Below are 202,812 nucleotides of genomic sequence, written 5' to 3'. Positions count from 1 at the left end.
TGTGACACAGGAAAATGAACCCAACCGTTCGGCACTCGAGTCTGTGATCCATTTTTTAATGGGGGTGGTTTAATTTATTGCAAGCTTTCACTACCACAAGATTTCCATTCTTTGGAAATGATAGTTACTAGATCTCAATAAATCTGCAGCCATAATCGTGTCTTATTTTCCAAACACGGATGAGTCCATCCATATCGTTTAAGTCATTTGACTAGACTATGCAAACTGAGAAACCTGGCATTGTTTTCAAATTTCGTACTCTTCAACTAGTTACTCTCATTTCTAATGCTGCACTCCTCTGTCTCCATATGCCAAGGAGATTAGATCACTACTCAGCAAGGTACCACCCCAAGGTCAGCTGGAATCAGCAGCAGAAACCAGGACAGCACCAGTGCTTTGATGCTGCTTCTTCCTTTGTTTTCTCCTGAAATGTGGCCCTAGCATATGGTTTAAGTTAAATTAAACATTATAATAAATTAGCTGGTGGTTTTTGGGCTTTATAGCAAAAATTTCCCTCCTCTCTAAATCAGGAAAATATTAGAAGATGAACAAAGGAAGAAAAAAATTGAATATGAAGGCAGAAGGATGTGGCTCAGTGGTTGAGCACATGCCTTGCATATGTGAGGTCCTTGGTTTGATCCCCAGCACGGCAAAGATATGGAAGAGTTGTTTATCAAAATGTGATATAAATCACATATATTGTGACATTCAAAACACATGGGAGGAATTAGTAAAAAGTTAGATTAGGACGAGATGATTTATTTTCAACTATTAAACATATGAAAAGACTCATAATGCAGCAGAAGGTCCTTTCTCTTCAATGGCCATACTTCATAATATATGGTCAACAGAAATTATTATAAAGGATGGATTTTAACTTTCTTTTGAGCAGGACTTACTACTTGCTTTTTCTATTTTAGATTCAGTTTTAAACACTAAATTGGTACAAGTAATAATCCTTGGGGAATGAAAGCAGAGGAAAGAAAACCAAACCAAAAGTGAAACAAAACTTTAAAACTTAGTATGTGGGAAGGATTGCTAAAAGCATATTCATTTTTCTAGATGAATTTGAACCATAAAAGATGGATTTTACAAAAAAAACCTTATTTTTTGCAAGATATTTGAATCTATAAACTAAGATTCTTACACCTTTCATGTGTTAAAGAAAAGTTAAATAACTTAAAAGCTTAACAGCTTTTATTACGGGGAAAAAAATCCCAAACAAAATTAGAACCCCAGTTTGAAAAGATATTGGTAGTCAATGTCCCAAGCCTCTTCTAGCACACTTTTCTCTCAGTTGAAAACTTTCAATTAATGTAGAGAAAATAGACACAGAATGTGAAGGTTGGATGGACACTGAAGAAGGTAAGATTAAAGTGATATTTATAAAGAAGAGGCAGAATCTGCATAGCACCAGATTTTTCAAGTAAGTAAGTTTAGCCTCAAACAAACAACTAAAATTTATTTAATTGTATTGGCCACACCCGGCAGTGCTCAGGGCTTACTCCAGTCTTTGCACTGAGGAGTTATTCCCGACAGTGCTTGGGGACCATATGGAATGCTAGGATTGAACCTGGGTTTGCTGTGTGCAAGGCAAAAATGCCTTATCTACTGTACTATCCCTTGAGGTCCCTGAACTAAAATTCTAGTTTTTAATTTTCCCTATTATTTCTGGAACACAAAGCTGTGGAAATTTTTATCCAAGTATATGTCACTAACAGGTTAAACTCAAATTGTGTTGTCTTTTTCTGCAGCTGAGCTGATTCCAAGTTTCAGTGCTCCATGAGCTCTCCGGGTCTAGTGTAATGGATTCATTCTCTTGCTTTTACCCCCATCATTTGGAATTGTCGTGTGTGGTTTTATTTCTTCTTTCACATTGGCCAGAGAATTATTCATTAGTGACTGTGTGTGCTAATATAAATACATACATACTGAAAATCTCTGAATAATACTAATTGCCAAAGGGTACTTTTTTAAAATCAGAAATCACCCACAGAAAATGCTTTTAGAAATAATGTCACTAAAATATTTTTATGAGTCTATTTAATGGTACTTTAATGCTTAATTTACTGTCTGATTTCTGAATATTTCTGTATTATGTTCTATGAAATTCAGATTCTGAAGAAGTTCCACAATATGGAAATTCTATCTGGGCTTTAGTTTTAGAGATATTATTTGAAAATAGATTTTGAATATATAGTATCAGCATAACACTCTAATAGGTCATATTTCAGATAACAGTTTTTTTACTTTAATTTGTATCATACCCAATACTTGAGCTCTTAAAATAAGGGTCAGATCTAAAATAGAGTAAACTGACAGAACAGAAGTTTTCACGTAGACATTAAGATTTAAATTGGCATTTGGCTTTGGAAGCTGTTTTCCCTACATACTATAGGTACCATCAGCAGTACAGAATCGGGTATGTTAGACCTGATTTTGCAGCAGATATGAACACTGGCTCTCTTCTGGCCTCAGTGGATCAGTTGGCATCCTGGCTTGCCTCACTACAGTCAGTCCTTGTAGCAGTGACACTTCTGAATCATCCCCCAGGTAATAAAAAATAGATGGATATAAGCATATCACTTTGCATTCGCACTTAAAACTTCAAATAGCAGCAGACAAAGAAAGGAATAACTTCATAAGTTTAAGTTCATTTTAAGTTTTCTACATTAAATTTAAAAATTAAAAAAATATCAACTTACTATAAACAATTTAAAATATGTATAATACAACCTCATGGTCAAAACATTTGAATAATCTATGAAAACATGAAATGCTTTTATCTTACATTTATGTACTGTCCATACATGATTTTTTTCTTTGATTTGTTTCTCCTAAGAGAAACCTTAAGATAGTTGTTTTTTATAGTAACTAATTTTGTTTAGGGATTTTCTTATCATAAAAATACTTTATCACTCTGGTTATAGAATTAAAGGAAAAGAGAAAGAGAAAAAGGAAACAAAAATGGCTTGCTCCCTATTCTGTTCTTAAAACGTTCTATACATTAATGATCTGAACCGTTTATAAATGCATTTTCAAAAATTGAAGAAAAAATGTTTAGTCTAAAAGTGTTATTTTATACAATACAGACTATACAATACACATTGAAAGTAAACACACACATCTCTTAAAGATAAGGTTCTCCAAAGGTTTTTCGGCATTCCATCACCCCCGTGCTTGGCGGTCTATCACAGTTGTGAGTGCTCTTGACTTGACTTGGAGTGAGCTGATCATATGCCTTCTTGTATTCTTTATCAAATACATCTGTAAATAGACATTAAGAAAGGCAAAAAGAAATGTGTATTTGCTGCTAACAATGATCAAGTAGACCTACAAAATTAGACGGCGAATGGGAACTTACTGGTCTTTTCTTCTTACTAAATGATCAGGACTTTAGGTCTAGACTGAGACCCTTCAAGAGTCCTGGCAGTGTTTTTGGGTTATATTAGTAAAATTTAAAGTCTAAAGACAACTTTTTAAAATTGCCTCTTCCTCCACTACTGGTGGGAAGGTTGTCTGTTCAAACCCCATAAAAATAGTATGGAGAGTTGTCAATAAACTAAGAATTGAGCTGCCACATAACCCAGCAAATTCACTTTGGAGTATCTTAACTCCAGGACTTAAAAACATTCATTCATGGGCTGGAGCGGTGGTGCAGGAGGTAGGGCATTTGCCTTGTGTGCGGCTAACCTAGACAGACCGCTGTTCGATCCCCCCGGCCTCCCATATGGTCCCCCAAGCCAGGGGCGATTTCTGAGCGCATAGTCAAGAGTAACCCCTGAGTGTTACCGGCTGTAGTCCCAAAACAAACAAACAAACAAACAAAATTTCATTTAAAAGGATGTATGCGGGGGCCGGGCAGTGGCGCTAAAGGTAAGGTGCCTGCCTTGCCTGCGCTAGCCTTGGACGGACCTCGGTTCGATCCCCCGGTGTCCCATATGGTCCCCCAAGCCAGGAGCAACTTCTGAGCGCATAGCCAGGAGTAACTCCTGAGCGTTACTGGGTGTGGCCCAAAAACCAAAAAAAAATAAAAAAAAATAAAAAAAAAATAAAAAAAAAATAAAAGGATGTATGCACACCACTCGTCATTGCTGTGATATGTACAATAGCTAAGAATTCAACCTGGATGTCCAGTGACAACTAGATGAATGGATTATGAAGATAGGTTATATATATATATGTATATATATATACACACACACACACACACACACACACACACACACACACACACACACACACACACACAATCAAACTGCATAGTATTTTGCAGGTGCAAGGAATGATGAAATCATGCAGTTTGGTGCAACCTAGTTGGAACTGCAATATAGTCAACGTTCAGTGCAGCAAGTCAGAAGAAGAAAGACAAACAAAGGATGATCTCACTTATAAGTGGTATATATAGTAACTGGATGAGGTAATATAATGTGTAAAGGGAGGGGATGCCTAGATAACCATTGACCCCAAGCTCAAGGAAGAAAAGGACAGAGAAGGTGAGAAGGAAGATGAGAAAGGGAAGTAATGGGGCGCAGGGTCAGAGTTTTGGTTATATTGGTGCTGTGGGAGAATAGTACAGCTGTACAACCAAAACATAGAATCAACAACACAAAAAATATGAGATCTAAACTGCAACCACCGAACCAAAGTTCAGTGTGCTTGTCCAGGTTATAGTCAGGGGCATGATTATAGGTGGTGGGGGTAGGGGTGAAGGATGAGGGATTACGGGAGCACTGACACTGGTGGGAGAATTATATATGTATAAAACTCAACTATCAATAACTTTGTAAATCACAGTTCTTTAATTAAATAAAATATTTAAAAAAGGACTTTTTCAAAATGTTTAAATAGTGGTAAAATATTGAATCTTTTGTTTGCTAGATTTTTTTTTTGCCACACCCAGCAGTGCTCAGGGATTATTCCTAGCTCTACACTCAGATGTTGCTCCAGGCAGGCTCGGGGGACCATATGGGATGTCGAAGATTGAACCTGGGTTGGTCCCGGGTTGTAGTGTGCAAGGCAAATAAATGTCCTACTGCTGTACTATCACTCCAGCCAGGAATTTTTTTTAAAGCCATGCTTGGTAGTGCTCAGGGTTTATTCCTGGTTCAAGACCATATGTGATGCTGGGGATTGAACCCAGGTTGGTAACATAAGAGCAAACAGCCTTCCTTAGTGTACTATCTTTCTGGCCCGATCTTATCCATGTTTAACTGTATGTTATTACATATACTAATAATGTTCTGTAACTATTATCACCATCTATCCCATCACTCTTTCAACTTGTAAAATATAGTCTCTGTATCCATTAATAACAATTTCAGAGTCTCCTCTCCCCCCAGCTTCTAGTAAATACCATTTTATTTCTGGCTTTGTAATAAACAGAATCATATAAAATATTTGTCTTTTGATGACTGTTAGTCCTCAAGGTGGCTCATCCATGTTGGAACATACAGCAGAATTTACATCCTTTTTATAGGTGGATAACATCTCATTATATGATTATATGGGGCCAGAGCAATAGAATAGCAGGTAGGGCACTAGCCTTGCATGCAGCCAACCCAGGTTTGACCCCCAGCACCATATATGGTTCCCAAACCTGTTAGGACTAACCCCTAAGCACAGAGTCTGCCACCTCCAAAAATACAACCCCCCCCCATAAAGATTTGGCATATGGGTCATTCTTCAAATGTTTTAGTGACTGTGTCTAATACTGCACTGGAGGTGGGTGTCTCTTGGAGATCCAGCTCTTAATTCTTCTGGGTACGTACCAGAAGTGAAATTTAAGAGTCATATGGAAACATGTAAAGTGGAAGGCATTCTTTGAGGAAGTCCTTGAAGTATTAATTGAGGCCCAGATGAAGGAAAGACTGACTAAGTAAGTTGTTGGTTCTGAAGCTGCCTTTCACTTTAGGGATAACATAGAGCAAAAAAGAGTGATGTGGTCTACACTGCTGCTGCTTCTATTTTGCTACTGATAAAGTTGTAATCGAAGCTCTTTCATTATGAACTCTACTGCATTCTTTTAGGATGTTGCTTCTTGTGTAAGCAAAACCAACCCCTCCAAAAAAAACCCCAAACCCCATAATGACATAAAATGCCTTTTAAAATGCATTCAATATTGATAATCTTGTAGGAGTCAACAAATCACTGCTACATTCAATGTAATGAGAAGTTTATCTTATTCTCTTTCAATATGTTTATAGTTTTAGGTTTTACATTTAGCTCTTTCATCCTTTTGGAGTTAATTTTTGTATAATAGTCAACTTCATTCTTTTAAGCTATATAGTTTGGAACTTGACTTTTTTCCCTCTTACATGTGGATTTCCAGTTTTTCAGCATCATTTTCTTGGGGTTTTGTGTCATAACTAGAGGTGCTCATAGTTTCCCCCTTGCTGTGCTCTGGAAGCACTCCTGGTGGTGTTGGGAGTATGCTGCTGGGGATTGAACAGGGGTCATTAATGTGCAAGGCAAATGCCTTACCCCTGTACTGTATCTCCATTCCGTAGAAGCAGAATTGTTGAAAAAAAAAATGCCCTATATCCATTGAGAATTTGACATCCTTGTCAATGATTACTTGACTATATGCAAAGGTTATTTCTGGACTTTCAATTCTATTCCATTGATTTATACATGTCTTTATGCCAGTGTCTGTGGTTGCTGCTATTTCTGTCCTCACTGTAACTTTTTAGGTAGGTTTTAAAATCAATAACTATAAATCCTCCAGCTTTTGCTGTTTTTCAAGTTTGTTTTTGGTTACCTGGGGGTTATTTGGGATTCCTTACTGGTTTTAGAATGAGTTCTTTTGTATATCTGCAAAAAAAACCTCATTGGGATTTTGATAAGAACTGTGTTGATATGTAGATTGTTTTGGGTAATTTTGATGTTTTCTATCTTTTCTTTTTGGGGGCCACATAATATTAAGGAACCATTCCTGATGGTGCTCAAGAAACTATATGTGGTACTGGGAATTGAACTAGAGTTGGCAGTATGCAAGGCAAGTGCCTAAATCACTGTTCTAGCTCTCTGGACCAGAACTTTCCTTTTTTGCACACTCCAGACTGTTCTCTGGGCTTACTTCTGGCTCTGTGCTAGGGATTATTCCTGGTGGAATGGGGGGTGGGGATATATAGGGTGCTGGAGGTTGAATCTTGGTTAGCTGCATGCAAACCAAGTGCTCTACCTGCTAGACTTTCCTATAGTATGTGTATGTAAAAAATTGTTAGGGTTTTAAGATGTCGTTTATGAAGAGACAGTTTGACTATGTTTTTTCTAATGTGAATGGGCACCTTTGATTAATTTTTTCTTGTTCATTTGATCTGGTTAGCACTTCCATTCAATCCTGACTAGAAGTGAGTGGTGAAAGCAGATGTTTCTACCTTATTACTAATCTTAAACTGAAATCTTTCCACTTTTCACAATCGAGCATGGTCTCAACAGCGGGTTTCTCATAAATGTTCTTTTTCAGACTGAGGACATTCCCTTCTATTCTTAGTTTGTTGGGTTTTGGAATTTTTCCCAAATGTTTTTTCCTCTGCATCTATTGATAGCATGCGGCTTTTACCTTTTCTTCTACTAATAAGGCATATTACAATGATTGAATTTTCTACATTGAATCATTCTGGCATTTCTGGGATAAATCTCACTTGATCATAGCACAGACTCCTCTCTCTGTAAATGAATTTGGTTTGTTAGTATTTTTTGTTGTTTTTGGGTCACACCCGGCGGTGCTCAGGGGTTACTCCTGGCTCTATGCTTAGAAATTGCTCCTGGCAGGCTCAGGTAACCATATGGGATGCCAGGAATTGAACCCAGGTCCGTTGGCGGTGTGCAAGCCAAATGCCCTACTGCTGTACTATCATTGCTCCAGTGCAGTTTGTTAGTATTTTGTTGAAAAATTTTAAGCTTTCTTACAAAGATGTTTGTGGTCTATAGTTTTCTTGTCTTGTGATATCGTTGTCTTGGTTTGTTAAGGGCAAAATATCAACTATTTAAACAGATTATTGACAACTGACTAATAACATTGGCAAGAATACTGACATAGGGCCCGGAGAGATAGCACAGCGGTTTTTGCCTTGCAAGCAGCTGATCCAGGACCTAAGGTGGTTGGTTCAAATCCTGGTGTCCCATATGGTCCCCCGTGCCTGCCAGGAGCTATTTCTGAGCAGACAGCCAGGAGTAACCCCTGAGAATTGCCGGGTCTGGCTCAAAAACCAAAAAAAAAAAAAAAAAAAAAAAAAAAAGAAAAAAAAAGAATACTGACATATTAGGAATGAGCTTGTGAAAGATGAATGTCTTAGTTCAGGCTGTATAAAATGAGTGTCCTAGAATAGGTGGCTTCCATGATAAGCCTTTTAAAGTTTTGGACTTTTTATGTGGCTCAAGCCACACAAGCATCTTTGTCACTTGCTGCCTTTGGTCATGTCGCTCTCTGATGGAGCGACAAAGGGCCAGACCTTTTCCTTTTGTGAAGACATGTCTCCACTGTGTGGGAGCCCTATCCCTACCACCTACATCTTCCAAGACACCCATCCTCCAAACACCATCACATCAGGGCTTCCACATGAGAATTTGGGGGTGAAGGCAGAAGGGAGACACAATAATGTGGTCCACGTATTAGTATTAGTTCCTTTAACCTTTCAAAGAATTTAGTTTGGTCCTAAGCTTTTTTGATCATTAGTTCAATCTCTTGTTCTTTTTTTGTTGTTGTTGTAGTTTTTGTTTGTTTTGAGGCCATGCGCGGTGATGCTCAGGGGTTTTTCCTGGCTATATTGGCTAGGAGGACCATATGGGACGCTGAGGTATTGAACTGCAGTCCATCCTAGGGTTAGTGCATGCAAGACAAGCACCCTACCATGTGTGCCACTGCTCTGGCCCTAATCTTTTGTTCAGGTCTGATAAAATTTTCTACTTTTTTTGTAGGTGGGGTATGCTAAGGAGCAGCTCCTGGCAATGTTCCAGGCACCTAGAGGGTGCTGGAGATCAAACCCAGACTTCCCATGGTGAAGCATGCACTTAGCTTGAGGTGCTTCTGTCCTAGCCTCTATTTCCTTGAGTCAGTTTTATATTGTTTCTTTCTTTCTTTCGTTTTTTTTTTTTGTTTTTTTTTTTTTGGGTCACACCTGGCTGCGCTCAGGGGTTACTACTGGCTCCACGCTCAGCAGTCGCTCCTGGCAGGCTCAGGGGACCATATGGGATGCCGGGATTCGAACCACTGTACTTCTGCATGAAAGGCAAATGCCTTACCTCCATACTATCTCTCCTTTCTTTTTTTTTATTTTAAGTTATTTTCTCTACTAAATTAACTAATTTATTGGCAGATAATTGTTTATTATATTCCTATTTCTGCTTGTATGGTTGGTAGTAAATAATCTTTCATTCTTTTTTTCTCCCTCTCTCCCCTCCTCATTCTCATTATATTTTTATTAATAACTTTATTTAAACACCTTGATTACAAATATGATTATAATTGGGTTTTGATCATGTAAAGAACACTCCCCCATCATCAGTTTAACATTCCCATCACCAATGTCCTGAATCTCCCTTCTCCCTGCTCCACCCTTGTCTGTACTCGAGACAGGCTTTCTACTTCCCTCATTCATTCACATTGTTATGATAGTTCTCAATGTAGTTATTTCTCTAACTGCACTCATCACTCTTTGTGGTGAGCTTCATGTCATGAGCTGGACTTTCCAGCCCTCCTCCTCTTTTGTCTCTGAGAATTATTGCAGAAATATCTTTTATTTTTTTTAAAACCCATAGACAAGGGGCTGGTGAGGTGGCGCTAGAGGTAAGGTGTCTGCCTTGCAAGCGCTAGCCAAGGAAGGAACGTGGTTCAATCTCCCGGCATCCCATATGGTCCCCCCAAGCCAGGGGCAATTTCTGAGTGCTTAGCCAGGAGTAACTCCTGAGCATCAAATGGGTGTGCCCCCCCCAAAAAAAAACCCCATAGATGAGTGAGACTATTCTGCGTCTATCCCTCTCCCTCTGGCTTATTTCACTCATCATAATGTCCATCCATGTATAGAAAAATTTCATGACCTCATCTTTCATTCTTGATTTCAGTAATTTGTATTTTTTTTTTTTGGCTACACCCCGCGGTGCTCAGGGGTTACTCCTGGCTGTGTGCTCAGAAATAGCTTCTGGCAGGCACGGGGGACCATATGGGACACCAGGATTCGAACCAACCATCTTTGGTCCTGGATCGGCTGCTTGCAAGGCAAACACCGCTGTGCTATCTCTCCGGGCCCAGTAATTTGTTTTTTTTTTTTTTTAAATATATTTTTTATTTAAACACCTTGATTACATACATGATTGTGTTGTTTGGGTTTCAGACATGTAAAGAACACCACCCATCACCAGTGCAACATTCCCATCACCAATGTCCCAAGTCTCCCTGCTCCCCACTCAACCCCCGCCTGTACTCTAGACAGGCTTTCTATTTCCTTCATACATTCTCATTATTAGGATAGTTCGAAATGTAGTTCTTTCTCTAACAAAACTCATCCCTGTTTGTGGTGAGCTTCATGAGGTGAGCTGTAACTTCCAGCCCTTCTCTCTTTTGTGTCTGAAAATTATTATTGCAAGAATGTCTTTCATTTTTCTTAAAACCCATAGATGAGTGAGACCATTCTGCGTTTTTCTCTCTCTCTCTGACTTATTTCACTCAGCATAATTTGAGACTTCTTATTCCCAGTACGTCCAGCTAAAGGTTTGTCAAAACTGTGGATCTTTTTTTATCAGAGAGCTATTGATTTTTTGTTTTTGCTTTTGTTTTTGGGCCACACCCAGTGATGTTCAGGGGTTATTCCTGGCTATGCGCTCAGAAATCACTCCTGGCTTGGGGGACCATATGGGAAGCTGGGGGATCGAGCCGTGGTACATCCTAGGTTAGCGTGTGCAAGGCAAATGCCCTACTGCTTGCGCCACTGCTCCGGCCCCAGAGAACTATTGATTGTAATGAACTTTTAAAAAGCAAATTTTCTCTATTTCTCCTCTAAAATATTTGCAATGTCCTTCCTTCTTCTTGACTTGGGCTTGTTTATTATTTTCTCTACCATCTCTACATTTTTTCCCCCTCTGCTTTTGGGCCGCACCTGACATGCTCAGAGGTTAATCCTGGCTCTGTGCTCAGAAATCACTCCCAGAAATACTCAGCTTGCCAGGGATCAATCCTGAGTCAATCTCGTACAAGGCCAACACCCTATCTGCTGTGCTATCTCTCTGGTTCATTTTCTTTTTTAAATAGATTCTAAACACTGATCTCCACTGTTTTGGATTTACAATGTATTTTGTTTACCAGCACATATGCTTATGATGTACAATCAGCATTTCTGTTCTGATGACACCAATGCATCACAGGCTTTTTAAAAGTCAAAGTGTTGACTATTGCTGAAGATCATATTTGTCTTTGTTAGTCGTGTATACAAGTGTGGCCTATAACATATTCTTTTTAAGTGCAAAGGGACTCAAACTGGATAGCCTAGTGAGCACTACTCAAGACAAATGAATTATATATATCACTATAATTTTCATCAGATTACTACATCATAAGTTTTCAGAATGTCAAAATTTTGCTTGAGTGTCTCAATGCATTAGAGTCAATTATTTTCTTCATTTTGGGTACTCAGGACTATTTTTATCCTTTGCTGGACTTGGAAACAGAAATTGAAAGAATGACAAGTGTGAATGCTGAGAAGCAATGTCACACAGAAAAAAACGTAAACTACTAAGTTGATATTTAGCCCAAGGACTGCATCCTTCCTAACACAGGCTTAATGTCATTAGTGACATGAGAACAGATAAGAGCATGAAATTAGAAATTGAAATTGCTTGGCGCTATTATTTTTAGTAGGAAATATGGGTAGATATCTAGTCACCTCAATAACAATACAAAAGTAATCATACCATTTGGGCCAGAGTGATAAGACAGCAATAGGGCCTCCCATATGATCCCCTAGCCTGCCAGGAGTGATTTCTGAGTGCAGAGCCAGGAGTAATTCCTGAGCGCACCCGGGCGTGGCCCAAAAACAAAACAAAACAAAAATCATAGCATCCAACTTATATGGCTTGAGGAGAATTATATGTGATAACACATGGGAAGCATTTAGTATTATGTCCTAAAAAAATTATCTTTTGGGGCCAGAGAAAGAGTATAGTAGGTAGAGTGCTTGCTTGCCTTGCACATTGCTGACATGGGTTCAATTCCTGGAGCCCTGAATGTTCCCTTGAGCCCACCAGAACTGATCTCTGAGTGCACAGGCAGGAGTAGGTCCTGAGCACAGCCAGGTGTGGCCCCCCAAACTAAAATGAAATCTTATTATTAAGTCATTGGTCTAACTAACATACCGAAGTATCAAAATATCTTTTATACGAGATTAAAATAATAAAAAAAACAATTATTCTACTACTATAATAATACACTACCAATATGCTCTGAAAATTATACAAGCTATAGAAATATTATATATTATGCAGAATTACCAATATCAATGTTTTCTCTTCCCAATGCCACAAGTGATAGAAATAGTATTTCTCTATATAAACTCCTAGGAAGAAAAAGTGGAGAAAATATTATTATCCATATATTCTCTACAGAAATTTTTATGACAATATAAGTGAACAATAGCCTAAGAAATTCTAAGCAGACATGACTTCGCCTAGGGATTTGCAAGCTTATTTGGCCTCTTTTCTCCTTCTTCGAAGTGCCCCTCTGAAATGATCATCTCCTCCTTCTCTTCCTGTTCTTTCTTTCTCTCGTTTTTTTAAAAGTAAAATTTTCATTGAATAACTATGAGATATAGTTACAAAGTTGTTTATGATTAAGTTTCAGATAGTCTCTAACACCCATTCCTTCACCCGTGTACATTTTCCACCACTAATCTTCTCCTTTTTTGGGGGAACTGGTGGAGCATACCTAGCAGTGCTCAGGGCTCAATTCTGGTGGGGCTTACAACCTGTGTGGTGCTGGGACTGAATTTCAAATTAGGTAGGCACCTTAACCTTAACCTATGCTATCTCTTTGGCTTCCCCAGATTAATATTTTCCCCAAAATATAATTATTAATTTTAAATGAACAAACAAAATGTGACCCCTCCCAATTGTATTGAATTATTCTAGCCTGCCCCACCTCTCAGGAATAGCGTTGCCCACACTGGGAAACACAGGCTTAGAAGAACAGTGTGTTCGCTTACCTCTGTCTTTTAAAATGAGGACACTTATTCAGTGTTTCTAAAATTTGACTCATTGGTCCATAAACATCATTCATTTTAATGCTTTTTACGATATTTTTCAAGAGCTCCTGGTTAAATGAATTATCACCTTTTTGCAGTAAGTGGACCATTGGATACTTCTGGGCTATAAAAGAACAAAGGGTAAGTTAAGGAAAACATTCTGAATAGAAAATGGAAAATAAAAGCAAGCAGCAACTCAAAACTGTTAAGAAAGTAGACAATAAATGAGGGGAATTGTTAAAGAAATAGAAATATAAAAATGAAGAAACAAAAAGGGAAAAAAATAATACACATAATGATAAAAAAAAAACCCACCAAGCCTAATATATTTTGGTGGCTTCAGATAATAACCAAAATTACTATTTTTATTATAGCCCCTGGAGGAAATTCTAAAACAGCAGCTTGCGATGGAAGCAACTAAAAAAATAAAGTGAAAAGAAGAAATGAGGAAGCAGAACTCTAACACATACACAGTACTCTTTAAAGACAAAAATAAAAACCAAATCCAACTCCCAAACCCTCTTCATCTCTATGAAAGGCAGCACTAAGAAAATGTTAAACTTAACACTCACTCTCAAACAAAAGAGTACGATTTTGACCTGTAAGACAAAAAGCAATATAGTAAAATTAAAGTCAGTTATGCATTCATTTAGCTTATTTTTCATAAGCAGAGATTCCTGTCAGCTTCATGAAATTCATGACGGCACTTACTGTGGGCATTCCAGAGGATGTACAAAGGCTGGCCTGGGTCCTGATGTAACTTCCTATTGTCCCATAACATCTGTATAAGAACGTATTTACTATCTTCAGACATACAGTGGCGGGGAATCTGGGTAGTGAAAAAATATTCATCAATGATTTTTTTTTTTTTTTTGGTTTTTGGGCCACACCTGGAAATGCTCAGGGGTTACTCCTGGCTGTCTGCTCAGAAATAGCTCCTGGCAGGCACGGGGGACCATATGGGACACCGGGATTCGAACCAACCAGCTTTGGTCCTGGATCGGCTGCTTGCAAGGCAAACGCCACTGTGCTATCTCTCCGGGCCCTCATCAATGATTCTTATGTGATAAAGGTTTATGAACTTTTACAAAATCTCCTTATTCCTTTATTAGGGTACATATGTACAAAAGAGAAAAGAATTCAGAAAATGACAGGTTTGTATGCACTTGGTATTGTACAGAGGAAGCTGAGAAACTGATAGATGCAGGCAGTAGTCCTGGAGAAAGTCCTGGGAAGTCAATTCTTGATCAACTGATACTTAGGGCTCCAGAAACTGATGAATCTAAAAGTTCCTCAATGTCAGTCCAATAGCCTCCATTGTGTTTTTTTTGGGGGGGGCCCCCGGAGGTATATTCCAAGGACTGGGTTATATGAAGCTCTATTCCTAGTTTTTTTTTAGTAAAGTTCATGTAGTTTCCAAAATAGTTGGACCAGTTAACATTCTCACTAACAGTGCATGTTTCCCCCACATCTACACCAACACTGGTTTTTGTTCTTTTGGTGTATCTAGTGTGATGTCTCTGGTGTAATGTATATATAATTGTTGTTCCCCAATGATAAGTAAGGCAGAACACTTTTTTAATATTGCTTCTTCTTTGAGGATTTCTGTTTATATATTCTCTCCATTTTTGAGCTGTTTCTTTTTCTTTTCCTTTTTCTTCTTTTTTTTTTTTGGTGGGGGCACATCCAGTGCTCAGGCTATTACGCCAGTCCCCGTTTGTTTCCTTTTCTTTAAAAAAAAAAATCAAGTTGTTGTTGTTGTTTTGAGACACATTAGGCAGTTCTTAGAGCTTACTCTACCACTGGTCCTCAAACTTTTTAAATAGGGAGCCAGTTCAATGTCCCTCAGACTGTTGGAGGGCAGGACTATAGTAAAAACAAAAACTATGAACAAATTCCTATGCACGGTGCATATATCTTATTTTAAAGTGAAGAAACAAAATGGGAACAAATACAATATGTGGCCTGTGGGCCATAGTTTGAGGACCACTGCCTAGTCTATGTATACAGGGATAACTCTTGGCAGGCTCAGGAGGTGATGTAGAGATGCCTGGGATTGAAACAGGGTTGCTTGCTTTGCATGCACTACCCACCCACTATAACTATGATTTTGGCTCCGGATGCTTTTTTTCTTGTAAAATTCTACCATTTTGGATGTTAATCCTGTCAGATCAGTGGTGGGTAAATATTTTCTCCAAGTCTGTGGAGGTATCTTTTTATGCTGTTCATCATTCTTTTGTGGTTGCAAAAACTTGTTTGATGTAGTACTATTTGTTTATCTTTGCTTCTATTTGCTTGGCTAAGAGCATCAAATCATTAAAGTTGCCTCAAGATTTAATGTCCTGAGGTGTACTACCTATGCTTTCTTCAATATTATTTATAGATTCAGGTCTTTGTTGAGCAGGCCTGGTTTCTGTTTTTGTTCCCATTCTGCAACTCAACAAACCCACAAGAATCCTTTATGGTTTATTTTTTAGATTATAACAAAAATTCAAGGCCGGGGCCGGAGAGATGGCATGGAGATAAGGCGTTTGCCTTTCATGCAGGTCATTGGTTCGAATCCCAGCATCCTATACGACCCCTGAGCCTGTCAGGAGGGATTTCTGAGTGTAGAGCCACGAGTAACCCCTGAGCGCTGCTGGGTGTGACCCAAAACCAAAAAACAACAACAACAACAAAAATTCAAGGCCATTTTGTATAAATGTTACAAAAAACCTACAAAAGATATCTTTATATAGAAAAATCTTATTTGTCAAAATTTTGATACAAATTGATGTAAATGCTTTAATATAATCTATTGACATAAGAGAAACCTTTTTCTCACTTGCCTTTAAGTGAATTTTGGCTAGCATACCTTTGAATACTTGTTGCAATGCTCAGAAGAAAGAATCAATCCAGGTAAGTTGCTGGGTAAATCAAGACGTCTAAAATACCACACCAGATTCCAAAAAACAATCGGATGATGGTCCACAAAGTCTGCCACTGTTATTGCATGATCACCTTCATTTTCCAATAAGCTTTCAAGTTCCTTCCATACCACTAAAGGACTAAGATATGGAACAGTGATAGGATCTGGACTTGGGAGGTGCCATTCTAACCCTAGAGAATCCTGTTGAAAGAATAAAAAAAAATGTAAATGGAAAATACAAGATTGATGATACTAAATCATTAAAAACAAATCCTGTCAGTTATTTCTATATGAATAGAAAGTCACTTTAACTCTATTATGAGATGAGACCCTTCCCTGACAAAAACAAAGTTGAAGTTAACAGCACTGCTTATAACAAGGACATTTGTAAATGATCAAATTAAAAAAGAAACACCCAGATACATACTGTAGCTCCTTGTAAAGTAGCTGGCAGACTGCCTGTAGGAATGAGCTTCTGTCTCCCAGTGTCATCCTTATCCAAAGGACCAGAAGTGCTTACACTCCTGGACATTGGGAACATTGGACATTTTGACAGAGCTGTTTTTGATCTATTGGCAGGGATCTGAATGCTTCGGGCACAAGAACTTTCCAGCAGTTTAGATTTGCTTAGAAATTGAAAAAAAAAAATAGCATATTTAGTTAGTTAGTTAGTTTCTCTCTCTCTCTCTCTCTCTCTCTCTCTCTCTCTCTCTCTCTTTCTTTTTTTTTTGGTGGTTTTTGGGTCTCACCCGGCAGTGCTCAGGGGTTACTCCTGGCTCCATGCTCAGAAATTGCTCCTGGCAAGCACGGGAGACCATATGGGACACGGGGATTTGAACCGATGACCTTCTGCATGAAAGGCAAATGCCTTACCTCCATGCTATCTCTCCGGCCCCAAGCATTTTAGTTTCTTAACTAACTTTATTGTTACTTCACTGCATAATCATCACCAATTTTATGTCAACTTTTTTTTTTATCAGTGTGGAGTGAGACCATAATGTGAAGCTTTCTTTCTTTCTTTCTTTTTTTTTTTTTTTTTGTGTGTGTGTGGGGTCACACCCGGCAGCACTCAGGAGTTATTCCTGGCTCTATGCTCAGAAATCGCTCCTGGCAGGCTCGGGAGACCCTATGGGATGCCAGGATCAAACCCAGTTGGCTTTGCAAGGCAAGTGCCCTACCCATTGTACTATCTCTCTAGCCCCTGAATTTTAAGTATTCAAGATTTACTTTTTTAAATATCTAATGAACAATTTTTCTAGAGCAGGAGCTGCAGAAGGACCAGGTTATTAAAAGCAGAGAAAACAGGCACTTGTTCTTTCAGGAACGCCAAGTTGGTGGGACACAAAGAAAGAACCACAATGGATCTATGGTGAGAAAAAGGTTGCCCTGAGCCTGCAGAATCAAAGAGACCATTAGCCTGTCAGTGCTCTGCAATTCCTTCTACTAATAATGATTCATTGATACAGCTCTATATGTTATATCTGGTACTTTTCCAAAATTTATTCTATATCTGCTTTCAGTGTAGATTTATTTATATACCACACTTCAGAATAAAATTGCAAGGAAGCAAGTGAGATGAATTTTTTTGATTTGCCAATACCTATAAAAGTTAGGCTGGCATCTATCTCAAGAACACTAAAACACCAATTGGAAAAGATATACGCTTACTTCTATGTTCATCTAAGCTCTATTATAATAGCCCGGATCTGGAAATGACTCGTACTCAACAGAGGAGTAGAGAAAATTGTGAGGTACACATTTATACATAATAAAATACTACTCAGCTGGAAGGAAAAAATAGTCTCCATTTTTGCTACAATATGGCTAAAACCTGAAGATGTAATGTTAAGTAAAATAAGTTAGACATTAAAAAATAAATGCCTGATGATTTCATCATCTGATGATGATAAGTGGTACATAAATAAAGCAAAAAAAATACAATGGCCTTAAAAACAAACCCTAAAACTACCAACAGAACTGAAGTTCTGGGGCCGGAGTGGTGGCACAGTGGTAGGGCGTTTGCCTTGCATGCAGCTGACCTAAGACAGAACACGGTTTGATAATTTAGTATTATTTATATTTATATTTATTATTATTTATATATTATTATTATATTATTATTTAGTATTTTTTTAGTATTATTTTAATTGGGAGTAAGAATATAAAATTATGGCCATTATATGGGGAACTTAAATCTGAAAATGGTCACTAATGGCTTCTTTATTTGAAATGCTTAACATACATGCTGTTAAAAAATATATTCCAGGACTGGAATGATTGCACAGCAGGTAGGGCATTTGCCTTGCACACAGCTGACCTGGGTTCTGATACCTGGCATCCCATATGGTCCCCAAGCCTGCCAGGAGTAATTTCTAAGTGCAAACCCAGGAGTAACCCTGAGTACAACCCAAAAACCTAAAAACAAAACAAAACAAAAGAAATACAGCTCAAATAGTCATAATTACCGACTTAGATCAAAACTCCCTTGAACAGAGATCACAGAAGTATCAAGACCAGAGGTTGAAGCAGAGATGCATGACTGTCTAGACTGACTTGAAAAAGAGGATGGGAGATGCATATTTTCTGTCGATGAGCTTGATTTCAAAAAGTATCTGTAATGTGAATCAAAGGAGCTTTTTCAGAGAGAGATATTCTAAAAAACATAATCCTTAAACATGAAGAAAAAAGATACAAGTCAAGAATACCTTCCAGGTCGTCTTAAATCTTTTATTTCAATATTCAGAAAGGGTAAGAAAAGATTGCCACAAAAGGGGCAAGTAGTATTGAGATTTGAATCATCTGCTGTCCAACCAGCCATGATCTCCTCATCATGGACAAGGCAATCACAAGTTCTACAGCGAGAGCAACTGGATATGAGAACCTAGGGGAGAAAGTACTGACTTCAGAAAACTTTCAGTGCAGGCACAGAATTAGCAACAATTTCAGAAAGTAAATAATACCAGTTTTTACTAAATCTTAGGTAGTATTACTTCAAGAATCTAAACTATTAAAACTGGATTTTAAACATATTCTCTTTTCGTTTTGGGGAGACACCTGGTAGTACTCAGGGGTCACTCCCAACAATGTTAATGACCATGCAGTATCCAGGATCAAACCTAGACCTTGCACTTGCAAAGGACGTGCTCTAGCGCTTTTAATCCTGGCCCTTAAGTTTATTCTTAAACTTTTTATTACTTTACAGACACCATTACTTGAGCAATATCAATGCATTTTTGGGCGAACTTGTACCTCCATTGCGTAGTTCTGGAAGATATTTGTATTACTTGTGCTGCAGGAAGACGCAACTTCTGATTTTCCAGGTAAGGCAAACTTTGACAGAGATCCTGTGCATTTGTTAAAGACAAAGAGCAAATCATTACACTCACTAAGGAAGAGATAAGAATCTTTTACACATTCTTTGATAAGATGTTAAGCTGCTTTTATTGGAGTGATGGGGGCAATTTAAGAGAACGGGCAATAAGAAAAATGTTTCAAATGCAATGCATGCAGTTTTATTCTGAGCACAAACCAAGGGAAACATGCTTCCATGTAAAGTCTGATTTGCACATGCTAGATGTGTTCATCACTCACATTATTAAGCACTTTGTAAGTATAGATAGTGCTCTAGTATTGCTTCTCTACTATCATTTCTGAGGTTAAAATAGGACAAACTTTTTAGTTGTAGGGTTTAGAAAGTATAAAACAGGACTGGAGAGATAGCATGAATGTAAGGCCTTGCATGCAGAAGGATGGTGGTTTGAATCCACCATTTTTGGTGTGACACAAAAACCAAAAAAGAAAGAAAGAAAGTATAAAACAGCTACTATATAAATCGGGCATAGTGAGAGAACAGCGACAACAATAAAATAGAAAAATTATAAAAACTGTAAAAAGTTATGGGAAATATTTTTTCTCGTTCAACTTTTTTTTTACTTGTAGCTAAGACCAGTGGTATCTGACAGAATGAAAAGTAAGACCACTAATAAGGGGAACGATCAGTACTAATTGTTATGAACAAAAATTGATATTTTTATAAATAGAATGGTACAAAAAAAGTAATGGGGAGTGGAGTGATATTATTATGGTGGGTTGGGTAGAATACTTGTGTTCTACAAGTACTGTAGAACTGGGGTACTGGGGATTCAATCCCACAATCTCTGAATTCAATTCCCAGTACCCCACATCGTTCCCTAGGCACTGCCAGTAGTAATTCCTGAGTGCAATGACAAGAGCTATCCCTGAAAATCACCAGCTGTGGCCCTAAAACAAAACAAAACCAAAACAGGCCTTGCTCTTTAAGCTGATGTTCTCCCTTGAATATGTATCTCACTTTCTTGTCTTGATGTTTCTTTGTTTAGTTCCACTCTGGAGAAGCCAGTATTCACTCGAACATGTACTTCTCCTTCACATCTTTTTAAGTAAGCTGTAGTAAACACTTTCTTGTTTCATTAGGCACAAGACAAGGTTGCTCATTCTCATCACTTCTCTTCAATACAGTAATGGAAGTACTTGCAATGGCAATTAGGCAAGAACAAGATATCAAGGGCATCCAGACAGAAAAGGAAGAAGTCAAGTTCTCATTATTGTCAACTATATCATCACTGCAGATGATATGTTACAATATTTAGAAAATCCTAAAGACATTAAGAAATATTCTAGAAACAAGACTTTTACATAAAGTGGTAGGCCACAAAATTAACATGCAAAGGTCCATAGATTTTCTAGATGAAAATAATGGAAGAGAAGAAAGAGATATTTAAAAAAATCCTATTCACAATTGTGCTTCAGAGATCAAATACCCTGAAATCAACTTAACTAAAAAAAAAAAAAAAAAAAACTTAACTAAAAAAAGTGAAAGACTTATAACAAAGAAAATTACAGAACACTCTTTCAAGAAATAAAAGAGGACAAGAGGAGACAGAAACATATCCCCTCTTATGGATTGGTAGAATTAACATCAGAAAAATGGCAATATTCCCCAAAGCACTGTACAGATTGAATGCAGTTGAATTCAATGCAGTTCCTATAATTTATCCATGATATTTTTCAAAGAAATAGATCAAACACACCTGATATTCATATGGAATAATAAACCTCCATGAATAGTTAAAGCAATCCCTAGGGAAAAGATGGAAGCATCACTTTCCTCAACTTCAAACTGTACTACAAAGCAGCAGTGATTAAAATGACATGGTACTGGAATAAAGACAGACTTTCAGATCAGTGGAACAGAATTGAGTATCCTGAGGTAGATCCCCAGGTATATTTTAAGTAAATTTTTGATAAAGAAACTAAATTTATGAAGTGGAACAAGAAAAGTCACTTCAACAAATGGTGTTGGGAAAACTGGTCAGCTATATGCACGAAACTGAATTCAGACTTCCTTTTTTTTTGTTTGTGGGCCACACCTAACACTGCTCTGGGGTTACTTCTGGGTCTGCACTCAGAAATTACTCCTGGCAGGCTTAGAGGACCATATGGGATGCCGAGAATCAAGCCCAGGTTGGCGACATGCAAGGCAAATGTCCTATGCATCACTCCAGTTCCACAGAAATCCTCTCCTGTCTCCCTGCCTCTTATGTGTTTTCTTTTTTTATTTTTTATTAATATCTTTATGTAAGCACCACGGTTACAAACATATTTGTAGTTTGGTTTCAGTCATAAAAAAATACACCTCTTTCACTAGTGTAACCTTTCCATCACCCCATATTTTCTTTTCTTTTCTTTTCTTTTTTTTTTTTTTTTGGTTTTTGGTTTTTTTGGGCCACACCCGGCATTGCTCAGGGGTTACTCCTGGCTGTCTGCTCAGAAATAGCTCCTGGCAGGCACAGGGGACCACATGGGACACCGGGATTCGAACCAACCACCTTTGGTCCTGGATCGGCTGCTTGCAAGGCAAACGCCGCTGTGCTATCTCTCCAGGCCCCATATTTTCTATTTCTATCACTCACTACCCTTGCCACGATCATTGTTGGTGTAGTTATTTCTCTAAATGTGCTCACCAATCTTTGTGGTAAGCTTCAAAACCTAGGCTGGTCCTTTCAAACCTCGTCTCTATTATTTTTGAGTATTATTACCATACTATCTTTTATTTTTCTTAAATCCCACAGATTACTGAGAGTATTTTATATCTACCTCTCTCCCTCTGACTCATTTCACTCAGCATAAGAGTTTAATGTCCATCTATGTATACGAAAATTTCATGACTTCATTTTTTCTGACAGCTGCATTGTATCCTATTGTGTGTATGTACCACAGTTTCTTTAGCCATTCATCTGTTGTTGGGCATCTGGGTTGTTTCCAGATTCTGGCTATTAATAAATCTGCAATGAACATAGGTGTGCAGAGGGCATTTTTGTATTGTATTTTTGCGTTCCTAGGGTATATCCCTACAAGTGCGAGATACTCAACTTCTTTTGTAAAGAGAAACATAAATAAAAACTAAACTGAAATGCAATTTCTCACCTAACAAATAACCTATCAAACCCCAAAAGTTTGCCAACATATTTATTGAGAAGGCTATAAGGTACTTTTTTGTTTTGTTTTGCTTTTTGGTCATACCCAATGGTGCTCAGGGGCTATTCCTGGTTCTGCACTCAGAAATTATACTGGAAGGCTTAGGGGACCTTAGGGAATGCAGAGATTGAACCTAGGTCAGCCACGATGCATGGCAAGCACCTTACCAATTACCGTTACTATCACCTCTAGTCCTAAAAGGTACTCTTATATATGGGCCACTATGGAACTCAAAATAATATATTTCTGAGCAAGATGGACTTAGTATTATCACTTCAAAGAGTAATCTGGTAAAAATATAATATGATATATGGCATCATAGTACTAGTTGAAAAGGCAAAGCATGGAAACAATCTCTGTTTAATAGGGAAGTGGGTTAAAATAATATGATACAACCACATTGATGAACTATGCAGCAGCAAAATGAATGTGGTATAAATTGATGATACAGGGATGACCATTAGTATATACTATTAAGTGAAAAAGAACACGGAATAAGAAGCTATTTATAGTACACTACCTTGGCCGAAGGAGAAAAGGAGATAAGAATGCATGCACAACACACCCAAACACGACTGTGAGTGAAAATGATTACCCTGACTGGAGGGGAAAAGATGAAGATGTAGCATATGTGATCTAGACATCCCTGAAAGTGCCTGGGCTCTGCTGTTTTGACTTTGGAACCATACAATTCTTTCATAAAAGTAAAAGCAAAGGAAAAAAAAGTAAAAACTCAGATCAAATGCAGGATGACAGAAGCATCTTAACAAACCTTCCAAGGAGGCAGAACTTTCCAGGCTTGTTCTGTTGAAGTCGGTTCCCTTAGACCCGGAAGTGGCACTGCTTTCTTGGGAGGAAGTCACTCCCTCCAAATCATGGCAGACATCTTCATCTGTTAAAGAGGTAGATTCAGAATCCTGGGCTCCCACTGAAGAAAGACTCGTACGATCAGAACTTTGATCCTAGGAACATAATTACACTCTTAATTTCCTTCATAGCTGGAAGTTACTACTTAAAAGTCACTTCAACAATAAGAGAAATGACCTCATGAACTCTTATGCCTAACTGCTCAGATGATGCGTTAGTCAACAACACTACTTGTGGAACAAATGAAATAAAAAAGGAACCATTACAAGGACTTTCTTATGTGAAGGAACACATTGAATGTCAATGGAAATGACACACTTTTAAGTTAAAGCAGATACCTGTACGATAAAACTTGGTTGACTTTAAATCCTCATTTATTAATTATTTTCCCCCTTGCAAATCTCAAAACCTGGAGATTCTTACATTTACTTTAGTTGTTGTTGTCATAATTGTTACTGTGCAGGAAGTGGGGTTACGGAGCCACATCTGGCAGAGCTCAGGGTCAGTTGGGTGCTGGAGGTTGTGCCCAGGGTGTCACACATGCAGGTAAGGTGATTTACCACCCAAGACAATACATTTAATTCTTCTTTTATTTTGCTTTGTTTGGAGCTGGCTGTGCTCCATGGAATATGCTTTGCTGGTACTACACCCGGGGGTCCCAAATGCAAAGCATTTATTCCATGCCTTTGGTTTATCATCTCGACTCCTATATTTCCTTTTTTTTTTTTTTTTTTTTTTTTTGGTTTTTGGGCCACACCCGGCAGTGCTCAGGGGTTACTCCTGGCTGTCTGCTCAGAAATAGCTCCTGGCAGGCACGGGGGACCATATGGGACACTGGGATTCGAACCAACCACCTTTGGTCCTGAATCGGCTGCTTGCAAGGCAAACACCGCTGTGCTATCTCTCCGGGCTCTATTTCCTTTTTTTTTTTTGTTGTTGTTGTTTTTTTGGGTCACACCTGGTGGCAGCACTCAGGAGTTAATCCTGGCTCTGTGCTCAGAAATCGCTCCTGGTGGGCTCAATGAACCATATGGGATGCAGGGATTCGAACCGACATTCGACTGCATGCAAGGCAAACGCCCTACCGCTGTGCTATCTCCGGCCCCTATTTCCTTAATTTAATTTCATTGTATTGTTTTGCTTTGTTGGTCTACACTAGGGGTCTTCAAACTACGGCCCGTGGGCCACATGTGGCCCGCAGAGGAGTCTGATCCGGCCCGCCAGCAGTGAGCACTGTTTGGTTGCCAAGATACCTGCCAGCATATACACTCAGTGTATATCCAAATATCAGGAACCATGCACTCAAAATGGTAACCATCTTTGGTAGCACTTATGCCTGTGAACAGACTTTTTCAAAAATGAAACATCTGAAATCTCCAACCAGATCAAAATTAACTGATGCCCACTTGCGTCACTGGCAGTGACAAATATGGAACCGGACATTGACCATCTCATTAGCCAAAAGCAGGCCCACAGTTCCCATTGAAATACTGGTGCGTGACCTGTTTATAAATGGTTTTCATTTTATATATATAAGATATGTGCAGTGTGAGTAGGAATTAGTAGCTCATATAGTTCGGCCCTCCAGCTCTCTAAGGGACCGTAATCCGACCCCCACTTTAAAAAGTTTGAAGACCCCTTGGTCTACACCTACTAGTGCTGGGCCACTTCAGCTGTTTGCTGAGGGATGCTGGGGATCAAACCCAGAACCTCCCTCCATCATGCACAGCATATATTAGTCTGTTGAACTCTCTCTCTCTCCAACCCCTTTATTCTTCTTATAAAATTTTATTTTGGTTTTGGGGCCACACCCGGCGGTGCTTAGGGGTTACTCCTGGCTCTGTGCTCAGAAATCACTCCTGACATGCTTGGGGGACCATATGGGATGCCAGGATTTGAACCACTGTCCATTCTGTGTCAGTTGCATGCAAGGAAAATGCCCTACTGCTGTGCTATCTTTTTGGCCCTTTATTCTTTTTTCTTTTTCTTTTCTTTCCTTCTTTTTTTTCTGTCATTTGGGATCATTTATTCTTAATTTTTTTTAAAAAAATTATGACTCTCTTCTACAATAATCCAGGTTGTAAAGGCATATACTTTTAGGTTTCAGTTTTGAGAACTTCAGAAAATATAAGTTAGTCTTTTTTCCTTGTCATTCTAATGAAACATAAGAAAATCTGGTAGATATAAATTTTAGTGTAAAGGGGGCCAGAGATATAGTACAGTGGGTAGACCCAGAGAGATAGTATAGCGAGTAGGGTGTTTGATTGTACACAACTGGCCCAGGTTCGATACCTGGCATCACATATGTATATATGTACATATATATATGTATATATTCCATTGTGAGTACAGGGTGTGTGGCTCCCAAATAAAAACCAAAAAGTACATAGATTTTGGTATGAAGAAAAAAATGTAAAAATTATGTTCATTCCACTAGCCAGATAGTATAACTTTTCTAGGTGTGTATACATTATTGAGTTGTTATTGAATTTATTTTTGGTTTTGGGGGGTCACACCTGGCTGTGCTCTTGGCTGTGTGATCAGGGATCACTCCTGGCAGGGCTTGGGGGACCACCTGTGGTACTGGGGACTGAACCCAGGCCAGCTGCAAGAATTGTTATTTTAAGGATTACATATTTTTATTAGCTTTCTGGCTATACCTTGTTTATTTAGTGGGTATTCTAGGGAATTACATTAGAGTATAAAGTTAGCATTGCACCACTTCACACAGAGCAAAGAATATTAATGAGGAAGTTCCTTTGCTACTATCACTATAAATACTGAAAACCTTGCAATTATGTTATCATTTTTATTTTTTTAAATAGCAATATTTTACAAAATTTAGGAGGTAAAATGTATTTTGTATTAGCTATTATCTATTTTGGTCTTTCTTCATTCTTAAAGATCCAAATTTATTCTGATATATTTATTCTTAACTTCATAGAGTTGAGTTTAGTATTGGCCCTAATTTCTGCCTGATAATTTCAATTTCTGGGTCATCTCAGAAATTGGTTCATCCCTTGAGAACATGCCACAGTTTTTTGGCTCTTTTTATATCAATTAACTGTAGATTTTATTGTGGACAGTATAAATGTTATATTGTATAGCCTGAGTACTAAAATAATAATACCATGGAGAACACTGATGCTTTTGTTTTGGCAAGCCATCAACTAAGTTTTATTCAAATTACATTATTTATTTGTTTGTTTGTTTATTGATTTATTTAGCGATGTCAGAGATCAAACTCAGACTCAGGCCCTAAAACATACAAGAGAAATGCTCAACCACTGAAGACTATGCCCTGTGCCTCTTATCCCAGTTTTTAGAATAGTCTTCTAGGGCATAGAAAAATAGGTTGACATTTTCTTTCCACATGATAAAGATGCCTTTCCAATGTCTGCTGACACCACAGTTTGTCTGGAGGACAATTGTCAGAGTTGTATGGCTGCTCCTTTAGAGATTAGCAAATTTCTTTCTCTTAAAAATGGGATCACCCCTGTGGAGCTTGGGGGGCTTGGGGCCATTCCTGATAATGTTTAGTTCAATGACCTCATGGTTCTGGATAGACTGGAGCTGCTTGAGTGTCACCAAGGGTATAGATGTGGGGTGCCAGAGATAGAATTTGGGGTCTCACACATGATAGTCATATAATCATGCTCTATCACTGGAGCTCTTTCCCAATCCTTCTCTGATTCTTTGTAAGAGTTTATCGTTTTATTTAATTCTAAAATTCATCAATTTATGTTATTATTTATTTATTTATTTGGTTTTTGGGCCACACCCTTCGGTGCTCAGGGGTTATTTCTGGTTATCTGCTCAGAAATAACTCCTTGCAGGCACAGAGACCATATGGGATGCCAGGATTCAAACCAACCACCTTAGGTCCTGGATCGGCTGCTTGCAAGGCATGAACACTGCTGTGCTATCTCTTCGGCCCCATTATGTTATTATTTTTGTTGTTGTTATTAGTGACCTAGTCCCTAGTGGTACTCAGGGCTTACTCCTGGCTCTGCATGCAGAGATAACTCCTGGAGGGGCTTCAGGGACCTAGGTCAGATATGTATGTGCAAGGCAAGTGCTTTGTGTGCTGTACTATCTCTCCATCTCAATGGATCAATTTAAATTTTATGTTCTTAAGTTTGGTTTTATTGAATTAGATTTTTACTTTTATTTAATTACCTTAAGCTGAAAATAGAAACTTTTATTGGGGGAAAAACACTAATATCTTTTTGGTACATGGAAAGAATGCTTCTCAGCTCACTGAGGTCTCTCTCTCCAGTAGGGAGGTAGGGAGGGGGAAAGAGAGACAGAGAGAGAGACAGGGAAAAGAAGAGAGGGAAGAGAAGAGACGTAAGAAAAAAAGGGAAAATAGAATATACTAATACAACTTACCTTAGAGGATGCAGTATACATGGCAAATTTTGAATACCATTTGCTTGCTTTCTCTGCAACTCCTTTTCCTGCAGTGAACATACTGTTCCTCAGAACATCTAATTTTGGTACTAGCAGAGTATCTAAATTAAAGGAGGGTGACGAATGGGTCAACACATTTTGAGAGTCTTCCCTAAATGGGCAAGATGGTGAGAAAGCTGGAGAAGACCAAAGTCTGTCTCTTGGCCTGTCCTCAGTTTTGGTGTAACTTTTAGATTTGGTAAGTCTTGCTGGCCTAGGAGAATTGGGAGGCAAGCTAGACCTCCGGCAAGTCTTGACCAAAGTTGGACTTTTCTTAGTGGCTACTTTATCATCACATGCCCGTTGTAAATCAATGCTTGGTGTACGGCTTGTCAAAGGGCTGCTCATGTTATTCATATACATCACAATTTCCTCAGCCAAATCCCGCTTAGCAGAGGGTGTTGAAACGCTTTTGCTATCATCATCTTCCTCTTCCTCCTCCTCTTTTTGTTGGTGTTCTGTCTCAGCAACCAAAAGAGAGAGGGGATCAAATCCTGCTTTGACATCGGTTTTTTCAAAAGGTTTTACTGAAAAGCTGTTCATGCGCAGAATCCTCTTAGGATTCTGGGGTGTGATATTTTCCACTTTTGATCCACTGGTTTCATTGTCTATGTCTTCTAAGTCAAAAATAACAGGAGAATCTACTTTATCCACCAAAGAGTGAGAACCAGGGAAAGGTGTATCATCATCACTAGATTCCTTTTCAAGACTGTCTCTTTTTGATCTTAAAGATGACTTTCCAATATCAAGACTAGTTGGTCTTGTGTTTTCTGAGATGACACCTGAAAGGATCTTTGCATCGGCTCCTAATTTTTCCACCATATTTCCAGGGTTTGCTTCCTGGTTGATTCTGTTGAGCATTAGCCCCATCAGAACTCCACCACTAAGACTGTGGTTTTGATTTGCCCAGGACATTTGTGGCTGCAAATTAGGTTCATTGTCACTTTTGTGTCTTTTCCTAAAGCATCTTCTTTGAATGTTTCCTGTTTGATTTGTATCCCCAAAAGATGATATCAAGAGTAGCTCTGAAGTGCTTTCTGAAATGCAAGGAAAACATTTTAGTCATGGAGAAGGCAATAGCAATGCAAGTTTTATTTGTTTGTTTGTTTTGAGGCCACATGCAGTGATGCTCAGGGCTTACTCCTAGCTCAGCCCTCATGAATCATTCCAGGTGGTGCTCAGGGGACCATATGAAGTGCTGGGATACTAACCATCTCTGGTTCCACAAATTGTCTTAAAAATTCAAAATACTGGGGCTGGAGAGATAGCATGGAGGTAGGGCATTTGCATTGCATGCAGAAGGACTGTAGTTTGAGTCCCGACATCCCATATGGTCCTCTGTGCCTGCCAGGAGCAATTTCTTTCTTTCTTTTTTTTAGGTCAGACCCGGCAGCACTCAGGGGTTACTCCTGGCTCTACACTCAGAAATCACTCCTGGCAGTCTCAGGGGACCATATGGGATGCCGGGATTTGAACCACCATCCTTCTGCATGCAAGGCAAATGCCCTACTTCTAAGCTATCTCTCTGACCCCTAGGAGAAATTTCTGAGCATAGAGCCAGGAGTAACCTTTGAGCACTGCTGGGTGTGACCCAACCCTCCCCCCCAATTCAAAATACTGATCATTTGGTTATTAAAATGGTAATATAGCACATAAGAAAGGCCTGTTGCTTGACTACACTTAAGAATGCCTGTGCGGGCCCGAAGAGATAGCACAGCGGTGTTTGCCTTGCAAGCAGCCAATCCAGGACCAAAGGTGGTTGGTTCGAATCCCGGTGTCCCATATGGTCCCCCGTGCCTGCCAGGAGCTATTTCTGAGCAGACAGCCAGGAGTAACCCCTGAGTACTGCGGGGTGTGGCCCAAAAACCAAAAAAAAAAAAAAAAAAAAAAAGAATGCCTGTGCACTTCACTTACATTATCTTCCATAATCATTCCAAAAACCTTACTGTTGAAAAACAAAACCACCCCAACATACCAAGGCTTAATTACTACACTGAAAGCTACCTGAGCAGGTAGGTAAATGGGGAGTGTGGGGTGGGACTAGCAATGAGTTCTAGAGAAATAATAAAATCAAAATGGGTTTTGGAGAAGTTATTCTGTTACTAGCCCTCAAGTGTAAGGGTACAATGGCCATATCCACACACTTATTTTGTAGACATAGGAACTTAAGTATCATGAGATGCTAACTGGCACCAACAAAGACCCAGAGAAGGTTGAGTCACCTTGGAGAGAAACTCCAGCAGGAACAAAGGGTTGATAAAGACATGAGAGCAGACCACCCAAAATGTCAAACTCTTCTACCTGACAACACCATAACAACAGATTCTTTGTTGTTGTTATTGTTTTTTGGGCCACAGTCGGTGGCACTCTTTAGATAGAAAGCCCAATGTGGGGGCAGCTTGGGAGAAACCCTATATAACCAAACTATGGCCCGCGGGCCACATACTGTATTTGTTCCTGTTTTGTTTCTTTACTTCAAAATAAGATATATGCAGTGTGCATAGGAATTTGTTCATAGTTTTTGTTTTTACTATAGTCCGGCCCTCCAATGGTCTGAGGGACAGTGAACTGGCCCCGTTTAAAAAATTTGAGGACCACTGTGGGCCTGTACTAATGCTTAGATTCCTATTTTCTGAGATTTAAAGTGGAAAGAATCCTTAATAATATGGCAGCTCCCTTTCAGGTCATTCTTCCTCCACTTTCTTTCCTTCTGTCTTTGCAGCCACAATGTGGTGCCAAACACACATGTGGTTGTGCTGATCAACTGTGGTGCACACATACTTCAATCAATTGTGGCATTTGCACAGTGCTCTGTGTAGTGTAGCTGCCACACATATTTCTTGTAGTGCTGGAACACACTTGACTGGTATGTAGAGATCAGTGACGCTGCGGTTTCCACATAAGCAGGGCCCATGCTTGGTGTATGTGGGCAGTATCAGAAATCAAGCTAGCAGTTCCCACCTGCAAGGCAGTGTTTTCCCACTGAGCCATCCCAGGCATCTGTTTTCAGATCTCTGAACATGCTGTTCTTCCCTAGCTCAGCAACTTACATACTGCTTCCCTCTGGTTGGTCGACCTCTCCTCTTAGTCCCTTTGTCACATCTCCTAGTCTTATATTTTTCCTGCTCATTTTATAGTTCTAAGCTCAAAAGTCATATTCTCTCTCTCTCTCTTTCCCTCTCTCTCTCTCTCCCTCTCTCCCTCTCTCTCTCTCTCTCTCTCTCTCTCTCTCTCTCTCTCTCTCCCTCTCTCTCTCTCTGGGATACCAGGATTCGAACCACCATCCTTCTACATGCAAGGCAAACACCTTACCTCCATGCTATCTCTCCGGTCCCAAAAAGTCATATTCTCAAGGATGCCTTTTCTGATCATTGTCTCTCTGACCAATATCATCTCGAGCCCAGAATATGTAGAGCAACCTACAGTGCTTCTACAGAGAACTTAATCTCACTATTTTTACATTCACTTGACTATGATTCATCTTTTGCTTCTTCCCATCTGCTTTCTCCAAAAAGGCAGGGACAATACTTGTTTTCTTTTTAGATTTTTTTTTGTTTTTGGGCTACACCTGGCAATGCTCAGGGCTTACTCTTGGTTCTGCACTCAGGAATCACACTTAGCAGACTTGGGGGGACCATATGGAATGTTAGGGATTGAACCCAGGTTGGCCATATGAAAGGCAAATGCACTCCTCTCTGTACTGGGATATGGTAACATCATAGTTGCTCAAGAGTGGTTAAAACCAAAGTCAAACATAGAGCTGAGAGATAATTGAAAGGACCAAGTACATACTTTGCAAGCAGGAAATCTGGGTTGTTTTTGGCACTGCATGGTCCCTGAGAATTGCTTGGAGTGAGTCCTAAATACCGAGCTGAGAGTACCCCCAAACACTACTAGGTGTGACCCCAAAGAACAAAACAACAAAGACAATGTTGGTAAATAAGTATTGTCCTTGTGGGCAACTGTCACCAATACACAAACCCAGAGTCTAAAAGCATAACATGATATATTAGAGCTCAGTGGTAGCTACAGGAAAAAAAGTCAAAACATATTTAAACCAGGATTAGGCTTTGAAAGAAGTTTCAGAGTAACTACATATTTATTTGTTTTTTTTGTTTTGTTTTGGTTTTTTTTTTGTTTTTGGGTCACACCCGGCAGTGCTCAGGGGTTACTACTGGCTCTATGCTCAGAAATCGCCCCTGGCAGGCACAGAGGACCATATGGGATGCTGGAATTCGAACCACCGTCCCTCTGCATGAAAGGCAAATGCCTTACCTCCATGCTATCTCTCCAGCCCCTTGTTTTTGTTTGTTTGTTTTTTGGGTTACACCTGGCGGCGCTCAGGGGTCACTCCTAGCTCTGTGCTCAGAAATCGCTCCTGGCAGGCTCAGGGGACCATATTGGATGCCAGGATTCGAACCACCGTAACTTCATATTTAATAGAGTAAATTGTCTTGGTTTAACTCTGTAATTCAATACAGTTTACTGAACATTAAATTCACCCATGATTATAGTTTTGATTTTCCTTTACTATCCAATGAAAAATTTAAAAAATTCTTTGGTTATTCCATTCCCTTATCTTCTGAAAGCTATCAGATCTATTAAAATAAACAAAATATTCATATATTATACAGTAAAACAGAAATGAACCTAAAATGTTTTAAATTCTAGTATATATTAGGATGTAAGAAAAAAAGTAATAAAAAGTTAAGTATTCCTATATTCTATTTTACAGGTTTTGGCAGAAGTGATGGGCTTTAAATACTTAACATATGGGAAAGCTTTCAAGTCAGAAATATTAAATCACTAGCAATTCTAATTCATATCTAGAAAATATCTTAGAGGCTTTAAAAAATTGACTTGTTAAGACAGAGTAACCAAAGGCATGCCCAGTCAGCTTCTGACTACTCTTACAAAATGTCAAGATCAATGGATTATATTCTTATTATACTAAAAAGCTCGCATATGCAGAGTTAAGCAAAATGGCAAGAAGAAGTGATCAGGATGGAGTCCAGGGCCTTGGATGGAAAATGGAGTCTTAGGCGATAAGGGCCCATGAGTACAGGCATATACACAGAGAACAATGAAAAATCAATAAAGCAAAGACCAGCAGAGCTAAGTGGTTGAGGGTATAATTAGACAATGGTACTGCAGCAATTCCTAGTTATGAGTGGAAAAATTTTAATTTAATTTTTCTTTTGTGCCACCCCTGGCAGTGCTCAGGGATTACTCCTGACTCTACACTCAGAAATCACTCCTGGCAGGGAGACAATATGGGATGTGGGAAATCAAACCTGGGTCAGTAGTGTGCAAGGTAAATACCCTACCCTCGGAGCTATTGCTCCAGCCCCCTGGAAAAATTTTAATGTCTAAGTTATAGCCATTGCCCAAAAATAAAGACAGTTTTATAGATCATTTAACTTTTTGATAGCTAGAGCAGGGGGATCTGCAAACCTTTACTGTCAGGTGTTGAGAGTTGTGGGTAGTGTGTTTGCTTTGCACATAGTTCATGCTAGAATCCTCAGCATCGCATATGGTCCCCCATGTCCTGCCAGGAGTGATTCCTGAGCTCAGAGCCAAGAGTAATTCATAAGAGCAGAGTTAGGAGTAACATGTAAACATCATCAGTGTGGCTCAAAAGCCAAAAGGCAAAAGCCAAAAAAGAAAAGAAGGAAGGAAGGAAGGAAGGAAGGAAGGAAGGAAGGAAGGAAGGAAGGAAGGAAGGAAGGAAGGAAGGAAGGAAGGAAGGAGGGAGGGAGGGAGGGAGGGAGGAGGGAGGGAGGGAGGGAGGGAAGGAGGGAGGAGGAGGGAGAGAGCAAGGAGGGAGGGAGGGAGGAAGGGAGGAAGGAAGAAAGGGAGGGAGGGAAAAGTTGGGACCAGAGAGATTATATAGGGATTAAGGAGTTGTCTTGTATGTAGCTAACCCCAGTTTGATCCCCAGCCCCACATATGGTTCCCTGAGCACTGTTAAGAATGATTCTTTTTTTTTTTTTGTTTTTTGGGCCACACCCAGCAATGCTCAGGGTTTACTCCTGGCTGTCTGCTCAGAAATAGCTCCTGGCAGGCACAGGGGACCATATGGGACACCGGGATTTGAACCAACCACCTTTGGTCCTGGATCGGCTGCTTGCAAGGCAAATACCGCTGTGCTATCTCTCCGGGCCCCAAGAATGATTCTTGAGCACAAAGCCAAGAGTTGTTCCTTAACATTGTTACCTGTGGCCCCCAAACCTAGGGGTACGGGAGAAGTCAGAAAGTAAACTGACTTTGCAGGCCATATAGCTTATATGATAACTATTCAACTCGGTCCAAAAGCAGACATAACCGTAGTCCAAAAGTGGTCATAAATAATATATAAATAAGGACTGGAGCACTAGCACAGCAGTAGGGCATTTGCTTTGTATGTGGATGACCCGGGACAGACCTGGGTTCAAGCCCAGACATCCCATCTTGTCCCCAAGCAATTTCTGAGTGCAGAGCCAAGAGTGACCCTTGAACACTGTCAGGTGTTGTCCAAAATCAAAACAGTCAAACAAACAAACAAAATATAAAAATGAATGAGCAATGTTGTATCTAATAAAACTTCGTTTATTGACAGTACAATTTGAAATTCACAATTTTCCGTGTCTCAAAAAAATATAGTGGTTTGGGGGGCCATGCCAGGAATCACTTCTGGCAGACTCACGGGAAACAAGAAGTGCTCGGTGACTGAACTCAGGTTACCTCATGCAAGTCAAGAGCCCTACCTGGGGACTGGAGCAATAGCACAGCAGAGAGAGGATTTGCCTTGCACATGGCCAACCCAGAACTGACCTGGGTCCATCTCCAGCATCCTATATGGTTCCCTGAGCCTGCCAGGAGCAATTTCTGAGCACAGAACCAGGAGTAACCCTTGGCCCATCCCTCCCTGCCCCCAAAAGAACTGTACTTTCTGTCTTATCACTGAAACCTTTCAAAATATTATTTTTATTTCCCTAACCATTAAAATAATGTAAAACACATTTTTAACCTGTGGGCCTGTGAGGGAACAGGCTCCAGGGCCAATGTGGAGGCTCGCCAATCTAGGCCCTGGTCATAGTTGCGTATCCCCGACGTAATGGCATTTTTTTTTTTTTTTTAGGTCTTTTAAATTTATTTTCTTAAAGCAACATGATTTAAAAGGTTATTCATAGTTGAGTTTGATACATATAATATTCCAGCAACAATCCCACCTCTGCTATCAATTTCCTTCCACCAATGTTCCCAGGTTTCCTTCCTTCCCCTCCCAGCCTGCCATCTTTTTTTTTTTTTTTTATTAATTATTTTTTTTATTATTTTAATTATGACAACAAAGATGCAAAGAAAGAGGACAGGGTAAAGTTACAGTGGAAGCCCAATCACCCATAAACAGGATTCTCAGTAGTTCCATCGATGATATCCCAGCCTTGAACTTTCAGCCAAAGAACATTCAGAAAAACAAAACTGAACCCATGTACAATACAATTACTTTGTCCCTCAAATCCCCAGTTGTAGTACATATTGTTTCTTAGCAGCACACCATATAATCTAAAGATATTAGACTTATGTAACTCTTTAAACATTGAGGGCAAAGTACATTTATCTAGTTCCATGCACATGCTTACTAGTTTAAGTTAACCTCAAAAGTTTTAATGGGTTGTGTAATGGCATTTTTAATGGCAGAGAATTTGCAGCCAAAACCAGTTACAAACACATTTCAGATGAGCAACAAAGGCCATTTAAGACTTTTTTGAAGATTATTATACAATACAGAATTGAACTGATGTAAAAATAAAGTAATGCAATTCTATAATCAATCATTACACAAGAAATTCTGAATTAATTCTGAATTCTCCTCTTCCCCCACAAAATGGCCCGGTGTGAAAATATGTCTATTGCTTTCCTGAATAACAGGATCCAACTATTATCCTGGATCCTAACTAGCTCTTAACTTAGGTAACCTGTCAACAGATTGTACCTTAGTTTTTTCATCTTTAAGACAGTGCTAATATCCTCTCTTATTAGAATAAGGACTGTTGTATTAAATATAAAATACTATACACAAAGTATTTTTAAAAGAAAAAAATATTATTCTCCCCCCAAAGTTATGAACTATCTGAAAGACTATCTCTAAATAGGTTTGGTCATCTGAACTATCTAAAGGACTATTTCTAACTAGCAGGAACCACATGAGAGCAAGAAAGTGCATGCTTCATTTAGATACTGGCTTCACATGCAATTCTGAGTCAGGATCAGTCTTACTGATCCTAATTCCTTCCTCTGAAAACTCTCAAGCAGTCCTTTTTTTTTTTTTTTTTTTTGCACCCATGTAAATGATTGTTATTCACTTAGTTTAATTAGTCTTTTGGGGGCCTATTACTTATTTTCTATATATTTTTAATTTTTAGAGAATTAGAAAGGGGGAAATATGATGTAAGTTGAGGCCTTTCTTTGAAATAGTTCTCATTTGTATCAAATATTTCTCATTTGTATCTTAATTATTTTCTGTTGGTCTTGTTTTCCCATTGCCTTTGATCTGCTTTTTCCCCTCCCCTTGCAGAGGGGCTTGAATTGGATTTGAATAAATGGAAAGCAGGAGAGCTTAGCTGGGGCTGTCATCTAGGCTTGTGGTTCCGTGTGTTGGAGCGACTGGCTGGTGGGTGAACAGCTTGCAGTGTGTGTTTTCTTGTCTGCTATATCCTCCATATCTGTGTGGAATACTTATTGCAGAGAATTGTTATCGAACCAGCTTCCCCTATCCTCCCTGGATAGGGGGTATGGGATATCCCTTTCCCTTCTAGAAACTTTGGGATAACTAAACCTCAATCCAATACTCAAAGAATGTCTTATTATAAGGTAGTATATGACTTACTGGTTTCTTTTTTATTAGAATTAACATATTTTATATATAATTTTATATATTTATTAGAATAATATTTTACTTTATTAGATTTTATTTAGAATAATTTTATATTCTATTAAAATATATTTTATTATAATAAAAACTCAGAAAAAGGACATTATTAAACTTCTTCTGCATGTTATTTTACAATTCTACATTATGAAATGAAGAATTCAAACTACAAAGCTCTACCAAGAAAATTGGCACAAATGAATATTAAAACAAAAGTGCTGAAGAATTAAGTCTAAAAAACATTCACTAGAGAGTCGCCATGTTTGTACAGGGTCAACTCACAGACTCGCTCTATTCTCAAAATATAAGCTAAGCCATGAAAAGTCATGGATGCACTGGCCACACAGATGAAAACGGGCAGTCTTGGGAGGAAAGGGTAGAAGCTTGGCCTGAAGCCACACCTGCTGCATCCATCATCACCTGTAGTCACCACTTTTTCTACAGTCCTGCTTTACCACGCTTGGCAGAAACACCAGTCTGACCAAACTCCAGGTATACTGGTATTTGGGCTGATATCACCAGGCCTTTTTTGGAGTGAGTGTGGGTAGCCTCCATCTCCCCTCCCCCATCTTGTACTTCCGGGAGAACTGGCAGCCATGATCACATCCATAAAAGCCATAGTATTAGCAACAGTGGTTTGAATTCCTGACTGTGCAAATACAGTCAATTTGTTTTAATACTGTACATCTCCATAGGACTACATCAACAATATATGTCAATCGTTGTAGCTGAATTCACTTTAATGTCCCAGAAAAGAAATGAAGGAACAGAATGACTGGATAGCAAGAAGAGTTTACTAACTTCTGACCAATGATTAAATCGACCTCTTGGAGATACAAATTTATTATTCACTGTTGCTTCTTGAATATTCTTCTCTTCTTTCTTTTTTCCTTTCTATTATTTTTGAAAAATTTTGCTCTCACATTAGACCAAATGTATTACAAACCAGCTGTCAACTATGTAATACATGCTCTTTTAATAATTAAATTAAATTAAAAATATTCACTAGAGGGCCCTGGAGCAATAGCACAGTGGTTTGCCCTTGCACGTGACCAACCTGGAATGGACCCCAGGTTCGATCGCTAGCATCCCATATGGACCCCTGAGCCTATCAGGAGCGATTTCTGAACAAAAGAGCCAGGAGGAACCCCTGAGCACCACCGGGAACAGGCCAAAAACAAACAAAACAAAAATATTCACTTGAAAAGAACTTTAATAACAAAGATGTATTGTTCAACTCACCCACAATTTCTCCCGATATTTTTTTCAGCATTGTTGTTACTTTTGCCCTCTAAGGCGAACTATACTGGAAGTACTCCGATAATTGAGCTTAGGAAGACAATCTGCACTTCCTTTTGTACTCTCATTCTCCGATACTGTAAAGAGATAATGAAATTGTTAAAATAAAATCTATATATTAACAGGAGGCATAAAGAGAAGTAGTTTTTCCTTGGCATCTAGCCCCAACACCCACAAACACTAATTTGCAAAGATATAAGCACACCTCTGTTCACAGCAGTGCTATTTCCAACAGTTAACGCTCTAGAAACAACCTAAAAGCCCTAACAGACTTGGGTTGCTAGTGGATAAAGAAATGGAGGGGTATATACAATAAAGAGCTTCAGCTATAACAAAAGATGAATTGTCCATCATCCTACAACTTGGATATACTAGAGGTTGTCATACTAAGCAAAATAAATCAGAAGAAAAACATTAGATTAACTAATTCATATGTAGAATACAGAGAAACAAAAATAAAATAGACAATGATCAATGAAAATGGACTCTTATGGACAAAAATGGAGTTTACCAAGGTGTGTGGAAGGGTGGTTGGTATGAAGGAATCTCTAGATAATGTGAAAATTAATAGCACCTTGTTTGTGGGTGTGGTAATAATAGTAAAGTACAATGACTAATTTATGTAAACACCATTACCAATAGATGTAAGATTATATAAGAGCACAGTGAAAAACCTAATGTCATAAACTTGGAGTACCACGAGGAAGAAATGGCTAAGTGTTTGGTATTATAACTCCCCAATCAGGTGGAGAGTAGAAAACTGGGACAGTTAATAGTAACACAGAAATGAAAAGAGCCATCTAAAGTCTCCTCCAAACATAATCAGGGCCCAGAAAGGCTCAACTAGTGAGATCTTGCAACTCTTCAGGGGAACTACTTTCTTTACGTTCTCCCAGAAAGTCAAAGAAACCGTGACTCTGACTTCCTTGAACTGCTTCTTTGAGGCCAATATCCCCTAATACCAAAGAATGACAGAGACAAGCTAAAAAAAGAAAAACTATATAGACTAAAATCCTCAGAAATATAGATGCAAAAGACCCCCAGAAAAAATCTTAGTGGAAACAAATTCAACAACATATTAAAAGGTTCACATACTATACCAAGTGGGATTTACCCAGGCATGCAAGGATAGAAGGATGGATATGTGTATGTATGGATATGTATATATATATATATACTTATGTATATATATGTCACATTAATATAAGGAAAGATAAAAATCAGAAACAAAATGGGAACAGAAGGACCTCTCCTCAATATAGTAAAGTCCATATATTACAAACTCACAGTCAACATCATACTCAATGGCAAAAAAATGAAAGCCTTTCTCTTAAGATCGGGTCTAAAACAAGGATGTTTCACTGTTACGTACTATTATAGGATACAGTATTAGAAGTCCTTGAAATATAGTAATTAGGCAAGAAAGAATTAATCTTAAAGGGATTCAAATTTTGAGCCAGAGTGGTAATATAGTGTATAAAAAAGTTTTCTTTGCATACAGCTGACCCGGGTTTGATCCATAGAATCCCATATTGTCCCTGGAGCCCTGCCAAGAGTGGAATTTGGAGTGCGAGAGCCAGGAATAACCCTTGAACACCTAAGGAAATGGTTTCAAAAAAAATCAAGAAAAAAAGAAAAAAAAGAAAAAGAAAAAAGGATAAAAAGAGGAAAATGAGAAAAGAGGGCCCGGAGATATGCGCACAGAGGTGTTTGCCTTGCAAGCAGCCAATCCAGGACCAAAGGTGGTTGGTTCGAATCCCGGTGTCCCATATGGTCCCCCGTGCCTACCAGGAGCTATTTCTGAGCAGACAGCCAGGAGTATCCACCCCTGAGCACCGCCGGATGTGGCCCAAAATCAAAAAAAAAAAAAGAGAAAAGAAGGAAAATGATCATTATTCATAGATGACATAATATTATACATAGAAAAACCCTGGACTCAATCAAAACTCAACTAGGAAAAAATCAATGAGAAGCAATAAGCCTCTATAGTGAAATGGCAGATACAAAAACCAATACACAGACATTCATTGCATTTCTATATGCCAATAATAAGGTAGAAGAGAAATTTAACTGCTGGGGACCAACTTAAAAAAAGAAAGAGGGAGGCCAGAGCGATAGCACTGGCAAACATGGCAATTACCTTGTACACAGCTGACCCAGGACGAACCCAGATTCCATTCCTGGCATCCCATATAGATCCCCGAGCCTACCAGGAACGATTTCTGAGCACAGAGCCAGGAGTAACTCCTGAGTACCTCTGGGTGTGGTCCCAAAACCAAAATAAATAAATAAATAAGAAAAAGAGAGGGGCCAGAGAGATAGAACAGTGGGTAGGGCATGTGCTTTGCATGTGGCTGACCTGGAGTTCAATTCTTGGAATCCCATACAGTACTAGTGAGCAACCACTGGGAGTAATTCCTGACTGTAGAGCCAGAAATAATCCCTGAGCCACTGTCAGCTGTGGCCTCAAAACCAAAAGAAAAAAAAAGTGAAGGCTAAAGAGATAATACAGAGTGTAAGGTGCATGCTTAGCTTGCAGACACTTGAAACTTGAAATTAGATCCCTGGCATCCCATTGGGTCACTAAAGCCTGCCAAGGGTAATCCCTGAGTACAGAATAAGGAGTAAATTCTGAGAATAGCCCAGGTGTGGCCCAGAAACAAACAAACAAAAACCCACACAAATCACTGTTAAAAGAAATGGAAGATGACACAAAGAATTAAATATTGAAAGAAATAACACTCGCTAAAATTTATTATTCTACTTAAAACACTATAGATTCAGTGGAGTCCCCATCAAAATTCCCATGACGTTCTTTAGGAACAAGGAACAAACATTGCTCAAATTTATATGATGTTATAAAAACTCTCGGATATCCAAAGCATCCTGAGAAAAAAAGAAGAGGAAAGCGTTTCTTTATCTGATTTTAAATTATGCTATAAGCTCAAAATTGTGGACATGTAGGCTGGAGCAGTGGCACAAGTGGTAGGGCATTTGCCTTGCATGCGCTGACCTAGGATGGACCGCAGTTCGATCCTCCAGCGTCCCGTATGGTCCCCCAAGCCAAGAGCGATTTCTGAGCACATAACCTGAGTGTCACCAGGTGTGGCCCCAAAACAAAACAAAACAAAACAACAGCAACAACAATAAAAACCCTAAAAAAATGTGACATTGTAATAAAGGATGAGTTCAGGGCCGGAGAGATAGCATGGAGGTAAGACGTTTGCCTTGCATACAGAAGGACGGTGGTTCGAATCCCGGCATCCCATAAAGTCCCCTGAGCCTGCCAGGAGTGATTTCTGAGTGTAGAGCCAGGAGTGGCCCCTGAGCACTGCCGGGCCCTGAGCCTGCCAGGAGTGATTTCTGAGCGTAGAGCCAGGAGTGGCCCCTGAGCACTGCCGGGTGTGACTCCCCCCCAAAAAAGAGGATAAGTTCAGATAAATAGCATATGGAGCCCAGAAATTCACTCCATATGTGGGAACAGTAAAATGGCAAAGGAGCTAAGTGCATAAAGTAGAGCAAGAAAGCCTCTTGGATAAATGATGTTGAAAAAAACTGACTGGTCACATGAAAGAGAAAATGAACTGTACTCCTATCTCACACCACAGACAAAAATTAATTCAAGGGGGCGGAGAGATAGCACAGTGGTAGGGGGTTTGCCTTACACACAGCCGACCCAGGAAAGACAGTGGTTCGAATCCCGGCATCCCATATGGTCCCCTGAGCCAGCCAGGAGTAACCCCTGAGTGCTGCTGGGTGTGACCCAAAACCAAACAAACAAAAAAATTAGTTCAAAATGGATGAAAGGCCTTATATGAGAAATGAATTATTAAAATATAATGAGAAAGCATAGGAAGAAACTCTTCATGATAATGGACTTCAAGAGACCTCTTTAATGATTTGGTGCATTTGGGCAAGAAAACAAAAGCAAAAGTAGGGGCTAGAGCTATAGTACAGCAGGTAGGGCATTTGCCTTCCATGCAGCCAACCCAGGTTTGATCCCTAGCATTCCATATGGTCCCCGAACCTGCCAAGAGCCAGGAATAACCTCTGAGCACTGCCAGATATGGCCTCAAAACTGAAAACAACAGCAAAATTCAAGAAATGAGAGTATAGCTAACTAAAAAGTTTCTGCACTGCAAAAAATGACTCAGGGGCTGGAGCAGTGGCACAAGTGGCAGGGCATTTGCCTTGCACATGACTAAGATGGACCACAGTTTGGTCCCCTGGAGTCCCATATGGTCCCCTAAACCAGGAGCAATTACTGAGCACATAGCCAGGAGTAAACCCTGAGTGTCATCAGGTGTGTCCCAAAAACCAAAAAAAAAAAAAAAAAAAGGCTAAAAATTATTCACCAGGTAACCGACAAAGGGTTAATATCCAAAATAATAAAATATTCACAAAAATTAATAAGCAAAACACACACACAAAATCCAATAGAAAATGAAGAGGAGCCAAGTAGACACTTCCTCAAGGATGTACAGATAGCCAGTAGGTATATGAAAATGTTCTTCAGTCATTTATCATCAGGAAAATGCAAATCAAAATGACAATGGGATATCCCTACTGAGAATAGCAAAGATCAAAGAGAATGCGGTTGAAAAAGAAAAAACCCTAATTCACTGTTGATGGAATCTGGTTTAGCCCCTAAAAAATACTGTAGAGACTTCCCCCCAAATCAAGTATCTATTATGGCCAAGTGATTCCACATATTGGCATTTAACTCAGGAGCACAGAAGCATTGATTATAACATATACATACAGTCTTATATGTTAACTGTAGCGCTGTTTATAATAGCCACAATCTTGAAACAACCTAAGTGCCTCCAAACAAGTGAGAAGATGAAGAAACTGTGGTAGAGAAGCAAAATGGAAGACTAGAAAGCTGTAAGCAAAGATGAAATATATCTATTGGCTACAACTTGGATGGGACTGAAGAGTATGATGCTGAGAAAAGTGAGTCAAAGAAAGAATAAATAACAGGTTAATTCATGCATATGTGGAATATAAAGACATTTAGTAAGAGAAAAAACAATGGCTACTAATATTTGACCCTCAGAGGCAGAGAGAGAGACACACAAACAGAATAGTCTCACTTATTATGGGTCTTAAGGAAAATAAAAGACATTATTGTAATAATGCCCAGAGGACCAGATCACGATATGAAGCTCACCTTGAGGAGGGGTGAGTGCAGTTAGAACACTAACAACTACCAAGACAAAGTTAATGAGCAAGAGAAGTAGAATGTCTGTATTGATTACAAGCATGGGTGTGGATGGGGGGAGATGGGGTGCACTGGTGGTGGGAATGTTGCACTGGTTTAGGAGGGGGTGTTCTTTTTGTGACTGAAATCCAACTACAGTCATGTCTGTAATCACAGTGTTTAAATAAAGGTATTACAAAAATAAATAAAAATTGACCCTGAGAATTTGCCTCAACACCTGAAATTTTCTAGTTTGGGGCAGAGTAAGGACATAGTGATGATGGCAGAGTGATCCAGGAGGGATCCTTGTACTCTGATGGCTAGTGTAGTAGAGCAACACTATACTTTTGAATTATTATTTTGACACTGGGGCAAATCATGGTTCCTGAATTTTTAAACATGTATTAAATAAAAAATACTATTAAGTCTTGGAGTTGATTTTGTTTTTGTTTTTGTTTTTGTTTTTTTGTTTTTGGGTCACACCCGGCGGTGCTCAGGGGTTTCTCCTGGCTGTCTGCTCAGAAATAGCTCCTGACAGGCACGGGGGACCATGTGGGACATCGGGATTCGAACCAACCACCTTTTGGTCCTGGATCGGCTGCTTGCAAGGCAAACGCCGCTGTGCTATCTCTCCGGGCCCTGAAGTTGACGTTTAAGCAAACACATTTTTACTAAAAAAGAGCAGTATTTGATTGAAGAGTTGACTTCTCCAAAGAGACTATATACTTCACTCATGTAATATTAGTATGTTGAAAAATGAGATTTTGGAGGTTTATAAAGGGAGGAAAGGGGGAGCTATAATGGGAAAGCAGAAAATAAACTTAGCACTTTCCTAAATTTTTCTCTTATGTTTTCAATTATAAACAGTTTTATAAAAGATCAACTTGAACAACACCTACAGGAACTGGAATCACTCCCTTTCTTATCTTTCTCTTCTTGGATGTCCTCAGCAGATGTATACCCTCTTCTAACTTCATCCTTGGATAATGAATTATATCCAAGATCAGACTGGCCACCTGAAAAAAATAAAAAATAATTCTGTGCTGTTTATCAGAAACTTTTTTAGAAAGAACAATTGGAATAAGAAGCAACATATTATTGTTTGAGTTTGTGTATGGATTTTTTTCTGGATAGTGTCTAGGGGAAAGCTTTCCTCCATCTCTATTCATGTAAGAATGCACTATCTCAAAGAATTTATTTTTGACTCCACACCATAGTCCAAGTAATTGTACATTCACACTCTTCTCGGGCCTCTATAAAACACAGATAAACCAAACATCTTTTATACAAAACAATGACTTTTTTAGGTAAAAGCCTAATGGCCAAATCACAAAGAAGAGAATTTTGCAGGATTCATAACAAAACATTTTCATACAGCTCAAGGGAGTCAAATGTCTCATTACACCCTGAAATGAGCAATTCATTTTAATTTGGTGACATGTAATACATTTTTTTAAAACTTCTATTGAATTTCAGATAGTACAAATTGAAAGGGAAGAAGAAAAAAAGGTCCGCATTAAAGTGACTATTAAGGAAAAGAAAGGTTGCATGAAAAAAAGAAAACATCTAATATGCTCTTTTAAAGAAACTCAATTTGAGAACATTGTTCTTATCAAATTGGCACCAGAACACAAGTTAGTATGGTTTTGGGTCTTGGGTACCCCCATGGTAGGTAGTAGCTGTGTCTGGCATGGTATTGGGTTTGCTTTTTGTATTGCAGTGGGGCCAATTGGGGTCAGAGATTAAATCCAGAGCTATGGCATGCAAATAATATGATCTAGTCCCTTGAGTTATTTCTCTAACCCAAGATACATTATGTAAAATACTGAATGCAAATACTCTGACCTAGGAGACATGAGCCTTTAAGCCACTAAATCCTTTTTATTTATTTATTTATTTATTTATTTATTTATTTATTTATTTATTTATTTATTTACATTTTTGGATCACACCTAGCAGTGCTGAGGGGTTACTCCTGGCTCTGTGCTTGCTTAGAAATTGCTCCTGGCTCAGAGGACCATATGGAATGCTAGGGATCAAACCTGCATCTGTCTTGGGTCAGCAGCATGCAAGGCAAGCACCCTACCGCTGTGCTACTACTCTGGCTCCAAATTATTTTATTTCTATCTCAAATTTTCAATTTATAACACACTGGGCTGTTAAAACTATATGAAAGATGATCCAGGAGAAAAAAAAAAAGAAAGATGATCCATGGGGTATATTAAACTTGAAAAAAACTATCTAAAAAAACTACCACTATGTTTTTACTGTAATACCTTAAAATTTGGGGGGGGGGGCGAAGCAGTGGCGCAAGTGGTAGGGCATTTGCCTTGCATATTTAACCTAGGATGAACCGTGGTTCGATACCCTGGCATCCCATATGGCCCCAAGCCAGGAGCGATTTCTGAGTGCATAGCCAGGAGTAACCTGAGCGTCACTGGGTATGGTCCAAAAACTAAAAACAAATTTTTTTTTTGGTGGGAGGTTGCACCAAGCAGTGCTCAGGACCTATTTCTAGTTCTGTGCTCGGGGATCACACCTACCCTTGGTAGTAGGGATTGAACAGAGGATGTCCCTATAAAAGGCAAGTACTTTAATATCTATATTGTCCTTTGGCTCCAGTAACCTATCTTTTAAAGGTATACACTTCAATAACTCTTAAGAGAAAGCATAAATATAAACTTAAATTTTAATAAAATTAGTATCAATACGTGTATGTTTCTATTTTCTATGTAGTTACTTTATATCTATTAAATACTTTTATTTTTTTTTAAACTTTATTTATTTATTGATTTGGGGGCCACAATCCAGCAATGCTTAGAGGTTACTCCTAGTTCTGCACTCTAACAGAAATAGCCCCTGGCAGGCTGGGGGATCATATGGGATGCCAGGAATCAAACCGGGTCCCTACCTCTGTACTATCTCTCTGGCCCCTGAATACTTTTATTTTTTATTATTATTTATTTATTTTGGGCTTTGGGCCATACAGGTGATGCTCAAGTGTTACTCTTGGCTATGCGCTCAGAAATTGCTCCTGGCTTGGGAGACCATATGGAACCCTGGGGGATTCGAATCGCAGCCCGTCCTTGGTCAGCCGCATGCAAGGCAAAAATGCCCTACCGCTGCGCCATCACTCTGGCCCTCTATTGAATACTTTTATTACAACTTTTAACTTCCATCAAGTTTAAGATTTATGAGAAGTTGCAAACATAATGCAGCATAAAAAAATTCCTGAGTACCCTTTACTTAGCTGTCAACAAATCTAGTTGGTTGTTTTTTGAAGGAGGGATGGTCCAGATCTTACTTCTGGCTTCTGGCTCTGTGCTCAGGATCATGCGTTGTGGGTTTGCAAAGCATATGGTGATGGGGATCGAACTGGGATTGGGTGTATGTAACACGAACACAAGTGTCTTATTAGCTGTGCTATCTCTCTAAACCCTATAATGAAAAAATCTTTTGTTTTTGGTTTTGGGACACACCAGACAAATACTCAGGGGTTACTCCTGATTCAATACTCAGGAATTACTTCTAGTGATTCTCGGGGAGCCCTGTGGAATGCCAGGAATCAAACACAGGTTGGCTGTGTGCAAGGCAAATGTATTACCCACTGTACTCTCTCTCCAGCCTCAATAATAATAAAATCAGGGGCTAGAGCAGTGTTGCAGCAGTAGGGCATTTGCCTTGCATGCGCTGAGCTCCCATATGGTCCCCCAAGCCAGGAGCAATTTCTGAGCGCATAGCCAGGAGTAATCCCTGAGCTTCACCGGGTGTGGCCCAAAAAACAAAAACAACAACAACAAAATAAAGACCAAAAAAATCATACAGGGCCCGGAGTGATAGCACATCGGTGTTTGCCTTGCAAGCAGCTGATCCAGGACCAAAGGTGATTGGTTCTAATCCCAGTGTCCCACATGGTCCCCCGTGCCTGCCAGGAGCTATTTCTGAGCAGACAGCCAGGAGTAACCCCTGAGCAATGCTGGGTGTGGCCCAAAAACCAAAAAAAAAAAAAAAAAATCATACATCATACAGAATATCTTGTTGAGCAAGAAAGGTAATGTTTTTATGACATTAATAATTCATATGAGGGATTAAGCTTCTGACTTAAAGATATCTCTAATAATATTTTTAATTATAAAGAATTTATTCCAAGAAAATGAAATGATAGATCTGTGTGCTATCCAGAGCTAACTCAATTATCAAATACTTGAAAACATAACTATAACTTCTTTCTCTTACACTTTCCTTTCTCGTCAGATCATGGATAAAACTGCGCTTCATTAAGTTTATCAACTTATTCATTCAATATCAAGTCAAATCCTAGCATACAAAAATAACAAGTAAATTAAATGTAAATTGAACTGAAAACGAAATCTAAAATAAAGGACAGGCCAGTAAACCTAATTTGTACAATGCACTGGGATAAATGTACACATAAGCACACACAAACCTGTACTAGCTCTATCATCAGTAGCATACACTTTGATTAAACCTGTATTAAAAGGTGCCTGCTCCATAGTGTGGGTCTCACGAGCACTATCCATACTGCCGTGACTGACAGCATCCAGGTCACTGGCATCTGCTTAAGAACACAATGTAACAGACAGCATTTTACTACTCAAGGATACCAAAATAATACACTAGTTTGTCTCTAAAATTTGCTTAAAGGGAATATGGAAGTGCCATATAATTAGCAAAATATAACAGAGAAACCTATTGTGAATTGTTACTGACCATGAACAAACTATTAATAAGACCTCCAATGGCTAATAACAATTTCAGGGGGGGAAAAAAGGACCAATTTGGTGTTCTTCAAATAGGATTATTTTGAAGTTAGCATAATGGCAATAAAAAACTAGGAAATACCCAATATTTACAAACTATTCAAGATGGCTAAAATTGTGATTTTTATGAAAGAGTAAAACATATCCATCTTTTGACCTTTAGTTACCTGAGAGAGTTGTCTGTGATAAGTGCGTGTGCTTTGTCAGCGCTCTTTTGAACTGCGCTACTCCTAAAATAACATTTCTTACTTTTGTCCAAAGAAAATAGCCACTACGACTTCTTGAAGGCCAGGTACTTTCCAAAACAGCCTATTCGTTCAATAAAACAAGACAATTAGCAAAATCATCGTTAGGCATAAACATTCGTTGAATAAAGAACATGAAAATAGGTTCTAGAATATAAATGACAACGAACAAATGTTCCTTGATTTACAAAATAATTTCAGGTGCTCTAACATAAATGCCAAATAAACTTTCTGGCAATTTTTTTTTTTCTGCCATTCAGGTTCCATCCTCACAAAAGTAATCCCCTTTCTCCTTTAATCAAAGTAATTACCTTATTATAATAGCCGTAAGTAATGGCATTGGGGTCAATCCCCGCTTTATGCATTTCAAAGAGCACTCGAACTGCAAGTACTGGCTGATCATACTGCCCACAGAGCTGCATAAGAATACGATAGCACACCTGAAACACAAGGAATTCAAAGTGAGCCCAAACAAAAGATCTGTGTGGCAATTTAGAATGAAATAGAGCAGCATAAGGAATATCTGTCACCTCATCAGGCGGATCCATCTTTTTTGACTGCATTTTTCTGAGCACATCATATGCAGTTTTCAGAGCCCTGACTTTTGAATGACAGACTTTCACGTAAGCTGGGAGACAAATAAACCATAATCCGTAACAGTGACGTAGTAGACACCTAGACCACATCTGAGGAATGGAAGAATACCTCTTGGCAATTTTATGGGCTGATTTAATTTCCTAGGCAAAAAAAAAAAAAAAAGCAAGGATACAATTAATAAATTTATACCTTTTTTGAGGTCACACATGATGGTGCTTGGGGTTTTACTCCTGACAAAGATCAGTGGACCCTATGTGGTAGCAGGAAACAAACCTCAGCTGACTATGTGCAAGGCAAGTGCCTTCCTTGCTGTGCTATATGTCCTGCCCTATAAGTTTACGCTCTTTTTTGTTTGTTTTGTTTTGTTTTTGGGCCACACCCAGCAGCTCTCAGGGGTTACACCTGGCTCTGTGCTCAGAAATTACTCCTGACAGGCTTAGGGGACCATATGAGATGCCAGGAATTGGACCGGGGTTGTCCCCGGTCAGCTATGTGTGCAAGGCAAATGCCCTTCCATTGTGCTATTGCTCTGGCCCCAAGTTTACATTCTTTAGCACCTTTTACTGAATGGTAAAGTTAATTTTCTGAAGTCAGATTACTCAAAATTATCTTCAGAAAGTTTGTGGAAACACCAAAATCTAGTAATAGTTATATGTAGGGCAGTAAATAACATTAAGGGAAACCAAATACCAAATTTACTTTTTGTTAGAGTACTTGTTGCAGGAAGAATAAAAAAAATTTCAAAGCACCTGTTTTGTTCTCCTGAACATGGGAGATGGGCTGCCAGGAGTACTTGATTTTGTAGGCAATTTGTTTTTTCGTGTTTGCAGAAATTCTTCAGGTCTCTCAAACAAATTGTTTCTAAGAACTGGAAATCCATTATAGCTGTTTTTTGAAGAGAAAAATAAAGTTCAAGCACACACAAATGATCATCTTGGATACAAGCTGAAAAAATGTAAGCAATAATTTCTAATTTAGAATTTATTTTAACTACCTCTCCCTATTAGACCTCAATATTTATATGAATGAACAAAACGGGCAACAAATACTGTTTTTCTTTCCGTAAAATTTAAAAATGTAGACAATCACAAACTTAAACATATATCTTGGAGGGAAAAGTGTGAACTACAATTTTTTTGTTTGTTTTTTGGGTTACACCAGACAGCACTCAGGGTTACTCCTGGCTCTATGCTCAGAAATCGCTTCTGGCAGGCTTGAGGGACCATATGGAATGCCGGATTCGAACCACCGTCCTTCTGCGTGTGAGGCAAACGCTCTATCTCCAAGCTATCTCTCCAAGTTTTAGAACTTAATATCCAAAGTAAACAGTGCACACATTGTAACGTCAGTACTTTGTGTCTGAATAGATAGTTCAAAGGCCTGAGGGAGGCTTGGGCTTGATTCCTATCACCACATGGTCCCCTATGGACTACCAGAGTGGCCCTTGAACAGGCCCTTGAACAGGTCAAACAAAATGCCAATATTTTTGTAAATTCTTACAAACAGTAGAGAAGGAGACACTGCTGAAGAGCCCACAGTAGGTTCCAAATAGGACAATAATTCATATTGCTTTGAATTGATTGTGAATTACCTTAAAAATCCATTTTTAAAAAATTACTCAGGTAGCACATGAGGGCAAGCTCTCATATTAGCATGAAATGGCTCATCAGTTTATCAGAATGGGGTCAGGTCCTCATTTATGAGAAAGAACATTACGGAGGTTGGTGTTATTTATTTTTTGTGGTTCTGGGGTCCTAATTCAGAATCTCATATACATGAAAATGTATGCATGCTACCACTGAGAATACATTCATCTAAAAATAAAGGAAGTTGGAGAAAAGCAAAAAAAAAAAAAATTCAGAAATGAGAGCCGGAGTGATAGCACAGCAGTAAGGCATTTGCCTTGCACATAGTTGACCTGGGATGGACCCAGGTTTAATCCCCAGCATCCTATATGGTTCCCCAAGCCTGCCAGGAGTGATTTCTGAGCACAGAGCCAGGAGCAACCCCTGAGCGCCACCAGATGTGGCTACCCAAAACACCAAAACAAAACAAAATTCAGAAATGTGTGGCTCTGAGGAGGTGGGCTTAATCTGTGTGTAGTGCAAGATATATTAGCATTTAAAAAGTTGCAGTCAGGTTGGAGCCATAGTACAGAGGGGCAGGGTTTTTGCCCTGCCTGTGGCTGACCTGGGATCAATCTCCAGCGCCACATATGATTCTCTCAGTACCGCTAGGAATGGTCCCTGAACAGAGACAAAAGTAACCCTTGAGTAGCACTGGGTTTTGGATTTCCCCTCCCCCCCCAAAAAAGTAGTCACTAAGACTAGACATGATAGAAAGAACTGTCCCAGCAATAAACAGTTGACTTTCTTAAGGGCATATGCTTTCTTCATTAAAGACATTATATATATGTTTAATTTTTGGGCCACACCCAGCAGTGCTCAGGGGTTAATCCTGGCTCTGCACTCAGAATTCACTCCTGCCAGGCTCTGAGGACCATAAGATGCTGGGGATTGAACCCAGATTCATCCAGGGTTGGCAGCATGAAAGGCAAACGCCCTACCACTGTGCTATAACTCTGGTCCAGGCATAATATTCTTAACACATCTGAATAAATAAGAAAAACTATAATAAAAGATGATAAACTGTATTATCTTATTAAAGGCAAATTCAGTAGTCTTGGTAATGAACAAATGACAAGTGGAAATAGAAACAAGGTAACAAATGATAAACAGAAATAAAATAACAAAAGTTCAGGAAAATGGTGTCCTTGAAAAAAATTCACTGTAGGGGTCGGAGAGATTGCACAGTGATAGGGCATGTGCCTTGTACACCACAGGACAGATGGTGGTTCGAATCCCGGCATCCCATATGGTACTCCCATGCCTGCCAGGAGCGATTTCTGAGCGCAGAGCCAGGAGTAACTCCAGAGGGCCTCCAGGTGTAACCCAAAAACAAACCAAAAAAAAAAAAAAATTCACTGTACGTAGGGCTGAAATCTCTGGGACTTTTTTTTTCCCCCCAGAATGGAAATGGGCTGAGTCCTTCAGCACTCACTGAGCCACTGGGAAATCCAGAAGCCCCATCCATTCATTATCTTTCTGGCAGAAAAAATGGTCTGGGCTCTTTACCAAGCTCCAAAAGAAAATAAGGGCCACTGATAATGGGCACAGGTAACCCAGACTGGGCTAATACTTCTGTGGCCTTCTCAGAAAGTGGAGAGGGGGTGCAAATTTCCCTTTCTCCATGAACTACAGCAGCCAAATACCACCTCCTACCTTCCGAAAGAAAAGGCCCACCAGCTCTGAGACTTAATCTTGGAAATTTACAAGCCACCAAATTTATAGGCTCAGGCCTATAAAGCCTGGACACCTCAATGTTTTATAGTAGTGTAAACCCAGTAGTATTACAGGAAATCTGATGGGGAAGTTACCTAGGAATCTACCAATCTCAGTGAGAACTAAACAGTAACATAGAAGGTTCAGTTAGCACCAACCATAGCCCAGTAAATCCTTAGACACTGACTTTAGTACCACTAGAGATATAACAATTATTTCAAACTGCCCTTTGTTGATCTAAGTTTTGATAATTCCTTTGTGTTGTAACAAACAATATGAAGTGAATTTGTGCCTACACAGAAGCAGGCTATGATGCTGAGTGTGTGACTTGGGACTCTGGTGAAAGAAAGGTCACACTGGATTGGTGTCTGAATATTTAATGCCTAAAATGACTGCGTTAAGAAAAACTTGGTGGGCCCGGAGAGATAGCACAGCGGTGTTTGCCTTGCAAGCAGCCGATCCAGGACCAAGGGTGGTTGGTTCGAATCCCGGTGTCCCATATGGTCCCCCGTGCCTGCCAGGAGCTATTTCTGAACAGACAGCCAGGAGTAATCCCTGAGCACCGCCAGGTGTGACCCAAAAACCAAAAAAAAAAAAAAAAAAAAAAAAGAAAAACTTGGTAAGTCACAGTGCTATAATAAAAATTAGGAAAAAAATTAACTGTATGCATATGGTCTAAAAATGAGATCATTCCAAGTATCCTATGGAATTTACTACCTTATCATTTCACACATATTTGGGTTATCTCTTATTAAAGAGGGCTGATTTGTGCTCATTAAACACATTTTTTCCCCCCAAGCAACAGGTATGATTACAACAACATTATACTGGGACTCTAAAGGAAAGAGTTACTTAGGTTTTTTAAGAAACAGTCAACATTTTGGGGGAGTTAGTTTCCTGAGTAGTGCTCAGGGGGCCCCAGGAGGTTTTGTGATATGTAGCACTGGAGAGTTAAATAGTAAGATGCAGCAGTGAGGCACCACTGCTTCAGCCCAGCTGTGTGGGGTCTCAAAGGGCTCCTGAAGTGTGTGGGGGGGGGAGGTGAGAGATAAGAGAGCTGGGCCACACAGTGCCCTGATCTGTAAATTGTATCCCCAGTTCCAGCTAAGTGATTTTCCTTTTTTTTTTTTTGGTTTTTGGGCCACACCCAGTGACTCAGGGGTTACTCCTGGCTATGCACTCAGAAATCGCTACTGGTTTGGGGGACCATATCGGACGCTGGGGGCTCGAACCTAGGTCCATCCTATGCTAGCCTGTGCAAGGCAGACATCTTACTGCTTGCGCCACCGCTTTGGCCCCTAAGTGATTTTCTTAATAAGGACTAAATATGAAAGTGCACTCAAAAAGAAAAACAAACAACATTAATGAAGCATAACAAAATAAATCTTAAGAGTATATAATCTCCTAAAGAGATGTTCAAAAAGAAATCTTGCTTAGGGCCAGAGTATTGGCGCTAGAGGTAAGGCGTCTAGCCTAGGACACAGACCGCGGTTTGATCCCCCGGTGTCCCATATGGTCCTTCCAAGCCAGGAGCGATTAATTCAATATCTTTGACAAAAATCAGGCTTACAAAAAATGAGGGGAATATGGGTGAAAAGTCTGGGTAGAAATCAAGTGGCATGCAAATTGATCAATATCCACAGCATTTGTCACACCACTTTTTTATCTGAGAAAGGAAGAATTCAGTCCAAGTTATAAATAGGATACTCTGAAAAAAAATCCCTTTTCAGTGAAAACCACAAGCTGCCATAACTAATGATAGTCAGGAAATGGCTTCAGAATCTTTATGTTGTTAGAATAAAAACATGTATTCTAGATGCCATCTCTACTATGTAACACATAGATATGTATAATATACTGATATAGAGAGCTATAATAAAGGTACTGCAGTCATAGTCCTTATCTCACTGTGCTCAGAACTTTTCTCTTTTCCACTAGACTCGAAGGCAGGAGCAATCAATCATTCAAGACTTTACTTTGAATTCTTCTAGTTTGGACCACACACAACGGTGCTCTTGGCTCTGTGCTCAGGCATCACACTGCCTTAGCTCCTATATTCTTTCTCTAGCTCCACATTCAAGACTTTTTATACTAAGCACTTAGTATCTGACCAAAAGCCCTAAATTAACAATAATTAGTTCTGAAATTCCATAACAGAAAAACTCATGAGAAAATCAGTCTAAAATCTTAATATCCTTCCAATCAACATCACAAATATTCACTCTAAATTAGATTTAATCATTGTTTAGACTAATAATCTAAATAATCAATATGTATGTGGGGAGAGAGAAAAATGGAAGAAAACCAACTATAGCAAGAAGCACGAGTCAAAATTATGTAACGAAAGTGCCGCTTTGTTTTCTAGGTAAATTTAATCAGCATTTAGAAAACAAATACTTTTGCAGACATAGTGAACTTCCCAAGCCTTCATATCATGAAATATTTTATTTTTTCTTTAAATTCCTCAAAATTTAATAATGGATGTGGGATAAGCTTGCTTACCACCTAAAAATTAGGGATCTGTAAAGTTTGGATTTTTGAAAATACCACAGTCCTTAGAAAGCTACGTCACAGGTGATGGATTGCTTCTCTCTTTCAATCTCAAATATTCTGCCTCTCGAATACCTGTACTGTAAAGGGGGTTCTTCACCATCAGGTAGATGGGGGATCTCAGGTGGGGTTACAAAAACAGTATGTTCACTTTTGAAAGATTCATCCAGTTCTATAAGTCGGACTTCACCACTCTTGTCCATATCCACCTGAAGGAGTTAAAATATACATGAAATGAATACATTTTTTCAGCCAAGTTTCCCCTCTACTGGGGGATAATAAATCATTTATATAATTGACCTGAAGGAACTTTTTTTGAGGGGACAAAAAAAAAGGATGAGAAAGTTTTCTATGTACTTTTTACAGAAAGATTTGTAAGATCTTACATAAAATTAGCAAGGTGCAAAATATTAAATATATATCATCCCTCTCTCTATACACATATATAGTCTGTGTAAGAAAGAGAGCAAGAATGGTATTCATATATGTTTGTTCTGACAAAGAATTATTAGTGAATACTAAGAACGATACTTATCTCGGGGAGGGAGATAAATAGAGAGGGATAGGACTTGCATTTGCCAATATATGTTTTCATGTTGTTTTAACATTTACATATTTAAGAAATAATTTTCTCTTGGGGCCTGAAAGACAATACTGCAGGTAAGGTACCTGCTTTGCATACAGATCCAGGTTTGACCTGTGACACCTTATATGGTCTCCAAAGATCCATCAGGAGTGATCCTGGGTATGAAGCTAGAAGTAAGCCCTGAGTACCTCCAGGTATGGTCCCAAAACTAAAAGAAAAAATTTTTTTTTGTTTTGGGACCATATCTGGCAGTACTCAGGAGTTGTAATAAGCTTGGTGCCTGGAGACCTAACCCAGGGCTCTGATATGCAAAGCACGTGATCCCAGAAGAACCTGGGGACCAAGGGGTTGCGGTGCCAGGGACTGACTTTGAGTCTCTGGCAGGCAAAATATGTTTGTGCCCTCAGCTTGTACTTAGCTCCTATCTCTCTAGCCCCTCCAGTGGTCCTCAAACTATGGCCCGCGGGCCACATATTGTATTTGTATCTGTTTTGTTTCTTCATTGCAAAATAAGATATATGCAGTGTGCATAAGAATTCGTTCATAAGTTTTGTTTTTACTATAGTCAGACCCTCCAATGGTCTGAGGGACAGTGAACTGGCCACCTGTTTAAAAAGTTTGAGGACCCCTGCTAGACAGTAAGATGTGCTTAAACATTTTCACCTCAATTCAATATTAATTCCAATTAGTAGCAATAGATTTATAATATATTTTATATCATATGCAATATAATATACAATATATTATATATAATCACATTATATATATGTTTCTGAGTGCAGAGCCAGGAGTAACCCCTGATCGCCGCCTGTATGGGCCAAAAAACAAACAAAAGATAGTTAAATGAATAAAGTCTGCTAAATATATGCAATACAAACATTAATAATGAACAAAGTAGAGATTAATAAACTTTTTTAAAACTTTATTGATTGATTGATTGATTGGCTGTTGAGTCACACTCAGTGGTGCTCAGGGATTACTCCTGGCTCTGCACTCAGAAATCACCCCTAGCAGGCTGGGGGACCATATGGATGCTGGGAATTGAACTGGGTCCCTCCTGGGTCAACCACATGCAAGGCAAATGCCCTACCACTGTGCTATCTCTCTGATCCCATAAACTTCTGGTTGAACAAGACAAATTGAACACTGCAATTTATCCACAATCCTTCCTGAATATCAATAGAATAATGTAACAACCTGGAATTTAGAAATGAAGATAAAATGAACCATTAGGAAACAAGAGTAAGATGGGAGGTCTAAATATTTTACACACACACACACACACACACACACATACACACATGTGCGCATTAGTTCTGGGGCCACACAAAACAGTGTGTTCAGAGCTTACTGAGAGGGGTCTGGGGAATCAAATTGGGCTGCACACGGAATGAGTCAAGCACCCTCCCCACTGTACCTACTGCTCCAGCCTCAAAACATTTTTTTTTTTTTTTTTTTTTTTTTTTTTTTTTTTTTTGGTTTTTGGGCCACACCCGTTTGATGCTCAGGGGTTACTCCTGGCTATGCGCTCAGAAGTCGCTCCTGGCTTGGGGGGGGCCATATGGGACGCCGGGGGATCGAACCGCGGTCCGTCCTACGCTAGCGCTTGCAAGGCAGACACCTTACCTCTAGCGCCACCTTCCCGGCCCTCAAAACATTTTTGAAGTGACGAAGTAGACCCTGAGACCTGTGATATTGGATAGTAACATATCTGGCATTGGGGTAAAGAGAGAGAAAACCACTTTTGCTCTTGGAACCTCAGAATGATCAAGAATAGAAAGTGCCAGTGGTCTTTGTAGAGGTACACAGGTGCAGGTAAAGCAAGGTAAAGGTAAAGCAAAGCTGCATTTAGGGCTATCTTGATCCCTGGCCCAACCCAGGGCAATGAAGTTACTTTGTCTCTCCATGAGGACACAGCAGGTAAAGATAGGGGTGGGAGAAATTAAAAAGACTGAGTAAACACACACACACACACACACACACACACACACACACACACACACACAACAAAGGGGGAAACCTCTGTTAACTTTCCCTCCTCAGTTCTAAGACTATTAGCAGTCAGGTGTAAAATCTCCAGGTCATAGATGGTGGGTATTTCTTAGGGATACTAATAGCCTTAAAGAATTACAGGGTTTTGAGAGATAAGTGCAGTAGGTACAGAGATAGTAGAGTAGGTAAGGTGCTACTTTGCATGAACCCAGCCTGGGTCCAATCCTCAGTGTCCCATACAGTCCTCCAAGCCCTGCCGGGAGTGATCCTTGAGTGCAGAGCCAGGAATTAACCCTGAGCACTGCCAGGTGTGGCCCAAAACTCCAAAAAAACTGTGGTGTGGCTATAAATTATTTGCATTGTAAGAATTACAGTAGCAGAATTGCGACAGCATGCTCCTGCGACAGCATGCCACATGCAGTAGCACCAATGACTGGAATCTTGGTCTCTTACAAGACAGTTTAACTACTAAGCCATCTTTTGAAATCTCTCTCACTCCATCTCAGTTCAGGAACATACCTGGTAATGTTTAGGGACTATTTCTGGTCATCACTAAGAGGTTACTTCAGCAATGCTTGGGGGATGATATGATGCCAAGATTAAACTAGCATGTAAAGCATGTGCTCCAGCCATCTGACCATCTTCCAACCCCTGTGGAAGTCTTTGTTTGGGGGTCACACCCAGGTGTACTCAGGCTTACTCCTGGTTCTGTGATTAGGGATCACTCCTGGTAGTATTCAGGGGAACCCTATGGGGGTGCTTGGGATAGATTGGGGTCTACTGTGTGCAAGACAAATGCCCTACCTACTATCTTCTCTCTGTGGCCCCTCTTTGGAAATCTTAAGAAAAATTACTGAAGAAATGTGGTTTCTCTGGTGGGGTGGGAAGGAATGGGGAATTAAGACTTATAAAATTACTTTCTGAGGGCTGGTGAGATAATACACTGCCAGGAGTTATTCCTGAGTACGGAGCCAGGAGTAATAACTCAGCACTGGTAGGTGTTGCCTCCTGCTCCCCAAAATCAACAATAAACAAAAAGTTGCTTTCTAATCTATGCTTTTTACTATAGTAGAAATAAAAATTTACTTGAAATTGGGAATACTCTTAAAACGCATGTTAGAACTGACAATGTAAAAAATTAGAAAACGTATAATTTTGAAAACCATATTAGAAGTAAATGTGTGAATTAGGGCAATGTAATGAATTTAGGGAGTTTTGTCTCCCTTTTATGTTCTTTGTTTCCCATCAATTCGAACATTTAGTCAAAGAGTTTAAAGATCAAATTTTAAATGAAAACAGAGAACACCAATGTCAGTATTCAGAAAGACTAAAAAATGTTTAAAAACACCCACCAGGAATATTTTGTCAAAACCATAGAAGTGAGCAAACAAGAAGCTCCATACTCAAAAAAAAATTCTGGGGCCGGAGAGATAGTATGGAGATGGGGTGTTTGCCTTGCATGCAGAAGGACGGTGGTTCGAATCCTGACATCCCTTATGGTCCCCCAAACCTGCCAGGAGCTATTTCTGAGCGTAGAGCCAGGAGTAACCCCCGAGCACTGCCAGGTGTGACCCCAAAACAAAAACTTTTTGAGATGGAATTAATCTACCTCTATGAACAGCAAAGATAATGAAATAAGAGGCAGAGAAGAATCAAAAAACTACACTAAATACTCCACATCACAGGAAAATTGGAAACAAACCATAACTCCATGCAATGGAACATTGCGTACAAGATAATTACTTCCTGGGGATGGAGTGATAGCACAATGGCAGGGTGTTTGCCTTGCACATGGCCGACCTGGGATGGACCTAGGTTTGATTCCCGACATCCCATATGGTCCCCTAAGCTTGCAATTTCTGAACGCAGAGCCAAGAGTAACCCTTGAGTGGCACAGGATTTGGCAATAATAATAATAAAATAAATAAAAAGATACTCACTTCTCTGATCCTCACTAGTGTGATGTGTATTAATGTATTAAAATGGCAGACCCAGGGAAATGACTCAGGGAGCAAAGCACATGCTGCCCTGATGTGATGCCCTCCCATACCAACCCATAAGTTATAATTTCACTGTAGATCACAGATTCAATTTATTTTTGGCAGGTTGGGGACACTGGTGAAGCGTGTGGTGTTGGAAAATTGTATGCATGAAACTCGTGTACAGTATTGTAAATCACAATGTCTCCAAATTTTAGTTAATTTTGAAACTCTAAAGAACAGCCATGTAATAAAACCTACATTTATCAGTTGGACATTTCTGTCATTTGGAAAACAGAGAGACATCTGTCTCTGTTGGAAGAAAAAAAGTGGACACCCACGAAAGATAAAATTGAAGTAATTTAAAAACAAAACAAAAAAAATTGAAGTAATTTTCATATTCTCTTCAATTTTTTCCCACAAGACATTAATATACTCAGAAACACTGCAGAGGAAAGCTTCAGAAACCAAAAAAAATCTCACCAGACTATTTTTTACACAAAACTGCCCTCAGCAAAGCTCTATCATCCAGAAACCGACTATAAGATTTAAAATATGATCATATGGAGAACAAGAACACATGGTTCTTAAATTATTTCATAAACAAAACTCATAATTCTTATGTATTTTTTCTTTATTCCTATACAGTATTACTTCATCTTTCTAAAGTCAGTCAAAATGTTTCCATTTGGATATGATCCTCCCTTTTCGGAAGAAAAAAATAATCATTCAACATTTCCCTAAACCATTCCTGCACTTTCCAGTGGGCAGTGTTGCCACTTTGGGCAATACTGACAGACCAAAGCATACCTAATAAATAGTATTGGGGTGACATATAACTATTAGTATTTATTTCCTGTATCTCACTAACAGAGGTAAGAAGATCTGATTAAAAGAAATAGGGAAAAAATAGGCTCAAACACAGCTAGGAGTGACTCCTGAGCAGTACAATGTGTGGACCCCAAATAAACAGGTGTAGGAAACATTATTTTAGGAAAATACGAATATACTATCTATACTTCATAAAAATGAGATTCCTCTTGGGAGACATATAATTTATATTCTTTTAAAGTCTAACTTCTTATTAAGCACTTGATTTACAAGGTTATTTATGTACAAGTGTTAGTCATGGAACGCTCCAGCACCAATTGTACCACCAATGTCAATTTCCCTCCTCCAGTGTCCCCAGATTCCCTTGTCTCACAGTCTGCTCCTTGACAGGTATATTTGCAAGTCTGATTGGTGTAGTTTGGATTACATGCTTTTAATTTTGTTGGCTTGGTGGTGAGAATTTATAATCTTTAAGCAATTATTTTAATCATGCCCACACTGATTCTTATCAAACAGGTGACCTTCTTTCAGAAAACACTAGAATAGATCATAGAAGATAGTAGTTGTCAGCAGAATATCCTCCTTAGAACATGATACTCTAGGCACTTGGAAGTTACAAGTCTTGTATGTCTTACATATTAATGAGAATTTAAAACCATATGCTACAATATGAGCTCTTAAGTGAAGCTAAAATTTTTGAACTATATAAACTGAGTTAAATATTTTAAAAATCATTCCTTGCTGCTTATGTGTCACTTCTTATAGATTTTCCTGCAGCAATTTAAATGAAATTGCCTTTACTTCCGAAATTTTTGTTTTAAAATGGTTATCTACCTCAAGTAAGAAACTGTTTAGTACAATGTTTTTAACTTTAAAATCATACTATATATTAAAATGCTTTACTTCAGCTGTTCATTCTCACAATATAATAAAACTGTTATATTTATCATCAAGTGTTTTGGAAAGCTTAATCTTTCAAGTGCCAAAAGAAACCCTATCTAAGGATGTTGGAAGACACTGATGTTCCTATAAATGGTATAGGTCTTGTTTCCTAATTACAAGTAGAATATTCATTTTCTTCTAAAATTTCATATCTAATAAATATAAGTATGTTAATTTTTTGTCAGAAAGTATGTGCATCAACTTATAATAGAAACCCAAGGGGCCCGGAGAGATAGCACAGCGGTGTTTGCCTTGCAAGCAGCCGATCCAGGACCAAAGGTAGTTGGTTCGAATCCCGGTGTCCCATATGGTCCCCCATGCCTGCCAGGAGCTATTTCTGAGCAGACAGCCAGGAGTAATCCCTGAGCACTGCCGGGTGTGACCCAAAAACCAAAAACCAAAAAAAAAAAAAAAAAAAAGAAACCCAAACAGAACAGAATATAAAATAGGATTTTAAGGTTTTTAATCATACTGGGCATGATTTAGAAATCTTAAAATATAGCTCTTATTTTATTGATAGGAAACTAAGAAACATATCTAATGTTATATTAAAAAATAGCAGCATTAGTGACTACATTCATTAGCAGACATAGGACTACATCTCCAGTGGAATTTCAATGAATTAAGACTTCTTGTATATGTTTCATATTCACTACCTACTACTCATGAAGTTGAAAAGTAGAACATAACCAAGAATATTTTCAATCAAGCATATCACATTGACTTAAGCATCAAAGTTTTTCTTTTTTTCATTTATTGTTAAGAGTTTCTTCTGGGAAGGAAGATGCATGTAGCTTACTTCAATGAAGATCAAGATTTCTGAAAACTACATTATACACAGCTACCTATCTGGTTCATAGTCAGTACAGGAGTTTACAATACAAGTAGGCTCGCTGGCAGCGGGGGGTGGGGTTGGGGGGAGGGCTTGGATGGGATGGGGACACGGAGCGGGAAGTCAAAGAGTGGGAGTTGAGGACTCCTGGAAGTCAGCACAGCGTGGCGAGGCCTGGAAACTCCAGGGAGCCCGAGGCTGAAGCCTTCATTTCACTGCTCATGCCTTTTCTCACTGGAATCCTCTAATACTGTTAGTGAGCGCCCCCACATCCTTCATTTTCCTCTGTTCCCTAGAACTCTCTACCTGCCGTGCTATGATTCCACTTGGGGAATTTTGCTTAGACTTTGGTACCTGGAGCTCAGGGTTCTTTTGTCGGTTACTAAGTGTAACAGAAACCGTTAGTGCTTATAACTGTTAGTATTTGGGGGATATTCTGCTGTCTAAAAAAGTGCATGACAGAGCTGATTGGAAACTGGTCTTAAATTCATTCTTTTAAACGAATTCCCTTACCTTCTTGGACCTTTAGGATCTAGAAGGTTCAAAGAAATGCTTCTGAGGCATTTCATATAGTCATGCTAGATAAGATGCTATCTATGAGTTCAGACTTGAAGAACAGAAGTCTCTGGAAACCTCTTTCCTTTCAAATAGTTTTAGCAACTGAGGGGGAAAGATACTGAGTTCATAGGTTCTTGCTCTGAAAAGGATTAAGTGGCAGCCATGTATAGAAAGGAATTTCATCTGAATTATTTCATGTATAAGAGTCTCAACGTAGTACAAGGCTTCAGTAAACAACATGCTTCAACTTCCTCTATGCCCATAGATGGACCACCATCAACCTTGAAGAATGAAGACATACTGAGTAATCCAGACACCATAAAAGAGAATATTATGACCCATGAAGAGCACCATGCCACCAAAACTCTGGAGATTGGCAAGGCCATTGTCATGCTAACCTCTGCTGGAGAGGCCCAAGGTATGAATGCTTCTGTCAGGGCTGTGGTTTGAATTGGTATCTTTACCGAAGCCCATGTCTTCTTTATCCATGAGGGTCATCCAGGCCTGGTGGATGATGAAGATAACATCAGGAAACACTGGGAGGTACAGTAATTGGAAGTGCCTGGTGCAAAGACTTTTGAGAACAAAAGGGAAGACTGTGCTGCCCACAATCTGATGAAGCATGGGCAAAAAACACACCAACCTGTGTGTTTTTGGAGGTGATGGCTGCCTCACTGGGACTATTTCATTCTGAATGGAGTGACTTATTGGGTGACCTCCAGAAATTAGGTATGATCACAGCTGAGGAGGCCCAGAAGTCCAGCCTAGTTGGCTCAATTAATGACTTTTGTGGCACTGATTCTGCCCTGAACCAGATCATAGAGATTGTAGGTGCTATTACAAATACTCCTCAGAGCCACCAGAGGACATTTGTGTTCGAAGTTATGGCCGGCACTGTGGCTACCTGGCTCTTATCACCACCTCTCTCTCTTGTGGAGCAGACTGGGTTTTTATTCCTAAATGTCCACCAGATGATGACTGGAGGAACATCTTTGTTGTTGTCGACTCAGTGAGACAAGGACCCGTGGTTCTCGTCCTCAATATCATCATTGTGGCAAAAAGGACCAATCACCTCAGAAGACATCAAGAACCTGGTAGAAAGTGGCTGGGGTGACACATGGGTCACTGTCCTGGGACATGTTAAGTGGGGTGGGGGGACACACCATCAGCTTTTGATTAAATCTTAGGTAGCAGGATAGGTGTGGAATCAGTGATAGTTCTTTTGGGGGGAACCCCAGACAACTCAGCCTGTGTGGGGAGCCTCTCTGGTAACCACACTGTATAACTGCCCCTAATGAAGTGACCAAAGATGTAACCAAGGCCACGAATGAGAAGAAATTGGATGAAACCATAAAACTGAGAAGCCAGAGCTTCATGAACAACTGGGAGGTATACGAGCTTCTGGCTCGTGTCAGACCTCCCATATCTAAACGTTCTTCACATACAGTGGCTGAGATGAATATGGGGACCCCAGCTGCAGGAATGAATGCTGCTGTCTGTTCAACTGTGAGTACTGGTCTCATCCAGGGCAACCAAGTACTGGTTGTGCGTGACGGCTTCGAGGGCTCGACCAAGGGGCAGATCAAGGAAGCTGGTTGGAGCAATGTTGGGAAATGGACTGGCCCAAGGTAGCTTTAAACATGGGACTAAAAGGACTCTGCCCAAGAAGAACATGGAACAGAGCAGTTTAACATTCAGGACCTTATATCATCATTGGGGGCTTTGAGGCTTGCACAGGTGATTTGGAACTGATGGAGGGCAAGAGGCTGTTTGACAAGTTTTGTGTTCCCTTTTGTGGTTATTTCTGCTGTTGTTCTCCCAACAATGTTCCTGGCTCAAACTTTAGCATTGGGGCTGACACATCTCTCAATATATCTGCACAACCTGTAATTGCATAAAACAGTCAGCTGCAGGCATTATAGATACTATGGATGGCTACTGTGGCTACCTTGCCATCATGGCAGGATTGGCAACTGGTGCTGATGCTGCTTACATTTTTGAGGAGCCTTTCACCATTTAAAACCTGCAGGCAAATGTTGAACATCTGGTGCAAAAGATGAAAACAACTGTGAAATGAATGGGGCTTGGTGTTAAGGAATGAGAAGTGCAATGAAAACTATACCATGGACTTCATTTGCAATCTATACTCGGAAGAGGGGAAGGGCATTTTTGACAGCAGGAAGAATGTAGTTGGCCATATGCAACAGGGTGTGTGAGTCCAACCCCATTTGGCAGGAATTTTGCCACTAAGATGGGTGCCAAGGCTATGAACTCGATGTCCAGAAAAATCAAAGAAAGCTATCATTAATAGGCATATCTTTGCCAATACTCTAGACTCTGGCTGTGTTCTGGGGATGCATAAATGGGTCCTGGTCTTTCAATCAGTGACTGAGCTGAAGGAACAGATTTTGAGCACCGCATTCCCAAGGAACAGTGGTGGCTGAAGCTGAGGCCTATTCCTAAAAATCTTAGCCAAGTATGACTTTGATTTGGATACCTCCAAACGTGCTCACCTGGAACACATCAGTCGGAAGCAGTCTGGAGAAGTGCCTGTCTAAACCACTCTGGATGAAGGGAATGGACTGTTTGATCATGATTAGCTCACTGGCTGACAGTTCCAAGCCCATGTATTCTCAAGTGTATTAACTCTTTTTTTTTCTTAACTAAGTTTCCTTTAATTCTCTAACTGTAACTATGATCAGCTCTGTCATGTGGCAGTGCGTGAAAGCTCCTTTTAGGTTTAATTTATCATGACTTCTACCTCAGCCAGCTTCATCTGTCACACTAGGCTTCTCTAGAGCTACTGCTAGATTTCAGTTACTTGGTTAGAATTTTCCTGAAAGACTTATTTATTTATTTGTGCTAACAAAGTCTTGATTCTTCCTATGACTTTTACTATACTGACAAATACTAACTATACTAATCGATGCCAACTGGTCACCGTGGTGGAAAAAAAAAACAATAAAGTAAGCTAACATTAGGTATTTTGTTTTTTGGTTTTCTTGCGTTTTGGGTCACACCTGGTGGCGCTCAGGATTTACTCCTGGCTCTGTGCTCAGAAATCACTCCTGGTAGGCTCGGGGAGACCATATGGGATGCTGGGGATCAAACCTGGGTCTGTCTGGGTCAGCAGCATGCAAGGCAAATGCCCTATCGCTATGCTATCACTCCAGCCCAGCTAATTAGTTATTAACATGTTATAATGTTCATAGAAAGAGAAGTGATTTTGAGTTGTGGATTGTGGAAGAGTTTTATATTGTCCCTAGAAAGAAGTTCTTTAGGGGGCTGGAGTGATGGCATAGGAGTAGGGTGCTTGTCTTTCCTGTAGCCAATTCAGGTTGGATCAATGAGTGCAGAGTACAGAGCAAACCATGCATAGCAAGCATGCACTGCCACGCATAGCCCCCATACAAAAACAACAAAATAAAGTAATAAAAAAGATGCCTGAGGGGCCGGGCGGTGGCGCTAAAGGTAAGGTGCCTGCCTTGCCTGCGCTAGCCTTGGACGGACCCGCGGTTCGATCCCCCGGTGTCCCATATGGTCTCCCAAGCCAGGAGCAACTTCTGAGCACATAGCCAGGAGTAACCCCTGCGCATCACTGGGTGTGGCCCAAAAACCAAAAAAAAAAAAAAAAAAAAGATACAGTTTTTAATATATAATTTTAATATAATAGTGTCCTATAATTTGAACTATAGTCAATCACCATTTATACTAATGTTTCTGTAGAAAAATGTACTAAGTGGTTCATGACAAATATCTACCTCTTCCTTATTTAAAAGAATTCAAAGAATTAAAGTGGTTATTTTTAGGTGCCTTAGCTCGTCTCTACTTGTGTATTACTCATTCAAAATTTCTATATGTCCATGTCATAAAATGATATTTTCAAACTACTACTCCTCCATACTTACACCTGTAATTTTTCCTTTATTTATACATCAATATTGAAAACCCATGTATCAGATCTTCAATTCCACTCTCTGACAATGAGAGATTTGATGACCTTTAGTAATACGTATTTGATCAAACCCCGACTATGTAAGATTGTCCCATTCTTCACCCCCACCCTCTCCACATGTATATGGCTTTTGCCTTCTACTTGGGCTTTGATAACTCCTTTCACACGAATCTCTTGCCCATAGCAAGCTGGAATCTTTCTCTTTCTGATCAAATTCGAATGTTTCAGTTCTGCCTGCCCTTGTGCTGATACTCAGCTTGTTCAGATGCTACAATTCATGCAGTGTGAACCAACTACCCTCTTTTCCTCCCTCTCTCCCCTGCATTCATCCTTCCTCACCTGGTTATGGTCAAAAAGCCCTAGACTAGGCGCTAATCTTTTCTGACCCTATTCAGATTTTGTTCCCCGGTTTCTCTCCAACATAGATTTCATCTTGTATTAGTCTAACTAATGTCAGCAAGAGTGAAGCAGAAAGAATATATTTACACATGTATTGAAATTGGTGGATTAGTACTTGTTTCACCAACACATAGATTAAAAGAAAGTAACAGAGAAAATGAATGTGGTTCCTGCAGAAGGATGACACAGTGCTCCTTATCAAGAGAATGAGTTCATCCTGTGCTATAAACTAAATTGTGAAATAAACCAGGTGAGTTTTTAATTAAGGTTCAGATTTATCCTCAGCATATAACAATTCACATGCTGTTGATACTGCTATTTCTGGCCCCTCCCAAGCAGAACTCAGGAGCCTAGAGGGCTAGACTTGGACCTATTCAGCCAACCAGGCCAGATTATTCAAAACTAGCATCAGAGGATAAGGTGCTGTGTGGGCCCTGAATCCAGGGCCACTACGGCAATACCAAGTGATTGTCTCAGAGTCCTAGAGATCAAATGAAGGTCCTGCATATGCAAAGTATATGCCCCTAACTACTATGCAATACACCCACCTGTACTATTTGTATGATTATTAGGGTCATATCCATCAGTGCTCAGGGATCACTCAGACTATATCTAAATATCTAATCCATTTTTTTTGTTTTGTTTTGTTTTTTGGGCCACACCCTGCGGTGCTCAGGGGTTACTCCTGGCTGTCTGCTCAGAAATAGCTTCTGGCAGGCACGGGGGACCATATGGGACACTGGGATTCGAACCAACCACCTTTGGTCCTGGATTGGCTGCTTGCAAGGCAAACGCTGCTGTGCTATCTCTCCAGGCCCCTAATCCATTTTAAAGGGAGCACGCAGTTGCAGGGACCAAATCCAGGAGTTCACATATGCAAAGCGTGTTGCTCTACTGTCCGAGCACTAGCCCCAGTTTCATGGTAAGTATTTTACACAATTAAAAATAAAAGATGAAAATTAAACATAATTCAAGTTGGAGGTCTATAAGTTTGAACAGAATTTCCATAGTCTCAGAGTGCACCTAAAATAAAACATAATTTTTTTTTTTAAAAATATGGAACGCTTCATGAATTTTGCGTGTCATTCCTTTGCGCAGGGCTATGCTAATTCTTCTCTGTATCTTTCCAATTTTAGTATATGTGCTGCCGAAGCTGAGCACAATAAAACTATGATTTTTTTTTTTTTGCTTTTTGGGCCACACCTGGTGACGCTCAAGGGGGTTACTCCTGGTTGTGTGCTCAGAAATCGCTCCTGGCTCGGGGACCATATTGGACACCAGGGATTGAACCCAGGTCTGTCCTGGGTCAACTGTGTGCAAGGCAAACACCTTACCACTGTGCTACTGCTCTGGCCCCAAAATATAAATTTTTTTATGCAAGATCCTGCAAGATTTTTTTAACAGCTTCTAATAGTAAAAAAATCATAATAGTTAATTATAAAATAGAATTTACATTTTGTTAAAAAAACTAGTAAAATTATGTATAGAAACTATAATAGCATTACAGACACACAAATGAAGTTAGGGCACTGTATATACTTACTTTATCTACACAATCATCAAAAAATGCCAGACTCGCATCTTTGTCACTGACAAATGAACATTCCTCAATGAAGCGAATAAACATTTGTGTTTTGGTCATCATGTTATAAAATTTTTGATGTGATCGGTCCCGGCTTCTTAAGAAAGCTGTTCAATATAAATTTATAATGTCAAAATATAGAATGACACTGACAAGCTCATACAAATTCTGAACATGAAGGAATTGGGTCAAACATGTCCCTAGACGCACAACACCTTGCCATTCTGTAGAAGGGAAAGAGACCGAACAAAGCTAGCAAGAAGAAAGGCACCTAAACCTTCATTTTTCCACCCCTCGTGATGCTCAGGGGTTACTCCTGGCTCTGCACTCCAGAATCTCTTCTGCTGGTAGGACGGGGAAACTACATGGGATGCTTCAAATACAACCCGGGTCAGCCCGAGTTGTGCAATGCAAAGCACCCTAACCACTGTACTAATAGTTCAGAGGCCAAAGCTTTGACATTTTTACTCAAAATTATTTGTGCTGTTATCTCATTAGCTTATAAATTACAATAAACTGGTAAAGCATTTAAAAACATTTGATTTTCCCCATATGTCCTCACATGTATACAATGCTCAACTTCTTTTTTTTTTGGATTTTGGGGCCACACCTGGCGGTACTCAGGGGTTACGCCTGGCTGTCTGCTCAGAAATAGCTCCGGGCAGGTATGGGGGGACCATATGGGACACCGGGATTCGAACCAACCACCTTTGTCCTGGATTGGCTGCTTGCAAGGCAAACACACTGTGCTATCTCTCCAGGTCCCCAATGCTCACTTCTGAAACTCCCTCCTCTATCCATCTCTCTCCCTTTTTCTATAACAAGCCAGTAGAAAGATGTGGCTTTTTAAAAGCTGATTCATTTAAGTTTGTGTCTTACTTCATCTTAAACTGTTTCTAGCTTCAGAGACTACATGAATTATTCTCTTTGCCTAAAGACTCCCCCATTTTCCTTTTGATTTGCTACTTTCTACTTATCCTTTCTTTTGATGAAGGCTCAGGAGCATTTTTTATGGTCTAAAAGTGCTGATCTAAAGTATATTCATTCATGTTATTTTCAAATAGAAAATTTGAAATTTCAAATTCAAAATTATTTTCAAATGTCATATCTTGACTATAAACTACATGACAGTAAATGGTAAAGTCCATATTGTTTGTAGCCACATATTACCATAAGCCTAATGCCAAACATTTGGAAGCTTTCAACAGACATTTGTTTTATTTTTGTTTTTTGTGTTGCACCTGGTGGCGCTCAGTAGTTACTCCTGGCTCTTTGCTCAGGAAAAACTCCTGGTGAGCTCAGGGAACCAGAGCTCAGGGGACCATATGAAATGCTGGGGATTGAACCCAGGTCAGTCATGTGCAAGGCCTTTTCTTTTTTTTTGGGGCCACACCTGGTGATGCTCAGGGGTTACTCCTGGCTATGCGCTCAGGAGTTGCTCCTGGCTTGGGGGACCATATGGGACCCCAGAGGATCAATATCCGTGGTCCGCCCTATGCTAGCGCTGGCAAGGCAGACACCTTACCTCTAGCCCCACCTCGCCAGCCCTTTTTTTATTTTTGTTTTTTTTTTTTTTTTTTGGTTTTTGGTCACACCTGGCAGCACTCAGGGGTTACTCCTGGCTCTACGCTCAGAAATCACCCCTGGCAGGTACAGGGGACCATATGGGATGCCGGGATTCGAACCACTGTACTTCTGCATGAAAAGCAAACGCCTTACCTCCATGCTATCTCTCCGGCCCCACCGCTCTGTAACTTTTCAAACAGTTTCTCCTGTATATATCACAAACTGGATTATATATAACATGCTGATATAACATTATATATAACATGGTTCTATAGGACTATATTATTAATTAATACTCACAAAGTCTCCAAATTGGTATGCACTTGCCTAAATCTGAGCTATTAATCCAGAGGCTAACTGAGTCATTATAAGGCAAAACTAAGTAATAAAAGGATGCGATCAACTCACCTTGAAGAGCAAAAAGAGAGCTAGCATCTGTGGCTGTCTCAGATGGGGCCTGTGTTATTGGTCTTAAGTATGACCTGTAGCCTTTTAAAATAGAGGCCATGAAAAACAAAAATGCCTCTTGAATTTCCAAATCTATCAGATGCAATCTCTTCCCAGAATTAAAATCATAGTCATTCATTGCTAAGTCCATCAGTCCATCATCTCTTGGTCTCTGCTGCACTGTGATGAAATACAGTGTTAATGTTTTCTCCTAACTGCCCAAATAAAGCTTCATAATGGGACCAACATACATTTGGTTTTTTTCTTTTTTCTTTTCTTTTTCTTGGAGGGGACACACCTGGTGACGCTCAGGGGTTACTCCTGGCTTAGAGGACCATATGGATGCTGGGGATCAAACTGGGGATCAAATCTGTCCTAGGTTAGCGCGTAGCAAGGCAAATGCCCTACTGCTTGTGCCACCACATCAGCCCCCATGAATTTGTTTTAAATGTAATTCAAGTAACTAAAAAGCAAGCCAAGTACATGATCAATTTATAGAATCCTTTATGTCAATTACAACTTAAAATAACCCCTCCAATGTAATTGGTTGTATTTTTCAAAAGGGCTCAAGATATCATAAGTATACAATCAATGTTTTCCAAAGTGGGCAATATACCACCCCACAGAGTAAGATGGGAGCATTAGAAGCCTCAGACACAATTGGGGGGACACTTTCTATTCCTTTGCTTATAGTAAGAAGATTTCTAGGGAGAGGGGTGTTTTAAGTGACATTTTTTTGCATGTTTTTGTGCCACATCCAGCGGCACTCAGAATACAAATGCCCTTCCCATTGTGCTATCACTGCTACTCCCACTTTTTTTTTTTTTTAAATAATTTTTATTTTGACCAAAGTGGATTACAAATCTTTCACAGTAATATTTTAGGTACATAGTGACATTGAATCAGGGGCATTCCCATCACCAATGCTGTCCTCCCTCCACCCCCTGTTCCCAGCATGCATCTCATATCACCTCCTTTGCCCCCACCCCCCAGCTGCTAGTATAAGTGGTCCAGTCTGTGTCTAGTTTGTTGTAGATTGGGCATTGATTCTGTTGTCGTTGGCTTTGAATTTGGTGTTTAAGTCTGATCATTTTTATTTCTACTCAATGTTCATACCACTGTTTGGTCTTGGTACCCTCCATTATTTTCCTCTCAATTTGTGAGGTGAAACAGGATGGTTCAAGTTATATGGTTCTGTTTGAAGAAAAGAAAAAAAAGGGGGGGAGGGCAAAAATCAAACAAGCAAAAAACGGGAGGAGTCCTTGCAGGGGTCCTCAAACTTTTTAAACAGGGGGCCAGTTCACTGTCCTTCAGACTGTTGGAGGGCCAGATTATAGTAAAAACAAAAATTATGAACAAATTTCTATGCACACTGCATATATCTTATTTAGAAGTGAAGAAACAAAATGGGAATAAATACAATATGAAGACCCCTGTTCTAGAGGCTATAAATATCAATTTAAGAGAAGAAAGGGAAAAAGGAAGAAAAACATAACAATACAAAAAAAAAATCAAACAAAAAACCCAAAAAGCACCACAGAAATAAAGACAACCACCAAACAATAACCATGGTCCCAAAATAAAAACAGAACTGAGCACAAAAAATTATTTTGTTTGATTTTTCTTTTTGTATTGTTGATGTGTTTCTCTTCCTTTTTACCTTCTCTCAAATTAATATTTATAGCCTCTAGAAGGACTCTACCCATTTTTTGCTTGTTTGATTTTTACCCCCATTTTATTTTTTTATTATCCTCAAACAGAACCACATAACTTGAACCAACTTGTTCCGCCTTTCAATTTGAGGGGGAAACAATGGAGGGCACCAAGACCAAACAGTTGTGTGATCACTAAGTAATAATAAAAATGATTGGACTTAAATACCAAACCCAATCCAACAACAACAGAATCAATACCCAATCTACAACAAGCTAGATACAGAGGGGACCACTTATACTAGAAGCCCGGGGGGGGGGGGGTAAAGGCGGGGAATATGGGATGCATGCTGGGAACAGGGGTGGTGGGAGGACAACTTTGGTGGTGGGAATGCCCTGGAGTCAATATTAATATGTACCTAAAATATTACTGTGAAAGATATGTAATCCACTTTGGTCAAAATAAAAATCATTATTAAAAAATGAAAAAGAAAACAAGAACAATAACAACAAAATAATTAATTTATCCTCTTCCTCCTTTTTTTTCATAGGCACAGTAAATATTGGGGGAGATTAGAAAGGAAATTCCCTTGGCCTAAGAGATACAGGGTTTCTCCGTCCTTGAAGTATATTGTCATGGGAATAACTCCAGGCTCCGTACATACTCTTTTACTCTCCCTTGGTCTTTTGGTGGTGTCTGAAAACTTTTTGCTCAGTTGTCCCACTTTTTTTTTTTTAAAGGAAAGCAAATAGGAGTCTTTTTTTTCCCCAACTTTAAATTATATTATAAAGCTACAGTAATGAAGATAGTGCAGAATAAAAAGACTGTGAGACCAATGAAATAGAACTGAAATAAACCCTCAGGTAAAAAGTTATCTTTGGCAAGTGAATTCCTTTTCGAATGACCCCAATATTTACTGTGCCAGGGCAGGAGGGAAAAAACAAAAAAGCAAACAGCACAAAACATTGTTTATTTTTTATATATTATTTTTTATCTTCATTTATTATTATTATTTTTTTTATTTACCTATCTATTTTTGGTCGATTTCTCTGTTTGGATGTGGTTATTGAAGCTGTTGTCCCCAGTTACACCTATTTTTTTTCTCTTCTTTTCTTTTCTTTCTTTATGTGCTATGCCATGTTTCTTATCTCAAGACCATGGCGTTTTTGTTTTTTTGTTTTGTTTCGTTTTTTTGTTTGTTTTTTGTGGTGCTTATCGTTATTGTTGGAGTCCTCACTAGATATTTGACACTTCTTTTTGTACTGGTGGAGTGTTTCATCTTCTTTTTCTCCTTCATCTCTCAAATCGATGATGAGAGCTTCTAGAAGGATTCTGCCCACTTTTGGAGTATTAGACTTTTACCCCAGTTTATTACTTTTCTCTTCTTCAAACAAAACCACGCAAATTGAACTAGCTAGTCCTGCCTCCCAATTAGAGGGGGGAAATAAGGGAAGTACCAAGACCAAACAAGTGCAAGACTACTATGTAGTAGGATAGGTACATAGGGGACCACATATTCTAGCAGCCCTGGGGGTGAGGGAAGAGGATGTGGGAGATAGGACAAAAACGGAGGTGTAGGGAGGACAATATGGTGATGGGAATCCCACCTGATTTTATGTAAATATTTATCTAAAATATTATTGTCAACAATATGTAAGCCACTATGATCAAAATAAAAATTATATTTAAAAAAAGTTATCTTTGGCAGAGAAGCTAAGAGTTTTAAGTGGAGGAAAATCATGCACAAATAAATTATTTGTGCAGATAGTGCACAAAAAAGATCTTAATTCAGACCTGAATCCATAAGTTATATTGAGGGAAACATAAGTAGAATCCTTCAAATCTGTGAATCTAGAGGTATCTCATGAGTCAATGTCACAGAATTCAACGTCACAGAATACAATGTCACAGAAGCAAAGATAAACAAATAGGGCTACCTCAAATTAAGAAGCTTCTGTAACCGCAAAAAAAATGACCAGAATAAAAAATCCTTACTCAGTGTCCGAGAAAGAATATTTTTCTATTTCTCATATGATACAGGATTAATATTTAAGATTGATAGAGCACAGGTAGAATGTAACTGGGTTTACCATGGCAAGCAGATGGTGGGAAAGAAGAAATTCACTTGACGTGAGGTGTCATAGGGGCCCCTAAAACAATGATGGAGGGAAGCAGATACTCCAGGGGAGTGTGTGGTGCTGGAACACTTGTATGCATAAAACCCTATCATTAACAATACTGTGAGTAATTGTAACTAAAATACTAAAGAAAGAAAAGGAGGTGATAGGACAAGAAAGTCTGAGAACTTCTGGTTTACATAATCTTACGATATGTATACCAAAGCAAAGCTTGAAATATCACTTTGCATTCTCTGGTGAGTACATGTCATCCAGATAAAACAAAATTATCCCTGTTAATCTATAATTGGGAAAAGTTCATGTTTTGAAATTATTATATGTAAGCTAGTAAAATAAGATCATAACAACCAAATCACTTGGCTGGATGGTTAATACATCAATCCTTCTTTTTCTTTGGTATGTGCAGAAAAGGGACTAACATGTTAAAAACAATTCTTCTTGCCGGAGAGATAGCATGGAGGTAGGGCGTTTGCCTTGCATACAGAAGGGCAGTGGTTCGAATCCCGGCATCCCATATGGTCCCCTGAGCCTGCCAGGAGCGATTTCTGAGCATAGAGCCAGAAGTAACCTCTGAGAGCTGCCGAGAATGACCCAAAATCAAAAAAAAAAAAAAATCCTTCCTACTGTAGATACAGCCTTAATAATGTGATCAAGGGGCCGGGCGGTGGCGCTAAAGGTAAGGTGCCTGCCTTGCCTGCGCTAGCCTTGGACGGACCACGGTTCGATCTCCCGGTGTCCCATATGGTCCCCCAGTCCAGGAGCAACTTCTGAGCACATAGCCAGGAGTAACCCCTGAGCGTTACCGGGTGTGGCCCAAAAACCAAAAAATGATAATAATAATAATAATAATAATGTGATCAAATTGAGCATCTTCAATAATAGCACAAATAATAGCACAAACTGAAATATCACAATTTGATAAGGATGACCTGCATTTATCATGAAAATATTTAGAAAAAGACATATTAAGAATAATTAAGGAAAAAAAATAAAGGAACTTGTAAGAGAAAAGGAGACTAGACAGAGAGAGAGAGAGAGAGAGAGAGAGAGAGAGAGAGAGAGAGAGAGAGAGAGAGAGAGAGACTAAAAATAGCATCTAATTTGGAAATGCCCTGAAGGACATTTTTATGTTAGCTGGCAAAATCTCTATTCTGAGGATGAGGGAGCAGCTTATTTTCTGGATCTCAAGGTTCAACTTCTGATTTTCATGGTTATAATGTAGTGATGTGTAAATGTCGGGAATAATTTCACAAGGAAGTTATGGAACAGCATAATTATCAGAGGATCAAGAAAAAAATATCAGTGCTTCAATTTATTTTGGGTGGAGGGCACACCTGGCAGTGCTCAGGGGTTAATTCTGGCTCTGTGCTCAGAAATCACTCCTAGCAGACTCAGGGAACCAAATGGGATGCTGGAGATTGAATCCGGGTCAGCTGCATGCAAGAGAAATGCCCTACTACTATGCTATCACTCTGGCCCCAGTGCTTCAAACTAAAAACAAAACATGAGAACTATTAATTTTACAGTGGCTTGCTTTATTTTAAATTGTTATTGTCTAAAGGGGCTAAAGTACTAGAGCGAAAATGGGCATTAGGGACCAGAGAGACAGTATAGCAGACAAGGCATTGCCCTTGCAAATGCCCAACCCTGGTTCAATCTCTGTCATCCCACGTGGTCCCTTGAGCACTGCTAGGAGTAATTCCTGATTAAGAGCTAAGAGTATCCCCTAAGCATTGCTAAGCGTGGTCCAAGAACAAAACAAAAACAAAAACAAAACAACAACTAAAAGAAATAAGAGCAGTGAAACATAAAACCTAGGATTTTGGGAGAAGTCAGGGGTGGTGCTCAGGGGACCATATATGGTGCTGGGGGTCAACCCTAAGCATTCTAAGCATGGTCCAAGAACAAAACAAAAACAAAAACAAAACAACAACTAAAAGAAATAAAAGCAGTGAAACATAAAACCTAGGATTTTGGGAGAAGTTAGGGGTGGTGCTCAGGGGACCATATATGGTGCTGGGGGTCAAACCAGGGTCCACTGCTTGCAAACAAAGTGCCTTAACCCCAGCAATGACTTCTTGCTCCATAAAGCCTAGGTTTTAATCTTCATTTCATACTTACTACCAAATTAAATATACTGACAAACAACTTTGCCTTCATTATACAATCCTCATAACTATAAAGATAAAAAAATATATGAAAAGTACTCTGAAGTTATAAAGTAACATAAAATCCTTAGCTGTCAAATGTCTTTAAATTCTGTAGTTTAAAGCTTTAGGATTCTTTCCTTCAGCAAAAATTTAATGGGCTATGTTACTAATTTATTGTATAAATACTGCTACAAAAATAGCTGAACTTCAAAAGAAGTGCACACACTTAAAATTAACTGATGGCTTCAATAAAATTATAAAATTTGTAGGGCTGGAAGAGCACAGTGGGTAGGGCATTTGCCTTGCATGCAGACAACCCAGATTTGACCCCTGTACTCCATATATTCCCTTGAGTACAGCCAAGAGTGATCCCTAAACACTGATCCAAGAATAAGGTCCGATCACTGCTGAATGTGGCCTCAAAACAAAAATCAAAACAAAATTGTAAAATTTGTTTTTTACAAAAAAGGAAGCAAGACAGAACAAGAATAGATTTAGATTCCATTTTTCATCTCTCTATGCTTATGTGCTACTTCCAAATTAATGTTATAAATTTTGTTTTGTAAGTATTTTTTCCAAATTATAACATAGGCATTCTGAACCCTCAGAGGTGTAGGCCACCTCCTAGATTTTATCTATCTAATACATTAAGAGAATCTCAAATACTGTTACATTTTACTGACTATATTTCATAAATTAAGTTTTAAATTATGGTCCCTGAATAAACCATTGTTATAAAATACCAGGTGATTAGATAAAGAAATAAAAGCTAATTCATTACTTATGTCATTTTAGATTATGGTCAAAATATAGTCTTACATAGCTTTTTCCTTAATATGCCATATCCTAATCAATTTTCATTTATATTAATTTCCTAAAGCCTTTGGCAAACTTCTATCTTCAGATTATTTGATATAATCACATTATTTGAGATAATCATAGAATTACGATCCCCTGGAGGAGAAAAGCCTATGACCTACCTCTCACCTCATTGAAATCGTGAGCATTTAAAAATGTAAGTTAAACCATCTGTTTTCTATTCTTCATAGGAATAAAGTAGAAACCCTTCTTTTTCTCATGGCATTTCAGAAATGGTAAAATTAAGGAAAGCAACTATCCCAACCTTTTAAAATTTTTACTTTTCTAAAATGGTTCTAAGGCAACATTATAAAACAGAAATTTTATAAATCTTCCATATTGCATGTAACAAATTCTGCATTAATGAACATTTGCTTTTAGGAGTCTAGTGTCACTTTTCTTTAGATAAAATATTCTTCTTTTACAAATAAGTAATTGGAATCCTTACCTTAGTTTACTTTTATTTTTTTTTAGTTTTGGGGTCATACCCAGTGATGCTCAGGGATTACTCTTAGCTCTGCACTCAGAAATTACTCCTATCGGTGCTCAAGGGACTATAGGGGATCGAACCCGGGTTGGGAGCACGCAAGGCAAGTGCCTTACCCGATGTACTATCTCTCCAGTCCTCCTTTCATTAGTTAAAATTGTTTCCTCTGATTATAGTTATCCACTTACACTTTGCCAGTTGCTGATGCAAATTATTCAGTGTGTTCATCAGATTTTTACATGGCTTCTTTGGAAGTATCTTCCAGGCTACATTTTTCTTGTCACCAGTTCTGAGATTAAAGGACAGCAATAACACCTTTGTTAGATGAGCAATTATTATTTTTTAATTAGTATTTATTATTTTGTGGAGAGGAGGTAACCACATAATAAATATTTTTAAAAAATGGAAAAGAGAAAAACACTTTGAACAAAATAAACACGTACAAAATATTCTGATTAGGAGGAGAAAAAAATACAGGGTAAATTGGGATCTTGAATAGCTAAATATTATGAGGTATAATTATATAAAAATAATAGGATTATGTGAATAGTTATATTCATAAAACCTTAATGAGTAATTATAATTATATAATTATATAAATAGCTAAACATCAAATTAATTTTGCATAACATTTAGCTCAAAATTTATGCTGGTATTGAATAAATTCTATTTGTATTAGAATCATGCTTATGGGGCTGGAATAATAGTACAGCAGGAAGGGCCCTTGCCTCAGCTGACCCAGGCTCAATCTTCAGTATCCTATGTGATTCCCCCAAGCACTGGCAGCAGTGATTTCTGAACACAGAGATAGAAGTAAGACCTGAGCACTGCTGAGTGTAGCCCCTAAAACACAGAATCATGCTAATCACCACAAGTTCAATGTTGTAGTAATTTGACAAAATTTAAGTGTTTAGTAGAAAAATAAATATTGGGAAAAGCCTATCATTAGCTGATTACCTCATAGTGTCTAAGAAAAAACACTGTAGAATATTTAATAAACTTATGAGCCTATCAAAAGAATTTAATATATGTAAATATTCAATCTTAGTTTCCCTAAAAGAATAAGTAAAATAAATATCTTTGAGAAAAAATTACATCACGTTACATTACTGGAATACAGTATAACTTATTCCTGGCTCTGCACCAGGGATCACTACTGGACCATATTGGATGCCAGAGATTGAACGTAGGTCTAAATGCATGCAAGGCAAACATACTAGCTCCTATCGCCCCCCTCCCCCTTTTTTGGATTTTGGCCACACCCAGAAATTCTCAGGGATTACTCCTGTCTCTGCACTCAGAAATTACTCCTGGCTGTGTTCGGGGATAATATGGGATACTAGAAAATTAAACCTGGGTAGGCCACATGCAAGGCAAACACCTTACCACCTTACTATCTTACTATCTTACTATCTCTCTAGCTCCAGAATAAAATCATCTGATAAAGAATCTCTAATTCTTTTTTTTTTTTTGGTTTTTGGGCCACACCCAGCAGCGCTCAGGGGTCACTCCTGGCTCTACGCTCAGAAATTGCTCCTGGCAGGCTCAGCGGACCATATGGGATGCCGGGATTCTAACCACTGTCCTTCTGCATACAAGGCAAATGCTCTACCTCCAAGCCCTCTCCGGCCCCAAGAATCTCTAATTCTATAGATCCCATATATAACATGCTTTTTCTGCATAAAATATACTGCATATTTTTTTGGTTAGGCCTTCTCTGAATAGACATATATATTTTATGAAAGATTTATTTTTGCCAAACTTTTTAAATGTTTAGATGTAAAGAGTTTCCACAGACCAGAAGTAATATAAAACTTCATAATTAGAAGGCTTTATATTAAAAGAAGAATGTTGTAAAAAAAAAAGTATACTAGCCTTTGGATTTTAGTATTTTAGAATATTTTTTATAAATGCAAAGTGGTAATTATATTGTTTTTCTCTTCCCTAATAAAGTACAGAAAGCAAGAGATATGAAAAATAGAATTCTGGGGGGTGGGAAAGATTTCGGGCAACACCCAGAGGTACTCAGGGGCTACTCCTGGCTCTGCACAGTAGTGATCTGGCAGTGCTCAGGAGATATTTGTGGTACCAGAGATTTGAACTGGATTGTGGCTGCTGCAGCAACATGAAAGGAAAGCGCTCTACCTCCGGTACTCTCTCTCCAGCCCTGAGAATGACTTTTTTTCTTTTTGGACTATACTTGGAGGTGCTCAGAGCATACTTCTGGCTCTGTGCTCAGGGGTTACTTCTGGTGGGTTTGGAGGACTATATAGGTTGCCAGGGACTGAATCCTGGTTGGCCCTGTGTAAAGTAAACAACCTACCCCATGTTCAATTGCTCTGGCCCCAGCTGAGAATAACTTTCCAATGAAGTCAAAGAACTACAAATTAAGTATTATTTCAATAAAAATACTTAATTTTTATGTGTTTTATTTCAAAAGTTTAAGATAAGGGGGGCCGGAGAGATAGCAAAGCAGTAGGGCATTTGCCTTGCATGCAGCTCAACCCGGGAGGGATGATGGTTCTCGATTCCGGGCATCCCATGTAGTCCCCTGCCAGGGGCGATTTCTGAGCACAGAACCAGGAGTAACCCAAGCGCCACTGGTGTGACCATCCAAAAAAAAGTTTGTAAGACAAGGGAAAGTGGGAGAGACAGGGAAAGTGGAAGAGACAGGACTCACTTCATTCAGTGACTAAGCAGTGCCTTACTATTAGAAACTGAATTTCCTAATAAATCTTGACACTTGTCTTTATTAAAGACAATTTTTAAGGGTTAGAGTGATAGTACAGTGGGTAGACATTTGTCTTACACACAGCTGAATTGGGTTCAGTCCCCAGCACCACATACAATTCCCTAGACATCACAAGAATTCCTGACTGCAGAACCAGTAGTAACCCCTAAGCACTATCACATATGGCACAAAATCAAACCAACCAAAAATGAAACAAAATTTTAAAATATTAATTACTTTTGCCATAAGATATTAATATCCAAACAGTATTACTATCCTAAAGTATTATAATAATATCCTAACAGTATTATACAAGATTTAAAATAAAATTAAAATGTTATTAAAGAATAGTATTTAGGGCCGGAGAGATAGCATGGAGGTAGAGCATTTGCCTTGCATGCAGAAGAATAGTGGTTCGAATCCCAGCATCCCATATGGTCCCTCGAGCCTGCCAGGAGCGATTTCTGAGCACATAGCCAGGAGGAACCCCTAAGTGCTGCCAGTTGTGCCCCCCAAAAGTATTTAGATCAATATATTTCATCCATATTTATTTGATAAGAGAAACAAACTTTTCTATTTCTATCCTTAATTTTTATTTTGCTAAATTTTTAAGCAATCATTGTTTCTTAAACATTTAAAGATATGAGCACTGAAAGTGTAAATTCTTTCTGTCTCTAATATTCCATGAAATATATCTATATATATAAGCTGACTCATCGTAATAAACCTAAATACAAAACAATACATCTTAAAAGAAATCGAATTAGCATTCATAAAATAATTCCTATATATAATATATACTGTAGAATTAAAAATTATTAAATGGGCAGAGAATCATTAAAATGTACTTACTGGGAAATGGTGTTGGTATCTAGATCAACACAACTAACATCTGGTGGGGGGTCATAGAGGTCAAAGTATCTTGAATCAATTCCTACTATGAATGGACACGGTGCACTCAGGACATCCGCTAAAGCCAGTGGGCAGAGCGGAACATATGGACAGGGCCAGTGGAAAGGGAAAATCATCTTGGATAAACAAGAAATAAAAGAATATTTAGCAGCCTGACACTAATGCATGATTCATTAGCACACACAAAATGGTTTTTAAATATATATACCTGAATTCAGAAACTTGATAATGAATTACACTTAATATGATTAAAAACTCTTCACAACTGTAACAACAAAAATCAGTTCTCTCTGAATTTTAGTTAAGCATTAAATAGCTTGAAATATGAAAAATTAGGTTTAAAATAAAATTGCAATAAAGAAACTGATACTCACAGATACTAATGCTTCTGTCACACTCGTAAGCACAGAAGGCCGTAATGAATGGACAAGAATCTTATGTTCTGTCACTGCAAACACCAGCAGAGTCACGGCATTTTCAGGGCCTAAATTCTGAAGTAGTGTTGAAAACTTGCCACCACTGTCAATTCAAACAAGACATGATTAAAGGAATAGTGATCCAACATCTTGCTATCCCAGATCATGAGGAAAGTTCGTTTTTTGAATATGATTTTCTATTTTATAGCCACTGGTCCTTAAATATCATTGCAGCCCTTATCTAGGGAACATTGCAGTAGAAACATTTTGAATATAAGGCAACTGTATGATGTTTCAAAATAGTTTGGTTCTTCTGCATTGTATCCAATACGGGCAATAAAAAGCCATTCACGTTAGCTGACCCAGGCTTGAGCCTGTCAGGAGTAACCTCTAAGTGCTGCTGGGTGTGTCCCTCCCCCCCAAAAAAAAGCCATTTGCTTCATCTTATTAAAAATGAAGATAAAGATCTGGAGAGATAGTATAGATCTGAAGAAATAGTATTGCCTTGCATGTGGCTGACCCAGTTCAATCTCTGGCACCACATATGATTCCCTGAACACTGCTAGAAATGCTCTCTGGACTGGAGTCCTGAGCACAGCTGGGTATGGCCTCTGAACAAAACCAAAATAAGAAACTAAATAAAATACAACAAAAATATAAATGAAGATGATATCTTCCTTATGGGTAATATTCAAGGAAAGATATATAGGGGCCACTATATATTCTATATAGGGGCCAGAGCTACAGTGGGTAGGAAGTTGGCCTTGTATGCGGCTGACCTTGGTTCAGCCTCTAGCATCCCATATGGTTCCCTGAGTACCTCCAGGAGTGATTCCTGAATACAGAGCTGGGAGTAACCCCTGAGCATTGACAGGAGCGACTCAAAAACAAACAAAAATAAATAATTCACTATATAAAAGAAGGCTGCTTTAGCATGAAGTAACTCCTTTTGCAGAGTTTTTCTTTTTCTTCAAATGGCTCGTCTTCCATTGTAATTATCAGAGAAATTTACAGACACATCTTTTTTAAAGTATAGGTAAGCTAACATTTGGATTTACAGGCCAGGCAAGTAGTTCAATGATAGAGGACATGCTTTGCACATATGAGCATGGCTTCCATCCTGGTACTCAAACATTTTGGATTTATGATAGGTATCTGTAGTAGTACTATGATAAAAGTTATGTGAAATAAAGTCTACCAAGATATATATAAAGAAAATAACTAAGCTTAAATATATGGTAAACAAAATACTGCATTGATAAAGTAAATAATTCAGTACACTAACCAGTATTTTGCCTAACTGGCTTCACTAAATATACTATATTTTCAAATAATTCTAATGCTATATTATAAGTACATATTTTATATAAAGCAAAATAACAAAAGTATTGTGGAAATGTAATAATATATCCAGAAAATTCTGTGTATTTTGTAGAAGAATTCATAGTCACCCAAATGCAGGACAACCCACAAGTCCTTCATCTGTTGAGTGGATAAATAAAATGGAATATATTTAGATAGTAGGATGCTTGCTGGGAATGTAAAGAAATACAGTAATGATCCATGCTACAATGTTGGATAAACTTTGGAAATAGAATGTTAAATGAAAGAAGTCAAACACCAAAGATCATATATGATTCAATTCCATTCCAGTGATATGAAATGTCTAGAATAGGCAAATCAATAAAGCAAGTAGAATAGTAGTAACGTAGGGCCTGATAGGAGGTGAATGTGTGAAAGTGTGTTGTGTGCATGTGCTGTGTTTCTTTTTAGAATGATAAAAATGTTCTAAGATTGATTAGAGTGAGCAGTGAAATTCTTGTGGCTATAATCATTGATCAGTACAATTTAATAGGGTGAGTTGTAAAAGTTATCAACAAATTTACTACAAAAAAAAAAGCTTCTTAGGTAATTTAATCTGTTTTCACATAGTCTCAGTATTTCTACATTATTTTCAGTCGAAGGTTAAGAAAACAGATCACTCTCAGCAGGCCAAACATAGTGATGAAATAATCTGCAAATCTTACAAAATGAATGTCAAAACTGGGAGCTGATGAACTGGGAGGTATTCGGTGCATGCTACTGACTATCTAATTACAGCTGCTTCTGCTAGAAAGTCATGTGCTACTTAAATACTAAAAACTACACTTCAGAGAAAACTTATTTCATCATTTCCCCGAGTCGTTAAAGTGATTAAATAAACTTCTTGTCCACAGGGACCCCAAAACTGGGCCTACCGCTCCATTTTTAGAAAACATTCAGACCAGCCCCCTCAAAAGCTAGCTTTCTTTACTTCTCTTTTTTTCTCATCCCATGCATCCTTCTTCCCTTCTTTCCTTTCCTTCTAGTCTTCCTTTCCTTCCTCCTCTCCAAACTGTTACCTTAGGCTACTAACACTGCGTTGCCCCCCATCATTTCGTGCCCCCAGGGGAGGCATCACCCACTTAAAGAGACACTGTTGGAATATTTATAAGTATCTTTACTTGAAGGTGAAATTTAAAATAATGTGTATTTGTTTTTCAGGGAATAGTTAAAGCTAATACTAACTTTCATTCTCTAAAACCATATATACTTATCTCTGAAACAGTAATAATAAGAAGTGAATCTACAAAATTCCAAATTGTATGGTAAAAGCTTTTCTTTTGTTCTCAAAAATCTTAAAAAGTAAATAAAAGGAATGTAGGTAAGAATAATTAAACAAGCCGTATTCCTACCAACACTTAGAATTTTACTATGGAAAAAGAGAAAATAAATTATATGCTTTTGATATTCTATTTAGAGAGACAGATAATATGAAGTTTTGCTTGCCTTAGTGGAAGAGGTGAAGAAACAGGTTGACTGAGAATCAGATTATCATGTGGCGATAACTGGAAGATTCAAAACGAAGTATTTTAGATATGAATATAAATTTCAAAATACTACTTTCTGCTAAAAATGTATAGACTATATAGAATAAAAATAAATGTAGCCACTAGATAGTACAGGTATGGTTTACAAAACACAAGAAACTCTGGAAAACTATATCCTGATCATTGACCTCTTCCTCCCTTTCTTCTGGGGGGGGGGGCTCACACCCTGCATTGCTTGTTGATATCCCAACTCCTGCTGGGAGTTCAGTCCTAGGAATACTTTGGGGACCATGTACAACCAGAGACTGAAGAAGGGACTCCTGTGAGCATTCCAGTCCACCGAACTGTGTCCCTTCTTTATTCTGAGTACTCTCTGACCTTGTTCTCAAGTGTTTCTTGTATCATTTTACCAAATTTCTATTGAAGAACTAAATCATACATTTAGTATGACAAAAATCAGTATTAGTATACAAGGGGTCCCAGGGAAAATCCAGAAACCTATTTTGAGGGGAGAGTGAACTGGGGGTTACTTCCAAGGATATGAGGCCAACTGGGCCTGAAAAGCTAATGTTTTAAATGGGGAGATGCTAGAACCACCAGGGTGCACCTTGTGATTGGGAGCCGCACGGTTCTGGGGCTGAAGCTGGGTCCCTGCACGTACAAGGCTGGCACCTCTGACCAGGAGCTATTATCTTGATCCCAAGCTTTCTGTTCTTAAAAGTAGAGTTTTATGGAGCCAGAGCAATAGTAGGGTGTTGACTTTGAGTGTGGCTGACCTGGGTTTGATCCCCAGGGCTACACATATCTCTGACCCTGCCAGGAGTGATCCTGAGCGCAAAGCTGAGAATAAACCTTGAGCACTACCAAGTGTGGCCAAAATAAAATAAAATCAAAACAAAAGTTTTGTAGGGCTGGAGCGTAGCTGGGAGGGCATTTGCCATGCACTTGGCCAATTCCCTGACATTCCATATGGTTCCCTGAGCACTACCAGAGCAAGTTCTGAGTGCAGAGCCAGGAGTAATCCCTGAGAGCAGCCCAATGCACTCAAAAACAAAAACAAAAAACCCCAAAAACCCAGCCATGCTCAATCACTTACATTATCACCTATTTATCGCTGCTTTATTTCAACAGAAACTGCATGGACTTACAGACAGAAATATTTTTGTTTGGTCATGAACAGAAAAAAATCAGATGTTTTCTGCTAATGAATGTAACTTTTATATGTGCTATATATATTCAAACAAAGTGTGCTATATATATTCTGTCAATAAATATTTAACAAATAAGGCATGGTTAATATATAACTATATAAGTGGATTATAAATCTTACCAAAATGGTATTATTTTAGACATTCTCTGCATCAATGTATTAATACTATTATTTTATCTACATTTTCAAGCTTAAGCAGATGACCACATGCTTGCAACTATCTACTTGCCAAATGATTCTAATTTTTTTTTATTTTATTTTTTTCTTCTGTTTTTGGGTCACACCCGGTGATGCTCTGGGGTTAATCCTGGCTTGGGGGGCCATATGGGACACTGGGTAATCGAATCGCAGTCGGTCCTAGGTTAGCATGTGTATGCAAGGCAAATGCCCTACCGCTTGTGCCAATGCTCTGGCCACGTGATTTCTAATTTTAAATGATACTCTACAATGAGCTATAATAAATACAGTAAGGCACTTATAAGAGATAATATATGAAAGTACTTTCTTAAATAAATCACTGCTTAAATAATAATTAAATAAGCAGACAAATTAGAGATCAAGAACAATAAACAGGGGCTGGAGAGATAGCATGGAGGTAGGGTATTTGCCTTGCATGCAGAAGGAAGGTGAGCACTGCTGGGTGTGACCCCCCCCAAAAGTACAGAAACAAAAACAAAAAAATATGTGGGCTTGAATTTATGAGGCCTTCAATTCAATTTCTGGTGCTCAGAAAAATTAAAAGTAAAAATTAAAAGTAAACCAAAAGAGTAAAGATACATCAACTGGGAAAAAGCTGAAAAATAATCTACAAATTTAGAGTCATTTTAAACATTCCCATTCACGATGTCAGAAAAATATAATTGATTCTCCCTGCAACACAGGAAATGCAACTTTTCCTTATATCTAATCAAATATACTTAACTTAGGTAATAAATACCAAAGGCACAAACTTACTGGTACCCTTAGGTACTACTGGATTTATAGAAAGTACTTTTTGTGTGTGTTTGGAAAAATTTATTACTGCTGTCCTACTTAAAAAAAAACTTTTTAACTCTTTACCTAAGAGGAATCATTAGAGGTCTGTCTGAGAGGGAGTTAATAAGCAAAATAAAACAAAAAACATACTCCTAAGGCTAGCATGAGATGTTGCTTAGCAGTAGAATACTTGTCTTGCATGTCTGAGGACCTGGGTTTGATTCTTAGCAATAAACAAATAAAACACAAGCTTCCAAACTCCAACATTAAATAGCATCTAGTTATGTTATTATCTCATTTTCCCCCATTTAAAATTGTTATTCTTATATTACATTTTTGACAAAAATGAACTGATAACCACTCAATAAAGTATTTATATAAATAAGACCTTACCTGAACTAAAATCCGTGGTCTCTGAGGAGATGGAAAAGGAACTTTATGCATAAAATGAGAAATATGCCTTTAAAAAAACACAAAAGTCCAATTCATTCTAAAGTGAATAGCATATATTAGTTGCACAGGTCAATATGTCACCCTAAGGTCAAGTTGAATCAAAGTTCTACCTACCTATGATTTTGGAGTCTCTGTTGATAGAAAAATAAGTGAACAAACTACCATCATAAACCACTAATCCAATTATAACTGTTTCTGACTAAATTCATTAACTTCATATTAATTGTTGCTCACATACAATGTTTAAGGTATCAGTGTCTTTAAATTATTTATAACGTTTTTATTTTTTTTTGGTTTTTCGGGCCACACCCATTTGATGCTCAGGGGTTACTCCTGGCTACGTGCTCAGAAATTGCCCCTGGCTTGGGGGGACCATATGGGACGCCGGGGGATTGAACCGTGGTCCTTTCTTTCGCTAGCGCTTGCAAGGCAGATACCTTACCTCTAGCGCCACCTCGCCGGCCCCATCTTTTCAAAAGTATTATTTATACCTTTTCAACCTTCCTCTAAAACACACCATAAACACAGATACTACTAAAGAAGGTAACTCTTGAGTTTAAAATATATGCTTTTTAATCAACTATCATGGTTCAGAAAAAATGAAAAATTATTTATTTGGAAAAACGTAATGGTTTAACCATCATTATTATTTTTTGGTTTTTAGGCTACATCCAGAAGTTATCACGGTTTATTCCTGGCTCTATGATCAAGAATTACTCTTGGTGCCGGAGAAATAGCACAGCTCTAAGGCATGGAGAAGGACGGTGGTTCGAGTCCCAGCATCCCACCCATATGGTCCCCTGAGCCTGCCGGGGGCGATTTCTGAGTGTGGAGCCAGGAATAACCCCTGAGTGCTGCCGGGTGTCACCCAAAAAAAGAAAAAAGAAAAAAAAAGAATTACTCCTGGGAGGAGCTGCAGAAGTGGCATAAGTGGTTAAGGCATTTACATTGCACGTGCTAACCTTCGATTCCCTGGTGTCCCATATGGTCCCCAAGCCAGGAGCGATTTCTGAGTGCATAGTCAGGAGTAACCCCTGAGCATCACTGGGTGTGGCCCAAAAAGCAAAAGAAAAAAAAAAAGAATTACTCCTGAACTGGAGAGATTGCACATGGTAGGGCATTTGCCTTGCACACAGCCAATCCAGGACATAGTGGTTCAAATCCAGGCATCCCATATGGTCCCTAGTGCCTGCCAGGAATGATCTGAGCGCAGAGACAGGAGTAACCCCTGAGCGCCATCGAGTGTGACCCCCCCGAAAAATTAAAAAAAAAAAAAGAATTTTTCCTAGGGAGCTTGGGGAGCAAGATAGGGATTTCAAGAATAAAATTTGGTTGAGCATGTACTCCTGCTATACTATCTCTCCAGCCTCCAAAATGGTTTAACTTTTCTAAAAGATGAATATACTTGCTATTAAGAGATTAGAAATTATAATAATAATAACTTATAATAATATAAATATTACTGACAAAGACACAGGACAGAGCCTAGCATATACCTAACCCAGGTTTCATACCCAATACTATATGATCTCCTGAGTATAGCTCTGGAGGGCCCTTACCACCTCTAGAGTGACCCTGTTAGTCCTCTGTATTACACAACCCTAACATCAGACTACCAGCTGCTTATTTAAGCATTATCAGGCCTCCCCTGACCACCACTTAAGGGGTCCCCAAAATAAAGAAATTAAATAGATAATTTTATTACTGATTTTAAGAGTATTTATTCCCCCCACCAAAGAATGTGTATAAGAAACTAGATTAATGAGGCTTGTTTTGAACATTATGGACCAAAAAAAAAAAAAAAAAAAGAAAAAGAAAAGAAGAGGTGGTAATAGTAAAAAATGCATTTTCAGAAATTAGAATTTTTATTTCTTTTACTTTTCTTTTAAACAGTCCTTAGACATCATTGTGATTGAGAATTAGAAAATTTCAACCAGATAGAGAATATCAAAAAATCATTAACTTTACAAATTTTTATTGTATTGTTTTTATCGCATTTGCTAAGCTTGAGACAATGTTGGGAAGACAGGAAATGTAAAAATGGCTTAAAGCTACGAGTTTCACCATTAAGGTGTGCTCACAATCCACACAAACTAAAATACATATAGGCCAGGGATGTGGCTTAGTGGTGGAGAGTATGACTCAAATGTGTGAGGTGCTAGGTTCAATTCCGGACACCAAAAAAAAAAAAAAAAAGGAAGAAAAAGTCAACCAAAAAGGGAAGTTAACACACATATAATTGAATTGACTAACTCAGTTAGGACAGAAAAAAAAAAATCACAAACATCTAAACATCAAACACTTTCAGGTAAAATTCAAGGCTAAAATTATTTTTATAGTAATGATGATGATGAGACATTATTTGCTTCTGACTTGTGTTGGTATTTACTCTGATAGTGTGAAAGCATTGTAGATAAATGTGCCACCATCTTACTTTGAACCAAGGCAGTAGCACCAAACTTATACTAGTGATCACTATATTCTTTTAATATTCTGCACTCTTATAGTACAAGAAGGTCATTTCTTTTAGAAATGACTCTAATAAAACAATATTACCTTGACTAAACTTTAATCCTGCAATGCACTTCTTTAAATAATCTCTGTGTGCTACAAGGGGAAGTAAACATAAAACACTTCTGCTGTCTACAGATATCTGATAGTGGACGATGCAACTGAGTTGTGTGTGAATTAGTTGTTGGGGTTTTTCCTCCACTGAAAGCCATTTAAAAATAAAATGACAATGAGTACTGAGTAAATTTTTCTAAAGGAAATAGAATGAAATGAGCCTACTGTTTTAAGAAAGATAAGGCACAGTACATGTCAATAAGTAAATTCAGGTTTTCGACTGAAAATTAAAATTTTGTATCATGAGCTAGATATTCTCAGCACTCAGAAATCTTTCTGATGAGACAAGTGCTGATGCCAATAAATTTATTTTTATATCGACAAGATGCATCTACATTAACTCAAGTAAGCTTCTATTTTATAAATAAACAGTAGACAATACACAATGATGCAAAATTATGCATATGTTCAAGTTCAACTGGAAGAGTAAGTTGAAGTAATAGATTTCAGCATAACCGAGGACTAAATTCACCACTAAAGTCTGAAATACCACACTTCAAATAACCTACCAGAGAATCTACTTTCCAAGTTTTGGTGCCATGCCAAAAATAAAAATTCACAATTCCTGAAAATGTAATCAAGTCTTGTCTTTTTTCCACTTAAGCCTATGAGGCCACTTTTTAAAATATGATTTAAAAACAGAAAATGCTGTAACAGGGGCCAGAGCAGTGGCACAAGCAGTAAGGCATCTACTTTGCCCATGCTAGCCTAGGATGGACCGCGGTTTGATCCCCCAGCATCCCATAAAGGTCTCCCAAAGTGAATGCAGAAGCATATTTTACAACCTGACTTGTATTCAATTAAGCCAAATACAAGAGATTCATAAGAATCTAAAATGTTACCCTCCACAAATCTCTTTTGTTTAATTAAAATGTGTAAACATATAATGGGTTTATTGATTTTAAATAGTGTCTTTATTATAAAACATATTTCCCCCAATATAAAAAAAATACTCAAGTGGGGTAGAAAAGTTTAAGAAAAAAATTAGAGAACAATAGCATTGTGTACTGAATAGTTCTAGATAGTTCTACTATTTTCCAACAGTCTTTGGAGTCACAGAATTCTGCCTAAGAACACAAAAGAGCTTAAGTGATAGCATGCATAAAATAAACAATGATCAGCATACAATGGAGGTATTCAGATCTCATTTGTATTTGATTTTAATACACAAACTAGTCAATTTATAAAGTTAATCCCTAAAAATGTATAAAGACTTTTTGCCAAGTATTAACTTGAAATTTATAATACCTAAAATAGTAAGAAATATTTTAGTTAATAGTAAACCCAAGTTATATGCAAAACAAGAATGACAACATTAGTTAAAAAAAAAAACTGTAACTAGAATCTAAACTTCACAAAAGCATCACCAATGAAACATTTAATTTTGTTAGAGATAACAGTATAAAATAAAATGACTGTACAAATATAATGGAAAAATGGTAGTTTTGAAATACTATAGGAAATAGCCAAACTTTTTGAAAGTTTGAAACAGCCTCTTAAAAGAGCCAAACTTTTCTTTTACATAACTCCCACAGCATCTAGGCTTCATACAAATTTACTCAATTATCGGTGTAAATATACCACACATAGAAAGATGGGCTAAATGCTGAAATGAAGACTTCTAACTTACTTCTCAATTGGAAGCACATGAGGTCCAGAGATGGAATAACGGTACAGAAAAGTCAGAAATTTTCTGAATGCATCAAAAAAAGGCCAGTGAGAAAGAAGACAGATGCATTTATTAGTGTGAATTGTTTTGGAACTGTCAGACTTCCCATCTGCTGATGAAGTTAAACCCAAAAGAAGTTTCTGTTTTTCTGTGAGATTCTCTTCAGAGTATGGTTCATAAAACTGAATAGCAGCACCATAGACCTAGAAAACAAGTAAGATATTTAAGAAATATACCATACATATCTAAAATGTATAATTCATTAAATATTGAATGGGAAAGTTATTAGGAGCTATTATAAGTCTACAAGACTAACTCTACAAGAGTCAGGGACCAGAAAAATGGCTCTGAAGAAATAAATTTTGCTTCCTGTCCTCATTTTAAATATTTTTTACTTTTTGAGTCTCCAAACAATTATCTGAGGACCCCTCTTGGTGATACTCAACTAACTAGACTGGGTGGTTTAACACTGGGTAATGCTGTCAAGGCTGACCATGTTGGAGGCCTCCAGGGTTATACCCAGTGGTGCTTGTGGGTCCAAGTGGTACCAAATGCTCTGGCCCTTGGAGCTACTTTCCTGAGGCAGTCACTCTTGCTTTCTTCTAGTATGTATCAGAAGTTACACAGTGAAACTCCATATCTTATTTTTTAATCAAAAGTGAACTAACTAAATTGCATTTAAGGGACCAGAGCAATAGTCTGGGGGCAAGGAGCTTGCTTTCCTTACACACAGGTTCAAGCCCCAGCATCCCATATGGTCCCCCCAAGTTCAACAGGATTGATTTCTGAGTGCAGGGTCAGGAATAACTCTAAACATTGCTGAGTGTGGCCCAAAACTTAAAAAAAATAAAAAGGTGGAGCAAATATATTTTGGGTAAGGACCCAAATTCAGTCCCAACATTCCCTAGTACCTTGCTAAGCATCACTAGGTGAGCTCTGGAGGCTCCCAAGCCCCATGGGATGGCCCCTATTATAAAAGCATTACCAAAATAATGATTAAAATAATGCTTTAGTAGACATTGGGATTTTTGAAAGGAAAATATAAATCTATGGTATACAGAGATACGAGTCAAAGACATGGACAATATCAACTGATAATAAACTGAGATGATCTGGGGGGAAAACAACTGTGTTGATGAGAAATAATTTAGGAAGAGCACATAGCTTGTACTAAGGAAGGAACAATTATGCACCCAACCTATAGCTGCTGATGGCCAAGGAATGGAGGGGAAGGTTAGAAGAGAAGGAAGGTTGGACCAGAGGTGACATAGGGTCAGGGACAAAGGTCATGGGCACTGTGTAGTGTAGTATGTGGTAACCTTGCACATCAATGTCATAAATTTGAACACTATTGTAACCCAATGACGTAAACAATCATTGAAAAATATTTTTAAGGAGGAAAAATATAAATTCCATTTTGGTTCATGCACAGTTTCCCTGGACCTCAATTTTCCAACCAGTAAAATGAAGATATCAGACTTGGATATTTCCAAGCTCTCTTCCATTACAGTCTATGCTTTCGACTTTAATTATGTCTTACTACTTTTTGAGTTTCTATATTACAGAAAATGAAGAATCATTATTTGATGACTTGAAATTTTTTTCACCACATTCACAAAAAAGCATTTGGTTGTATGAAACAGAACAGACACACTCTCCTAGCCTATCTGCAGATAGAAATATTATAACCAAGTGAGAAAGTTATATAACATAGATTCAATTTTTTTCCAGTGCCCCTTTCATTATAATAAAAAGTAAAGGCTGAAAATGTTAAAGCAATTTGCAGATATCATTTGTTAAAGTACACAGTACCTTTTCAGCTGAGGCTCCAGTTAACACAAAAGTAGAAAATACAGGGAGAGGGTATTTGCTATTTGATGGCCAACATTCAATTGTTGCACCCATTGGTAAACAAAATAGGGGAACAGATTCTGGTAGTGAGAAGGACTCATAATCTTCTTGAGGATATCTACAAATTAAATCTATAAAAACAACAATAAATAGCAGGTCATTTACTCTAAAAATTAGATGCTTATCAGTTAAATGAATAAACTTTATTATTGAGCACATTTGGAAGGTCAAAATACTAATGACATAGTGATCAAATACTGGATGTTTCAAGGCTTTATAAAATTTTAATCTTCAAACATAATTATTAATATTTAATATTTTTCACATATCATGCACCAAGACTAAGGCAAACAAGAAAAGTTATTCTAAAGAAAAATGAACAAATACACTTCTAATAATTGAGTTTGCGGGTCATGCTACCTTCAAGCATATTAATATATTATTTTGGGAAATTTTCAATTTAAAGACTTATTCAGTTTATCAGCTTTTAATAAATCATCAGGATTTTATTTTAACTTTTACAACTATTAAAATGGCTCTCCCACAGGACAACATACATTATGCAACTTCCAGCATGAATACCAAAAATAATATATTTGCTGAGTCACATATTTGCAATATTTTCAATATTATCAACTCAAGCAGAACTTCTGAGAAGTCCCAAATTATATGAGACTAAGTTTCAAATGGCCTATAACTAGACTAGAAAGTGGTCCAGGCATCTTCTACTAAAAACGCTTAAGGACAGAAATAGTGATAGATTACGGAGCCCAGAAAATCAAAGATAGAAGATAAAGACAGGATAGTATATATTCCTTAAAACATAGTTTCACCCAAGAGACAACATAGTGGGTAAAGCACTTGCCTTGCAGCCCGATGACCCAAGTTGGATCCCTGGTACCCTATAAAGTTCTCCATGCCCTACCAGGAATAATCTCTGAGTGCAGAGTCAAGAGTTATCCCATTAAAAAAGAGGGAAAAAAGTTAAGGGCCAGAGAGATAGTACAGCAGGTAGGGCATTTGCCTTGCATGCAGCCAACACAAGTACAATCCCCAGCACTCTAAATGGTACTCTGAGGAGCAACAGGAGTAATTCCTGAGTGCAAAACCAGGAATAACCCCTGAGCACTGCCAGGTGTGGGCAAAGATCCAAACAACCAACAAATTAAAAAGCAAAAGGTAGTATAGAATACTAAGATATATCTTAGATCTGGGAAATTGGTGGTGGGAATGTTGCACTGGTGAAGGGGGGTGTTCTTTTCATGAATGTAATCATATTTGTAATCATGGTGTTTAAATAAAGATAATTTTAAAAAAAGATATATCTTTAAGGCTAACTGACTCTCTTAAATTGAATTAGAAATTTGTTATTCTGCACTTCCTGGCAAATAGAAATTTCGATTATGTATTATAAAATCACCCAAAAGTCCAAAATATTTCAGGTTATTATAAAATGTAATTACATATAAACTATGGATTTGACTAAGTTTATTAAAATATTCAAGACATTAACTTAATAAGAAAAAATTCCCCATATTTTCTCTTATTAAAATACATGAAGAGAACTGACATGTACTATTGAGTTATTTGAAAATGAAGTTTAAGCCACCTCCCAAGCCCAAAGGGCCTCAGGGTCTTTTAGGCGCTGGAGAGAAAAACCAATGGACTGGAGCATATATTGTGCATATTGGGGATCTATCTCTGACACTTCATGGTTCCCTGAATAGTCAGGTGAGGCCCCACAAAAACAAACAAAACTATTTTTTAAAAAAAATATCTATCTTGGGGCTGGAGCAGTGGCGCAGGCGGTAAGGCATCTGTCTTGCCCGCACTAGCCTAAGACGGACCGAGTTTTGATCCCCTGGCGTCCCATATGGTGGTCCCCCAAGCCAGGAGCGATTTCTGAGTGCATAGCCAGGAGTAACCCCTGAATGTCACTGGGTGTGGCCCCAAAACCAAAATAAATAAATAAATAAAATAAAGTATCTGTGTTTAGGAAAGGATAGAGCACTTGCCTTGTGTGTGGCTGACCTGGATTTGATCTCACCACTCCATATAGTCCTCTGACCCCTACCAAGAGTGATCTCTGAGTACAGAGAATAAGCCCTAAGAACTAGTGAGTATGGTCCAAAAATCTCCTCCAAAATAAAAAATCTGTTTTTTTTAAAGTATTTTTTGGGGGGCCGGTGAGGTGGCGCTAGAGGTAAGGTGTCTGCCTTGCAAGCACTAACCAAGGAAAGATCTCGACCATGGTTCGATCCCCTGGCCATCCCATATGGTCCCCCAAGCCAGGGGCAATTTCTGAGCGCTTAGCCAGGAGTAACCCCTGAGCATCAAATGAGTGTGGCCTGAAAAAACAAAAAAAAAAAGTATTTTTTTGGAGCCAGAGAGATAGCACAGCGGTGGGGCATTTGCCTTGCATGTATTTGATCCAGGGCAGAAGGTGGTTCGAGTCCCAGCATCCCATATGATCCACTGTGCCTGCCAAGGGTGATTTCTGAGTGCAGAGCCAGGAGTGACCCTGAGCACTGCCGGACGTGACCCAAAAATCAACAACAACTTGAGGAGGGGAGAAAAAAAAATCAACAACAACTAAAAGGTCTTTTTTGAACCATGGAGGACTGGCTAAGTTCCTACCTCGTTCAGTCCCTGGCACCACCCCCGCTGCCACAGGGACCCAGGTGTCACAATAAACATGTTATCTCTGTTGAACAGTGCAACCAAACATCACAACAACAAAGGGGAAGAGTGAAATAAATTAGTCTTCCACCAAGCATCCTAGAAATGTGTGACTAAAGACAAAGCAGAATTGAAAGACATGAGACACTATCCCAGTCTGATACCCACACATCATAGAACAGTTTAGTTTTGTTGTTTCAACAGTAACTGTCCCCATCATAATATATTTATATATTATTTCATGAAAAGAATCATACTTACCAGCTTTGTAAGATATAGTGTTAGTCTTTGCCACCGATTTTTTATAACATAAGTACACAGCTGATCCCCACTGAATTAAAAAAAGAAAAGCATATTTTGTTTTAAAAGTTAGTCATTAAAAAAATTTAAATCTCTTCTAAATGAACACTAAGTTATTCCTTAGTGCCACTTAGTCCTGAGGATGACCAGGTGTGGCTACCAAACAAATACAAACACACAACTAAGCTCCAATGTTTATACCATAATGATATTCCTGTTGAAACATATTTCTTTTCTTTGGGCTATAATACACTAATGGATGCCTCTTTACTAAATCTCTGGTTCTTCCTGTCTCTTTTGTAAGTTTTTCCTCTTTTTCTGATCATTAAATTTGAATTTTACATCAAATGATTCAGTACGTCAGATTTAAGTAACTAGTTACAAAAGAGTTTAAATTTCTTGCGCTAGGTGCCAAATAGATAGGAAAAACAACTATAGGTAAAACATATTTGAAGGCATAAAAAGAGCTCAGTTTAGACATACTATACTTAGTTTGAAGCACCTATTGGATTTCCACGTGAAAATGAATAAGGATAGAGATAAAATAGAGATGCAACTAAAGAGATGTCACCAACTGACAGAGGTGATGACAGATACATTCACAGAGCACATTTCTTTGCCTCTTTTAGGACTCAATTCAAACGACACTCTATTAAGTACAGAGTCCTTCTTTCATTGCATTAAGTAGAACAAAAAGCTTCCTTTTACTATTCCCCCTGTCTTACACTGTTTTCTCCTTCACAGCACTCACCACCAGTTAGCATATTATTTGTCCCTTACCACTAAAGAAGATAAGATCCATGATGCTAAGTCTTTATTTGTTCATTGTGATATCACTACATATTATACAGAAATATTTAATAAATATTCCAGTGAATCAGCGTGAGAGGATGTGTTTGTGTATACATGGTAGAGTTTGCATTAACAAAGAATATGAGGACAGAATCATAACACTAAAGACAAATAGACAGAAAATAGCAATAATTTACTTAAGAAATATTTTTATTACATGCACACCTATATTCAATGCAGTGTATATACAATAGCCAAGATATGGAAACACCCCAAGTGTCTGATGACAGGTGAATAAAATACAGGGGCCAGGAAGACAGAATAGAAGGAAAGGTGCTTGCCCTGTAGGTACCTGATCCTGCTATGACCCCCACTACCACATCTGATCGCCTGAGTACCACTGGAAGTAATACCTGAGTGTAGAGCCAGGAGTAAGTCCTGAGCACAGACAGGTGTGGCCCATAAACAAACAATAAATATCTATAATAGCGCATAACCAAATGTACTCAATGGAAAAAGATGATACCTTCTCTTTTGTGATAACATGTATAGAACTATAGGGGGTCATGTTAACAAAACAAGCCAGAAAGAGAAAGACAAATATTGAATGATCTGACTCACATATGGAATCAGAAGATAGGCACATGAAAAAGAATAGATTAAGAGAAATTAAAGCCATGAATTCAGTTTACAGATCTATGGTTATCAGAAAGGGAGAAGAGGTATATGGAAGTGAAGAGGAGGATCCAGTGAACTGTGCCAAAAAATACTGCCCTCAGTGCAGCTGACTGTAATGTGGTACAGACTTTAAAGAGGTATTAAACTGTAATCCTAAAGCCTGTACAGTTGTATAAGACAATGTTCTCTCAGTAAAGGAGATTAGAAAACCAAAAAAGAAATCTACTTTTCAATACGGAGAGACATAGATGACTATTTATTTGCTATTTACACTTAAGAAATGCTATTTTGGGCCGGAGAGATAGCATGGAGGTAAGGCGTTTGCCTTTCATGCAGGAGGTCATCGGTTCGAATCCCGGCGCCCCATATGGTCCCCTGTGCCTGCCAGGAGCAATTTCTGAGCCTGGAGCCAGGAATAACCCCTGAGCACTGCCAGGTGTGACCCAAAAACCAAAAAAAAAAAAAAAAAAAAAGAAATGCTATTTTACCACATTTGCTTCAGAAATTTTAATCTGTAAAGAAGCAAAATCAAAATTTTAACTAAAATCCCATCTTACATTCCTTTCCATCCTCTAGAAGTAATTAGCCTAAAACTGATGCATTTCATTTACAAGCATTTAAGGAAATTCTATTACATAAATGTGATAATTTGTCAAATATATTACTGCTTTGAAAATTTATATTTTAAAGTGTGATATGTGGAATATGTCCTTTTATGGCTTCATTTTTTCCCCCACGCTCCCATGGCTTCATTTTTAATTCATGAATATTGCCCCCCCCTTTTTTTTGAGGGCTTCCAAGCAATGCTCAGAGAACCAGTAATGTAGTGTTGCTTGGGCTTAGGGAGAGTCCCACTAAGCTCTGCCAGATGTGCCCTTGCTCCAAAAATACCCAAAGAACTAGGAAAGTACATATACAGGCCCAAGACCTGCGTTCCTCCATGCACCACAAAAAAATAAAATAAGACCTAGAACTGATTCCTGGTGGGGGAAAAGGTATCTGAACATATGTTTCTACTGTGGTAAACCACGTTATGAATACTCAGAACTCAGAAGTACTTGTCAGAATACTTGAAAATATTTTTAGAACCATGTTTTCTTCTACTTTCTCTCTTGCTGAACTATGTACATGAAAAAAGTTCAGAAACACTTGTAGTTTTATATATCTCTATATATGAATATATGGTTATTTTTCTTCTGCATCAATAACATTTTTTGCATCAATAACTTTTACTGTATCTTTAAGTTAATACTTTTCATTTTATTCCTTTGGTTTCTACTATTCCCAAATGATTTTTTTTTATATCCACTTTAAAAAAAAAAACCTACATATAAAACTACATGTCTAGAACACATCTAGTTTTGGGATGCAAAGTATCAAAACATCTGTAAAACTTCCAACACAACAATAATTTAAGGCATGGAGAGATATTACAGAGACCCAAACAATCCCTATAAAAATAGCCAATGAGCATAATTTAATGTTCTCAGCAAAATTTAATATATTAATCTGCTGGAAAGGCTTGAAAAATGTTTAGTACATTTCCTCAATTTTGATGTTTTGCTATTTGGGACCATATAAAGTTCTTTTTTAAAAGACAATAACACTTAGTATCTAGCAATATAAATAATCTAGCTTTATTTATTGTGGGTCAGGTGCTTGACTTGCATGAAACTGACCCGTTTGATTTTTCGGCATCCTATATGGTTCCCTAAGAATCACCAAGAGTGGGGCCAGCGAGGTGGCGCTAGAGGCAAGGTGTCTGCCTTGCAAGCGCTAGCCAAGGAAGGACCACGGTTCGATCCACCCCCACCCCGTGTCCCATATGGTCCCCCAAGCCAGGGGCAATTTCTGAGCCCTTAGCCAGAACTAACCCCTGAGCATCAAATGGGTGTGACCCAAAAAACCAAAAAAAAAAAAAAAAAAAAAGAATCACCAGGAGTAATTCCTAAATGCTGAGTCAAAAGCAATCTATGAGCACCAACTAGGTGTGGCCCCAAAACAAAACATAAATTTAGCCTCTTTTTTTTTGTTTTTGTTTTGTTTTTAGGTCACACCCGGCAGCGCTCAGGGGTTACTCCTGGCTCTATGCTCAAAAATCACTCCTGGCAGGCTCAGGGGACCATGTGGGATGCCGGGATTCGAACCACCAACCTCTGCATGCAAGGCAAACACCTTATCTCCATGCTATCTCTTCGGCCCCATTTAACCTTATTCTTTCTCAATGATACTGAACTGTTTTATTTCTGTAACATTGATTAACAAGAGTAAAAATTTAAGTCTTTCAGAGATACACTGCTGCCGCTATATCATGCTGATCCATAGCAAGTGGCTGTTGTGGGGGAATTAACTGAAGAACTTAGAATAGTGTATAAATATAACAGCTTGATAAATGGGGGCTGGAGTGATAGCAAAGTGGGTAGGGCATTTGTCTTGCACATGGCCAACCTGGGACACATGGTCAACCTGGGTTCAGTCACCAGCAGCCCTTCTAGTTCCCCGAGCCTGTCAGGAGTAATTTGAGTACAGAACCTAAAGTAATTCCTTGAGCATTGCCTGTCGTGGCTCATTCCCCCCAAAACAAACAAACAGCTCAATTAATGTAAGTTATTTTATGGGCATTTTGCAAACATACTTAAATATCCTTCCTTATTATTAAAATAAAACATAATTGAAATGCTTTATGTTAAGGTGAAATGAATGGATCATGACACATCTATTAATGCAACAATTTTCAGTCATTCAATGCTATTTTAAAATGTTCATTTCTAGAATAGCCTAAGAACACATTTCACGATTATCATTTTTGCTTATTAGTCAATAATTTAGCCTGGGTCTAGTGGTTCAATGCTTATTGCTCAGGGGATCAAGTAGTACCAAGGCTCAAACTCAGGACATCAAATAGGAGGCCTGGGTTCTACTATCTGAGCTATCTCCCTAGTCCGTCCCCACCCCCAAAGCTATTTCGAAATAAAATACGAACGAAAACAAAGTTCTCTACAGCTTCTTTTGTACATACCATGAAAGTATTTCCTAAAATATTTAACAACCTGTATACGATTTCTCTCCCCTTTTTTTTCCTTAATTTTATCAGCAGCTAATTGAATTAGCACAGAAGTGTCGCTTACCATATTATTACTGAGATTCTTGTCAACCTTACAGAATGTGTGTGGTGGACTTTCTCCTTTACTGGGGATGATAATGCAAATGTCCGTGACAGCCAACGTATTCTGAGTCATGTTTTCAGAGGCTCTTCGGTAAGTGATATAGACTCGTTGTGAAGACGTACTGCCACTAATATTTGCAGGGCGCCCATAGGGAGTAGTCTGAATGATCTCACAGCCCTGTTTCAATCGTTCTTTCCATTCATACAAGACCCTAAAATATAAATTAAAAAATTAATGCACCAATACAAAGCACCCTCAAACACTGTCATGTATCTGATCTCTAAAGGTTAAAGTGGGGAGAGAGGTGCAAATATTTAGGTTGTGTTACAAGTTTGAATTGCATAGTCCTGTATAAAATGAAAGGATCGCAAAATGAAAAAAATTCCAAGAGTGACTTTGGTGTAATGGGTAGTAAGACTGCCTTGAAAAAATTCCAAACTGTAAAGACAACTGAGATTAATTTTAATATTGCCCTAAACCATAGAATAGCAATTACTATGTACAAATATAATGCTTTTAGTTCCATTTATTAGATTTCTCTCCCCCCTCCTCTCTCTCTCTCTCTTTCTCTCTCTCTCTCTTTCTACCTCTCTCTCTCTTTTGTTTTTTTTGGGTCACACCTGGCATTGCTCAGGGATTACTCCTGGCCCTGCACTCAGAAATTGCTCCTGGCAGACTCGGGGGACCATATGGGATGCTGGGAATCAAACCAGGGTCCTTACTGTGTTGGCTACATGTCAGGCAAACTTCCTACCACTGTTCTATCGCTTCAGCCCCAATAGATTTCTTTATAATCCATTTTGCCAGGCATCTTCATTAGAAAGAGCAACTTAGCTTAAAGTTGAAATTGTATAAAGGGTTCATTGTCAGAATCAGTTTGCATAATTTTTTTTTGTTTTTTGTTTTTTGGGCCACACCCGGTGGTGCTCAGGGGTTACTCCTGGCTGTCTGCTCAGAAATAGCTCCTGGCAGGCACAGGGGACCATATGGGACACCGGGATTCGAACCAACCACCTTTGGTCCTGGATTGGCTGCTTGCAAGGCAAACGCCACTGTGCTATCTCTCCGGGCCCCAGTTTGCATAATTTTACCATTAATAATTCCCTCAGTTTTAAGAGACAGTAACTTCAAAGGGAAAAATAACATTTTAAGAAAGTTTTTTATTTTTATTTATTTTTTCTTAAATTAAACAGGGGTTACTCCTGGTTATGCGCTCAGAAATTGTTCCTGGCAGGCTTGGGGGACAATATGAGATGCCAGAACCCAGATCTGTCCTGGGTCGACTGCCTGCAAGGCAAACACCCTGCCACTGTGCTATTGTTCCGGCCCCTAAAAAAGTATTTTTAAAGGGAAAAATAACTTAAGGGGCTGCAGCAATGGCACAGCAGTAGGGTATTTACCTTACACACAGCCAACATGAGTTCATCGCATATGGTTTCCTTAATAAGAGCCAGGAGTAACCTAGGCGCCACTGGGTATGTCATCAAAACAACAAAAACCCACCTCAAACAGCAAGAAAAAAATCACCTCAATCTATCTTTTTTAGGGACTAAAGGGCACACCCAGCTGTGTTCAAGGCTTACTCTAGCTCTGTACTCAGGGTTAACTCTTGCTGACTTGGGGGACCATATGGGATGTTAGGAATCAAACCCAAATTGGCCACATGCAAGGCAAGAAGCTTACTATTGCTGTACTATTGCTCTGTCCCTCAAATGTACATTTGACTCTAAGTGAGTTTTTCCAGCATTATTTTTCCTTCTACAATGTGGTATAGGTGTGGGATTTTTAATAAAGGACAACTTGGGTATTCAGCCTTTATTTTCTAAATATACTTGGGGATACAAAGAAATATTCTACTTGAACAAAGCATTATTTCCTTGCAGAATGCACTTAGAATTAAAATGCTAAGCCCTTGGCATTAATTTTTAAAAAAAGGTAGCTTTTGTTTGCTTCGGGGGCCATATCCTGCAGTGCTCAGGGCTTACTCCTTGTATGGATAAACCTTGAAAATATACTGTTAAAATAGGACAGATACAGTTCCAAATAAGGTTCCTTTTTACTTATATAAAATATGTAGAAAAGGCAAGTCCCATAGTGACAGGAAGTAGACTGGGGATTGCCCAGAGTTGATTGGGGTAAGAGGAAGTAGAGAGGAACTAAAATGAGTACATGGGAATTAGAGAAAGTGGAGAGGAAGTGGTTTGTTAAAAAATTCAAAAATTTACTATAGTGATAGTTGTGATATACCATAAATATAATAAAAACAATGAGTTGTAAATTTCAAATGTATGAATGATGTATAAATTATATCTCAATAAAGCAACTATACAAAAAAAGAGCTCCAAGCTCATTAGAGTACCTGAAATAAATTCATCTCAAGTTTCTGTATGCACATATATTTAAGTATCTATCTACACCAATCATTATAACTAATGCCAAAAAACCATCCTTTTCTTGTACTTTAAAAATAAACATTTGGGTGCTGGTGAGGTGGCGCTAGAGGTAAGGTGTCTGTCTGCCTTGCAAATACTAGCCAAGGAAGGACCTTGGTTCAATCCCCTGGTGTCCCATATGGTCCCCCCAAGCCAGGGGCAATTTCTGAGCGCTTAGCCACGAGTAACCACAGATCATTAAACGGGTGTGGCCGGAAAAAAAAATTTGAGAGGGGGACAGAGAGACAGTATAGCAGGGAAAGCTTTTGACTTACACATCCCCTATCTGGGTTGTCCCCACTGCCACATATAATCTCCAAAGCCCACCAGAAGTAAATCCTGAACGATCAGGAGTGAGCCATGAGCACCAGGTATAGCCCCAAAATAAATAAAAACAACAAATAAAAATAAATATTTTATGACTAGTATAATATACTTTGTGTGTGTGTGTGTGTGTGTGTGTGTGTGTGTGTGTGTGTGTGTGTGTGTGTGTGTGTGTGTGTGTGTGTGTGGTCTTTTTTGGGTCACACCTGGCAGTGCTCAGGGGTTACTCCTGGCTCCATGCTCAGAAATTGCTCCTGGCAGGCACGGGGACCATATGGGACACTGGGATTCAAATTGATGACCTTCTGTATGAAAGGCAAACGCCTTCCCTCCATGCTATCTCTCCAGCCCCACACATTTTTTTTTCTATAAATGTATTCTTTCTCCTTTTAATAGACAGACTTGAGAAAAGATAAAAGAGTTAGGAATGTGTAGGCAAAGGGACATAAAAGACACAAAGAAGGGCCAGTGAGGTGGCGCTAGAGGTAAGGTGTCTGCCTTGCAAGCGCTAGCCAAGAAAGGACCACGGTTCGATCCACCACCCCCCCCCCTGTGTCCCATATGGTCCCCCAAGCCAGGGGCAATTTCTGAGCGTTTAGCCAGGAGTAACCCCTGAGCATCAAACGGATGTGGCCCAAAAAATCAAAAAAAAAAAAAAAAAAGACACAAAGAATGTCAATGCAGGAAAAGAATAGTTTCTGGTTATAAATGTGTGCTTAAGGGGCTATACCAAACCAGAAAGTATCATTGGTTTGGTCCCAAAACAAACATGTCACATTGAGGCTGAGTTGAGGATTTACCAGGAAGTAGTCAGGAGGCCATGTGACCTTGGCTTCTGCATATTCTAGGCAGGAACTTCAGGGATTTGAGGATATTCAATATGTCTCCTTTTTCTTTTTTTGGTTTTTGGGTCACACATGGCAGCGCTCAGGGGTTACTCCTGGCTCTACACTCAGAAATCGCTCCTGGCAGGCTCAGGGGACCATATGGGTTGCTTGTATTCGAACCACCGACTTTCAGCATACAAGGCAAACACCTTACCTCCATGCTATCTCTCTGGCCCCAATGTCTCCTTTTTCTTAAACAGCCATATTATTATTTTTATCAATGAACAAATTAAATAATTTATTTCAAAATCTTCAGAATATATTACTTAGATATATAACAAATATTCTAAAAAAAATAACCAAACCAAACAAGCTTCAACTTACCCTAGATCCGTAAGTGGAGGTTTATCTCTTCCTCTTTTATAGCAAAGGTAAATCTGTGGTCCCACAAGACTTCCATTATTGAGGTCAGCTGATAGTCCACTGGGGGTAACATCAATACAAATATAATCTCGTGGTACTTCCTCCCCAAGAGATTTAATAATAACTGAAACATCGGTGATAGGTTCCTTTGGCTTAGCTACTTTGTGACAGGCATCATTGAAGTGAATTTCCTCTTCCAGTGGCTTTGAGACATCGGTCAATCCTGCCACAACAAAGTAGTCTGCAACTCGAGGTCCTTTGTCTTCAATCATCTTTCATTACAGAAGGGTTCATCTAAGAGAATAGGCAGGGTCAGAGTTCTCGGATAACATGGCAAGTAGATATAAGGGGTTTGTGAACAAGTAAGAACCAACCACCTATAAAATGAATACTGCCTGCCCCATAATGCACTATTGTACTTTAATGTTCAGATGAACAAGGTATGTCTTTTGAGGGGATGGAGTAATAGTTTAAGTCTTGCTAAGGCACTTGCAATGTGGTGCAGCCAACCCTGATTCCATACCCTGCACCATGTGGTCCCCTAAATGTCACCAAGTACAGCCCAGGAGGTCCCCAAGCACTTCTGACTGTGGCCCTGGAGCTCCCTCCACCCAGAACCACTTGTATGGCACAAGTAATCCCTGGCACCACAGGGCACTCACAGTAAAGCTGCATCAGCTGGCTGAGACTTAGAGGGAGGTGCTCTTGGGACTCCTGCGCACACCTCGAGAGCACTTCCCCACAGCAAAAAAACAAAACAAAAACAAAAACAAAAAAAAACCTCAAATGTCTTTTTAAAAAATAGGAATATGGGAGCCAGAGAAATAGCATGGAGGTAAGGCATTCGCCTTGCATGCAGAAGGTCGATGGTTCAAATCCTGGCGTCCCATATGGTCCCCTGAGCCTGCCAGGAGCAATTTCTGAGCATAGAGCCAGGAGTAACCCCTGAGCGCTGCAGGGTGTGACCCAAACCCCCCCCCCAAAATATGGGGGCTGGAGCAACGGCACAGTGGTAGGGTGTTTGCCTTGCATGTGGCTGATCCAGGACAGATCTAGTTCGATCCCTGGCGTCCCATATGGTCCCCCAAGCCAGGAGAGATTTTTGAGCGCATAGCCAGGAGTAGCCCCTGAGCGTCACCGGGTGTGGCCCAAACCCCCCCAAATAAATAAATAAAAAGGAATGTGCTAGTTTCTAATTATAAAAGTAATTATATTTACTTGAATTTGCTTGAATTTTTGTTTTTGGCAATACGTAGGCTGAGATTATCTACATGGAGGGGGAAGGTGGAGAGAATTTTCTAAATGCATAGATTTGTAAAAATGTAAAGAAAAATTTCAGAGCCTTGGGAATAATGACAAAAGCAAAGGCTAGAATGCAACAAGTAAGCTGACACTGGTAGTAAGCTGATACTGGGTGGGGAAGAGTTTGCAGATCTTACTAATTTTTTTTTGTTGTTGTTGTTGTTGTTTGGTTTTCAAGCCTCATCCAGTCCTCTGACACATGCATACACAACACACACACACACACACACACAGTGATTTACAATTCAATAAATGCAGGGTTTCAGGCATAAAACTTCCCAACACCATAACCTCCACTTAAATGTAGCTTCCCTCCACCATTGTCCCAGTGTCATTTCTCCATCTTCGCCTCTCTCCACCACATACTTCCTATAAAAAGTTGCTTTGGTTATTTGTTTTTTTCCTATTATGTTTCTTTATATACCGTATGTGAGATTATTCTCTCTTATATGTGGTATATGTCTATCTCTTGCTGACTTTACTCAGCATTATACTCTTCAGATCCATCTTAGTTCAACATGGACACCCCCTATGGTTCCCTGGATCAGTCAGGAGTGATCTCTGAGCACCAATGAAAATGATCCAGATAAATAAATAAATGAAGATGACAATGAAATGAAAACTCACCAAATGAGGAAGACACTTACAAATCATATTCTTTTTTTAAATTTTTTTTTTCTTTTTGGGTCACACCCCGGTGACGCTCAGGGATTACTCCTGGCTATGAGCTCAGAAATCACTCTTGGGTTGGGGGACCATATGGGATGCTGGGGATCAAACCAAGGTCTGTCCTGGATCAGCCGTGTGCAAGGCAAACACACTGCTGCTATGCTATCACTCTGGCTCCTGAAATACTGTTTTTGGCATTTAAGGGAAGACAACAAAAAGTGGAATTGCTGGATCAGATGAAATCTAGTATAGTGTTTTAAAGAGATCGAACATTTCCACCAACAGTGGATGAGGGTCCCTTTCTCCTTGCATACATATGAACAATCCCACCAACAGTGGATCAGGACCTCTTTTTCCTTGCAACCATGAGAACAATAGTTTTATTGGTTTGTTTAATGTATGACAGTTTCAGTGGTGCGAGATATCTCGCTATTTTAATTGGCAAGTCCCTTGTAATAAGTAATGTGGAGCATGCTTTTATATATCTATTGGGCATCTGCATGACTTAAGTGAATGCCTTTACCACTATTTTTTATCATATTTTGGTTTTCCTATTTATTTATAAGTACTTTATATAGACTGTGTATTAACCCTATATCAGATGAGTGGTAGGAATACATTTTATCCAGGTTGTGGATGTCTTTTCATTCTAGCCATCATTTCTTTTGAGTATAGAAGTTGAATTTGACTAGTCCATTTTCCTTATCTTTGCTTGCATTTGCCTGGCCAGTGGCATTGAATTATTAAGGATGCTACTAGATTTAGTGCATGAAAAGTTCTGCTATATTTCCTCAATATACTTTGTGGACTCAGATCTGTTTGGTCATTAATCTGTTTTAAATAAATGTTTGTACAGAGTTTGAGAAATGTGAGAGTGAACTTAGAGTGTGAGTTCCTTTGTCCACATGCAACTGACCAGTTATGTTCTATACCATTTTGCTGTTCTTTGCGCCACTTTGTTCTCTTTAGTCCTCTACATATCAGCTACCCTTATATACGAGGACTGAGTCTGGGTTTCCAACTCTATTCCACTGGATCCAAACGTCTGGTTTATTCTAGTCTTGTTTAGTTTTACAGTGTAATTTAAAGTTGGGGAAGAAGAAGCCTCCCATATTTCTCTTTTCCTAGAACTGCTTTAGTGATTCTCAAAGTTTTATTATTCCACATAAATTTAAACAGCATTTAATCTATGTCTCAAAAAATGCCACGGGCATTTTTAAGCCATACTAGGCAATGCTCAGGAGTTACTCCTGGCTCTGCACTCAAGAATCACCCCTGGCAGTATATGGAGACCATATGGGGTGATGGGATTGAGTCCAGGTCAGCCAGATGCAAGCAAGGCCAGTGCCCTACCCACTGTATTATAACTCAGTCCCAACACCTCATCATTTCTTATGGATAAATTTACTGAATATAGAATTACTGTGTCAAAATGATAAAACCTGCCTCTAAAAATGCTTATGTGGTTCATGTGTGCAAGAATGTTAAATCATAAGCTACCAATAAGACTGAGGCCTTTCTTGGAAGGCCCACATCCATTCTTGCTCAAGGAAAACTGGCTCTGCACCCAAAAACTACTCCCAGAGGTGCTCAGTTGACAGTATGTGGTGCAAGAGATTGATCTGGACTCAGCCATAAGTAAGGCAGGTGCTTTATTTCCTATACTATGTCTTTGGCCTATCACATCTTTTTTTTGTTTGTTTTGTTTTTGGGTCACACCGGCAGCGCTGAGAAGTTACTTCTGGCTCTATTCTCAGATATCTCTTCTGGCAGATTAGTGAGAACATATGGGGTGCTGGGAATCCAACCCAGGTCCGTCCCTGGTCAACCACATGCGAAACAAACACCCTAACGTTGTGCTATTGCTTTGGCCCCTGGCCTGTCACATGTTTATGTTTGTTTGTTTGTTTGTTTTGGGGCCACACCCAGTGATGCTCAGGGGTTACTCCTGCTATGTGCTCAGAAATTGCTGCTGGCTTGGGGGACCATATGGGACACCAGATCAAACTGTGGTCCGTCATAGGCTAGCGCTTGCAAGGCAGACGCCTTAACTCTAGCACCACCGCTCTGACCTCTGACCTGTCACATCTTAAGAAAATTATCTTGGAGCCGGGCGGTGGCGCTGGAGGTAAGGTGCCTGCCTTACCTGCGCTAGCCTTGGAAGGACCGCGGTTCGATCCCCCGGCATCCCATATGGTCCCCCAAGCCAGGAGCGACTTCTGAGCGCATAGCCAGGAGTAACCCCTGAGCGTCACTGGGTGTGGCCCAAAAACAAAAACAAAACAAAAAAAAAAAAAAAGAAAATTATCTTTGTGTAGAACATTTGCTTTTCATCATAATGAAGAGATTTAAATATTCACTTTGTTCATAGATTCTAACTTGACATTATTCAAAGTAAAGCATACTACAGGACTAGAGGGATAGTTCAACAGGCCCAGTGCATACATACAATACAGGCAGGAGCCCAGTTTCAATTCCCAATACTGCATATTCCCCTGAACACTGCCAGGATCAATCCCCTCTACCTCTGCCACCAAAGCATCAAGTCTGAATGAAGTAGCCCTGAAATGCTGAGTGTGGCTGCAGAACCAAAAAGAAAAAAAGTCATAATGCTAAGCATGCTGTATACTACATACTACATAGATGTATACTACATACACTGATCACCAATATACACAGTGGTTTTCTATTGAAAAAGGAAATGAGAATGAAAGAAAAAAGGAAATGAGCAACAATGCTAAGAGAACACATATTTGAATAAATTATTTTGAAAATCCCTCTCATGGTCATCAGAAATTTAGTACATAGATGGAGGTGTGAGAGAAGGTACAGGGATTGGAACACATGACCCAGACTCACTCCCCAGTCCCCAGCCTCACACGGTCACCTGAAAAAAATGTGGGGTATGGTTCCAGAGGCTACTGAGCACTCCCAGTGTGGTCTAGGTGCTCCCCAGCACCACAGGTTCCAAGAAGCACCACAATACTGGGATCTGAACAATAAAGTATTGGTCCAAGCGGCCGGAGAGATAACATGAAGGTAGGGTGTTTGTCTTGCATGCAGATGGACGGTGGTTCGAATCCCGGCATCCCATATGGTCCCCCACAAGCCTGCCAGGAGCGATTTCTGAGCGTAGAGTCAGGAGGAACCCCTGAGTGCTGCTGGGTTTGACTCAAAAAACAAAAAAAAAAAGAAAGTATTGGTCAAAATGGCCAAATTTCACCAGGAGTGGCTCCCAGGAGGTCTAAGTACCACCTGGGAGGCCCCAAGGCAAAACAAACCAAATTCCCTCAAAAAGCAAATAAGCACTGGCCTATAAAATGTATCTCCATAAAATCAAGAGGATAGAAATTGTGCAGACTTCCTTCTCAGATAACAATGCACTAAAATTAGAAGTGAACTACAAAGGGTCACAGAAGAAAAACTTTAACACCTGGAAATTAAACAACATACTGCTGAACAACCAGTGGGTCAGAGATTAAATCAAAGTGGAAATCATAACATTTCTGGAAACAAATGACAATGAAGACACAAACTATCAGAATTTATGGGACACAGAAAAAGTGGTACTGAGAGGAAAATTTATAGCTTTGCAAGCACACATCAGAAAGGAAGAAGGGGCCTATATAAATAGTTTAATGACACAGCTTTTAAAATTAGAAAATGATCAACAAAATGAGCCAAAAATAGGCAGAAGGAAATAATAAAGCTTAGAGCAGAAATCAATGAAATGGAAATGAAAAAACAAGCTGAAAGATCAATGAAAGTAAAAGTTGGTTCTTTGAAAAAATAAACAAGATTGATAAACCACTAGGACAACTCACAAAGAGACAGAGAGAGAAACTTAATAAACTGGATTAGAAATAAAAAGGGTGAGATCACTACAGATACTGCAAAGAGTCAAATGGTAATCAGAGACTACATTGCGAAACTATGCCCAAAACATAAGAACCTGGAAGAAATGGATAAATTCTTGGACTCCTACATCTTTCACGATTAAACCAGGATGACTTAGCATATCTAAATAGACCCATCACTACTGAGGAAATTAAAATGGTAATCAAAGGTCTTTCCAAAAACAAAAGCCCAGGCCCAGATGGAATCACTAACGAATTCTTTCAAACCTTTCTATAGGAACTATTTCCAATCCTTTTCAGGTTTTTATGTGAAATTGAAAAATTAGGTACACTCCCAAATCGTTTTTATGAAGCTAACATCACCCTGATACCAAAACCAGACAGAGATGTTGCAAGAAAAGAAAACTACAGACCAGGGGCTGGAGAGATAGCATGGAGATAAGGTGTTTGCCGTGCATGCAGAAGGTCGGTGGTTCGAATCCCGGCATCCCATGTGGTCCCCTGAGCCTGCCAGTAGTGATTTCTGAGTGTAGACCCAGGAGGAACCCCTGAGCACTGCCGGGTGTGACCCCCCACCCCAAGAAAGAAAGAAAGAAAGAAAGAAAGAAAGAAAGAAAGAAAGAAAGAAAGAAAGAAAGAAAGAAAGAAAGAAAGAAAGAAAAACAAGAAAGAAAGAAAGAAAGAAAGAAAGAAAGAAAGAAAGAAAGAAGAAAGAAAGAAAGAAAGAAGAAGAAAGAAAGAAAGAAAGAAAGAAAGAAAGAAAGAAAGAAAGAAAGAAAGAAAGAAAAGAAAAGAAGAAAGAAAAAGAAAGAAAAGAAAAGTAAAGAAAAGAAAGAAAGAAAGAAAGAAAGAAAGAAAGAAAGAAAGAAAGAAAGAAGAAGAAGAAAGAAAGAAAGAAAGAAAGAAAGAAAGAAAGAAAGAAAGAAAGAAAAAAAGAAAGAAAGAAGAAAGAAAGAAAGAAAGAAAGAAAGAAAGAAAGAAAGAAAGAAAAGAAAGAAAGAAAGAAAGAAAGAAAGAAAGAAAGAAAGAAAAGAAAGAAAGAAAGAAAGAAAGAAAGAAAAGAAAAGAAAGAAAGAAGAAGAAGAAAGAAAGAAAGAAAGAAAGAAAGAAAGAAAGAAAGAAAAGAAAAGAAAGAAAGAAAGAAAGAAAGAAAGAAAGAAAGAAAGAAAGAAAGAGAAAGAAAGAAAGAAAGAAAGAAAGAAAGAAAGAAAGAAAGAAAGAAAAGAAAACTACAGACCAATATCCCTGATGAACACAGATGCAAAGATCCTCAACAAAATTCTGGCAAATAGAATCCAATGCCTCATCAAGAAGGTCATACACCATAACCAAGTAGGATTCATTCCAGGAATACATATATCAATCAACATAATACACTATATCAACAGCAACAAAAAACATATGCATATGCAACAGATGCAGAGAAAGCATTTGATAAGGTCCAACACGTTAAAAACTCTCATCAAGGCCCGAAGAGATAGCACAGTGGCGTTTGCCTTGCAAGCAGCCGATCCAGGACCAAAGGTGGTTGGTTCGAATCCCGGTGTCCCATATGGTCCCCCGTGCCTGCCAGGAGCTATTTCTGAGCAGACAGCCAGGAGTAACCCCTGAGCACCGTCGGGTGTGGCCCAAAAACCAAAAAAAAAAAAAAAAAAAACTCTCATCAAGGGGCTGGAGAGATAACATGGAGATAATGTGTTTGCCTTGCATGCAGAAGGTTGGTGATTCAAATCCCAGCATCCCCTATGGTCCCCGAGCCTGCCAGGAGCGATTTCTGAGCATAGAGCCAGGAGTAACCCCTGAGCGTTGATGGGTGTGACCCAAAAACAAAAACAAACCAAAAAAACATAAAAAGCAAAACTTTCATCAAGATGAGAATGGAAGGAACTTTTCTTAATAGAGTCAAGGACACCTAACACAAGCCAACAACAAATATTATTCTCAATGGTGATAAATTAAAATCCTTTCCTCTAAAATCTGGTACAAGGCAAGGCTGCCCTCTCTCACCACTCCTATTCAACATAGTGCTGGAAGTTCTTGCCATGGGGATTAGGCAAGAAAAGGTTATCAAGAGCATCCAGATAGGAAAGAAGAAGTCAAGCTCTCACTCTTTGCAGTTGACTTGAAAATATATTTAGAAAACCCTAAAGACTCTACCAAAAAGCTTCTAGAAACAATACATTCATATAGCAAAGTGGCAGGCTACAAAATTAATATGCAAAAATCAATGCATTCTTATACACCAATAATAATAGAGAAAAAATGGATGTTAAAAAAAAATAACCCGGGGGCCAGAGAGATAGCATGGAGGCAAGGCGTTTGCCTTGCATGCAGAAGGACGGTAGTTCAAATTCCTGCCAGGAACAATTTCTGAGCATAGAGCCAGGAGTAACACATGAGCGCTGCCTGGTGTGACCCAAAAACAAATAAACAAACAAAAAACAAACAAACCCATTCACATTAATGTCACACAAACTCAAATACCTTGGAGTCAACTTAAAGACATAAAGAACCTATACAAAGAAAACGATAAATCTTGCTTCAAGAAATAAAAGAGAACACAAGAAAATGGAGACATATACCCTGCTCATGGATTGGCAGGATTAACATCATTAAAATGGCAATATTTCCCAAAGCATTGTATAGCTTTAATGCAGTCCCTCTAAAGATACCCATGACATTCTTCAAAGAAATGGATCAAACACTCCTGAAATTCATTTGGAACAACTGATACCCACGAATAGCTAGAGCAAACTTTGGAAAAAGGAGTATGGGAGGCATCACTTTCCCAAACTTTAAATTGTATTACAAAGCTATTGTCATTAAAACAGCATGGTACTGGAATAAAGATGATCAGAAGAATAGACTTGAGTATTCAGAAAATGTGCCCCAGATATAAAATCTATTAATCTTCTATAAAGGGGCAAGAAATCTAAAATGGATCAGGCAGCGGGAAGGTAAAAAAGAAAAAGAAATCCAAAATGGAGCAAGGAAAGCCTCTTCAACAGGTGTTGGAGCAACTGGTCAGCCACATGCAAAAGAGCAAACTCAGACATCCACCTAACACCATGCACAAAGGTCAAATCCAAATGGATTAAAGACCTGGATATCAGACCAAAACCATAAGATATACTGAGTAACACAGAGGTAAAACACTCCATGACATTGAGAATAAAGGCATCTTAAAGGCAGAAACAGCACTCTCCATACAAGTGAAAACAGATAAACAGACAAGACTACTACATTAAGCTGAGAAGCTTCTGAACCTCAGAGGAAACAGTGCCTAGGATACAAAAGCCACCCATTGAAAGGGAGAAACTGGGCCCGGAGAGATAGCACAGCGGCGTTTGCCTTGCAAGCAGCCGATCCAGGACCAAAGGTGGTTGGTTCGAATCCCGGTGTCCCATATGGTCCCCCATGCCTGCCAGGAGCTATTTCTGAGCAGACAGCCAGGAGTAACCCCTGAGCACTGCGGGGTGTGGCCCAAAAACCAAAAAAAAAAAAAAAAGAAAGGGAGAAAGTATTCACCCAATACCCGTCAGGCAAGGGGCTAATATCTAAGATATACAAGTTACTGAGAGAACTTAGCAAGAAAATAACATCTGGGGTCGGAGAGATAGCATGGAGGTAAGGTGTTCACCTTGCATGCAGGTCAGTGGTTCGAATCCAGGCATCCCATATGGTCCCCCTGAGCCTTCGAGGAGCGATTTCTGACTGTAGAGCCAGGAGTAACCCCTGAGCGCTGCCAGGTATGACCCAAAACAAAAGAAAAAACATCTAGCGTCATCAAAAAAATGGGAGAAGAATGAACAATTTCTCAAAGAAGAAATACAAATGGCCAAAAAGCGCACATGAAAAAATGCTCTACATAACTAATCATCAGGGAGCTGCAAATCAAAACTACAATGAGGTACCATCTCACACCACAGAGGACTGGCACACATCACAAAGAACAAAGAGCAATCAGTGCTGGCAGGGATGTGAAGAGAAAGGAACTCTTATTCGCTGGTGGTGGGGAATACCGTCAAATCCAGCCTTTATCGGAAAACAATTATGGAGATTCCTCAAAAATGGTAATTGAGCTCCAATATGATCCCAACTATACCACTCCTAGGAATATGTTATACCTTAGGAACGCAGAAACACAATTCTTAAATGCCTTCCTAATACCTATATTCAGCGCAGCACTATTTAACAATAGCCAGATTCTGGAAACAAACCAAATGTCCTTCAACAGATGCATGGTCTAAACGAAACTTTGGTACATATAAACACTGAAATATTATGTAGCCGTCAGGACAGATGAAGTCATAAAAATTTCCTCTAAATGAATGGATATGGAAACTATGGACAGAGACACAGATAGTCTACACTTATCTATGGGTTTGTTTTTTTTTTTTTGGTTTTTGGGCCACACCCAGTAACGCTCAGGGGTTACTCCTGGCTATGTTGCTCAGAAGTTGCTCCTGGCTTGGGGGACCATATGGGACACCGGGGGATCGAACCGCGGTCCATCCAAGGCTAGCGCAGGCAAGGCAGGGCACCTTACCTTTAGCGCCCACCCGCCCGGACCCTTATCTATGCGGTTTTAAGAAAATAAAAGACGGGCCTGGAGAGATAGCACAGCGGCATTTGCCTTGCAAGCAGCCGATCAGGACCAAAGGTGGTTGGTTCAAATCCTGGTGTCCCATATGGTCCCCCGTGCCTGCCAGGAGCTATTTCTGAGCAGACAGCCAGGAGTAACCCCTGAGCAACACCGAGTGTGGCCCAAAAACCCAAAAAAAAGAAAAAGAAAAAGAAAAAGAAAAGACAATATTGTAATAATGCCCAGAAATGAGGGCTGGAAGGAACAGCTCGCAATCTGAAGCTCACCTCCAGGAGGGGTGAGTGTAGTTAGAACACTAACAACTACCATGACAATGTTAACCGAGTGAAAGAAGTAGAATGCCTGACACGGTGGGAGATGGGGTGCATTTTGTGGTGGGAATGTTGCACTGGTGAAGGGGGTGTGTTCTTTTTGTGACTGAAACCCAACTACAGTCATATTTGTAATCGCAGTGTTTAAACAAAGACATCAAAAATAAATAAATAAAATAAAATGCTACTGGGGGGGAAAAAAAAGCAAATAAGCAAAAATTTGGGAGCAATCTGTATGAGAAAAATTTGAGAATGCCTGAGTGATATTATAGCTGATATAGTTGCTTGCATATGGCTGAACTGGAATTGACACATATGGTTTCCTGAGCCCTGCCAGGAGCGATCCCTGAGCAAAGAACCAGAAGTAATGAACACTGTTGGATGTGCTTCACAAACAAATGAAACAAAAATCTTTTTTGCTCTATCTTTCTAATTTACAAATTTTACTAATTCTTTCACAAGTTAATATGGTTAATGACTACTAAAGGGAACATTTTATTGTTCTTTATTAATACATATAAGAAAATTTTAAGATGGTGTTAATGTCCTCTTATACTTATTTATCATTTGTGTTTTGATTAAATTTTGGACCACATTTGGCAGTGCTTGGGGTCACTCCTGGAGGTGTTCAGAGAACCATGGGGTTCTCTAAACCACATGAATCCTCTGCATATTTTCTATGTGCTCAGCCTGTTGCACTATTCCCTTACATTACTGACAGAAAAAATATACATAATTCTAGATGTCATGTTGTTATTGCTGTTTCCCACACAATCATTTTTAGGTACAGTATTTTAAGAAGGTAGGCTATATCTTTTAAGGCACAGCTGACGAAGTATGTAATACCAACCATATGGTTGGCAATAGTCCAGATGATTTCTTGAAAGCTCTAATGATACTTCAGGAAAAATCTGCAATAACTGACAATTTAAACTCTACATTTTATATTAGATCAGCTATTTTTAGAATAAGTTTAACATTTAGAAGCTAAGGAGAAAACATTACTAAAAATTACAAAGTAAGGGCCAAAGAAAGAGTATAGGGGGCAATTAAGGTACATTCAAGGAATGCTGGTGACCCTGGTTTAATTCCTGGCACTGCATGGCCCCTAAAACATCCTGGTACTGTATGGTCTCATGCCTGGTTCTGGAGGCCCCTGAACACTGCCAGGATGGCCTCGGTAATTCCAAGCAGTGTCAAGTCCAAGCAGCACTGCATTCCTAGGGCCTCCTGTTGAATCTTCACCTGGTTCTATGTGGAAGTGAGAACTCCTTGGGAGGCCCCCCACAAAAACCGGAACAAAAATACAAAAAAATTACAAGGCAAAGGAAATACTGAGCACTTTCTGCAACCTCCCTAATACTGAGAACTTTTTTTTTGGGGGGGGGGGGTCCACACCCAGCGGCAGTGCTCAGGGGTTACTTCTGGCTCTGTGCTCAGAAATCGTTCCTGGCAAGCCTCGGGGGACCATATGGGATGCCGGGATTCCAACCGAAGTCTGTCCTGGATCAGCTGCCTACAAGGCAAACGTCTTACCGCTGTGCTATTTGCTCCAGCCCCCATACTGAGTTTTTTGTTTTTTTTTTCGGTTTTTAGGCCACAACCGTTGACACTCAGGGGTTAGTCCTGGCTCTGTGCTCAGAAATCGCTCCTGGCTTGGGGGACCATAGGAATGCCAGGGGATCGAACCACAGTTTGTCCAAGGTTAGTGTGCGCAAGGCAGATACCTTACCACTTGCTCCACCGCTCTGGCCCCTAGACTGAGAATTCTTAATACAAAAATGAACCATTAGGGCTGGAGTGCACAGTGGGTAAGGTCTTTGCCTTGCACACAGCCAATCTGAGAACAATCCCTAGCATCCCATATTCCCCCCACAAAAGAACAATTAATATTTTCTAAGAATTACGTAAAACCAATAATTCCATTGGCATGTGACATTTATTTATTTATTTATTTATTTATTTATTTATTTATTTATTTATTTTTGTGGGGTTTTTTTTTGGGTCACACCCGGTAGTGCTCGGGGGTTATTCCTGGCTCCATGCTCAGAAATTGCTCCTGGCAGGCATGGGGGACCATATGGGACGCCGGGATTCGAACTGATGACCTCCTGCATGAAAGGCAAATGCCTTACCTCCATGCTATCTCTCCGGCCCCGGCATGTGACATTTAATACTCACATGGAAAATGCTAAATACATATTGAGACAAAATGCCTGTGTTGGCAAAAGCCATCAAAAATTACATCAGGGGGACCGGAGAGATAGCATGGAGGTAAGGCATTTGCCTTTCATGCAGGAGGTCATCGGTTCGAATCCCGGCGCCCCATATGGTCCCCCGTGCCTGCCAGGAGCAATTTCTGAGCCTGGAGCCAGGAATAACCCCTGAGCACTGCCGGGTGTGACCCAAAAACCACATACACACACACAAAAAAAAATTACATCAGGACAAAAGATCCTAACATTTAGGATTTTTAAAAATAAATAATAATTGGGCCCGGAGAGATAGCACAGAGGCATTTGCCTTGCAAGCAGCCGATCTAAGACCTAGGGTGGTTGGTTCGAATCCCGGTGCCCCATATGGTCCCTGGTGCCTGCCAGGAGCTATTTCTGAGCAGATAGCCAGGAGTAACCCCTGAGCACTGCTGGGTGTGGCCCAAAAACCAAAATAAATAAATAAATAAATAAATATATTATTATTATTATTTTGAAAGTAAGTAAAGTTCTTTACAGTTTTTAAATGGGGGGGCAAAACAAACAAGCACTGGCTGCAACAGAACTCTAAATAATCACACTAAAATACAACTTGAACTGAACTTCATCATCACCTAATGATCTTTTTTCGTTTGGTTTATGGGTCACACCCGGTGGCGCTCAGGGGTTACTCCTGGCTCCATCTCAGAAATTGCTCCTGGCAGGCTCGGGGGACCATATGGGATGCCTGGATTTGAACCACTGTCCGTCCTGGGTTGGCTGTGTGCAAGGCAAATGCCCTACCTCTGTGGTATCTCTCCGGCCCCACCTAATGATTTTTTAATGCCTTTTAATACTTCGTTCACATGATCCACACAGCTAAAAGAGCTGGTTTGTACAATGTTTATTAGCATCTTCATAAAATTTCAGGTACCTGCTTAGCTCATATTTCACTTCAAATTATATTTGTTTTCATTTGAGAACAGAAAAGAGGATCATGAGAATTAAACTGAGAAATCATTACACTCAAGTTCTTACCCATTCAGCAACTAATGAAGACTAATTTGCTTTTCTCTTTCAATTTCTATTCAGTCAATTCAGGTTCTTTTTTTTTTTTTTTCTATCACTCCATTAGGGCATAGTAGTAAGCATTTGATACTAAGATTAAGTCTAAAAAACAAGAAAAGAAAAAAGAAATCAGAGGTGAGACTTGAAAGTTGTTTTAAAAAATTTGAACAAAAATGTTTTGCAAAATTATAAACTATTAGTAAAAGGACAAAGAAGCAAAAATAAGACTTTCAGATAGCATCTGATCAACAATCACAAATACAAATATATATACGTATGTTATTTATACTATATAAAATAAAATATAAATTAGGAATCACTTTTTATCAAGTTCACTTAAACTAAAAAAAATGTTTAACATATTCACAATTAAGAACCGAATATGGCTCATTTATCTTATATTACCATAACTACAGATCTTCATTATCATCTTATCTGATCTTATGGCTCAGCTTCCTCCTACCAGTCAAGCTATCCACAGTCAATCATACATAGTTTTGTTTATTTTCACTTTAAGGGTGCACTAACTTCCTCTTCCTAGACTCTATGTTCCTCAAAAATTTTTTTGTATATTTTTTTGGTTTGGGGCCACACCCGGTGATGCTCAGGGGTTACTCCTGGCTATGTGCTCAGAAATTGCTCCTGGCTTGGGGAACCATACAGGAAGCCGGGGATCGAACAGAGGTCCGTCCTGGGTCAGCTGCATGCAAGGCAAACATCCTACGCTATGGTTCTGGCCCCATTTTCCTCAAATTTTTTTAAAAACATGTAAATTTAAATAGATTTTTTCTTAAGATTTATAAATGAAACACAATAACACAAGAACTTCAACAATTCCTCTCAGATAAATTATGTTTATAATTTGCCATTTTTCTAATAGATATTTTTAAGACTAGAAAACATTTTTTCTAATCTTCAAGTACTGTTATAATAGTGAGTAAAAGTATGTTATTCATTTTGCATTTTTTCTAATTTGCTATAATCCACATAGATATACTGACTATGTAATGTTCCATCAACAGTGACATATGGAGCTATGGAGAAATTCAAGTTAGAGCACTTGTCTTGCATGCATGTCTAAGATCCTGACACATCCCTATCACTTCCCCCCACAAACAAAAGAAATAATTTTCTAGTCACTGCTACAGTTTTAAAATCTAGATGGTACAAAAAGTACAGTATATAGGTGCCTTAAAAGTATTTGTTGGGGCTGGAGAGATAGCACAGCGGCATTTGCCTTGCAAGCAGCCAACCCAGGACCTAAGGTGATTGGTTCGAATATGGTCCCCTGTGCCTGCCAGAAGCTATTTCTGAGCAGACAGCCAGGAGTAACCCCTGAGCACCACCGGGTGTGGCCCAAAAACAAAACAAAAAAAGTATTTGTTAAGGGTAGGAGAGATAGTACAGTGGAAAAGCATTTTCCTTGCTTATGGTCAATCTAAATTTGATCCTTGGTACCACATAAATTCCCCTGAGCACCATTCAATATGATCCCTGAGCAAAGCCAGGAGTAAATCCAGAGCTCTGCTGGGTGTGGCCCCCCAACATAACAAATACATACAAACACACACATGTTAAGTATATGAACAAGTTACAAATCTTACTCAAGCATGTGGTGTTATTTGTAGTATTTGGGTTTTATTTTAACAACCAGAAGCAAATTTCTAAATCGCAATTTAATACAGTAAATATTTAAATACTTTTTGAATGTGGGATAAGATATCAACTAATAATTAGAGTCTAATATTATCACCATTATTCTAAGGTAGAATAAAAATCTAGGCCTGACCTAAATTAGACATTTATTGGATAATTGATTCATTCATCAATTTTTTTTATAACTAGTGGAATTTGATAGTATTCTAGGAGCTGGTGAAATGTTGATAAAAGCAATCTCTGCCTTGAGTTTGTTTTTTAGTTGTGCCTCTTATGTCTCTTTCTATACTTTTTGGATTTATCTAGAAACCATTTATTTCTAGACAAAGCCATTGTCTTTTGTAAGACTCCTCTTTCAACCATCTAGCTCCAAGTATTCACATTTACCAAGTGTAGTTTCCCTCCCTGTCATAGAACTGACCTTTAGCTTTATTGTCCCTTCACTTCCAACTCCTTAGAAACTAGCATTACTTCAGCATCAGCATTCTATGGGCATTTGAAAGGAAATAAATTTTATTTGTATTTTATATTTTAAGTGTACACTGACCTTTTATAACCCACTCAAGGCATATTTCACTTTTTAGTAAGTCTTATAAACCCAAACTATGTGTGTTCATTTGATTTTGTGGATAAAATTTTTTGAGCAAGTTAAGCTTATATGTCCTTAGCCTTGGAAACCACCTCACCTCTTACTATCAGTTTCCATGCAAAACCCAGTTAAAAAAAAAACAAAAACTAAGTAAGTTGACAGTTCTATTAGAAAGATAGTCTATTAGAAAGAAAGTCTCAGATCTTATTAGTCATAATCTAATGCCTCATTTAGAGCCAAAAAAAAACTTAACTGCAGAAGATGGTTTAATTCTCCTCTTCCTCCCTCCCTCCCTCTCCCCTTTTCGGGCCACACCCTGTAGTGCCTCAGGGATTACTCATGGCTCTGTTCTCCAGATTTGTATTTAGGGGACCAGATAGGGTGCTGGATATCAAAACTTGGCCTGAACACACGCAAGGCAAGTGTCCTACCCTACCCTCTGTAGGGTACCCCTCTGGCCTGGACAACTTTATATTTTTGTGTGTGTGTGTGTGTGTGTGTCCCCAACTTTATATTTTTTAATGAAAATAATTTCTTTACTTAAACAATGATGATAACAAACATGTTCATAATTGGGTTTCAGGCATAAAATGCACACACCCCTTCACCAGGGCAACTTTCCTGCCACCAATGCCCCCCCTCCTCCATCCCCTGCATGTCTTTCAGACAGGCATTGTATTTTTTCTCTCTATCATTAGACAAATTTATTCTGATAAGAATTGTACTTCTAATGAATGTTACTGAAACAACAATGACACAAGACACATCTTAAGACAGCTTTCAAAGTGGGCCAGAGAAATAGTACAATGGCATTTGCCTTGCACGCAGATGACCCAGGTTCTATCCCCGGTATTCAGATATGTTCCCCTCAGCCCACCAGGATTAATTCCTGAGTTCCAGGTATAGCCCCAAAACAAAACAAAACAACAGCAACAGATATCTTTCAATGTAATCATCTGTTATCCATAACCATTAAATGGTTCATCTACAACAAATTCTTTGTGATGAGATCTGGTAAATTTCTACTTCATTTGCGTTTAATAATAAAACATCTAGTAGAAACAAATTAAAAATAAAAAATTACTTACACATTACTGGAGGTCACAGTGAAAATGATATCCAGAACTGAACTTGTGAATTTTAGAGGCTCAAATTTGGAGAACACTGTATAGAAAAATATTGAGTTCAAATTATTTTCAAATATTTCCAATTCAGAGATTGATTAAAAACAAACTCCTGTTAACAATGATGATTTTCAAATAATATGATTGTATATATTGTTTTTTATGGTAAGAAGCCAATAACTAATTTTCAAATATCAGCATTGACAGAAAATACAATTTCAATCAAGAGTAGATAAAACAGGGTAAGGAAAAAATAGTACAACAGGTAAAGTGCTTTCATTGCAAGTGGCCAACCTGAGCTCAAGCCTTAGTTATGCATATGATACTCCAAGTATCACTAGAAGTGATCCCTAAATACAGAGTCAGTAATAAGACCTAAGCAAAGATAGGTATAATGCTCGTGCCTCAAAAACAAAACAGATATACGTAGTGGAAGGAAGCAGGTGAAAGGTATGGCACTAGAATGTTTTATTCGTGAAACCCTATTTTACTCATGAAATAGTGTAAATCCCAGTAACTAAAATAAAATAAATTTTTTTTGGTTTTTGAGCTATGCCTGGCTGCACTCAGGTGTTACTCCTGGCTCTGCGCTCAGAAGTCACTCCTGGCAGGCTCAGGGGACCATATGGGGGTGCCCAGAATCAAACTGGGGTCCGTCCAGGGTTGGCTGTGTACAAGGCAAATGCCCTACCACTGTGCTATTGCTCCAGCTCCTAAAAAAAAATTAAGGAAAAATTAAGTACAATTTCAGAGCCATGTCACAGCAAGTAGGAAGATTTCCTTGCACACAACCAACCGGGGTTCTATCCCTGACACCTTCTATGAACCTCCAGCCTGCCAAAAGGGATCAGTGCATGCAGAGACAGGAGTAAGCCCTGAACACTGTTGGGTATGGGCCCAAAACAAAAACAAACAAACAAAAAGTGTTAAGTGTGAGTAGAAACAAGATAATTGTGTCTGTGAGGGAAAAAAACCATGCCTATTTCTGGGGCATTATGTATTCCATGCTCATTTCCCTAGTGGGAAATATAAAAATTTAAAAGCAATTGAAGTATAGACTAAAGAAACTCCCAAATCCAAGTTTCCAAAAAGGATAGTACCTAAAAACATTTTCCCTTTATTAAAAAAAGCTTCAAAATATTATTTATTATTTAACTAAAACCAGCTATATTAAATCCTTATATCAAGAAACACAGGTTTTCTGACCAGGGTAATAAGCAATACATTACTATTATGGGACATTATGGGATTCAAATGGCCATTACATTTTCTTAAAATTAAGTAATTTGATGCCAGAGAGATAGCACAGCAGGAGGGCGTTTGCCTTGCATGCATCGGATTCAGGACAGACGGTGGTTCAAATCCTGGCATTCCGTATGGTCCCCGAGCCTGCCAGGAGCAATTTCTGAATGCAGAACCAGGAGTAACCACTGAGCACGGCCTGCTGTGGCCCCCAGACAAAACAAAACAAAAAATAATAAAATTAAATAATTTATTATCTTGTAGCTATGAGAAAAAAAATTTTTGGACTACACCTGGCAGTACTCAGAGTTTACTCCTGGTTTTGTGCTCAGGGATCACACATTCAGGGACCACATGGGGTGTCAGAGATTGAACCCGGGTCTGCATCATGCAAGGCAAGTGCTCCATCTGCTGGACTACCTCTCTGGTCCTCAAAGAGTAATTTTAGACACCAAACAAAAACATAATGTTACTGACCATCACAGATCAGCTAAACTGATACAGCACAAAGGTTCTCAGTCAAACTCAGTAGCAGGTAAGCAAGTTAGGACACAAAAAATCAAAAGCATTCAGGGGTCGGAGAGATAGCATGGAGGTAGGGTGTTTGCCTTGCATGCAGAAGGATGGTAGTTCGAATTCTGGCATCCCATTTGGTCCCCTGAGCCTGCCAGGAGCGAATTCTGGGCATAACCCCTGAGCGCTGCTGGGTGTGCCCAAAAACCAAAAATTAATCAAAAGCATTCAGAAGAAGAAACAGAATTGGACCATACCCATGGATGCTCAGAGATTACTCCTAGCTTTGCTCTCAGGAATTAATTATTCCTGATGGAGCTCCAGGGACTATATGGGATCAACATGGTTCAACTATATGCAAGGCAAGTGCCCTACCCAAAGTACTAATGCTTCAGCCCCAGAAACCATAGTCTTCTTAACAAGACTATTTATAGCAAAAGAGAAAATATGGCATAAAAGGCATACTGGGAGGATGCAGATTTTGAAATGAAGTGGGTGAGGAGGGAGACCAAAACTCTTTGAAATGCAATTTGATAATACATTTTATAAGATAATGGAGGGTTGGGGGGAATAAAAACACACAGAAATAACAAGTATAATCTTGCAATGTTTTTAACTGCTAACGTAATTATACAATTTATTTAACATTCAAACGTCATTAAGGTATGTGTCATACTGACATCTTCAGGGATGGTTTGGAGCTAGGGCAGGCCACCTCCCTCCACGCCTCTATACTTAAAAAAGCCCCAGCAGCCACGCCCATGATCCAGAGCCTTCTGCCATGTCTGTGCAAGTGGCCAACACCATTGACTCATCTACCTCTCGAAAGAGAGGCACAACTTGCAGCACAGACTGGTCTCGCGGCACTGGGGCCCTTTGGATGGGGGTGGACCAAGTCCCCTACTGTACTGAAAGCCTGGGCTGCTCACACAGATCTGCTCTACAAATGATGCCAAACCAATGGCCCAGCTTCATGGCTTCTCCACTCATCTATGAGGAGACCTCCTAGCCACCCCAAACTCCAGGTATGCTGGGGTTTTTTTTACTGACAACTCCAGGGACAGTCTGGAGCCAGGGTGGCTGCCTCCGCCATGTCTCTGTACTTCTAGAAGTCCAAGCAGCCACGCCTTTGATCCACTTCTGTTGCCATGAGTTCATCAGCCCAGCTCCACAAAGTTGTGGACTGCACAGTTGCTTATGTGGCCATACAACATCTCCATAAATTTTTTTTTTCGCTATTTGGGCCACACTCTGTGACGCTCAGGGGTGACTCCTGGCTATGCACTCAGAACTCGCTCCTGGCTCAAGGGACTATATGGGATGCCAGGATTCGAACCGAGTCCGTACTGTGTTGACCGCTTGCAAGGCAAACGCCCTACCACTGTGCTATCGCCCCGGCCCCAACATATCCGTAATTTTAATACTGATTTTCCAGTAGGAATATACCAAATTAAATGTGAAATTATCAGAAAAGCCATATAAGCTCAACAAGCAAAATTGGTAACAATGCTAGCAATAAATAGCTTAGTAACCATTCAGACAATGACATAATAACCCCATTGTGAGATACAACAATTTTTACAAATTTCCTTTTAATAAATTTCCTTTTAATAAAGATAATTCAATTAACATTTAGTTGTATCAAACAATATTAAATAAATTACTTGTAACTGCCAAAGGGCAAGATTCAGGGAAGTTGGAAAACTGGGGATAATGGCAGAGAGAATGTTACCCTAGTGGTGGGACTGGTGTTGTAATACTGAACACCAGAAATAACTGTGTTATGAGCAACTGGGTAAACTATGGGTGTCTAAAATAAAGACATTTAATTAAAAAAAATAGAGAAAGATGTGCCATATTGCAATTGTATGAGGAGTTTAACTTATGAGGCATGATGGCTTGCTGAGGCTTAGCACTGTAAAACCATGAAAAGGTTCTACCTCAGACTCACTGAAAATTTCAATCAACAAATATACAATTCTATATTTTTTTAAAAATTTTCTGAAGTCTCATTGCTGGCAGAGAAAAAAGAAATGTAAATGCTGATCAGCTAAAATGTTTAAAAAATTCAACAGCAGAGTATCACAAAAATTTGTAATAAAATATTCTATGTGAATAAAAATATGTAAATAAAAATACTGATAGTTTAAGATTTATTTATATTGCCAATTGGACTTGTTCAAATGCAATTATAAACTATGAAGGTACTATGTAAACAATTCCAAATACGTTTTCTGCTACATTGAGTTTCTAATATACTAAATATATTGTTTTGGCCATGACTAGATGCACCATTAAACTTAGTATTTATTACTCAAAAATCAAAGAGCAGTTTCTCTAATGCTAAAAATATTTTATTTACAACTGAATTCACAATATCATGTCTTATCTTTGATAAAAATAAACTAGATAAATCATTACCCCATAAATTGTAAAACAAAAGACCCATTATCCTAATTCACTGATTTTTCTATTACACAGAAATGATACTATACAAAACTGCCATCACTGAAGTATCTGTAATGTGTTACTGCCAGCAGGAACCGCCTGAGAATTATGGCTTCACTGTCCATATACAAATGAGGAAGAGGATTAAAAATGAAAATAAAAAAACTAGACTAATTTTAAAGAGATGCTAAACCACTGAATTGTCCCACTTTCATAGTTCCTGGAGCATGTAGCTGCATATGCAGCCGGGTGATACTTCCAAATTTAATAATACTGACAGTCAAGTAGGAACACAGCAAATTAGATGTGCAAGTTAGATTTTTGCCCACTAAGATCAAAGAGCGAAACACACCAAAAAGCCTCAACTAGGACCAAACAGCTCAATTAACCCTCAATGACTTTAGCAACACCAGCATGAGATATAACAACATTCACATATTTTCTTTTACGAAACTATTTTTTGATAATCCCATTTGCCATTTTGTTGTAACAAGCAATGTAAGTGATTTTGTGCCTGCTAAGAAACAGGTTTGGGGATGGGTGGATAAATAGGGCCATTGATGGAAAGAAAGTTACACTGGTGGTAGACCTGGTATTGGAACATTGAATACATGAAACAACTATATTATGAACAATTTTGTAAAACACGGTGTTTAAATAAGTTTCAAACATAAAAAAAAAATTCATGAGATAGACTCAACGAAGCCCCCTTTCATACAAGGACAGAGATGGGAAATCAAGCACCACAGCATCAAGCCAATGGGCTTACTGCAGCTGTATGTGTTAAATTCTCTTTCCACAGATACCTTTACATTGCTCTTCTTTTGAATGGAACATTTTAAACTGAGATAATCACAAATTCACATTCAGTGATGAGAGATAATAAAGATCTAATATACCTTTTATTCAGTTCCTCCCAGTTCTGCATCCTGCAGAACCATCATATAATCTCACAGCAGGGATATTGATGGTGAAGCCACTCACATAATCTGATTTCCTCAGTTTATCTTGTTGCTTTTTTCTAATATGTACATATTTGCATACAAATGTGCATGGATATGTTCATGCATGAATACTTAGTTCTATACACAATTTAATCACATGTGCAGCTTAACATATTTCATCATTAAAGTCAGGAATTCCTTCAGAAGTATTTCTAGTGCTGACCTTTTATATACCCAACTTGTTCCAATCCATTCCCTGCCACAGGTACCAATCCCTGTAGAATGATAAGAGGTTTTTATTTGAAAGCACTTTATAAAAGGAAAAAGCAAGCCTATGAAAGAAAAAAAATGCAATCTGTGAAAGTGATACCCACTTATAAACTGCTGTAAAAAAAAAAAACAACAGCCACCCAAAAGTATGTGCATAAAAGGTATAAAAAGTCTTAGGGGCCAGAGCAGTGGTACATCATCAATAAGGCATTTGCCTTGCAAGCGACTGTCCTAGGACGAACTGCAGTTCAATCCCGCAGGGTCCCATATGGTCTCCCAAACCAGGAGCGATTTCTGAGCACATAGTCAAGATGCACACCCGTGAGCGTCACTGGATGTGGCCCAAAAGCCAAAAAAAAAAGTCTTAGCAGTCACATTTACTAAGTCATCTAAAATGTTTATTTATTTGGGGGAGGAGCTTCCAAACTAATGCAGTGATTCCCAGCCAATAAAGGTGTGCAGGGAACCAACCATATGGTGCCAGAAATCCAACAGGAGTTGGGCATGCTTGCTCTGGAAGTGCATATACAAATCAATTGGCTGCATGCAAAGTAGTTGCTCTCTCCGGACCTAAATAGAATGTTCTATTTGAACATGACACTTACGAATGAAATTTGCTCAAATGCATGCATAAAAAAGATAAGACAGACAGGACCTATTCAATCATAACGAGAAGCATCTTTTTAGCCTGGAGAAAAATTGATCCCTTATGGGGTCAATTCCAGCCTAGAATTAAGAAGGCAACATAAGCTAGTGCTATAAAAGTGCTTTTCCTGTGTTCAAGAGCGACCTTGGCTCTCTCTCAGAAAAAGTGCTGAACTAAAGTGGTTGAGTTAGGTTTGGAAAGATAGAACAGTTATTGAGATACTTCCTGTCTCTCTACTGACCACATACCACATAAGATAGGAGTCGTGTCTTTAAATTCCTATTCTCTTGTAAGCATAGCTATTAAACACAACATGGTGTGTGTGTGTGTTTTAGCATGTATTAAATACATGAAGCTAGTACAGTTGAAACACAACAGAACCACAGAACTTGAGATCTGAGAGGGTCCTTGGAGATTTAACTTCTTTCTTTCTTTTTTTGGTTTTTGCGTCACACCAGTGACACTCAGGGGTTACTCCTGACTATGCGCTCAGAAATTGCTCCTGGCTTAGGGGACCATATGGGACATCCGGATCAAACCCAGGTCAGTCCTGGGTCAGCTGCGTACAAGGCAAACTCCCTACTGCTGAGCTATCGCACGGGCCCCATGGAGATTTAGTTTCAATTCTTTCTGTAACTAAAGAAATTAATGCAACAAAGTTTAAGTTTGCCTATAGATTTTTTTTTTTTTTTTTTTTTGGTTTTTGGGCCATACCCAGCAGCATCAGGGGTTACTCCTGGCTCTGCACTCAGAAATTGCTCCTGACAGGCTCAGGGACCATATGGAATGCCAGGGATCAAACCAAGGCCTGTCCTGGGTCAGCCAGGTGCTAGACAAAAGGCTTACTGTTGTGCTATCACTCCAGCCCTACCTATAAATTTCTGACTCAATTCCAATGACTTAAACCATTTAATTTAAAAATAACTTTGGTAGGGGATGAAGTGGTGGCACAGCCCATAAGTCTGCTTTGCGCACACTAGCCTAGGACGGACAGTGGTTCAATCCCCCGGTTTCCCATATGGTCCCCCAAGCTAGGAATGATTTCTGAGCGCATAGCCAGGAGTGACCCCTGAGTGTCACTGAGTGTGGCAGAAAAACCAAAAATAAAAAATAAAAAACAAAACATAAAACAAACCTTTGGTGGGTTTCCTAAATAGAACTCAAAGGGGGCCTAGGACCAAGTATGTTATTAGTAGGTGAGGGTTGGAACCTCAGGAAGTGCCTGTGGTGCTGGGTCATCCCGGGTCACCTTGGTGGAGTTAATACTGTGATGTTTGGGAGGCCATGTGGTGCCCGGGATTGAACCCCTGTATTGTCATCCTAGTTCTCTTAAGGCTTTTCAGAGCATTGGGAGGAAGTGAAAGATGCTACTCTTGGGGACAAACCTGGCAGTATCATGGCAGACTCCCAGGTCTGTGCTCAAGCATCACTTCTGGAAAGGCTCAGTAATTCTATTAGGTGCCAGACATCGAACCAAAATGGATGGATTAAAATAGATAAACAAAAGGGATGAACATGTAAAATAGTGCAGAAACAGGAAAGTAAGTTACGAGAAATAGAAAAATGTATTTGGAGAATTTTACACAATATTTACATTCTTTTAAAATAGAGAAACGGAAGCCAGAGCAGGGGCGCAATGGGTCTGCCTTGCATGCACTAGCCTAGAACGAACTGCAGTTTGATACCCTGGCATCCCATATGGTTCCCCAAGCCAGGAGCGATTTCTGAGCACATAGTCAGGAGTAACCCCTAAGTGTCACCAGGTATGGCCCAAAAACCAAAAAATAAAATAGAGAAATAATGACATTTACTATTTCTAGACTAAACCCAGATTCCTGTAAAGTAACAATAAAAAAAAATCAACTACCAGGCTTATATTGGAAATCTGTTCCTACTATTCTACTCTATATAAACTGCAAATATATGATGCATATGGTCCCCACCACCACCACCAAGCCAGGGGCAATTTCTGAGCGTTTAGCCAGGAGTAACCCTGAGCATTAAAAGGGTGTGGCCCCCCAAAAAAAGTATTTCTTGAAATGATTTAAAAATATTTGCATAAGAAAAGCAATCTTTTGAGTTCAAGCAAACTGCTAAAAGAAAAAGGCAATTAAAAATACGGGGCCAGGGGGCCGGGCGGTGGCGCTCGAGGTAAGGTGCCTGCCTTACCTGCGCTAGCCTAGCAGACGGACCGCGGTTCGATCCCCCGGCGATCCCTTATGGTCCCCCAAGCCAGGAGCGACTTCTGAGCGCATAGCCAGGAGTAACCCCTGAGCGTCACCGGGTGTGGCCCAAAAACAAAAACAAAAACAAACAAAAAAAAGAAATTGCAAGGCAGATACCTTACCTTTGGGCCCGGAGAGATAGCACAGCGGCGTTTGCCTTGCAAGCAGCCGATCCAGGACCAAAGGTGGTTGGTTCGAATCCCGGTGTCCCATATGGTCCCCCGTGCCTGCCAGGAGCTATTTCTGAGCAGACAGCCAGGAGGAACCCCTGAGCACCACTGGGTGTGACCCAAAAACCAAAAAAAAAAAAAAAAAAAAAAAATACGGGGCCAGAGAGATAGCAGAGTGATGTTTGCCTTGCAAGCAGCCGACCCAGGACCTAAGGTGGTTGGTTCGAATCCTGGCGTCCTAGATGGTCCCCCATGCCTGCCAGGAGCTATTTCTGAGCAGACAGCCAGGAGTAACCCCTGAGCACTGCCAGGTGTGGCCCAAAAACAAAAACAAAACAAAACAAAAAATCAGTGATATTGGGGCCATGATGATAATAGTGGGGATGGCACTTGCCTTTGGGTTTCTCATATGATCCTCCAAGCCTGCCAGGAGTCATTCTTGAGTGCAGATCCAGGAGTAACCCCTAACTATTACTGGGTGTGTCCCCAAAAGTCAAAGATATTAATGTGAAATATAAAATCCATCAATTAGGGGCCGGGCGGTGGCGCTGGAGGTAAGGTGCCTGCCTTGCCTGCGCTAGCCTAGGACGGACCGCGGTTCGATCCCCCGGCATCCCATATGGTCCCCCAAGCCAGGAGCGACTTCTGAGCGCATAGCCAGGAGTAACCCCTGAGCGTCACCAGGTGTGGCCCAAAAACCAAAAAAAAAAAAAAAAAAAAAAAAAATCCATCAATTAAAAATGGCCTTTCTTCACAAATAGACATCTAGTTTCAATACTTGATTCTTTCTTTCTTTCTTTCTTTCTTTCTTTCTTTCTTTCTTTCTTTCTTTCTTTCTTTCTTTCTTTCTTTCTTTCTTTCTTTCTTTCTTTCTTTCTTTCTTTCTTTCTTTCTTTCTTTCTTTCTTTCTTTCTTTCTTTCTTTCTTTCTTTCTTTCTTTCTTTCTTTCTTTCTTTCTTTCTTTTTTGGTGGGTATTCCCAAGCAGTGTTCAGATACCAGGGGGTCACTTCTGGTGATACTCAGCCAATCTGGGCTGGGCAGTTAGAGTCCGGGGCTGAGGATGTGGGGCTGCCAGGGCCCTCCAGTACTGGGGACTCTCTAGGTGCTGGAAGTAGGGGTGGGATGTAGGGGCACTATGAAGGGGTAAGGGAGGGCAATGTCACATTCATCTCTTACAACAGGATTGTAACAGGATTGCATGTACTCCTAAACAGCTGAACAATCTATCTCCCCCACCTTGAAGTTTCTTAACTATACCATCACATTACCTATTTACACATTTTTTGTTTTTTTTTGTTTTGGGACCACACCCAGTGACTTTCAGGGGTTATTCTTGGCTATGTGCTCAGAAATCACTCCTGGCTTGGGGGACCATATGTGATGCCAAGGATGAACCCAGGTCCATCCTGGGTCAGCCGAGTGCAAGGCAAATGCCCTACCACTGCACTACTGCTCCAGCCTGTTTACATATATTTTAAATAGTAAAAATCCCTTTCTACTTTGTCTCACAAATCAAAAATAAAATAAAAAGAACACAATTTATTATTAAAGGTGAAGTGAAAAAAACTCAGAATTAAAACTTGAAAACAAACCAAGAATTCTCCTATCTTGATGGTTTATGATTGCTGCGATTTATGACTTTTTATTTAAATTTTTTTATTTTTTTAACTTTTTAAGTTTTAAAATTGTGATTCCTCTTCTTTGACTTCTTTATGAATGATTTTTAAATGGGCAAGAGCTGCTAGATGATCAAAGACTATAAAGAGTTCCTACAAAAGTAAATGCAAAACACTAAGACACTTGAAAAGATAGTTAGCTTGTAAAGTCAAGAAATACAAAGCCGGGCCCGGAGAGATAGCACAGCGGTGTTTGCCTTGCAAGCAGCCGATCTAGGACCAAAGGTGTTTGGTTCGAATCCTGGTGTCCCATATGGTCCCCCGCCCCCGTGCCTGCCAGGAGCTATTTCTGAGCAGACAGCCAGGAGTAACCCCTGAGCACCGCCAGGTGTGGCCCAAAAACCAAAAAAAAAAAAAAGAAATACAAAGCCAAGATCCTACCTTATATCTAACAAATTAACATATATGAATAAAAGGCATCAAATCTGGTTTGGAATAAGCAGCTTGAAACCTGTTACAGGGACTCAGAAACTAGATGGGTAGAGGTATGTGCCTTGCCAGTTGAAAAGACCCAAGTTTGATCCCAGGCACCTCCAGCTCCATTCCCAGCACTTCAGAAGTGGCCTCAAGGGTATCTAGCAAAGAATCATCAGGCTTAAGAGGAAATCAACCAGCTCATTATTGCTGAGAATGATATAAGGATTCTCTAAGGGCAAGAAGGAAACTCCTCCCACCCCTGCCAAGAAAACGAATTGACAGTAAATCAGAGAAATTTTCCTGAAAAAGAATCCAATAACTATTTAAAATGAAACATATTCTTACTAACTAATCCTATTTTCATCAAATCATCTCAAGATGACCCCAAAATTGATCTAGATTTACAACCATGTGTCTCAAAAATTCAGAAAATTTTAAAATAAAAGAGAACTTGAAAAGCTTTTGTTCCCATTTCATCACATTGTTGATGAGGTAATTAAAATACAGAAAAGCACATTTAAAGTGGCCAAATGAACACGATTATTCAGTAGCACAGCAGGGCCTGAAACTCTTTATCCTACGTCTTCTTGCTAGTCTTTCATGCAGACTAATCCCCAGAAGCCTAAAACAATGATTCAGAATAAACAAGAAGCAGATTAATTTAGGGAGGCTAACTGACACATCACATATCATCTTTAAAACATTTCATGGCCAGGTCTGGTCCAAGACAAAGTACATGTTTTATTCTTTAAACTTCTTCACCTACTTTCACAAACCATCTTTTAATAGTATTCCAAGAAACAGGACAAAGTGCTGTTCACTTTCAAATTTTTACCACCAGCCATGATATTCTACCAAGACCAAATGCTTCCCAGACATAAGTCTACTTTTATATATAAGAATCTAAATAAATGAATTGGTCAAGACTTTCCATTTAGGTTTAAAACCACTTCTCTCTCACAACATGCAGACATACTCTATAAATTCACTGGGAAGAACAATAAATTTGAACCTGGGATTGTGCCTGTATATATTAACAGTCAAGATAGTTAATATTCTCCAGGGAACCTGGACTCCAGGAAAGAAAATATAAACAATGTGAAGTACAACTTAAGGGGGGAGAGGAGACAAGGCCAAGAACAGAACAACCTATACCAGAGGAAACAGAATTTATGTTCTAAGCTGAGCACATTTCCTAAGTAAGCATAACAAATATGTTCAGGAAATTAAATAGGTTGAGGGGTGTGGATAATGAAGACCCAACTAGAGATTTTAAAAGTAACATTAAAAAATAAAGGGGGGGCCGGCAAGGTGGCGCTAGAGGTAAGGTGTCTGCCTTGCAAGCACTAGCCAAGGAAGGACCTCGATTGATCCCCCGGCATCCCATATGGTCTCCCCAAGCCAGAGGCGATTTCTGAGCGTGTAGCCAGGAGTAACCCCAGAGCACCAAATGGGTGTGGCCCGAAAAAACAAAACAAAACAAAGTAGCATTAAAGGGGCAGAGCTAGTGGTACAGTGGTAGGGTGTTTGCCTTACATGCGGCTGATCTAGGATGGACAGTGGTTCAATCCCCTGGAGTCACATACCATCCCCAGCCAGGAGTGATTTCTGAGTGCATAGCCAGGAGTAACCCCTGCGTGTCACTGGGTTTGGCCACCAAAAAAAAAAATTAACACTAAAAAAGTTAAGCAGGATAGAGTAAGTAGCAAAATTAAGATAATCAAAACTAGAAGCACTAAGTAGATGAGTCAAATTAAAAGTGTTAAGAAATCATAAAGGAAAAAAAAGAAATCATAAAGGAACTGAAAATATAAAGTTTTTTTCAAATGAAAACTTAAGATATGAAGGATGTGTAGCTTGGTGGTAGCACATATGCCTGACATATTTGAGTCTCTGAGTTTAATTAAACCAAGAAAAAAGAAAACAAGCACAAAGACAACCAGAAGATAACCCTCATACTGGAAGAAAATATTTGAAAAACCGTAGTACAAAATTCATAAAGGACACTTGAAAACAAAAAATTAACCACCCTATTTTTTAAATGGGCAAAATTTGGGGCGAGAAAATAGAATAAGAAAATTAGTAAGTCTAGGAACTCAATTAACTATGAAAAAAAAAAAGGGAAGTAAAGAACTTGAAGTTTCATGAAAAATAAATACACAATAATGAGAGTTGGGGGAGAGAAGGAAGGATTAAAAAAGAAAAGTATATCCAAAACAACCCATGGCATTAAAAAGCAAGAGGAGCAATGATCAATGAATAGAAGACTGGGCCAGATATCTGATCTCCTAAACATGATCTCCTGAACACCACTAGGAGTGACCCCCCCTTGCCCCCAAGTAGCTTCTGAGCACCATTGACAGGGCCCCAAACCAAAATTATAGTTGACTATGAGAGCCTAAGACATATGTCAGCTAATTAATAAATTTAAATACACATTATTTCCTTTGAGGTGCAGAAGCTTCTCAGCTTAATAGTCACATTTGTTTATCTCTACTTCCACTTGTTTGGACAGTGGTGTTTCCTCCTTGAAGATGCCTTTAGTCACAATGCCATGGAGTGTTTTACCTACTTGTTCTATATACTTTATGGTTCTAAGTCTGATATCAAGGTATTTAATCCATTTGGATCTGACCTTTGTGCGTGGTGTTAGCTGGAGGTCCAAGTTCACTTTTTTGCATGTGACTGGCCAGTTGTCTCAACACCAGTTGTTGAAGAGGCTTTCCTGCTCCATTTTGCATTTCTTGCCCCTTTATCAAAGATTAATTGATAGTATGTCTGGGGAACATTCTCTGAGTACTCAAGTCTATTCCATTGATTTGAGGGTCTGTCTTTAGTTCAATACCATGCTGTTTTAATAACTATTGCTTTGTAATACAATTTAAAGTTGAAAGTGATGCCTCCACCTTCTTTTTTCTAAGGTTTGCTTTAGCTATTAGTGGGTGTTTATTGTTCCAATGAACTTCAGGAGTGTTTGATCCACTTCTTTTAAAAATGTCATGGGAGGCCAGAGTAGTGGCACAGGGTATAAGACATCTATCTGCCTTGCTCGCACAAGACTAGGACAGACCATGGTTAGATAGAAAATATATTAAAAGAAAATATACTAAATATATTATTGTATTAATAAGGAAAAAACACATAGCCCCATCAAAAAATGAGGAGAAAAATGAACAGACACTTCCCCAAAAGAAGAAATACAAATGGCCAAAGGACACATGAAAAAATGCTCCACATCACTAATCATCAGGGAGATGCAAATCAAAACTACAATGAGGTACCATCTCACTCCACAGAGACTGGCACACATCACAAAGAACAAGAACAATCAGTGCTGGCAGGGATGTGGAGAGAAAGGAACTCTTATTCACTGCTGGTGGGAATGCCATCTAGTCCAGCCTTTATGAAAAATAATAGGAGATTCCTCAGAAAATTGGAAATTGAGCTCCCATACGATCCAGCTAAACCACTTCTAGGGATATACCCTAGGAACACAAAAATACAATTCAAAAATCCCTTCCTCACATCTATATTCATTGCAGCGCTATTTACAATAGCCAGACTCTGGAAACAACCAAGATGCTCTTCAACAGATGAATAGCTAAAGAACCTGTGGTCGGGCCGGGCGGTGGCGCTGGAGGTAAGGTGCCTGCCTTGCCTGCGCTAGCCTAGGATGGACCGTGGTTCGATCCCCCGGCATCCCATATGGTCCCCCAAGAAGCCAGGAGCAACTTCTGAGCGCATAGCCAGGAGTAACCCCTGAGCATCACAGGGTGTGACCCCAAAACCAAAAAGAAAAAAAAAAAAAGAACCTGTGGTCATATACACAGTGAAATATTACGCAGCTGTCAGGAGAGATGAAGTCATGAAATTTTCCTGTACGTGGATGTACATGGAATCTATTATGTTGAGTGAAAAAAGTCAGAGGGAGAGAGATAGATACAGATAGTTACTCTCATCTATGGGTTTTAAGAAAAATTAAAGATATTACTGTAATAAGGTCCAGAGACAATAGAGATAAGGGCTGGAAGGGCTGGAAGGACCAGCTCACAATTTAAAGCTCACCACAAAAAGAGTGAACTCTTTTAGGGAAATAACTACACCAACAGCTAACATGACAATGTTAAAGAATGAGAGAAGTAGAATGCCTGTTGCGAATACAGGCAGGGGTGGAGAACTGGGGGGCCACTGGTGGTGGGAATGTTGCACTGGTGAAGGGAGGTATTCTGTTTATGACTGAAACCCAACTACAAACATGCTTGTAATCATGGTGCTTAAAGATGTTATTAAAAAAAAACAAAAACAAGATGACAGCAACTATTTACCCAAAATAAATGTGTTTCCTCAAAACAAAAACAAAAACAAAAGACCAAAATGTCATTTTAGAAAAAGGTTTGGGGGCCGGAGCGGTGGCACAGGTGGTAGTGCGTTTGCTTTACACACGCTAACCTAGGACGGACCGAGGTTCCCATGTGGTCCCCCAAGCCAGGAGCGATTTCTGAGCAAATAACCAGGAGTAATCTCTGAGCGTCACCAGGTATGCCCCCCAAAAAACCATTTGGAGCTGAAGTGAATTGCCTTGTCAACTAGTTAGACCACCACATGCATATGGTCCCTGAGCACAGAGCCAGGAATGAGCAATGAGCACAAGTAAGTGTGGCCACCAACCCCACCCACCTCAGCCCAGAAAAAGGCCTTGTTACAAAATGACATTGGGAGCCAAAGAAATAATACAGTGGGTAGGATGCTTTCTTTGTACACAGCTGACCCAAGTTTGATCACTGTCACCCTACAGAGTCGCCAAACCCACCAGAAGTAATCCCTGAGCACAAAGGAATAAGCCCTGCACGCCACTGAATGTGGCCTCAAAATGAAACAATCAAAAAAAAAAAAAAAAGACAAAGTGTCTCCAGGCATTCCTCAGCATAAAAAACATGAAACTATTTAACAACCATTAACAGATTCAAACAATATCTTTATAAATCCAACTTCAAATAGCTATGAGTCAGTGTAAATAAAGTTCCATTTCAAAGTTCAGGAAAAATTTCCCAGCAGCATGGTGCGCGCTCACACACACACACACACACACACACACACACACACACACACACACAAACGGTGGAAGGATGGACGGACACACATACCAGAGACAGACAGATACACACACACACACACACACACACACACACACAAAGGGTGGGAGGATGGATGGCCACACACACACACATACAAAGGGTGGGAGGATGGACGGCCACACACACACCAGAGATAGACAGACAGACACACACACAGAAACGGTGGGAGAATGGACGGACACACACACACCAGAGATAGATAGACAGACAGACACACACACACAGAAACGGTGGGAGGATGGACGGACACACACACATCAGAGATAGACAGACAGACACACACACACACACAGAAACGGTGGGAGGATGGACGGACACACACACCAGAGATAGAAACACAAACACACACACACACACACACAAAATTCTCCAGCACTTAAAAAAAGGTGGGAGGGAAAAAATAAATAAAAAAAGGTGGGAAGCAGGGATATGACTCAGTGGTCAGTTGTGTGTCAGGAGGCTTAGGACCAATCCCCACAAGTAAAAAATACACAAGAAAAAGAGAAACAAAGTAAGAATAAGAAATACATCAGAACTTACTTAAACATATCCCTCATACTTCACCACATAACTGTCACATGCTATTTTTTCAGTCCAAAAACTGATGACCTTAAAAGAGCTTCACTTAATGGTCGCGCTTCGAGGGAATTTTTTGTTGTTGTTGTTTGCTTATTGTTGTTGTTTAAAAAATGGTATGAATCTGAAATAATTATCTAATTAAAGATGGTATTTTGACCAAGAAAGGGTGATTATGTAATCACTCTGGCCATAACAGTCAGTACTATATAGCAACCCTAAACACCACCCATCTATTCCTATTTCTTATAAAAGATGTCACTGTAGGTACAGTGAATATGCGTGCCTTGCTCATAGCCGACTCTGGCCTGATTCCTGGTATAACATCAAGGTTTCCTCAAGTACCACCAGGCTGTCAGAAATAAATTCCTTTTTTTTTAAATATAAATCTTTATTTTAGCAGCATGATTACAAGCATGTTTGTAGTTGGGTTTCAGTCATACACAGAATACCCCTTTTTACCAGTGCAACATTCCCACCAACCAATGTCTCCCTCCTTTCCCACCTCTGCCTGTATTCGCGACAGGCATTCTACTTCTCTCATTCTTTAACATTGTCACGCTAGTTGTTAGTATAGTCATTTCCCTAAAAGAGTTCACCACTCTTTGTGGTGAGCTTCAAATTGTGAGCCGGTCCTTCCAGCCCTTATCTCTATTGTCCCTGGGCCTTATTACAGTAATGTCTTTAATTTTTCTTTCTTTCTTTTTTTTTTTTTCTTTTTTTTTTTTTTTTGGTTTTTGGGCCACACCCGTTTGACACTCAGGGGTTACTCCTGGCTATGTGCTCAGAAATCGCCCCTGGTTTGGGGGGACCATATGGGGTGCCGGGGGATGAAACCGTGGTAAGTCCTACGCTAGCGCTTGCAAGGCAGACACCTTACCTCTAGCGCCACCTTCCCGGCCCCTAATTTTTCTTAAAACCCATAGATGAGTGAGACTATTCTGTGTCTATCTCTCCCTCCCTCTGACTTATTTCACTCAACATAATAGATTCCATGTACATCCACGTACAGGAAAATTTCATGACTTCATCTCTCCTGACAGCTGCATAATATTTCATTGTGTATATGTACCACAGTTTCTTTAGCCATTCATCTGCTGAAGGGCATCTTGGTTGTTTCCAGAGTCTGGCTATTGTAAATAGCGCTGCAATGAATATAAGTGTGAGGAAGGTATTTTTGAATTGTATTATACTTCTAAGGTATATCCCTAGGAGTGGAATAGCTGGATCATATGGGAGTTCAATTTCCAGTTTTCTGAGGAGTCTCCTATTGTTTTCCATAAAGGCTGGACTGAACGGCATTCCCACCAGCAGTGAATAAGAGTTCCTTTCTCTCCACATCCCTGCCAGCACTGATTGTTCTTGTTCTTTGTGATGTGTGCCAGTCTCTGTGGTATGAGATAGTACCTCATTGTAGTTTTGATTTGCATCTCCCTGATGATTAGTGATGTGGAGCATTTTTTCATGTGTCTTTTGGCCATTTGTAGAAATGATTCCTGAGTACAGAAGTCAGGAATAAGCCCTGAGCACTGCCAGATGTGTCCCAAAACAAAAACAAATTACATAAAAGAGAAATGCTAATCACCATCAGTAATGACCATTTGTAATCTGGGACAAACAACAAATGTTATAACTACTAGAGAGGAAAACAAATGTCAGCTGTTCAAAACATTCTCAAAAGCTAAGAATGTGGGACAATGCTAGTCCAGCAGGTAGGGTGCTAACCTTGCATGTGGCAAACCCAGGTTCAATGCCTGGCACCACATATAGTCCTCAAACCCCACTAGGAATAAGTCCTAGGCACTACAGGGGTGGTTCCAAAATTACACCAACATAAAATACAAGCTAAGAGGACTGGAGTGAGAATACAGAGGATAAGGGGACCAACTTTGCATGTAGCTGACCCAGGTCTGATCCCTGGCATCCCATGTGGTTCTCTGAGCACTGCCAGAAGTAATTCCTGAGTGCAGAGCCAGGCGTGAGTTCTGAGCACTGAAGGGTATAGCCTCAATACAACAATTTTATTTTTTTTGGTTTTGGGGGCCACACCTGTTTGATGCTCGGGGTTACTCCTGACTAAGCACTCAGAAATTGCCCCTGGCTTGGGGAGACCATATGGGATGCTGGGAGATCCTTCCTTGGATAACGCTTGCAAGGCAGACACCTTACCTCTAGCGCCACCTCACGGCCCCCGATTTTATTTAATTTTTAAATAAATAAAAGCTAAGGATTTATCTTTAATTTTAAAATCCTGAGTAAGAATTTCTTGTCTGTTGTTCTTTCAGTTGGTTTGTTATTTCAATCACTAAGTGACAGGCCAGTGGGTTAGAGCAACAAAGCCGCAGTAGATAACCTTCTCAACAATGGTTAAGTACCAGGCACTGCTCTAAGTGCTCTACTTACAGCAGCAAATTTAAGTTTCACAATAATCCTGTGATGATATCATGATCCTCATTTTATGAGGAAAGAAATTATAATACACAGATAAAATACAGAAAGTGAAATAGCAAACCCAGGTTTTAATACCAGACAGTTTGGGTTCAGAATCAAGTACGAGTTTATTAAAATTACAAAAATAAATGTAATACACTATAATAGTTCATGTAACAAATTCTTCCTGTCCTTTCTTGACCAGAGATTGTGTGAGATACCTAAGAAAGAACATTTACTAAAATTATTTTGGAAGAGACTTGACAATGTAGGTAGTAACTAAAAATTTTAGGGAGAAGGTAATGCATGGGTTACATTTTAAAAGATGCAAAGATTTGAAGTGAGGGTAGACAGAGTGATAGTACAGTAGGTAGGGTGCTTTCCCTGCATGCAGCCAATCAGTAGTAATTCCTGAGTGCAGATCTAGGAATAACCCCTTTAAGCACAGTAACCCCAAAATAGCATATTGTAGCACTTGCATTGCAAGCAATCAACCCAAGTTTGATCCCCAGTACCACAGATGTTCCGCTGAGCCCACAAGGAGCAATTCTTGAGCTCAGAGCCAGTAGTAAGTCCTTAACAACAAACAAGGAAGCAAACAAAAATATGCAAAGAAGAACCCAGTATAATAGCTCTGAGGCTCAGTGCTTAGCTTCAGAAACTGAGGGTTTGGGCCGGGTAGGTGGCGCTGGAGGTAAGGTGTCTGCCTTGCAAGCGCTAGCCAAGGAAGGACCTCGGTTCGATCCCCCGGCGTCCCATATGGTCCCCCCAAGCCAGGGACAATTTCTGAGCACATAGCCAGGAGTAACCCCTGAGCGTCAAACGGGTGTGGCCCAAAAACCAAAAAAAAAAAAACCCAGAAACTGAGGGTTTGTAGAGTTTTTGAAAATGTCATTTAAGGGGTCAAAGAGAGAAAGTAATGAGTATGCCTTGTATGTGGTCAACCTGGTTCAGTCTCTAACATCGCATGATCAATCTCGAGAATTAGTTGGGTGCAGCCTTGGAGGCCCCCCATGCATCATCGGGTATAGTCCCAGAGTCATCTGAGCACCTCTGGGTTGGTTTCAGATACTCACAAATATAGGTCTTGAGATCAATCCCTTGTTGCACATGTACTAAGGGCAATCTAGGCAGTTCTGGTGTCTGTGATCCCAGTGCTGCAAGCTGCTGCCGGCCACACTGCAGTCAGACAAGAGTGAGCACCACAACCTCCTCCAGCACCAAGGGCAGGAAATGTGGTCTCTGGTGAGTAGATATGTGAGCCCACAGCAATGCCCATGAGCACGCTTAACTAGAATATGTGTGAACATCACAATAGAGTGACTCTTGAATGTGAACAGGTGCGTGAGTAGCACAACTAAGGCAAGGTCACCACCATCAAGTACTCATAAGAACACTTTTGGCCTGATGTGTGACCTTGGAAAGCATCACAACTCCAGTACACAAGTAACACAGTTGTCATGTGTAGAACCCTACACTGTCAATAGCCATGAAGGGAAGAGGGGAGAGGGGGAAAAGATGAAGCAAAGGGATAGAAGAAAAAGAAGAAAATGAAGCCATTCTAAGCGGAAGTCTACATAAGCAGTAGCCAATTATCAATTACCAATTATCTTCCTGAGGAAGAGGATAGTAGAGTGGGTAGGGCATTTGCCTTGATCTGGGTTCGATCCCCAGTGCCATCTATGATCCCCAGTACCTTTCCAGAGCCTGCCAGGAGTGAACCCTGAGCATAGCTAGGTGTGTTCCCTTCCCCCCCCCATGAAATAGTATTCAGAAAATCTCCAAAAAGCAGTTGTTTAGGACTGTGTAGAAAAGATTAAGAGGGGGCCGGGCGGTGGCGCTAAAGGTAAGGTGCCTGCCTTGCCTGCGCTAACCTTGGACGGACCGCGGTTCGATCCCCCGGTGTCCCATATGGTCCCCCAAGCCAGGAGCAACTTCTGAGCACATAGCCAGGAGTAACCCCTGAGCGTTACTGGGTGTGGCCCAAAAACCAAAAAAAAAAAAAAAAAAAAGAAAAGATTAAGAGTTGAGCTTTAAAGAAGCAGAGATCAAATCATGGAGAGTGTTACTGAAGGATAACCCAGTAAGGGCTCAGTCTGCAAAGGTGACATTGCGGAGCGAATGAAGAATTTTCTAAATTGTTTTTTAGGCATGCCAGTCTGGTTGTTAAATAGTGAATGACAGGGAGATAAAACTGAAGAGAGAGGCTAAGGGATACAGCTTAGAGGTAGAGCACACACCTCACAAGTTTAAAGGTTCTGAGTTGGATCTCCAGCATTTCCATCAAGCATGGTCCTTAGGTGTTAGCCCTCTCCCCAGTCATAACACCACCACCAACAACAAAGCAAAACAACACACATATCCCAAAATGAAGAGATGCCAGTGAGAGCATATGCAAATAGTTCCTGGCATAGGAATGGCTAGAATAAGGATGTGAAGTGACTGAGTCAGAAAATATGTAGATGAGAAAAATCAGCAGAAATCAGTCAATAAAAGGATATAAAGAAAAAGAGGAAGGAACCATTTTTGACTATTCAATTCCCTAAATGAAGTTATCAGTAGCTCATGACTTCTCTAAAAGCCAGTTGGTCACAAAAAAACTTTATGGAGGTAAAGTAAGTTTCCTTTGGACAGGTCACATTTGAATAGAAGAAAAGTAAGCAATGAGATAAGACAGTTGCTTTGGAAAGATACTAATTCTGGAAAAGCTGCTTGGGGGATATACAGGAGGCATATTGACAGCACAGGGATAACTGTCAACTAGGGAATAGGCGAAGAAGAGCAACAGGCCAACCCTAGAACACTTCTTAAGAAAAAGAATGAAAAAGGCAAAGCTTCAAAGAAAGTAACTGGCACAGTGAGAAGCTCCAGGAAAAGAGCAGCAACACCAACTGAAGGTAGAATTTCCTGAGAAAGTGGTCAATGGTATTATTGTCAGGGTTACTCTAACAAGGCCAGTTTAATGACATGAAAGGTAAAAACCTTGGGGCCGGAGAGATAGCATGGAGGTAAGGCATTTTCCTTTCATGCAGAAGGTCATCGGTTCAAATCCCGGCGTCCCATATGGTCCCCCCCCCCCCCCCCCGAGCCTGCTAGGAGCGATTTCTGAGCAGATAGCCAGGAGTAACCCCTGAGCAATGCCGGGTGTGACCCAAAAACCCAAAAAAAAAAAAAAAAAAAAAGAAGAAAGGTAAAAACCAGATGTCAGTGGATCAAGTAAATGGGAAGAAAAGGGGCAATTTCTTCCAGTGAAGACAATTCTATCAACTTTCTGATACACTCAGTTGAGATAGTGAGTAATTTTGAGCACCAAAACAACTTGTTGCATGGGACCTCGTACAAAGTAAGCATGACAGACTCTCATAAGTTGTTTCCTTCCTTGCTCATTACACCTCCCAACAAAAAGACTTTGTTCTCACCCTCATATTCCTTCGCATTGCAGTGTTGGCACTTGAGGTTCCTCCCCTCAGCTCTTCACAGAACCAATTCTTTCCCCTGTGGAGTGTCCTGTGCCTTTCCCTCCTTTTTTTTTTTTTTTGTTTTTTTGTTTTGTTTTTGGGCCACACCCGGACGCTCAGGGGTTATTCCTGGCTATCTGCTCAGAAATAGCTCCTAGCAGTCACGGGGGACCATATGGGACACCGGGATTCGAACCAACCACCTTTGGTCCTGGATTGGCTGCTTGCAAGGCAAACACCGCTGTGCTATCTCTCCGGGCCCTTGTTTCCCTCCTTTAATAACTCTCACCACTCTCTGAGTTTTGTCTTGTTTACTTAGAGGCAGTAAAGCAAAGTGATGGAGTACAGGCTCCTTCATCAGAGAAGCAGGGTTCAAATTCCACCTCTACCATTTCTGGGTTACAAGTTATGTAATCTCTGTGTCTTGAGTTCCTCATCTTTAAAAGTAGAAAAGTAAAGATACCAGACCTACACAATGGCTCCATAGCCTTCAAGTATGAGGGGGTGTGTTTAGTCCCATATTCAGGGCTACATGAGTGCAATCTCAGAAACTCTGAAGTCTGGGGCCACCAGCCCACAACAGTGTGTGTGTGTGTGTGTGTGTGTGTGTGTGTGTGTGTGAGAGAGAGAGAGAGAGAGAGAGAGAGAGAGAGAGAGAGAGAGAGATCTGGCCCATAGTAGCCAGGGGTATATGAGATCAATAGCACAAGATGTGACCAGAGAAGAAACAGCTAGCAAAGAAAAATCGATTGCCTTGCCTGTGGCCAGCCGGATTTGATCCCGCAGTTTCACATATAATACCCTGAGCCCCGACAGGAGTGATCTCTGAGCATGCCAGGTTTTTTCAAACTCCCTTCTCCACCCCCACTCTCACCCTTCCAAAAGAAAGGTATCAGTAGGAACTCAAGTTTACTTTCAATGGAGATAGATAGACAGATGCCCCCCCCCCCAAAAAAAAAAGAGCTGCTGCCTTCGTATCATGCAAATATGTACCTTGGATCTGTACACCACGAGCACCCAGCAGCAAGTCACACACCCAGCATACAGATCTTAGTGTCTCCTATCATTCTCTAATAATGGTAACCAGAGACCCTTTGGAGGTATGACCGATTAAAGAGCTGGGGAAGGAACCATGAAATATAAGCCTGGAGTATCCTACAGAACCAGAAAATAAGAAAACGCTCAAAAAACAAAACAATGTGCTGTGTCTTGTTTTTCACAGGAGTACACCTGAATATGATGGAATAATCTGAGTGACAAAATTAAGTAGAAGAATAGGATTATAGCTCAGTGCTACAAAATAAATATCCATAACTCAAACTGATAAAAATGCTTGAAGAGGAAAAAAAATATTTTCTAGAAAACAATTCAAAATCATGTACATATTATCCCAAAGTGCTGGTGTTTGACTTCCTACCCACCGAAATTTAATATGCAGTTAGTGACATGTTTCCATGAGTAGGATATAGGAAAACTTTCCAGAAGAGAAAGCTGACACACACTACCTGAGTCAGGTAACAAGGCTAACCATCTCAATGGCAAGTCATACTGAGATTGTGTCCCCTACAATGCACTGAGAACAGCATTTTTTCCTTCAGTGGCTGACCTCTCTGAAACTCGCAGCTCTAGTATAATCATAAGAAAATACCACCCGAATCTAAATTAAGGAACAGTCTATAAAACATTTGACCCATCCTTTTCCATCCTGTCCAGGTCATCAAAAACAAAGGCAATTTGAGAAGCTGGCACAGCCCAGGGGTACCAGTAGAGACATGACAACTGTAGTATTAAATGTACTGTGGTATATAATGGCAGGGTCTTTTAGAAACAAAAAAAGATAGAGGGTAAAAATGAGTCAATGTATGGACTTCAGTGAACAGTAATGCAGTAGTGCAGATTTTTCAGTTGTGACAAATGTAACAAGGATATCAGAGAGATGGTTCAAAGAACTGAGTACATGCTTTGCATGTGGCAGGCCTAAGTTTGATCCTTGACTCCCACATGACATCAAGAGCTATGCTAGGAGGTAACCCAGAGCACTGTGTAGGGGTAGCCCCCAAGTTACAACAGGTGTGGCATCCACAAATAAGAACAAATGTGTAAAGAGTGCCAAAGAAGTGGTATGAGTATAACACCTGCTTACACCTGGCTGATCTGGCACCATACATGGTCCCTGAGCACCACAAGGAATAATTTTTTTTTCTTCTTTTTTATTTTTTTTAATTTTTATTGTGACCAAAGTGCATTACAAATCTTTCACTGCATCATTTATGGTACATAGTAACAATGAATGAGGGGCATTCCCACCACCAGTGCTGTCCTCCCTCCAGCACTATTCCCAGCTTGTATCCCATATCTCCCTCCGTTACCCCCCAGAATGCTAGTGCAACTGATCTCCACTTTACAGCTTGTTGTAGATTGAGCATCCACTCCACCCTCATTGGAGATAAAAAGGATAAGAAAAAAGAGAGAAAAAAATTTGATAACAACTACCAAAAAAGGAAAGAGAAGGAAAAAAGAAAGAAAAATGGAAGAAAAAAAGAAAAAGAAGGCACCTGGCAAATAAAAATAAAAATAAATCACCAAATAATAACCACAAGAGTAAAAAAGAGAGAAAATTGGAAGAAAAAAGAGGAAAATAAAGTCAAAAATTAACAAATCAAAACAAAACAAGAAAAAGTAGGGGTGCTGGAGTGGCAGGGTTTGGCTCCCCACCACATTTTTTTTTTTTTTGCATAGGCACAGTAAGCATTGGGGAAGAAAGGGAACTCCCGTGGCTTAAGAGATTCAGGGTTTCTCCATCCTTGAAGCATACCATCATGGGATCAACCCTTGGCTCCATATATATTCATTACCCCATCCCAAAGGCTTTTTTGTGGTGCCAGGAAACTTTCCTCTCCGTTGTGTGTGAGAAAATCAAGTCACTGTAGCTAGCGATCTTGGTATTTTCGCAGGTTATAGGTTAGGGTCTAGGATAGAGTCTTTACGGTTCTAGAGGTTCCTATCCATCACTGTTATTGTGTTCAGTCTTCTGTAACACTTGCTCTCTGTTTTTGTTCAGTCCCTAAGCCGAAGCCTACGATATTATGGGTCCAAAGGTAAGGAATAATTTCTGAGCACAGAGGCAGGAGTAATCCCTGAGCACTGCTGGCATAAAAAAAAAAAAGAAAAGAAAAGAAAAAAAAGAAAGGATGGATGGATTTAAATAGGTATAGGCAAATCACTAAATGTTTATATATTTTTATATGAAGAGAAGAAAAAGTAAAATAGGACAAAAATGAAACACCAATTCTCAACAGATTAGAAAAATATCAGTCTGACAAGATGAACTACTGGTAAGAATATAGAAAAATAGGAATTGTTGATATGCCATAATCTAAAAGGGAAAAAAGTAGCAATCTAATGATCAGGTATAGAAGAAACTCTGACACACTGCTCAATAGACAGAAGAATGTTCATGAGGCACTGTTTGTAACAGACAAAAAATTTAAAGCAGGGCCAAGAGCAATAGTCCAGCAGGGAGGGTGTGTGCCTTGTATGCAATGGAGCCAGGTTAGATCCCTGACATCCTATATGGTTTCCCGTGCCCATTCAAGAGTGATTCCTAAACCCAGAGCCAGTAGTAATCCCTGAGCACTGCTGGGTGTGGCCCCCACCAATTAAAGCAATGGAAATCTTTATCAGCAGAAGAATGATAAAGTAGGGCATTTAATAAAAGGAATACTTGAAAACCTTGGCAGCAGTTTTAAGTTTACATACATAAACATATGAACCTTCCCCTATTTGATGAGATATTTAAAGATATGGAGGCATGGAAAGACTTAAACTTGCCTAAAGTCAAATAAGAGAGTTAAGATTGAACTCTATGGAGTATAATTCCAAAGTCTACACATCCCCAAATCATCCAAAGTTATGCAATATATTATTCATATTGTTTATTTTATTAAAAGCTGCCAAGAAGAATCTATATGAAATTTAGCATAACACAAGCCTCTGGGAGGAGATATAAGGAGAAAGAAAGGGAGGATAAATTTGAGAAAACAAAGAGTCTTCAACTTTATTAACTATGAGTAATACACAAAGTTCTCCAATGATCTTTTAGAATCCACTATACAGCAATCAAATGTACAGTTCTGGGGTTGAAATGATAGTACGGAGGGCAAGGTGTTTTGCCTTGTATATGACCAACCAGAGTTCAACCTCTGGAATTTTATATGGTCCCTGAGCCTGAGAGGAGTGACAGGTGTCACCTGAACACCTCCATGTGTAATCTAAAAATCGAAAACAAACAAAAACCAAATGCACAGTTCTTTAGAATTAAGCTATAAGCTACATCTAGAATAGTGACTTCTCTTCTGCCCTCATCACAATCTTCAGTATCTTCAATATGTTCTTTCTCTCTGTCTCTTCTCATATTTTTCTAAAAATTATTTGACTTCGGGGACGGAAAGATAGCAAGGAGGTATTTGCCTTGCATACAGAAGGACCGTAGTTTGAATCCCAGCATCCCATATGGTTCCCCAAGCCTGCCAGGAGTGTTTTCTGAGCGTAGAGCCAGGAGTGCCAGGTGTGACCCCCCAAAAAAATGATTTGACTTCAAGGGCTAGAGAAAGAGTACAGCAGATAAGGTTCTTGCCTTGCAAGCAGCCAACCGAGGTTCAATTTCCAGCAAACCATAAGGGGTTAGTATACAATTAGTTGACAATTCACTACAATGAAAATCCTTTATATCTACTGACTAATGTGTCAGAGTTTCTGCTAGAATTGATAGATTTTTGGGGTTTTTTTTTTTTTTTTTTTTTTTGGTTTTTGGGCCATACCCAGTAACACTCAAGGGTTACTCCTGGCTATGCGCTCAGAAATTGTTCCTGGCATGGGAGACCATATGGGACGCCGGGAATGGAACTGTGGTCAGTCCTAGGTCAGCCGTGTGCAAGGCAAACAAATGCCTTACCACTGCGCCACCGCTCCAGCCCCATATCTTTTTAGGTTATTCACGGGATATTGGCAATGTGAAAATGAAACACTGCACTAGTAGGAAAATTTCCTTTGATGTCTCTTTTCTAGGTAGTTTGTCTCTTTTCTCTGATGTTTTCTACTTGTTTTTGCTTTCTTAAAAGTTGGAAGCAGAAAAAAAAAGTTGGACGCAGGGCCAGAGCGATAACACAAAAGGTAGAGCATTTGCCTTGCACACAGTGGACCCGGGTTCAATCCCTCCACATCTCCTATGGCCCTCTGAGCCTGCCAGGCGTAACTTCTGAATGCCATCAGGCACTGCAGGGTGTGCCCCACCCCCAAATAGTTGGAATCAAGCAGGAAGGTACCAAGAAGTTGTCACACATACTTTAAAAGCAACAGAAACAGATATGGATGAGCATTACTAGATGAAGAACATGTTTGTCCCCAACATTTAGGTAAAATGTATTTGTACAATGGCTGCCTGCAAGACAGCTTATTTTCCCATTAAGAAATTTAAATGAGGGTGTGAGTACCAGGAAAGAATCAATGCCTGAGGCAGAGAAACCGGAAAAGTAGAGTTCACAATATGTCCTGATGAGCCAAAAAGAACAGAAAGGTTCACAGCCAGAGTCTGAGATCAGAAATCTCCATTCATATCCTTCGTGTTCTCTGCCACTAGCAAAGTAACTTTCACCTCAAATATTGGAGAACAGATGCCTAAGGTCTGACATCCTGACAAAAAGGAGCACTGGGTCAACAGGTGGCGCTGTGAGCAGGGAACAGTTTGGGGGTAACCAGGCAGAGAGCACAGCTGGAGTGACCATGTTGAGACTATCATATTAGGGCCAGTATCTAAAAAAGAAGGTATGCACCTAAATTATTAGCTACTTTATCACCAACTATTGTATAAGCACTTTATTTTGAGTTAGATGTATCAATATTGCCTCATAGGAAAGATTTCTTTTGGTGTGGAACCTTTACAGCTAATTTTAATATGAATTTTTATAACTATTAAAGTAATACTATTTAGGGGGCCGGAGAGATAGCATGGATAGAGTTTGCCTTGCATGCAGAAGGATGGTGGTCGAATCCCAGCATCCCATATGGTCACCGAGCCTGTCAGGAACAATTTCTGAGCATAGAGCCAGGAGTAATCCCTGAGTGCTGCCAGGTGTGACCCAACCCGCTTAATATAAATAAAATAAAGTGATACTATTTAGAAGATAAAAAAATAAAAACAAGCTATAGGGACCAGAGCGGCGGCGAAATCGGTTAGGCGTCTGCCTTGCCGTTGCTAGCCTAGGACGGATCCTGGTTCGATCCCCTGGTGTCCCATATGGTCCTCCAAGCCAGGAGGGATTTCTGAGAGCATAGCCAGGAGTAAACCCTGAGCGTCACAGGGTGTGCCCCCCCCAAAAAAATAAACAAAAAAATTAAATTAAAAATAAAGCTATAATCCTATTATCCAGAGACATTTAATGCTATATAGTTCTGGCCATTTTGTCGTATTTGTGTGTGTGTGTGTGTGTGTGTGTGTGTGTGTGTGTGTGTGCGTGTGTGTGTGTCTACTTACACTGACTTTTCTCCTAAAATGTTATTTTACTTCCTCTCAAAAAATATTTTGAAAATTATAAATGATTATATTACTCTATTACACAGCACTTTAATATTTACAATGCCAATACCACTTCAATACTATATGAATAAATCATATATAAATTTATGGTTACAAAAGTGATATACAAATAACAATGCTTGATTTCTCCCTAACCCATATACCCTCCTAAGCAATAATCAGTCAAGAAAATTTTTTCTGACTTTTTTTAGTCACTCTCTTCTTCCACATCTGGTAGGAAAGAAAGTCTACAAAGAAAAGTCTCTGACATCAGCGAGGATAAGAATAACTCGGTTTTCCCACAGCAACCATTTTCTCTCACTTAGAATAATGAATCATAAATTAAAATAGAAATAGACCAGATTTATAATGTAAGCATCTCAATCTGCATTGGTGCCTAAATCAAGATTTTCACAGTAAATAGAGTGCTTTGGAAAATTCTGCAAAGATACTGTAACAAATATCAATAGAGGTATTAGTTACTCGGGAGGAAAACAGCTTTGTTTTATAATACTGCTACAATTTCTAGGACAAGAGCCTGACCCGCTGCACCATCTCTCCAACCCCTGATTTTTGAATGAGTTATTAGTACTTCTAATACACTTCAATTATTCTAAATGATTCAAGTTGCCATAAATAGGCCAACAGTTTCAGGATCTTCTGAACGAGGGGCAATTCATGTGGAAAAGTTCAGAACAAATAGGCATCACTTTCCTGCTGTATTCATTTCGCTTCACCAGTTTTCAAAAAATGTAAATCTGTATCCATGGAAATTTTTTTTTTTTTAAAAAAGCTCAGGACAGAATTTATTCCTATCGATTCCCAGTACTGGGCTGGCATCAAGCTCCGTGAACAAACTTTCCTAACAAGAATATTCTTACAAATTTCCACAATGAAGTCAACCTATAATCATTCTGAAAAAATTTAATTACATAACATGGGCTATAGAAACGATGGTGACACTGGTATGTGCTATTTTAGAGTCCTAACAGAGCTTGTGGCTCAGAGAGAAACTGTACAAATAAGGTTTTTGGTGTTTTTGTTTTTGTTTTTAAGTGGCAAAAACAGAATGAAATTCCCAATAAAGAAGCCAGAACCAGTCTTTGGTTTCATTTTAAGTTCAAATAGGAGTCAGATAGGTGAGAGATTCCCTACACTCAAGTTTCCAGAAGCCGAATCCCAAGACGAATCTACTCTCAACATCAAGTGATTCGTTTGCCCGAGCGTCTTGACTTCTCCAAGACAATTTTGGGCTCTCCAGACACACAATTAATTCCTCCAGCCCTCGGATGATGCTGGTGACCGGGACGACAAAGCTGTTTACAGGTGTCAGTCCGCAGCCCCAGGGGCAGAGAGAGAGACTGAAAGAGAACCCCGCAGCCAGCAGAACAGCCAACAGCGAAAAACACCAGCAGACGAGGGCCCCGCAGCCTCCCTCCCACGACTGCTTCTCCGCGGTGGCAGCTCGGGTTGCTATTCCCACCGACAGAGAAATTTGGAACCACATCTGCATGCATGGGGAAGACAATTCCTGCCGTGCACGCGGACCTCTAGCGGGCTGACACGCTGGAGATTTCCCCGAAAAATAAACACGCCTGTTGACTGGAGCCTGTTCTGGGTGGTAAACAAGAAATGACTGTCCTGTAAGACAGACAGATAGACGGTCAGATACCCTTTCTCTAAGGCACCAGGCACCCAAGCAGACGTTTGCATTAAAAGCACTCTGTAACAATAACATCAGCACATCTGTCATGCATAGAGGAGTGCGATTAGGAAAAAGCCAAAACGACCCAGTTTGGGGCAACCCCCCCCCAAAAAAAAACAAACAATCTAAAGAGCCATAAACTTCAAAGGGCATGTGGGGGAGACACACCAGGAATGCTTTAACCCCTCTTTCTCCCATTCCGTGCCCTAAAATAAAAAAGGGGGAAATAATAATAAAAACCAAAGCAAAGATTCCCAACCAACCAACCAACCAACCAACCAACCAACCAACCAACCAACCAACCATCCAACCAACCATCCAACCAACCAACCAACCAACAAACCAACAAGCCCCCTGGCCAACTTGGAAGCAGAAGGGCAGGCGAGTGGACCTGGACTCCCTCCCCGGAGGTTTGCAACGAAACGCCCGGTCTCCAGCTCAGCTCGGAGCAGGTGGGATCCCCGCGGCAGCGCCCCCCAAAAGCACGGGCACCCCGCCTTACGTAACAGGCTTGTCAGAGCCCCCCCAGAAGCCCTCCCTCGGCTCCCCCACCGGCCCGGGGAGAGATCTGCACGGTGCCTGTGGAAAGGGCTGCGGGGGCGACAAGCCCGGGGACCCCCACGCCCGCCCCCGCCTGTCAGCGCCCGGCCCGTGACAGCGCCGCACGCCCCCGCCGCAAGCTCACTCACCTCCCGCCCGCCTGGAGAGCCCGACGCGCGGCGGCGGCGCCTGCGGGACACGAGGGGCGCCCGCTCCGCTCCGCCCCGGCCCGCCCGCGTCCCCGTCACTCGGGGCTCCCCCGCCTCCCCGAGCGGCCGCCGCTGCCTCCGCCTCCTCCTGCCCCAGCCCCGGCCGCCCCAGCCGCCGCCGCCACCGCCGCGGCTGCTGCCATGGGCGCCATCTTGGCCGTGACGGCAGCCCAGGGGGCGGGGTTTGAGGCCTCGCAACCAATCGCGAGCCGGAACGGAGCCCTCGGGGGCGGGGCCTCGGCGGGCGCCGCGTCGCGCGGTCCTAGCGCCCGTCCTGTCTGTCTAGCTGGCCGCCGCCGCTCTGCAACTGGGTAGGGAGCATCTGGGAACATCTGGGAACATCTGGGAGCCCGACTGAGAGAGATCTCGGGGGGCGTGGGCAGGGCACACCCTACTTTTCTTTCCCTTTCAATAGCCCCGCAAGGACAGGGAGAGGCGATGAGGACCTGGCTGACTTCTTTCCTTCCTTCCCGTCGACCAAAGTCCTCTGTGCCACTAGGCGCGCGCTGCTGCAGCTCCCCAGATGCAAGGCGGCCCCAGGGAAGCCCCTACCTAGCCTAGGGGGTGAGCTGTCACCTTAGGGGTGCTGGTTAGGTCGAGGGAAAGTCTGGGTGTTTCTCGGGAAAGTCCGGGCTGTGCGTGGCTTGCTCACTTACCTGAGAAGACGGTCTCCTCCCTTCTTGCACCGGGCCCGGCTCTTCACTTAGCAAGTTGCTCCTGCCAACGGGCATTCCAGGGCCCGTCGCCCACTCCAAGGTAGTTTTGGGGCCCAAAGTAGGAGGCGCACCTGAAGCGATAACGAGGCGCTACTGTTCTGAGTTTGGGGTGGAAGATGATGAGGTAAGAGGCTGCAACAACCCCCACACACACTCCGATTTCAACTCAGCTTTCCGGAATCGTCCAGGCCCACGTCGGGTGCACCCGCGTTGCTTAGGCCTCTTGGTGCCTGTCCTTGGACTCATTCGCTTTTCCCGTCCCTAGGCATCACTCAAGGGGATCCAGGGGTCAAGGAAACAAATCTGCATCCACGGTGTGAAAAGACGAATGTGAAGTATGTCATTATATCTGGAGGGGTGGGGCGTGCACCCGGTATGGCACTGGTCTTGCACACTGCCAACCCCTTTGTGGTACCAGGAACCCCCGCCAGGAGTGATCCCTGAGCACTGCTGGGTGTGTCTCAAAGATTAAAAAGAAAGGACAGCGAGGAACATGGCAGAGCAAATGAGAGGGGCAGGAGGAACATCTTGGGCCACATCTTGGGATGCTCAGGTACTTACTTTCTGGCTCATGCTGGTGGGGGTGACAGTCAGTAGGGCAGGAGCAGGCTGTGCTGGGGATGACTCCTTCTGGGCCTGCAGGGCAAGCATCTTTTTTTTTTTTTTTTTGGTTTTTGGGACACTCCTGGCTCTATGCTCAGAAATTACTCCTGGCAGACTCAGGGGACCATATGGGATGCTGGAATTCGAACCACCGACCTTCTGCATGAAAGGTAAACGCCTTACCTCCATGCTATCTCTCCGGCCCAGGGCAAGCATCTTAACCTCCATCCTAACTCTTCTGCCTCATTTTATTCTGACTTCAATAAACCAGAACAGTGCCCCGGGCTGTGACAAACAGTACCCAGGGCTGTGACTCTGTGGAGCTTAGTAGTAGAGCACGGGATTTAACTACGGGAGGTCGTGGGTGCCAACCTCTCAGCCAACAACAGAAACCAGAGTAGTAAGGAGAAGCCTGTCTATGGGATGAAAAGGAACCTCTTGTGATATACATGGTATCCCTTCATTAATAATAGTGCAAACTACAGTGTCAGAAACAGGAATGGGGCCGGAGCGATAGAGCAGCTGTAGGGCGTTTGCCTTGTATGCGGCCACCCAGGACGACATGGATTCGATCCCCAGCATCTCATATGGTCTCCCAGCTTGCCTGGAACAGTTTCTGAGCACAGAGCCAGGAGTAACCCTTGAGTGCCACCGGGTGTGCCCAAAAAGAAAACGTAAAAAGGGTGGCCCAGAGCAATAGCACAGCAGTTGGGTGTGTATCTTGCATGCAGCCAACTGGCTTTGATCCCCGGCATCCCATTTGGTCCCTCGAGCCTACCAGGAATAACTTCTGAGTGCAGAGCCAGGATTAACCCCTGAGCACCACCAGGTGTGGCCCCACAAAACAAGAGGGAGGGAGGGAAGGAGAGAGGGAGGGAGAGAGAGAGAGAGAGAGAGAGAGAGAGAGAGAGAGAGAGAGAGAGAGAGAGAGAGAGAGAGAGAGTAAAATGCCTGCTCCAGAAGCAGGGGGGTGGGGAGGACATTGGGGAAAAGTGCACTAATGAAGAATGGTGTACATTCTATGACAGAAACTCAGTCATGAACAATTTTGTAACCACAGCGCTTAAAGTAATTTTAAAAAAAGAATAAAACACTATATGCAAAAAAAGAAAAGGGGCCCCTAAGGTAGAGGATATGGCTGTGCCAAGGACCCTTGGTAGGAAGGTATTTGACTGTATGAAGGAACAGGGTAGAGTCCAAGATGCTGGGGAATCCTCCATGTATGGGGTGGGAGTCTGATATGAGACCAGAGTGATGGTGAGGGCCTGTTCTCCAGGGTCTAAAATGACATCTTAAACAAAAAACTAAAAAAATTTTTGTAAGGCCAGACCTTCCATCTTGCATCATGAGGGGTTTTGTTCCCAATGTAAGGCAGTTCAGTAAGTAGTTGCAAGGGAAGTATTACAGTATAAAGGTGTAAACTTTGGGGCATGGTTGGACATATCCACTGTCTGGGTCATCATGTTGGTTTCATGGTGTATAGAGATGTAATACTGATCTACTTTCCCTTTAATTGGGGGAAGGGGTTTGGGTCACACCCTGTGGTGCTCAGGAATTACTCCTGGCTCTGCACTCAGAAATAACCCCTGGCAGGCTCGAGGGACCATATGAGGTGCTGGGAATTGAACCGGGGTCCATCCTAGGTTGGCCGCGTGTAAGGCAAATGTCCTGCTGCTGTGCTATCGCTCCAGCCCCATTATTTGCCCTTTTTATATACAGGCCATCCCATGTGAATCACTTACCATATTTTCCGGCATTATAAGACGACTTTTGAAACAAAAAAAAAGTCAACCGAAAATCTGGGGTCGTCTTATACACCGAGTATATCCCGAAAATGTTTCAATATGGCGCTAAATGAAAATTGTCTGAATATTGCCACAAAACGAATTTTCCAACTTGATCTTGCACCAATCACTGCCAGGCTGCTCGGACAGCCTCTCTGACTCAGCCAATCCAAGCAGACTTTTGATGCATGCAAATAAGACAATGTTCTGCACCAATCACTGCAAGGCTGCTCGGACCGCCTCTCTAACTCAGCCAATCCAAGCAGGCTTTTTATGCATGCAAATTAGACAATGTTTTGGACCCGAATCTACACTGTCAAAAGGCTGCTCAGATGGGCCAGAGTCAGAGAGGAAGTCTATTCCAGTAGAACCTTTGAACCTTTGCTTGTTGTGACTGGCTCGCTGTGGTACATACAGTTACAGCACAGGAACGTTCTGTCTAATACAGCGAATATAGGCCTAAACCTATGTTTTAACTGCAAAATTAGGGGGTCGTCTTATACGCCGGAAAATACGGTACATCCATAAAGCTATTTATAAAATAAAAGGTCCAACTGTTCAAATCATTTTTTGATTTTGGTTTGGTTTGGTGATTGGGGCCCCATAGGGTGGTGTTTTAGGGTTGCTCCTGGCTCTTACCTTAGAGGTTGCTCCCAGTGGTGCTTGAACTATGTGGTGCTAGGAATCAGACCCAGTTCTCCCACATGCAGAGAATGCATTCAGCCCATGAGCTATCTCTCTACCTTTGATTTTTTTTGTGTTGTTAGGCTATCATTTCTATTCCTCTTTAAGAAAGATCTTGTCTATGAAAATATTTGACTAGCAACAAAAGCTACTCTGGGGACTAGAGAGATAGTACAACAGGTGCTTTACTTGTCTTGCACACAGCTGACCCAGGTTCTATCTTTGGCACCCTTATGAGCACCTAGTTCCCCTTAGCACCCTCAGGAATGATCGCTGAGTGCAGAGCCAGGAGTAAGCCTTTAACACCACTGGGTATGTCTTCAAACAAAAACAATTAACTCTGTTAATTGACCAAAATATTATTTATTAGAGGCTGAAGAGTAGTACAGTGGGTAGGGCATTTGCCTTGTATGCTGCTGACCTGGGTTTGATCCCCAGCACCCCATTTGGTCTCCCCATCAAGCTCTGCCAGGAGTGATCACTGAGTACCAAGCCAGGAATGAGTTCATGAGCACTGCCAGGTGTGGCTCAACTTCACAATTTGGCCCCTCCCAAACTTTCATTTACCATAGAGTACCAATTACAATATAGACAAAGGGGCTGAAATGATCAGGTAAGGCACTGCCTTGCACACCACTGACCCGATCTGTGATCCCCAGAACCACATATGACCCCTGAACCTTGCCAGGATTGATCCCTGTGCACAGTAAGCCCTGAGCACCACTGCTCTGAGCAGGTGTGACCCAAAATAACAAGAATAGTAATAAAATACAATACAGAAAACACTCAAGCATAGTTTATAAAATAAGTATTTGAAAGAACGTTTAAAAAGCAACAGAAAGCACTAAGTAGTGTTTGACTGTTTGCTCAGGAAATGTCTAAGATCTTCATGCTCATATCATAAATTCTCCCAGCATCGCAGGAATATATCATGCTAGTTGCACTTAAATAAACTAGAATCCTAAATGTGATCTGGACAAGGCAATCTAACAATACAGACATGAGCCAGGTAGGAAACCATGACTTAGAAATTGGGCTCAGGCTATTTCTGAATTTAAGTCACCATCTACACCTGGAACTATTTCTGTAAAGTTAATTTTTGTTTGTTTGTTTTTGGGGTCACACCCAGTGGCTCTCAGGAGTTACTCCTGGCTCTCTGCTTAGAAATCATTCCTGGCAGGCACGAGGGACCATATGGGATGTCGGGATTTGAACCACTGTTCATCCTGGATCAGCTCTTGCAAGGCAAACGCCCTACCACTGTGCTATCTCTCCAGCTCCGTTAACTTTTAATACAGTACTTTGAATGCTATGTGAAGAGGAACTATGAAACCAGTAATAGTTTAAAGCATTCGAAACAGAAGCTGTCCCAGAAGTTAATTCTCATGTTTTTAAATGAAAGCCTGGAACTGCCTATAAAATGATCCCTTCTTATCTATGCCACAGGACTTCTCTTTGGTGAGAGAGAACCTCCCCCCAGAGATTTATGGTTCTTGACAAACTCTTTGAAGGTGTCCCAAAGCCGAAACCATGTCGCTATCACCAAGTCGAGTCATGGGAAAGAGCCTTTGAATGGCCTATCTGTGTAGTCGATCCCTACCCTGAAATATACCAGCAATGTTGTCAAATCATTAAATTATTTCTCCCTCCCCCATTTTTTTTTGAAATAAAAAACATTTTTAAAATTTTAATACCAGATCTGACATACAATGAAACATAAATATTCCAAGTCCAAAGAAACTCAGCTTGCCTTAGAGAGACTTATTATTAAGAATATGAATGAATATTACAGCAAGGCTGGTGAGGACTCAGGAAAAATCAGATACTACTGCAGGTGGCTTTGCAAAGTGGAGGATGAGGCCGATAACCCCAAAAAGTGCTTCCTCTTCTCTGCTCAGCCCACCTTGGCTAACGGGAAAATGCCTGGCATGGATCAAGACTGGTAAAGTAGACCACGAGCACCTAGATGATGCAGATGCTCATATTTCACCAGCCCAGTGAAGTAGTTGTCAATCTGGGCCTGAAGTAGTCTTGTTCTGCGCAGTAAGGGACTGGCTCCCTACCACCTGATTTCTCCAGGAGTCATGGACTTGGGCTGGAATTGCTCTTTGCAGGAAAGGAGAGTCAACCCTAACCTCAGCTTAGCTGGTCCAGTTCATCCCCTTCCCTCCAAAGAATTTTAGGTGGAGGTAAAATACTAAAGCAAAGTAGTTTTTAATTGAAAGAAATTTACTTTAGCAGACATGAGAGGAGAGAGGAATATGTGTTCAAGAGAGAACTTCTCCAGAATGGAGAAAGCTTCCGCAAGAAAGAGAGATCTGTGTTCAAAGAGAAGGAGCAAAACTCTCCCCTTATTTCTTAAAAATACAAATTCTGGGGGCCAGAGCCATAGTCCAGCAAGTAAAGCACTGGCCTTGCATACAGCCCACCCGGGTCCATTCCTGGCTCTCCATTTGATCCCCTAAGCACCTTCAGGAGTGACCCCAGAGCACAGAGCCTGAACTAATCCCTGAATATCACCAGCTGTGTTTCAAAAACAAACAAAACACTCCACACATTCTGGGGGCTAACTCATAGGGTCTCTCTTAACCCCTAAACACCACTTCGAATGATCCCCCAAAACCAAAATGAGGAAGGAAGCACACACAAATTCTGATGAAGTTTTGTTGAAAAGAAAATATTTTAAACGTGCAGAAATAATAGGACGAAATATCATTTTGCAAATGACAAGTTCTAAACTGGCAGACTGGCCACAAATAGAAAGGCCACAGCAAACTGAGCCAGCACTCTGCCCTCTCCTAGGCCAGCTTAAAAGTTTAGTCTTTGACTCAGCACTTTTTAACATTTGAAAATTATCACTCCTTGACATCCTGCTGAGTTAACTTTCACCTCTCTTCCAAATTCAATATTTATTTATTTATTACATGATCTTCAAGAAAATTATAAATATAAAATTGTTTTTGTAACTGCCATTGACTGACTTTTCTTCAATTAGTAGACAATATTTTCACCAGTTTTCACACATTTACGTGTAAATATATTAAAACGATGGGGCCAGAGAGATAGTACAGCGGTAGGGTGTTTGCCTTGCATGCAGCGGACCCAGGAGGGATTCGGTTCAATTCCCAGCATCCCATATGGTTCACCAGCCTGCCAGAGGGGATTTCTGAGAGCGGAGCCAGAAGAAACCCCTGAGCACTTCTGGGTGTGGCCCCAAAACCAATCATTCAATCAATCAATAAAATAAAGTTTAAAAAATAAAAGTCAAACGATGAGAAATTTGTTGTATGCGTCTGGGTAATTAGATTATTGATTCTGATTTGGGGGCTTGAATGTGGCAAATAAATGGAGGACATCTGAACCAATCCTGAGAGAACTTCGACTTTTGTGGGGGGGCAGGGAGAAGGTGGAATGGGAGAGTCCTAAGCAGGTCTCAGGGGGCTCAGTTTTAGCAGGATGGTTCAAATGGTAACTCTAGCCCTGCCAGGCAACATTTTATTATTTGCGCCAGAGATACTGGTGCCCACTTTGGCCTTGAAGGCTGTGTGGGAGGTTGGGGGAGGTGTCTCAGGTGCATGCAGTGCTGGGGATTGAACTCAGATCCTTGAACACGAGAGCTATCAGCCCCCAAAACTCTGAGCTGGTTCTCCATCCTGAGGGCTTCGGCTGGCTCCACAAAGTGAGGATGGCATTGTTTGGGATGTGAAAATGAATGTCGTAAAAGGCAGGAAAAGAGTTTTGCTTTCACTCTGAATGTTTTGAACAACTGTATTAGATTTGTTCTTAGCAAATGAAAAAATGCTCATAAATTGTTCCGATTTTGACTCGCTCTGGTTGGGAGGGACAGGCTCTAATCATCTGGAAGGAGGGTTAGCATGCAGACTTGCAAGAAATGAGAGTCTTTTTTTTCTCATTGATTTCCATCTACTTCATACTGTTGTTACAACTATAAGATTTAGGAATCCTTGACCAGACAAAATTCTCACACCTCAAGTCTTATCTTTTTTATTGACTGGCCTAGATAGGCATTCTGTATGGGTAAACAACAGGGACACTTTATTTCAGGGTTTCCTGCTGGCAAGGGGAAACACCTGAAATTGAAAAACATGAACAAAATGTAAGTATTCCTGTTTGTGAGATTGTAATCTCAGTATAGCCAAGAAAAGCTGATCTGTGTTTGTCTGAAACTCGGGTTTTTTACTTATTTATTTAGTTTGGAGGGCCATACCCAGTACTTTAGGGTTTCATACGCTATGCTGGGGATCCAACTGGGGTCAGTGTTATGCAAGGCAAGAAAGAGCCTTAACCCCTGTCCTATCTTCAGCCCTTCGACATTTTCAAAAGTAAACTCATTGCCTTTGCCATAAATGTATTTAATATTTACATAGATGGTAGTTTAATTAATAGATACTTGATGGACCAGTCACAAAACGTGTGAGTAACCAACTATTTTTCCCTAAGCCCTTAGCACTAATCAATCATACAGTTACACTCTTCCGTCTCTCCCTCCCTCCCTCCCTTCCTTCCTACTTTCCTTCCTTTCTTCTTTCTTTTCTTCCTTCCTTCCTTTCTTCTTTCGTTTCCTAGAAACAAACAAAAAAAAGCCCATCAGAGTCCAGTCTTGAGGTTACTTAAAAGAAATAAGTCTACAACTACAGTCATTTTGTAATCAAGGTGTTTAAATAAAGATATTTTAAAAAAATGTCTGGTCTTCTCCCTTCTCTCCTAACCCCCAGCTAGTGTTCAGGGCACCTTTTCCCTGGAATATTACCATACAAGCCCAAAGGACACACTCAAATGAGAGAAGCACTTAAGCCTCTGCTGTGGGTAAGCATCATGGTTTCCTTCCCCACACGTATGTGAACAAAGAGAAAGTAAACTAGTCCTCATAAGGGCAAAGCTAATTCAGTAGAGGAAAAACATTAGCAATTAGCTTATAGACTCCAAAAGTCTTTCCCAAGTTATTTCAGGCTCTGAGGTTAGTGCCACTTATTATCTGTTGGCAACAGATATCCTTCCTCTCCTTTTCTTACTCTGAACCTAGTTTTGACTTTTACTGGTTATTTAACAGTATTTTATTTTTTTAATATCTTTAGTTAGGCACTATAATTACAAACATTTTTGTAGTTGGGTTTCTGTTATAAAAAAGGACACACACACCCCCCATCACCAGTGAGGGGCCGGAGAGATAGCATAGGGGTAAGGCATTTGCCTTTCATGCAGAAGGATGGTGTTTCAAATCCCGGCATCCCATATGGTCCCCTGTGCCTGCCAGGGGTGATTTCTGAGCATGGAGCCAGGAGTAACCCCTGAGCGCTGCTGGGTGTGACCCAAAAACCAAAACAAACAAACAAACAAACAAACAAAAAAAAAAAACCTTCACCAGTGCAACCTTCCCACCACCAACACCCTCATCTCACTCCTCTTCCAAACTTTGCCTGTATTCTAGACAGGCAATCTATTTCTCTCACTCACTACCATTGTCATGATAGTTGTTGTTGTAGTTATTTCTCTAGCTCTTTGTGATAATTTTCATACCATAGGCTGGTCCCTTTCTAGTCCTCATCTCTATCGTCTCTGGCTATTATTACAATAATGTCTTTTATTTTTCTTAACTCCCACAGACGAGTGAGGCTATTCTGTGTCTATCTCTCTCCCTCTGACTCAGCATAATAGTTTCCATGTCCACCCATGTATAGGAAAGTTTCATGACTTCATTTTTCTTGACGGCTGCATAGTATTTCATTGTGTATATGTACCACCATTTCTTTAGCCACTCATCTGTTGTTGGACATCTGGGTTATTTCCAGATTTTTTGGGGGGGGGGTTTGGTTTTTGGGTCATACCCAGCAGCAATCAAGGGTTATTCCTGGCTCTATGCTCAGAAATCGCTCCTGGTAGGCTCGGGAGATCATATGGGATGCTGGAATTTGAACCACCGTCTTTCTGCATGCAAGGCAAATGCCCTACTCCATGCTATCTCTCTGGCCCTTGTTTCCAGATTTCCAGATTAGTGCTGCAATGAACATAGGTGTGCAAAAGGCATTTTTGAATTACGTTTTTGTGTTCCTAGGGCATATCCATAGGAGTGGTATAGCTGGATCATATGGGAGTCCAATTTCCAGTTTTTTGAGGAATCTCCTTATTGTTTTCCATATAGGCTGGACTAGATGGCATTACACCAACAGTGAATGAGAGTTCCTTTCTCCCCACATTCGTGCCAGCACTGATCTTGTTTTTTTGTAATGTGTGCCAGTCTCTGTGGCATGAGATGGTACCTCATTGTTGTTCTGATTTGCATCTCCCTGATAATTAGTGACGTGGAACATTTTTCACATGCCTTTTAGCCATTTGTATTTCTTTGAGGAAGTGTCTGTCCATTTCTTCTCTCCATTTTTTGATGGGATTAGATTTTTTTTTCTTGTTAAGTTCTGTAAGTACCTTGTATATCTTAGATATTAGCCCCTTATCTGATGGTTATTGGATGAATAGTTTCCTCCTATTCTGTGAGTGACCTGAACAGTATTTAATTGAAAAGAATTCTTAGTGATTTCATAGGATTTGCATGTTATAAAAACTGACAGCATTTTAAAGGATATAAAAGTAAACAAGGTAATATAATTTTCTATTGTGATAGAATAGAATAGAATAGAATAGAATAGATAGAATAGAATTTGAAGCAAAGATTGTATAAGTAGTGTAGGCAAACTCCTGCCACCTTTGCAATGCTGACTAGAAAATGGTCCTTTGCATAGTGAAGACAAGACATTGAATCTTTAATCTTGCGATGAAGAAAGTGTAAAGCCGTAGTTTATCAATTATATGCAGGAAGGGATTAGGAAACAAGTGGAATTATGAAAAAGAAACGAATATGTTTTTCCATTTCAAATTCTAATACTCATATGGAGTCAGATTCTCCTATAAGACTAGACACAAGGGCCCGGAGAGATAGCACAGCGGCGTTTGCCTTGCAAGCAGCCGATCCAGGACCAAAGGTGGTTGGTTCGAATCCCGGTGTCCCATATGGTCCCCCGTGCCTGTCAGGAGCTATTTCTGAGCAGACAGCCAGGAGTAACCCCTGAGCACTGCCAGGTGTGACCCAAAAACCAAAAAAAAAAAAAAAAAGACTAGACACAAAATTGAAATGTTGTCTGGAAGAGGGCACAATGGTTTAAAGCACATGCCTAGCAAACAGAGCCTAGAGTTCAAAGTCTAGTGTCACTCACGAATTCTGGTGATTATTAGGGATTCTGAGCTAGCTTGGGCCTAAAGATAGTTGAGTTGTTTAGAAAGCACCCAGGGCCATACATGAAAATGGCTCATTATCACTCATGTTTAAGAAAATGCAAACCAAAACAACACCCATGAAACACCCACATATATCAAACTCTCTGATAACAGTCAGTATTAGCCAGGTTGTAATGAGAAAGGAATTCACATCCATGGTTGGTGGGAATGTTGTCTGGTTTAGCCTCTATGGAAAGCAAGATGGGGAGAGCTCCAGAAAATAGGACTTGAACTCCCTATAACACAGTGATATGGAAACAACCCAAATACCCTCTATAGTTGAATAGATCAAGAAGTTACATAATGGAATACAACACACTCAATAGAATACTATGCAGCTCTAACAAAATCTTGCCATTTCCTGCAACATGATGGAACCAGAGAATATCATGGCTGAGTAAAACAGAAGGAAAAGGATAGAGGAAGAAGGATCTTACTCATATGTGGGACTTGGACATATAGGTGACAATAGAAAGCCAAAGTAAACGCAATAGGAAAACTGATCCACACCATTCAGTTGTTGAGGGAGGGGTTTGGGGTCCTTGGAAGAGGGAATTGGATACATTGGGAAGGGATGGGGTGTTGGAATAATGTACATGTGAAACCATAATTAACAATACTATAAATCAGGGGGCCGGAGAGATAGCATGGAGGTAAGGCGTTTGCCTCTCATGCAAAAGGTCATCGGTTCGAATCCCGGCGTCCCATATGGTCCCCCGTGCTCGCCGGGAGCGACTTCTGAGCATGGAGCCAGGAGTAACTCCTGAGCACTGCCGGGTGAGACCCAAAAACCAAAAAAACAAAAAAAAAAAAAACAAAAAAAAAACAATACTATAAATCACAGGGGAGAGAGAGAGAAGAGAAATAGAGGACAGAGAGAAGAGAGAGGAGAGAAAAAGAGAGAGAGGAGAGAGAGAGAGGCGAGGTGATCCTGTGCTACAGCTAAGTGCTGCACATGTTCTGAAGAGGTCCTGACTATAGCATGGCCTGGTTTCAGGTCCCCAGCAAGGCAGAAAAAAGTAGAATTGAAACACTAAAGGTAATAAAAAATAATTGTGAGTTGCAAATAAAAATCTCAAGGGTGGAGTTTAAGTTACTTGTATAATTGGATAGAGTAGGGCTAAATATACTGATTTATAAAGCAATTGAGGTAGGGTGGGCATTCAGGAATGCATTTCAAAAGGATCATGTGACCCATCTCCTAATAGCTTTAGGAGATTTTTAGCAGAAAGAACCACAGATTTTGGGGCTGGAGAGATAGCATGGAGGTAAGGCGTTTGCCTTTCATGCAGAAGGTCATCAGTTCGAATCCCAGCGTCCCATATGGTCCCCTGTGCCTGCCAGGAGCAATTTCTGAGCATGGAGCCAGGAATAACCCCTGAGCACTGCCGGGTGTGACCCAAAAACCACAAAAAAAAAAAAAAAGAACCACAGATTTTATGTAGTTTCCATTTCATTTTTACCAAAAGTAACCATTTGTCAACTTGTGGTTCGTTCAAAGTCATATATCTTCAATAGTGATAAGCAAACTAAAGCCTAGAATACAGGAATCATCACCACCACCACCCCAGATTCCCAATTCCTTGCTTTCTCTTTTATATACATATTAAGTAATTCCAAGAACTGAGTATTCCAAATAAAGTAAACTGGATACAAAGGGAAACCTTTATCTTGGAGATGGACAAACTGGGCTCAGAAAATTGGAGTGAACCCACACCAAATTAATGGCTGTAGTAGTCCAAAGGTCAGGTCTCATAATTCTTGGCCCAGTAATCTATCACACAACTTCAGTGATTGGAAAAAAAAAACAAACCAGTGAAATCTTAACGCCATATGCGTTAGTATAGGATTCACTCTCTCAGTTCAGAGACATTTTACTTTGTGCTGTTAGGTGCTATACAAATATTACAAGTCTTACAAGAAAAAAAACAGATTTCTATTTGGCAAGATATGTAGTTATCAGGGAGATATACAAAAATTTTGAAGCCTGATAAGTTAACAGGAAGCAAATACTGGTATATTACATATTAAAAAATATTTCTACTTTCAGCCCAGAATGGGTTTCAGATTCTCTAGGACATTACATCAGTATACATCTATCATAAATACATAAAATACAGGGAATAAAGTATTAACTAGCTTTGAACATTAAAGACCTGAGTTTGATCCCTGGTATTCCATATAGGTCCCAGAGATTTCTTAGTGCAGAGCCAAGAGAGAACCCCAGAACATTGCTGGGTGTAACCAGAAAAAAAATCAAAACAAATGACAGGATTGGAGTGACAATACAGCGATACACAGTTACATCTCCAGCACCTCATATGATCCCCCAAGGCCATCAAGAGTGACTCCAGGGCCCGGAGAGATAGCACAGCAGTGTTTGCCTTGCAAGCAGCCGATCCAGGACCAAAGGTGGTTAGTTCGAATCCCGGTGTCCCATATGGTCCCCCGTGCCTGCCAGGAGCTATTTCTGAGCAGACAGCCAGGAGTAACCCCTGAGCACCGCTGGGTGTGGCCCAAAAACCAAAAACCAAAAAAAAAAAAAAAGGGTGACTCCAGAGTGCAGAGCCGGGACTAAGCCTCGAACACTGCCAGGTATGGCCCCAAAACAAAACAAACCCCCAAAATGACAGTACCAAAGATTAATGAGGCTCTGGGAAATGCTCTGTTGATGGGAATGTCCCATTGCCAACTCTTAGAAAATGGCAACTTTTATTCCTTCCTGGTGAGATTGATCCCAATTCCTTATTCACAAGGGACATGTTCTCTAACATTAAGCCTCATTTCTGGCTAACATTTTTCAGAAGCTGAGGAGAAATGATCAAGACAAGAAATGTTTTGTAAATTGTTGTGTGCCATCTAGATTTCTTTTCTCTGCAAAACTGAAGCATTCATTCTCCCAGCAACTAAGAGTGTTGGCAGTGAATAGCTTTTTTGCTAAGTTCTTTCTCAGGACTTTTTCCAGGAAGAGAATTGCTTACCCATTGTCACACACTCTTCCTGGGCACAGCTAGAGCCAGTAACTGACTGAGCAGGTGTATAAAGGCCTAATTCCTTAGCCTGGATTCAGAATTATTCTATAGAAATACTACTGCCAGTTTGGAATCAGCAGAGGCCTTTGTTGTCACTAGAACCTAAAATTCTGTCCAGACCGGAGTGATAGCACAGCAGTAGGGTGTTTGTCTTGCACTCCGCTGACCCTGGAGAGTCACCCGAGTGATTTCTGCCACGAGTAATTTCTGAGCGCAAAGCCAGGAGTAATCCCTGAACACCTCCAGGTGTGGCCTGAAACACAAAAAATAAATAAGATAAAATAAAAATCTGTCAATTCCTTCTTCACACCCCCATAGGTACTGATCCGGTCACTTTCCTATAGATGTCCTGCACTCAAGTTTCTATTTCATATATATTTCCCAGCCATTTGACCTGTAGTGATATAAAAATGTATGTAGAATCAGAAAGAAAAATTATTTTTCATTCAACAATCACCACCAGAAACTTGAAACCCTTGCACTTAGAGAAACCAGGAGACATTGTTAGGACATATTGCTCAGAGTAATGATGGCCAGATGGGAACCAGAGATAGTACAGAGGTTGGGACACTTGTCTTGTATGTGGCTGACCTGAATTCAATTCTCTGTACCCCATATGGTTCACTGAGCAATGCCAGGAGTAATTCCTAAGTGAGGAGCCAGGAGTTGCCCTGAGCATCACTGGGTGGGGACCAAAAATAAAAAAGCAAACAAAAAATGATGGCCAGGGACCAGAGCAATAGCACAGCTGGTAGGGTATTTGCCTTGCACCTCGCTGAACCAGGTTGGATCCTCAGCATCTCATATGGTCCCCCAAGCCTGGCAGGAGTGATTTCTAAGTGCAGAATCAGGAGTAACCCCTGGACTCAGCAAGGTGTGTGGCAACAGAAACAAACAAAAAAAGATGACCAGACAAAAGCAAAATGTTAATAGTCACACAATATAATGCTAAATGACAATAAAATGGGTGGTGACCGAGAAATAGTACAAAACTCTTAAAGCTAAATGTCTATAATTCAAGATGGAAGACTAAGTGACAGATAAATGACCACCAAACTCATTATTTAGTCATCGGAATAAATTAGGGGTTTAGGTTAAGTTCTTACTTTGCATGTGACTATGATACCAGTTCAAATCTCAGGACCATAAGTGTGACCCCTGGAGTAGCTCCAAAACAAAAAAAGAAAATTAGAGAAATTACTGATAGCTATGGGAATAAAGCATTATGCTACATCTCCAAAATGAACTATTTTAGGTTACGTTAGCTGCATATGAAAAAGGAGATTGAAATGGGATGAGGTTGAGGGTCAATGAAAGTGCTGTAATGCTTTTGGTTTATATTTTAAATGTTTTAATTTTTTTTTGTTTTGGGGCCACATTCAGCAATGCTCAGAGGTTACTCTTGACTCTACAGTCAGGAATTACTCCTGGTAGTGCTTGGGGAACCATATGGGATGCAGGGAATCAAACCCAGGTCCGTTGCATGCAAGATAAATACCCTATCTGCTGTACTAACACTCTGGCTACTGTAATGCTTTGAAAAGAAGTATGCGAACATAATATATGGAAAAAATAGAGCATTTATGAAATTTATAAGAATATACGGGTTTTTATTATGATAGTGTGCATGTGTGTGTTACTGGAGATTGAATTCAGGGTCTCACATATATGAGGCTTTTTTTCTACCATGGAGTCACATCCTCAGTCCTTAGTCACTTTTCAATACAGTTGCAATGTCTTAAGATTTTATTTTGTTTGGGACCGGAGAGATAGCACAGTGGCGTTTGCCTTGCAAGCAGCCAATCCAGAACCTAAGGTGGTTGGTTCGAATCCCGGCATTCCATATGGTCCCCCATGCCTGCCAGGAGCTATTTCTGAGCAGATAGCCAGGAGTAACCCCAGAGCACCGCTGGGTGTGGCCCAAAAACAAAGTAAACCCCCCCCAAAAAAATGATTTTATTTTGTTTGGTAAACTATTACTGTGGAAAATCTATATACAAAAGCAAGACATTTTATTTTTTTATCCATCTTTGTTTTACACCCAGCAGTGCTAGTGTAAAATCACTCCTAGTCTGGTTTGGGGGACTCTATGGAGTTGGCAGTGACCGAACCTGGGTTAGCCACATGGAACATAAATGCCCTACCCCCGTTGTACTATGGCTCTAGCCCCAAGCAAATTATTTTAAACTTTATCTTACTATAAGGAAGCAATGAATGGACAGTTGAGAAGTTCACTTCCTCTTATACAAGAAGTTTAGTGAAAATTCATTAACTCTTAGAATACAGATATTCCAGTTATAACTGTTTGGCTGATATACTGTTAATTTTCTTGCCCTATTTTTATTAGTGTTAAGTTCCATTAATAGGAAAAATTCTGGAATATTTACTTATCATCAGGTTCTGTTAACTTCTTTATTATGTTTTTATTTTACTGGCAGGGTGTGAGGAGAGCTCCATATTGGTGTTGAGAGCCACCAAGGCTACTCCTGGAGGTATTTAAGAGTCTTTGCAGTGCTAGGGAGTACACCTGGGCTCCTCATGCAAAAAATGTACTGCACTTCCTGGGAGCCGGGAGTCTAGCAGGAGGAGGTTTGGCAGGCCCCCCGCCATGCCGGAGGCCTGCTTGGCCAGGCCTAGGGGGGGGTGCAGGACTTGGGTAACCCCAGCACCCCTCTGCCGCCTTGCTCCAGATCTCCAGGGCTTCCCCGGGCCACACGCCTGGGCAAGCCGGTGAGTTGGGCCCCTTGATGGAGCCTGAAGGTACCCTAGGCCTTCCCCCACTATCCATGCGGCTCCTTAGGGAGGGTCTGGGTGGGGCTCTGAGCTTCTGGTCTCCCAGCTTCTTGAAGGATCTCTCCTTCCTGGGAGCCGGGAGTCTAGCAGGAGGAGGTTTGGCTGGCACTGGTAATCTCTGTCCAGTCTACACCCCCGCGCGCACAAGAAACATTAATAGTACTCTCACAAGAAACATTAATAGTACTCTCACAAGAAACTGTAATAGTACTCTCACAAGAAACTTTAATAGTACTCTCACAAGAAACTTTAATAGTACTCACTATCATTGAATTATGTTTTTATGTATGCAGAATGTCCATTTTGTACTCTGCCCTTTTGCATACCCCTTCATAAGTTCATATTTCTCTTTAACTTCTTTAACTCCTATCATCATTACTCCTTTTATACCCTTTCTAACTTAAGTACTGTTGAGTCCTAAGTCACAGACCAAAGTGGTGCCCTAGAGTTAACACCCACCCAACTATTTTTAAAGGCATAAAAAGGACACATATCTTTTCAACATTTTATGGGTGTTTTCTTTGACGGCTATAACTTTTGCTAAATACTTTCTTATACAGTGATGATCCCCCCCATGTTTTTTATCTTCTCTTTGTGAACTGCTCAATATGGAATTTGGTGTGAAAGAATCCCTCAGTTTAATACTTATGTTTGAACCAAGTCATGGGTCTTGTTGGAAATGTTCTTATGCCCCCATATATCTGATAGCACCACGTGGCTTTATATCTTGTTTGCGTAGGCACACTAACATGGAAAAATACTATACATACCAATAAGTTCTTATCTAATAAGAATGGGAACACACAAATCTTGTAGTGCAATGAGACCTTACACCCTGAACATTGACATAAAGACATGGCACAGGCCTCAGAAGAATGGGCATTCTCCATTCACCCCCTTGATCTACAGAAGACATTTACAAAACATCCAAGGTTGTATATAACATCACCTGGTGGCATTCCTGTACCAGGAAAGACCCTACAGCTGCTCTGACATCTACTCAAAAGAAACACCCCTTAACACTGAGAAGACAACAAGAACAAAGACCTGCTTACTGGACAGGACTTGCTGTATTGCCCCTTAATTGTGAGGTTTGTCTATAACATCACCTGAAAGCAATCCTCTACCACGGAAGACCCTACCACTGCTCAGACATCGTCCTGCTCAAAAGAGACTTCCCTTAACACTGAGAAAACTTAACAACAACAACCTGCTTACAGGAAAGGGCTTCCTGCATTGCCCTTTCATGGTGAGGTGAAACGAGAAGGCACTCCACATCATGACTTCAATGTAGGACATGCAGATTCCAGAATCTTTAATACAGAAACATGAGACCAACAACAGAGACTGTGTGAAAAAGTGTGTTGGCACTACAGACAATGTCTTGGACTCGAACGATAACTTTCCTGAGGCCTAGAGCTGGTCTTACGCCAGGAAACTTCAGGGTAGGATCTCTTTGTATTTAGGCCAAGGTTCATTCCTTTCCATGCCTCTCATATTTTGGTGGGCCTATGCAAACAACAATTGCCACTCTAACACCGTTTTTTTTTTTTTGGTTTTTGGGCCACACCCGTTTGACGCTCAGGGGTTACTCCTGGCTATGTGCTCAGAAATCGCCCCTGGCTTGGGGGGACCATATGGGACGCCGGGGGATCGAACCGCGGTCCGTTCCTTGGCTAGCGCTTGTAAGGCAGACACCTTACCTCTAGCGCCACCTTCCCGGCCCCAAAGTTTTGTTTTTTGTTTTTTTTTTGTGGTTTTTGGGTCACACCCGGCAGTGCTCAGGGGTTATTCCTGGCTCCAGGCTCAGAAATTGCTCCTGGCAGGCACGGGGGACCATATGGGACGCTGGGATTCAAACCGATGACCTCCTGCATGAAAGGCAAACGCCTTACCTCCATGCTATCTCTCCAGCCCCCTCTAACACCGTTTTTACTGTGCTCCTTTGACTCTAATCCTTAAAACGCACCCACTTAAAATTTGAGGTTAACTTAAGCTAATATGCATGTACATGGAAATGTAAAAATACTATGCCTCTAATGTTTAAGGAGTTATGTAAGTTTGATGGCTTTAGATGCCTTGTGTGCTGTTAAGAAATATTAATAATGTGCATACAATCTGGGGACTTGAGGGACAAAGTAATTGCACATGGATTCTGTTTTATTTATCTTAACTTTCTTTGGTGAAAGTTCAAAGTTAAGATATCAAACAAGGGGACTTCTGATAATTATGTTATGGGTGATTGTCCCTTCCACTGTAAACTCTTACCTTATCCTCTTTCTTTGCATCTTTTATTCTCACTAATTCAAAATAAAAAAATTATAAAAAAAAATGTACTGCATTCCCTTGAGCCATCTGCTCAGCCCTGGTAGGAGGGAATATGAATACCTAACAGCAAGGAGCCAGAACAAACATTTATATACAAGTTTTTTTCCAGATATGTTTCATTATTTTCTTTGGGTAAATGCCTGAGAGTTTGTTGGGTCCTGGACTAGCAATTACTGCTAGAGATCAAGAATATAGCTCACTGCTCAGACTTCGACCTGCTCAAAAGAGACTTCCCTTAACACTGAGAAGACTTAACAACAACAACGACCTGCTTACAGGACAGGGCTCCCTGCATTGCCCTTTGATTGTGAGGTGAAAGGAGAGGATGCTCCACATCCTGATTTCAATGTAAGATATGCAGATTCCAGGATCTTTAATACAGAAACATGATACCAACAACAGAGACTGTGTGAAAAATAAAAGTGTGTTGGCACTACAGACAATGTATTGGATTGGACGATCTAGCTTGCCTGGAGCCTAGACTTGGTCTTGTGCCAGGAAACTTCAGGGGTCTGGTCTCTTTGTACTTAGGCCAAGGTTATTTCTTTCCATGTCCCTCATATTTTGGTGGGCCTATGCAAACAACAATTGCCACTCTAACACCATTTTTACTGTGCTCCTTTGACTCTAATCCTTAAAAAGAACTCACTTAAAATTTGAGGTTAACTTAAGCTAATATGCATGTATATGGAAATGTAAGAAAATACTATGCCTGTAATGTTTAAGGAGTTACGTAAGTTTTATGGCTTTAGATTGCCTTGTGTACTGTTAAGAAATATTATAATGTGTTACAATCTGGGGACTTGAGGGACAAAGTAATTGTACATGGATTCTGTCTTATTTATCTTAATGTTCTTTGGCTGAAATTTCAAAGTTAAGATATCAGCAAGGGGACTTCTGAGAATTATGTTATGGGTGATTGTCCTTCCACTGTAACTTTACCTTGTCCTCTTTCTTTGCACCCTTGTTCTCATAATTAAAAATAAAAACTTAAAAAAATAAAATAAAACAAAAACATATAAAAGAAAAGAATATAGCTCAGTGACAGAACATGTATGATTCCTTAGGATCAACCCACAGGACCAGAAATATGTGAATATAGTGTTTTCTTAAAAGAAAATGTCCTGGGGCCAGAGCAGTGGTGCTAGAGGTAAGGCATCTGCCTTGCAAGCGCTAGCCTAGAACACACTGCAATCCGATCCCCTGGTGTCCCACATGGTCCCCCAAACCAGAGCAATTTCTGAGCGCATAGCCAGGAGTAACCCCTGGGTATCACCGGGTGTGGCCAAAACAAAACAAAACAGAAAAAAAAACTGTCCTGGGGCCAGAGCAGTGGCGCAAGTGGTAGGGTATTTGCCTTGCACGCGCTAACCTAGGATGGATGGAAATCTGTCCCATATGGTCTCCCATGTCAGGAGCGACTTCTGAGCGCATAGCCAGGAGTAACCCCTGAGCATCACCAGGTGTGCCCCCCCCAAAGAAAAAGAAAAAGAAACTGTCCTGGGGCTGGAGAGATAGCACAGCAGTAGAGCATGCCTTGGATGCTGCCAACCCAGTAGGGACCTGTCCTGGCATCCCATATGGTACCCCAGCCTGCCGGGGGCAATTTTTTTTTTTGGTTTTTGGTTTTTGGTTTTTGGGTTACACATGCAGGGGCCACTCCTGGCTCCATACTCAGAAATCGCTCCTGGCAGGCTCAGGAGATCACATGGAATGCCAGCATTCGAACCACCGACCTTCTGCATGCAAGGCCAATGCCTCACCTCCATGCTATCTCTCCAGCCTCTGGCAGGGGCAATTTCTGAGTGCAGAGCCAAGAGTGAGCCCTGATGGGCCGGCGTGGTGGCGCTAGAGGTAAGGTGTCTGCCTTGCAAGCGCTGGCCAAGGAAAGATCACTACCCCAGTTCGATCCCCCGGTGTTCCATATGGTCCCCCCCAAGCCAGGGGCAATTTCTGAGCGCTTAGCCAGGAGTAACCCCTGAGCATCAAACAGGTGTGGCCCGAAAAACCAAAACCAAAAAAAAAAAAGAGAGCCCTGAGCATTGTTGGGTGTGGCCCCCAAACCAATCAACCAATCAATAAATAAAAAGAAAGAAGGAAAGAGGGAGGGAGGGAGGAAAGAAGAGAGGGAGGGAGGGAGGGAGGGAGGGAGGGAGGGAGGGAGGGAGGGAGGGAGGGAGGGAGGGAGGGAGGGAGGGAGGGAGGGAGGGAGGAAGGAATGAAGGAACTGTCCTAGTGTTGTTAGCCAGAGAAAATCTGGCCAGGGCTCACGCTGTTAACTCTGACCCTAGAATCAGATCCTTTTACTTCATTACAGGAAAGAATTCAAGAGTGAGTCAGAGAAATAAAGAATAGAAGGTAGTTTATTAGAGTAAAGCAGTCACTTGAGAATCAGTGCAGGAATATTCAAAAGAAAGTGTATCCCTGCCTTTAAAATATTTTAGATTCTATAGATATAGGATATGGCAATACATGAGTGGACTATGCCATATATTTCGGAGGAGAGACAAGGTTTTAGGTTGTTAATTTCTATGAATCAAGGTGCCACCTAAATTCAAAGCACATTTGATGTGTCAAGGGGTTGCCATGACAATTATAAACTGTCAAGGTGAGGGTAGGTGTGCTTTAATTAGGCAAATCTATTCTAGTGACTGTATACATAGGTTGGAGGTCATCCACCTGCCTCTAGATCTTCAATCTTTAATTTATCTGGTTCCACTGGTCTGGGGGCTTTTTGTTCTTACTATTTGGTGTCTGGTATCTGTAATACATTAACTCCATTGGCAAAAACATATTAAACTTCTGGGCATTGTATATGATCCTGGAAGAAAAGGCCTGATCAAAGACGGGAACCAATCAAAAATGGGGGAGTGCTGTTGATAGATGTTAAGATGTACAATGACCAGTTTCTTATAAACAGAATAAATATTTACTCAGCGGAATAGGCAGAATATGTTTGTTAAACTCTATAGTTCCTGTATAAGGAATATTTTTCCCATACAAAGGTCATCTTCCACTTTTTTTCACTCAAGTAGATCACAAACAGGGGTTAGGGCTTCTATTATATTGGTGATGTGGGAGAATGAGAACTATAAATTTAAAGTACAGACTCAACATTGAAAATATGAGTTCTTGGGGCTGGAGAGTTGGCATGGAGGTAAGGGCGTTTGCCTTACATACAGAAAGATGGTGGTTCGAATCCCAGCATCCCAGATGATCCCCCCAAGCCTGCCAGGAGCAATTTCTGAGCATAGAACCAGGAGGAACCCCTGAGCACTGCTGGGTGTGAACCAAAAACCAAAATAAAAAAGAACTTCTGACAGGCTCGGGGGACCATATGGGACGCCAGGATTGGAACCACCATCCTTCTGCATGCAAGGCATATGCCCTACTTCCATGCTATCTCTCCACCCCTGAAAAAAAAAAAAAAAAAGAGTTCTAAATTGCAACCACCAAACTTTGTAAAGTGCTTGTCGAGGTGACAGACAGTGAAGGAAGGATGATGGAAAATGGGAACACTAGTAATGGGAGCTGACACTGGTAGTGGGATTGGTGTTGAAATGTCATATGCCTAAAATTCAACTATCAATAACGTTGTAAATCATGCTTTTTTTTTTTTTAATTTTGGGTCACACCCAGCAGTGCTGGGGGGTTACTCCTGGCTCTGTGCTCAGAAATCACTCCTGGCTTGGGGAACCATATGGAATGCTGGGATTCGAACCACCGTCGGTCCTGGGTCGACCACTTACAAGGCAAACACCCTACCACTGTGCTATCTCTCTGGTCCCCTAAAATCATGCTTCTTTAAATAAAATGTTTTAGGAAGTTTTTTGTTTATTTTTTGTGGGGGCCACACCTGGCAGTGCTCAGGGGTTACTTCTGGCTCTGTGCTCAGAAATTACTCCTGGCAGTGATCAGAGCACCATATGGGATTCCAGGGATCAAACTTGGGTTAGCCGCATGCAAGGCAAATCCTCTACCATCTATGCTTCAGCCCACAAATATTTTTTTAAAAAGAAAAAAGAAGAATGCCATGGTCATAGAGGTTAGTATTATCCAAAAGTACAACAGCCCTACATATAAGGGATGAATCTAAGAAATAAACCTTTAAAAGCAAGTAGATTTATAATTATGACCAGTAATGAAACTGTAAATTTGGGACAGAAGAATCCATAGCTTTAGGAGAATCCTGCCATCTTGTTAACCCTTCATTTGACTAATTAAGTTTGGTTTTAATTTTCTACAGATCAATAAAGCAAAATTTTGGAATGTTATTAAATCCTACATGAAAAGGCAATCAGTAAAAAAAAAAAGTTCATATCTAGACATGAGATCACAGAGAATCTATTTATAAGGAACTATAGAAATGCAAAATAGACTCTAAATGATGATACTTAAGAGTTTCCAAAGCAACAGGAAGTTGAAAAAAGCACATTGGCTGTTCAGAGTCTATTAGAAATAGTTGCAGATGAAAGTTTAGGGATGAATTACTAACGCCCACTTCAGTTCCCAGAACTAAGAAATCTAAAGAATTTGAATAACTGGGCCAGAAACTGATTTAAGTATATCTTTGCTGTTAACGAGAGGAATGCAGAATATATCTCCGAAATCGTTTTGCTCTTGGACCAGAAAGTTTACTCAATGGGCTGAGTGCATATTTTGCATTTGGGAGTCCTGGGGTAAATCCGTAAGACCTCACGGTCCTTTGATCACTAGCAACAACCCCTGAGCACTTCCAGATGTGACCCAGAAACCAAACCCAACCAATTTGTTCTTGTAACAATTCTTGCTTTGGATTGTGGTGGGGAAAGATTTCTGGTTTGAATGCATGCACTGTCTATAGAACAAGGTTTTGTTCTAGATGTTAAGCAAGGGTATGAACCTGTCACTTTCTAAAACTAGAACAAGAAAGACATTTGTAACATTTTGTTTGTAACAAGACTGTGCCTTTGGGCCTTGATTATAACTCGTGGGAAAGTGTCTATTCATTGCCCCCCCAAAAAAAAACCTCTCAATAATTTTGTTGTGATTTTGAAATGGAAAATGAATCTGAGAAACTTTTGTAAGATTTTTTTTTTTTTTTTTTTTTTTGGTTTTTGGGCCACACCCTGTGACGCTCAGGGGTTACTCCTGGCTATGCGCTCAGAAGTCGCTCCTGGCTTCTTGGGGGACCATATGGGACGCCGGGGGATCGAACCGCGGTCCGTCCTAGGCTAGCGCAGGCAAGGCAGGCACCTTACCTCCAGCGCCACCGCCCGGCCCCACTTTTGTAAGATTTTTAAAACAATAACAATAGGGGCCAGTGGCGCAGCGGTAGGGCATTTGCCTTGCAGGCTGCTGACCTAGGACAAACTGCGGTTTGATCCTCCGACGTCCCATATGGTCCCCCAAGCCAGGATCAATTTCTGAGTGCATAGCCAGGAGTAATACCTGAGCGTCACCGGGTGTGGCCCCAACCCCCCCCCCAAGTCAAAATGTCATTTGCCTTGCACAGGCTAACCTAGGATAGACTGCAATACCCCGTATGATTCCCCAAGCCAGGAGTGATTTCTGAGCACATAGCCAGGAGTAACCCCTGAGCGTCACCAGGTGTGACCCCCCCCTCAAAAAAATAACAACAAATTTAACACCAGAAGGCAGTGATGAGATCAGTGACAAACTTAATAAAATGAATGGTTTGCCTAGACTACTGCACCCAACCAGACTCCCATTCAGGTTTAAAAAATACATAGCTTCAATGATAAACAAAAGCTCAGAAACTTTACAGACACAAAACCAGCATTAAAATAAAAACTGGAAGGTCTGCTTTAAGACAAGACAGACCAAGAGACACACCAAAGTCCTACATAAAGATGACACTAAATCCCATGACAATTATCTCTCTCAACATCAATGGACCAAGTGTACCAGTTAAGAGACACAGAATAGCAAAATGGATCAAAAAACTGAAACCAACAAACACATCTAAATAGTCAGAACAAACATAGACTCAAAATCAAAGGTTAGAGAACAATCATCCAAGCAAACAACTCCCTTAAGAATCTGGAGTAACCATATTAATATTAGATGACACAAACTTTAGACTTAGAAAAGTTATAAGGGACAAAGATGGACATTTTGTAGTAATCAAGGGATATGTACAACAGGAAGAAATTATAGATATATACCATATTTGCTGGCATATAAGACACCTGGGCGTATAAGACAACCCCTAATTTTGCAGTTAAAACATAGGTTTAGGCCTATATTCGCTGTATCAGACAGAACATTCCTGTGCTGCAACTGTATGTACCACAGTGAGCCAATCACAACAAGCAAAGGTTCAGAGGTTCTACTGTAATAGATTTTCTCTCTGACTGGCCAATCTGAGCAGGCTTTTGACAGTGTAGATTTGGATCCAGAACATTGTCTAATTTGCATGCATAAAAAGCCTGCTTGGACTGGCGGAGTTAGAGAGGCGGTCCAAGCAGCCTGGCAGTGATTGGTGCAGGACGACCCCCGATTTTCGGTTGACGTTTTTTTTGTGTTTCAAAAGTCATCTTATACGCCAGAAAATACGGTACATATACAATGAGGGAACAGCAAAATATTTAATCCAATTATTGACAAATCTGAAAAAGGGGGCTGGAGAGAAAGCATGGAGGTAAGGCGTTTGCCTTGCATGCAAAAGGATGGTGGTTCAAATCCTGGCATCCCATATAGTCCCCAGAGCCTGCCAGGAGCGACTTCTGAGCCTAGAGCCAGGAGTAACCCCTGAGTGGCACCAGGTATGACCGAAAAACAAAACAAAACAAAAAATCTTAAGGAGGATATCAATAGCAACACAATAATAGTGGAAGACCTCAACACCACTCTGTCATCCCTTGATAGGTCAACCAGGCTGAAACCTAACAAGAATATATTATCTCTGAAAGGAGAAATGAAAGAAAGCAGCTTAGTAGATATATATGGGGCACTCCACCCCCAGAAAACTGGATACACATTTTTTTCCCAAAGCACATAGGTCAATTCCAAGATAGACCACATGCTGGTCTATAAAACATACTTCCATAAAATCAAGAGGATAGAAATTGTACAAACTACCTTCTCAGATCACAATGTACTGAAATTAGAAGTGAACTACAAAGGGACACAAAAGAAAAACTTTAACACCTAGAAAGTAAACAGCTCACTACTGAACAACCTGTGGGTCAGAGATGAAATCAAAGAGGAAATCAAAAGATTCCTGGAAACAGGGGCCGGAGAGATAGCATGGATGTAAGGTGTTTGCCTTTCATGCAGGAGGTCATCGGTTCAAATCCCGGTGTCCCATATGGTCCCCCGTGCCTGCCAGGAGCAATTTCTGAGCCTGGAGCCAGGAATAACCCCTGAGCACTGCCAAGTGTTACCCAAAAAAACAACAAAAAAAAAAAAAAAAAAAAGAATCCTGGAAACAAATATGAATGAAGACACAAATTATCAGAATTTGTGGAACATGGCAAAAGTGGTACTAAGAGGAAATTTTATAGCTTTGCAAGAACACATCAGGAGAAGAAGGGGCCTACATAAATAATTTAGTGATACAGCTTATAAAATTAGAAAGTGATTAGCAAAATGAACCAAAAATAGGTAAGCAGAAGGAAATAATGAATCTTAGATCAGAAATCAATGAATTGGAAATCAAAAAAAAAATTCAAAAGATCAAGGAAACCAAAGGTTGGTTCCTTGAAAAAATAAACAAGATTGATAAACTACTAGCAAAACTCAGTAAGAAAGGGAGAGAGAGAAACTTAATTAACTCGATTAGAAATAAAAAGGGGCCAGAGAGATAGCATGGAGGTAAGGTGTTTGCCTTGCGTGCAGAATGGTGGTTCGAATCCTGGCATCCCATATGGTCCCTTGAGCCTGCCAGGAGCAATTTCTGAGCGTAGGGCCAAGAGTAACCCCTGAGTGCTGCCGGTGTGACCCAAAAACAAAACAAAACAACAACAAAAAAATCTTGTCACTATAAAGAAAGACAAAAAGAAATGAAAAGGGGTTGGGTCTGGAGAGATAGCACAGCGGTAAGGCATTTGTCTTAGACACAGAAGGACAGTGGTTCGAATCCCGGCATCCCATATGGTCCCCCGAGCTTGCCAGGGGTGATTTCAGAGCATAGAGCCAGGAGTAACCCCTAAGCGCTACCAGGTGTGACCCATAAAACATTAAAAAAAATGAAAAGGGGGAAAACACTTTAAATACTACAGAGATTCAAAGGATAAGCAGAGACTACTTTGAGAAAATCTATGCTACAAAACAAGAGAACCTGGACTAAATGGATAAATTCTTGGATTCTTATCATCTTCCTGGTTGAATCAGATGGTCTAGCTAGCATATCTAAACAGATTTATCTTTTTTTTTTTTTTTTTTTTTTTTTTTTTTGGTTTTTTGGGCTACACCCGGCAGTGCTCAGGGGTTACTCCTGGCTGTCTGCTCAGAAATAGCTCCTGGCAGGCACGGGGGACTATATGGGACACCGGGATTTGAACCAACCACCTTTGGTCCTGGATCGGCTGCATTGCAAGGCAAATGCCGCTGTGCTATCTCTCTGGGCCTAGATTTATCATTATTGAGAAAATTAAACTGGCAATCAAAAGTCTTCCCTCAAACAAAAAACCCAGGCCTAGATGGATTCACTAATGAATTCTTTCAAAGTTTTCAAGGAAACTACTACCAATTCTTTTCAGGCCCTTTTAGGAAATTGAAAAAAACAGAAACACTCCCAACTAGTTTTTATGAAGCTAATGTCTGATACCAAACCTGACAGAGAAAAGAAAGAAAGAAAGAAAGAAAAGAAAGAAAGAAAGAAAGAAAGAAAGAAAAGAAAGAAAGAAGAAAGAAAAGAAAGAAAGAAAGAAGAAAGAAAGAAAGAAAGAAAGAAAGAAGAAAGAAAGAAAGAGAAAGAAAGAAAGAGAAGAGAGAGAGAGAGAGAGAAGAGAGAGAAGAAAGAAAGAAAGATAAGAAAGAAAAGAAAGAAAGAAAGAAAGAAAGAAAGAAAGAAAGAAAGAAGAAAGATAGAAAGAAAGAAAGAAAGAAAGAAAGAAAGAAAGAAAGAAGAAGAAAGAAAGAAAGAAAGAAAGAAAAAGAGAGAGAGAGAGGGAGGGAGGGGAGGGAGGGAAGGAAGGAAGAAAGGAAAGCCTCTTCAACAAGTGGTATTAGGACTGCAAAAAATTGAACTCAGACCTCCAGCTAACCTCATGCACAAAGGTCAAATCCAATGGATTAAAGACCTTAATATCAGACTGGAAACATAAGATATATAGAAGAACAAGAAGGTAAAACACTCCATGGCATTGCAACTAAAGTCATCTTCAAGGAGGAAACACCACTGTTCAAACAAGTGGAAGTTGAGATAAACATATGGGACTATATTAAGCTGAGAAGCTTCTGCATTTCAAAGGAAATAGTGACTACCTCAAAGAAGAAATAAAATGGCCAAAAGGCACATCCAAAAAATGCTCCACATCATTAATCATCAGGGAGATGTAAATCAAAACAGCAATGAGGTACCATCTGACTCCACAGAGACTGGCAGACATCACAAAGAACAAGAACAATCAGTGCTGGCAGGGATGTAGGGAGAAAGGAATTCTCATTCACTGTTGGTGGGAATGCCATCTAGTCTAGCCTATATGGAAATCAACAAGGAGATTCCTCAAAAAACTGAAAATTGAGCTCTCAGATGATCCAGCTAGACCACTCCTAGGGATATACCCTAGGAACACACAAACACAATTCAAAAATGCCTTCTGCACACCTATACTCATCGCAGCACTATTTTTAATATATTTTATTTAAACACATTGATTACATACATGGTTGTATTTGGGTTTCAGTCATGTAAAGAACATCACCCATCACCAGTGCAACTTTCCCATCACCAATGTACCAAATCTCCCTCCTCCCCACCCACCCCCCGCCTGTACTCTAGACAGGCTTTCTATTTCCCTCATACATTCTCATTATTAGGATAGTTCAAAATGTAGCTATTTCTCTAACTAAACTCATCACTGTGGTGAGCTTCATGAGGTGAACTGTAACTTCCAGCCCTTCTCTCTTTTGTGTGTGAAAATTACTATTGTAAGAATGTCTTTCAATTTTCTTTAAACCCATAGATGAGTGAGACCATTCTGCGTTTTTTCTCTCTCTTACTTATTTCACTCAGCATAATAGATTCCACGTACATCCATGTATAGGGAAATTTCATGACTTCATCTCTCCTGACAGCTGCATAATATTCCATTGTGTATATGTACCATAGTTTCTTTAGCCATTCATCTGTTGAAAGGCATTTGGTTGTTTCCAGAGTCTTGCTATGGTAAATAGTGCTCATTGCAGTACTATTTACAATAGCCAGAATCTGGAAACAACCCAGATGCCCAACAACAGATGAGTGATTAAAAAAAATGGCAGTACATATACACAATGGAATACTGTGCAGCCATCAGAAAAAAATGAAGTCATAAAATTTTCCTATATGGATGGATATGGAAACTATTATGCTAAGTGAAATAAGTCAGAGGGAGAGATAGAATTGTCTCACTCATCTGTGGGATTTAAAAAAAGTAAAAGACTTTATTGTAATAAAACCCAAAGACAATAGAGATGAGGGCCGAAAGAACTGGCCCATGGTATGAAGCTTAGCACAAAGAGTGGTGAGTGCAGTTAGAGAAATACTACACTGTCTCAAATACAGGTAGGGGGTGGGAGAAGAGGGAGATGGGGGGGCATTGATGATGGAAAGGTTGCACTGGTGAAGGGGGTGTGTTCTTTTTAATAACTGAAACTCAACTACAAACATGTTTGTAATCATGGTGCTTAAAGATATTATTTAAAAAAAAAGAAAGAAAAAAATAACAATAACAACAACAAATTTAACTTAGGCCAGAGAGATAGCTCTATAGGCTGAATGTGTACATGGTTCTTTATATATATAAGCTGTTGGATTCTTGGCAGGCACAATATAATCCCCCAACACCCATGTCAGTCACTTCTGCCCTCAACCCAGTCACAGAACTGAGAATGACACCTACACATGCTTGGTGTGACTCACAAACCAAAAAGAAAAAAAAATCCTTAATTCTTGTGTTTTTGTGTATGTGTATATGCATGCATGTACACTCACATACAATCTCAGTCTACTCCTGGCTTAGTACTTGAGGGACGATGCATGGTGACAGGGATGAGCTTCCCACATCAGACCTTGCACTCAACCCCTTGAGCACTTCTCAAATCCCCAAGTTATAACTATCTGTAGAGAGAGCAAGCATAGAATTTTCTTGTAGGGTGGGTGGAATGCTTAGAAAGAAAATCAATTACCTCAAGTCTGTTTTGGCTGTTTTGTTTTTATAAGTGAGAAAGTTTTAAGATATTGACAAACACTTGTTCAAATGTAAGAATTCTAGTGGGAAGCTGAAGGGAAAGTGTGACTTTTTGTGTGTTCCAGAAATCGAAGGCTCTAAGCCATACAAGTCATATAATCTCCCTTAGCCTGGTCTAAAATTTGACCTTTTACTTCCAATGAACAATCTCCTTCCTGATAGTAAAGCCACAACTATATTTAGCCATTCTCTTTTTGAGTCTTTTATGACAAATGCTACAATTGTTTGAAGAACTTCTCAGATCTTTTTACGTGTTGCCTATCGTTCACTGTGTAAATGTGTGTTGTCTTTGTTTTTCATTACATAGCTGTAACAATCTGTATTATTGGGAATGTAGTTCAGTTATAAAATAGACTCTTTTTTAAATATATTTATTTAAACACCTTGATTACAAACATGATTGTGGTTGGGTTTCAGTCATGTAAAGAACACCCCCCTTCACTAGTGCATAAAATATCAAAAACATTCTATTATAGATCCACACAAGTAAGCATTTATAAATTTAGTTCCACAGAGATCAGGGATGGTAGACCTAATGTTTTGCGTACATAAGGGAGGGTCTAGGTTTAATCTTTGGTATCAACACACACACACACACACACACACACACACACACACACACACACACACACACACACACATGAAAACAGACAATTACAGGCATATTTCCTCCTTTTTGGGAGTCACAACCAGCAGTCCTTGGGGTTACTCATGGCTCTAAGTTCAGAATCACTACTGACAGGCTTGGGGGGATGATATGGAATAGTAGGAATCGAAACTGGTCCATCCTGGGTCAGCTGCTTGGAAGGCAACAGCTGTGCTATCACTCTGGCCCATATTTCCTGTCCTTCATCAACTAAAATAATCTGACACAAGATAGTTATTATTGTATTCTAACCTCTGATGCTCTGATATCCCATATCTATCTCTGAACCCCATCTGAAACCATGAAATTGCAAAAGGAACCCAGAAAACTGCAGACTATATCAGCTCACAATAAGTGACTATGCTTGTCTTCAGAATTCCCAGATTCTATAGATGAGTAAAGTTCAGAGAACTCTTTTTGTTGTTTTGTTATTGTTGTTTAAAAAAATCAGTTCCTATGTTCAAAATAAAAATTATATTAAAAAACAAAAAAATCCCTCCACACTGAGGCCAGAGAGATAGCATGGAGGTAGGGTATTTGCCTTGCATGCAAAAGGACGATGGTTCGAATCCCGGCATCCCATATGGTCCCCCCAACCTGCCAGGAATGATTTCTGAGCGTAGAGCCAAGAGTAATCCGAGTGCTACTGAGTGTGACCCAAAAACCGAAAAAAAAAAAAAAAAAAAAAAAAACCTCCACACTGTTGCTAATAATTGAGTAGCTTGGTTCTATCAATCATAAGATTACTCTTTTTTTGGGGGGGTCACACCCGTTGGCTCTCAGGGGTCACTCCTGGCTTTGCTCTCAGAAGTTGCTCCTTGCAGGCACACGGGACCAAATGGGATGCCGGGATTCGAACAACCATCCATCCTGTGTGGGCGGCTTGTAAGGCAAATGCCTTACCGCTGTGCTATCATTTGGGCCCCCAGATTACTCTTTTAACTATGATTTTAACTTGTCTATCCTTTAGTTCTGTCAATATTTGCTGACTGTATTTTAGTCTATGCATTTAGATAGTCAAAACATGGGTACTGTTTCCTCATGTTCTCTAAGAAATATGTATCACTAAGAAACAGCCTCTTCTATCTCCAATAATATTTCTTGTATTTATGTATAATGCGTACAATTTTATATTCTATAAATAAAGCCGCACAGAATAGTAAAAAAAAAAAAATCAGTTCCTGATCACACGATCTTCCTGTGAAGTTACATGGAAAACCAGGAACATTCAAAGATCTGATCTTGTTCTACTTTTTCTTTTTCTTTTTTTGCCTCTAACGTACAAAAGGAGCAGCTATGTTACAATTGCCCGGCAAAGTTTTGCAACCAAATAGCTTGAAATAGAATACTGATCAGTTGAAAACTTGGGCAATCAAGATGGCATAAAGGAAACAACTTGAGGTCTGCCGGTGTGCCTTCTTACTAGAAGAATTATTCTTTCAATGATTGTATACTCTCTTTAAATTAAAAATTACGGGGCCGGAGAGATAGCATGGAGGTAAGGTGTTTGCCTTTCATGCAGAAGGTCATCGGTTCGAATCCCGACGTCCCATATGGTCCCCTGTGCCTGCCAGGAGCAATTTCTGAGCATGGAGCCAGGAGTAGCCCCTGAGCACTGCCGGGTGTGACCCAAAAAACAAAAAACAAACAAAAAAAATTAAAAATTACTAAAGAGCTATAGTATTCAGTCATAGCACTCTTTAAATTAAAAATTACTAAAGAGCTATAGTATTCAGTCATATCACTATACCATATGCATGGATATTATTTTTTTTAATTAATTTTGGGGGGGGAACACTCCCAGCTATGCTTGGGTTTTACTCCTGGCTCTGCACTCAGGGATCACTCCTGATGATGCTCAGGGAACCATGTAGCTCGAACTAAGATCAGCCCCATGCAGGGCAAATGCCTTCCCAATGTACAGATCTCTCAAGCCCTACTCTATTTTTTGTTGTTGTTGTTTTTGGGCCACACCCAGCAGCTCTCAGAGGTTACTCTGCTCTCTACTCAGAAATCGCTCTTGGAAAGCCCAGGGGAACCATATGGGATGCCGGGTCTTTGGGACGCCTTTGGTCTTGGGTCTGCTACTTACAAGGCAAATACCCTATCGCTATGCTATCTCTCCAGCCCCCTGCTCTATTATTTTTAAGTGCTGCTTTATTCACTAACATGCAGTTTCTGAAAATAAGTGAAGTGCTACTATTAGTAACATAGCATTTCTTGTTTCTCTTTAAAACAGTAAAAATCACTAAGAAACAACAACAACAACAACAACAAAGTGCTCTCTGGTCCCAGGATTGCCCTATGTAGAACACCTGTCTTGTCTATGTGAATTCATTGAGGCCACCACTCCCCGATGCTGTCCACATGCCTGAGCATGATCATAACTGTTCTGTTTTGAGAAATCTACAGCATCAGAGAAAAATATGAGATCTCTGGCACACCACCACTCAAATTGTATAAGAGCCACATAATAAAAATATGCAGCCCCTGGTAAGCATCACAGATGTGTATGACCCTAGGTCAAACAACATTGAAGACGAACAACACTGAAGAAATGAGAAAGGAAGAAATGAATTAAAGACAAATCAAATCAAATAGCTATAGAATTGAGTTGCCTTAGGAAATAAATTAAACAGGTGTCACAGTATTCTGAAACCAAAGCCTATTTCTCAGATATGGATTAATCTCTGATATTTTGGAGATTTTCTGATGAGTGGTGTGTGTGTGTGTGTGTGTGTGTGTGTGTGTGTGTGTGTGTGTGTGTGTGTTTCAAGAGGCCTCATTACTCATGCTACCGATGACTCAAAGGTTGATGGGGGTTTTTTTTTTTCTTCCCTTTTAGACTCTGAAATTGAAATGAAAAATACCAACATGTGGGACTCTCTGATAGTCTCCAAATTCTCCTCGGGCTGCGTGGCTGTTGATAACCATGGGATATACGTCATTAGAACTGCTTATCTCACCATCTCAAGACACTTAGTAAACATGGTGTATCCACTTAAAGTCAGTCTAATTACAGCAACTTTTCCACACTTTACCCATGGCTACACACCTAAGATTATTTGTAAACGGAAACGTTTAGAAAGATGAAACCATTTTTTTTAGTAATTGTGGTAAATTGCCAGAATTCTTTTAAATGTCACAATGCACTAGTTCAGTAATGTAGTGCTCCTATCCACACTGAAGTCTGTATTGACAGTCTATGGGCTCATTACTTAGAAATAAACTTTAATTATGACTAAGGACACAGTTTTCTGGTCTTTAGGTAACATGAAAGCCTCCAGAAAAGGCCCCTCTCCAGAGAAATACAAGATGAAAGTTCTAGGGCTGGGAAGGTGGCGCTAGAGGTAAGGTGTCTGCCTTGCCAGCGCTAGCCTAGGACGGGACCACGGTTCGATTCCCGGCATCCCATATGGTCCCCCCTAAGCCAGGAGCAACTTCTGAGTGCATAGCCAGGAGTAACCCCTGAGCGTCAAAGGATGGGGCCCAAAAACCAAAAACCAAAACAAAACAAACCAAGATGGAAGTTCTTTTTTTTTTTTTTTTTTTTTTGCCTAGAAGTTTTTTTAATTTTTGGCTGGCAGATGACCCTGAGGATGGTTTAAAAAAAATTTATGAATTAAAATGATAGTTTCTTTGTTTATTTGTTTTGCCATACTTGGTGCTACTCAGAGCTTGCTCCTGGATCTGTACTCAAGTATCACTCCTGGCAGTGCTCATGGGACCAAAGGTTGTGTCAGGCATTCAGAACTAGGTCTGAAACATGCAAATGCCTTACCCACTGTGCTATCTCTCCAGCCCCTTTTTGAGTAGTTGAACGGAAATTTATGGACCAAATAAGTTATCTTCACGTTGAAATCCTTCTAAGATACTTTAGCTCGAGGGTAACATGAAATTGTCTTCCCAGTCTATTTTATTTCCTAGCTAATTAATGGAAATCATGGTTTATCTCTGTACAGAGGAGAAGGATGGGGCCAGAGAGATAGCACAGCAGTGGGCATTTTGCCATGCATGACTGCTGACCTGGGAGGTACCGGGTTCAAATCCCAGCATCCCATGTGGGTCCCTGGCCTGCCAGGGATGATTTCTGAGTGCAGAGCCAGGAGTAACCCTGAGTGCTGCCTGGGTCTGGCCCGATAAACCAATCAATCAATAAAGTTAAAAAAAGAATAAAAGAGAAGGATTGCCAAGTTTTAACAGATTGAAGGTTGAAGCTATCTGCTTTTTGTGACAGTGTCTACACAACCCAGAGAAAGTGTGCTTGCTTCCAGTCTATTTTGGGAAATGAAGAAAACCAGGCTGAACTTTTGTGGTCTAATTATTTGGTTTGGACATGACTCCTGACAATTTTTTTTAGCATGCCACTGCTTTAAAAAATGTGGAAACATGTTCTACATTGCTGACAGTTACTCATCAGAAAAGATGAAAGTCCAAAGAAGGTTTCCCCGACAAACATAAATCTTCACAGGTATCCAGTGTGCTATACAAAACAAAAGGCTAGTCACTATTTACAAGAGCAAAATCAATCCAGCACAGGGGCCAGAAAGAGAGTACTGTATGGTATAGGCCAGCTTTGCCTTGGATGTATACAAACCACATTAAATCCCCAGCATCCCATATAGTTAGTCACCATGAGCACCAATAGGAGGTAACTACTGAGGACAGAGGCAGAAGTAATTCTAGATCAATGTTGGGTATAGCCCCCCTCCAAATAAATAAATTATTTATTGATTACTGTATTGTTTTATAGACATTGAAGAAAAGTCTATATCAGAAATAAAATTTTAAGGGCCGAAGTGGTGCCACTAGCGGTAAGGCGTCTGCCTTGCCCACGCTAGCATAGGAGTGATTTCTGAGCATAGCCAGGAGTAACCCCTGAGCATCACCTAGTGTGGCCTAACCGCCCCCCCCCCGCAAAAAAAGAAAAATTTAATTTGTTTGGCTTAAGTCATACTGTGTGGTGCTCGAGGGTTACTCCTGTTTTTTTTTGGGGGGGGTAGGGGGGTCACACCCGGCAGCGCTCAGGGGCTACTCCTGGCTCTATGCTCAGAAATTGCTCCTGGCAGGCTTGGGGACCATATAGGATGCCGGGATTAGAACCACCGTCCTTCTGCAGGCAAGGCAGACACCCCACCTCCATACTATCTCTCTGCTCCCTCGAGGGTTACTTCTTGTTCCTACTGGTTTTGGGGGTCACTCCTGGTAAAGCTTGCAGCATCCTGTGGTACATGTACCTAGTTTTCCTGCATGCTACTTTCATTCCAAAGTCCATTAATATAAAGTAGTTGGACTCCAACTCTTGTATAAGCTAATGATGATTCTTTAGCTAAAAGTTTCTTATGGTTCAAAACATCACACCCTGTGCAACTCTGAAGGAGAAGTCTAAACACACACACACACACACACACACACACACACACCTACTTTTCTTCATTACACTGTATTTTATAAGATCATTCCTTCCAAAATTAACTGTCTATGGCAAAACTGCTGAATAAAGAGTAAAAAGTTCAAGGATTCATCTTGCTGGATTTCTGAACAGAATTTTAACCACTGTTTTTGGTTCTTAATCTCCATGTCCTGTTGCACGTTGTGTGAGATAAGCACAAAAAAATGTGGCATATACGGAGAGATAGCACAGTGGTGTTTGCCCTTGCAAGCAGCCGATCCAGGACCAAAGGTGGTTGGTTACAAATCCGCGTGTCCCATATGGTCCCCCTGCCTGCCAGGAGCTATTTCTGAGCAGACAGCCCAGGAGGAACCCCTGAGCACTGTCCGGGTGTGGAGCAAAAACCAAAAAAAAAAAAAAAAAAAAAAAGGCATATAAAAGTGCATTTATTTAAGTCTGATGTGTGTGGGTTTTTGTTTCCTGCCTACATGTTAGGCAATCTAAAAATAGACAGAACTGTTCATTTTTAAAGAGGTTTGTTGCATAAATGTATTCTGAAAAGAGGTTTCAGACTGAGAACAGAACTCACTTTTTCCTTGGACAAGGTTTGCCCTTGGCCATCAGAAATGGTTAGAGACCCTATTGTAATTTACCCAGTCTGACCTAATATTTGTCTTAACAAAGGAATTCAATGTACAGTATAAAGTCATTTGGACAAATACTAGCATCCCAATCAAGATACAGAACACATACCCAGTAAATATCCCTTACATACCTCTTTGTGGCCATCCCCACCTTAATCCTGGGCCATCACAAATCTTTTCTTTGTTCTTCTGGTTTTCCCTTTGTAAAATGTCATAAAATGAAATAATGCAATTTATGTTACATCTGTCATATGTTAATATATAACATTTTGTGTTACATGTAAATGTTATAGTATTTTTTTTGTTTGTTTTTGGGCCACACCCGGCAGTACTCAGGGGTTACTCCTGGCTGTCTGCTCAGAAATAGCTCCTGGCAGGCACGGGGGACCATATGGGACACTGGGATTCGAACCAACCACCTTTGGTCCTGGATCTGCTGCTTGCAAGGCAAACGCCATTGTGCTATCTCTCCGGGCCCAAATGTTATAGTATTTTTAATTTGCCTTCGGTCACCTAACAAAATGATTTTTTGTTAACCATGTTTATGTGTCCCCAATAATAGGAATAGAGTATTGTATGGCAGTTGGACTTGGACACGCCCCTTGGATACCCCCACTGTAATGTGTTGAATTTGGACACGCCCCCTGGATATGCCCACCTGGCATCCTGAGTATAAAGGGAAAAAACTTGGGAAGACTGTAAGGAGGGAGAATAGTGACCAGGGCAGTGCCTGCTGGCTCATGGTGTGGGATGGGCAGAGATAAAGCATTGGAGAAATGCTATTTGCTTTGCATCTATTCACTTCTCTTTCTTCTTTTAACCCAGACCTCCCCCTGTCATATCTCTCTCTCTTTCTCTCTCTCTCTGTCTCTCTCTGTCTCTCTCTCCCTCCCTCCCTCCCTTCATCCCTTCATGCAGTGGCAAGAGACTTCAGACACCAGGAGGAATTCTCTTCCCTCTCTCAGTCCATGGATGGCCATTACTACAATTGTGTTGTTTCTATTTGAGGGAGTTTCCCCTCAACCCCACCTCGTCGGCCACTAGCATGTGAAAAGCATGCACTCTAGCCCTGAGACCCATTTCTCAGGGCCTGTTTCCTGTTTTTATTACTAAAGTTAAAACTAGTATAAACAGGGGGCTAGAGTTATAATACAGTAAGCAGGGCGTTTGCCTTATACACAGGTGACCTCGGTTCAATCCCTGGCATCCAACATGGTCTCCCAAGCATTGTCAAGAGTAATTCCTGACTGCAGAGCCAAATGTAAGCCCTGAGCATTGCCAGGAATGGTCCCAAAACAAAACAAAAAATACTATAAACATTTGTGTTTAAACCAATGTTTTCCCAAACTGGGCAATGCTACCCCCCTACCCATTCCAGATGACACTGGAATGAATCACAGGCCAACTCTAGTCTTGAATGCAATTGAAAAATGCTTTCTGCTTGCTTGCTTTATTATTTTTGTTGTTTGTTTGTTTGTTTGGGGGCCATATGTGGTGATGTCCAGAGGTTACTCCTGACAGGAATGATGGTAATCCAACCTGGGTCAAGTGCATGCAAAGTAAGTGTACTATCCACTGTATTATCACTCTGGTCCCTATGTATTAACTTTATAAACACAAACAAACAAAACTCTCAAAAAATTGTCAATCTGGGACCATAGAAATAGTATAGAAGTTTGGGTGCTTGCCTTGCTGTCACTGGACTGAGATTGAATTCCCAGCACCGCATATGGCCCCTTGAGCCCTTAGAGGAGTGATACCTGAACATAGAACCAGTAGTAATCCCTAAGCACTGCCAGAAATAGCCAAAAGAAACAAACAAAAATTTTCATTTTGATAAAGTTCAAAGTACTCCTTTTTATTTTATGTGTATACTATTATCTATTTTTCTTTTATGAACTCTATCTATATTTTTATTTGCAGTGTTAGGGACCAATCCCAGGACCTCACACATATAAAGCAAGTGCTCTCATTCCTAGGTGTCCACAGCACACATAGCAAGAACAGCTTATAAGCCTAGGGACACACATGGCAGCCACAGAACTTGAGACCACAGAAGCCATGAATTCTTCCATGGTGCCAACATCCAGTATCCTTACATTCCTCGTGGTGTATAAACAAATACTGACATGCATTGTGTAGCTTGGATAAGACAGTCAACAGAAAAAAGAGCAAGTCATAGATTTTACTCTTTCCATTAAGTCAAGGCACAGTGGCAATATTTTTAATTCATGCAAAGCAAGTTTACAGTGATGAGTAGGAAGGAATATGCAGGCATATGCAGGCCCCTTGAGTCCTCAGGCCCTGGGACTCCATGGAGCACCTGTTTGAGGTGGGGAGACATAGCCAGAATCCCAAGAGGCTCCCTTCATCCACCATCATGAAATGCAGAATAAAGGAAGATATTTCAGTGGCTGCTGGGAGGGCACTGATACTGAAGAGATGGGATAAAGACGTTCTGGAATAAAGAATGTTCTTATGGAGTCTACAAATGGGGATTTGCAGTCAGGGGCTGCCGAGGTGGTGCCTTGTCTTTGCTACACCTAGGGCGATGGGAGATATATAGAAGAACCTATCTGGCCAAGCTGGGGTTGCCAAGCCATACCAGGCAGGGGTGCTGGAATGCTGAAGGTGAAATATGGTACTTTTATTTATTTTATTTCTTTTTGGGTTTTTTTTTGGGGGGGGTCACACCCGGCAGCGCTCAAGGGTTTCTCTTGGTTCTATGCTCAGAAATCGCTCCTGGCAGGCTTGGGGGACCATATGGGATGCCAGGATTCGAACCACCATCCTTCTGCATGCAAGGCAAACACCTTACCTCTATGCTATCTCTCCGGCCCCAGAAATATGGTACTTTTAAACTGGACTTAGCATATGTTTTCACTTGAATCACATCATCTTGAATCACATCATTTGAAAGGTTTCTTCTTTCAAATAATTTGGAGGTGTGGGAACTAAACCCAGATCTCACATATGCAAAGCAAAGCAAAGCAAATGTTTTACTACTGAGCCACAGTCCCAGCCAGCTCATTTTATTCAAGAGAAAATGGGGCCGAAGAGATAGTATAGCAGATAAGGTGCTTGCAGTTCATATGGGTGATTCCCAGGTATGGGAAGGAAGGAAGGAAGGAAGGAAGGAAGGAAGGAAGGAAGGAAGGAAGGAAGGAAGGAAGGAAGGAAGGAAGGAAGGAAGGAAGGAAGGAAGGGACGGAGGGAGAATGGGAGGGAGAGAGGGAGGGAGGGAGGAAGGGAGAGAGGGAGGAACGGAAGGATGGAGAAGGGAGAGAGGGAGGGAGGGAGGAGGAAGGAAGGAAGGAAGGAAGGAAGGAAGGGAGGAAGGGAGGGAGGGAGGGAGGAAGGAAGGAAGGAAGGGAGGAAGGAAGGAAGGAAGGGAGGAAGGGAGAGGGAGGGAGGGAGGAAGGAAGGAAGGAAGGAAGGAAGGGAGGAAGGGAGAGAGGGAGGGAGGGAGGGAGGAAGGAAGGAAGGAAGGGAGGGAGGGAGGGAGGAAGGAAGGAAGGGAGGAAGGAAGGAAGGGAGGGAGGGAGGAAGGGAGGAAGGGAGGGAGGAGAGGAGGGAGAGAGGAGGGAGGGGAGGGAGGGAGGGAGGGAGGAAGGAAGGAAGGAAGAGAGGAAGGAAGGAAGGGAGGGAGGGAGGGAGGGAGGGAGGGAGGAAGGAAGGAGATACAACTCGGAGTTAGAGAATTTACCTTAATTATGTGGCTTGGAGGCCACAGAAGGAAGGAAGGAAGGAAGGAAGGAAGGAAGGAAGGAAGGAAGGAAGGAAGGAAGGAAGGAAGGAAGGAAGGAAGGAAGAAAGGAAGGAAGGGAGGGAGGGAGGAGGGAGGAGGGAGGGAGGGAGGGAGGGAGGAGAGGAGGGAGGGAGGGAGGGAAGGAAGGGAGGGAGGGAGGGAGGAAGGAAGGAAGGAAGGAAGGAAGGGAGGGAGGAAGGGAGAGAGGGAGGGAGGGAGGGAGGAAGGAAGGAAGGAAGAGAGGAGGAAGGAAGGGAGGGAGGGGAGGAGGGAGGGAGGAAGGAAGGAAGGAGATACAACTCGGAGTTAGAGAATTTACCTTAATTATGTGGCTTGGAGGCCACAGAAGGAAGGAAGGAAGGAAGGAAGGAAGGAAAGGAAGGAAGGAAGGAGGAAGGAAGGAAGGAAGGAAGGAAGGAAGGAAGGAAGGAAGGAAGGAAGGAAGGAAGGAAGGAAGGAAGGAAGGAAGGAAGGAAGGAAGGAAGGAAGGAAGGAAGGAAGGAGATACAACTCAGTGTTAGAGAACTTACCTTAATTATGTGAGGTTTGGGGGCCAAACCCAGGGCATACCTTCTGGCTCTGCACTCAGGGAGCACTTTTGGCTGGACTCATGGTACTGCATGGGGTGTTGGGGAATCAAACCTGATCAGATATGTGCAAGTGTTTCTTCAATCCATGAATAATTTTTAAAGAGTTTTTCATTCGTTTTTGGGCCACTCCTAGAGGTGCTTAGGGGTAACATCTGATAGTGATCAGTGGGGACCAGATTTGAACAAAAGTCATGTCACAACCATATGCGAGGCAAGTGACTTAACCTTTATACTATTTATTTATTTATTTATTTATTTATTTATTTATTTATTTATTTTGTTTTTGGGCCACACCCGGCAGTGCTCAGGGCTTACTCCTGGCTGTCTGCTCAGAAATAACTCCTGGCAGGCACGGGGGACCCTATGGGACACCGGGATTCGAACCAACCACCTTTGGTCCTGGATCGGCTGCTTGCAAGGCAAACTCCGCTGTGCTATTTCTCCGGCCCAACCTTTATACTATTTAACATGTCCTAGAAGAATAATTTATTTCAAAACTTCAGAAAAGGGTGGCCCCCCAATAGCTATATTGCAGCTATTAGGGCCAGAGCCAGATAGCAGTGGGTGGCCAACTCAGGTTCTATCCCTGCCATCTCATATGGTCCCCAGGGCATACCAGGAGTAATTTCTGAATGTAGAGCCAGGAGTAATCTATAAGCATGTCCAGGTGTGATCCAAAAACCAAATCAAAACAAAACAAAACTGCAGCAAAATAAGGAATGTTTTAAGAGCACAAAGTGAAGCAGCAGTGATAGTACAGCAGGTAGTGTATTTGCCTTGCATGTGTCTGACCTGGGTTCAAACCTTGGCACCCATATGGTGCCCTAAGAGCCATTAGGAGAAATTCCTGAGTATAGAGGTAGAAGTAATATCTGAATACAGCTGGGTTTGCCCCCCACCCTAACCAAATAACCAAAAAACTAAAACCCAGAGCAGTGTGGAAGCCGACTTTATTTGGACTGAGTTGAGTAAGTTTGGTTCCTGGAGGAACAATGTATGAATTTCTTATGTCCCCAGGGCACGTTCAATGTACACTCAAACTGGTTTTTGTTGTTGTTGTTAAATGTATGCTATGGGTCTGCAGCAATAGCACAGCAGGTAAGTAGTTGCCTTGCATACAGCCGATTGAGATTTGATCCCTGGCATCCCATATGGTCCCCTGAGCCTGCCAGGAGTGATTTCTGAGTGCAGAGCCAGGAGTAATCCCTGAACACCCTTAGGTGTGGCCCAAAGATTTAAAAAAATGACAAACAAAAAATAAAATAAAAATGTGTGTAGGGCCAGGGCCAAAGAGATAGCATGGAGGTAAGGTGTTTGCCTTGTATGCAGAAGAATGGTGGTTCAAATCCTGGCATCCATATGGTCCCCCGAGCCTGCCAAGAGTGATTTCTGAGCGTAAAGCCAGGAGTAACCCCTGAGCACTGCTGGGTGTGACCCAAAAACCGAAAAAAAAATTAAAAAAAATATGTGTAGGGCCAGAGCGATAGTGCAGCAGGAAAGGTGTTTGCCTTGCACATGGTTGATCTAGGTTTGATCCCCAGCATCCCTTATGGTCCCCTGAGTCTGCCAGGAGTAATTTTGATGTATAGGGCCAGGAGTAACCCCTGAGAGATGCTGGGTGTAGCCAAAAAAAAAAAAGAGAGAGAAAGAAAGAAAAATGTATGTAATATGTATGTAGACTAGGGCCCGGAGAGATAGCACAGTGGTGATCCAGGACCAAAGGTGGTTGGTTCAAATCCCGGTGTCCCATATGGTCCCCCATGCCTGCCAGGAGCTATTTCTGAGCAGACAGCCAGGAGGAACCCCTGAGCACCGCCGGGTGTGGCCCAAAAAACCAAAAAAAAAAAAATGTATGTAGACTTATCTTTATATGTGTTAACACCAAGAGCAGACTGTGTGTCATTCACTTATTTATCTGTAGGTTGTAGAATGGGGATGTTGCATCTGACTATGCTCGGGGACCATGTGGTACCAGGATAGAACCTAGGACTCCTGGATGCAAAGTATGTCTCCAACTCCTTCAGCTAACTTACTGGCCCAGACTGGTTGAATAAGCTTGTCCATGATTGTGATGCATGTTGAAATTTGACTAACTGGAATGGCAAAGCCATACTTCCAAGTTTCAGGCTTCTCTTAGGCAATGCGAGTACTTTACACTCTAATTGCATTTCTTTCTCCAAAGTTTTATGTTACAATTGTCTTATACTTTTAGAATTTTTTAAGCCCCTAAAAGACATTCTTTTTGTTCTCTAAAATTCGGATTTGTTTAGTCTAATCATATTTACCACTTTCTTTGTCCTTCATCCATTTTTGCTTTCATCTGGGATCACTTTCTTTCTAAAAATAAAATATATACCTCAGAATTTATTTTTATCAATACTATGGACACATATTTTTTCACTTAGTTTGTCTAAGAGTGTTTTCTTTTTCACCCTGGGGAGGACACAGACCTGACAGTGCTCTGTGGCCTCTCTTGGTGGTGCTGGGATCAACAGCCTCATGCAAGAACTTATCCTTTATATTGTTTCTCTGGCCTCCTCTTCCTTTTTTCTTTTATTTATTCAGTTTTAAATGTTTATTATAAGCTCTGATTTCCAAAGTTGTTCTTAATATAGTTGTTTCAGGCATTAAATATCCCACCACCAATCCCACCACCAGTATGACCTGCCTTTCACCAATGACCCCAGTTTCCTACTCCCTTGCAGACTCAAACAAAATGATTTCATATTGCTTGTTACAAACACAAAGGCAAATGGGATTATCTAAACTTAGATCAATAAGTGTTGATCTGTGATAATTGTTCTTTCTCACAATGGTGTTACTGAAGTCATTATATGAGAATCTACTGTGCTGGTTAGTGCTAAATGAGCCTTCTTCCTTTATAAAAAGAAAGAAAAAATTCCCTTTGGGTAACTTTTAAATCGGCCGTTATTTTCTTTGTGAAGTCTAGAGCCATTTGTCTTATATTGTCTAGGCATTTTATGTCCTGTGGGTTAAACCCTGTGGTGTTGAAGTGAAGGGTATTTTTTTTCTCTTTCTCTTTCTTTTTTCTCTTTCTCTAAATTCTGCCTGTAATTCAGTAGGTTTCTTCAACAGCCAGTGTGTCTCTTCAAATACTCTCTTCAAACCATTTTTTCTTGGGTTTTTTTTTTTTTTTTTTTGGTTTTTTGGTTTTTGGGTCACACCAGGCAGCTCTCAGGGGTTACTCCTGGCTCTGTGCTCAGAAATTGCTCCTGGCAGGTTCAGGAGACCACATGGAATGCCAGGTATTCAGTTGGGTCTCTCCAGGGTTAGATGCAGGCAAGGCAAACGCCCTACCAATGTGCTATCTCTCTGGCCTTGCATTCTTTTTTTTTATAATAAAGTTATTTATGAATGAATTTTAGGCATATACTATTCAATCCTTTCACAAATGTTAACTTCCCTCCACAAAAGCCCCTACCACCTGCATTTGCCTCCCACTTATAAGTCTGCCTCTACAAAAGATGCTTTACAAATGTTGCAGTGTAGTTTACAGCATTGTTACTGATAGAGTTTCACACATAATACTTTACCACATTTCAGCAACCCCCCATTGAACACTTCTCTCCACCATAGTCGTTGTCCCCTCCCTGCCCTATCCCTCCACCAGCCTCCTCAAGTGGCATGCTTCATACTGAAGACCAGTTCTCATCTTCTTTGTTTGCATTGTCCTTGGGTATTTGTTATTCCACCATTTTGTGTCTTTATATCCCGAATGTGAGAGAGATCATTCTATGTTGACTTCTCTCTCTCTCTCTCTCTCTCTCTCTCTCTCTCTCTCTCTCTCTCTCTCTCTCTCTCTCTCTCTCTCTCTCTCTCTCACTTCACTCAGCTTGATATTCTCTGGGTCCCTCCATGTAGCAGCAAGTAGCATGACTTTATGTTTTCTTGTGACAAATAATATTCCATTATGTAAATACCATAGATTCTTTTATCTAGTCATCTATTTTGGTTATTGTAGATGGTGCTACCAGGAGCACAGGGTACAAATGTCTTTTCTTCATTTTGTTTTTGGGCCTTTTTTTTTTTTTTTTTTTGGTTTGTGGGTCATACCCAGCAGCTCTCTGAGGTTACTGCTAGCTCTGCGCTCAGAAATCGCTCCTGGCAGGCACAGGGATCCATATGAGATGCCCAGATTTGAACCACCGTCCATCCTGTATTGGCCGCATGCAAGGCAAACACCCTACTACTATGCTATCGCTTCGGTCCCTGGTATTCTTTTTTTTTTTTCTTGTATTCTATTTATTTTTAACAATAGTTATGTATAAAATTTTCTGCCCGGGGCCAGAGAGATAGCATGCAGGTAAGGTGTTTGCCTTGCATGCAGAAGGACGGTGGTTGGAACCCCGGCATCCCATATGGTCCCCCACTTGAGCCTGCCAAGAGCGATTTCTGAGCGGAGAGCCAGGAGTAACTTACCCCTGAGTGCTGCCATGTGTGAAAACCAAAATAAACCTAACTTCCTGCCCAGGAGTCTTCATGAGCTGTTCACTGTGGTTGCCCCAGGTGGTGGACTCTTCACTTTAGTTCATTGAGAAGCTGATGGAGGATCTCTGGCACCAGACAGAGGTCAGAAGAGAAGAGAATGTCTCTAAGAAACACACACACACACTAAAAGCTCGGCCACCATGTTTCAGAAGAAAATAATGGCCGTATATACTCCCCAGGTAGCCTAGTCTGCACTGATACCTTAGTGGCATATTCAGAAAGGAGGGGAGCAGATTTCCCCCCCCCCCTTTCTGTGTAACCTACAACAAGCCCAGTACCACCTTATCAAACTTCCAACCTACCTAATTTGTTTTAGATCTATAAATCATGGACCACAGTGACAAGTATCTGGGCAATACCTCAATATCTTGTAGTGTCAGCCTAGTATTATCACAAGTAATCTGATGGTAAAGTTACATAATAATCCACCCACCTCAGAGAGCCTAACCTATAGCATATAAGGCTCAATAGAACCAAACCACAGCCCAGTAAAACCTTAGACACTCACTTTAGCAATACTATGGAGAGATATAACAATTATTTTAAATTGACCTGTGTTAATCTAATATTATTTGATGATTCCATTTCTCTTTCTTTTTTTTTTTTTGGTTTTTGGGCCACACCCGGTGACGCTCAGGGGTTACTCCTGGCTATGCACTCAGAAGTCGCTCCTGGCTTGGGGGACCATATGGGACGCCGGGGGATCGAACGGCGGTCCGTCCTAGGCTAGCGCAGGTAAGGCAGGCACCTTACCTTTAACGCCACCGCCTGGCCCCCCATTTCTCTTTCTGTTGTAAAAACAATATGAAGTAAATTTATCTGTGCTTGCAAGGGGGCAAGCTAAGACGGTGGATGGGAAATTGGGGACACTTCTGAAGGGAAGGTTATTATACTGGTGGGGAAATTGATGTTTGAACATTTAATGCCTAAAATAACTGTATTGTAAACAACTTGGAAAATCGCAGTGCTATAATAAAAATTACAAAGAACCCCTCTGCCCAAAATAAAAAACAAAAATCAAAATAGTTATGCATTTTATTTATGTTTTTATTTGGGGGTCACACCAGCTGTACTCAAAGGTAACATTGGTTGAACTCTGGGCTCAGGAATCACTCTTGGTGGGACTGGAATGATAGCACAGTCATAGGACGTTTGCCTTGCACGCAGGACAGACCTCGGTGCGATCCCCCAGCATCCCATTTGGTCCTCCAAGCCAAGAGCAATTTCTGAGCACATAGCCAGGAGTAACCCCTGAGCGTCACTGGGTGTGGCCCAAAAAGAAAAAAATGAGTAAGTCCTAAGCACAAAAGCAAACATAATTTTATATTATCTGAAAAAAATCAAACAAAAACTGCGAAAATTCTGGCACAAGACCCTGATTGGGAACATTTTAAGAGGATTAGTCTGAATTCCCTGTTGCACCCTCGCAAACTTTCCTAATGTATATATTAGATTTATGTTGAAATACCAAAGTGGCTCAGAGGTTTACTTGTGACCAGATACATTGGTAATATTTCTCTGAAAATTAGTACATTAAACCAGAATCGTGCCTGACAGTTGCATAGAAAGTGTTGTGTTGCCATAGTTACATTGACCATAACAAATACAAAGGGGAAATGTCTTTTGGTAGTTGATAAGCTAAAAGGAAGTGAGTCTTGTACTAGATTATTAGGAATGTTTTTAGAGTTTCACTCAAACACAGAAGGTTTCAAATCCTCCACTGCTCCCACTTGTTCAAGCATAAATAAAAAACAGTTATGGGAAAGCCACCAGAGTAGCCGAAGCTGAGTAGGAAAGCAAAAGGCAGGGATCCTTTTGTGTGGCTTACTGAATTAACTATAGGAGTTTTCTCTTCTATATAACTCAGTAAAGTTCTAACAATTAAAGGGAAGGGAAATAGGCTTTTGCCTATTAGATCTTCTTCCTACTTGTTAAAGAAAAATCACCCCATAACACACAATCAATCAGCCTGGAGATCTTGTTCACTTAATCCACAATATCCTCTTAATCCACACTTTTCACTGCCTGACATCTAGCAGATGCTTAATGAATATCGGTTCAAATTGGTAAATTCAAACCAATATTGAATGGACTGTTGCAAGGGAAGCATGCAGGGCTTAGAAAGTTGACTTGATGAGATGATGGGGAGAAAATGAAAGAAAAAAGATGCCTACAATTCAGTTCTTGCTCTCTCAAGCAAACTGGCCTTGGGTAATTCATAACTACTTGAGCCCCTGTTTCTTCATCACTGGGTTTATTCTTTGGGATCAGATCACAGTGCTTCTCCATTGGCCTGCTGCATGATTTCCTAATTCATTGTCCTTGTCCTTGTTGTGTTTTTATATCTAAAAGCCTGGACAAGAGGAATAACTCAACTGGTTGAGCACATGCTTTGCATGCAGGAATGTTCTGTTCAATGGCTGGCTCCAAGGTTTGACTGCTGATCTCCTGAACACTGCCAGGAAAAAGACCCAATCACAGAGCTGGGATTATCCCCTGATTATCACACCACCAGATGTGACCTCCCAAAACAAAACAAAACAAAAAGAATCCAAACAAACAAAACAATAACTTAAAAGACCCACATTATTAAACATTCCCAGCGTTGCTACCCAATTTCTTATTTTTGGTTATTTGGGGGCCATACCCAGAGGTGCTGGGGACTCTGTGGTGCTGAGGATCAAACCTGGTTTTTTGTGTGTGTGAAGTCTGTTCTTCAGCCCCATAAACCATCTCTCTGGTACCCTACTTCTTTTTGGGGAAAGGGGTACAACATAAGTCCTCAGGGCTTACTTCTTACTCTCCACACAGAGATCACTACTTGCAAGCTCATGAGACCTTTAGGTGGTGTCAGCGATTGAACCTGGGTTGGCTACATGCAAGGCAAATAATCTTCCCTGCTATATTAACTTCAGGTCCCTTCTGATACCCCAT

General features: G+C 40.2%; 1 protein-coding gene, 1 non-coding gene and 1 pseudogene across 2 annotated transcripts; 1 reads left to right on the top strand and 2 right to left on the bottom strand.

Annotated features, from left to right (window-relative positions):
- Positions 1-1,455: 1,455 nt before the first annotated feature.
- On the bottom strand, positions 1,456-154,512 carry DENND4A (DENN domain containing 4A). The gene is made up of 35 exons (XM_049782828.1): positions 154,380-154,512; positions 122,509-122,584; positions 119,146-119,277; positions 105,132-105,464; positions 101,126-101,375; positions 96,489-96,558; positions 93,510-93,679; positions 91,659-91,900; positions 87,344-87,410; positions 84,725-84,783; positions 81,875-82,019; positions 81,441-81,616; positions 78,046-78,146; positions 70,533-70,751; positions 68,520-68,665; positions 54,978-55,111; positions 49,761-49,896; positions 48,945-49,151; positions 48,726-48,854; positions 48,337-48,478; positions 47,836-47,964; positions 44,288-44,404; positions 38,169-38,262; positions 29,187-29,191; positions 27,916-29,012; positions 23,429-23,618; positions 19,390-19,484; positions 18,846-19,021; positions 18,606-18,752; positions 16,568-16,766; positions 16,087-16,341; positions 13,944-14,061; positions 13,194-13,356; positions 12,484-12,548; positions 1,456-3,267 (listed from the first exon to the last, which is right to left on the bottom strand). The coding sequence occupies exons 4-35, from the start codon at positions 105,440-105,442 to the stop codon at positions 3,131-3,133; spliced, it is 5,691 nt and encodes a 1,896-aa protein (XP_049638785.1). The 5' UTR covers positions 105,443-105,464; positions 119,146-119,277; positions 122,509-122,584; positions 154,380-154,512; the 3' UTR covers positions 1,456-3,130.
- LOC126014529 (ATP-dependent 6-phosphofructokinase, muscle type-like) lies at positions 62,956-65,180 on the top strand (annotated as a pseudogene).
- On the bottom strand, positions 68,027-68,137 carry LOC126028159 (U6 spliceosomal RNA). Its single transcript, XR_007502395.1, has one exon. It is a non-coding gene; the product is annotated as a U6 spliceosomal RNA (small nuclear RNA).
- Positions 154,513-202,812: the final 48,300 nt, after the last annotated feature.

Source organism: Suncus etruscus, chromosome 1, assembly GCF_024139225.1.
Source record: "Suncus etruscus isolate mSunEtr1 chromosome 1, mSunEtr1.pri.cur, whole genome shotgun sequence".
Lineage (NCBI taxonomy): Eukaryota > Metazoa > Chordata > Mammalia > Eulipotyphla > Soricidae > Suncus > Suncus etruscus.
Note: the sequence above shows the minus strand (reverse complement) of the source record. Positions and strands in the feature narration are given on the sequence as shown.

What these genes read in the sequence shown, in the direction of transcription:
- DENND4A (XM_049782828.1), bottom strand. Translation starts at nt 105,442, where the DNA reads ATGATTGAAGACAAAGGACCTCGAGTTGCAGACTACTTTGTTGTGGCA. An exon ending in AGAATCTCAGTAATAATATG is followed by an intron (nt 96,559 to 101,125) that starts GTAAGCGACACT and finishes TTTTTAATTCAG; the next exon opens with TGGGGATCAGCTGTGTACTT. An exon ending in TGTATACTGCATCCTCTAAG is followed by an intron (nt 23,619 to 27,915) that starts GTAAGTTGTATT and finishes TTATGTTCCTAG; the next exon opens with GATCAAAGTTCTGATCGTAC.